General features: G+C 45.9%; 1 protein-coding gene across 2 annotated transcripts; it reads left to right on the top strand.

Moving 5' to 3' along the window:
* The first annotated feature begins 88,333 nt into the window (after window positions 1-88,333).
* On the top strand, window positions 88,334-274,542 carry LOC138525694 (T-cell surface antigen CD2-like). 2 transcript variants are annotated; one of them, XM_069635785.1, is made up of 5 exons: window positions 88,334-88,427; window positions 173,585-173,872; window positions 189,267-189,521; window positions 207,817-207,939; window positions 272,928-274,542. In XM_069635785.1, exons 1-5 carry the CDS (start codon window positions 88,367-88,369, stop codon window positions 273,350-273,352), a joined length of 1,152 nt encoding a protein of 383 aa, XP_069491886.1. In that variant the 5' UTR covers window positions 88,334-88,366; the 3' UTR covers window positions 273,353-274,542. The 2 variants fall into 2 exon arrangements, with proteins under 2 accessions (XP_069491886.1, XP_069491887.1); XM_069635786.1 differs by lacking the exon at window positions 189,267-189,521.
* Window positions 274,543-288,358: the final 13,816 nt, after the last annotated feature.

Here is a 288,358-nt window from a genome sequence, read left to right as displayed (position 1 = left end):
GCCATTTAAACTAACATGGTTGACACTCTGTTTTAATTTTATTGGTCGGCTAGTCTGGGTCCAGAGGACCTTGTTTACACAATCTATTAGGGGTGACAACCTTTTCAGGAGGTCATTCCCTAGTAAACAAGGGGTGCCCTCTGGAGTCACTACTATGACCGGGTGTTTCACCTTGTGTCGCCCAATTTTAATGTCCAAGTCTGCAGTCCCCTCAACGGGAATTTCCTTCCCGTCAAAGTTCTGCAGTTGTCCAGGAAGAGAGGTGAGAGGAATATGGTAATTCTCCCCCCTTCCTGCATTTAGTTCATCAAAGGCCCTTTTGGACAGAAGGGTAGCTTGGGATCCAGTGTCCACCAGTGCCAAAATTGTACCCTGCCCCTGTACTTGTACCGGGGCATAATATCTTCCCTCCTTCTCCTCAAGGGTGCACAGATAATGCACATTTTTGGACAACTGGTGGGCTAACTTTCTGGTTTTGGACATGGGGAGAGAAGAGATTTGGGCAGAATTCTGTGCAGAGCCTTGGGAATCTGAAAGAAAAAGTTGGCAACTGGAGATCAGAGCCATTGTGGGTTCCCCTGGTTCCGGTTCTGGGCCGTCCCCCCCCTTTTTGGAGGCAGTCACCAGGATGGGTTTGAAACAGGGGATTTTGGTATTGTGGGTTCTGGGATGAGATGATGGGCAGCGGTAGCTCAGTCTCCATATCTCCCCAGTCTGGATTGGAATCCCTTGGGACCCATTTTTCTTTGGGAGGAGTTCCCCCATCTCTGAAGGAGAAGGTCCTTTCCCCAGGATCCTCTGAGGATCCCTCTCCCTCAAATTGGAAGATCTGTACCTCCTCCACAAAGTGGGTCTGTTTGGTTCCTTTGTTTCTCCTACCCCCCCCTCTGCTCCTTGGGAGGCAGGCTTTCAGGGGTAGGAGATTTTGTTTCCGGTTCCTGGTTTTCCAGGGGCTGTTTACAAGTTGGGAAGGAAGCTTCCTCCAAGGCTTTACACCCCCCTTCTCCTTGTGCCTTCTCCCTGGGAACCGGTGTGTTATCGGGGTGCTGCCCCCGTCATTGTTCTGGAGCACCAGGTCCAGAGTTTGGGGCATTCTGCGGTGGCATGCTCATCTGAGGGTTCTGTTGAGCCCTCAGTATGTGACCCAGATCCCGTGCCATATTTTGGACCTGGCGCTCTAACTGGGAAACCCGCTCAGGCTGATACGGGGCTCTATTTTCTCCCCTGGGCTGATCCCGGGAAGGGTAGCTATCCCTTCTCTGGTAGTACCCCTGGTTGGGAAGATTTTGGTACCCCTCCTCCCTTGGCCTCTCCTCTCCCGGATTAGGTTGTCTGAGCTCAGGGAATTGGGGAAAGAAGGATGGATGATTTTGGGGCTGGAAATTGGGTGGATACCTGGGGAAAAAGTTCTGGCCAGGATTTGGAGAATTTCTGCCCTCCTGGGGGAAGTTAGGACGGAAGTTCCCCGGGTCAGGTGCTTGGCTGGATCCCCCCCCTTGGGCTGGAGGAGTCCACACATAACCCAGGATTGGTTGGTTTCCCTTGTAGCGGGGACTTACATAGTCAGGGGAGCGGGGGACCCCATTTGTGGGACTACCTCCTCGACTCCCTGTCTGTGACTGGCCCGAGGGATTTCTGGGCTTATGATTATTAGGTGCAGGTAGGTTTTTAGGCCCCCCCATCTCCAAGTCTAAAACGGGGGCAACCTTTACCTCTACCACCTTGGCAGCAGCAGGGGTGCTGTTGGTTTTGGGGTTTTTGGGTGCATTATTTTTATTTTCTATGGGCTTCTGCACCTCATAGATCCAGGTAGCCTGTTCAATGACCCAGTCTAAAGATCTTTTCTCGTGAAAATCTCTCACGAGCTGGGTCATGATGTATTTGGGCAAGGCATGGAAAAATGTATTGACAAATTCTCTGCTGTCTGTGCGCACCCTTCTGGTGGTCTGCGCAAAGGCACGTTTCAGTTCTTGCACAAATTCTTGTGGGGCCTGATCCTCCCCACATTGCAAATTGTAGGCTGCCTTGCGAGCCTCTTGGGGATTTCTGTGAACAGAAAAATGTTTTAATATGGCCACCCTATAGGTGGACCATCTTGAATGTTTTGGTCCTCCAGCCCCGCAAAGAAACTGGAGTACTCTGGGGAGAATGTCCACTTTACATATTGGATACAGCTTTGGCTGTCCTTCAAATGAAAAGTCTCCATCATTTGCTCATAGAGCTCCAAGTGTTCCCAAACAGAGTACTTGGCGTTCTTATGATAAGGCGTGATGACACTCCTGATTGCCTTAATCTGTTTCAATGGGTCCTTAAGCAAGGCCCTTTTTGCCTTATTGGCCTTTTTGGTTCGGGTAACCCTGGTCCATTCATCCTCTGACTCAGAGGCACTGCTCCCAGAGGTTCCTGTCTGATTTTCCAGGTTTTCCCGGATTCTGCGAGCCTGGGAGTGGCTGGCAGAATGTGGGGACCTGGTCTCCTGTGTCCTGTACCGCTCAGAGGAGTCTTCAGATCCCTCCTCGCTGCCAGGATTTGATGGGTACCCCCCCACTGACCTAACTCGGCAGAGGTTTTCAGGATGCCCTTAATGGTCCTACTCTCCTGGGGTTCCCCACTAAATTGCACTGTGCTTGGGTGCCCATACCCAGATGCCCGCCCCTCCATACCTAGGTGGTACTGGCCTATGAGCCCCATGCTTCTGGCTGGATAGTAATCTGCCATCCCTGTGGCCCGGTGCTCATGTGCGCCAGGGGACATGGGGTGGCAGAGTCCAGGGACTGAGAGAGATAAGGGCCTCTGGTACTAGGGCTCCTGAGGTTATGCTCAGGAGTTTCCCTTTCCCAGCGAACCTGGTCTCTATCTGCCCCTGCTCCCTGTTGCAATGCAAGAGCCTGTGCTTTCAGTTCCTCAGTTAAGGCCTTACTAGACTCTATCAGTCGCTCCTGCATCGCTACCTGTTGTTGGAGCCTATCATTGTGCTGACAGAGAGCCTAATTTTCTCTCTGTGCCTCCTGATTGGTCCTGGAGTACTGGGCCAGTCTCTGCTGCAGGAGGGTTACCTCCTGAGCTGTGTCCCTATTGGCCTGCTCCTTTCTTGCCAGAGCATCCTCCACCCTCCTGGTGTGCTCTAACAAGTTCTGGTGTTCTTTTTGGAGGTCACCCAGTCCCTGGAGGGCCAGGTGATTTTCTTTCATTTTCCTTTTTAAGTAGCAGACTTCCTGGCCTAAGGTATCCCTTTCCTGACTAAGAGCCTGCATCTGTGCCGCCAAGTCGTCCCTTTGCCTTTGGAAGGCACCAGCTTTCTGGCGCTCCTGGTCAAACTCTGCCTGGGTATCCAGGTCTTTCAAAATCAGTTTATTGCTCTCTGCCTTCTCCCTGTCTAGGTGGCTTTGCAGGGTGACTACCTGCTCAGCACATGCCCTATTGAAGTCTAACTGTTGCTCCAGCTTTTTCTGGCTCTGCAGTAGGGAGTCCAAACCTTCTTGGTACTCCTTCTGCAAGGCCAGAAATCTGGTATCCTGGTCCGCCTTTTCCTGTTGCAGCACATCCATATCCTCCTTTATTTTAGTGATGTACCGTCTGCTGTCATTTTCTGACTCCTGGCTCCTGAGCAGCCTCTGCTCAGAAGAGTCCAGATCAGATTGGGCCTTCTGTAATGCCAGCAGTTGCCTACTCGCCAGATCTTGGCCTTCAGCACATTTGTCCTGCATGGCTCCCATATGTAAATATAAATATGCCGCTACCCTGGCAATCTTGTGGTGCTCATCCTTGGCCTTAGGGGCCATATATAGTTCACTCAGGGCCACATGTAGGGGACCCTGATCTCCCCATATATCTGACCCTGTTTCCGTGACCTGTTGCGCGATTGCCTGCAACCAGACCGTTTGGTCCTGATGAGTCCACTCACCTCTCACAAATAGCTTATGTAAGAAGTGTTCTCTGGCTATTTTCATATCTACCAAGGTCGTCATTCTAGAGATTGGTCTCTGTCCTGACTTACAGAAGTTTGTGTTTTATTTTTGCAAAACAGACCTTTTCCTTAGAGCGTTCCTTTGAGGAGTGCTTTACAGCGTAACACAGCGTGGTGATCCGACCGGATATGTGTATCTGGTCAGCTGGCACACTGTATTAATCTGCACACGTGATAGATCTAATCCAAACGTCCGGCTCGAGCCCCCACTTTGTAAGAGGATTCAATCCAGCACTACAGCTAAATCATTGCCTAGTCTGGGATACTGAATGGAAACCCTTATTGATATATCTTTATGTCCAGTTCATGAGTTCTGGATGACTACCCCTATATAACACCCCTCTCTTGGAATCCCCCTAACCCCACTGAGCCAAGAAGTAGTTCTGTTTTGCAAGTTAAAAGGTTTATTTGAGAATTTAAACAATATATATATATATCACACTTTATAATAAATTAATAATTGAATATCACACTTAATCTGAGCAGTAATCAATAATGGATAGTCTGGCACTAGCACACTTCTTTATAATCAATGATGAGTGGTTATAGGATGGATAAGATAGCAACAATACTTTTATGGTTTCAAATGGATGCAAGGTGGAATGAAAATGCAGTACAGAAAAAAAACTTGATAGGGTTTCAGCAAAAGACAATGTAATCACTTTCTTGGACAATTCACCCCCCCTTTTATGCAATGTAAGGAGATGAAGATGAAGATGACACAGTTCTTAGGAATGCAATCAAATAGAATTCAGTTCAATTCCCCCCCAGCAGCTTATACAACAGATAGGAGTTTTGAAACACAGGCAAAATGCTTTAAATATGGTGACAATGCAGTGAGAAATATGCTGAAAATGCTTTTAATTCCCTTCAGGAGGTTCAGGGTGAATGGTATCTAGTTAATATGAGTTCAGGCTCACTCTAGCAATGATTCAGGGATGGTTCTTAAAAGGCAAACGAAATTTAGCAGTTCAGGCAAAAGCAGCTACCTTTTTACAAGTAAAGAAATCGGGCCAAATCGCAAATCGCAGCAAAATTCGCGAATTCGTGAATCGTGATGGCGGAGAAAGTATAAGGACTAGGAAGTCGGTTCTAGGCTTTTTGGAAGGGTAAGATTCTAAGCTTTCAGAGGAAAGTTAAACCAAGTTCCTAGCCCAAACGGTTACGGAGTTATGAACGATTATGTGAAGGTTGTTTTTCGGATTGAAATTTTAAAAGTTCAAAGCGACAGGTTACAGCTTGCAGCTTGCAGCTAGAAAATGACAGGTGACAGCTTTGCAAATGACAGGTGACAGTTAGGAGGCAGTTCTGGTTAGATTAAAATAGAATGAATTATATTATTTTAACTAAGAGATTGGTTCTGCACAGTTCTGCTAGGTACTCACAATATATTTTAAAATAGGCCTCCCCACGGATCTGGTCAGGTTTTGGACTGGACTCCGGTTCTGGTCTCGGCACTTCACAGTGATCTGGGTCAGCTCTCTGGTTCTGCTAACAGCGGCCTGGGTCACTCTGGATCTCTGGCCTCTGGTTCTGGATACTGCTCTGCTTTCCCTGGGTAGAGCACTGCTTCTGGATCTTTCTGCACAGCTTTCTCTGGACCCAGCGCTGATCTGCACGGCTCCTGGATGCTGCTACCGCTGTTAGGTTTGCTGGATGCTGAGGCCTACTGAGAAGAGTTCTCAGTTTGTGGGTTTAGGCCCTTGCTTTGAGTTCTGAATCAAGTTCTTTGGAGTTTTAAAGTCTAAGTGATGAATCTGGTATCTTCTGGATGTTGTATGGTCCGGCAAAGCGCGTTGCAGCAACTGGATTTGAATGTCCTCTCTAGCTTCCAGTGGCTCTTTTTATGTCTTTTGAAAGTGGGTGTGTGTCTGGGCCTAGCTAAGCCTGCCCCTTTCTACTTGTCATTGGCCCAATTCTCCCCTCTCCCATGATTGGGGGAAAGAAATGTGAGTCAGAGTGATGCTGTAGGTTTTATGGGTCAGAGGATCCTCCCCTGGTCAGTTTGCCCACAATCTATATTTGACCCAAATACATATTTGCACAGGTACACATTTGTCTAAATTACATGCACCCATCACGTATCACATGAGGTATACTCTGTTCAAACTCTGATGTTTCTAAGAGCTTGCATTCAGAAACGGCAACATTTTGCGTTTTTTAACTGGTTTTGCAATATTGGTTTTTCATTAAAAATTATACACATATACACGGCCTGTCCATACATACTCCAGTAAATTCCCATGTCTCTAGCTTAAACACAGAGTCTGTAGTATACATAAATAGCAGGGTTTTGCCCCAGAACATCACACAAATTGGAGTTTGGGCTTGAATCGAAGGTACATTTTTTAAATGAAGGCTCTCAAAGTTATACATTCCTGTCATTTGATTACAAAGAGTTATCAGTGTTTCTGTAAAATATGTATTTTGCTTTCAATTCAGTTCTCAGAGTGTTGGACTCTGCCTCCAAGACTTGGGTGGGTCAGTGATCACATGTGTCTTCTGGCAGGCAGGCCTTTGTTGACAGGAAACAGTCAAAATCAACATATCCTATTCAAGTGCAAGAGCCTATTGTGTGGTCTCAAGGAGGCTCCCAGCCAGTCTGCCTTCTATCAATCAAGAGGTCATGTGAGATTCTAACTCCTGGTGTGAATCTCTGGAGGTGAGAGGTTTCCCAGCCTTTGGCCTGTTAATTAAATCAGATTGTCTTCTGGGAACAGCATGTGGTTAAGATTTTAATTAACTCCCAGTCTTTGATGTAAAGGCCTCTCCTGCAACTCCTGACATGCAGTTTCCCTGTCAGAGTTTAGACCGCTAGCGCCGCCCTCAGTCAAAAGCGGGTATTGCATGCAATTTTTTTTTTGGATCAGTCTTGAATTCAAGCATTTCAAACACGAGATATTACATGGAAGTATATTGTCCAGGTTCAACAAATGGCATTGGTGTAGTTCTGCAGCAAAATAATTTTGTGCCCATAAATTAGCCATGTTTGACCTGAAGAAAACGAATTCCCACCAGTTATGGGTTGCTTTTGACAATCAGCATTGCCCCTTTTACAATGGTTTTAGGCTCTGTGCCCTTCTGTGCTCACAACATAGGCAAAAATGGGTGGCAGCCTATTCTTCATGCATTTCCCTGTGCATTTTCTGGGAAGTTCTGGCCATCATGATGTTTGCCATGCCAGTACTGCACAGTGTTTGTGGTAGGGCTCGGATGCATGGGTAAAAATATCCCACATCCTCCCACTTTCATACTGTTTCTACTCAACCTCCTCACATCTACTAACCCACCACCACACCACTACTAATCTACCTCCACACTCTACTCCCCTCTACGCTGCCACTCCTCCCACTTCCATACTGTTACTACTCAACCTCCTCATGTCTACTAGCTGACCATCACACCACTTCTAATATTCCTTCACATCTCTACTACCACCTCTACACCGCCACTCCTCCCACTTCCATACTGTTACTATTCAACCTCCTCACATCTACTAACCCACCACCACACCACTACTAATTTACCTCCACACTCTACTCCCCCCTCTACACCGCCACTCCTCACACTTCCATACTGTTACTATTCAAGCTCCTCACATCTACTAACCCACCACCACACCACTACTAATTTACCTCCACACTCTACTCCCCCCTCTACACCGCCACTCCTCCCACTTCCATACTGTTTCTACTCAACCTCCTCACGTCTACTAGCTGACCATCACACCACTTCTAATATACCCTCACATCTCTACTACCACCTCTACACTGCCACTCCTCCCACTTCCATACTGTTACTACTCAACCGCCTCACATCTACTAACCCACCACCACACCACTACTAATCTACTCCACATCTCTACTCCCCCCTCTACACCGCCACTCCTCCCACTTCCATACTGTTACTACTCAACCTCCTCACAGCTACTAACCCACCACCACACCACTACTAATCTACCTCCACACTCTACTCCCCCCTCTACACCGCCACTCCTCCCACTTTAATACTGTTACTACTCAACCTCCTCACATCTACTAACCCACCACCACACCACTACTAATCTACCTCCACACTCTACTCCCCCCTCTACACCGCCACTCCTCCCACTTCCATACTGTTACTACTCAACCTCCTCACATCTATTAACCCACCACCACACCACTACTAATCTACCTCCACACTCTACTCCCCCCTCTACACCGCCACTCCTCCCACTTCCATACTGTTACTACTCAAGCTCCTCACGTCTACTAACCCACCACCACACCACTACTAATTTACCTCCACACTCTACTCCCCCCTCTACACCGCCACTCCTCCCACTTCCATACTGTTACTACTCAACCTCCTCATGTCTACTAACCCACCACCACACCACCACTAATCTACCTCCACACTCTACTCCCCCTCTACACTGCCACTCCTCCCACTTCCATACTGTTACTACTCAACCTCCTCATGTCTACTAACCCACCACCACACCACTACTTATCTACCTCCACACTCTACTCCCCCCTCTACACCGCCACTCCTCCCACTTCCATACTGTTATTACTCAACCCCCTCACATCTACTAACCCACCACCACACCACTACTTATCTACCTCCACACTCTACTCCCCCCTCTACACCGCCACTCCTCCCACTTCCATACTGTTATTACTCAACCTCCTCACGTCTACTAACCCACCACCACACCACTAATAATCTACCTCTACACTCTAACTCCCCCCTCTACAACGCCACTCTGCCCACTTCCATACTGTTACTACTCAACCTCCTCATGTCTACTAACCCACCACCACACCACCACCAATCTACCTCCACACTCTACTCCCCCTCTACACCGCCACTCCTGCCACTTCCATACTGTTATTACTCAACCTCCTCACATCTACTAACCCACCACCACATCACTACTAATCTACCTCCACATCTCTACTCCCCCCTCTACACCGCCACTCCTGCCACTTCCATACTGTTACTACTCAACCTCCTCACGTCTACTAACCCACCACCACACCACTACTTATCTACCTCCACACTCTACTCCCCCCCTACACCACCACTCCTCCCACTTCCATACTGTTACTACTCCACCTACTCACGTCTAATAACCCACCACCACACCACTACTAATCTACCTCCACACTCTACTCTCCCTCTACACCGCCACTCCTCCCACTTCCATACTGTTACTACTCAACCTCCTCACATCTACTAACCCACCACCACACCACTACTAATCTACCTCCACACTCTACTCCCCCCTCTACACCGCCACTCCTCCCACTTCCATACTGTTACTACTCAACCTCCTCAAGTCTACTAACCCACCACCACACCACTACTAATCTACCTCCACACTCTACTCCCCCCTCTACACCGCCACTCCTCCCACTTCCATACTGTTACTACTCAACGGCCTCACATCTACTAACCCACCACCACACCACTACTAATCTACCTCCACACTCTACTCCCCCCTCTACACCGCCACTCCTCCCACTTCCATACTGTTACTACTCAACCTCCTCACATCTATTAACCCACTACCACACCACTACTAATCTACCTCCACATCTCTACTCTCCCCTCTAAACTGCTGCTCCGCCCACTTACATACTGTTACTACTCAACCTCCTCACGTCTACTAGCCGACCATCACACGACTTCTAATATACCTTCACATCTCTACTACCACCTTTACTCTGCCACTAGACCCACCTTCGCACCACTATGACATCATCCACCTTCTTCACTATCGCCATCGTTTCACACTCTCACCCACCCTTTACTCGCTCCCTATTCTACTACTGCCATTGTCAGTAACACACCTTATATGAACACTTACAACATAGTACCACTTTCTCTTACCAGCCACCACTTCACCTTCTCTATAAACCACCTCCATGCTCATTTTCGCTGACCTTCCTCCTTCTGTTTTCTTGGTTTGCCACCTCCTCGTCCTCTGATCTCACCCAAACAACCCACACCTTACTGTTTCCTGTTGTCCCCTATATCCTCCCCTCCTGTCCCCATTGGCTATCCCCTTTTCGTTTCCGGAGCCAATATTGCCCTGCCTTCCCCCACTCAGGAGGTGTTACAAACATTGGAGGTCTAAGTCCCACCCCTTTTTCCTGTGCTGGACCGCCACAGATGGAAATGGCAACCCGCCATCATCAAAGTTCCCATTTGTATCAGCGAATGAGTCTGTTGCAAGAAAGTCTTTGCTAAAGAATTGCCGCGTGGTTCTGGTATCAGTAAGTAGTTGCTCTTCCTTGAGCGGTAGACAGTCTGCGTTGCAACACCCTTCTGCTGCTCTGCTCCGGTGAATGTATTTGGTGTACGGAGCAGATGGCAGCATTGCACCCACACGCCAACACTTGGCCTGGTCTGTTCTGTGTCACACGGCAGTTTCAGGATGTAGTTGTGCCCATTGCAGTGCGCTGGTACTGGGTAACCCTGGAGGGGTTCTTGGGGGCAGTTGTTTCCCGCTTACCCTGCGGGACAGTTAATATTTGCAGTTTCCGGAAGTAACCAGAGAGAAACTGGCTTGCCTTTGGAAATCGCAACTCCCTGAGAGGGTCACGCTACTGACCCTGTTACAGTGGTCTCTAAAATCAATGGGAGGTTACCAGAGAATATTGATTATTCCCAAGTAGTGAACATTTCGGTATCTAGTCAATTCATCTAAACCCATTCCATCTAATACCATTCCATCGAAATGTTTCCATCTAAAAAATGTCCTTCTAATGCATGTTTTTGGGGGTAAAGGGTTAAAACAGGGGTTGGAGGGGGTGGGGTAACCCCCCCAAAAAGAAGAAGAAAAAAAAGATAAATAAATGCATTAGATGGACATTTTTTAGATGGAAACATTTCGATGGAATGGCATTAGATGCAATGGTTTTAGATGAAATGACCATACACCGACATTTCCAATGCTTTTCTATCTTCATCATGGGCTTTCTTAAGCCAATGTCGTCATGTCTCTCAGGAAAAAAATAAATGTGAAGTTTAGGACATATTTCTTTTCCACAACCACAATTCTTATAGATGTGCAGTCAACAGCGTAGGATTCTATTAAGCTCACCGCCACCCTTGTTTCCAGACCTGCAAACCGGTTTGCCTGCCGGAGACGCTGTGCCCGACAGTTCCGACCCTGCCGGCATAGCGGTCACGGTAAGCAAAGCCGTCAGGAAGCCGTCAGGAAGCACCGGCACCATTAATAACGGTGCCGGTGCTTCCATATGCCCATTCCCATAGGGTCCTATGGGACTCTATGGGGATTTACAAATGTACCGGCACCTGACTTCCCGGCCGCTGGACTTGTAATGAGCCGGTGGCACCGGGAAGTCAAGCGCCGGTACATTTTTACGGGTCCGGCGGCAGCCCACAGGTAGCAGCGGCAGGGTTACCGCTGGGCCTGTAATGAGGCCCAATAATTGTTTTTATTTTTTGCAAGTAGAGGGTGGGAACACAAAATGTCAACCATTTTGTGGAACACTCAGCTTTTTCCTTATGTGGGTTACACATTTATTAAATAATACGGTGCAGATGCTTTGAAGTATTCAGGATGCCAAAACCCATTAAATTATTCGGCTTCTTTCCATCTTTGTTTCTGAGGTAGAAGGTTGACCGTATCTCTTTCATAACAGCACACAGGGATGTATTCATGTGCCAGGGTTATCATGACAACCCAGTGTGTCGGGCTCATCGTGGAGAGGGATGCACCTGGTTGGCAGGCGTCTCTCATTGGAGCCATGGCCCTGGATGTTTGGGACACTGGGTTGTAGTGCACGGTTGCAGGCGATGCAGTAGGAACTGATGTCTTCAGTGGCCTCCAGGGTCTGAGCTTTGATGTTGAGGTAAGTTTGGTTTCCTTTCTAAGCTATCTGCCTTGCTTTATGTAAGTGCATTCCCATCAGGAGTGATGGTTGGTCGCTTGCCAAACCTTCTTGGTGAATGCATCCTATCTTCCAGTCATGCTGTCCCCTTGGAGGAAGGAAGACATGTCACAACTCCTCCAGATCTTCCCCTCCATCATTGCTGCTGCTCTTCTGGCTGTTATCTGGTCCTCACCACAGTGATCAATGAAGCCTGGTGCGATAGATGTCTTTTGGTGGGAGGTATTTTCTTCCCGGTGAGGAGTCACAGACAGATAGCCAATACAGAGGGGCACCAACAGGTCAAGGCGCTGCTCAGTCAGCTGCAGAGTTCCAGTAGGTTCTTCCTCTCCCTAGTCTTGTTCTACGGATACATGGGCCACTAGGGAAACTCCTACTCCAACACAACATCAAGACCCACCAACAGGCCGACAACAACCAACTTTGTCTCAGGATCAAATGTGTTGGTAACATGCACCAACTACGATGCTTCTTCTCCCTCATCCGGATTGGATAACGATGACCTGCTTGTAATTGAATGCCATGAAAGACAGAATCAATTCTCCTGGAGAGAAGGTCACCAAGAAAGCTGAAGTCCAGAACTGGATGAAACGAGGCAGCTTCACATCACTACTCAGGTTCCTCATAACAATCACTGTCAGTGACCTCTCATTCGAGACACTCATTACCAAGAACAACCAGACAAGCTGGCCAGATGTCTCTACTGAGTAAAGTCAAACCCTCCTGTCCAAGCCTCAGCTCTTTCCCACCTACATGACAGTGGCATCCTCTTTGCAGGTCTCCCTGACATCACTCTGGCCCCCCTGAAAGCTGCCCGATTGGTCACTCTCTTTGCCTTTCTGAATCCCTTGTAGGGATTAGTTCACTCTGTTTAAATTCTTAGTTGCCTTCATTGCCTTTTAATAAGCCCAGGTTTCCCATTGGCTAATCATCTAATGGATTACTGGTCGGGTTAATTAGGACTGCCTTATGATCTCAGGTATCTGGCTGTTCTGCTGGAGGCATTAGCCAGTGATGTCAGAGTGGATCCGGAATGTTGTGAGGTCAGTGTGGAATGTGGTGTGTGAGAGTGCTTTGGGAGCTGGGCTGGGTGTGGATGGCCAGTGGTCTTTCTATGTATTATCTCCTTACCTTGTGTGTCTACATTAAAGCCTGGCTCCAGTGATTTATGTGGCATAACGAGCCACAACAGGCTGCCCGAGTTTAAATACATCAACATTGTCACAGGAGGAGAATACATTCTACCACATAACACTACCCACCGACCCTCAAAGAGCTTCTCTGGCCCATGTACATCCTTTGGGGATTGCCAGGGGTCACAGCTGTGACCCCTGTGGTCTCCCTTGCTACCCCTGCAGGCTCCTTTGTTAACCCTGTGGTCTCCCTTGCTACCCCTGCAGTCTCCCTTGTTACCCCTGTATTAAATTATTTTTTTTTAAACAGAAGCTTCTGGGCACTGGTGCACGGGGCACACGCAGCCCCTGTGGTGCAGAGACCCCTGCCACACCAGGTCTGGGGGTCCCCAGCCTAGTCCTCACCAATCAGGGTGAAGGCTGGGGCAGGGCTTGCAGCACAAGAAGGAGGAAGCACTCAGTAGGGGTTGGAGCTGTCTGTGACATGTGGCACGTGCCACATGCCATGTTCAGCTCCAACCCTTCTCCCCCAGCTTCCTTGCAGCTCTAATACAGGATCTAGGAAGCTCTCCCAGCTTCCTAGTTCTTGTTTGTGAGCAGCACGGAGGAGCCGAGCGTGGCAGGTAAGAAGGCATTACTTTTTTATGTGATGTGTATTTTGCATGTGTGAAGTGCATGCCAAATGTATGTATGTGCTATGGGTGAGTGAGTGGTAGGTGAATGCGAAAAAATGTGATAGTGTGTGTGTTTCAATGTTCTGGGTGGGTGTGTGCCTGTGTGGAGAATACATTGAGAGTGGATGTAAGAGAAGGTGTATGACTGAGTGACTGGTGGGTGAATGAGTAGGACTGTGATAGTGTGTTTCAATATTCTGAATGGGTTCATATCTGTGTGGGGAATGTAGTGTGAGTGGACACAAGAGAAGGTGTATGGGTCATTTAGTGATGGGTGAAGGAGTAGGAATGTGATAGTGTGTGTTTAAATATTCTGGGTGGGTGCGTTCCTGTGTGGAGAATGCAGTGCAAGTATGGGTGAGTGAATGGTGGGTGAGTGAGTAAGAATGTGAGTGTGTGTGTGTGGGTGTGCATGTTCTGGGTGGGTTGGTGCCAGTGTGAGTATATGTGAGAGAAGGTGCATATATGGGTGAGTGACTGTGGGTAAATGGGTATGAATGTGATTGTGTGTGTAAATGTTCTGGGTGGGTGGGTGCACATGCCTGTTCGGTGAATGCGGTATGAATTAATGTGAGAGGAGATGTGTGGGTGGGTGAAAGGGGATGTGTGTGTGTGTGTGTGTGCATGTGTGTGCGTTTGCGTGTATGTGTGTGTGTGTATGTGTGTGTTTTTGTGTGTGTATAAGGCCCTGGGAGACTGGGGATCACTAGAGCATTTTCAACACATCCTTTATTGACTTTGCATGTTTTACTGGTATTTTCGGGCAAAGCCAAGTTCATGTGTTTCATTACCTGGCTAGAGTGGCATTTTGGTACAGCCAGTCAAGCCATTGCTTACTATGGCATGGCAATTATTACACGGCATCTTTGATGAAGTAAGCTTGATAAGTAATATTAACTCGCTAGACTGACGTTTTGGTGTAGCGGCCTGTATATTTCATACTGTAGCATGACTTTTTATCAACTGAGCATCTTTGATGAAGCAAGCATGATAAGTGTTCTCATGGGTCTAGACTGCCTTACATTGGAACCCATTTGGACATGTTTTCTTATTGTGACATGTCACTTTTAATGGCCAAACCAACATGAGTATTTTCTTACATAGGAGTAGTGGCATATATTGGCAGAGCCAGCTTTGTACCTAGAACAAGTAATGATACTATAAAAAACATCTCAAAGCGAACATGAGTATGTTCTGATATGGGAATACTACCATATGTTGGTGGAGTCCACATGGAAAGATATGGGCACAGCCCACATGACAATGTTTATTATATTTGCATATATTGAAGTGGCCGGCATGACAATGCATTGGGAAATGCACTTATGCACTTTTGGTGACTTGCAACTATTGTTCTTTTTTTCATCAGTTGGCCTACACCGTACAAAACTGATTGTAAACTGTCTGGCCTTTTACCCAACTTTTCACAGAACGTGTGCTCTGTAATGCACCATTTTAATCCATTATTCAAAACATTTTTTCATGGGAGTGGTAAGAATCCCCCCGACCCGCCCACACCCGTTTACATTAGTTCTGGCTCCCTCGCTTTGCTCGGTCACAATCGCATACTTGTGGCAAATATTTACACCCTGCAATAAAACAACTCACCAGCCTCCATTGGTGGCTGGTATATTTGGGGATCAGGCACCGCCCCCTTCTTTCTACGCTAGGGGAAACATTCAAGCTTTGATTAAAAAGCATATTTACTTCTTTCACGTGGAGTAGTGCATCATTATGGACATTGAGCACACGTGGTTCGGGCCGGCTTGTGGTGTGGCGTGCCCTGTGCTTTGTTAAGGAGCTTGGGCGGGGGGGCTCAGCATGACGTTCAGGGGGTGCCCACATTTTGTGCTATGCTACTGACTGGGCTCTGATAAACCTGAACGCATTCAAGTGTGATGTGAATGGCTGAGAGGGGCCGCAAACTCGACCAGGACCCTGCTCTGGTGCAACAATGTTTAAGAAAATAAGCGCTGGACGCAGAGTCTCAGAAATGAGAGAGTCATGGAGTGACTCACCCCTGCCCACTCAAAATCATTCTTCGAAAGGGCTTTGTGGAAGCTACATTCATGGGCCGGGCCTGGGGGTGTCTTGAATAATGCACCTTGCACATAGAGCTCTGGAAACCGTAAATGCATTGGCCCCCACTCTTGAGGGAAGTACAGCCCCCCTCCCCACACCTCATCCCGTTAAAAAGATTGAAGATGAATCATGTATCAAAGCCACATTAAGGTGTTATTTTCAGCTCTGGGTTGTGGGGGACAACATGTGGTTGCTTGTCACATGACTTAAAGATACATGCACACAGAGACAGTTGGCCTCAGTTTACACCAGCACAATAGGTTTCTTCTATCCTAGTGGTAGCTGACTCATAAATACATTTATAACCAGGGAATTTTGTCAATGATTTTAATGTTAAGGCCTTGCTCGTGCAGCATTTTGCTCCTGGGTAAAAAGACAGCGCATACCTCCCCATGTCAGTGCTTTTTTGGCTTGCTTAAGACATCAATGCTACAGATAACGAGTACTTCTATGTCCATTGATCTATAGATGTTTCGTACACTAGCTGTAGCCTGCGTTAGAGATGTTGGTTCCCCTGTTACAAGTACAGCATTAGGTAAGCTTTACATATAGGCTCTGCGTCGAATCTGGGAAATTACATTCACCAAATGTGCGATTGTGGACAAATCACGGCTCCCTTTGTGTCTCAGTTCTTATATCTGGCTGAAATGAGAGTGCCTGGAAACACGGGTGTTAGACCTAACTGAAGGGCATGTGTCATCACTTCCCATGATGTCACTTGGGGTGGAGTCAAATTACATCCCTTCATGTGATGTCATCAGAGGTCAAGGGTCGTGTGAAGTCACTTTCGCTACCCAGGGCATTTTGGTGTAATGAGGTCCCTGCTCTGCCCTCCCTTTGTAAGCAGCATTGCTTCAAAGCGGCCTGCACCCCCACAAAACCACGATCACTAAAGTCACAATCTACTTTATGAAAAAACTCGCCACTGTGAGAAGAGAGCAGCACACATAGCTAGGGAATTGCTAGAAGAGAAAGAAAGAAAGAACTGCAGAAAGGAGGAAGCAAGCGTTCTTCTGGTATGCTGCCGATCAGTCGAGGAAAAGCACCTACTCATCTCAGAATGGCCAGCTTGCGCCTCCATTTCCAGGAAAGAGATTAAACTGCTGCTCATCAAGCAGCCTCAGACAGCCTGACTGCGGATCACCACATCCTGTTAGCCCACTGCCTACCCAGCTCACTTGTCTTGTATGCTTGGGCTTGTATGCATGCGCTTAGGCCTCATAAGGCTTTGTGCAGGCATGCGCTTAGGCCTCACAAGGCTTTGTGAGGCCTAAGCGCATGCCTGCACAGCGTTTACAAAACTCTGGCAGACGATAGGAGCGCAGACTATTGACTGCGCAGCAGGGTCTTGGATTCCATCTCTCGCCTTTAACAAGGCAGCCCTTCGGTTCACGGCCGTAAATTTTGCTACACTTCTTGCCAGTGAGCCGTAACAGCGATTAAACATACGGCTGTCTCAAGCGTTTTAAAGACGCAGTTGCTTTAATGAATTAATTGGCACTATTTTCGAACTGGAAATTAGAAAAAAGAAAATATTTTCCTTTTGAGAATAACAGGCATCCATTACGTGAAGCGCCATTGTTGGAAGCATTCACTACGGGATCGACTCCATCACACCGGTTTGCCAGCCCCTGAAAGTTTCAGAGGAGGTTAACAGATTTAAGGCTCTCCTGCCACACACCGCTCACCTTTGGTTTTTTACCAAGCGGCAACGCCAAGTTGGCGATTGCTCTCCTGTCCTGAAGAAGGTTAAACACTAAGTCAATACACGAGGGGACTGTCTCACCCTCGTGAGAAAACTTAACCGAAACATGTTGACAACAGTTTTAAAAAAAAACCCTGAATACCAACAGAGGGGCACATTGTAAAATAATCGAGTGTTGAACTTATAATTGTCTGATTTACTATTTGTGGTATATACAAAGTATCACCTTGTTTTATTCAATTTTTGCAAATATGATTATTGTATGGATGAGTTATGAATGAATGGTTTTTGGAGGGATGTATTGCATTTGGTTTGTGGAGCCGATTTTTTCATGATATGTGTATTTGGATAATAAACAAAAAACTATTCTGATTTAAACAATAGTTATTTGTCATCTCTGGTCTAGTTGGCCTTATCTCTTTATTATATGAACAGCCAGCCAGCCAATCACACCAGAGTGCATTCAGCATAGAGAGTTTCGGGCACATCCCTCACATCATGTCTGCCACAGACACTCTGGCACCAGAGGAGGCCTTCAGCACAGAAGCCCGCCAAAGGGCACAGCAAAGGGACCAAACTTGGTTTGGTGCGCCGAGATAAACACAAGAAGGACTTTTCCTTAAAGAAATGGCGAAAAAAAGATGACCGGAGTCTGTTTTTACAGATAGGTCTGGGGCGCCATATTGAAAAAACATGGCTACCCCTGATTTTGAGCTACTGTTGTTAGCAGTAACGAAAAATCACAGTAGTTGATCTAAACCACTGCGACCAGCCATTTAAAATAGGAAAAGGTATCATTTTACTGTTACATGAGTGTTTTGACTCAGGGGAAGCTAAGCAACCCCTACAGCACTCTATAGTAAGATAGGGTGTGCTGGGACAGTAAATTTACAGAGACTAGTAAAGTCAATTTAACTTTACGTGCCCTGGGAGACAGTAGTCAGTCCCAGGAAAGGTATTTAAATCTTGGGGCGTCTAAAAGACACCCCTGTATCACTGCACTGAAGGTGCTTTGTGACACACAGAGAAAGATGATGCCATGGAGGTTGTTTTAGAAACTCCATTACCAAAGAACACAAAAGAAAAATACACACAAAATATATGGAAGAGTGGGGGAAAAAAGGCTCACACTCTTCCCAGGTAAAAAATAAAATCCTAGAAATCCAGCAAAGTTGCTGGGGGTCTCAAAAGGTAAGGGAAAATAGCACATTTGGAGAATTCTCCCTAACAGCCTTTTTTTAATTTTTCTGCCACACCTGTGACCTCTCCCCTGCACCCTCCCTCCCCTGCCCCGTGGCCATGATTGGCTGTTTCCCTCCCGCAGGAATTCTCTTAACCACACCCCCTAGGTCAGCCAACTGCCCATGCAGCCCCTTTAAGGGCCCCAAGGCAAAGGGCAGCTACCAAAGAACCAGTTCCAGACCGTGTTTGCCCATGTTCGCCTGAGAAGCCAGTAAACATCCGTCAACCAGTGCCGACTGGCAAGATTAGCGTGGTCTGGGTGGGGAGTACAGCAACTCACTGTATTCTAAAAGCCCTGCCTCTCTTATTACCTACACAACATAGCATACCAAAATCAGCCAGCTAGAAAATAATACCCCTATCATTGCTGTGTACCAACCGTTCAGTGGTGTTATTTACTATTGTGCCTCCAATTTAGGCATTCACACTCTGTTGAAGTTTAGCCTGTGTCACACTCAGATAGAAGAAATATGAAGATTAGTATTGCGTAATATCTAGACAGAATTGTGGAGATTAGCATGACTCACATCTAGATAGAATTTTAGAGTTTAACATGGGTCAGATATAGATAGAACTGCAACAATTAGCATGCATCACAGCTAGATAGAACTGTGGAGATTAGCATGACTCACATCTGGATAGAATTTTGGAGATTAGCATGCACCACATCTGGATAGAACTGTGAAGATTAGCATGCGTCACAGATAGAATTGTGGAGACTAGCATTGCGTCACATCTAGATAGAATTTTGGAAATGATCATGCGTCACATCTAGATAGAACTGTGAAGATTAGCATGAGTCACATCTAGATAGTGATGTCATTAAACAACCCTACCAAACATCTCACCCCTCTGCATACACCTCTCACACTCAAACCAAACACAACCATTCCTCTAAGTACAACAAACCGCACACACTTCTCTATACCGCAACAACAAAACAAACTACACACCGTTTCGCACAACAGCACACGACGGCAACCAACCCAAAAGCACACTTAAACGAACAGTGCTAACCGAACTGATGCTGCCAACAGCACATCACAGCTCTCTTGCCGCCAGATCGCCAGGGGACCACTCTGGTGGTGATAGTGTGCGGTATAAATATCCTTTAATATAACATATATAACATTGCTCTTCCGGGTTGGTGTAAATTTCGCCACTGAAGCAGAACAATCAGATTCCAATCTCAGATTATGCACTTACTACAGAGTTTCAGTTTGTGAATTCCACTCCCGCTGCTGCATTTGCATTTTTTCCCAGCTGGTGTATTTTCCTTGTAGGCAGTGAGGTTAGCTGAAGAGTTTTGGTCAACAGATTTCCATTGGCTGAAGCAGAAGGCATCCTGGCCTCTGAGGGGGCATCTGCCCAATCAGAACCCTGATCAGGAGGCTTAGAACATTCCAGTGTCGCGATGAATGAAACTTGCACCCGTCCATCTGTAATTGGGTGGTATGGCCGCCAATGTGCCCAATCAAAATACCCAGAACAGGATCATACCAAATTCCATACTACTGGGGCGAGATGGCAGTAGGAGGTGTGAGAGTGTCTTTGCATTGCTCATGGGGCAGATGTGCTTACTGTTTAGGCTTGAATTGGATCATGGAAACATTCGGTGAAACTGTGGCAGATGCAGTACCAACCACTCATTGGGCTGCCAACAATGTCCACATATTAATGCCTCTTTCAAGCTGGTAAGATAACTCAGTGGGTTGAGCGCTCACTGCTGCGATCTGAGCGTGATCTGCAGGTCACAGGTTCAAATCCTGGCCAGGCAAACACAGCCTTTCCTTCTTCGGAGGTCGATAAATGAGTACCAATTTCGGTTGGGTGATATTGTATGTAAATATGTGCTCTGTAAGGCGCTTTGGATTAAGGCACTATATAAATTATCACATCATATGCTGCGGTTCCCAAGTAACTGCAACACTAATACTTCACTAAGCAGTAGAGGCCATGCATGGCAGGCAAAGAGTCCACATTGGCAGGTCCCACGTGTGAGAAGCTTGGCGCTTGATTTGATAAGTCATTTATAACGCGCCTGTACACATGTGTTTCTAGGCGCTTGACAAAAAAGCACATTAAGGAATATGTGGCTTGGCAAGTACAACTGGGGCAATACTCTAGGTTGACTTACCTACACATAAGAGACCTGTGCAAAATCTCACAGCCTCTCTTTTCTCCTCATTATAGCCACCTGACATGTATTGGAGATCGAAGTAAGCTGCACCATACGAATCTTTTCAGCCTCCACCACACCTGCCATCACATTGCACCACTCTGCACCAAATGCTACGACCAGACGCACCACAAAGCACAGACCTAATGCGCATGAACTGGTTTGGGTCGCCTTCACTAAGCCGCGCGCGGCCCAGAGACCACTCTGAGTTCCTGTAAGGCTGAAATGTACTATAGCAGACAATGACCTTGTACATAAGGTGCATATCCGCTTCAGTGGTGCGCCCACCCCAACACACTACATGCCAGCAACACCTATACACTAACTCCACACACTGGGCATGCCTGCTTACAATCTGCGCTCATCAACACACAGCAAAGTACTCTTGGCCTCTCCATCCCCAGTAGCGAATTCCAACCTATTTTCCTGCAGGTCCCAAAGCAGCAGGAGACCAAGAAAAGGGCAGCAGTTCGCAGGGGCGTAGGCAGGGGAGGGCCCTGAGCAGCGCTGTGCGGGCATTAACAGATGTTAATGTCACTGCAGTGGGCTTAACTACATTAGCTTCAGGCACCACTTGTTAGACCATCCGGGCTCCGCCTCTGCTGTGCCATGTTAAATGCAATCACACATAACAGCAATGTGCACCTACATACATCTGTGACCGCCGCCATGGCTTCACGTAAGACAATGTAGAGGTGTCTTCTGGGGCACACGACTCTTACACTGCCGACACGTTCAAGGTGCAGGTACAAATGACACTAGTTGACTCTAGTATGAAGGCCACTCACAGTGGCTGGAGTGTGGACAGAGGAGAGGGGGGTATCCAGGGGGCACAAGGCCAAATACCTCAGGGAATGCATGTTCAATTCAAGACAAATGTGTTTTAATGTTTGCATGACGCTGAGGGCACAGATACTGACCCTAATGTCACATCACAGGGATGAGGCGGCCCTGAGGCTCACAGATGGGTTCGCCCGAATTAAGGAGCGGATTGACAATACAACGCTGACAATCCTAATCAGACAGACATCCTGGCTACCAATGCCAAGGCTTGTCCACAGACCGGAAATACTCTCTTGATACACTTCAGACATCCCATAATGCCTCAAAGACATACAAGCATTTGGGAAGCCGGTTGATACTTACTTTTTTGTTCTACTCGGATTTCTATGGTAGTGAAAATGTGCCTTTACTACATATTAGGCCGGTGAGATAGCTCAGCGGGTTGAGCGAGCGTGATCTGCAGGTGGCAGGTTTAAATCCCGCCGGAGGTCAATAAATGAGTACCAACTTCGGTTGGGCTGACGCTGATGTATGTACATATGTGCTGTGTACAGCGCTTGAGTGTATGAGCTCTGTAAATAACAAACCACCGTCAATATTCTTCAAGGAGGATAGCTCAGCAGCAACGTGCTGGCCTTGAAGCAAGACGACACAGAGCAACACAGGTTCGTCCCCGGGTCCGCGCTTAGAAACCTCTGGGTATTAAGCACGTTATAAATAACCTATCATATCATACAAGGAGTCTCTCTGCAACACCGAGGTCAACATATCTCCTGACTCTCTAGACGCTGCTCGCCCCTCTCCTCCTCACCACCGGTACAGCTGCACCCCTCCTCTGTGCCCCTGTTTACCCCCCACCCTCTCCACCTGTATATATGTACTGTTGTACACCTCTGTAAAGCGCCCCGTTGCTTCTCGAAGCTAGGTCCACACTCAATAAATACAATTATTATAAACGCGGAGTAGGGCGCAGAGTACAAGCAGTCTGCAGTCCCCGCTCTCCTCGCAGTCTCTCCTCCATTGCTGTTACTGGAGGCGGATCTACATAATCCCCACGTCTTTCCGTGGAGCGGAACGCGGAGTAGGGCGCAGAGTACAAGCAGTCTGCAGTCCCCGCTCTCCTCGCAGTCTCTCCTCCATTGCTGTTACTGGAGGTGGATCTACATAATCCCCACGTCTTTCCGCGGAGCGGAACGCGGAGTAGGGCGCAGAGTTCAAGCAGTCTGCAGTCCCCGCTCTCCTCGCAGTCTCTCCTCCATTGCTGTTACTGGAGGCGGATCTACATAATCCCCATGTCTTTCCGTGGAGCGGAACGCGGAGTAGGGCGCAGAGTACAAGCAGTCTGCAGTCCACAAGGCTGCAGGGGCTGCGTGGCGTGAGTATCATGGACTCTGCCGTCTCTCTCCCCTCTCCCCTGCCTTCGTCCTCGGACTTGGAACCGAAGCGGATCCTCCGCAGTAGCAATGTGCCACAGACCGCACGGCCAGACAAGCAAAGTCCTTTCCCAGCTTTCTCAGCCTTATCGCCAAAAAAGTCTAAAAACAAAACCACAAAGAACACTGCACTTACTAATGAGTCGGCTCCATCTCGGCGGCACAGTCGAGGCTGAAGTCCCCTTCTAGCACACCAAACATCCCGCTTCCACTGCCCCCAGCTTCTCGGCCGCCGGCTCCACGGGGCGTGCCTTTGGCTGAAGACGTGGAACGCTCAGAGGGGGCGCCCGCCATGGACCAAGCTGAAGCGATTGCATACTCTCCTCTCCTCGCCACTCCAAACCAATGCGGGATGCAGACTGGAGCTCGGGCCGGGCCTCCGCCTCGGCAAGAGGGATTCCCTCCGAGGCCGTTGGAGGACACCTGGCAGGGCCCTTTTCCCGGTCCCTGCTTCTGATCTGCCCCGGCATCGAAGGAGCAGAAGAGGTCATAGCAGGGAGCACAGTTCCGCACGATGGCCTGACAGACTTGAATACACACAAACTAAAAGCTGTGGCCCTGATACACGCTGAATCCCCCTCGAGCGTGGCCTTACCCTGCAGGACAGAGTTTTCTACAACGCACCATAAACCATAAGGAAATGTCCGCCCAGCGCCCACTGTAGCACCGCAGGGCAGGTCTCCCGCCTCAGTTAACACAGAGCTGGCCGACCCCACCAACGGCGGATCAGATGCCCAAGGCCAAAAAGTACACCTTGCCATAACTCTGCCCCTAAAAAAATCACTTACAACAAAAATCAAACCGGCAAAAAAAGAGGGGCAAAGTCAAATGAACCAACACGACTAAGAGCAGAGCCTGGAATGTGAACCAAAAGAACCAATAAATCTCTGACATCGGACACCAGACTTTCAAATCAGATTTCAGCGAAAAAAAACGACTTGATAAATCAAAATGGTTCAAAGAGACCTATCCAAAAAGCTCTTTTCAACCTATTCAAAAATCAACAATGCAAACGCAAATTTAACGCGGAAATGGAACTATCAGATGCAGAAATCCTGGAAGTTTTGGAAAAATCTCCCTTGGGTCCAAAACTGGACAACATGACTGGTAATGATGCACGAGCCCTAACGAAATTGCCAACTCAATTATCTGCATCACCTGTAGAGAACAACTCAACAAGCGACCTACCCGGCACAGCACTATTACTGTTCTCTTTGACACAATCATCTAGAGTTTCGGCTCAGCTTGCATTAGAAGGAAATCTGTCCTGTCCCGCCCAGCCCGTCACACTATGCAACCCAGAATCGGGGGTACTGCAACAAGAATCTCTTTACCCAGACATTCCGTCAGACACTAACTTGGCGGCGAAGGTCAAGACTCCCGAGCAGTGTAAAAAGCACTCAGACCCGATACTTTTCGATCAACACTCAGGCAAAAGAGTCCCAACAGTGTGCAGCGTCACAGAAAATGATTAGAATAACATGAACGTGACAACACTTCTGATGTCGCAGAAAACGATCAAAACAACATGAACATGACAAACCCTTCTGGGGCCACAGATAAAGAGTCGCCTGCCAGTACAGCTCGGAACTCTTTTACAAAAAGACATGATAAAGATAGACCATGCCCCCAAATGAGCTCACAACCGTGGGCCAACGTCCATCTAGACAGCCATCGTTTGGGCAGGCTGTCCTTACCAGTGAACTCTCACTTTGGCTCCTTTAACTCTAGTCGGGATGATCTACCGATGTCTCCGAGAGCCCGAGAATTTCCGTCTTGCTGTCCCTTTCCATGTGAAAATATATCTGACACACAATTCCAACCAAGGGAATTAAGAGACGTAACATCAAGAAAAATACCATCAACAGAGACTTCGGGAGACTTGAGTAAAGGGTCGCCCAAGAAAAGGCCCGACCTAACTACTGTAATGTCGGCTCTTACCATCGCCATAGCTCCCTTTTGCAAACTTTATGAAGCATTAAATGATTCTGCAAAAGACAACACCTCTATACTGGCAACAATCTAGTCCAAACTGACGTTTTACAAGGGTACATAACTGCCGTTGAAGCCAAAGAGGCGGCTAAGCAAGCAATCATTGAGGAAAAGCTATCGTGGATAGAAAAGCAACTAATCAAAGGTCCCCCTGCCATTCAGAGAAAACCACAGAAGTCTGATAAGGCATCGCGATCAAAAGCCGTTAACAATCACGAAAAAGTGGCACCATTATTTCACAAACACCAAAGCAGAGACCCACATGCTACTCCCACTGCTTCGATCGGAACAATTGAAGCAAACACAGGCACCCATCCTTTACGAATACTAAATCCGGCTTTCCAGCTACCAAGCCCAAAATCGACATCTTCCAGGAAAACCAAGGCACTGGGGCCAAACCAACAGGTTGATAAAGAGAGTTAAGCTGTGCTCAAAACCTATCAAAATAAACCTCAACAACTAGACGATTAAACCGAAACCCAAGTATTCATCGACCTAAGCAACTCTCCTCAGACAACAGCTGAATTCCGGGCGTCGAATAGTCTCATGGACCTAATACAAAACACTTAGAAGAAGTTGATTCCTCTCTGATCGAGACGAAACAAAGCAGCCCAAAACTAGCCTCAAGTTCAAACCAGGAAAACCAGCAAGATCTGAATCCCGCACCCAGTAGGATTTAGTCTCAAGGCTATAGTGGCTCCCGCACCGAGAGAATATCAAGCACTGCATCAGGCAAAGCTGAAGTGCAACAGCGCCGAAATCCAGAAGTTTCACAAAAAGAAATGCAGGACAGTTCGTCGATAAATAAACATTACAATCCTCAAGGTGAGGAAAACAAACCCAAAGAACAAGACGATTCTTCCCGAAGTAATTCACATAGTGCTCCGCAAGGCACTAGAATTTTCAAGCTGGAACAAACCTCACATAAATCTGGATACACGGTGCTAAAAATACTGAGTAAAACCAAATCGCTAAGAGCACTAACCACGAATGACTTCCGGCTAGTAGGACCCTACCACAGAGAACAAAGGGCAAAGGCATTTTTGCATATAAAAACAAGGGCGCTGCAAACAGGAATGGAAGAGGCATATAAAGAACTCAGCAAAACGGGCCTCCGACTGAATTGCAATACACTCCCCAGGAACCTGTGAAAAGCAAGATGGAGAACATGCGACCGCAAAAATAACCAGCAAAAGAACCAAACCTAGATCACAGAGATACCATCAGGAGGAGCATGCATTATCCAGAAATCAACCAGCTTCAAGGAAATCCTATGTCGTCTCTACACCCTACAGGTCACGACAAACCGCAAACAATCAGAGAACCAGATTAGATATTACACCGACAAGACAGACCTCCGAAGAAGAATCTCGCCGCAAAGAGACATCTCCGACTCGTGACTTAACACGTTACCCAAAAGGGCCACGGGAATGGCTAAAGTCCGCAGTAAATGGGAAGTCCAGCAGATAGCAACCAGGTTGGGCTAATACCGCACTAGCCCAAAATACATCGGAGACCAGCACAATTGACATGGCCTCATGGAACACAAGGGGACATGCCCATCTAACAAGCAGCAACAACCAGACCTTAGTGGGCTTTGACATCATATGCCTCCAGGAAATTTGGTTGATAGAGAAACCATTCCTGGATGGTTACAGGATTGAACTTTCACCCACCAAACGAGGTCTATTTGGGCGTCCATCATCCGGCCTCCTGCTCGCAGTGAGAATTGGATCAGGTATCAAGATCCTATGCTAAATCTGTATTGGAATCCGCAACAAACTTTGATTACATCTTTCTGCAACGAAGTAACAGAAGCGATAGACAACATCAGAATTGACTCAAACATAGACCATGTAATCATCTGCGGAGACCTAAATGCAATTTGTGCACAAGAAAACATCACTCGGTCCAAAAACAAACCCAAACTGGCGTCAGAAGAGAGAGGAAAAGCTTGGATGCTCTCTATGAACTTAAGAAATTTCCACAATCTGGCCTGGCTAAAATCTTGGGAAAACATACCTACGTGGGAATGGGAAAATTCAAGGGCCACACTAGACTATATATTTGCATCTGAAATTCTACTGCCTCTGATTAATTCATTCAAAGTCATACGGACAAAAGAAAGTGACCACAATTTGCTCGCAATAACATGGTCATCACTACATCACAAGAGCAAGCTCTCTCTTCCTACATTAGAAGCCAATACTCAGCGAACCAGACTTCGCTTAACAGCGACAAATATCAAGACTATTACTGATAACTATGGCAAAACAATGGCAGAAAATCCAAAGGAGTATGAAAGACCAGACTACCTCCCCTTTCTATTACAGTTTAGATCTGATCCCAAAAATAGAAAAGGTCCAAGCCAAAAGCACTTGCATGTGTTCGACCAGGATCTAGTGGACAGAAGAAAGCAGATGAGGAAATACAAAAGACAAGTAGTAACTGAACAATCCGACTCGGCCACGAAGGAATGCTTAGCGGAAGTCAAAAGCTACAAATCCTGGCTATTGAGTCGCAGGAGATCAATGTATCAAACCGACGCAGAAAAGATGCTCAGGATACTAAGCACCAAGAAATCTAGCGACTTCTGGGCCCTTATTAATTCAGCAACGACCGGACAGAAAAGCGAACTGGTAAACTCTGTCACGGAGGAAAAGTGGACAAACTTCTTCAAAAATATGTTTGCGGAGGCCACCAGGGGGCGCGGGCAAGATGGCCGCCTGAATCTCAAGCTCCCCGTATGGCCCCGGGAAACCCACTGATAGACACGCCTTAAATGCTTTTTAGCCCCATCTACCAGCAATCGTTGAGGAGGGGAACCACTGTGGACTACCCAGAAGCTTGTCCGGACTTCGGAGATGCCCCCGTTCCCCAGATAGCAACCTGTGATCGGCGACCCGCCCTCCTCCTGGCCTCTGAGGGAAGCCCCCGGACGGGAGCCGCACATCGCCTGGCAGCGTAGTGGGGGGAGGAGTCTAATCCCCCGCCCGCTCTGACTCGCGCACCGAGGCCTGAGATGCTGTCGACGGCCCGGGCGGGCCCTGCAGAGATCCCCACCAGCGGCTTGTGCCCTCCCCCCCACCGCTGGAGACGGACAGTGCCTGGCGACCGAGGCAGAGGCCACGCAATGTGGGGTGAGGAGCCCCCTATCCTCTCTCGGCCGCCACACGGCTGACGGCCTCTGCCTCTCCCGACATCTCAGAGGAGGCCCCGTGCCGGATGCGGCAGGTCATCCGACCCCACCAGAGAGGAGGAGCGGCCCGCTCGAACAGCACACAGGGCCCAATGCTGGGTGGGCCTTCTGAGAAGTTGCAACAGCTGCCGCCGACCGGCTCATCCATTGCTGAAGGCCAACAGTGACCTGCCCCTACTATAGGGGATACGGGGGAACCACCGCTATATTTACTCCGCCCCGGGGCGCCTGGGGGGCCCGGGCTCCCCCCACCGGTCTCACCACCAGTGATTCGTCTGTGCCCGGGCTGACGCGGGAGCGCGCCTGGGTACCACCTCAATGGCCCACGCTTCTACGCCTGACCACCGCCTCAAAGACACCCGAGGCCTACCCTCCACAGCCCCCGCGGGGCTCTGGACTAGTGGCAGAGGAGCCCACCCGACCACCGGAGAAGGCTCAGGCCGACGCTGGTGCGCGCCTGGGCCACTCCGCTTCCACATACTGGCAGTACAGGTGAGACACGGTGCTTCCCCCCTTGGGGTCCTCCATAGCCAACTGGTCACTGCCCACCTCCCTGCACCCGCGGTACTGGCAACGAGGGTTCGCCACATCACAGGGGAATAGAGCGATACCCTAAGCTATATTAGCCCCCGGAAGTGGAACAGTTGATAAAGAGCCCCCTAAGACCCACCCGGAAGACACCCCAGGAGAACCCTATAGCTTGGTGCGATCGATACCCCATGAACTGGAGGGAGACCCTTGCGGAATACCAATTCACGCCTGGGTCCTACAAAATGGAGACCGGCCCTACAACCTCCCAACCCCCGGACATGAATGCCATGCAGTGCAATATTCAAACGATCCTAGAAGAGATTAGTGGTATGAGGACGGACATGGGGGCCAAATTGGCTGACCTCAGAGCCAAGGTTTCAACGCTGGAGAATCGTGTAGAAGGGGTCGAGTGCAACCAGATATCGACGGACATCCTTGAGGCGCAAATAGAAACTAGATTCCAGGAACTGCAACGCCACAAGGAGGACCTCCGGCTCAAGGTCAACGATATGGAAAACCGGGAGAGGAGGAACAACTTGAGAATTTTCGGCCTTGAGGAGACGGAGGGAGAGACCCCGGTGGGACTTGAAAGCAAAATCCAGGATATGATCAGAATTGTCCTGGGTCGGACTCTGGGGAGACTCTCCTGCTTGACAGGGTCCATCGGGCTGGCGGGGGGGGTAGAGGCCCACGCTCAGTTCTTGCAAGATTTCACTACTATAAGGACAAGGCTAGGATGTTGGAGAGGGCGAGAACTTTACGGGATATTCAACATGGCAACTCCAGGGTGACGATTTACCAGGATCTCTCGTCCCTCACTCTCCAGATGCGAAAGAAATGCGGCACTATCAACAGATGGCTACAAGAAAAGGGGATACGCTATCACTGGGGCCACCCATTTCACCTAGCATTCGAATGGCAGGGCCAGAGGTACCAACTAGTCACAGAGGCGGAAATCCGAAGGGCCACTGAGGACCTCACAGGCGACATCGCGGGACCATCAGAAAATCGAAACGAAACCGACGGAGATCGCCCTCGTGCCCCTCGGGGCCCGGACCTCTCCCAGGGGAAGCTAAAGGTCAAAGGCTCACGCAAATTTCGAAAAACTAAACATCCCTCCACGGACCGAGGGGATCCTATATGATCGCACAAGCGGCAACCAAGGCTCATCTTTCTGTGCAGAAGGCTTGATCTATATCCCACGGGAGCACGCAACGACTCATGGAGCCCGCCGGTCATAGTGTGGTTTTCCCATAACCAGTGGGGAGTTCTTTGTTCAATTGACTTCGGTCAGGGTTGAAGTGTTGCCCATTTAGAGGCTGTTGTATGGTTTCATAGAAAGTTACACGGCGACTCCACACTGACACCTGTCGGTGACTCTCCAGACCTCATGCCGTGACACGCCCCATCAGGGGAAAAGGGGCCCGATCAAGTACTAAGGCCGTGGGGCGCTTGGCTCGGGAGACACTACAGCTAGCTCCCCACCGCGGACCAGAAAGGGCCGGTGCTCAACGAAGAAAGGCATGTTGGAAAGCGTTACACCTAAGAAATTGTTTTCCTGGGGCCAGGCAAGCGACCCTGGTGGTTCGTTGCCAGTCACATCCCCACCTGGGGACCCGGCGGCGAACGCCCCACAAAATGGGTAAGGGAGGGAGGGAGCGGGGAGGAGGGGTGACGGGGGGTGCACCTTGCGGGGCTCGTGGGGAAGGGGAAAACCAGCTCAAACTACTGACACTTGTTTTGCAACGGGCTCCGAGTAGCAGACACTTAGAGGTGATTGAAGTGTGCGGAACGAAAAAGGATAATGATTGAAGGAAAGATAGGCACGTTGAACATGAAGGGCCTTAACTCCCAGAATAAGAGATCTCTCACGAGCAATATGTTCCGTAAGCAACACCTAACGGTTCTCTTCCTACAGGAGACGCATTACAGACAAGGTAGGGAATCGAAGATCAAGGGGAAAGACATTGGGTGAAATTACTGGGCCTCACATAAAAGTCTAAGAAGGAAGGGGTGGGAATCCTCCTGAGCAGGGCGTTCCGTCTCACAGATATAGAAACTAAGAGGGGTTTTGGTGGTCGATTCCTGGGCATTAAGGCAACCTGCGAGGGTGAGCGCATTACCCTGGCCACTTTATACGCGCCCAACTCAAAACAAATACATTTCCTCACCCAGGTCTTTCATGTCATGGATGAATGGGCAGAGGGAGCCATGATACTGTGCGGGAACTTCAACCTTATAATGGACCCAAGGCTTGACTGGTGGTCCGCGAGAGGGGGGACACCCAGGGGTATCTCCAAGGAGAGCATTACTGGGTGGACGTTTGGCGAAAAGCATATCCGAGCCAGGGTGGGTACACCTTTTTTTCACCCCCACATTGCACCTACACCAGAATTGACCTTCTGTCAATCTTGGAAGAGGGGAACGGGGTGGCACAACAGCCGAAGGTGGAAGCCATAACTTGGTCGGACCACGAACTACTCATAGCTAATTGGTCACTGCCCATCTCCCCAAGATCTTCCCGATGGCGTTGCAATGATACACTTCTCAGGGACCCAGTATTTCATGATTTCATGGGACAGGAAATGTTGGCCTACTTTGAGACAAACGACACCGGTGAGACGGATATGTCCATGGTGTGGGATGCCGCAAAGGCCACTTTCAGGGGCCTTCTCATAGCGGAGGGTTCGAGACGTAAACGGGAAAGGGGCCTAATCGAGGGTAAACTCTGTGCAGAGCTGGGCGCTCTGCGAGCCAGACTGGGCCTCCCAGGGGTTGATCGTGGGGCTCTCTTGAAGGAGATGCAGGGTAAAAGACAGGAACTCCATGCGGTCCTCATAGGGGAAGTTATCAAGAAAATGCAATATACTAAGCAGAGATACTACGAACGGGGAGACAAGGTGGGGACCCTACTGGCGCAGAGGGCTCGGGGCTTCAGGGTTGAGAGAGGAGTCACTCGTCTCAGGGATGGAGTGGGCAGGATTCACGGGGGCCGGGAGTAAATAGTGGAGTGTTTCGCTGATTATTACAGCAAACTCTATTCCAAAAAAGCAGGCGAATCACTGGAGGACATCCGCGTTTACCTGGCAGAACACCCTCTGCCTAGGCTGTCCGACATGGAGCTAGAGGTCCTGGAGGGAGAGATATCGGAGGAGGAGGTGGAGGGCGCCATCAAGAGACTGAAGGTGGGAAAGGCACCGGGAGATGACGGCTATACAGCCGATTTTTACAAGCAGACCCAACCCGTCCTGCTGAAGCCCCTGGCCAAATTGTTTAATCAGATCAGGAACCGGAAGTCCATCCCACCGACATTTCTGCAAGCTCTCATCACTGTTATACCCAAACCCGGCAAGGACCAGATGGAATGTGGGTCCTATAGACCCATGTCACTCCTCAATCTGGATGATAAGATTTTTGCTAGAATCCTGGCCTCCTGACCAAGCGGGATTTGTCTTGAACAGGCAGGGTTCCGATAATATGCAGAAGACGCTTCATGTACTTGCCTCGAGAGGGGTCCGTGACGAAGGCGCGCTTCTACTGGCCCTTGATGCAGAGAAGGCCTTCGACAGGGTCAGATGTGCTTTTATGAGGGAGGTATTCACGACTCTGGGTATGGGCCCGAGGTGGCTAGGTTGGATCTCCGCACTCTACTCCTCCCCCTCTGCTAGAGTGGTGGCAAATGGGACCGAGTCGAGAACATTCCCCCTCGAGCGTGGTACACGGCAGGGATGCCCATTGTCCCCACTAATCTACGCACTCGTGATGGAACCATGGGCAATCTCGAGCCGTAACGATGCGGCCATCAGGGGAGTACAGGTCAGAGAGATGCAATGCAAAATCTGCCTTTTTGCAGATGATGCACTGCTCTATATCACAAACCCATCCCAAACAGTCCCCCGAATGCTGCAGGGCCTTTCGTGCTATGGGGACCTATCAGGGTACAAAGTCAATCTTGAGAAATCGGTGGCGTTTATAGGGGGAAACTTACCAGATTCACAGATGGCCTTTGTTAACGGGCTCCCCTTTAGGCTGAGAGATGACGGATTCCGGCACGTCGGGGTCCAGGACACCCGTGATCCCGAGGGCTTATACACGGCCAATTTCCCCCCCCTCTGGTCAGCAATCAGGAAAGACATAGAGCGATGGACAGGGTCGGGGCTCTCCTGGATGGCACGTCTCAACCTCATAAAAATGGTAATCCTTCCCAAGTTTTTATTTCTCTTTCAAATGCTCCCGGTGCTGATCCCCAAAACATTTTTCAAGGAAACAAAGCGAGTCCTCCTCAACTTTCTCTGGTCAGGTAAAAAACATAGAATCTCCTATGAGGTGCTAACCAGACCGAAAGAGGATGGAGGGGTGGGATACCCAGACCTTGAAACATACCACAGGGCCTCCCAACTGAGGGTCCTGGTCGACCACTTTGCCCCGGGTACGAAAAAACAATGGGTAGCCATGGACAACGGGCCACTTGCGCCCATCACCATAGAGGAATGGCTCTGGGTCCCAAGGAGGAAGATCCCTAGAAGTGTCTTATATCACCGAGTCCTAAAAGTGCTGTGGTCCCTATGGAAGGAGGGAGGGGGTTACTACCGCTGGCTCACAACCTGGCCCTCCACATTAAGCTGTATTTGGGCCCCCCCCTTCCTGGCCGAGATAGCAGAGCCAGCGGCGTACCAGACGTGGTTCGAGGCAGGCCTTAGCAGGACTGGTCACCTTTGGGTGGGGGGCTCTTTCTTACCCTTGAAAGATCTGGAAGAGGCCCTGGGGATAGGCACCCTGTCCCCCTTTCGCTATCTCCAGCTTAAAGGGATGGTCTAGTAAAAATTTTTATTTAAAAAATAGATAGGCCACATAAAAAAAAAATACTAGCATCCTCCGTTTTAAAACTTCCTATGTAAAATTTTGAGCTATTCAAGCTCAAAATTCGAAAAAGCAAGCACAGGGGCGCAGCCATTTTGTGAAATGGAGGCCCTCCTGTGCTGGCTTTTGCTTTTCGGCACTAATGAAGGAAAAGCCAGCCAGCTGTAGTAAACAAAGTCTACCGCTGGGTGGCTTTCCCTTCATTAGTGCCGGGACTCGGAGGACGCGGACCGGAGACCAGAGCAGGAAAGCTGCAGCTGAATCTCAGTAAGTGCTATTTATTTTTTTTACAAAAAATAAGCACTAGCTGCGGTTTTTTTTCTAAGTTTTCCGGGCTGGAGGAGCCCGGAAAACTTAGAAATAAAACCGCAGCTTTAAAAACGTTGTATTTATGTTTGCGGTCGCTTTTGAAGCGACCGCAAACATAAATACAACGTTATTGTGTTGGAAAACGCTGCGGTTTTAAAACCGCAGCATTTTCCAACACAACCGCGTTGTGTCTGCCTGAATCTGCTTTACCATTTGGGGCTCTCGGGCTCCCCACGGGGAGCCCGAGAGCCCCAAATGGGAAAGCAGATTTAGGCAGACAACGCAGCATTTAGCATTTCCCATTTGGGGCTCTCGGGCTCCCCACGGGGAGCCCGAGAGCCCCAAATGGGAAATCAGCTGCAGGTAGAAACACTACGCGTCATGTAAACATAACCGCGTGTGTTTCTGCCTGCTGTGGCTATCACTTTGGGTCTCCGGTGCTCCACCGGAGACCCAAAGTGATAGCCACAGCAGGCAGAAAAACACGCGGTTGTGTTGGAAAACGCTGCGGTTTTTCTTTCCAAGTTTCTCAGGCTCCTCCGAGCCGGAGGAGCCTGAGAAACTTGGAACGAAAAACCGCAGCTAGTGCTTATTTTTTGTAAAAAAAATAAATAGCACTTACCGAGATTCAGCTGCAGCTTTCCTGCTCTGGTCTCCGGTCCGCGTCCTCCGAGTCCCGGCACTAATGAAGGGAAAGCCACCCAGCTTTAGACTTTGTTTAGTACAGCTGGCTGGCTTTTCCTTCATTAGTGCCGCAAAAGCAAAAGCCAGCACAGGAGGGCCTCCATTTCACAAAATGGCTGCGCCCCTGTGCTTGCTTTTTCGAATTTTGAGCTTCAATAGCTAAAAATTTTACATAGGAAGTTTTAAAAGGAGAATGCTAGTATATTTTTTTTTATGTGGCCTATCTATTTTTTAAATAAAATTTTTTACTAGACCATCCCTTTAAGGTAGTCCTCACCGAACCATCCTGGGGGGACACCCTTAGGAGAGACCTCACAGACTTTGAAAAACTCCTCCTCTCGACGAGGGGCTCCAAGGGAATAATATCCCGCCTCTACAAGCTCTTCCTCTTTTCCGTCCCAAGAGACCCTCCACCTGCACGCACACAATGGGGAAAGGACCTGGGCGAGGAAATCGACGACGAGAGGTGGGGGGAGATGTGCAGGCGGGCCAATCGCTCCACGACCTCACTCCAGTATCGCCACCAGGCCCTCAAGGTATTGCATCGCTGGCACTACCCCCCGCAGAGGATTGCCAGAATGAGGCCAGGGTACGACCCACATTGCTGGAAGTGTAAGACCGAATGGGGGGATTATATTCACATGTGTTGGAGGTGCCCGGTGGTCCAAAAGTACTGGGAGGAGGTATTGACCTGGATTAAGGGGATAGATGGGGTGGAGCGGCCTTCTTGCCCCTGGCTTCTCCTTTTCGGAATTGACGTTGGAGATGATCATGAAAATACCCATGACCACATGCTGCAGGTTCTGTTGGTGGTGGCCAGGTGTTGCCTGGCGCAAAAATGGAAGAACCCCGGAATGCCCGGGGAAAAAGCATGGGTAGCCAAGGTACGGGCCATTTACGACATGGAATTCCTCACACATCTACTTGACGAATCTAGATCCAACATCGAGGAAATATGGCTCCCCTTCTTTGAAAAATACGGCCGCTCAGTATAATCTTAAGCACCAGACCCGGAGAACTCCCCCCCTGGGGGCCTCAGCCCATCGTTCACTAGTCCAACTACGAGTCCCTCAAAGCTCGGCCCATGACTTCGCTGTGCTAAGTGCACATCATGTAGACATTGCTACGCTCTTTTCGGAGCCCGTCAAATCTGCAATTATTGAGAACTTGAACTGGTGGGGGTGGGGGGTGAGGGGTTATACCTGGTTTCTTGTTTATTCATGTTTAAATATGTTCTGCATTGTTGTAACACATGTACGAAACCTAATAAAACTTGATTTAAAAAAAAATATATGTTTGCTCCTCCAAAGGGCCAGCTCGAAAGCCAACTAGAAAAGTCCAACGATAGATGGACCATCCTCTCAGACGAAGAAGACATTATCAACGTCATTAAACACCTGAAATCCTCGAGAGCCCCGGGTCCTGATGGCCTGAGCAACATCGATCTTAAGCAACACCCGGAAGCCTGGGCCATTTTCATAAGCATCATATTCCAGCACTGTGAACGGCTAAGAACCATTCCAACATCTTGGACCCATTCGATAATTGTCCCGCTATTCAAACGCGGCAACAGGGAAGAACCACAGAATTACAGGCCAATAGCCCTGCTAGACATTATTGGTAAAATATTTGCAAGAAACTTCTGTTAAAAAAGTTCCAAACTTGGGCAAAGGCATCTCCAGCACATGACCCTTTTCAGATGGGTTTTCTCAAAAACGGCGGAACCTCGGCAAACATCTTGATTCTAAACCTAATCAAAGCAAAGGTAAAGCAGGGCTCTCCACCGGTGTTCTTGGCCTTCATAGACCTCTCTCAGGCCTTTGATAGAGTACATAGGAGTCTGCTTTGGTCCAAACTGCATAAATGGAAATGCCCAAACAAAATATTAGATCCAATCAAAGCACTACATACAGTCAACAAACTCCGAGTAAGGCTAAACAACCAAGGAACTCTATCAGAAGAGATTCCAGCAGAGAGGGGGGTGAAACAGGGGTGCCCCTTAGCCCTGGCACTTTTCATCAGCTTTCTCGGGGACTTCAAGGACACTGAAACGGCAGTTCTAGCCTTCCCACCGAAAATAGGCAACACAAACATATCTCGCCTCCTATATGCAGATGATCTGATCTTATTAGATCAAACTGAAATTGGACTACAGCGCCAACTGACCAACTTGGCAAAATACATAAAAGCAAACAACCTGGAAATTAACAAATCTAAAACAAAAATCATGATTCTGGCGAAAAACCATTCCTTTAAGAGTCGCAATAAAGGATGGTTCTTGGAGAATACCAAAATTGAAACTGTCGAATCCTACAAATACCTGGGTATAATTATTGACAGTTCAGCACAAGAAACATGCATGCAATCTACTCTTTGGGGCAAAACCAGGAACTTAGCAGCCCAGATGAGGTCCATCGACAAGAGATATGGCAAATTCTCACTGGAGCCTGTAATTCAATTCTACAGAGGCAAAGTTGTCCTGGCGCTAACTTACGGAATGGGTGCGACCATGTCAATGCCGACTTCAATCTGGCCTAAGCTTGAAGGCTTGCTAAGGCGCTCAGTTCTGGGTTTACCAAGCTCGGCGGCTATTTGCAAACATCAGGCGTGATTTGGGCCTTCAGTCTTTACTGGCATCGGTCGAGCAGAATTCTATGCAAATCTACAGAAAAATCATCCTTCCGGACACTCTTCCAATATACAAATTGATAGCTGCAAAAATTTCGACCGGCTGCGCCAACATCTTAAAAAAATGGTCGCTAAAGTAAAAAACAAAATTGGAAGAAATAGCCTGCACCGAAGATGAACTGGTCAGAAATCCTCAAAGAATAAAAAGAAAAATTCACCTATTGGACTGGATTGGCACAGTCGACAAGGCCCAAGCAAACAAATTGACCACACACCTGCCTCCAACTTTTAACCAGCTGAAAGTTCCCTTGCCATATTGTTCAAAATTCCCGGACAAAAAACTAATGAGGACCTTTTTGAGAGCCCGTTTGAACTTAATGCCCACACGCGAAATCCTATGCATTAAACTCCAGGCAGTGTCCAAAGAATGCAGATTATGTCGATCAGCAGAGGAACCTGAAAACCTGAAGCACCTGTAGGGCGCTCAGTCACGAGAGAAGCGCCTACCTCTCACCGCTTGGGATGCCAGTTTCCGTTTTAGACGAGGAGGTGTGGTGGAACAGATTAATGTCGGGAGAAAAGACAAATTGGACTATCGCGACAACAAAACTTTTGACAATCATTTTTAACAAAATGAAAACACATGAAACATAGAGATGTGAAAGCTGGAAAGAATAGAAATTACTCTGGTCAAGTCCAGAATACGAAGACAGTCTTCAGAAACCTTCAGAAATTTTCAGAAATCTCCAGAAATCCATAGAAATCAAAGCATCCTTGTAAAAATCACAAGTCGATTATATACAATAAAAAAATAAATAAAAAAAAAATAAGGTTCAGAATTAATCATTTGCCCTAGCTTCAATTTAAGCAAAAGGTTTCAGTGATTAATGCTTTTGTTTCACCGAGAATTGGATTCTGGAATAAGTAATTATCTGGGCTTCACCAATAGCCCAATCACTCTCTGCAACAAGTTGAAAATGTGCCTTTTAGGATGGTGCGCCACCTGCTGGCAGCCGATCATAATACTCTCGGACTGAAATCCTTGCGCTCGTTATCAGTCGAAAATCATTCATTCAAATCTTTATTTGAAGAGTTTATGGGATGTACAGACAGATGCTTTAATGCTACAGGGATCAGAAGCATGGACTTCTGCTGACCTCTATCTAGTAGTCGAGGGGACTACCCCTCGACTACCAGATAGACACATTTTTGAAATCATCTTCGGGTGATTAGATTAGAAGGCCACCGACCCGGTGCGAATTAGGTTCAAGGATCATGTCTGGAATCCGCCCGCCTACAGCCTTACATGTGCAACAGTCCTATGTCTCTTGGTTTCTTCTTACACTGTTTCATTCCTTTTATGGCTGTTGCTTCTGTATCTTTCTAGATTAATAAAATTAACTAAAACAAAAATCACCCAGGTCCGTAATAGCGTATAGGGCATCAGACAATGAGTTTCATTTTCCGGGTTTCTTGGATTCCATCTGCGCAAGAAGATCCAAATCATCTTGTCTGTTAATTGTGCCTTAATATAGAAAGAAAGGTCTCTTTCCTTTTTCACTGATGCTGGATTTCAAGGGTATCAGAATCATAGGTCCCCCCTATTGGTTTCCACTGAAGTTGGATTTCAAGGCTATCAGAGGCACAGGTTCCCTCTATCCGGTTTCACTGATGTTGGATTTCCTGTGTAGCAGAGTCATAAGACCCCTCTATCGGTTTTCACGATGCTGGATTTCATAGGTATCAGAGGCATCAGTCCCCTCTATCGGTTTTCACTGATGTTGGAGTTCATAGGTGTCAGACGCATAGGTCCCCTGTATCAGTTGTCACTGATTTTGGATTTCAAGGCTATTAGAGGCATCAGTCCCCACTATCAATTTTCACTGACATTGGATTTCAAAGGTATCAGAGGCATAGCCCCCCTCTATCGGTTTTCACTGATGCTGGATTTCAAGGGTATCAGAGGCATAGGTCCCCTCTATCGGTTTGCATTGATGCTGGATTTTGTGGGTATCAGAGGCATAGGTCCCCTCTATCGGTTTTCACTGACATTGGATTTCAAAGGTATCAGAGGCATAGCCCCCCTCTATCGGTTTTCACTGATGTTGGATTTCAAGGGTATCAGAGACATGGGTCCCCTCTATCAGTTTTCACTGATGTTGGATTTCAAGGGTATCAGAGACATAGGTCCCCTCTATCAGTTTTCACTGATGTTGGATTTCAAGGGTATCAGAGACATAGGTCCCCTCTATCAGTTTTCACTGATGCAGGATTTCATAGGTATCAAATTGGGTAACTTTCTGGTCTCAACAGAGGTGATTTGGGAACTCTCTAGAAAATTAGTGGGACGACTCCTTTCGCAGTACACGCTGTCAGATATCAAAACCCTAGGGATGGAGGAAGCAACCAAGAATCATGAGATGAGGTTTGGCAGAGTTTAGTGACCCTGAAAAGAGGAATATGAGGCAATAATATGGCACTGCTCTTACCATCAGTGTCAACCTTACTATGACGGCTATTTCAAAGGTCAGAAGTGATGTTCCAAGTGTATTGCATGTGCCTGGAGCCCAAAAACACCAGCCAGCATCACAAATGAAATAGTGATGCTGGCTGGTGAGGCTGGTGAGGGTTTGACCGGACGGCGAGATAACCTGCGCTGAGGAGAAGCTTGACGGTGCTATTTGTCTACAAACTTAACACTAAACCCAACTTTAATGCATTTGGGCTAATATTAAATGGGAATTTACTTTTTCATTTCTCTGAGTACCAATTTAATGTTGGGTGCACTGTTAGGTTTACCTCTTGAGGGAAAAACATGCCAAGCGTCTATACGAATGCTTCAAGGGACTAAGTGAAACCTCATTTCATTAAGTGAGGCAAGTCATTTGTGGAAAGAATAGCAAATAATTGTAGTTTAAAAAAAATACTGATTCCCAAAAAAGTTAGATATTATGTAAAACATTCATTGGTTTTATGTAAATACAAAACACAATAAAATGTATTTAATTATTCATCACAAATAATAATTATGAAGTGGTTACATGTTCTAACAAAATAAAAGATTCAAAATAAAGTAATGATCAATTAGTTCATCGAGAGACCCACCCACTTTGATCATATACTGTTTGATCAATTGGAGAATTACATATTTACAATGTTATGAATCTTCTAACACGGAAATGAGGCTGGCATGGAAATTCGCTGGCTAAACCAGGTTCATATTGCTGTGTTGCTATATGACGGGGCCGCTTGTCTATATATTGTGAAATATGCTCATTCAAAGAGCCTATACCACTGATAGTTGGTCTTAGGGGTGGGCAACCACTTTTCTTCTTATGCATTGTAGGCAAAATATATCATAGCGATTTTAGTATGTTTCACAAATAAGAATGATGTCTCATCTTTATCAAGTAGCCCACTTCTATGCCAGGAATATAATCCAGACATTAGTTCTTTCTGGAATTCTTTAGTGGAATATTTTCTTAATACCTCATGAAATGCATTGATATTTAGCTCTTTCATAGAATTGTTAATATAGTCTACTGCATTCTTGGTAACTATGTTGCCCCCTTTGTCTGCTTCCTTTATGATAATGTTTCTATCATACCTTAAAGGAATGGTTCGGTCAAAAATATTATTGGCCAAAAAGATGGCCAATAATAAAACAAATATCTAAAATATATATATATTTTTTAAGTCCCTATGGAACGTTTCGAGGAAATGAAGCTCAAACTTTAAAATTGGAAGCACTAGGGGGCATCCATTTTGTGATTTCAGGCAGCCTCCTTGGCTCTGCCTTTGAGGCACTAAAAAAGGAACAAAAGCCCCCTACTGGGAGCTTTTGCTTACTGCAGCCTGAGCAGAGCTGAGGAGGCTGCCTTCACTTTCATTTTACGTTTTCTGTGCTCCCCACGCCCAGGGAAGCACAGAAAATGTAAAATGAAGGCAGAAGCCGAGGCGTGCCAAGTAAAAATATAACGTTGTTTTATTTGTGATTGCCGTGGTTGGAAAACCACGGCAATCACAAATACAAAAACTTTGTTATTCTGACAGTGGCAGCTTTCACGCGGAGTCTCCTGGGCTCCCCCAACCCAGAGGGAGTCCAGGAGACTCCCAGCAAAAGCTGCCGCATTCAGAATAACAACGTTTTTGGATTTGTAAAAAATGGGGCTCCTGGGGAGCCCGAGAGCTCCAAAGTGAAAGCTGCCGTGGGCAGAAACACTGCGGCATGGAAACACAACCGCGTTGTGTTTCTACCTGCCTTGGCTTTCACTTTGGATCTCCGGTGCTCAGCACCAGAAACCCAAAGTGATAGCCACGGCAGGCAGAAACACAACACGGTTGTGTTTCAAAAACGCTGCGGTTTTTCTTTCTAAGTTTCTCAGGCTACTCCGGCTTGGAGGAGCGCGAGAAACTTAGAAAAATAAAAACCGCAGCGTTTTTGAAACACAACAACGTTGTATTTATGTTTGCGGCACAGGGCTCCACAGAGCTCCAAGCTGAAGCTACCGCAAACATAAATCCAATGTTTTAAAAGCTGCAGTTTTATTTCTAAGTTTTCCGGGCTCCTCCAGCAGCTAGTGCTTATTTAAAAAAAAAAATAGCACTTACCGAGATGCAGCTGCAGCTTTCCTGCCTGTAGTCTCTGGTCCCTGTCCTCCGAGTGCGGCACCAATGAAGCAAAAGCCACCCAGTGGTAGCTTTTGTTTACTACAGCTGGCTGGCTTTTGCTTCATTAGTGCCGCAAACGCAAGTACAGACGGCATCCATTTCACAAAATGGATGCCCCCTAGTGCTTGCAATTTTAAAGTTTGAGCTTCATTTGCTTGAAACTTTCCATAGGGACTTAAACAAAATATATATTTTAGATATTTGTTTTATTATTGGCCATCTTTTTGGCCAATAATATTTCTAAACGAGCCATTCCGTTAATCAGTAACTACTTGTTCCATGGGCTGGAAAAGGTCGTGAGGGACTTTCTCGAGGGTCCCCGGTGTTGTTACCACCCGTTGCAGCCTGTGGAAGGAGTGGTTATTGCTTTTAGCACCCTGGGTTTCCAATCCCGGGAAAGTATTTTGATACAATGAATGGGATTGAATCAAAATACTTTCTTAAAATGGCCACCATGGATCAGGAAGGCTGGGCTCCATATGGAGCCCCTCTTCCATTTCCATGGCAGCCACATAACAGCAGCAGCTGCGCGACGGCGAGCACTGCTGAAGAAATGAGATAAGTGGGGCTTGTGGTTGGAGGGATGGGAAATTTTAAGGGAAAGGAAGGGTGGGGGAAGATGGCTGTGCAGGGTGGGTGAAGCAGCCATCAAGTTCTATGGAACGCCTGCTTGGATTGGTAGATTCAGCCCACAATCCAAGGAACCCGCTTGGTTGCTCCCCTCGCCCCAGGTGCTAATAAGTATTTTGCGTGCATGCACTTCCTACATGGTCTAAATTAGTTGGTATTTTGGCAGTTTCCGTTTCCTGTCCCGTTTTCTCATTTTTACTCTAATGAAAGTATCAATAATAGGTATTGTCATTGGTGGAAAAAATGTAAACTGCATTCAGAGATTGGTTGCAATCGAACGTTAAATCTAATGTCCCGTGGGAGGTGGCTAGGCGCTGTATGGAATGTCTGCCTAGTTTGCTGGCTTCCGCTTCGTTGATGTCAGGAGGAGCCCAGGGACAGCGTTTGTGAGGGCAGAGCCTCAGAGGGGTGTGGAGGTATAGACAAGAGAAGAGGCTCCGGGAGCACCAGAGGAGCATTTCGGCTCCGCTCCCTTCCTCTTTTACACAGAAGAGAGCTCCATGTGGAGAGGCGTTGGGGCCTACAGATCTCTCGCAGGAGAGATTGGTCCCTTCAAGTGATGACGCACCGCGTTTGAAGTGGGATGCGGCCGTTGAGGTTGAAGCTTCCCGCGGCTGAGTTCTATGTGAGATGTGTTACTTGGAACTTGTCTGGAGATCATTTTAAGGTACAGGAACTGAGTTTTTAGTTTTATAATTGAAAAGGCAGACTTTTCAAGTTCCCAATGACCGGATCCTGCATGTTACATTAACCCTTGATTTTATTAACATGAAGACATATCCTTTCTACTAATGAAATGTCATAAGTTAAGTATGATTTCCTATTTATTTCTCGCCATGGAACTAACATATCTGGGATATTTACTTCATTAACCTGTGCCTTTTTACAGTTGAGTAGGCATTTCATCAACATATTTCCAAAACATCTCTTCTGTTTCCTGCCCTATAATTGTGTGCTTTAGTTAGGTCTTGTTGTGTGTCTCTCTTATTCTTTTGAGGCTTGCCTTTGCTACTATGTGTTGCATAAAATATAATATGGCCACACAAAAGGGTAATATGCCGGGCCGAATTTAGGTGGCCCGGGGTGCTACATTAGCCCTCCTGCAATACCAGCTCGGGGCAGTCTTTCAAGGGCTCCCCCGAGCTGGCAAGGTGAAGGCACCCTATTAAAATGAAATGCATCCCATTCTCGTGCTAGCCCCGTGCTAGCTCGTGCTAGCTCCGGGTGCCCCAGCTCGGGAGCGGGCTGCTTCTCATTTGAATCAGGCGCTGCTTAACTAGAATGGGGCAGCATACTGGTTTGGCGGTGGCATTCTATTTAGCAGAGCTACCCCAAATTTGCCCCCACCCCTCCCCGCCTTGACCCATCACATTTTGTTTTGTCGCCCGGTCGCTGTCAGAGCTAAGCCCATCTCTGGTAATATGAGTAAAGACTCCTCCTTATCCTCGATACTTGCACCTCAACGGCCCCTGGGCGCTCTCCAGCTCCAAAGGATTCTGCTTCAGATGCTAGTTTGCAATATGTTTTAATCCTTCATCGAGGCCACCATCTCTCAACTGCAGCAGCTGGGTGACAGAAGGTCCTCTTTTGAATCCAGAATGGAAGAACATGAAAGAAGGTTTAGCAATGCTGAGAAGGATTCCAATAAAGTTATTTATCTCAAAGCATCCCTAAAAGCTCTTCAAAAACACTCAGAGAACTTGAGAAATCACAGTATACGTAATAATCTACACACCATTCGGTTTCTGGAGGGAGTAGGGGGGTAGACCCTATATATCGTTTAAGAACTATGATCCCTAACCATCTTACCCTACCTAAAACATTTATACTAACATCCAAGGAGCTCATACAGTGGTCCCTGGATTATCATTTCTTAGTAGAAAGCAGGGGTCTAGAATGTACATGTTGTCTAACTGGAATGAACTCAATTACAGCTAATAACGAAAAAAGCACAAGCATCCAAACAACTGATGTGGAATGGACATAAAATCTATGCTACGCAGGAAGTAAAACATTGGTCGGCTTTGCGTACAAAAGGAATGTCTTGCCTTTCACCCTGCTTTGAAGCAACTCAATGACTGCTATGGTACTGCCAGGCATGATCATTTAAGGTAACTCTCATGGGACATACCTCCACATGTGAAGACCCTGTGGATCGGAAACAGTGTATCCACTCACATGTACTGGAAGCGATGAATACTTTACTCCGTTCGGTGTTGAGATGGCTTCTTCTTCGAGTGCTTCAACTTGATACAATAAGACGCGTCATTGAAGCTGCTTACCTCTGGATCAGCATTAGCGCGTGTATATTACTTTATTGTGGTTTAAGCATAGTGAGGATGCGGCACTAGTTGCCTGTTGGCTTTGCATCTCCTCTCCCTGTATAATTTCTCCTTAGAGTGGTTCTGCAGGGCCTTATCTAATTTGCCTCCTTAATTACGAAGTGCCAGATGAATTCATGAGATGAGGATTCAAGTTTATTTCGTTTTTGTCGTCCTGGTCGATTGTTTGTGTATTTCCTCTTACACGGTTATGCAGGGATTAAACATTAACATGATATTACTCCTTCCAATGTTGCTTATGCACTTTCATGCTCTAATCCTTTCAATTGTGCTTATGCACTTTCAGTCTCAAATTTTCCACTATTATTGTATACTCCATTCAATGTTCAATACACAAGGAAGGCTATTACATTACTTGCTTTGTGTTGAAATGTTGCTAAAATGTATTTCATAGAATGTGAAAGGTTTAAAAAGTCCAATTAATTTCTTACGCAGTATAATCTAACTTTTGCCTAGGTACAAAATTATATCTATCATCATAGAAGATGCTAAATTAAAAACCTTTTGAATTGGTGAGGCAGTATCCTGTGAGGCAGGTGGTAAAAAAAGGTGTTTCAATCTTTAGTAACAAATTATTTAAATATACTTTATTTCATAGTGAATCTGATGACAAAGATAGGTGGGTTATTATTAAATTATTAGTGGGTTCAGATGTTATTTCTATGATAAAAATATTTTGGTCCTAGCCAGCCTGATCTTTCCTTATGGAAAATCTTCAACACCACTTACTTCTAAATGAGCTCCCTAATTTCATATTTAACTTTAATTTTCTATTTCTATTTTTCTATTTCTATTAACAGGTGGAAGGCCCTACGACGCATAGGAATCTCAGTGATCGGCCTATTAACAGCAGGCAGTTAACAAAGGAGAACTAGAATAATCGAGATTTTCCTTTCTTTCTAGAGGGGAGAAGATTTTCCATGCAGCGTGTGGCGACTGTGAGGAAATTCCAGTATTTAGCTGCTAGAGGCGTGTAATCACAACCCAAGCTTCGGGCTCGTTTGCACCTGGTATCAAAGAGTAACTTTGATCAGCTAGATCTTAGAGTGCGTGCCAAGGAGAATGTTTTTGGATGATTTTGAATGTACAGAGGGGGAAATCTGTAGATAGATTTATGGGCTCTGTGTAAGAAGCTTGAATGTGATATGAGATTTCACTGGGAGCCAGTGAAGTTTCTTAAGCACAGGGACGATAAGCATCTATCTAGGTGTATTTGTCACAATTCAGGCTGCAGTGCTTTGAAGTTTTTGGAGAAGACTGAGGAGATATTTTGATGCACCAACATACAGGTTATTACAGGAACCGCTGAGGGCTCTAGCTATACTGGCACAATGTGTCTCTGAAAATGACACAATGTGTCTCTATTGTCTCGAGGGGGTGGGGGGGATATCTTAGGAGCAACGTGCTCACTTTGAAAGCAAGACGACATGGAGCAACACAGGTTCGAATCCCAGGTTCCGCGCTTAGAAACCTCTGGGTATTAAGCGCGTTATAAATAACCTATTATATCATATCATGAGGGCTCCTGCTATACCTGCAAAATATGTCTCTGAAGAGGAGGGCTCGAGCTATACAGGCACAATGTGCCTCTGGAGAGGAGGGCTCTAGCTATACAGGCACAATGTGTCTCTGGAGAGGAGGGCTCGAGCTATACAGGCACAATGTGCCTCTGGAGAGGAGGGCTCTAGCTATACAGGCACAATGTGTCTCTGGAGAGGAGGGCTCGAGCTATACAGGCACAATGTGCCTCTGAAGGCAGGGACACAGTTGTCTCAGCAGCATCAGGTAAACGTGTACGGTACTTATGACTGAATTACTTTGAGCTGTCATTGAAAGGGTAAAGTCATACATGAGACCCAGAGCCTTTACCTTTTTTTAAGAAGGGAACTGGAAGACCTGAAGGATGAATCTCAGGATGTAATAAAGAACCTGAAGAAAAAGATTTGCAGGACGAGACAAGGAGAAGTACCGTTTTCACAGGATTTAAACCTAAACTATTGTCTATCAGCCATCTGTCTATTATTCCACAAATGTGTTGCATATGCGTGGTGTTGTCATTGGAATTCATGTCGAGCTTAAGGATAAGTTGGGTATCATCAGCAAAGTTTTGGAATACAGCCCCAGGTTTGGCCATTAGGTCATGTAAGGTTTTCATGTGTATATAACAGGAGTGTTGATATGCATGAACCCTGGGGGACCACACAGGAGACTAACTCTGGGTGATATTGACAATTATCAATCTTTGCAATTTAGGATCTATTGGAAAGAAAGGAGGTGATCAAAGAGATTGCATTACCCGAAGAACCAACAATCATCTGTTATTTATTTATTTAAATAAATAATAAAAATTGCTAACTTTAAAAAATGAAATTAATGTCCAAATCATACAATACTTGTTGGTGACTAACGGCTTTTTCTGCATCGAAATTCAAGAATGTGCAAACTAAATGGTTCTGCGTGATTACTGCATGCTCCAATTTTCAGAATCTGAAAAAGCCAAATCCGAAAACAGAGGCGCGCAGTAAGCACATGGATAACGCTGTGCCGCTTTCCCCCTACCCGTGACTCCCGCCCCCACTCCCTACTTACCTTTGTTTCATTGAACTTACCTTCACTCCTGACTGATCCTCCACTCGGTCATCGTCTTCTGACGTAAGTCTCCTACCTCTGAAGTGGGTAGGGACTTCCATAGCAGGGTCCTTTTTTCCTTTATTCTTCTGGCATTGCACTCCTGTCAGAAGCGGGGGACACTCCTGTAGCCCCCACACCATTATACAAACATGGGGAACGGGGGACATCCCTGAAACCCCTGTTCGGTATAATGGCATTCGCAATATTTGTTTGTGCCGAATGCACCGTAAATGTGCATTCAGATTTTTGTATTCGATATTTTGGGGGATTGCCGAACTAAATCTGATTGCTGTGCTGTCATTTCAGTAACCTTCCTGCTTCCTAGTATACCTATATTTACAAAAGAAAGATTATATTTTGGGTTTCAACTTTGTACTGTGTTTAAAAAGATCACTATAACTTGGGTGAGGTCAGGTTCTTGTTTGGAGGGGAAGGAAAAACCTTTATTAAGTACTTGTAATTCTAATGCAGTAGGAGTTCTAGAGGAAATATATTGAATGAACCCCTGAACTTTCTGGGAGCCCGACCTTGGAGCGTCTTGCTCCTGGATGGAGTCCTTATAGTATTTCTTCTGATTGTGTCCTTCTCTTGAAACCTACTGTTAATTTGCTGTCTTTGATTCTTTTGAGGAATCTTGGAGTTTCTCGTCCCAGGCGGTCACTCTTTTTCGTGGCTGATTCTGTTGTTATAGGTTGTCAATTAGTTATTGTTTAATGTCTAAGAAGAAATTGAATAATACAGGATTTGTCCCTGCAGATATACACATTTCTACGTCTGCCTTAATATTTACTGACTCACCTTTAGTGCTAGAATGTGAATTAATGGGGATGACATTTCTCAAAAGCCCCACGTTTTCATATGATCATATTTGGCCTGGAAATGTATACAGTCATTTGTGTGATTAATCCTTTTAATCTCCTATACATTTTCAAGCTTTTCTTAATTTTTAATCAGGATGCTATTCCTTCAGAATTCGTACCAAGGTGGCATACATTTTTGCTATTGTCTCTGGTTTGTTTATCATTGATATTTCCTCCTTCTCCTTTAGTTTTTTTAAAGCTCTTTTATCGGTTCTCTCATGCTCCCTCTCAGCATGCTTAATCAATAATTCCAACATTTGGAAAGAACTGTTATTTACATGTTCTTCCCATTGATTAGGTAAATCTAAATTTTCATCATTATCACAATTAGGGAAAACTACTTTTCTGGGGGAAAAGCCGCATCGTTCCAATATTTAGAAGAAGCAAGAATTACAAGGGGACTCAGAATCTTATTTTTCCCTAATTTGGATCATGCTGAGGTTTTCAGCCTCAGTGCATTCAGAAGCAGGTAAGATTGATCCTGATGATGGAATCCTTGCAGAAGCAAATGAAGCAAGCGTCTCCACGGGTGCCGTAGGAGTCGCTGATGTTTCAGGTAGCGCGTACATCTTCCAGCAGTTGGAGGTATGGACCCATGCCAGATTCCCCTCCACCAAAGAGGTTGCAGCACAGACTTTCTCCAATGTACTCCCAGCAAGACCCAATCGCCGGGTCGAAGCAATCCTTCCTTAACCTGCGAAGAGAGGGTTCTGACAGCCTTGAAAGAGGGCTTATAATAGTTAATTATTGCACCATCTTCCAAATGTTAAATCAAACTGCATACGGACACAGGCGGGGACGTATGCATGCGCACAGGGCACGTAGTTAAGATTTCATGGGGTGCCAGTGCATGCTTTTTGTTCAGAATATTTTGAATATACAGCAAAACCACTGGGAGTCAAGTGATTTTCACTCATCAACTTACAGTCGTGTGGCTCCCCGTCCTAGGGTGTCTGGAGTAAGGAAGTAGGATTCAAAATAGAACAGTGGGTAAAAATTACATTAGAAGTAGAAATCTCAACTTCTTGTATTTTGTTAAGCTTGAGTTGGAAATATGCTGTGTCGTCTCTTTTAGAAGTTATTCTACAGTTGCATGCAGCATTGCTACAGTAATTGGATGCCTCTTAACCAAAACATCTGCTTTTTCTACAACCAATGCAGTAGCTGCTGCTGTACCTAAACAAGATGGTAAACCTGCAGTCGCGGGATCTCGAGAGGCACTGTAATGACCAGTAGGGCCTATGCTTGTCACTATGCATTTGAGTCAATACTCCCAGAGCCAAACCTTCACTTTCAGAACAGTTTAGAGTGAACGATTTCTGATAGTTTGGTACCTCTGAGGCTGGAGCCTTTCACAATTCATGCTTGATTTTAATGCATGCCTCATCAGCGTCAGAGAACAATGGAAGAGGTCCAGGGGTTGAATCAAGAGTGAGGTTCTATAGGGGTTTTATACTTGAAGCATAACCCATTATGCAGTGGTGGACGTGGCCAGTTGTTTATCGGAGCAACTAAATAAATACCATCAGGAGGAAAACAGATTGTGCAACCCATTTTACACAATCTATCCAATCCTAATAAAAGCACTGGTGTGAAAGGGCTCGATAGGAAAGTGTGATGGTCAGATACAAGACCGAAAGTGACAGTCATAGGTTGTGCAACCAGAGCAGGCATCGCTGGACTGCCAATGCCCACTGCCTTTATGACCTTGTCTCAAATTCAAAGGCTCTCAAAGTTGAGCGTGATGCTCCATTATCAACCAGACAAGAAACATTGCTCCCACTAGCAGCACAGCTTCCATGAAGAGAAAAAGCATCGAGCAGGGGCAGTGCTGTGGCAATGGCCGGACGTCCTATGGAGAAATTCTAGTTGTACAAGGACACAAGCGTCCTGACTGACCTAATTCACCCCCGGACATGTAGGTGGGGCCATCAATGAGTCACATGAGGAGACTCCAAGAAAGTACAGAACATGTACAGAAAGAATTCCCATAGCTCCGCGTGACAGAATCTGCACTATGACAAAAGGTAACCAGCTATGACTCATGGGTACGAATCACAATCCTGCTAAATGGAAGAGGGCCGTATTCGGCCAAGGCATGACCACCCGCCAGCACTCATCTGCAGCCATTGGCTGCTTGATCTCATATCGCACATCACCTCTGCCACTAGAATGCAGTTCCACAACCAAATTGTGCTCTAGCTTGACACAAAATCAGTCTCCTTGACATCACATCACCCATCCACTAGCCAGTTCCAATGGGGCGCTAGCTGGGACCTATCCACCCCTACTTAAACTTCATACTGGCTAAAATGCCCACATACATTCTAAACTCAGCTGAACAATTGCTCATACCTGTCAATAAATGCGGGCTTGTCTGATCCAAGCTCTATAGTTGTCCCATGTCAAGTGTGAGTAGGCCAATTATTTGCTTGCGTTTTTGGAAAACTGAAGTCCAGAAGGCATAATAGGGAAAAGCAAAACTGCAACTCCCACAATGCAAATGACAAAAACAGACCTCATAAGCTACTACTACCAGACATAAGGATTTAGTTGGGTTCGGGAGGATAGCTGAGTGGCAGCGCATTAGACTTGGAAGCAAGAAAACCAAAACAACACAGGTTTGAATCCCAGGCTCGCCATGGAAACTTTATTTTAAAGAGCAATTCACCCTCGAAAATTAAATGGCACCCTGCAGTGTATTGTAATGTATATTTCAATGCAAGGCACATACAAATAGATAGTCCATATTCCTCGAACTGCTGTTATACTTAACCTTTTTAGAATATTTTCATCTACTATTGTTGATATTGTGTGTACCTTCACGTGTAGTCCCTGAAGTCTGCAGCTCTAGGTACCTGCCCTTGTCCTAAACCTTCACTTCTAAACCATCTCTGTTACCTTTTACCCCAAACCTCTTTTCCCTAACAACACACCACTAACCTTTTTTGGCTAAACCATTGTTAAGATGGATTTCTAAACTCTGACCTGGTGGGCAGAAGTTGAGGAGGCCACTCTCAGTTTAGTGAAACAGTTTTGTGAAACAGGGGAACATTCTGAACAAGCCAGACCAATATAGGTAGCTTGGCAGGTGGTCAAGACTAAGGGCCTCATTACAACTATTGCGGAATGGGTTAACGGCGCTGCTAATGGTGCTGGCACCGTTAAACCCATTCTGCAATTTTACAAGGTTCCATCGCAGGACCCGCTCTGGACGTCTGGGTTTACCAGATGTCCAGACCGGGTCCCGCGAGGGGGCCAGGGAGCTAACAACGGGCCGATTGTAATCGGCCCGTTGTTAGCTCACGCACCCATTCCCATTGAGCCCTATGGGGGCTCGAATGGGAATGGGGAAGGACCGGGCCCAGGTTCCTTCAAGGAGGAAATACTGGGCCCTCCATACTCGGAATGGCCCGTATTTCCCCATTCAGGGAACCCGGACACGGTTTTGGAGGCAGCCATGCCCTTAATAAGGGCATGGCTGCCTCCAAAGGCGTAATGAGGCCCTAAGTCTCTAGAGGAATGAGAGTGATCAGAAGCCCACAATGAGCGCACACAGTAAAGAACCACAAATTACTCTTAGACAATAGACACAAATAAACTTTAGTTATATCAAACAGGTACCACACAAAACCCTTATACTAAATACTATATATACAATGTTTCCTAATGCGACACAGCAGTAAAACACATCCACAACCTGTGAAGAGAGGGTTGAGTTAACAAACTGGGAGCATTAGACAATGCTTCAGAGTTGTTCACTAACTTTCGAGTTCAGCCCTAAGAAGAGGGGAGCCTTGTGCTCAACAGTACAGTTGTGCGTAAAAAAGCACAATCGCGCAAGCTGTACAAAAAGCGGGTCTTCTTGGGAGGGCTCTAGCAAGTCAGAAAGGGGCTTGAGGCAATCAACAATTGATTCGCACTACTCGAGTAGGATCTGCCCTTTGGACGGCAGAGCAGTTTTCAAAAGGTGAGAATAGGTAGTGAGTGCAGGCTAACCTAGCCAAAATCGAATACCTTTTAAGGGATATTCCTGCATAAAAGTGATCGGTTGTGCCAGGGGGCCACCAGTAAGTGATGCAAGTACTCACCGACCTTCGGCACAGTCTAGACCAAACGTTGCCAGTTTTGTCGAGTAGGCTTGAGTCCTGCAGTTTCGTGGCGCTCCGTCTGTCTGTGACTGCGGTGGAGAACGATTGTCTTTGACGGGACAGTTGCCTTATCTCAGCTTCCGAAGGAGGTATGAAGAAAATTCCGGTGCAGCTGGCTTCAGGGAACAGGAGAGCAGAACAGCAGCAGATCCATAGCGACCATCGCCACCAGGGAATGGGGATGGGGGAATTGTGGATGTGGGCAGTGTTACGCACTCTCCTAATTTGGGACCCAGAGGAGCTAGGTCCGAAAAATGTGGCAGGAGAATGCATGGGACCAGAAGCAAGAGATGTCCCAAGACTCAGGTTAGCACTTAGTCAGCAGCAGCACTTTGCAAGCTTGGACTTGCAAGCCCGTACTGGGGAAAATGGAATTCCGTGTCTCCATAGTGCTTTTGGTGAAAAATCCAGGATATCGAAAGATAATCCGTGTGACAAGGGCAATTTGGCTATACCTCTGTATACAACTTGAAATGTAGCACAAGGATTATAGAACACATTTCTACAACTATGGCTTTGGGTACAGGACTACACACAAGCACACAGGCATTAATTACTGCTTCGCTAATACATTTTGCTGCTAAAGTCACCTTGGCAGGGCTAAAAACCTTCAGTTTTTCAGTGTAGAGTGGGGCACTGGGGCACATACTAGGCATTTATACTTACATCTAGGTCGTGGAGGCTACACGTCAGATATCAGTGTCACATATCAAGGAAAGGGTGACAGGCAGCAGGTGTATATTTAAATCTCCTTATAAACCACCCAGACCAATGTATAGTGTTACGCGAACGGACAGAGTAATTCAACTAGACATTTTATCTGACAACAAAAAATATCAATGCAATAATGCATAATAGTCTTGAGAAATACAATACAGCCAACAGAACCGCAATGGCCTGTGAGAGAATGCAATATATTGGGTGGGCCCGCGGGGCATGGATCACTTTATTGTGTGACTGCAGGCTACCGAAAGTTCACAATTGCAAATGCAATGATGTTGGCTGGATTGGGTTGGCCGGTCGGTGCGCTGAGAGCCGAAAGGAAGACGGGGCGTCTCGGTCATTGGACTGAAGCCACCACATGTCACGTGCATCTTTACAAATGAGCTCTCACTTTCATTTAAAGCACCTACTTAGTGGGGTTATATATATTCCAAACATTACTGTTAACGGAGAATGCTTGCTTGGACCTTGCAAACACTTTTGTAGAAACAACAAGGCATGCAATCGTTTCTCTTTCTCTTTCTCTCTCTCTCTCTCTCTATATATATATATATATATATATTAAGTGCATAGGTAGGCTGGCCGCATATGGCAGCATGCTTCAAGAGTTCGAGTTTGTTCGTTGCTACTCACACTCTCCCGGTCTTCCCCACCCTTGGCCAGGAGACGCGCTAGGCAGGCAGGCTGGTTCTGGCTGGCTGACTGAAGTATGTGCATGTGCGTGGACCAGTTGACGTTGAATACGGCCAAGGCATGCAGTTGTTTCTGGGCTAGGCACGGATGTTTGCTACATTTGTAGCAAATGTGCCTTGGCTGCGTCAGTCGTGGCTCCACATAGTCTGACCTTGATCGGGCCTGCCCGGGGAGGGGGGGAAATCGAAACTGCAGGAGTAGACTAGTGCGTGGCAGTGTGTAATTTTATCGCCTCATAGTGGCATAGTGCGACTTTCATGACATGAGGCGAGCAGGCTTGCCTGGCTGGCTGCAGCTTGCCCTGCAGGCAATGCATTCAGTGCTGTGCATTGTTGCACCTGACGCCCCAGCCACCATAGTGTGATTTTCATTGCATAAGCAATAGCATCAGGCTGGCTGCCTGCCCTTCAGGCAATGTATCAGCTGATTAGCCCCTTCCTTCAGAGTCGTGTCACCATCGGGCAGGGCTGGGGAGCGAGCGCATGAAAATGTCCCAGAACACCTACACCTAGGACAGTTTCAGTCCCCCAGTATCCATGGTTCACCCAGCATATATCAAGAGGCTGACTGATATACACTCCCAAGACCATGCAGACAGAGAGTGATGACTGACTGACATATTCAAAGTTTCTATTTTAGGTTTTGTTTGTTTGTTTGTTTATTTATTTTTATTGTGCACCAGACCCAGCGGTATTCGGGGGCGAAAGCATGAGAGGGTTGTTAGGCTTAGGTTACAAATTTACAAGATTGGGGAGGGACTTGAGTCTTGCACTTTTTGCAGATTATCAGATCTCCCCAGACCCACACGTCGTATGTGCCCGAAGTCAATTGTTGAATAAAGAAATAAGCAAAAGCAATGTAGGCTGCGGCAATGAATGTTGCCAACAAAACCAAATTCTCCTGTTTTCCAAATAAAGTAGTTTCGTCCTGGTTTTTCGCAAAAGCGTTATTGCTGCCGCTGCTGACTGTGTATGATATAACAAACCAAACCACATAACATTCTATCGTAATAGTAACATGAGCAAAATTAAAGAGTATGTTTTTGAAGTTTTCTTTTTTCCCCATACCAGATGGAAGCCTACAAGTCCTTGCATTACAAGATGAGCCTAAAATAATCTTGTTTGAGCTTTACCATTGGGGCCGCCGGCCAGCAGTGGCCCCCGACCTTCCGTCCTAACATCAATCAATGATGTTACATTCTACATCTACTGCTGCTGCCAGATAATGATCCCATCCGTTTTGCCAAATGGACGGAATCAATCATTCCAGGCTGGCAGGGCCAGGCTCCGGGTGACTGACAGAGCAAGGGAAGGGAGGAGGGGGCCGGGCCCAGCAGCTTAGCTCAGAGCTCCTTGCAGCACCAGATAGTGTGTTGTGCAAGAGTGCGTGCACGGCCGGACCTAAATTCAGCTTAATGGCATGGCAGCCCAGGCCCAGCAGGAGCACCCTTTGCCCCCCTGGCTCTGCCACTGGTGGGCCTTCTGAAGAGCCTGTAACACACCCCAAGGTTTTCCACACGTTCCTCCCAGATGGCACTGAAGACTGCTATATCATCCAGACATGCTAAGCAGAATTCATCCATCCCATTTAAAACATGGTTCACAAGCCTCTGAAAAGTGGCAGCTGCATTGTACAACCCAAAGGGCACTACCCTGAACTGGTAAAGTGCTTCTGGAGTTGAGAATGCTGTCTTCTCCTTGGCATGCTCTGCTAGGGCTCTTTGACAATACCCTGTAGTGAGGTCAAATGTGCTGAGGTACTTGGAGGCACCCAAGTTATCCACCAGCTCATCAGTTCTAGGTAGCGGGTGAGCACCTGTCTTGGTGACATCATTCAGGGCCCTGTAATCCATGCAGAACCTATGTTCATAGGTACCAGCCTTTGGCACTAGAACCAGAGGACTAGAGCATGGACTACTGGAGGGCTCAATCACTCCCAGATCCAACATCTTGTTGACCCCAGCCTTGATGTAGGATCTTAACTTATCTGACATTCTGTAGCCCCTACTTTTGGTAGGTACACTATCTCCTGTGTCTATCTCATGTTTGCACCAAGGTGTCATACCTGGAGTTAGTGAGAATAAGGGGGAGAACTGCCTCAGCAAAGTTCTTACTTCGCCTTGTTGGTCAGAAGTCAGGTGAAGGGACACTCAGACACCCTCAATGGAGCCACCTGAAGGACCATTCTGGAATAAGTCAGGGAGAGGTTCTGATTCCTCCTCTTGCATATGTGATGCCAGTAGCAGTGCAGCTGTTTCAACCCCAGGGATAAAAGACTTCAGTCTATTTATGTGAAGCACTTTTGGGGCCAGTCCAGGCATTCTGAGGTCCACCAAATAGTTAACCTCACCCAGCTGCTCCACAACTGTGTAGGGGCCTGATCATTTATACTATAGGGCTCGAAACCTTTTAGGGTTCACAATCAGGACTTCTTGGCCTGGAGTAAAGTGAACAAGTGAAGCTTTCTGGTTATACCAATGTTTGACAAATGCATGACCAGCCTTCAACTTGTCATTGGCCTGAGCCATCAGGAGGACCATTCTCTTCCTTAACCCCAGCACATAGTCTACTACATTGGTACTTACAGAAGGAGTGGGGAGCTCCCACTCTTCTATGACTATGGCCAGTGGCCCCCTTACAGGGTGACCAAAAAGAAGCTCGAACAGGCTGAAGCCAACTCCCTCTTGAGGTACCTCTCTATAAGCAAAGAGTACGCATGGTAACAGGAGATCCCATTTCCTACTTTGGGGTTCTTCCAGAGCCCCAATCATGCTCTTGAGAGTTCTAATCTATTTGTTTGTAGATAATAAGATGATGAAAATGTAAATGTGACCCCACACTCCTTCCACATGGCTTGCATATACTTGGACATAAAGCAGCTTCCTCTGTCAGACACAACTTCTTTAGGCAAGCCAACCGTAGTAAATATGCGAAGGGAAAGCTTTAGCAACTGACTTGGCAGTCAGTGTCTTCAATGGGATGGCTTCATGATATCTGGTGGCACGGTCAACCAGCACCAAGATAATCCTATTGGCAGAGGATGTCTGAGGGTCAAGGGGGCCAATAATGTCAATCCCTACTCTTTCAAATGGTGCTCCCACCACAGGGAGTGGCACCAATGGAGCACGGATTGTCGAGCCACTCTTTCCAAAGATCTGGCAAGTTGCACAAGGCCTGCACTGTCCTTCTACTTGCACCCACATCTTGGGTCAGTAGAAATGCATTGATAACCTTTGCTTGGTTCTCTTGATCCCAAGGTGACCTGCAAGGTAGACTTCATGCGCCAGTTGCAGGAGGAAGGGTCTGACTTGTAGGGGGACCACCAACCTCCTATGGTCTCCTTCAGTAGACTCTGTGGGCTCACTGTACAGGAGTCCACCTTCCCAATAAATCCTAGGCTTCCCAGGAGGTTCTACCTCAAGCCAGGAGCAGACCTGTATCATTAGGCCTTTTACAGTTAGGCCCTCATGTTGGCCCTTACTGAACTCTTCCCTATCAGGACCACCTACAACCAATAAACTTTGAATTTCAGGATGATTATGTGGGTTGAGAATTTCAGGCAGCACCTCTTCCTTGTCAGGTCCAGGTGCTTGCCCAACTACCGCCACCTCAGTGGCAGGTGAGTTTGTGGTAATATTCTCTTTCCTATTATTGTTTTTTTGACTCCCTTAGCCTTGGGTTTCCCCTTTGGCTTTGGCTCAGCCTTGCACTTGGCGAGGGCAGCTCTTGCTTGTGACCTTGTGCAGGGTCTCTCTGCTGTATCCCCCACAATACCTAAGTCTCTGAGGTCATTTCCAAGCAAGACCTTTCCAGGGACTTGCATCTGTATGCTCACAGGAATCCTCACTACTGGACCATTGATAGTCAGATTTACAGGCATTACTGGGAACCTGAGAGGGCACCATCAGCTAATTTGGTGGGCATCGGGGGAGCTCTGGCAAGCTTCTCTTGGTTGGCCAGTGTGGCATCCACCACAGTTCTGCTGGCTCCACTATCCCCAAGGGCAGGAGCGTCGTCTACTCCATTGATCAGCACACTGCCCTTAAAGGGTATTAGGTAATAATGTCCCTATATATATGGTCACCGTACATAATGTTGCCGGGAAATGTTTGTGGTGACATTATATGGGTGACCATCTATATAAGGACAGGGGTTGCTCAGGTATCCCCCGCATGTTCCATGTAAAAAGGTCCCTGCAAAAAACAACAATTTTTTTGGCTAATGTTTTGCATGGCAACATCTTTGTGGGGACATTTTCACATGGAACCCTTTAAAGTAGTGCTTGGTGTTGTCAGGTGTCCTAGCATAAACTTCTACAACTCTCTGCTCCCAGGAACCCAGGGAAACTAAGACTACTTCAGACTCTATTCCTCTGGGGAAGGATTCTGGAGAGACGGCTGCCCCTGTGATATCTTCTACTTTCTCATAGGAGGGGAAGGCCAGACACACAGAGTGGTCCCCCAAGGTTTTGATCTTATATCTAGGGTCCCCCTTCACATGGTCACTTGCTCCACAAGCCACACAAGATCCATTGGGTCTGTGTACATAGGTAGGCTTACTGTAACCTGAGCTATGCTCTGACTATTCTCAGGTGATTTACCATTTCTAACCTTTTTGTGACCCTTCTCAGGGGCAGATTTTTCAGATCCCTCTCCCTCCTTATCTTTGTGCTTTTCCCCTCCTCCTGCTTACCAGAAGCAGGCTTGTCCTTATGGGACACTCTGCGTGACGCCCATAAATCTGCTGCAATGGGTAACTTCTTAGGATCTATCTCCTTAGAGTTTGCCAAGTGCTTCTTAAACTCAGGGAAATAAGAAGCAAAAATATGTTCAAGCACGACTAAATACATCATACCCAAAAAGGTAATGACCTTGTATCCTTCCATTCAACCAGTCAAGTTTTTAAAGGAATCAGCAACATAAGGAATCCAAGTATTACCTTATTTCTTTTTGTTTTCTATGAACCTCTTCAGGTAATGGACAGGAGTGTTCCCAAACTTTAAGACCAGAGTTTTCTTCAATTTTGCATAGTCTTTTCTGTCAGCCTTTGACATTTCCATCATAGCACTGCAGCCAGAATGGGGTAGTCTGCTGAGCAACCTTGCAATCTTATCAGCATTTATAACCTTTTGGACCTCACATGCATACTGAAGGATATGTCTCGGGAGGATAGCTCAGGGGCAATGTGCTCACCTTGGAAACAAGGCGACGCGGAGCAACACAGGTTCAATCCCCAGGTCCGTGCTTAGACACCTCTGGGTATTAAGCGTGTTATAAATAACCTATCATATCAGGAATGCAGTCAACCAGTCCATAATGCCATGATTGCCATCACATACACTAAGCAGATCTTTCAGAAATCTTGGATGAGATAAAAGAAATAAACATTTATAAAAAGTAACTGGTGACACCAGTTCGTCCCAGGCAAACTCGTACAATCACCAAAAAATCCTTGAAGGGTGTCTAGGGCCATAGAACAAACAGGACCCCAGCGCATGGTACTGGAATGTACATTGTGCACTGTTAAAAGGTTACCAAGAAATGGCAACATAGTCAAAGACTAAGGGAAACAGTTTCCCAGTACTACAGTCTGAAGGACAAGTCAGTTTTCCCATAACAAGTGAGCAAAAGCCCAGGTGAGCACAGCCGAAAGCTGGGCTCCACTGGAAAAAGATCAGGATAGGATAGCCAATCAAAAGCAAAATGTGGGGGTAGGGGTGGGGGTTCCACAAATGGAGGGAAAAATACACATAAATGAAATCTTTCCCAATGCCCATCACCACTCACTCATAACCCTTTGCTCCATTCTCCCTAACTGATTACCCTTCACCCCCTGACCTTTGCCCCTTAGCATTCAAACCAACACTTCGCTCATCACCTCTACACTTTCAACTCCAAATGGTTAACACTTTTCATAACCCTTCACCCCACTGATGTAACACTTGTCCTTTACAAGAAACCTTTCCAGTCTATCCCTTCCAATGGAACTCTTCCCATCTAACCCTTCCACTTTCACCTCGTACCAGTTAAAACTTCAGCCTTCCCCCTACACTTTGCCTATTAGCCCAATCCTCCTCCGCTACCCGAACATCCCTCACTCTTGTAACCATTCTCCTCTTACTCCGAACCCCAAACCCTTCAATCCTAGTCGTCTCTAACGATTCGCTTCCCGCCCTTGTCTCTTCACCTGTAAACCCTTCATCAGTAACCATTTTATATATTCACACCCTTACTCCTAATCCACTACTCCCCACCCATGATGTTTTACCCTTTACTCTTTGTTCTTACCCATTCACCTCTCACCACTAAACCATCATCTTAGCCCGTGGCTCTTTTTTCCTAACTCTTTCCCCTATTATTTCCATCTAGGTATTTGTCATGACCCTTCACCCTTAACATCCCTCACTCCTGACTCTGCACCCCTAGGCCTTCCTTTCTACATTAACGTTAAATACTTCAGCATTTAAACGTATCCTGTCACCCTTAAACCTTCACACCTAACCTTTCACATGCAACCCATAAACCCTTACACCTAACCCATCAGACTTCAGCCCGACCCATCTTGTCTTGGCCTACACCCCTACCGCTTTGCCCTCCTTCTAGCCTCTAAATGTTCACCCCCTAAACCCAAACTTTTCACCCCTAAATTCATACCCTTGTAGTTTATGAAGGGAAGTATTTTCATAAAATACTTGGCAAGGAAAATTCATTTTGATGACAAATGCTGCTCAGACGGCTTCCCCATGAAGAGTCTGTGGCAGGGCTACAAAGCTGCAAAGAGAGAGTGAAGGCGGCAATGTAATATTTCTCAGCGAGTGCGCATTCCTTTCTTTCTTTGGTTTTGTGGCACTGCTAATGGAATTAATATTTATGTTTTCGTACAAGGATTTGTTTGCACAAGTGATGAAAGGATAGCGGACCCCTCTCCATCACCTCTGTGAAATCTGCAAATCAGTGGCTTACCTCACTTGCTGCCCACCTATATGCCTTAGCGTCCGATTCATTGCCGTCAGAGTACCAGTTCACCACTATGACCACACCTTCCTCTCCACCCTTGGGGATTAAACCTACAACATGTCTGCCACCTCTGAAGACCAGCCGCATGCACATAACCATTAGACCTAACCAATTCCTACCAGGGTTAAACAAGGGAACCAAGCTCCATAATATGGACTCATTCATCCCCACCGGCTCGGACTGTACACTAACTCCTAGTCAATGGATCAATCTCTATGCTACCAAACCAGTGCCCAACCAACCTTGCTCTATCAGAGTTAGAAATGGCAAGCTCAGTTCCAGACTCGCCAGACTCTACTCCTTGCAGACTAAACCCCAGACAAAATCAGCCTGCCCCAGATGCACAATAACCTTGAATCCAATATTAAACACACAAATAAAACTAGAGGTAATCAAAGTAAGATCTGTCCTTACCCTTCTAACACCTCTAGTCCCTTTATCAAAGGTGCATTAATAAACTCCAGATCAATGGTAGCCCATGCAACAGACATAGGTGACATCATTAATACTGGAGAAATAGACCTCCTAGCAATAACTGAGACTTGGCTTCACACTGCTGCGGGACCCTGTCTCTACTATCCTGAGAACAGATAGAGAAAACTCTAGAGGAGGTGGCATTGCCTTTATTGCAAAGTCGAGCCTTGGTCTCAGAGTACCCACCTCACCTCTTGTCAAGTCCTGCGAAATAATCACGCTTAAACTAAACACTACCAACTCTAGCGCACTAACTACTCACCTAATTTATAGACCGCCGGGTCCCATTGGCTCCTTCGAGGAAGACATCACTACTATACTTTCAGGAAACACCAAACGTACCTCGCAAATATTAATGCTAGATGATTTCAAACTGGGTTTCAATGATCCCAACGACCAACATGCACTGGCACAGTCATATACCCTCACCGAACTAGATCTCACACAAAGAGTCATCCACCCTACCCATGATAAAGGTAGAACCTTAGATTGGTTGGCAGATTTTAACTGCGAGACTACAATCACCTCTGTCGAACATCAGACGTGGACAGACCATTACCTAGTAGCGTTTACTACGATAAGCAGCAGATCTGCTATCATGATCAACTCAATAGCTCCGCCTCTCCTCACTAGGAATAAACAGAGCATCACAGCAGACAAGCTACTGCCACTTCTGCTACCTACTCTGAACTCCCTACCAGATACATCTGACCCAGCTTCGCTAGTAGATCTTTATTACTCTACTATCACCCAAGCCTTAGACACAATCGCTCCACTCAAAATGCGTAAAGGTAAACCTAGAGCCCACCTGGTTCACACCACAGCTTAAAGCCCTGCGGGCAGAAAAAAGGAAACTGGAAGTTCTGTGGAAAAGTCTCCCATCCAAGGAGAATAAAAATAACCTTATGGAAATGTCCACTAAATGTAAAGCTGAAATACTGCTAACCAAACGTGAAACTTCTAACATAAGGATCAACAAAGCCAGTATCCTAAGAGAAATGGAATCACCCTCCCTCCAGAGGACACGTGCACGAAGGATGCTGTATGGTGTACTAATATCCAAAATTGCCCTCCGGCAAAATAAAATTACAGCTAAAAAGCCTAACCTCACTAAATTAAGCACCCATCAAAGATCCCAAGAGTTCTCCCCCAAACTTCCCCATCCCCAATGCTTCAAATTCTCTCAAGTCACTACCGAAGAGGTGGAAAATATCATAGCCTCGTTCAAACCGTCAAGATGCCAGGGCGATATCTGCCCAGCTAAGATAATCAAAGAAGCTGCCAAAGACTTGGCTCAATTTATCACTACACTAATCAATGCCTAATTTCGAACCAGTAGTCTCGCCACCATCCTCAAGGAAGCGTGAGTTTTACCACTTCTAAAGCTTCCTTGGACCCAACCATCCCCACTAACTATAGGCCTATTACTACAGTCCTGTTCTTACTTAAAATAATAGACAAAGCAGTGCACGTATCTGGAGACTAACAATCTCTTAGGACTACGGCAATTAGGCTTTAGACCACTAGACAGCACTGATAAAATAAAATGGACACACTTTAAGACAATAGGCAATGTGCTCTCCTGCTGTTAGTCGACCTATCAGCCGCGTTTGATTTGGTGGATCATAAAGTGCTCTGTAAACACCCGACCACTGCTGCACATTTCTCCAAAGAAGCTAAAGCATGGATTCAATCCTTTCTCAATCACAGGTCAATGAGAGTTTTCTCTCCCTCTGCCTCAGCAGACCCCTCACTAATTACATGTGGAGTTCCGCAAGGTTCTTGTGTATCACCCACGATGCATAATATATTCACCAAGCCACTGTTTGATGATCTTGACCATCTGGGTGTCACCTACACTAATTATGCAGATGACACCCAGATCCTCATGCCCCTCTCGGGTGACTATAATGCAGACCTGGCCCTAGTGAACAAAATGTACCTAATCATTCAGGCGTGGATGGCAGCCCATCGCCTATGCCTGCATTATGACAGGACAGAGCTCCTGATCCTAGGAGCCCGACCAACCTTAACAATCTTGGTGACAAATACACATCTTTCAACATTGATCGTATCGACATCAAAGTTGCTAAGGAGGCAAAAACAGGTTTTTACCTAGATTCAGCTCTTAACATGTTATGTTATGTTATGTTATTTTGCATTTATATAGCGCCGTATGTATCATTGGTATGATCTCAAGGTAGGTTGAACGCCCTCGGGAATGGTAGTTTAAGTCAGTAGAGAGAGAGAGAGAGAGAGAGAGAGAGAGAGAGTCATAAGGTGTGTGGTTGCGCCGGATAGGTGTGCAGCTGGTGTGGCACTTGCATGATAGCTGCTTCTTAGCGGCAGGTGTGGTGGATGGGAGGTCAGGAGTAGGTGTTCATTCGGGTGGATTGATATCCAGACTGATTTCTGGCTGTTTTAGGCCTGAGGAGATGCTTAGGTTTGCGGTGGGTGCTCAGCTAGCTTTGTTTACTTAGGATGATGAGGAGTATACGGAGGGTGTTAGTATGAGGACAACTGCACCGAATGTACCATAGTATCACTGTGTTCTAGTTGAGTGGTGGTGTATAGGAGAGAGTAAGCATGGTGGTGTGATATGTTGGTTTTCAGTAAGATGCTTGAGATCGAGCACACATCTGTACCATCTATTCTATCTGTTTTATTCACTCTGCTTGTTCATTCAGCTTTGTCTGTTTGTACATTTCATCTGGTTCGTCATTCAGTTTACGGGTCTTTCCATTCATTCCATCTATTCAATTCTTCATCTACATAAACAACTCCATCCAAACTGTTGGTCCGTTTCATCCTTCCCATCTGTTTAGTGTGTTGCGTTTGTTCCATCCTTTTTATTCATTCGATTTGTTCCATGTGTTTTACTCACCTCATCAGTTCCACCCGCCACATTTGTTACATAGTCTCCATCCGTTCCATCCACTCCATCCGTTCCAACTGATTCCGTCCACTCCATCCGTTACATCGACTTCATCCGTTCCATGGACTCCATCCGTTCCATTCGCTCCATCCATTCCATGGACTCCATCCATTCCATGCACTTCATCCATTCTATGCACTCGATCCGTTCCATGCAGGCCATCGGTTCCGTGCACTCCAATGGTTCTATGCACTCCATCCATTCCGTCTACTCCATCCGTTCCAATCACTCCAATCCATTCCATGCACTATATCCATTCCTTGCACTGTATCCATTCCGTGCACTCCATCCATACCGTGCACCCCGTCCATTCCGTGCACCCCATGCTTTCCATGCTCCCCATCCATTCCGTGCACCCCATCTATTCTGTGCACCCCATCTATTCCGTGCACTCCATCGATTCCGTGCACTCCATCTATTCCGTGCACTCCATCCATTCCGTGCACTCCATCCATGCTATGCACTCCATCCGTGCTATGCACTCCATCCGTGCTATGTACGCCACCCGTTCCATCTGTTCCATGGACTCTATTTGATTCAAGCGCTTCGTCCGTTCCATCCACTCCAACCGTTCCTTCCATATCTTCTGTTCTATCCATTCCATCCGTTCTATCCATTCCATCCGTTCCATGTACACTATCTGATCCATCCACTCTATCTGTTCCATCCACTCTATTCGTTCCATCCACTCTAGCCTTTCCTTTCACTCTATTCATTACATCTAGTCTATCCGTTCCATTAATTCTATCCGTTCTATTCATTCTATCCGTTCTATTCACTCTTTCCTTTCCATCCACTCTATCCGTTTCATCCACTCCATGTGTTCCATACGTTCCGTCCGATCCATCCACTCCATCTGATCCACCAACTCCATCCATTCTATCCATTCCATATACTGCATCCGTTCCATCTACATCATCGTTTCCATCCTTTCCATCAACTCCATCCTTTCCATCATCCTTTCCATCCACTCCATTTGTTTCCTCCATACCGTGTGTTCCACCCACTCCATCAGTTCTATCCACTCCATCTGTTCCATCCACTCCATCTGTTCCATCCACCACTCATTCAGTTCCATCCCCTCCATCAGTTCCATCCGCTCCATCAATTCCATCCACTCCATCAGTTCCATCCACGCCATCAGTTCCATCCACTCCCTCTGTTCAATCCACTTGGTTTTTTCCATCCACTCTATTCGTTCTATCAGGTCTTTCTGTTCTATCCCCTCCATTTGTTCTATCCACTTCACCAGTTCCATCTATTATATCTACTCCATCTGTTCCATCCACTCCAGTCCACCGTGTTCGTTCCATCTACTCTATCTGTTCTGTCTATTCCAATTTTTCATTCAACTCCATCAGTTCCATCTATTCCATCTGTTTCATCCACTCCTTCTCTTGCATCCAACTCTTTCAGTTCCATCCACTCCATCTGTTACATACACTCCATCTGTTCCATTCATTCCATCTGTTGCATCTACTTCATCAGTTCCATCCATTCTACCGGTTTCATCTACTCTACCTGTTCCATTCACTTAATCAATTCTATCTACTCCATCAGACCGATCCACTCCATCTGTTCTTTGCGCTTCCTTTGTTTCATCAACTGCATCTGTATTGTCTACTGTATCCATTTTCATCCATTGCATCTGTTCAGTCCAATTGATGAGTTCCATTTGATAAAACTAGTCATTTTTCCATTTGTTCAGTCTTCTCGGTAGTCTCACCTGTTCAGTCCACTCATCCGTATTAGCTGTTCAAATCCTACCATCCGTTCAGTCTGTTCCATCCTTTCGTTCGTTCGATTCACCCTTCCGTTCCACACACTCCATCCGTTCCACCCCCTCCATCCTTTCCACTCACTCCATCTGTTCCAACCACTCCATTCGTTCCACTCACTCCACCTTTTCCACCCACTCCATCGGTTCTAATCACTCTATGTGTTTTGTCTGTTCCATTTGCTCTGTTAGCTAGTACGTTTACTCCGTTCCATCTGATTTGTCTGTACCATCTGCTTCATTTGTTTGTTTCGACAGGGAGACTTATTCCCGCTAGTACTTTGTTCCATTTTTCCATTCACTCGAACGGTTTGATTCATTCTGTGTGTTCGATCCGCTCTATCCCTTCTGTCAACTCCATCTGTTCCATCTATTCTCCCGGTTCAATTAAGTCATCTTTCATCCATTTCATTCCTTTGTCCATTTTAACTGTCACTCCATCCTTTCCACGCGTTTGATCAATTTTTCTGTTTCATATACATGGTCAGTACTTTATATCTCATCCATTCGTTATATTTCATCTATTCACGATACTTCTTTTAATCACTTCTTCCATTCAATCCAATTCATTCTTCTGTTCTGTCCACTTCTTACGTTCCAACCACTTCTTACGTTTCAGCTACTTCTTACGTTCCATCTACTTGTTCCGTTCCATCCACTTGTTCTGTTCCATCCACTTGTTCTGTTCCATCCGCTTCATCCATTCCATCCCCTTAATCTGTTCTATCCACTTCATCCAATCCGTCCACCTCATCCGATCCATCTAGTTCATCCGATCCATCCCCTTTGTCTGTTCGGTCTGTTCATCTGTTCCGTCTGCTCCATCCATTCCATCCACTTCATTCGCTCAGTTTATTTCATTGTTCCATTCACTTCATTGGTTCCATCCACTTCATCCGTCCCATCCGTTCCGTCCACTTCATCCGTTCAGTCGACTTCATCCGTTACGTCCACTTCATCTGTTCCGTCCAATTCATCCGTTCCGCCCACTTCATCCGTTCCATCCACTTCATTCGTTTCGTCCATTTCATCCGTTACGTCCACTTCATCCGTTACGTCCACTTCCTCCGTTACGTCCACTTCATCCGTTCTATCAGCTTCATCCTTTACAGCTATTGGATCAGATTCATCTGCTTCATCTGTTTCATCCGCTGCATCCATTCCATCCGGTTTCAACCACTGTATTTTTTTTACCTGCTGCATCTTCTTCGTTCCTTTCATCCAATTCATTCGTTTCATCCACTTCGTTCCTTTTATCCACTTTTTTTTATTTATTACATTTATTATACACCCAAACCCAGAGGTATCACAGCGTAGTTACAGTATAAGTCAAATACAGTATTGGTCATGAAGATTACAATGTGGCATTACACTTTTGGTTACATTTCAAAATTATATACATTTATGTACATTTATATACAGTGAGGAAGGTGGGTTGGAGTGGGAGTACGGGTGTAGAGGATGGACTAAAACTGGTTGAATAATCAGGTTTTGAGCAGTTTTTTATATTTTATTTTTATTTATTACATTTAACTTTATTCATTCTATTCAGTTTATCCGTTTTTAGTTTACATTAGGAGTTTTAGTTTTCATTTTTCCCGATCAGGTCTTGATGCTGGATTTTTATTTTTAATACAGCAACCATGGGCTACTGGCTGTTGGTGCTGTTATGCTGTTTGCGAGTCTATTTTTAGGGGAAGAGCCACGTTTTCAGTAATTTGCAGAAAGACATGAGGCCCTCGGTGTGTCGGATGTGGGGTGGAAGTGAGTTCCACAGAGTGAGGGCCAGGGCTGAGAATGATGATCCACCTAACCTGACTGAGTTTGTTTTTGGTATCACTAGGAGGCGGGCAGAGCTTGATCTTAAAGTGCGTGGTGGATGGTATGGTTTTAATTTGTCTTGAAGATATTGAGGTCCCATTTTATGCGTTGCTCGGTGAGAGATGCATAAGGTTTTGAAGGTCACCCTTCGGGCAACCAAAAGCCAGTGGAGAGTTTTGAGAGCTGGGGAGATGTGATCTCTTGGGCCAAGTGCAAGTAGCAGTTTGGCCGCGGCATTTTGTGCTCTTTGTAGTTTAATCATGTGGTATGCATGGACTCCGAGGTAGAGGGGGTTAGCATAGTCCAGTCTTGACATAACAATTGATTGGACCGCCAAGAGTCTGTTGGGAAAGGAGAGGTATGGAAAAATGTGCCTAAGAATTTTGAGGTGGTAGTGGCAGGATTTAGAGACGTTGTTGACTTGGAGCGAGAGGGTTAGGTCAGAGTCGAGAGTACATCCACGTTTTTTTACTGAGTTTGAGGTTTTCAGGGAATTGCCCATGGCAGATGGCCAGGGAAGGGGGTGCGGGAGAAGTTTGGTGTTGCCACATATAATGATGTCAGTTTTGGAGGGGTTTAACAGGAGGTGGTTTGTGGTCATCCAGTGATCTATGTCGAGGAGGCAGGCAGCGAGGTCGGGTCAGTAGTTGGGTTTTGAATTTAGGAATTTTAGGATTAGTTGGGTGTCATTGGCGTAGTTGTAGCACAGGATATTGTGCTTGCAGATTATTGGTGGGAGGGTGGACATATAGAGGTTGAACAGGAGGGCTGATAGGCAAGCTCCTTGTGGAAATCCGTTATTGACTGGTCTGGCGTCGGAAGCATTGTAGGAGAGTAGGGTTATTTGTTTCCTATTGTTGATGAAGGATGCTATCCATTTACGAGCATTTCCACGGATTCCTATGGAATGGAGGCGGTCGAGGAAGATTGAGTGTTTGATTGTGTCAAAGGCGGCGGATAGGTCAAGAAGGAATCTGCAGTGTTTTTAAGGTCATCCCAGATTGAGGTAAGCGTGGTTTTGGTTCTGTGTTGGGGTCTGAAACCTGATTTAGCGGGGTCTAGGTGATTGTTGGCTTCAACAAAGGCATTTAGTTGGGAGTAGGCGGTTGGGTTAATGAGTTTAGCAAGGAAACTGGTGTTTGAGATGGGGCGGTAGTTTTTGGGGTCGAGAGGGTCGAGGGAAGGTTTTTTTAGAAGAGGTTTGACATGAGCTGTTTTGAACGCATCGGGAAAGATTCCTGAGGTGAGGGAGTTGTTTATGATGGTTCTTGGGTGTTCTCCTGCACAGGTAGATGCGAATATTTCTTTGAGGGTTTTGGCTGGGCAGAGGTCTAGCGGAGAGCCGGATGGTTTGCGGGCGGAGAGAAGTTTGAGAAATTGGTCGGTTGATATTGGAGTGAAGGAATCGAAGGTCGGGTGGGTAGCGGTTGCAGGCGGTGGGATGGCAGGTATGGTGGGTGGATTGTGTGGTGGGTGCATGAGGGCCAGTTTGTTGGTTAGAGAATTTGTTCTTTCGAAAGCAGTGGTGTAGAAGTGGAGGGAGAGTGAGTCGCAGAATGATTGTGAGGGGTTCGATTGGGAGGTGGTACATGATGGTTTGGTGAATTCGTAGATGATTTTGTGGAGTTCTTTGCTGGGGTTTTCACAGTTCAGGATTCGGGAGTTGTAATGGGCTTTTTTTTGGTTTCTGGATTTCGGCTTTGCAGTGGCAATGGTGCCGGGCCACGGTGGATTTGCTCATGGTGGTTTTGTCTTTCCGCCATTTGCGTTCGAGGGATTTATATAGTTGTTTTGCGGTCTTCAGTTCTGGTGTAAACCATCTAGGAAAAGGGCCATGGCGAGCTGATGATTTGCAAGAGGGGGTGAGCGGGATTAAAGAGGAATTGAGCCACGAGTCAAAGGCGTCGGAGGTTAGGTGTTCGTTGGGTGGGTGGGTAGGGGGAGGAGACTGAAGGAGAGCATCAGCTAGGTCGGGAAGGATTTTTAGTTTCTTCCAGGATTTGCGTAGATTTCCCAGTTCTGGTTAGGGTATGGGGAGGCGGGTGGGTGAGTGAATGGTGAAAGAGACAATGAAGTGATCGGACCAGATGATAGAGGTGGGAGGGTTTAGATGTATCTGGTCGTGGGAGCTGAAGATGGCATCCAGGGTGTGTCCTTTGTAGTGAGTTGGCCCGTTTATGTGGGTATGGAGGTTAATCGCGTCTAGGCAGTCAAGACATGGGCAAACAAGTTAAGGCCACAGCCTCTGCTACAGCATTCACCTGCAAGCTGGTACAGGCTTGTAAACCCTTCTTATCCACTAACAGCTGCATCACTCTAGCGAGAGCCTTAATTCTCTCAAAACTCGATTACTCTAATGCCCTCAATTTAGGTGCCAGCAAATACATCACTAATAAACTGAAAATTCTCCAAAATAATGCACTTAGAAAGGCTTTAAGTATTCCTAGTAGACAACACATCTCTGAAGCAAGGAGAAAGAACAAATGGCTTTAAATCAAGGATAGAATCCAGTTTGAAACTGTCTCCCTTTTTCATAAATGTCTCAACAATGCTGCCCTGCAATACTTAAGGGAGAAAATTGTCAAAAAAATCCTCAACACGTCCCACGAGGGCGGCCAATTCATTTTGCATCGTAGTGCCAGATTTATACTGAAATGAGCGAGTAGCAGCAGCCTTCCTGTCTTGGCCGCTCAACACTGGAACGACTTGCCCGCTTCTCTGCGAACAGACCAGACCTTCCGCAGCTTCAGAAAAAACACCAAAAGGTGGTTAGTCACGAACGACATATGACTTCCTCTAGGACACCCGCCACATTCGTTATTGCAGCCCTCCAAACCGTTGTAATCGACTCTATCTTTTATTATAGGTTACGACACCTTCTGTATTATTGTATGTACTCTCCTTATCTTAGCTAAGCAAACTGTTAATGTGCTCATTCTTTATTACACTTCATGACACCCTCTGTATTATTGTATATAATGTTTGTAAATATTGGCCTTGTAACTGCAATCCTCAAATTTCCTGTAATGTGCCCAGATACCTGTGGGTTCGGCGTGCTTTATAAATCAACAAACAAACAAACAAACAAAGGCGGTGGATTCACAGGAGGTCATTTGGCTGAGGGTGTTTGAGACATGCAGTCAGATGCCATTTCATAACATGTGGACATTTGCGCTACTCTAGGCCTTCGCGGTTTTTTTAATCAAATGTTTTTGCGCCTCCTGCGTTCATAAACAGAATGAGCTCAAGAAATGCCCTTGCAGACACCTAGGGCGGTTCGGAGTAGGTGCAGGGGAATGTGCCATGTACAGAAGGGTCTTTTCTGACTCTTCTCTGAATTTTCTGCAGCTCAATATGTTGATGTCCCACATACATTCTCACAACTTTGCAAGGGACACAAGGGACACACATGTATTTTTCTACAAATGTTCAATTTAATACAACAAGTCCTTTAATGTTAGTAACAACATATTATATTCCCAGCGCCCATATGGATGTTGCGGAACAAGGAACATGAATCGGGCTTCCCAGCATTTGCTCCGCTGACCGGACATCCTTTAAAGCGCTACAATGAACTCCTCCACCTTTCTGAATCCATGGGTTTCATCTCTGGGAGACATAAGAGCTCAGAACATACCGTATGCCCAAGATCACAAGGTTGCACTTATTTAACTTATAGATCCACTTTGTAAATTATGTGACATACTCATTTTTCAGCATTGTGCATCTCAGAAAAGCCCAGTGTTTTTGTGAGATGCCCTATTCTTAGTGAATGTACCCCATATGTCACAGATGCAAAGTGAAATCTGAGTGACAAGTCATGTCTAAAAAAACATGTGACTGACAACAAATTCAGGCAGCTCTCAAGATGTTCAACAACACTTCCAACATATATGGGGGTTATTAATTCAATGCAATTGTGATACTTCTTGAGGCTAATGACCACTGAGTTGAGCTTAAATACTGTATAATCTCAATGACACAGAGCCACTCGGGCAAGAAGTCCTCTGCTCTGAACTGCTCATGTTGTGCTTTCTGGGATATTTGAATCTGCTCTGCACTGCACATGTTGTGCTTTCTGGGTCGTTTGAATCTACTCTGCACTGCACATGTTGTGCTTTCTGGGACATTTGAATCTGCTCTGCACTGCATATGTTGTGCTTTCTCAGACATTTGAATATGCTCTGCACTGCACATGTTGTGCTTTCTGGGATATTTGAATCTATTCTATACTGCATATGTTGTGCTTTCTGGGACATTTGAATCTGCTCTGCACTGCACATGTTGTACTTTCTCAGACATTTGAATCTGCTCTGCACTGCACATGTTATGCTTTCTGGGACATTTGAATCTACTCTGCACTGCACATGTTGTGCTTTCTGGGACATTTGAATCTGCTCTGAACTGCACATGTTGTGTTTTCTCTGATATTTCAATCTGCTCTACTCTGCACTGCACATGTTGTGCTTTCTCAGACATTTGAATCTGCTCTGCACTGCACATGTTGTGCTTTCTCAGACATTTGAATCTGCTCTGAACTGTACATGTTGTGCTTTCTGGGATATTTGAATCTATTCTATACTGCATATGTTGTGCTTTCTGGGACATTTGAATCTGCTCTGCACTGCACATGTTGTGCTTTCTCAGACATTTGAATCTGCTCTGCACTGCACATGTTGTGCTTTCTGGGACATTTGAATCTATTCTGTACTGCACATGTTGTGCTTTCTCTGACATTTGAATCTGCTCTGCACTGCACATGTTGTGCTTTCTCAGACATTTGAATCTGCTCTGCGCTGAACATGTGCTTTCTGGGACATTTGAATCTACTCTGTACTGCACATGTTGTGCTTTCTGGGACATTTGAATCTGCTCTGTACTGCATATGTTGTACTTTCTGGGATATTTGAATCTGCTCTGCCCTGCACATGTTGTGCTATCTGGGACATTTGAATCTACTCTGTACTGCACATGTCGTGCTTTCTCGGACATTTGAATCTGCTCTGCACTGCACATGTTGTGCTTTCTCTGACATTTGAATCTGCTCTGCACTGCACATGTTGTGCTTTCTGGGACATTTGAATCTACTCTGTACTGTACATGTTTTGCTTTCTGCGACTTTTGAATCTGCTCTGTACTGCATATGTTGTGCTTTCTGGGACATTTGAATTTGCTTTGCACTGAATATGTTGTGCTTTCTGGTACATTTGATTCTGCTGTGTACTGTACATGTTTTGCTTTCTGCGACATTTGAAGCTGCTCTGCACTGCACATGTGCTTTCTCAGACATTTGAATCTGCTCTGCGCTGAACATGTGCTTTCTGGGACATTTGAATCTACTCTGTACTGCACATGTTGTGCTTTCTGGGACATTTGAATCTGCTCTGTACTGCATATGTTGTGCTTTCTCAGACATTTGAATCTGCTCTTCACTGCACATGTTGGTCTTTCTGGGACATTTGAATCTACTCTGTACTGCACATGTTGTGCTTTCAGGGACATCTGAATCTGCCCTGTACTGCATATGTTGTACTTTCTGGGATATTTGAATCTGCTCTGCCCTGCACATGTTGTGCTATCTGGGACATTTGAATCTACTCTGTACTGCACATGTCGTGCTTTCTCGGACATTTGAATCTGCTCTGCACTGCACATGTTGTGCTTTCTCTGACATTTGAATCTGCTCTGCACTGCACATGTTGTGCTTTCTGGGACATTTGAATCTACTCTGTACTGTACATGTTTTGCTTTCTGCGACATTTGAATCTGCTCTGTACTGCATATGTTGTGCTTTCTGGGACATTTGAATTTGCTTTGCACTGAATATGTTGTGCTTTCTGGGACATTTGATTCTGCTGTGTACTGCACATGTTGTGCTTTCTGTGACATTTGAATCTACTGTGCACTGCACATTGTGCTTTCTGGGACATTTGAATCTATTCTGCACATGTTGTGCTTTCTGGGACATTTGAATCTACTCTGCACTGCATATGTTGTGCTTTCTGTGACATTTGAATCTACTCTGCACTGCATATGTTGTGCTTTCTGGTACATTTGAATCTGCTCTGCACTGCATATGTTGTGCTTTCTTGGATATTTGAATCTGCTTTGCACTGCATATGTTGTAATTTCTGGGACATTTGAATCTACTCTGTGCTGCATATGTTGTGCTTTCTGGGATATTTGAATCTGCTCTGCACTGCACATGTTGGTCTTTCTGGGATATTTTAATCTGCTCTGCACTGCACATGTTGGGCTTTCTGGGACATTTGAATCTGCTCTGCACTGCATATGTTGTGCTTTCTTGGATATTTGAATCTGCTTTGCACTGCATATGTTGTAATTTCTGGGACATTTGAATCTACTCTGTACTGCATATGTAGTGCTTTCTGGGATATTTGAATCTGCTCTGCACTGCACATGTTGTGCTTTCTGGGACATTTGAATCTACTCTGCACTGCACATGTTGTGCTTTCTGGGACATTTGAATCTGCTCTGCACTGCACATGTTGTGCTTTCTGGGACAATTGAATCTGCTCTGCACTGCACATGTTGTGTTTTCTGGGATATTTGAATCTATTCTATCTGCACATCTTGTGTTTTTCTGGACATTTGAATCTGCTCTGAACTGTACATGGTGTGCTTTCTGGGACATTTGAATCTGCTCTGCGCTGCATATGTTGTGCTTTCTCTGACATTTGAATCTGCTCTGTACTGCACATGTTGTGCTTTCTGGGACATTTGAATCTGCTCTGCACTGCACATGTTGTGCTTTCTCAGACATTTGAATCTGCTCTGCACTGCACATGTTGTGCTTTCTGGGACATTTGAATCTATTCTGTACTGCACATGTTGTGCTTTCTCTGACATTTGAATCTGCTCTGCACTGCACATGTGCTTTCTCAGACATTTGAATCTGCTCTGCGCTGAACGTGTGCTTTCTGGGACATTTGAATCTACTCTGTACTGCACATGTTGTGCTTTCTGGGACATTTGAATCTGCTCTTCACTGCACATGTTGGTCTTTCTGGGACATTTGAATCTACTCTGTACTGCACATGTTGTGCTTTCAGGGATATCTGAATCTGCCCTGTACTGCATATGTTGTACTTTCTGGGATATTTGAATCTGCTCTGGCCTGCACATGTTGTGCTATCTGGGACATTTGAATCTACTCTGTACTGCACATGTCGTGCTTTCTCAGACAATTGAATCTGCTCTGCACTGCACATGTTGTGCTTTCTCTGACATTTGAATCTGCTCTGCACTGCACATGTTGTGCTTTCTGGGACATTTGAATCTACTCTGTACTGTACATGTTTTGCTTTCTGGGACATTTGAATCTGCTCTGTACTGCATATGGTGTGCTTTCTGGGACATTTGAATTTGCTTTGCACTGCATATGTTGTGCTTTCTGGGACATTTGATTCTGCTGTGTACTGCACATGTGCTTTCTGGGACATTTGAATCTACTGTGCACTGCACATTGTGCTTTCTGGGACATTTGAATCTATTCTGCACATGTTGTGCTTTCTGGGACATTTGAATCTACTCTGCACTGCATATGTTGTGCTTTCTGTGACATTTGAATCTACTCTGCACTGCATATGTTGTGCTTTCTGGGACATTTGAATCTGCTCTGCACTGCATATCTTGTGCTTTCTTGGATATTTGAATCTGCTTTGCACTGCATATGTTGTAATTTCTGGGACATTTGAATCTACTCTGTACTGCATATGTTGTGCTTTCTGGGATATTTGAATCTGCTCTGCACTGCACATGTTGGTCTTTCTGGGATATTTTAATCTGCTCTGCACTGCACATGTTGGGCTTTCTGGGACATTTGAATCTACTCTGTACTGCACATGTTATGCTTTCTCAGACATTCGACTCTGCGCTGCACATGTTGTGCTTTCTCAGACATTTGAATCTGCTCTTCACTGCATATGTTGGTCTTTCTGGGACATTTGAATCTACTCTGTACTGCACATGTTGTGCTTTCTGGGATATTTGAATCTGCTCTGCACTGCACATGGTGTGCTTTCTGGGATATTTGAATCTGCTCTGCACTGCACATGTTGTGCTTTCTGGGACATTTGAATCTACTCTGTACTGCACATGTTGTGCTTTCTCAGACATTTGAATCTGCTCTTCACTGTACATTTTGGTATTTCTGGGACATTTAAATCTACTCTGCACTGCACATGTTGTGCTTTCTGGGACAATTGAATCTAATCTGTACTGCACATGTGTGCTTTCTGGGACATTTGAATCTGCTCTGTATTGCATATGTTGTGCTTTCTGGGACATTTGAATCTGCTCTGTATTGCATATGTTGTGCTTTCTGGGACATTTGAATCTGCTCTGTACTGCATATGTTGTGCTTTCTGGGATATTTGAATTTGCTTTGCACTGCACATGTTGTGCTTTCTCAGACATTTGAATCTGCTCTGCACTGCACATGTTGTGCTTTCTGGGACATTTGAATCTGCTCTGCACTGCACATGTTGTGCTTTCTGGGACATTTGAATCTGCTGTGCACTGCACATGTTGTGCTTTCTGGGACATTTGAATCTGCGTTGTACTGCATATGTTGTGCTTTCTGGGACATTTGAATTTGCCTTGCACTGCATATGTTGTGCTTTCTGGGACATTTGAGTCTACTCTGTACTGCACATATTGTGCTTTCTGGGACATTTGAATCTACTGTGCACTGCACATGTTGTGCTTTCTGGGACATTTGAATCTACTCTGCACTGCATATGTTGTGCTTTCTGGGACATCTGAATCTACTGTGCACTGCTCATGTTGTGCTTTCTGGGACATTTGAATCTACTCTGCACATGTGCTTTCTGGGACATTTGAATCTACTCGGCACTGCATATGTTGTGCTTTCTGTGACATTTGAATCTACTCTGCACTGCATATGTTGTGCTTTCTGTGACATTTGAATCTGCTCTGCACTACATATGTTGTGCTTTCTGGGACATCGGAATCTACTCTGTACTGCACATGTTGTGGTTTCTGGGACATTTGAATCTACTCTGCACTGCATATGTTGTGCTTTCTGTGACATTTGAATCTATTCTGCACTGTACATGTTGTGCTTTCTGGGACATTTGAATCTACTCTTTACTGCATATGTGGTGCTTTCTGGGAAATTTTAATCTACTCTGTAATGCACATGTTTTGCTTTCTGAGACATTTGAATCTACTCTGTACTGCACATGTTGTGCTTTCTGTGACATTTGAATCTGCTCTGCACTGCATATGTTGTGCTTTCTTGGATATTTGAATCTGCTTTGCACTGTATATGTTGTAATTTCTGGGACATTTGAATCTACTCTGTACTGCATATGTAGTGCTTTGTGGGATATTTGAATCTGCTCCACACTGCACATGTTGTGCTTTCTGGGACATTTGAATCTACTCTGCACTGCACATGTTGTGCTTTCTGGGACATTTGAATCTGCTCTGCACTGCACATGTTGTGCTTTCTGGGACAATTGAATCTGCTCTGCACTGCACATGTTGTGCTTTCTGGGATATTTGAATCTATTCTATACTGCACATCTTGTGTTTTTCTGGACATTTGAATCTGCTCTGAACTGTACATGGTGTGCTTTCTGGGACATTTGAATCTGCTCTGCGCTGCATATGTTGTGCTTTCTCTGACATTTGAATCTGCTCTGTACTGCACATGTTGTGCTTTCTGGGACATTTGAATCTGCTCTGCACTTCACATGTTGTGCTTTCTCAGACATTTGAATCTGCTCTGCACTGCACATGTTGTGCTTTCTGGGACATTTGAATCTATTCTGTACTGCACATGTTGTGCTTTCTCTGACATTTGAATCTGCTCTGCACTGCACATGTGCTTTCTCAGACATTTGAATCTGCTCTGCGCTGAACGTGTGCTTTCTGGGACATTTGAATCTACTCTGTACTGCACATGTTGTGCTTTCTGGGACATTTGAATCTGCTCTTCACTGCACATGTTGGTCTTTCTGGGACATTTGAATCTACTCTGTACTGCACATGTTGTGCTTTCAGGGACATCTGAATCTGCCCTGTACTGCATATGTTGTACTTTCTGGGATATTTTAATCTGCTCTGCCCTGCACATGTTGTGCTATCTGGGACATTTGAATCTACTCTGTACTGCACATGTCGTGCTTTCTCAGACATTTGAATCTGCTCTGCACTGCACATGTTGTGCTTTCTCTGACATTTGAATCTGCTCTGCACTGCACATGTTGTGCTTTCTGGGACATTTGAATCTACTCTGTACTGTACATGTTTTGCTTTCTGGGACATTTGAATCTGCTCTGTACTGCATATGGTGTGCTTTCTGGGACATTTGAATTTTCTTTGCACTGCATATGTTGTGCTTTCTGGGACATTTGATTCTGCTGTGTACTGCACATGTGCTTTCTGGGACATTTGAATCTACTGTGCACTGCACATTGTGCTTTCTGGGACATTTGAATCTATTCTGCACATGTTGTGCTTTCTGGGACATTTGAATCTACTCTGCACTGCATATGTTGTGCTTTCTGTGACATTTGAATCTACTCTGCACTGCATATGTTGTGCTTTCTGGGACATTTGAATCTGCTCTGCACTGCATATCTTGTGCTTTCTTGGATATTTGAATCTGCTTTGCACTGCATATGTTGTAATTTCTGGGACATTTGAATCTACTCTGTACTGCATATGTTGTGCTTTCTGGGATATTTGAATCTGCTCTGCACTGCACATGTTGGTCTTTCTGGGATATTTTAATCTGCTCTGCACTGCACATGTTGGGCTTTCTGGGACATTTGAATCTACTCTGTACTGCACATGTTATGCTTTCTCAGACATTCGACTCCGCGCTGCACATGTTGTGCTTTCTCAGACATTTGAATCTGCTCTTCACTGCACATGTTGGTCTTTCTGGGACATTTGAATCTATTCTGTACTGCACATGTTGTGCTTTCTGGGATATTTGAATCTGCTCTGCACTGCACATGGTGTGCTTTCTGGGATATTTGAATCTGCTCTGCACTGCACATGTTGTGCTTTCTGGGACATTTGAATCTACTCTGTACTGCACATGTTGTGCTTTCTCAGACATTCGAGTCTGCTCTGCACATGTTGTGCTTTCTCAGACATTTGAATCTGCTCTTCACTGTACATTTTGGTATTTCTGGGACATTTGAATCTACTCTGCACTGCACATGTTGTGCTTTCTGGGACACTTGAATCTACTCTGTACTGCACATGTGTGCTTTCTGGGACATTTGAATCTGCTCTGTATTGCATATGTTGTGCTTTCTGGGACATTTGAATCTGCTCTGTATTGCATATGTTGTGCTTTCTGGGACATTTGAATCTGCTCTGTACTGCATATGTTGTGCTTTCTGGGATATTTGAATTTGCTTTGCACTGCACATGTTGTGCTTTCTCAGACATTTGAATCTGCTCTGCACTGCACATGTTGTGCTTTCTGGGACATTTGAATCTGCTCTGCACTGCACATGTTGTGCTTTCTGGGACATTTGAATCTGCTGTGCACTGCACATGTTGTGCTTTCTGGGACATTTGAATCTGCGTTGTACTGCATATGTTGTGCTTTCTGGGACATTTGAATTTGCCTTGCACTGCAAATGTTGTGCTTTCTGGGACATTTGAGTCTACTCTGTACTGCACATATTGTGCTTTCTGGGACATTTGAATCTACTGTGCACTGCACATGTTGTGCTTTCTGGGACATTTGAATCTACTCTGCACTGCATATGTTGTGCTTTCTGTGACATCTGAATCTACTGTGCACTGCTCATGTTGTGCTTTCTGGGACATTTGAATCTACTCTGCACATGTTGTGCTTTCTGGGACATTTGAATCTACTCGGCACTGCATATGTTGTGCTTTCTGTGACATTTGAATCTACTCTGCACTGCATATGTTGTGCTTTCTGTGACATTTGAATCTGCTCTGCACTACATATGTTGTGCTTTCTGGGACATCGGAATCTACTCTGTACTGCACATGTTGTGGTTTCTGGGACATTTGAATCTACTCTGCACTGCATATGTTGTGCTTTCTGTGACATTTGAATCTATTCTGCACTGTACATGTTGTGCTTTCTGGGACATTTGAATCTACTCTTTACTGCATATGTGGTGCTTTCTGGGAAATTTGAATCTACTCTGTAATGCACATGTTTTGCTTTCTGAGACATTTGAATCTACTCTGTACTGCACATGTTGTGCTTTCTGTGACATTTGAATCTCCTCTGCACTGCATTTGTTGTGCTTTCTGGTACATTTGGGTCTACTCTGTACTGCACATGTTGTGCTTTCTGGGACATTTGGGTCTACTCTGCATTGCACATGTTGTGCTTTCTGGGACATTTGAATCTACTCTGCACATGTTGTGCTTTCTGGGACATTTGAATCTACTCTGCACTGCAATTGTTGTGCTTTCTCTGACATTTGAATCTACTCTGCACTGCACTGCATATGTTGTGCTTTCTGTGACATTTGAATCTACTCTGCACTGCATATGATGTGCTTTCTGTGACATTTGAATCTGCTCTGCACTACATATGTTGCGCTTTCTGTGACATTTGAGTCTACTCTGTACTGCACATGCTGTGCTTTCAGGGACATTGGAATCTACTCTGTACTGCACATGTTGTGCTTTCTGGGACATTTGAATCTACTCTGCACTGCATATGTTGTGCTTTCTGTGACATTTGAATCTACTCTCCACTGCACATGTTGTGCTTTCTGGGACATTTGAATCTACTCTTTACTGCATATGTGGTGCTTTCTGGGACATTTGAATCTACTCTGTAATGCACATGTTGTGCTTTCTGGGACATTTTAATCTATTCTGTACTGTACATGTTGTGCTTTCTGGGATATTTGAATCTGCTCTGCACTGCACATGTTGTGCTTTCTGTGACATTTGAATCTGCTCTGCACTGCATTTGTTGTACTTTCTTGGACATTTGAATCTACTTGATACTGCATGTATTGTACTTTCTGGGACATTTGAATCTGCTCTGCACTGCACATGTTGTGCTTTCTGGGACATTTGAATCTGCTCTGCACTGCACATGTTGTGCTTTCTGGGACATTTGAATCTACTCTGCACTGCACATGTTGTGCTTTCTGGGACATTTGAATCTACTCTGTACTGTACATGTTTTGCTTTCTGGGACATTTGAATCTCCTCTTTACTGCATAGTGTGTGCTTTCTGGGATATTTGAATCTAGGTGCCATGCCTTCTCATCTCTTACCCGCTTCCTCTCCTTTTTTTCTGTTGCAGCATATGTACTCTCTGAAAAGCCGTCAGGCCTAGTACGACAGTCCTGTGTTCATGTTTATAAACAGTCTCCTCCTCAATGTGTCCGTACCATTGTTGTTATTGCGTTTACCTCTGCCCCCCCCACCCCTGACTTGAAGTGCTTTGAAACACTGTTCCTGTGAATAGCCGCTTTACAAATGAGCAATAAAATAAAATAAGAAAGAAACCAAGGGAACACATCTACTGACTGAGCCCGAAGAATGGTCCTTATTGCGAACCGGGTGGTAAATACGCAGTAAATCCACCAAATACCTTTACCGTTACTGCCAAGCGGTCCAGTGGGGTTACCATGGGATTACGAGTGGTGGTAGAGTGGTGTAAATTCCAATTGTTGTAGTCCATGGAGATTTGTGTCAGATTTGCAGTGAGCGGTTATTCTGCGTAGTAAATACACCAATGATTGCCCTTAAAGTGAAGGATTTTCCTCCAGCAAGCATGCTGGGGGTATATCCTCTTCTTCAAGGTCAAACTGAGAATTCGGCAGTGCACTAAAACAGAGGTAATTCCTTTACCACCCAAAAAAGTCATGGCAATGAAATTACCACCACTTTTTTACAGCACTACCAAACGTTGCTGGCTTGCACTTTCCACGGGTTTATGTGGATTACCTACATCCAACGGATAATGTTCTGGGCTTTAATTGGACTGGGAGCTGGACTCAACCCCAGCAGGGTCCAAAATACCTCTGGAAGCCAGAGCCTTTCTTGGGCTCAACAAACTGACTTGCTCAACCTGATTCCCCATGTACCAAACTCAATGGAAACAATTATGGGTGACAATTCTTCAGTTACCCATTAGATGTCACTATAGCCCCATGTTTATACCCACATCGTAGGTTTCCAACATTTGAAGTTAGATTGTTTGCTTTTTAATATTTTGAAAGAAACGTACAATATAGAGAAGAGATCTTGTTTTTTTTAGAGCCTATTATATTTAAGTCTTGGCATAAGATTAATTAAATACAATTAACCCATAGGAACCAGGGATTTCCTTCAAAATATGTGAGGGAATGGAAACTACATTAACCTTTTTTATTTTTATTCTCCTTTTTATGTTTAAATATATTTTATTTTAGTCAATTTTTTTATTTGAACACCCTGTCAAATCGATTTCCCTTCTTTCACGTCAAGTACAAGAACTGAACCGTGTCTTTTATTAATAATAATAATAATAATAATAATAATAATAATAATAATAATAACAGACCATTTTTTACTTGCACGGGAGATGTGTCCTTTAAGGTTCCTAAGCTTCTTGTGATTTTTGGGCTGCGCCAGACACTTATTCAGCCCCACCCTCAAATACTATATTTTGAGAGCCCCCACCCTCTCAATTTCTTATTCCACTTAAAGCACTGGCAATGTTCAAGGGATTTATAACTCATTTGGGCACAAACCTTACCAGCCATGAAGTCCATGTGTCCATGGGGGCACCGCATACTTGGGGGCATACTGTGTATGGTGCAAACGGTAGCTGGGGAAAGAAGCCCCAGGGGAATGAGCCTCATAGGGGCATAAAGTCCATGAGGGTCGGGCACAGTGCAGGACCTAAAGATATAGAATTCACAGTCGGAAAAAGGTTCGCTGGGGCTTAATGTTGCCCTGGGGGCATACACTTAAGGAGAGCATTGCAGGTCTTGAGGGGCAGAACACCCATGGAGGGCTTAAGACCAATAGGGGCATGAAGCACATTCAATGCATGGAGGGCAAAGGGGCATAATGCTGCCCTGGGGCATACACTTACGCAGAGAATGTGAGGAATTGTCATCTGCAAGGGTGCAATGCCCTGCCTTTTTGAATTTGTATTAACAAATTGAATGAGGAGGGTAGTTCCATCTCAAACGGGGATAATCTGCCAAACAGATGCCCCTTTTCCATCGACTCCATGCCAAAACCATAGTGCCCTCGTGCCCTGCTGCACCAGTAGCCTGATGCGTTGTGCCTACTCTACTTATGGCACAGAACAGGTTTAAAGGTCATGAGATGCCCAACGCACTTCCTGTCTGCGCACATGCACGACCTTGAATGCACTGGGCCTAGCAAGATCATTTGTCCTGTCCTCCCTTTGTCTCCCCCTAGCTTTGTTGGACCTGAAAAACTGGATCTACGTGAAATTTCCGAGGCGGAATAACCCGCGACGGAAATGTTTGCATGGGAAATGTACGTACTACAAAATGTTCGTACATTTCCCATGCGAACATCCATTTCAAAACTCTACAAACGTACACTCCCACCCACAACACACCCCCAACAAACCCCCATGACACCCCCACCCATGCCCTACTTACCTTTTAAGATGCGCTGTGTCCCTGCAGCGCCGGTACCCTTTCACTTCCGTGATCGGAAACTGGCGCAGCAGGGTCCTTTTTTTTTTTGGGAAGCTGCAGGGTTTTCCCCCACATCCCCCGCTCACTATACTGTATAGTGTAGTGAGCGGGGTGTTGCGGGGGACACCTCTGGAGCACCAGGCTTTTTTTTTTTGCTCTGGTGAGCTGCGGGTGTGTCCCCCGCAACACCCCGCTCACTATACTGTATACTATAGTGAACGGGGTGTTGAGGGGGACTCCCCGCCGCTCCCGGCTTTTTATTTTTTTATTTACCGCCCCACCAAAACACATACCACAAAAACTTCACATTTTTGGTAGTTCAAACTTTTGCTGGTATGTGTTTTAGGTCTTTTTGTAAGGTAAGTACATTTTATTCTGACATTTCGTCCTAACACGAAACACTTGGGCATAGGCGCATTAGAGATGAAGAATCATCAATCAACCCGATTGACGCCAGGCCTAGCATGGTAGTTTATTGATTGTATGCCCTTCCCCCTCCCCCTCTCTCCTTCCCTCCTGTCATGCACCTGCACTAGTAGAAATGCCTCAGGCCTAGTATGCTAGTTATTTTAGTTAGATCACTCGGAAACTTCAAGGCTTAAGAATGACCACTGTATTCCCTTGTTCCCTTCCTGCTTTCAAGCGCTTTGAAGCACCTCATCTGTGTATAAGCGCATTACAAATAAACAAGTACAAATCAGCCAATGAGGGGCAATTGCCATCAATTGCAAACAATTTGGGGGGCAAAGCAGTCAATAGGGGGGCAGTTGCCCCCCCCATTTACTGCCTTGCCTCCCTAATTGTTGACCTGCCCCCTCCAACCCACTCTGGCAAAGAACTCTTTTCGGGGCCTTAAAGATGTGCCTTCGCTCATCCGTCCTTCACGCGTTTGCAGGCTAAATTTGGTCAGCTTGAGTTCTTTCTTCTGGCCTGAATGGGACACCTCGGCAATCAATGGGGCCATGAATTTCACAGGGGTGGGGGCAATCACTGTTAAAAGCAAGCTTCCTACATGATGGGCACACTATTCATTTCCAAATGTGCATCTTACAATTGTCTAGAAATAAACAAAAAGGACGTTTCCAAACTGAAACATGCTCTTAAACTTGCATTCACAGGTTTTCTTTAAATGTTTTTATTTCTTTTGTCAGACTGCCACGCAAATCCTCTGTGATTTTTGTGCCCCTTCCTTTGTGTTTTATCACAGGATATATTTCTAAAGCTGTTATATGCTTGTCAACCGTTATTATGAAAATTGTGGATTCATGGGTGCCAGCTTTTGATTTTCACTAGAGGGGCAGAAATTCCCCCACCCTCACCCTGAATATAAGCAAACTACCACCCCAACCCATCCCCTTGCCAAAGACATTTATAGCACTGTTTTATTTTTACAGGAATTGTAAAATGTCCTAAGATTTACAGCCAGTTTTAAATATATAACTTCTTAGCAACAGTCACTCAAACTGCTGAGCTACCTTGGTAGGCTTCTATTGTAGGACATCTATGTCTGTGGATCCCTTAATGTGTTCAGAATCGCTGCATTAACAACAGTGCAGTTCATGTACATACTACAAAGTTAACAGTATTTTATCTCCAGCTACACTGACCTTGTGCATAGATTCATTGACGGTGTACTAGTGGCAGCTTCGCTATAATGGGTGTGGGGTGCCGACCTACGGTTCCCTCGCCCATTCTGGAGAAGCCAGGGAGCCAGCCCAATGTAAACACTGAGCAAATCCTTAGCTGCTTTTTGCAGCTGAGGGAGCACTCCTCAGCTGGCTTGAACTGTTAAAGGAAAACACTGTTCCTCAGTCTTGCATATCCAACGAGCCATGCAAAGCCAGGGGTGTTCTGCTTCCCCAACATTGCATGGCCCATTGGGGATGCTAGCTAAGGAACTGCATGCTGCGTGTGAAGGTTGTGTAAATGTGTGTGCACGTGTGTTTATTGTGGGATATGGAGCCTATTTTGGCAGGAGGGGGTTGTGCATTAGCCAAAATCAGCTAACTGTGTAAGGTGCTGGGGAGGCCCAGGGGGGGGGGGCAGGCATGATATTTTCTTTTTTTTAACTGGCCATCTATGATAGATGCCTAGTAAGAAATAACATGCCTACTCCTTGGGCCCCCCAGCACCTCACATGCACACATAATCACATTGTGTGTGTTCCGAGGCTGGGGAATCCAGAGGGCAGGCATGGATGGCTTTTTATATAGGGCATCTATGATAAAGCAAGCATGATAAGTGTTATTATGTAGCTAGACTGGCATTTTATTGCAGCCAGTCTAGACATTTCTTACAGTGGCTTGCCTTTTTGTATTGGGCATCTTTGACAAAGCAAGCATGGTGTTATTATGTAGCTAAACTGGCATTTTAATACACACAGTCGAGCCATTTCTTTCTGTATGCATGTTATGTTGTATCGGGTATCTTTGATAAAGTAAGCATGATAATTACGTGGCTAGACTGGGATTTTGATGCAGCCAGTCTAGTCATTTCTTATTGTGGTCTGCCATTTGTATTGCGCATCTTTGATAAAGGAAGCATGATAAGTGCTATTGTGTAGGTAGGCTGGCATTTTATTGCAGCTAGTACAGCTATTTCTTACTGTGGAGTGATATTTTGTATTGTGCATCTTTCATAAAGCAAGCATGATAAGTGTTATTAAGTGGCTAGACTTGCATTTTGGTGCATCCAGTCTAGCCATTTCTTACCGTGGCATGATATTTTGTATTGGGCATCTTTGAAAAAGCAAGCATGATAAGTGTTATTACATTCCTAAACTGGCATTTTGGTGCAGCCAGTCTAACCATTTCTTACTGTTGCATTACATTTTGTATTGGTTATCTTTGATAAGCAAGCATGATAAGTATTATTATAGAGCTAGAATGGCATTTTAATGCAGGCAGTTTGGACATATTTTCATACTGTGGCAGGGCATTTTTAATGGTAAAGCCAACTGGAGAATGTTCTTACGGGGGATACGGCCATATTTTGGCAGAACAAGTGTGGACATGATTTCTTATAGTATCATTACTGCCATTATCCGTAAAGCAAACATGAATATGTGCTTAAATGGGAATACTAGCATATATTGGTGCAGCCAGCATGGAAATGTATGGATGCAGCCAGCGTGAAAATGTTTTCATACTGGCATATATTGTCGGCAAAAGCAAACTGAAAATGTGTTCGGCAAAATGCTCATTTGCACTATTAGTAACTTGCTTTTATTGTATTTTTTCATGCGTTACTATACAAAACCAATTTCAAACTGGAATTTTACCCAATTTGGCCCCATTGGAAGCCATTTTTTTTTTTTTATCTCTGGGTGGGAAGCCCCCCAACTCCTCTTAATTGGTTTGGACTCCCTCGCTACGCTCCGTCACATTGGCATATTTGGGTGAAATGTGTACGCCCCTCCAATCAACAGATTCACTAGCCGTCACTGGGGTGTACAGCCAGAAACTGAAAACTGTTATACATTCTAGGGGGGCAAAGTGAGATTCCTGCAACCATCGCTAAAGAACCAATGGAGCAGCTGCCTCCTTTTCTCCTTACTTGGCGCCTTTGTGTGATATTCCATCTGTTAAACAGACTGTCCTTGACTAGCATTTCACTTGAGGTCTGAAGGATAGCTCTTCTGTTATACTGACTATTTTTTAATTCTGTTAAAGCTATTATTTAGAGCAGAGACAGAAGTGATGTCTCCTCTGCTAAATACCACCTCCAACTACACATTATTCAAAGCTGTGCTGGGAGTGATGTCTACTTGGATTAAAAGCATGCAGTCTCTTGCTGACTGCAAGGGCATTTTTGCAGCAACTGTTGAACTAGAGTTCACTTTTTAGGATGTATATCAACTTGATGGGAAACTTGTATTGCATTAAACCTACCCAGAACTTGCTTAATGGCGCGTGTTTTAACCAGGTTGGTAAAATATGGGTACACTTACAACATTGTGGGCTGTTGAGCCTTATGTGATGTGCCACCACCCCGCCCCAGCATGGTGTATTTTTGCCCCTGGTTTGCACCCCCTAACACTGATTTCTAGTGACGCCACTGCCCTATGCCCCCCTCAAGGGACGCCTCTGGACTTAAGGACCAAGGGAGCATAACGCACATTCAGGGCATGAAGGCCATTATGGTATAATGTTGCCCTGGGGGCAATGCCGTTCTTGGGGGGCATAACCCCCTCCGAGGGCTATAGGGCAATAGGGGCATAAACCACACCCACTGAATGGAGGCCAATGAGGCAGTTGATGGTGGGGTCATGTATGACTTGGGGCATTCAAGTCACACATGTTCTTTAACGTCATGGGGCATAGGAACCTGTAAAGGTCATGGGCAGCAAAGCATTTCACAGGGGGCATCCGTCCCTGGAGGGCGGCTAGAGTTCGTGGGGCGGGGGGCATCTTGGCATGGGATGTGACTCACGCACAGAACTCTAAAGATGCTTCTTGGAGTCGATGAACGTAAAGTGCTCAGAAACGAAACAGCAAAGCTTGCACAAAGCCCTTGCAAACCTCTCCTCCACCCGAGCGCCCCCACCGCCCGCCACATAACCCCTCCCCTCGGCAGAGACGCCTGCGAGTTTCCTGAGAACCTCGCTTCATTTCTCATCAGTGAAGAGTGGCGGGCGGGCTCCAAAAATGCCCTCTGCGGGGGCCCTGCTGGCCACCCTTTGCCTGCTGACCCTTTCGCTCGACGAAGGTAAGTGGCCCTTAGCACTTTCTTTCCAGGGCTCCACAAGTCCTGGGTCCTGGGGGCGGTCACGGCAGCTAGCAGAGCTCTCTTGGGCCAGGTCCTTGCACTCTCCTGGCTCGGTGGGATACGACCCTACCATTTCCCATCTTTCCCTTAATCCCAGTGGTAAGGGTTCGATTTTTATTTTCTCATTTGTGGAGTTTTTTTTTTATAGCGCTAGCCTTCATATGTGCTTGCTAAATGGCTTCAGGGCGCATGTTAAGGATTCATGGAATTAGGATATTATTACTATTATCATGGTATTTATTGAGTGCGGACCTAGCTTCGAGAAGCAGCGGAGAGCTTTACAGTGGTATACTCCAATACAGACACACAATGAAGCACTTTAAAGAGGTGCACAACATTACTGTTGCATAACACAGAGCTTTTCAGTTTTAACAACAGAACACATATACAGCGGGCGGGGGGAGGCTTGAGGGGTAGGATACAGAGGGCCACCCAGGAGGGGTATAGTTGCACTGGGTGGTGGGGTGGATAGGGGGCGGGCGGTGTCTAGCGAGTCAGGAGGTGCGAGGGGCGACGTGATGGCCTAGGTGTTGAGCAGGAGAGACTCCTTGAAGAGGTGGGTCTTGAGTTCTTTTGTGAATTGTGGGAGCATGGGGACAAGACTGATACTGACGGGGAGATGGTGCCATAGTCTTGGGGCATAGGCAGAGAAGGTTTGTTTTCTGGTCCTTTCATTTTTGCATCAGTGGATTTCACGTGTGCACATGTCCTGGCTCCTGGTGGTGCGCTGTCTGCCGGAGATGCAGAGTCTCTCTGCAAGGTAGCTGGGTGACTTCACGGCGACTGCCTTATAGATGATTCAGAAAGACGTGAAGGTGAGTTGTGGGTACAGTGGGAGCCAGTGAAGGTCGATGAGGGCCGGGATGATCTGGTCGTATCTGCATAGACCCTTGATGAGGCGTGCAGCCACGTGGACACTTCTCAGGGGCACAAGGGAGGATGGCAGGAGGCCTTTGAAGAGTGCATTGCACCACCCAAGATAGGTTTGCTGGAGTTCTTGCATCAGCTTCAGTCACCCTTCCCCGGAAAAATGTTCACTCTCCTTCACGGGATGTGATATCAAACTTTCTTGAAGAAACGTCAAGGCAGGGCAAATCACATCCACTACGAGATTTTAACCAAACTCTATGGCAACACGGTTTGGATACAAGCACATGTTCGAGGCTGTCAGATCTGACATGGTTTAGCCAGTCAAAACCATGCGTCACCTTTGAGGTGGCACTCCTTTACCCGCCGGCGGTGGACACTCAAGTGGACCAGTTCCAGGCGGTTGGTCCTTGACTCACCCAGCGCCTGGTGTGTGGATTTGCAGACGTTGATGGAGTGAATTCCAGCTGATTTCACGGCTGGTGCTTTTTCTGTGGATTTTCGATTGAGATTGACAGAAGCCTTCATCCAGGGGTTGGGGGCAGTGTATAAGAGAATACCCCAAAGATGGACGCGCTTTGGAGAGATGAGTGATCCCACTTGGCACCTACTGTTGCATGCTCCCATGTCTCCTGCCCCGTCTTTATCTAGTGGGAGTTAGGGCCCAACGCTAAATGCTGTCTCTTGATAGGAACACAACCCAATGCACCTCAGGATTGTCGATTACCTACCCAAGGACGTCGGCACGACCACGACACTGTATGGTTGCTCCAAAAGCACGTCAAGATCTCCACTGATTGTTCCCGACCCTAACACGCTCATACCATGCGATCCAACACGCAGCACAAATACCAAGGAAGCCATCCACACATGGCAATTGACCACCCCACCCAACAGACATCAAACATCAGAAGGTTCCAAAGAACTTGTTTTTCACAATAACTACCAAGGCACCCTCACACTATGTGGACACGAGGCTCCTTTCTGGACACAGTCCCCTTAAAGACTCTTGGCACACACCATTTAGAAACACCCACACACAGTACCCTGGTACTTTCGAACTGCACACATGAACAGGACAGCAAAGCTGTCTTGTGCTTTCTATCCTTCCGTCACCAACCCAACCCCCTACCCCTTTCCAATTTGCTATGCAATTTGCTATGCAAGCGGCAGCAGAGCTGATATAAAACCCAATAGCAGAAAATAACATAACTGAGCATTGCCCCCTTGCTCTCTTCTTTTGTGTCTCACTTCCCTGCCTCTTTTTCTCTCTCCTTCACTCTCTCTCTCTCTGTTCCTTTTTCTCTCCCTCTCTCTTTCTGTTTCACTCCTTTTGTTGGTCTCACTCTCTCCCTATCTCATCTTCTCTCCCTCTCTCCTCTCTTTTCTCTCCATCTCTCTCTGCACCACTCTTTTTTTCCCTCCCGTGCTTCAGAAAGGATCTAAAGACTCTTCTCTTCAAGCAACAAACACTTGGTTCCTTGCTGTCACCTGATATTCCATGCTTCTTCCTTGCAACCTCCGCCACTGACCCCTGATATTCCATGCTTCTTCCTTGCAACATCCGCCACTGACCCCTGATATCACATGCTCTTCCTCGCAACCTCTGCCACTGACCCCTGATATCACATGCTTCTTCCTTGCAACCTCCGCCACTGGCCCCTAATATCACATGCTCTTCCTCGCAACCTCTGCCACTGACCCCTGATATCACATACTTCTTCCTTGCAACCTCTGCCACTGACCCCTGATAACACATGCTTCTTCCTTGCAACCTCCGCCACTGACCCCTGATATCACATGCTCTTCCTCCCAACCTCTGCCACTGACCCCTGATATCACATGCTTCTTCCTCGCAACCTCTGCCACTGACCCCTGATATCACATGCTTCTTCCTTGCAACCTCTGCCACTGACCCCTGATATCACATGCTCTTCCTCGCAACCTCCGCCACTGACCCCTGATATCACATGCTTCTTCCTCGCAACCTCTGCCACTGACCCCTGATATCACATGCTCTTCCTCGCAACCTCTGCCACTTACCCCTGATATCACATGCTTCTTCCTTGCAACCTCTGCCACTGACCCCTGATATCACATTCTCTTCCTCGCAACCTCTGCCACTGACCCCTGATATCACATGCTTCTTCCTTGCAACCTCCGCCACTGACCCCTGATATCACATGCTCTTCCTTGCAACCTCCGCCACTGACCCCTGATATCACATGCTCTTCCTCGCAACCTCTGCCACTGACCCCTGATATCACATGCTTCTTCCTCGCAACCTCTGCCACTGACCCTGATATCACATGCTTCTTCCTTGCAACCTCTGCCACTGACCCCTGATATCACATGCTCTTCCTCGCAACCTCTGCCACTGACCCCTGATATCACATGCTTCTTCCTCGCAACCTCTGCCACTGACCCCTGATATCACATTCTCTTCCTCGCAACCTCCGCCACTGACCCCTGATATCACATGCTCTTCCTCGCAACCTCCGCCACTGACCCCTGATATCACATGCTCTTCCTGCAACCTCTGCCACTGATCCCTGATATCACATGTTCCCTGCTTCTCCCCCTGCCCCCGCCCTCCCTGTCCTTCTCGCACCACTCTTTGTCGCTTCCACTATAAGAATCCCGTAGAGACAGCGTAGATACGCCATACCATCAGGCCAACACATCTTGCTCTCGAGTCTGGGGCCTTTCAGTCCTGTCCTCAAGAGCTACAGTCACCACAAATATGTCACATTTAACCAACCGCCCGGATAGCACACACAGCCATGATTCTGCGACTGACCAGGCGAATGTATGTACTATACATAGATATACTCTATAGTTCCAAGTGTAACAAGGGCCATGATATAGATGTAAGCCCCACTCTTGGATCGTAGCAGGTGTTACGGGCCCACAAACCTTGTTAAATTCCCTCGCTGTGCTCAGGCCTTTTTTTGCTCAATCTTCAGGGCTCATTGCCACCGTTACCTCGCCCCGACCAGGTCTATAACGCTTAATTATAATATTGGAATCTTGCCACGGCCATTGTGAGCAATGGGGTTGCAGAGGGCCTTAACCACTGCTAGAAAGCGTGCTGTTTCTGTTTCTGTGGATTTGATGTTTATGCATGTTTATAAAGCGCTGAAACCCAAAGGGCAACACATATGCAGAGTTCACAGCACTAGCAAGAGAAATGTCGATGAAACAGGGTGGTTTAGCGCTTTCCTTTAGACTTCTACCTTGATGCAAACGGAAGTTTCTTCTAGAGTCTTGCACCTTGGACGGCAAAGCTTCTCCCCACCTCGGCAGAATTCAGGTTGACTCGAAGACGGAGACGCCTCTTAAAAGAAAGTGCCTGGTGCAGTTGGTTGGGAGAGTAGAGAATGGTTAAATGATAAAGGGCCTTAGCACAGAGGCGCAGTTATGCAAGGGGGGTAGCTATTTGGGAAGTAAATCTGCCGAACACAGGCAGGCAAAAAAAGACCATGCAAAGCCTGTGTGATATGTGAGTGATAAGAATAGTTGTTTCGGGAGGATAGCTCAGCGGCAACGTGCTCGCCTTGGAAGCAAGATGACACGGAGCAACACAGGTTTGATTCCCGGGTTCGTTCTTAGAAACCTCTGGGTATTAAGCGCGTTATAAATAACCGATCATATCATAAGGAATATCACTTGAGGATGTTTAAATGTCGACTAAAAACATTCCTGTTAGAAGGAATCGTGTCTACTCCCTAATTCCACCGGATCCTCTTCCTGTTCCCCTGTTCCGCCTCTTGCTTTTGTTATCTGGTGTTCGTCTGTCCGCGTTGCTATGCCCATGGACCCCTGTCCCAGCGCGTTATAAGTAAAATAAATAAAAAATAAAATATTCAGAACAGTCCTGGTAGTGTTGGTCTGTACAATTAGTAACTTATGAGATAAGAAGTTGGGAAGGCCAGAATAGAGGGAGTTACAATAGTCAAGCTTTGGCTCAAGCAATAACAGTCGGAGGTAAGAAAAGGTCGGATTCGGTTTAAGCAGTCTCAAGACGCATGCCGTACAACTCGCGATACGATCAAACCGCAAATCCAATGCTGAGGCAAGCTAGAAACGTAGGGTCTTGACCTCAGGCAACGTACTAGGAGCATCAAAAAGGAAGGAAGAGGGAAGGAGAAGGTGGGAGTATCTACGAGGGTGAACAATTACACATTCAGTTCCGTCTGTGTTTAGTCTGAGCCAGTTGTTCAGCCTCCAGCCCTTGAGCCGAGCTAGTAGTTCGACTAAAACGCCATGATCAAGAGAAATGTAGCTCGAAGAACATTTGGATATCATCAGCATAAGAGTGAAACCCGATGTCCAGGCCTGTGAGCAGGTCATGGAACGGTTTAACATAAAGGTTAAACAGCAAAGGTGATGAAGCAGATCCTTGGGGTACCCCATATTTGGTATCAACAAAATGTTTTGACAGGTCGTCTCGGGTCAGACAAAAACAGCAGTCAGAAATAAAAGATGAGAACCAACGAAGGGCAGCCTCTTAGACCCTGGAAACTGAAGTTAGTCTCTGCAGGAGGCGAGCTCTCAGTTCACTCCCTCCCAACCCCGCAGGACAATTTGTTACAATTTGTTGTTTAATGAAAGTGCGGCTGCCTCCTGGCGCAACTCCGGGAGATAGCTGGGGACACGCACTGCACAGCACAGCCTCAGCTATTGTGTGCATTCATCAAAGGAAAGTTAACGATTAATAAGTGTTAAGTTTCTTTGATCAATGCCTGCTGCATCCCATCCGCTGTGCGGTGGCGAGCAACTCAGAACAAGAATTAACGTTACGCTGCCTCAAGTAACAGTTACTTAATCACAAAAATAATGTTACATTCCAAACTGGCCACAGGGTGGCTTATAAAACCGGCCCCAGGCCACCCCAAGTCCAAATTGCATTCTGCTGGTGGCAGAATGGCCGATAGAGCAGTCCGCCCCTGGGAGAGGGGAATTTATGACTTGGAGAGGGCACCAGACACCAGGGTGACAGGACCGCCTACTGCAGGGCACAGCATGGAACAAGGGGTCCGGCAAGATTCACACTGGGCTGGACATTTATGGTGCCAGGGCCTGTTTGGTGGTTGCGTGTAGCTAGGACTTTGTTCCTTTCTGTGTCCAAACTTCTGTGTGGATGTATGCCATTAGCGTGGTTGAGCAGGGCACTATGGATGGGGGGATGGCCTGCCCATAGGGCAGGGGATCAAATGTGCCAGGGCTAGCTAGCGCAGAGCCCCAGAAGTCTACAAAAAAGACTCCCAAGCTGGGGCCTTGCTGGGGCTTCCCTTCAGACTAGCCACAGATATGCCGACCCCCTTAGCCAAAGGGCTGCTCATGGTCAAAGGTTGCCTGCAGGTGTCATGCTTCTGATCAGGGCGTTACTACGTCTGCAAAAGATTCGGGGCTATGCTAATGTTGGGACTGTCGGGACTCAGGGCTAGCTAGCCTTTTCGTTGTAGTCCCTGAGCTTCTATCCGGGGCTACAACCAAAGGGGTTATAGCCTCCTGAGTCCCCCTAACAACGCCTCTGCTTCTGAATAGGCAAAAATGAGAGCCTCTTCTTTTTCCCAATCAGAAGCATGGCCACCTAAAGGCAGCCCTTTAACCATGCACAGATCTTTGGCTAAATGGACTGCCTGCTGTGGGTCAGCTCCTCTCTGTAAGGAACAAAAGAAGAGGCTGGATGCCCCAGCTATCCTTCTGTTTCTTAGTGAGAGGAGCTAACTCCCAGCAGACAGCCTTTTCACAAAAGAAGCTGCCTGGTTAAAGGGCTGCCTACTGGGTGTTAGCTCCTCTCTTAAAGAAACAAAAAGAAGAGCTGGGGTGCACTGGTATTATACCTTTGGTGCTCCTGACCCCTCTCTTTGTTTCTTAATCACAGGCTGCAACCCCCTACAAGCAGCCTGCCAGCAGTGCTCAGAGCCTGTGATTTGGAACAAAAAGGAGAGGCCGGTCGCACCAGTGTGCCCCAGCATTCGGGGGAGCCAAGCATTTGCCAGGCCCCCACCCCCCATATGCGAGGCGGGTTCTAGTTAGGGGTCATGCCCTAAATCCAGGTGGGTGGGATCCAACCTGACGCACTTAGGCCACACCCCCTAACTAGAGCGCCCCCCTCAATTCTGGGACCCGCTTAAAGCACTGCAGTAGGGCCGCCTTGACTCCCCCAAAATCCTTCTCCACATGACAAACAGAGCAGAGTGAAGTTGTGATGACACCCTCCGGCATCAGAGAACAGCAGGAGGAGAGGACAAGCCACAGAGAGCCCATTTCTAGAACTCCAAGTATGGGGCAGTGTTGCAGAAACTGCCTGTTGCGACCGCAGTAAAGCCCAGGGTAGAAAAGGACACTGGTGCAAAAAGCATATTCACCCATGCGTCTTTAATCCAGGGTAACCTGTGCCCTACCTCGAGTCCTTTTGCAAGAATACACTGAAAGAATGTTTGTGCTCTAGAGCAATTTTTGCCAGTGTTATTGCTCTTTCACTGCTGTAAAGTTACTATAATACTGCATTAGGTGTGAAGAGGACAAGTGCCACAGAATACACAATAGGCCCAATTTAGAGGTCTGTGCAAAATTTAAAGAGCGTTGTTCCGTGGAGGAACAACACTTTTCCTAAAAGCACCATATTCTGTAAATGAAAGAATAAGGTGTATTGACATCCAAGCCTTGACTCTTTCCCTAGTGACCGTCAGTTCTGCGAGGGCATTTAGAAACAAGCTTTGGCAATGCCAACGGTTTGGGATTGTGTGTAGGCATGGGTAAGGCATCTGCCAGGCACTGCGATTAACTCACTATTGATGGTAGCAGGTGCAAAATAGTGCAAATACCAGGACATCTAATAGCAGTGCCTGGCAAATGCCTAATACTAAAACACAAGCCAAAACTGTTGGCTTTACCAAGGCTTGCTTTTAATAGGAAGTCAGTGAAGGACATGCATAGTGCTTATAAATCAAGTAGCTGAAGGCAGAGCTGGTTAAGACATTTGTATTACTCCATTACACCTTTTCTATTACACCAGTAGCGGGTTTACAGTTCCAATTAAGGAATTAACTCTAAGAAGACTTCTTTGAAAAAACACTGGCAGGCACTTCGAGTGTAACAGTTAATGGTAATGCTTGATTAAAGCGAGCTGAAAGAGCTCCCATGAGGAGGTGTTTTGGGCAGGGAGGGGCAGGAGCTGGGTGGGAATGGCCACAGGGTTTAGCATGGCCATGGTCAGTCAATGGGTGGGCAAATAACTAAACAACACCTACAAAGTCCCTCCTCATATGCCATGTCTTCCTATCTGTTCGCAATACCACTTTTTTTATTTACTGAAGGCTTAACGACACTTTCGTAGCTCAGCAAAGTGGCAGACTTTTTAGAAATGCTTGCAGTGACTTCAGTGTACCTGCTGCCCCACACTGATAGATTTCATCTGGTTTTGCAGCTGGGAAGCATGACCTCTCCTCTTGAGTCCTTCCTCTCACTTCAGAATGGTGGTGCTTGAAAGTGGAGGGGAGAAGTTTGGCTTTCCACACTACTTTTCCCCAGAGCTAGGACTCAGGCCCTGCAATGAGCATGGGGTTAACCAGATTGGAAGAACATTTTAATGGAAACTTCTCCTTTCTCAAATTGAATGCCGTTATTCTCCAAGCAGAACAGACTCTGTAGGAGAATGCCGGCTCTTACCAGCACCCCAACAGCCAGCGCTGCTGCAATCTTTACTTGCCTAACCCCAAGAGAAGAGAGAAATCCATCTCCAGGAAGATTTGGAAAAATACTGAGGGTTAAATACAAAAGTGTGGGATTATCGTGGTCAGCAGCAAAGCACGCGGCTTGTGTTTTTTGGGAAATGAGGGAGGTGGCCTGGATGTCTACCAGATTATGGTGATTAGTTTATTGTCTCCCCCTCTTGTATTCCCCTCTTACCCCATGGCCCCTGCACCCTGCCCCTGGCGCACCTTTTTCTATAATTCAATCTAGTGCTGCCTATGAACCCTATTATACCACGTGGATCCCTCACCCCTGTGCCATAGACAAGCCACAAATCAGACCGGTGAGTAGAAAGGATATATATTTATGAATGAATAGGAACAATCAATATTTGCACAAAGTACAAGACGCGCCACCTCACTGCGTGGCCCAGCTGCTTTTCTCTCCTAATAATTCCCTTTTTACGCACATGGGAAGCACCAGTTGGTTTACAGTCACACAGATCACAGACTCTTTAATCCACAACATGTACAGTTTTTCTTCTTTGGTTATTTCCACCCTGCTTACATAGAAACGCAGATCTATAGAATACTTCAGATACCTGAGACACTCACAAAATACTCTTAATGTACAGAAATGTGCAGCACCCTGGACATGACGAAACAATTTAACTTCACAATGTACTTTGCATGGCGTTTACCTTAAATAACATGCAACACTTTTCTGTTGGTAAAAATACATTTGACATGCGCAGCGCTCTTTATTTTAACCCCCGTGCGCACTTGGCAATACTAGCAGCGTTGGAGTAGAACAGACTTTTAAATACAAAACACTTTTTATATAGATATGGAACCCTTCCTTCTCCACCACTATGCAATGAAGAATTTCTCCTCTACTAGGAGTAACTTTCTCACTTTCTGCAGAGTATGCTTTTAATCAGGGACTTCACTCTATTTATTTTAGCAAGACACTTTTCTGCACCAGAACAAACCCAGATAGTCAGTTTATTATGGAAAACCCTCTCCTTTAAGGCAGGGTCTAGGGAATGGGGAGCAGTTAGGAATTTCGTTTTTAGGCACCCCTCCCTTTTGGGAGTTTTGCGGTTGGCAAAAAGAAATAGGAGCACCCAAGTACTTTAACAGACTATATTTGGTTCCATGTGTTAAAATCGCGGCAAAAATCGCCGTTTATGATATGATATGACATGGTATTTATAACACACCTATACACAAGTGTTTCAAGGCGCGACGAGGCAAGGGAGGGGGAAAAAAGGGATGACAGACAACGATCCTCCTAGGCCAGGTGTCAATCAGATCGCGCAAGTGCGTGCGTAGGGAGAAAGGACAGTGCAGTACATTGGAATAGATAATAACAATAAGTAAAAGTAGCGGCCAGCAAGTGGCAAGTGCAGGGTAAGTGCAGGCATCAAGTGTCAAGTGCTGGTAGGGGGACTCTGGGATACAGAAACAGTCCCCAAGTGCGGGGGTTGCCAGGCAGGCAGTGCAGTTGTGTGAGACTGGCGGGGAGGGACCTGGGCCAGAGATTAGAGCGTATCCAGGTTTCCACAGCAATTCCGGTTACAGCCAGGAGGTCAGCAGGGGAGAGGAGGAGAAAAAGCAGAAGCAAAGAGAAAAGTTTTGAGGTGCATCCGGATCCGGATATGGTTCTCCTCAAGTTTAAGGGAGGCAGGGAGGCTGTTCCAGAGGGAGGCCCCAGCCGAAGAAAGTGATCTACCACCAACGTGTTGCTTGGAGAAGCGGCTGACCCTGAGGGAGTTGGAGGCGGATGAGTGAAGAGCTCGAGAGATATTTAGGAAGAGAGAGTTGAAGGTATTGAGGCCCCATACCCCGGAAGGCCTTGTGGACGATGCATAGGGTTTTGAACTTAATCCTCGCAGCCACTGGGAGCCAGTGCAGTGATTTCAGTCCTGGAGAGATACGATTCCTGTGCTTGAGGCCTAGGACAAGTCTTGCAGTCCTGTTTTCTGGATGAGTTGCAGAGGGCGGAGAGTAGAATCAGGCAGATTTAGACAGAGGCTGTTGCACTAGTCCAGCCTAGAGAGAACCAGAGCTCTGGGGACACTGAGCTTCTGGGCGAAGGAGAGGAAAGGAAGAATACCTCTGAGGAGGTGCAGCTGGTAGTGTGACTTCTTGGAGACATCAGAGATGTGAGGAGAGAAGGAGAGTGTGGAGTTGAAGATGTCCCCGAGGTTTTTAACCTCACAGGTGGGAGCAGGAAGAGGGACAAGAGAGGCTGTCCAGAGAGCTATAGGGAAGGAGGGAGCGGGTGTACCGATGAGGAGAATCTTAGTCTTACTGGCATTAAGGCCGAGGTCATTGGTGGCACACCACTCCTGGATAGCAGACAGACAGTCAGAGATGAGGGAAGGAGAAGAGGTGGCGGAAGGGAGCCTGAAACTGAGTTGAGTGTCATCCACATACCACTTAAAGTTGGGGCACAGAGTGGCAATGTGATGGGCAAGAAGTGCCAGGTATTGGTTGAACAGCCAGGGAGAGAGGTTAGACCCCTGTGGAACACCACAGGTAGAGATAGAGATAGAGGAGAGGAAGGAAGCAGGTCGATCGCGTAATCATCTGGCCGGTGAGGAGGAAGCGTCTTGCCATGGCTGTCTGTGAATATGTCCAAGTAGTCATGATATTTAGTAGATATGATGGCACCTTGAACTGCGAGGTATGTTCGAGAGGTGGTACTTAGTTTGGTCTTGATAAATGAAAGATGCAGTGACAACTGCAATATACAGAACTCAAAAACAACGTCCCTGCAGTTCAATTTATGTAAGGATTATGCAACCTTAGCCAGGGAATGCCCAGTATATGCAGTAAATGAATGGTGGTAATAAGATCAAAAGGTCATTCTTCCTGATGCCCTGTGACCACCATCCAAACGGGACAGGTGCATTCCATAACTGGTCCGGAAGATAGGGGTCGGCTGTCGGCTTCTTCCACTAATACCAAGACCTTATTGCTTGTTCTTGGAATCTGATGGTTCAGTCCCCACTCTGTGTCCATGAATATCCCGGCGGCCCAAGAGTCGCCCAATGCAGTTATCTTCCTGGACTTTGCGGAACTGGGAATTTCAACAGGGAAGACTAGTAGGCGTGAGACATCTCCAGTTTCATTGATGATCGATAAAACAGGTCCTCGTCAAGCTTCCCATTCAGTCGACTTTTTTATGGATGGGAAATGGTGTTTCCCGATCACCGGTGTGTGGCAATGGGGCATTCTCTCACTAAGTGCATGTTAGCAGCCCATTACATGAAAAGGGCCAACCTGCGGCATGGCCTTCCCTCTGGCGCCAGTGGTTTTCTCATAGTGCCAACCTGCATGGGTTCCCCTGAAGCATTATAAGACTCCATGTCCATACCTGTTTCAGCACAAGGAGGGACCATTGGCATGATCCAGTTTCGGTTCCGCCTTCTTTCCATAAGAAGTTCCTGCAGGTGATAGTCCTACTGCATGACCGAGTTGCCCTAGCCTGAACAATGTGAATTGTGCATCTGCGAGGCATGCAGTATCTGTGGCTAGTTGTTTAAACCTGGTGATATATGATAGGACATCCGTGGGGCCTTTAAGGTAGTCCAATTGTGTTTCCTGGGCAGCATAGGGTAATTCAGGTCTCCTGAACATTTGCTTGAGGACACCAAAGAAACTGTCTTATTGGTCCAGCAGTTCGCCACTGGCAGTAAACAGGAGTGTTATCCAGGCCAGTGTGATGCTTGGTAGAATGGAAAGCAGCCTCCCATGCTTAAGACCTGTCAGTGGAAAAGGTAAGAGGTCAAAACGCGATCTGCATGATACTGGCATCACTAAATTGCTGTAATTTCTTAAGTGAACCACCATATGAATACCAATGGGGGAGGGGGTAGGCATCTCAGTGGGCATAATGTCCCATGTGGACAAGCACTGTTTCACGGCGTTGTGCTCTGCTTTTAATGCCTGTACCTTTGTAATCAGGGTTTGGACCACTGTCATCAATTCCTAGAACTGCTCCATTTGTCTCTATTTAGTTAAGCGTCTCAAATCTGTCTCCACTCAGCCTTACCTGCTCATAGTGAAACCGGGCAGGCCTTAGGAGGTAAGGCTGGTCTCTCTGAGTATCGATTATGCCCTATGATGGATGGGAACACCCTGTGGTAAGTGAAAACCAGGAAGGATCAAAAGGTGGGGGGAAAGCCCACAAGAAGGTTGGTTCCAGTAAATGTTCCTTGGTGGGCTGTGTATAGGCCAGGCATCAGGAGCCCAAGCTGTGGAAGTGCTGACTGAGAATCCGGAAAGCCAGTAACCAGAACAAGAGTATCCAGAACATCAAGTAGCCCACGAGTCCCCACCACGAGGAAGGAGCGGGGGGAAACGAGGACGGAATGAGAATAAGGCGGCAAGGTATCAAGAAGTATGAATGAAAAAAGGTACAGGGGACAGAGTTCAAAGAAGTTACCAATCAGTACCCACAAAGTTTGCGGCGTGTCGCTGATCCTCGGTTGCTCAAAGATGACATACTGGAAAGATGCCAGTTGGCCATATTGGTGTGGGATTGGATGTTGTTGAAAGCAGTTCCCATCTTAGTGTGGGATGGGTTGTGCCGTGACAATGTGGTGTGAGTCAATATCTGGTGCGATACAGCCAAGGAATATCCTGGGAAATCATAACACTCCTTGCTCCCCAAGACTACACCTCTCTCCAACCCACCACTACACTTTCGACACTGCTACTTCTCCCCCCACACCCTCTCTCTCAATCACTCCCTCTTTCACTCTCTGTCACCTTCTCATTGACTCCTGACTCTCCCCTACCAATCCGCCCATTCACATTAATTCAGCCTCAGGTATCACTTCCACTTTCTAACCAATACCTCACCTTGCACCCCGAGGGGGACGGGTATGCCCAGACGTGGGTCCCATGCCTGCTGGGCCTAGAAACCCAAGCCACTCCTCACTGATGAGGCCCAACAAGGCTGAAACATGTCTGGGCATGCTTGTGGTCTCGTGCAGAAGGGATGTGACTTAGCAGTTTTGGCTGGACTTCCCCTTTTGGGGTGGGGCCAAGCCTGATTTGCAGATGGTTTTTCCCCTTCTGTAATGGCTTGGCAGGCAAAGAACGATGGTATGGAAGGTTGCCCAGAGCAGCGCCAGTGGTTAAGATTCAGTCTAAACCTTCCAGCCATCACCTCTTTGTTTTTGCTATCTCACCCGAACAACCCACAACTTCCTGCATTCTGGGTCACCTTTTATCTTCCCCCCTTTCCTACTATTGGGTATCTACCCTGCTATTTCCCCATGCCAATCTTTCCCTGCCCCTCCCCCTTTTAGGAGCTGGTTCAATTGGCAAAAGACATAAAATGGGGTCTAAGCCATGCCCCTTTCACATTTGTGAGATGGTAACGGAGGGCTAAGTGGTGAGTTATACAGTTCAATCCCCAGTTCGTGGGAAGGCTTCCCAGCCCGTTAGCCCATTGGTCAGGCTGAGGAGCTGCTCCGTGGCTGCATTAGAGGTGAGTGTAATGTCTGTTAAGAGGTTTGGAGATTTATGCATAAACGCTGGCCTCCACTTGGGTCTGCTGTGCTGCATCACTTAGCAGCTTCCGTTCATTGCATTGCCGGTTTGGGTGCGTGGTTACACTGCACTTTAGAGTTTCGCTTAGGCTGGTCTCTTGCATTTCTGCCACTGGGCAAGCTGGAAAAAGTAGTTTCCTACAAAAGAGAGAAAGAAAATGGCCAGCATTGTGCAAGACAGGCTGGAATGATTTTCAGTGGTATTTTGCAAAAGCATACTGGCCCTATAATGAGGGACGGGGTCTGGGGCCCTCCTAGCTGCCAACGTATCCCTCTTGGGTAGGACTGGCTCTGGCTTCCACCGTGGTAGACCTACCACCCAGAGCTGAGAGCAGTCGCCAGCCTCTCTTGAACGGGTCATCTTCAGCTTGTGGAGATTTTTAAAATGCATTCTACAGGGACAACAACCACATTTAGTGAAACGCTGCACAATTAATTACTTATTATTCCCACAAACAACTTCATATTTCTGGTCAAAACTATAATCCGCTAGCAATTATAGACCACCATGGCTACACAACTACCAGTGGCCATTACATTGAGTATATTCGAACCCACTCTTTATGGTGTTTATGGGTGATACCCTAACTATCAAAGAAAGGTTTCCACGTAACTTGAGTAACGCCGGCATAATAGTACAAAAATGATGCATTACACTTTAGGGGAAAGTCTAATAAAAAACACAATCATGAACCAAAACAAACATTCTCCTTTGAAGGTTAAAAAAGTATTGCAGATTAAAAGAAGAATGTTATGTCTATATGGTACATCTCGAAAAAAGTAAAAAACGAATTTTGAAAACATTGCAAAGAGACAGTACACTTCTGTCCACATTCTAAAAGTACTGTAAAAATGTAAACCAGACAAAAATATATATAAACATGAACACCTCTTTTGATTTAAACACACAAACAATATAATGACTGGAACATTATGCCGATATGGCAGTCCTAGTAAAAATGTAAATATCAAGCTTAAAACTGTGTACACAACTAACAAACTGCTAAGTCGAAACTATTTTGTATAACAAATGCAAACAATGTAATTATGAGAATAGTATATGTGTATGCTACTTATTGTAAAACTACAAACACCAAATGTAAGTGTTTCCAAATGTAATAAAGTTCATTAAGTCAAAAGGAAATCAAGAGATTTGTGTTAATGAATATTTAAAGTATAATTTCAGCGAAATTAAAGTTCCTGTACATTTTAGCATCATCTTCCTAAACATATGTGGTGGCAGATGTTCAGATTCTACAGTTAACACACACACGTGTTCATCTCCATGCTTTTGAGAAGAAAAACGAAAATGAACAACGTGCGGGTACCTTTTAATGCATAAGCTCCGTGCAGTACCCCCTAACTTAGTTTAAGTAGAACTTCTCGTGTGAAATTGAAACATTGCATACTACACTTTGCAAATGCCTGTCTGTAGTCCATATTATGAACACACATTTATAAAACACAGCATGTAAGAAGAAATAATGATGTTTTACAGAAGCAAAGCAAATACAAATTGATTTGAAAAAAACATCAAGGTTGCAACCTAGCAAACGTGAAAGCCTAGAAACATTTGAAATATGAATGTCAAGGTGTAATCTGTCCCTTGAAATGTGCATGTGAAGGTATAAACGTGTACTTGTCAGTATGCCATCAACAACAATAAACCTAAGATAACCTCCTATGAACATTAAAAGCAGTAATAGGAGGTTCAATGTTCTAACCTGCCAGAGGTGATACTCAAATAAGTAATTGCATTTTCAAATAGGCCAGAGTTAAGTCCAAAGTGCCAGCATATCACTTGAAACATTTCCATGCCAGTTTTACACAGAACCACTTAATCACATATTGCCAACGTCGTGCCAATTTCAACCATTCTTTATCAGCTATGCCCTATTAAACGTATTTTGAAGTTGACATACACATTTCCCTGAGAGAATAAGGCACAGGTCTCAACAATGCCATAACATTAGTGCCCCAGTACAATGCAATTGTTATGCTGGTTTCAACATTTTCCCCAGACAATTGCGATGCCAATCTTAGAAATCCCATGCCAATTTATGGCCACATTAAAAAAGAAATATTTTTATGTATTCAAAGAGTGGCATGTAAAATGTGCACCTAAGACTAAATGCAACATGTGCAAGGCTTGTGATTCACAGAGAATTCTAGATGTAGCAAGCACAATGCGTGCCTACTGCATTGAGGTGATTCACAATCATCTTTTGCAAAATCACCATGTCAAGTTCCTGGTAGGAAAAAGGTTACCTTGCACTGATTATTGAATTGATTGGCATCTACACATAAGGTTTGACTTCAGTGTGGTTTTATTTTGTGTCACCAAGTGGTCAGCCGACCACGCGTTTCAACCCTACAGGGTCCTTTTCAAGGCTAGGTTTTTGTGTTTTATGCCACGTCTTTTCGATTGTGGATATGATATGATATGATAGTTTATTTATATAGCGCCTATACACAATGTGTTTCAAAGCGCTTCAAGGCAAGGGAGGGAACAAGGGAAAATACAATGACATTCTAACAGGCCATGAACAGTAAGGATGTGAAATTAACTATCTTACTCGGCCTGATGACATTTCAGATAGTGCAAGAGCTAAGACATAGACCAGGAAGGGAGGGGGAGAGTGGGAAGGAAATAGAAACAAAGAGGTGACTACCGTACTAGGCCTGACGACATTTCTGGTAGAGCCGGAGAAAAACAAAAGCTGAGGGAGAGGGGTGCAGAAAGGGAGACAAGGAACAAAACAAGCCACTATCATACTAGGCCTGATGACATTTCAGATAGTGCAAGAGCTAAGACATAGATAAGGAAGGGAGGGGGAGAGTGGGAAGGAAATGGGAACATACAGGCGACTACCATACTAGGCCTGACGACATTTCTGGTAGAGCTGGAGAAAAATAAAAGGTGAGGTAGAGGGGTGCAGGAAGGGAGGGGAGGAACAAAACAAGCGACTATCATACTAGGCCTGATGACATTTCAGATAGTGCTGGAGGGGGGGCGGAAACAGTAATGGGAGGGTGGAGGAAACAGACGAGGTTGCTATCATATTACGTCCATGGACAATTCTGATAGAGTAAGTACATAGAAGAAAGTAAGGAGGGTAGATAGGAAAAGGGAGAAGGGAAAGGAGGAGAGACCAGAGTAAGCAGTCAAAAAGAGTGGAAAAGCAAGAGTGGGGAGCGAATACAATTGCAGAAGTTAGTAGTAACACATAATGTTGCAAGCCAGGATACAAGATGAAGATGAGAACAGCATGATTCAGGGCCACAAGTACAGGATGCAAAGGAAGTCCAGCATGAGAGTTGAGAAATGGTGACGCACCGTGAATCAATGACGTCCATAAAAGTCAAATCCAAGCATTGGCCACAAGACGGTGATAGTGAAACCAGAATTTATCAGGACAGACTCCTACACAAGTAGGCTTGAGGGGATTGAGGGGGGGAGCAGGGTAGAAGAATCAAGCAAAACAGGCAACACCTGTGTGCGAGAAGGGGGGGCACAAGGGAACATCACAGGGGGACAAGAGAGGTTGGGGATGGCCAGTGGGAACAGAGGGGGTAACACATGTTGGAGCATGCATGTCAGAGTTTTCCTGTGGGCCCAGTGGGGCTATTTGCTGGATGGCAGTGTGCTGCCGTTGTGTACGTGTCCTCCGGATGGTGTCACCATCCGGAGACGATCCAAAAGACATGGCAATAAACACAAAAACCTAGCCTTGAAAAAGGACTCTGAGGGGTCGAAACACGGTCGGCTGACCACTTGGAAACACAAAAAAACCCCACACTGAAGTCACATCTTATGTGTAGATACCAATCAATTGAATAATCACTGCAAGGTGACCGGCTACAAACTAGCCTTGTAACCCTTTACAAGTCATGCAAAGGGATATGCCAAAATACATCTATCATATCATCTATCTACTTATGGATTCCTATTGACTATGCCTGCTCCTTAGCAAGTGCTGATTTATGACGGATTCCATTGGAATCCATTTGTTTTACGTCTGCATAGAAATCCCATGAAAAGGCAGGGCTTATTAATAGACTCCTATTAAATCTACCTGCTCTTTAGCAAGTGCTAATTCATGACGGATTCCATTCGAATCCATTTGTTTTACGTCTGAATGGAAATCCCATGGAAAGGCAGGGCTTATTAATAGACTCCTATTGAATCTACCTGCTCTTTAGCAAGTGCTAATTTATGACGCATTCCATTGGAATCCATTTGTTTTACGTCTGCATGGAAATCCCATGGAAAGGCAGGGCTTATTAATAGACTCCTATTGAATCTACCAGCTCTTTAGCAAGTGCTAATTCATGACGGATTCCATTGGAATCCATGTGTTTGACGTCCGCATGGAAATCTCATGCCAGCATAATACAGAAGTGCTCACACAAGATGGAGACAGACAGCAGGGCGGAGATGCCCTTCTGACCACCTTGCGTCAGCACATAAATGGGCTGGAGTGAAAATATGAGGTATAAAAGCAAGACACCTTCCTTTTACGCCTCCATTTCCCTCTCCACCTGTTACAGGGTGACCCCCAGTGTTGTATTAAAGGTTTGGCAGTATTAGCTGTGTTAATACTGCCACACTGCCACACTCAATCACCATTACCGCCTTCTGGAATAGCGGTATTAATTAAATGTTTGGTGTATTGCACTTTATGACGTCTCAATGGACTTCGTAAGCGACTGATGTTATGAGTGCATTTGGCTATTCTTCCAGAAACTATACCGCAACGTTTTGTGGAGGTATTACCCCCAAGTCTAAGCAGGTGGTTTTCAAAACCCATAATCAGGCAAAGTGTTTACACAAGCAGTATTCCGAAATACCGCCAGTATTACCATTACAGCTGCACTTGTAATGAGGCCCATAGTCTTGCCAGTTCACTCATCTGCCAGGGCTAGGGAGATGGTTGTAGAAAATATAAGAAAGGGACCATCGGGTAGAGGGCACACAAGAGCTTACCCCTGCGTACAAAAGAATCTAACAAATGGTGCATATGATTGGTGCATTTTTTAATAACTCTTTTTTTGTTTGACTAATAAAAGATAAACAAAAAGAAAATAAATGGTAGAACCATAAAACAATGCACATACTATTCAGTATCGGCGTACAGGCAGCAGTGCCCGAACCCTCCCTACCCCAACTCCTGCAGTTCTGGTGCGGCCTCCCGCTTCCCTTTACCCCAAGGCATCCCACCTCTGCCAGATCTTGCAAATTATCCAGGGATGACCTATATTCCGATAAACCACCTACTCCAGGGATCTGCATCAGAACATACCTTCCCTCCATTGACCCGGTGTTGGTATCTCATCTGATCCCCACTTGAGGCAAGGACAAACCTGTGCTGATCAGTTCTTGGGTTCCACCGGCACTTAATGTCCCTTCCAATATGTGTAGTATCACCACTTTGGGGCACCCTGGGATAATGCTCCCCTCCAGCCTGGACAGTATCCACAGAATCTTGTCCCAGTAATCCCTCACTCTGGCGCAGGACCAAATCATATGGAGAAAGGACCCCTCCTCTCCCTTACACTTGAGGCAGGGAGGGGTCCGCCTTCCCCATTTTGGTTAAGCAAGTCCTAGAGTAATACCCTCGATGCGAGATCTTAAACTGAACCAGACGGAGTCGAGTGGCCATGTTAACTTCTCACTGCCTTTGGGCCTCCACCCACTCTTTCTCTTCTAGCCCTCCTACGTCATGCTCCCACCTGGCTTGGACACTCTCTGGTGGCTGAAATGTAAAGTTGTTGATGGCCTGGTATAGGGTTTTTAGGGCCTTCCTGTACACACAGTGGCGAGTAAATTGATTTCCAGGTGGGTATGGTCCAGGATATTTATGTCTGCCCCAAATTGGCTATGTAAATCATGCCCCAAGCGCATTTACGTGTAGCGATCCTTGGCCTCCAGCCCGTGCGCCTCACACAGGTCTGGGAAAGGTGTCACATGGCCCCCTTTAATAATGCCCCCCACCTTCTCTCTTTCCTTGCTTGTCCAACTGGTATGCACTCCCACCGTACGCACCCCCGGTATGTGTTCATTTCTCCAGCTTGGCATGAGGACAGTAATCACCCCTTTGTACCACATGGTATTCCTAACTGATACTCAAACTTCTTTGATCCTTGTTGTTGCGAGTAGCAGGTCTTGACTATTTGACCCTCCATACAGTGCCTGTAGAGTAGTTCTAGAACTGATGGCCTTGATCCCCAGCCTTGTGTGAGCCAGCCCAGCGTCCCCTTTATTTGTCCCTTTCAATGTTTCTACTTACTTCCGTTAGTCAGCTTGAGGGGTTCGGTATTGACTTTTCCCCAATCGACTAGTTCGCCTTCAGTCCACAGGGCGCCTGCGGGGACCAGACAGGAATTTCCTCAAAGGGGCCCCTGCCAACCAACTCAGGTCACACGTGTCAGAGCGCCGCCCTATGCAGGAAACTTCACGATCTTCCGGCTAATGGTGGAAGCCATTGAGAATCCGAGGTTTAGGATCTTTAACCATGTGCACCGCTACCAAATCTGCAGAAGCACTTTTGGGCAAATCTATGTGCAGAATGGGATTGCCATAATAATCAGTCTTGGATCTAGTAACCGTACAGACTCAAAGAATATGGCAAATTACTACTTTATTATCAAGTCAATAAAGTAGGGCAATCTGGCGAATAACAAATTGTAATTCACGCACTCACAGTTACATTACAGGTAAACTAAGGCTTTATGCCCCAATGTGCATCAGCTATGATGTCATCCTACGCAGCAAATAATAAAAACCTATCGGGTTCGGGGATTGGTTAGGAGAACATGTCTACTTATAGAACATATAAGTGTTAGTGACTTTATTGGCTCATCCTTGTCTGGCGAGAAAACTTCCCTTTAACTACGTATAATACAGATTATAGCAGCATAATAGTAGCAGATTGGACTATGCAACATTGTATGCTCATTGTCATGTAGGCCTTCATGATAAGTTGGCACACTCTCCCAACCTTGGGCACTCACCTCCCTAGCCGCACATAAGCAAAATGTATTTATTTATTTTTGCATTTTTAAAGTGCACACAAGCCCTCATGCATCAGGGTGCTGAACCAGTAATGGGGCCATGGGTGAGGGCAAAAGCTTAGTTACATAGTGATGTTACATGCAGAAGTAAATAGGTATGGTTGCGAGGGGTCGTGATACCGGGAGAATCCAGGTTAAGTGAACAGTTGTGTTTTAAGGGCTTCGCGGAAGGCCCAGTAGGATTCTTCAGCTCTTAGAGCAGGCAGGAGGGAGTTCCAATGCTTAGCGGCAAGGACTGGGAAGCTAGATCCTCCTGTTTTGACATGTGTGACTTTAGGTGGGACCAGCCTATGGGTCTATGGGGCTCTGGTGGGCCTGCTAGACTGGGCTTTGGTGATTCTTTTGACCAGGTACGGTGGGTGTAAGAAACCTGAAGGTGTCTCCCTAGCTAGTCCCTGGGGATCCGTCATCCAGGTGGCCAGTACACCGCCATTGCTATTGGATCCAGTTCCTGGGCATGGACAAGTGAGGGAGGATCACCTGGATGGGGGGTCCTCCGGGAGTGGGAGTGGGACACTGATGGGTGAGACACAGAATCCTCCTTCTCCCCATCCTCTCACGTAGGACATTCAAAAATACCACCCCGCATTTCCGACAAGAACACTTTTGTGCAACACGGAAGACAACGGACTAACACCAGAGCCATTTACCTGACATGTCCCAATACCAGGGTCAGGCAAAGTTAGGCAATTGATCAGAATCACACACACCTGACAGCCCTTTCCTTTCCCCACAGGGATAAAAGGTGGAGCAAGGGAGCACAGTAGGAGCAAGGCAGACCGCACAATGAGACAGCTTTCTAGGTCCGGCAGTTCAAGAGCATGAGCATTGCAGCAAATACTGAGAGGCTGACAAAGGGAAGATACAACCTTTTTCTTTTCGACTCAAAACCGCAAAACCTATGCAGAGTGAATCGGAAGACCGAGGACAATAGCCCACGTGTGTTGCAACAGATGTCAATGGTACAAGGTGTGTTTCGACGCTGATAAGCGGGAGCGAGGGAAACTCCTGCTACCATGGTACCAGCCTTGACTCCAGTTAAGTGGAAAGCCAAGCAGTTCATCACAGCTGGTGAGTCGAGGGGTGAGCCGATAAGAACCGGGCTGTCGTGAATGAAAGTCGCAAAGTGGCATGTTGAAAGAAGATCAAAGAACTGTAGAATTGTTAAGGGAAAACCAGCTGCAGAGGGAACCGGAACCACGTCTGTGCTAACTCGAGGGACTCTGGTTGAGCCAATGTAGATTGAAACTACAGATACCAGAAGTCCATAGGGGAGCCGCCAATACAGGTCAAAGTGGTTATACAGGAGGTCTAGCAAAATCCCCATACAGTCAAAAGTCTTTGACCTTCAAGCTGTAAAGAAAGCAAGGGAGGTGAACCCCGCAAAGCTTGAAAGTAAAAGGAATTGTGAAGTGGCAAGAGTGAACCCGGCAGAGGGATGCCAGTAAAGAGGGGTGAAGTCTAAGCTCCCGAGAAACAGCGTGTTGACAAACGTGAACCCGGCAGAGGGATGTCCGCGGAGAACTGTTTAAAAAGACATTAAGATTTTGTGGAAACTAGAAAAGCCATAGAGAACCCGGCGGAGGGAGGCTGAAAGAATCGAGAGTGGTCAGCGCCCAGAAGAGGGGGAGCAACGGGGTGAAGAATCCGCACCCTAAGTAAAACAAGGAACACAAACTTTCATTTTGTTGAAGGAACTTTTGCTTTGTTATTTGAATACATCAGGTCCTCGAAGGCAAGAGACTTTCAAGAGAAACACGACTTGGCCATCGACGGCCCTGACAGCTGAAACGGAACTTTCATTTCGTGCAGGGAGAGCTCGAGAGTGTGCTGTGCTCCAAAATCCCACCTCACCCCGTGCTCAAAACGCGGGGAAGGGATACCCAGGCAACTGCATCCTGACATATTGTTTAGGAACACTTCTTTCTTTCTCTGAATACTATCCCACACTCATTTTGTATTAGTTGTAAGGTTTGGCAATAGGTTTCTTAGTATAGGCCCTTTTGTTCGACACAGCACCACTAGGACTGTCTTATTTTCATTTGATGGTCGACGCTTGCTCCCATCTTAGATTTAGGGTTAGATTAGGCGCTTTTCCAACCTGCATGCAGATTAATAAACACTCATGAATTGTGATCATTTGTGTCTGTCTTTACTGTTGCCACCATGAGTTCCTTACATGGGGCTGAGTTAGAGAGGCATTTGTGCGTGATGGAGAGGGTCTTGAAAAAGATTAGTTTCTTGGCAGGTAGCCAGTAAACGGCTCTCCGGGCGACCAAGATATGTTCAGATCTCGGGATGTTAAGTTAGCGTGTACGGTCTTGTTTTGGAAGACCTGCAGTTTTTGTATGTTTCGAGCCGATGTGCTGGCGAACAAGACATTGCAGTAATTAAGCCTGGCGCCCACCACTGCATGGGCGATTGTTAGACAGTTGTCACTTGTGAGGAAGGATCTAGCAGCGTTGAGTAGTTTCGTTGAGTAGGCTGCGGCAGAGGAGATAGCACTGAGGGAGAGAGTGGCGTCTAGATGGACTCATAATGTTTTTACCAAGGGGAAGACAGGGATCACTGAGCCATCAATATTGAAGGGGGCATATTGTGAGTCGAGATTTATTAGTGCTGATGGTGGACCAGTGATGCGAAGTTCTGTTTTCTCATCATAGACGCAGAGGCCATGGGTTGCCATCCATGCTTGGATAGTGGCGTATTTGGCACTGGGGGTGGCTGCATCTTCGTGGTAAGAGCCCATGAGAGAGAGGAGAATTTGCCTGTCGTCGGTATAGTTAGTGGAGGCTATGCCGAGCAAGTCTAGGTGCTCAAAGAGGCACTTTGTGAATATGTTGTAAAGTGTGGGTGAGACACAGGACCCTTGAGGGACCCCACAGCTGATAGAGGATGGTGAGGCGCAGGCGTTTTCGGCAAAGACTTTCATTACTCTGCCTTCGAGGAAGGAGGCTATCCAGGAGGCAACATCTATGGAGAAGGAGGCAGAGGAGGGGTGATACTGGCATAATATGTCATGATCGACCAAGTCAAAGGCAGCAGACAAGTCTAAGAGGCGAAGCAGGGCACACTTTCCTTCATCTCTGATTTCGTCCAGCTGATTGTTCAGGTCCAGAAGTGCTTACTCAGTGCCATGGCTAGGGCAGAAGCCTAACTGGCGCATACCAAGAATTTGGTGTGTTTATAAGTGATGTATTTGCAGGTAGGCTGCTCTGTCGAGAATTTTGAGAAGGAATGGCATGGTGGTGATGGGCCAGTAATTGTTGGTGTAGTAGGGGTCAAGTGTGGGCTTTTTAGTAAGGGAAGGGCTGAGGCTTCCTTGAGGCAGGTGGGTACCACACCAGTATTAAAGGAGGCATTGATGAAGGCCGTGATGAAGGGTGCTAGTGCGTCGGCACAGTCCTTGTTCAGTGGTGTTGGGCAGGCATCCCCTTTATGTCTAGAAGGCCTGAGGCCTTGTAGGATGCGTACGGTTTCTTGCAAGGAGATTATTTGGAAGCTAAACTGCGGGACACCTCATTGATTGGATATGGCCATTTGGGTGGCCAGATGCTGGTGCGTGATGCTAGCTTTCTTGGCAAGAATGTTCTTTTTTAGCATGTCGATTTTAGATAATAAGGCCAGCTGAATACTGTCACACCAGACGGAGTCTTTGATTATGGTAGCGACTTGGAGAACTGGTAATTCAAGTTCTTTGAGGATGGCGAATAACTCTTTCAAGTCTGAGTTAGCATGAGCTATCCTAGGGTCTCGAGTAAATCCATCGATGGACTTTCCATCGAATTCATTTGCATCGAAAAAATATGCTTAAAATGCATGTTTTTAAAGGGTAAAGAGTTAATAAAAAATTGGTGGGGTTTAAAGGGTAAAAAACGGGGGGATGGAGCAAACCCATTTAAAAAAATAACAAAAAATAAAAATGCCTTTGATGCAAACTTTTTCCGATGCAAAACATTCAATGGAAATGTCCCTCGAGGCAAAAAATGTTATGGAAAGACAATAAACCCTATCCTAGTGTTAAGTGAGGAAGCTTTTGCTTGTATGATGGCTTTTTTGTATTTCTTGTTGAGGAGAGAGAATGAAAGTTTGGAGGCATTGGATGGATTGTTTTTCCAGTAGGACTCAGTCTTTTTTCTGCTCTGATGATTGTGAGCTCCTGGGTATACCAAGAGTTAAGGGGGAATGCTGATTTAGCTTTTCGGGCACTAGTGGGGTTATAGTGTCAATAGCATTGGCCAAGGGGGTGGAGTAATGTTCCACTAGATGTCCAGAGTCAGATGTGTCCAGGTGGTCTGGATTGAGGGCATTAAGGAATGGGGAGAGGTTCTCTTTAGTGAGTTGTTGAGAGCACCAGGCCGAGGAAGGGGGAATCGGGCTACTGGAGGGTTTGGTGAATGGGCCTGGGGGAAGTGATGACATGATATGATATGGCATTTATAACGCGCCTCTATACAAGTGTTTCAAGGCGCGACGAGGCAAGGGAGGGGACAAGGGGAGGATGGACAGCGATCCTACTAGGCCAGGTATCATTCAGATCACGCAAGTGCGTGGGAAGGGGGCAGGGACAGTGCAATACATGGGAAAAGATGCTAACACTAATAAGTAGTGGCCGGCAAGTGGAGCGAGTGCATGGGTAAGTGCAGACATCAGGTGTCAAGGGCTGGGAGGGGGACTGTAGGGATACAGAGACAGTCCCCAAGTGCAGGGGTTGCCAGGTGGGCAGTGCAGGTGTGAGATGCTGGCGGGGGAGGGACCTGGTCCCGAGATCAGAGGATGTCCAAGTATCCAGTGCAATTTCAGTTACAGCTAGGAGGTCAGCAGAGGAGAGGAGGAGAGAAAGCAGAAGCAAAGAGAAAGGTTTTGAGGTGCTTCCAGAACCGGAGATAATTGTCCTCAAGTTTAAGGGAGGCAGGGAGGCTGTTCCAGAGGGAAGCACCAGCTGAGGAAAGAGATCTACCACCAACTCATTGCTTGGAGAAGCGACTGATCCTGAGGGAGTTGGAGGCGGATGAGCAAAGAGCTTGAGAAGGAAGATATTTAGGAAGAGAGAGTTGAAGGTATTGAGGCCCCAGGCCCCAGAAGGCCTTGTGGACGATGCAGAGGGTATTGAACCTAATCCTCGCAGCCACTGGGAGCCAGTGCAGAGATTTCAGTCCTGGAGAGATACGATCCCTGGGTTTGAGGCCAAGGACAAGTCTTGCAGTGCTGTTCTGGATAAGTTGCAGAGGGCGGAAAGTAGAAGCAGCCAGATTTAGAAAGAGGCTGTTGCAATAGTCCAGCCTAGAGAGAACCAGAGCTCTGGAGACAGTGAGCTTCTGGGGGAAGGAGAGGAAAGGAAGAATACCTCTGAGGAGGTGCAGCTGGTAGTGTGCCTTCTTAGAGACGTCAGAGATGTGAGGAGAGAAGGAGAGTGTGGAGTCGAAGATGACCCCAAGGTTTTTAGCCTTGCAGGTGGGAGCAGGAAGAGGGCCAAGAGAGGCCGGCCAGAGAGCTGCAGGAAAGGAGGGAGTGGATGTGCTGATGAGGAGAATCTCAGTCTTACTGGCATTAATGCAGAGGTCATTGGCGGCACACCACTCCTGGATAAAAGACAGAGATGAGGGAAGGAGAGGAGGAGGCCGGGGGTAGCCTGAAAATGAGCTAGGTGTCATCCGCATAGCACTGAAAGTTGGGGCAGAGAGACGGCGATGCGGTGGGCAAGGAGTGCCGGGTATTGGTTGAACAGCATGGGAGAGAGGTTAGACCCCTTGGAGACACCACAGGTAGAGAAAAAGATAGTGGAGAGGAAGGACCCAAGTAGGACCTGGGAGGGTCAGTCAGAGTGGAAAGAAGTCAGCCAAGCCAGAGCCTGACCATTGATACTCAGGTTATCACGGAGACGGTTGAGCAGGATGGCATGGTTGACAGTGTCAAAGGCAGAAGAGAGATCAAGCAAGATGAGGACGCAAGGGGTGTTAGAGTCTAAATGGAGAGCAGGTCTTCACGGATGTTCACGAGAGCAGTTTCCATGCTTCTGGCAGCTCTGAAGCCAGACTGGTGGTCATGAAGACAACCAACAGATTCAGTGTGGAGATTAAGCTGGGAGATGTCCAGTTTCACCAGGAGCTTGCCCAGGAAGGGAGTGATGGGGATTGGGCAATAGTTAGCCAGGCAGGAGGGGTAGACAGAGGGTTTCTTAAGAAGAGGGTGCACAAAGGAGTGCTTCAGGGGGATTGGAAGACTCCAGTGAAGAAGGGGTGGTTGCAGAAGTCAGCCAGGACAGGAGCCAAGGAGTCAATGTGGTTCTTGGTGGTTTTGGAGGAACAGGGTTGAACCTGTTTTGAAGAGACTTTCATAGATCAGACTTGTCTAGAAACCTTGTCTGCGGAGAAAAGGGGAAAGGCAGAGAAGGAAGGAGGGGAAGTGGCTGCAGAAGGGCCAGAGGAAGATCAGGGAGTAGGGGGAGGGAGAGGATAGGAGGAGAATGAGAACAGGATGTCCTTAGTTTTAGAGATGAAGTCAGAAGCCAGTGCCATGCAGAGGGACTGGAAAGGGACAGGAGAAGTAGAGACTGCGGCAGGGTTGGCCAGTTCCTTGCAGATTTTAAAGAGTTCAGCCGATTTGTTAGATGCCGCAGAGACTTGGGCTTGGATATGAGCTCTCTTCTTTGTGAGGACAGAGAGCCGGTATTGCCTTTGCAGCAGGCGGCAGGCCAGTTTGTCATGGGATGTACATGAAGCACGCCATTTCCTCTCGGCCACCCTGCACTTGCATTTTAGGGTGACAAGGACATGGCGGTATGACCGTGGGCAGAGGGAGTTGGCTCTGATGGTGATGTGGCAGTTGGTGTCAGCCAGCCAGTCCAGGACACGTCCTTTATTGTGGGTGGGTTGATGAATACACTGGTTAAGGCCAAGTGAGGTGAGGGCGTTGGGTAATGATGTAGCAGGTAGGTCAAGGGGGTTGTTGAGGCCCAGGTTGAGGTCACCTAGTAAGAGCACTTGCGAGGAGGGTTTGATGTTGTCGCTCAGGATAAGGAGTATGTCCTCAAATGTGAGGATGGGGCCTGGAGGGCGGTAGACACAGTGGATATTGATGGTGTGGAAGGGGGAGGTGGCCCAGTTAAGAGCGAATATGTCACAGTTATTGTTTAGTGATGTAGTGAAATGTCTAATGTGCATGAGGATTTTGGGAATGAGGGCCACTCCACCTCCTCTAGCGTTCCGTCTTTCGCTCCTATATATGTGATAGCCAGAGGGGAGGGCGAGGGAGAGTGTCGGTTCAGAAGCTGTGTGTAGCCATGTCTCTGTGATAGCTAGGGCATCAGGGTTGTTCACAGTTAGGAGATCATGTATGTCTAGGGCATGCATGTTCATGGAGCGGGCATTGATCAAAGCTAGGGGGAGGTTGTGTCTGGGGGAGTTTGTGGAGTCTGTCATGGGGTTTCGGCTAAGAGTAGGTGGGCAATCATTGCTGGGCATTGGTGTGCAGACATGGCTAGGAGTAGCAACGCATACATTGCTAGGCATTGGTTTGTAAACCTTGCTAGGAATTGGTGAGCAGACATTGCTAGGCATTGGTGTGCAGACATTCCTAAGCATTGGTGTGCAAGCATTGCTAGGTGTAGCAAGGCGGAAATTGCTAGGCATTGAAGGGCAAACATTGTCAGGCATTGAAGGGCAAGCATTGCTAGGAATTGGTGTGTCAAACAATACTTGGATTTTAAAAGCAAACATTACTGGGGAGGTGGCATGGTTTCTTACATGGATGGGCAGGTAGAATGTTTGTGGTAGGCAGAGCTTACTTTGTGGCTAGCTTTTGTGCAGACCTTTATTAGCGAGGTGGTTACAAATTGGTTCAATGACCTGCAAGGATCGGGGCATAGGCGATCAGTTAGTCTGGGATGCGGTGACAGTGTGTAATGGCCAGTGGAAGTTCTGGTGCAGGTGCACAGGTTCTTTGAGGCTGTCGGTAGGGGTGTCATTCGGTGGTAGGGGGTTCTCGAGATGCGGCTTGAGAGGTGGATGTTGCGGCAGGGGGCATTGCAATGGGCTGTGAGCAATTGACGAAAGGTCATTAGGGCGCTGTATTGTGAGCCAAGACAGGATTCGGTGTAGGATTTAGCAGCATCCAGGAAGAATGTAAGTGGAATAGAATGGTCAGCTGGAAGGGTATGCAGCACTGTCAGCCGAATCAAGATCAGCAGCTCTACGTACCGTGGATATGGCGCATCTAGCAGTTTACGGCCAGGATATGAACAGGTCCAGACAGGGGAGGTCTGAGGTTTTAAGTGTGGCGGTCCAGAGAACAACATCAGACCACTGCCCTCTTGTCGAATTAGTTCTCCAATCCCTCATCGACCAAGCCTTCAGCCAAGGCTTTCTCTTTGTAATTGACCTTGCTGGATGTTCTCTTCTCTGGGATTTTAAAGGGAATTAAGGTACATTGTTATCTTCGGCCAGGGCTTATGAATAGGCCTTGCTATTCTGGTCCTGCATCACGTGTGATTTCACCTTTTATTTATTGCTATTTAATTTGGTTATTTCAAGTGTCATTACCTTCTCCGGCCTCTGGAGACTTGGTTGCTACGTCTCACATAAGCTTTTCTGCAGTTTTAATTGATCATACTTGCCACTCATAAGTGTTTGCTCATTTACTAATCTAAGAGAAATATGTCCTGAGTGCATTGCTTATCCTCGGTAACTCCCTCTGTACCCTTCAGTAGTTTCGCGCTGTGGCATCCTTGATCTCTGGCCAGCAGCTTTTCTTTGTTCATGAACAAATTTGTATTTCCAGCTTCTGTTGGGTCTGCTGCTCTGGTCACTCTCTTTCGAGCTCTTTTCTTACTATCATCGGGAGCCGGCGTCCATTTTTCTATCATGGGCGCTCTCCTCCATTTTATGTTTTTTATTGCAGCAAGCTTCGATACGTTTCTTCTACCTTGCCTTTCTGCCTTTGTACATTTGTTACTCATCTGGTTACTTATCTTCTTCATGTATATGATTTTTTCTTACTTGTACGTAAGTCACGTTGCTTCTTCAGTTATACCTTCATTCTTGAAGTATTCTTATATTGTTTCGGTGCGTCATTGTATCTTCTTCTTATGACATCACTTTGCACCTGTCAGGTCTTCTTTACAGTTCTCTGATATTCAATGGTACCTGCAATTTTCCTGCTACCACTTCAGTGCCAGGGTACATTCTGTATAGTTGTCTGAGGGCATAACCTCTCTCATACACTCGATACGGTATTGGGATGACACCTGGTGTCATGCACAATGCCTTCCTGTCTTTCATCCAGTATGAAAGAGGTGGGGGGGCGGAGCCTATCAGTGACATACTCGTCTGCTCCTCTACATTCTCATCAGAAGGGGTCTTATAAATGAATGGATGTTAAGGGGTTCAGTTAGGCACCATAAAGGCTGAACAGGCCCACAGGCATAGAAACAACTAACACCACTTTTTTTAAAAAAGACCATCAATATTATGGTGGATTTAAATACTACTGGAAAAAAACCCTTCTAACATGTAAATTGGGATTAGAATAGGTAATTTTATTTAACAAGCCACAGATGTCACAGTGCCACCTGTCAGCCATAGCTGGAAGTTCACCTCCATTTTCGAACCGCAAAGAAATGCATTATGGGTATACCAATGAAATAAAGTGCTTGCATTTTTTTGGTCGTAGATTGGCTCCTTTGTCTTACAAACCCCATTAATTTTATGGTGGGTTTGAACATGCATGTAAAAACCCTTTTGCCTGGCCATTTCAGCTAGCAAGCCACAGCATTTCAAAGAAGCCGTCCTTGAAAGGCCACCTCCTGGTTCACTGCCTCTGAGTATGCAGTGGGGGTATGGAATTTAGCTCAAATGCATGCCTTTTACTCACCAATATTGTCTAAGCCTCACAAGGCTGCAATATGTTATACACACCGCTTCAGTCAAAGGCAGACAGCTCTCAAGAACGCTACGACCCCATGCACGTTTCACCCGCCTCATGGACCATCACTGCGCTGTAGCTCACATCTTTGTAGTTGGAGCACTGGAGCATGTTGAGCAAACACTACTAACAATATTATGCTAAATTTTAAAAATACAAGAGTACGTGAAAAACAACTTTCTACCATGAGAAATTAGTGTAGAATAGGGAATTGTATATAACAACCTACACGTCACAGCGCCACTATGCAGTATTTATCTTCTGTGAAGCAAAAATGCAAGTATTTCGTTTAATTTGCATACCCACAATGCATTGCGTTGTGGAACTTCCAGCTGTAGCTGCCAATATGTGTGGCTTGGTAAGTGAAATGACGTAGTCTCCCAAAACCTTATAAGGCAGAGAGTGTCTTATGAAAGTGAGATTGATTAGCAGACCAGACTTTTATGCACAGTCCTGCTGAGCTCCATGACGTTTTGGAGAAAAAACGACATGTTTACCATGCATAAGGAAAACTATCAAACCCTTATCAATCCTGCATCACGCACATAACAGAGTTAGCCTCCCTTACTAGGCCTCCTTCCCAGAGAAGCACAGGCATGAGACTCGTTACCGGCAATGATATAACGTGACGCGACTTGCCCCAGACCAACCTGTGTGGGAGGGCATAGGGAGACTTGAAAACCTCCTCTCCAAGGGCAAGATGGCAGACCTGGTAAACATCTGTGTTTAGCCTTTAGGGCACAGTTTACAATCCTGGCAGGGATGGCTCCATCCTTAGGGGCCCCATACATGGAACTTTTAGCGCGGTGCAAAGTGACTTTGCGCTGCCAACAAACACCCTGATTCACAGAGCCGTGCAAAGTGCATTTTTGCAGTGCAAAGTGACTTTGCACCAGTGCAAAGTCAGTGCAAAGTCACTTTGCACTGCAGAAATACACTTTGCACCACTCTGTGAATCAGGGTGCTTGTTGGCAGTGCAAAGTCACTTTGCACCAGTACAAAGTCACTTTGACCAGCGCTTCAAATTCCATGAATCAGGCCCTTAATCCAGCTGAGGTTGGCGACTGTTAACAATTGGGACATAATGACACCTGTTTTGGCAGCGCTCAGTGTCAGGTATCTGACATGAAGCGTGACTAGTACGCAAGCATAGTGGAGCCACCTAGAGGCATTTCGAGAACATCTAACCTCAAGTGCATAAGGAAAATGTCAGCGCCACATTAGTCAACTTTTAAAATCACATAAAATGCAGGCTGTGATACTTTTGAATGTAATAACTGAAGGCACAATGCAGAGATGGAATAAAGCATTAGCTTTCCAAGTTCCACAGACTCCATCATCGGATGGCGCAGAGTGAAATGATTAGCAAAGCCAAAGCCACAGCACGGTACATTTTCAATCCCACAGACTCCATCATCGGATGGCGCAGAGTGGAGTGATAAGCAAAGCCAAAGCCACAGCACGGTACACTTTCAATCCCACAGACTCCGTCATCGGATGGGGCAGAGTGAAATGATTAGCAAAGCCAAAGCCACAGCACGGTATATTTTCAATCCCACAGACTTCGTCATCGGATGGTGCAGAGTGAAATGATTAGCAAAGCCAAAGCCAGAGCACGGTACATTTTCAATCCCACAGACTTCATCATCGGATGGTGCAGAGTGAAATGATTAGCAAAGCCAAAGCCGCAGCACGGTACATTGCAATCCCACAGACTCCATCATCGGATGGGGCAGTGTGAAATGATTAGCAAAGCCAAAGCCGCAGCACGGTACATTTTCAATCCCACAGACTCCTTCATCGGATGGGGCAGAGTGAAATGATTAGCAAATCCAAAGCCGCAGCACGGTACATTTTCAATCCCACAGACTCCATCATGGGATGGTGCAGAGTGAAATGATTAGCAAAGCCAAAGCCGCAGCACGGTACATTTTCAATCCCACAGACTCCTTCATCGGATGGGGCAGAGTGAAATGATTAGCAAAGCCAAAGCCACAGCACGGTACATTTTCAATCCCACAGACTCCATCATGGGATGGGGCAGAGTGAAATGATTAGCAAAGCCAAAGCCACAGCACGGTACATTTTCAATCCCACAGACTCCATCAAAAACTGAAAGCGGGTGCTCACATAACCGTTCGGGACATATTTCTAGATGAGAATTTCAATGAAAAAATCCTTTGTAGTTAGGCCGAGGCAGTCTTAAAGCAGCCCCTGTAGTTTCCTAAAATGGCTGGTGTTAGTCTAAAAGGTGTATTGAAGTTAAGGTTTTAAAATCACAAAATTGGAAAACAGGGCCAGGATTGCATTTTCCTCACTCACAGTCTAATAATGTGTGTTGCAGCCTCTCTGCAGTGTCGGGGCATTGTGGTGATTTCAAGCCACCTCTTAGTGTTCCATTGCTGCACACATTTTTTAGGTTTATAGGTGCAAATGTAAACCAATACAATAACACAAAAACATCCTTTTCACATATGACTGTTAAGTTAGGCCCAGACAGTCTTAAAAGGGGCCCATGGGGTTTCCTAAAATGACTGATGTTATTTAAAAGGTGTATTGAAGTGAGAAGTTTAAAAACATAATTGGAAAACAGGGCCAGTGTTTCATTTTCCTCACAGTCTAAAATGTGTTTTGCAGCGTCCATGCTGTGTCAGAACATTGCAGTGATTTCCAAGCATCTGCCAATGGTTTCTTGCCTGTACCCAATATGCTCTCATGGTTAAACTGGTGTGTTTTGTTTTCGTTTTGTTTTTAAATGCACCTATCGGACAAAAATGGGTACCGCAATGAAACCTTAACAGACGCATTGTAATCACTACAATGTCATGACACTACACATAGCCCATTAGACTATTCTTTAGACTGTCTATCAAATAGTATTGCAATTCATTAATTAGTGACAATCCCTTAAATGGTAATGCGGTTTATTGATCAGTTGCATTCCCTTAAATGGTAATGTAATTCATTGACAAGTCCATCAATATAATACAGGTGCAAAGTTACTCCAAAAGCTTCACCCACTCCAAGGTGAACCTCTCTCCACTGTCTTGGATAAGATAAAATACAATAACCAAAAAAAATGAAGTCGGAATCTACAAATTACAAGAATGTCTTCGGTGACCCACTGCTTCTCCCAACTACTCGGTAGTCTTAATCTAAAAATACAAATGTAATTTTATTTCATGGAAAAATACTAATTTAAACTATATTCAAAAACCCATACAGCATGGTTCAAATACATAATCCCGAAAAAACCTCACACATAAACATGAAATTTACAAAATACTATACTATAAACATAACATAAAGATTATACTGTTGGTTATTCTAAAATACAATTAGCAATTAAGTACCTTCAATACAAGGTCAGAGAAAAACACTGTGGGTTCGCAAACAAGGGTCTGTGCGCTAGTGATCACTGATTACACTGAGGTATCGTAATACAAATAGTAGTGCAAGCAGCAGAACCACCTATGCCAGCCAGTCCACCCTGGCTGGTACTGGAAACTGGTAAAGGAAGAGGTGAGGTGGTAATGCGCTCTACACTCAAAACAGTAAGGCACAATGATGAGATTGTTGATGCTTTAATTGAAACAGAAACAGCCGACACGTGCTTCGACACGCAGGTCGTTCTCAAGGCTGAATTAATTTTGTGTACACAAAGCCGAAAGCAAATTATCATGTTACAAAGAAACTTTGAATATGGTCAAAAGACATGAAAAGATTAATGACAAATCAAGGATAAATACAAAATAATTCAACAAACAACATTAAAGGTCATAAATATTACATATTAGCGTACCACATACCCGGGTTGAAGAGTGGAGCAAAGGAAGCGAAGACAGTTGCAAAGAAAAGAAAACAATATGATAAAACAAATAAAAATAATAATGAGTAATGGAGTGTATGGTAATGTAACAATGAAATATATTGACATGTATTAAGAACTCACTGAATATATACATGATTAGAATATATAGTGGGGGTAGCTGAAAAAACCCCATAGAGTGCACAAATCACCGGAGCCACCACTCGTGCACAGCAAGCACCAATCACCTTAGTAGCAGTAGTGTAAATAATAACAGTAACACTAAAATCTAGTAGAGACCCCATCAAAAGTGGATGGAGCCGGAGGCATGAACAGAGCTACTCCAAATCCAGTGCAAGCACGCATGCTAGTAAAATAAGTAAACCACTTACCAACGTAAGTCAATTGTAATAGTGTATTCTTAAACACGCTTTCTGTGCTGGTATCCAAAAAAACGTATAATATAAGGACCCGAGTCATAGATCAAAACAGATCAAGGATTGACATATAATGTCACAATGAAACCACATACTTAATAGAGCGTTCGAGTAATCAAATGGGAAACTGGTAACCCGCGTCAAAGAAGTGTAGACGCCACAATGGCAGTATCAATATATAACCTGTAGAAAAGTTAATATAGTCATAACTTGCCACACTAAACCTAATAGCAGCAGAGTATATAAAACACGGATAATTATGTTTCGCACAAAATTCGAGAAAGGAAAAGCAACAAAAACCACAGCAAACTTACTCGTAAAATCGAGCATCCAATTGTAGAAGGGAATTCCCAGAAAGCAACCATCCTGATAGCGTTGGTCAAATAAATACTAACGCAAACGTCACAATGGTGACGAAAGCGGTGTCGTGCAAAAAATACGTCGCACCGATGACGTAATGGGTAAACAATCCAAAGAGTGGTGCGTAATAGTGCCGTAGCACAACATCGCACCAATGACATCATAGGTAAACAACCATTGTATGGCGCATGCAAATAAAACGTGTGTGGTTAAGTTAACGAGTACATTAATTCATCCATTGATTAGGTATGAATGCCATAAGTAAATACAGAAAGAAAATACCCAAAAAAATACTTGATAAGTGAAATAAAGCGATATCGGACAAAACGATCCAAAAGGCAAGGGAGCATGTTATTACTGGAATAATGCACGATTGACAATTAAGCAAAATAAAATGCCAAAGCATTAGTTAGATATTAATGTTATGAGAAAGCCAATATTGGCACATGCAATAAGAAAAGATAAAAATTAGTATGAAACAAAACGTCTTTTGACCATATTCAATGTTGTTTGTAACATGATAATTTGCTTTCGGCTTTGTGTACACAAAATTAATTCAGCCTTGAGAACAACCTGCGTGACGAAACACGTGTCGGCTGTTTCTGTTTCAATTAAAGCATCAACAATCTCATCATTGTGCCTTACTGTTTTGAGTGTAAAGCGCATTACCACCTCACCTCTTCCTCTACTACCTTCAATACAACACATCATTTGAGAATTCCATGCAACCAAGGTGATTATTTACAACACATTTGGAATCATATGTGCTAAAATCAGATGCTAAACATCGATTCCATTAATGAAAACTGTATCAAAAGTCCAGAGAGCGGCGGGCAATTTACTCCAGCCCTGTAGTTACTCTCCATCATTCGATAGGGTGGGCTTAAGGGCACCCAGATCTCAGATCGAGGTAACTTCTAACTCCAAGTGGACCAGTGCTGTGAATTAGCTGTGACTCCATATATCTAAGCCATAGGTAGATGCGGGCAATGCCTGCTTCTTATACAGGTCCAGCGCCGGTGAAACGGCGCCACTAGCGTGCTTAATGAAAATGGGTATGTGGGCCCACTGTACCTGACTTGTGCACTTGCTCTGTCCATCCGTCCGACTCTTGGAACCTAATGCCCAGATAGTCGAAATGTTTAACGTGCCCCAGTTTCGTGTTATTCGCATGGATTGATATAGGAGTATATTTAGAAAATTGCGGCTTAAAACCATGACCTTGGTTTTCTCAGTGTTTAAGTAGAGATGCAACTCTTTACTTTGCTTTTGGTTATGAAGACTTCCAATGTCTTTTTTAAGCCATCAAGAGTGGTGGCCAAAATGACAGCGTCATCAGAAGGAAATAATGCTGGATGTCGCTCGGCCGCCATCTTGGGACAGTCTAGACAGTCCCTTACCACTGCGTCTATGATCTCCTGAATGTATGTGGAGAAGAGGAGGGGTGCCAGTACCCACCATGTTTCACACCCTTATTAAAAGTAGCGGGCTCCGTCTCCCACCAACTCCCCCCCCCTCCCCATGTCATTGCGCACAGTGGCTTGGATCTGGTTTTTATTTGTTTCCCTCGATGAAGAGAAATGCTTGCTTGACGTTTCTCAAGCACTTATCAAACAGAAATGCTTAAATAGCAGTTCCCAAGCTGTGATAAGCATTCCACATCTACAAAGCAGTTAATTTATTCTCTAAGCATTGAGTAAAAAGCTTCGAAGATGCTAGTGACTGTTCATTTAGCTGTTTTACATTTTCCGTGCTCTAAACACGATGGGGTACGGCTTAACAAAGGCTTAAGGCATTTTGGAAGCAGTTTGCCTGCCTCGTCAGTGCTTAAGAAATACCTTTTATGTTGACTAAGGGGCTCATGCCCAGTAGACATGATTTACGTTGGTCTGGTTTGGCTGTGACGCACATCAAATTTCATATGCACAGTTCTGTCATTTTGAACGCCAGTGGAATGGTCCAGTGTGTTTGGATGTTTCCCTGGGGGTGTTTCGGCTTTGCCATGGGTGTTGCTCGGTCTGGAAAAGATCCAGGGCTACACTAACCCCAGGACTGTCGGGGCTCGGGGCTAGCTAGCATTTTGGTTGTAGCACCTGAGCTTCTATCTGGGGCTCCAAAAGTCCTGGGGCTATAGCCGCCCACCCTCCAGCCCCCTCCCCCCAGCGACGCCTCTGGCTGTGGCATTGTGAACCCTTCTCTAAACGGAAAACGCATTTGTGTGGAGGGAGTCGCGGCTGTGGCGAGCGCTTCGGAAACTTCACTCGGGTGTTTTGCAGCGCTTATGTGCACGATCACACATGCCGGTCTTACCCACATCCTCGAGGGCAAAGTGACGTCACTGATAGGAAGCTGAGGTGTGGTTTAGTGTTTGTCACATTAACTGAGCTATAGAACGATTCTTTTTAAACATACAAATAAACAGGTAGGTAATCATGAAAGCGGATCTACACCCTCCCTGAACCCCAAAATTGGATACTGCTAAACAGTGAAAAAGCAATACTCATGAAAAAGTCAGAAATAAGCACACAAGTCTTGGGGCCTGATTCAAAAAGCGTTTTTCAATGGGACTCCATTATGAAACTTTTTTTGTAAAACAGACCCCCGATGTCTCCTCTGTCTTCAGTCAGATATTGGAACATTGTGAAATCTTAGACAAAGCGGCAGTGTGTTATTGGGTTTCTTTGTGTTAAGCGCCCTGCTGCTAGCATTTGGAACGAGTGCTCGCAACACGTACTCTGAGGTAGTGGTCTGGAAACTGGGGGGTGGGCCCCAGACTCTTTGGAAGGGATTAAGATGACTGTTTTTAATACCAAAATGGATTAAGGGGACTGCTTTTAATAGAAAATACAAGCAGTTGAATGTCTGCTTGTACTTTAAAGAGCCTGGGTGGTTCTAAGTGATTTTACCGTAATATATATGTGGGGGGAGACTGCCCACAACCCCCCCCACTTTACCCCTATACATTTTTTATATACTTTACCCCCCCACATATATATATGCGGGAAATTGGGGGTCGAACATTTGGGAGTCGAACTTTTGGTGTTAGGTAAAATTGTACTATACCCATTTGGGCCCCCTAGGTGGGGGCCACAGAAACCATTTTTTTACCCAAGGGGGGCTGGGTATGAAAGCATTTGAATATCACTGCTCTAAAGATATATATTGAGGAGGTTTCTGATAGCTGGACGTCAAGAACCCACTGCAGCCAAGTTGCCATTCCTAGTACAGTCTATTCATTACAATACATTCCCCCGCAACTCCTCTGTGTTTCCCCCGGCTGTATAGCAAACAGCTGCAAGTCGCCAGCCATTGTAGTGCCTAAGGTTCTCATCAAGGCAGCGTCTAAGCACGCGCACTTCAGGGCACAGAGGGTCTTATTAGGGAGCGAATGGAAGATTTCAGGACCTGGATAGGAAAGCCTAGGACTGTGGCACCCCAGGCATTGTTGAGCCGACTGCCGTAAGAGTTTGCCAGGCCCTTTCCCTCCCAATGAGTATCTGCCTAGGAGAACACAGTATATAAGATTCCATCTGAGTGGGGGGATGCTGAGCCCATCACTCCCATGAGATCAACTGGGATCGCTTCCTGGATCCACAAGGAATCCATGTTGGTCTCCTTAGACTGTATCCATCACCGCACGGCCTATAGGGCGTGCTGGCCCTAAAGAAAGCGTGCCCACACTGCCAGCAGAAGATGTGCCTTCGCATTGGTCAGGAAGTAGGGCGGCGGAGCCTTTACCCAGATCCAGTCCAAGATATACATGTATCCAGTTGCAAATGGCTGGTGTCACTGTGCTTCTCAAAGGACTCCTTCAGGATGATGAGCCAGGGTGCATTATAAAGTATTTAAAGGGCTACAGGGGGGTCGTAACGAGGAGGAAATGGCTGTCCCGGGGTCTCCCGTGGGGGGGGCGTTCAATGGGGCTAGCTAGCCACTGGACGAAGTCAATGGTAGGAAACTATGTCTAGGGTAAAAGGTTTGTTTGGACCGATGGGTCTTAGGGTGACTTGTGATCTGGATGGCTCACAGGCGTGAGTTTCGGAGGTGTTGTGTGGTCACTTTCAAGGCTGGCCAATTAGTTTATGTTAAGAGTATAAACAGTGACGGTGCAGCGTTGGTCCTGCTTCAGTGTGTTAGGATTGCCTGCTAGGTCCTGTGTTGGGTAGTGACTAAGGCTTTAAGCATGAGTCATATAGGACAGTTGGAAGAGTTGCAGTGTTGCTGAGATGTGTTACCAGATGGTCTGTTAACCCATCCGTCCGCTATCTTTTTATGCAGTTGTAGTTTGAGAAGTCACTTGGGAAAAGGGGAGTCAAGACAGGAGAAGGCAAGGGTTTTGTTGGTCATTTTGAAGCAGTTTGGAGAGATAGAAGGCTCTGTAGTGCCATGCTGTTTCCCTGTATTGTAGCAGGGTTGGGTTAGAAGCATCTCTCAATTGTGCTCCGCCCTGGTGCTGTAGAAGGAGCGTGAGGTGTCAAGGTCAAACAGAACTCTGAGGACATTTCCCTGCAAACATTTGAAATTCTGTTTTAGTGTCATTCAGGAAAAATCACCTGATCACCCTACAATTTATGACGGTCAGAACGCCATTGGCTAGCTTAGTAGAGTGTGTGAGCACTTTATTCGAAGGGATACCCGTGTGATGTCTGCGTTCTGGACCAGTGACAATCTGCTGGTTGCGGCCATGGCACCTACGAGGGTTGAAGAGATGAATCTGGGCTCAAGAGGAGTGGCACGAGGGCACAGGCTGAAGGCAAAGGCTTCTTCGACGAGCAAACTAAGACACAATGCATTTACCAAGTCAATCGTCCAGTGGGATCCTCTTATGTGTAGTGTGTGTTGAGACAGTGGTACCTACACATATAGATGTATATCTTTTGTGATGTGTCTAAGGCAGCATCTGCCATTGGAGCTAATAAGTTGAGAAATGGCTGTCCAGTCAAAGGGTCGAATGAAAAAGGGTCGAATACAAGACGTTCCACTCAAAAGGATCGGAAAAAAAAGGATTGAATGCCTTTTTTCAAATGTATTTTTTTTGGGGCCCAGTATAGGTAGAAAATGTGGTTTTTGGGCAAAAAATAGGGGCCTGAGGGGGGGGCACCCCAAACAAAAACAAAAAATGCATTTGATTTTTTGGTTTTCGGTCCTTTTGATTCAAAACAATTGTATTTCAAATCTTTTCATTCGACCCTTTCACCTACAACCGAGAAATGAACATGAAATGTTAGATTAAAATGTCCAGGGTATTGTGCTGCACACACATAATAGAAAGTAGTGTGTTGGTGTGTGGTCGGTTGAATGTTATGGATATGTTTCGCCACTGGCCAACAATGGAGGCTTAAGCTGGAGACCGTGTAAGAAACGTATGTACAAAGTAGTCAAGAAATGCGTAAACTGGTTAGGATTTGGGTCCTTATTTTCTGTCATGGCCTGGGTTTCCATTATTATAAACTTAATACCAAATGTATGTGCAAATTAAGATGCAGTTTACACTGAATTGTAGATTCAAACTATTTAAAAACATTATCAAGGTACTGAACTAATACCCAAGTAGAGAAGGATCTATTGACCTGGATGCAGTTTGTGTAGATCTAATATTAGGGTCATCCCAGGGAATGTTTGCTTTCCACTCAGATTTGTCAGTGAGTCATTGATTTCATTTTAATGAATGACTTGCCTGATTGATGATCAGCGCTATAACACGCCCCAACAATTGGTCACCTGCTCCATCAAATATTCTTTTTAGTACGCCACATATTACAACCCATCCTAAGGGTAGACCAAACTCCTGAACGTTGAGACAACATCGGGAAAAGGATTGGTTTAAACAGACCTTCCAGTGAGATCTGACTGCCTCAACCCCAGCGACGAGGGGATACTTCCTTGGGGAAACAGCACTGCATCCGACAGCAGTGATCCCAACTCTCTACGTTGCGGGGAGCATGGAACAGAAAGAGAGCCTGTCCCTTCTAGCCGCCACACTGTATCCAGGTGAAGGTACATCTAGCAAAAACGAGGTAGAGAAAAACCCTCTGATCAAAGGGTGGAGACCGTTAAATGAGATGAGTTGAAGACTGAGGGTAGACCGTGGCTGTAGTGGTAGATATCATTAACCTTGGGAATTTAGAGAAGAAGTAATGAGGCAGCAAAGGCAGTGGAGGGTTGACTGAAGATCAAAGGATTAGCAAGCGTCAAGGACTTAGGGTGATCAGCAGGAGAGCTGAGGGGCAGGAGGAAGGAGCAGTGGAAATGAAGGACTTAGGGTGATCAGCAGGAGAGCTGAGGAGCAGGAGGGAGGAGCAGAGGAAATGAAGGACTTAGGGTGATCAGCAGGAAAGTTGAGGAGCAGGAGGAAGGAGCAGAGGAAATGAAGGATTTAGGGTGATCAGCAGGAGAGCTGAGGAGCAGGAGGGAGGAGCAGAGGAAATGAAGGACTTAGGTTGATCAGCAGGAGAGCTGAGGAGCAGGAGATAGGAGCAGAGGAAATGAAGGACTTAGGTTGATCAGCAGGAGAGCTGAGGAGCAGCAGGAAGGAGCAGAGGAAATGAAGGACTTAGGGTGATCAGCAGGAGAACTGAGGAGCAGGAGGGAGGAGCAGAGGAAATGAAGGACTTAGGTTGATCAGCAGGAAAGCTGAGGAGCAGGAGGAAGGAGCAGAGGAAATGAAGGACTTAGGGTGATCAGCAGGAGAGCTGAGGAGCAAGAGGAAGGAGCAGGGGAAATGAAGGACTTAGGTTGATCAGCAGGAAAGCTGAGGAGCAGGCGGAAGGAGCAGAGGAAATGAAGGACTTAGGTTGATCAGCAGGAGAGCTGAGGAGCAGGAGGAAGGAGCAGAGGAAATGAAGGACTTAGGGTGATCAGCAGGAGAGCTGAGGAGCAGGAGGAAGGAGCAGAGGAAATAAAGGCCTTAGGTTGATCAGCAGGAGAGCTGAGGAGCAGGAGGAAGGAGCAGAGGAAATGAAGGACTTAGGGTGATCAGCAGGAGAGCTGGGGAGCAGGAGGAAAGAGCAGAGGAAATGAAGGACTTAGGGTGATCAGCAGGAGAGCTGAGGAGCAAGAGGAAGGAACAGGGGAAATGAAGGACTTAGGTTGATCAGCAGGAGAGCTGAGGAGCAGGAGGAAGGAGCAGAGGAAATGAAGGACTTAGGGTGATCAGCAGGAGAGCTGAAGAGCAGGAGGAAGGAGCAGAGGAAATGAAGGACTTAGGGTGATCAGCAGGAGAGCTGAGGAGCAGGAGGAAGGAGCAGAGGAAATGAAGGACTTAGGTTGATCAGCAGGAGAGCTGAGGAGCAGGAGGAAGGAGCAGAGGAAATGAAGGACTTAGGGTGATCAGCAGGAGAACTGAGGAGCAGGAGGAAGGAGCAGAGGAAATGAAGGACTTAGGTTGATCAGCAGGGGAGCTGCGGAGCAAGAGGAAGGAGCAGAGGAAATGGTTCCAGGGTGTGCAGCTGCAGAGAGGAGGAGCGGCAGGAAGTAGCAGAGTAAGGGGGAAGACAACAAATGAGCAATTCAAGGAGGAAAAATGCAATACCTAGCATTCTGACATGGAGGGTGCAGATTCCATTTTGGATCCGTAACGGATAGTATGACCTTGGAAGTGCTCCCCATCATCTAGAGACTGGAGTTCCCCATGGGCAGAGTTGAAAGGAACAAGCTCGAGATACAGTTGGGCTCAAGCAACATTCAAACATTGAGGTGAGGAGAGCAAGCAAATGTTATTAGTACTGACAAAGGCGAAGGGCTGAGGAAAGGATCCCACAACACACCCCAATGTTCACAGCAACAGTGAATAACATGGCAATTAGAAGAAAAGACCATGTAACGTTATGTAGGGTGCCGCCATTTTCATTGTTTTGCTTACTATAATCGATCATTATAAGGTTCCTTCTGGAACTATGAAGGTACCTGGTGAGTCACCCAGACCATGGATAGAGTGGAAAGAGTACTGGGTGAGCTATATTGGGACAATTGATAATGGAAGTCTCACAACAGCAAAGAAGAAAATCCTTTTATTATGCTCCTTAGGTCCAGAAGGACACAGAATATTCACGGAACTGCCCCCTTTACGTTCAGGGGAAGGAGAAGAAAGCTATGAATTGACATTAAGAAGTCTGGATGCATATTATTATCCCAAACCAATGTTGCTGTGAATAGATATTATTGTTATTCAGGGAAGCAGGAAGTGGATGAGTCTGTGGATGATTATGTGAGTGCCCTCAACAAACTAGCATCGACGTGCAATTTTGGCAGGGGGCTACCACAATACAACCCTATTAGGTATCAGATTATAATATATACAAATAGCAGTATTGTACAAGAGAGGTTGTGGATGTGTGGTAATCCTTCGTTGGAAGAAACTATAGCAATTGCTAAGAAGGTGGAACACACCAAAATGTGTGCAAAGGCAATCAAAGGATAAAGACTTGCAGAAACCGACGACAATTGCAGTGGTCAAAGCAAAAGAAGTAAAAGAGACATCCATGGGAACATTTAAGGAGAATCAAGCTGGTGTGAGTGAAAATAAAAAGGACCAGAAAGTACGCAATCTGATGAGGCGGGAACAGAAAATGAAGTTTCTAAGTGAAAGATGCTACCATTAAGGAAAATAAACAGACATTACGCTAATTGAAAACATTGTCCTGCAGTTAATCTAACATGCTCAAGTTGTGGGGTGAGAAGTCATTTTGGGACTGTATACAGGAATAAGAAACAAGGCAACAGAGTGAGATGGGTGCAAGAAGACGAGGCAGAAGAAAAGGAGGACCAAGATGTAGAAGGCGTAACCATAGTGCAAGGCAAATTAAAAAGGGTTCATAATAGCATATTTAACATATATGGGGTATCCTTAGATATAATGGTGTATTCTTGGTCTCTATATGCCATTATCACAGGAGATAAATGCGTGGGAAGGCTTATAACCCTGAATAGAGGAAATCAGACATTAAAGATGCAGGAGCTTTTGAAGGTTCAGTGATTACAATTATTGTTTATAGAATGGCGTTAATTGAATTCATAGGGAGATTGGAGGAAATGAAAGTGTATGTAGCTAAAAAGGGAGTAAATGTGTTGGGCTGAGAAGACCAGGCCACGCTCAAAATTAAACATAACTCCGGAAGTGAAGAACCAGTATCAATTGTGGTGATGAATGAAGTTTAAACAGAAGAATATGTGAAGGGAAACAAAATAAATGTGTTCTGGTGTATGTAAGGAAAGAATGGGAAAGGTGAAGAGAAATAACTCATGGTAGCTGTTTATCCTATGTCACATGGTGTGAGGCACCTACCCATAGATTTAAGAGATGATGTTAAGGAGGAATTTAATGGACTCAAGGGAGAGTCATAGAGGAGGTGGAAGCATCAGAGTGGGGGTTTTCCTATCGTAGTTGCTAAAAACCCCAATGTCAAGGTATGAATTTGTATGGACCTGAGAGAGTTGAATAAGGCTATAGTGGGGGAAAAGGAAGCCTTGCCAGTGGTTTCAGATCTGTTGAACTTGATAGGTGATGCTGATACATTTTCTACCATTGAACTGTGAGCAGCATATCATCAAATTTAATTACTTAAATAGTCCAAAAAGTATTCTACGTGTATAACTCCATTCAGTATGTACCATTGTGTGAAGATGCCATTTGTGTCTAGCATTGGCGGCAGCTGTATTTCAACAGGTAATGGTTCACATGTTTGGTAAGATCACTGGGGGGGTAAGGTTTCCAGGATGATAGTCTGGTGTGTGGCCAAGAGGGAAAACAACACCACAGGAGAATAATATGGTGTTAAAGAAATTAGAAGAAAGAAGACTTACTTTAAAGCATAATAAATGAAAGTTTGGCATGCCTGAGGTAGATTATGTGGTTCATTCTCTGTCTACGGGATACAGAATGAGGATGTAAGTTATGAAAGCCATTGAGGAAGCTCTATGTCCCAGCAACAAAGAAGAATTACACTCTTTTCTTGGGTTAACAGAGTATTACAATAGATTTATACATGGGTTTACAGAGATTACCCAGTCTTTAAGAAAGCTTATGAAGAAGAATCTTACATTTGAGTTGAAAGACAGCCAAGAACAAGCAGTGAAAGAAGTTAAGAGCATAATGGAAGACTCACTTTTGGTAGGTTTTGTACCACGGAAGAAATCTATGATTACAGTTGATGTAAGTTGTAAGGGCTTGGGTGCAGTATAACGATGGGGATCAAGAAAGAATAATAATGTTTGCATTGAGAGTAGTGAATGATATTGAGATACGTTATTCAGTAACTGAAGGGGAATTGTTAGCATACTGTTGTGGAGCAGAACATTTCAGACAATATGTTTTGGGAGAGGAACTTGTGATGAGGACGGATCATAAACTGTTGATATAAGTTATGAGATAGAGACAAATGTCCAAAGCAACTTTGAGAATTGCTAGGTTAGGACTAAGGTTAGTGGAATACAATTGCGAGATGCAGTATGTACCAGGAGGGAAGAATTGTGTGGCAGACATTTTGTCTAGGATGCCATTGCCAATGCTTAAGCCTGAAGAGTGAAGAAGTAGAAGAGTAAGTGCGTGGTGTTGTGGAAGCATTAAGGAGTGATGAGTGGGAAGAATATTGTAAGGAAGATGATTTGCTTAGTAGAAGTGGAGGAATGAATTATTAAATGATGGCAAGAGAAGGGCAAACTATAAGAAAGATTTAAGGGATATCTTATGGTTAAGAAAGAATTTTCCTTGGAGAAACGATGGATTGTGAGGTGGTCTAAGGTGATACCTACTGATAGAATTAGAGTACAGATTATCCAGTTGGAACATGAGGGTCATCCCAGTGTCACTAAAATAAAGAGGAAAGTAAGAGACAAATATTGCTGGGCAGCAATGGATACACAGGTGAAGCGAATTTTGAATATGTGTGCACCTTGTGCGTACTGTGGTAAGAATTTAGTAACTAACAAGTTGCCATTAAATCCTATTCCTTTACCAAATGGACCGTAGGTGGGTTTAGTAATTGATGTTCTGGGTCCTTTTGAAGGATTAGGACAAGCAAACAGATTTTTGTTGGTGATGGTAAATGTTCACGTTGGCCAGAAGTCACTGTTGTGGAAAAAGTTAAATCAAGGAAGATTACTGCAATTTTGGATATAATCTTTAGGAGAAATGTAAATCCAGAATTTATGTTTAGCTAAATTGGCCCTCAATTTAGAATTAAAGAAATCACGGAATTTTGGGACAAATTGGGTTTTGGATGGCAATGTTCATCTATGTGTCACCCAGAAACTAATGGCATGGTAGAAAGGTTGAATACGATAATTAGGGAGTGTCTACAACTAGCTTTGTTTAATGGAATGGACTGGAAATGGTCCTTGAGTGACTTGATATGAAGCATTAGGGTATACACCATACAGCACTGCAGGGGTTTCACCTTTCTGTTTGCTGAGGGGTAGAGAGTCCAACATCAAGTTTTCCCCAGCGTGGATGAAGGAAAGTGTGGGCATTAAGAAGATAAGTGAAGCATTTGTGGCCTGCAAAATGTTGGAAACTCCGAGGAAATACAAGGAGTACCATGACAGGAAATGTATGGGAAGCATAAAAAGGGAAATGAAGGAGATATGGATGGGTGAATTTGTAAAAGTAAAAGAGGTAGGAAAGGCATTTCAAAATGTGCAAGGCCAATGGGGCCTCCGCCTGGAACAGCCTCCCTGCCACTCCGATTCTGGGAGCACCTCAAGACTTCTTGAGACACCTTGCTTCTGTCTTCACTCTTCCTCGCCCCTGCTGATTTGCCTGCTTCTGTACCCTGCACCTGGTTACTCTCTGACTTTGGGCCCAGGTCCCTGCTGACCCATCCACTTACCTACACTACCTCCTGGCAACCCCTGCACTTGGGTCTGTATCTGTAACCCTAGAGTCCCCTACCTGCACTTATCAGACACCCCTTGTCTGCGCGTTAAACCCTGCGCTTGCCACCCTGCTGGCTGCACTACCATTTGTTGTTGTTTTTATCCTGTGCTTTTTTTGTGGAGAGAGAACCCCTTGTGGTTCCCGAGGAAAGAGAGGAGAAGGAGTTTGAGGGCTCGTAAACTGCCAAATACATTACAGGGATGTGTTGTTTACACAAAGATATATTAGGATGTTTAGTCTATACTGTTTTGCTTACTATTGTGTTGTTTGTTATTATGTTAAATGTATTTACTATTGTGTTGTTCATTCACAATTTGTTATTAGAGGAGTGGGCTTTGCAGTGATGAGGTAGTAATGGAATGTGGTGATAGAATGGGAGTGTTGCCAGCATTGGGCTTCCAAAAGGATGGTTCGAGAGTTAGAAAGCAGTTGTACTGCTTAGGGAGGAGGCGTAGTGGTGTCCACAGGGTTTCTTGGAGGATACTTGCATAATCAATAAATAAAAGACAGAAATGCTTCCCTCTGCGTAGTCCCTGCCCTTCACGCATCCCATTTCCACAAACAGGATGTGCTGTATAACGTGCTGTAAACAAAGACTTTCCCCGGGCCGGTTTTTGCAAGAGGGGGTGGGGCGCTCACTGAGCCTTCTATGCTTTTATTAAGTGGTATGAACTATGGCTGTCCCATGTGCATTTCTATCCTTCAAACAGGGAAATAAATGTTTATTTTCCTTTTGATACATTTACCTATTAGAGGACCTTTAGGGGTCCGTTCAGGTGAAAAGCACTCCTAGCGCCCGCATGAAAACTGTCATACATAGGTATTCATCAGTAAGAGCTGCATCGGCCAGTACCAGCACCAGGGGTAAGCTTTAAGGCCATGACTTCGCTCGTGCCTATTAATTGGGCATGGGTCCTTTATTGGCCGATATAGCCTGCTGACGCAGGCGTTATTGCTTCATTGAACGTAGTCACCCTCCTACCTTTTATAAGAGTCTTTCACCCTACCATGTGGACATGTTATGATATGATAAGTCATTTATAATGCGCCCATACACAAGTGTTTCTAGGCAGGACCTGCTCTGGGACCCTGTTGAGCTGCAGGGCCGCAGTTTGAAGACGACTGGTTTAACAAAAAAAGAGTCACCATCCTCAATACCTCATGTAAGAACATTGTGTCCACCCACTGCGCACCACCGGGCCCCAGTAAGGGGCAGGGCCACAGTTTGAAGACTGATGGTATAGTTTTATAGTCCAGTATTTACATAATAGTATAAGGATGATTTAAAAAAAAACACTTGCAGCAATATTGATTTTCAACTTATAGTGGGGCCTGCAACCTGCGGCTCTCCAGATGTTTTGGACTATAACACCCATGATCCCTCATCATTGACCATGCTAACTAGCGATGATGGGAGTTGTAGTCCAAAACACCTGGCGAGCCAAAGGTTGAAGACCTCTGTGTGATGCTCCTTGTGCATCTTCTTCCCTTTGTTGTGCTCTCTCTCCTGGTCATGTGCTATGCTCTTTTTTGTCTCTCTATAATGATATTAAAATGTATATTTTCCCAGTTGCATGTTTTGCTGATTCCCACTATAAACTCTCTCTCCTCCATCCACAACAAAATGAGTCCTCTTAAAATAATAAGGATTTCATCCAATAAACAGCAAGTAAAATGGTTTTCACGCCAGATTAGGCACCCCAAACACGTGCTCCATTCTCTTGCATGCAAATGTTGCTTTCCAGTCCTCCTAATACAGTAGCTTGCCCCCCTCTGAGAAGAAACAACCGCATCACCCCAGCCTTACAATTCTTCCATTTGCTCCCCGGTCATAAAAGAATAGCTCAGCGGCAACGTGCTCGCTTTGGAACCCAGACAATGTGGAGCAACACGGGTTCGAACCTCGGGTCCGTGCTTAGAAACCTCTGGGTATTAATACCTTCAAATCTCTCTACATTACTATTTGTACCTCCAAAATGAGGGGACCCGCTTTACTTACTTCAAACTGTAACCAATATATTCCAACCAGAAAGCTCCTTTTATCATGCAACTCGTTCCTCACGGCTCCCACATACAACAATTTCTGATCTGGAAGAAGAGCTTGTGTCACACTCGCTTCTCGACTATGCAAGAACCAACCACTAAAACCTAAGAATATATCCAATCAAATCTCCTTTCTTCGAGCCGTGATTCCTTCACACTCTGCCATTTTGGATCCTGTCCCTGCTTTTCCAGTCTGCTCAGCTTCCTCTCGCCTTCAAGCAGAATAACATCTAGATAGGCCAGTCCGGGGCACCAGATGCCACCTAATGTACAAGGTTAGGCACTTTGACACCACTATGGTGTTGATATGGTGCAGTACACAGGCATAGTAGCATATCAAAAAATAAGACATGAAAAGCACTCTTGATGAATCAGTAAATGGCCAAGAAAGAGCTCAGGCTTATTTCAATGCCCGGAAGCGAATGAGCTTCATAAGACAGGTGAGAGGGGAGCGAGGCAGCGGAAGAGACAGCCAGGCCATGGCGGTCTTTGGTCGATTCAAACCAATAAGAGAAAAGGACTGCAATAGCCACAAGAACTATTCTGGCTTACATTGTGATGGGATGGAACCTGTGTTGCTCCTCATTGTCGTGTTTCCAAGGTGAGCGTGTTGCCCCTGAGTTATTCTCCCGAGACAAACATAAGGCCCATGGACCGCTAATGTGACAGCTCAAATTGAGATCATGTTGTCAAGACAAAGTACTAAGTGGGCATTTCACAGGTAGTTCTCAATTTTTTGGATACATAGGTGTCTTTGTTGGCTCGTTCTTTAGCAGCATGGGAGGTTGAGAGCATATGTGGGTTGGGAAATCTGGACACCAGAGTAGTTCCCATTGGGACACTTGAGCCTTTCGGGCTTGTGGTCTTGCTACAAGATCAGCTACTCTTCCTTTGATTGACAGGCCACCAGTTCTGAGTAGCATCAGCCCGAGCGGCATTACCCCAGTAGTGCCTTGTGAACAGTGTTCTGTACTTTGCTCAAAAAGGCGGGCATCATCAGCTCGGAACCCAGCACAGTACTCTGGCCTCGGCATAACCCATACCTCATACGCCTCGCTGTCCTACTCATCACCACCGCTTGACGCAGGCTGCACCAGCAGGCCACGTCAAAGCCCCAACCTTTAAGGGTCGCATTAGGCTAAGTGGGACCCTCATATCTCTACACTGAGCTTGATGTTGAGGGATCATCCTCATTTTAGCCTCAAAAGCCATTGGAAGTGGCACCCACCCTCCCTCCGTCCTTCAACCAGCGTAACATAGGGCTGATGTCTTTACTCACCCGCTTCCTCCTTCCGCCACCAGTGCCCCTGCAATCATGTATGCCCCATCAGAATGAACAGTCTGATTGCACTGCCAGGGCACTGTTACAATCCTAGAGCACTCAGCGCCTGTGAAAGAGGCTGACACTGCTGATGGCCTTTAGCACTGACAGAGCTCCACGCAAATGGATGACGCTCCCACTGCTAGTGTCGATTTGCACTGACGGTGCACTTCTGGAGAAAGATAGGTCGTACACTGTTGGGTCTCTGTAGCTCTGATGGGGCAGTGCTGGCAGCCGCTCACACTGCTTAGTCCATAGCAGTGACAGGGCCTGCAGCAGGTAAGCTCACACTGCCAGAGACCTGCAGGTTTTACATGGGACTGATAATGGCAGAGATGTGTTCCCCACACGGAGCTGCATAGCAGTGCTATGCATACTCAACATGCATGATGGACAGCGAGGCCTTTGCAACGTGTAAGGGATAATTAGCCATTACATAGTGTTAACATACAGGTAACCTGTGAGCGTGTGTTGATACCATGACGAGGTAGGTGCATGTGATCTGCGTGTGTAACTGCACAGGGAAGTGTGTACTGTAGAACTGCTACACACACAATTGAAGGCAACTACATGTTTCTACACCACCCTTTTTGCACTCTGCAGTGCAAATGAAACAAACGCTGCCTGCCATGTCCACGTGGTAGACTGCGTTTACAATGGATGCCTATGGAGTCCGCCTGCTTTTTGCTGGTGTAAAAAGCAGGCGGATTCCATAAGAATCCACAGCATTTGCTCTTAGACTGCGTTTACAATGGATGCCTACGGAGTCCGCCTGCTTTTTGCTGGTGTAAAAAGCAGGCGGATTCCATAAGAATCCACAGCATTTGCTCTTAGACTGCGTTTACAATGGTTGCCTATGGAGTCCGCCTGCTTTTTGCTGGTGTAAAAAGCAGGCTCATTCCATAAGAATCCACAGCATTTGCTCTGGCCACGCCAGAGCAAATGCTGTAGTATTGTTATGGTGGAGAGCAAGGTGGTGTCAAAAGTTACAATCTGCCCCTCCCCTCTGCCACACTAATGAATGAAAATGAGCTGTGATGGGAATGAAGTGCATAAAAGCCTTGTGCAAGGCTTTCATGCCTTAGATTCCCGCTATGGGCTCACTGAAAAAGAGATCCTTAATCTTGCTGTGTTGTTGCAGTGCCACTCTGATTAGAACGCAAAGTGAATACACATTCTTTGCTTTAGCCAGAGGTAATATGTCCTTGGCATGTAACTTTTCCACAGGGTGCTTTGGGCATATGCCCACTGGTACCACTTACTACGGTGCGATGCAATGGGATATCAGTTTGGTGCTCGTATTCGTTGGAGGCGTAACGTAAATGAAAGGCGTAAAAGCCGGGTGTACGGCTTGTATGTCTTCCATTCACGTAAAGCCCCATTTCCTTAATTTGAATGGGGGAGAGCAGGGGTGGAGCGAAACGTAAGTTTCCGCTGCTGCCTTCCTCGCTGCCATACCAATATTACAGCATTTTCTCCAGCATGGATTTTCACTAGACAGACGACACCAGATGAAGCGCCGGACACAGACAAGTTGATATATCAAGACCCCGACGACACCATTTGAGCCGCAAGACACAGACAAGTTGATATATCAAGACCCCGACGACACCATTTGAGGCGCAAGACACAGACAAGTTGATATATCAAGACCCCGATTTCGTGAATAATTACCTTCATATATCGAACTAGAAAATTAGCCCTGATGTGTTTCATGTTTCCTATTTAAAGCGTCAAATCAACATCACACTGCTATTGCTTCGTCTAGGAGCTTTTGCTCCAGTGACATAAGGTCTCTCCCGGGAGACATCTAAAAGGGTGACAAACTGAAAGTGCATAAGGAGGGGAGCTACTGAAAAGTTTGGGTAGGGAGGGTGGTGGTGGCATAAGGCAAGGAGAGGGTGGACAGTGGTACCAGGGATGGCATCCAGGCCTTTCAACCTTTTTTGGTTGAAAGGGGCCTTAGCCCCAGAGAGGCCCCCAAGCAGCTCCCCTCATATTGGCAGTTTTATGGCATAGAATAATCTCTTAAACTGGCACGGCCACATCTTTAAATTTGCAGTTTGACGCTCGCATTTGACAGCCTGCTTTTGCAGCTACCCTCAAGCTGTTGCCTCACCCTCGCTGTCTTTTTACTCTGGTTTCGTAAAAATGAGCCCCTTGCTGAGATTGCAAATATTAGCTTTTCAGTGGATATTTACTGTTTCAGCTCCCTGCTGGCTGCCTTTCCCGGGAATTATCAGCTCCCATTAACTGCTTCCTTTATTCCTTTGTGTCTATTATAATTTAAGCATCCCATGGGTGCCTCAGCTTGTTTTTCCCACACTTAGCAAAGCGGGGCCCAAACAAAAATGTTGAAATGGGTCCCCAGCTGAGTGGCACCGAGGAGAATATGCCCTTGAGATTTATATATGCGCCCATGAAGGCTGAAATGTCAGAGGGTTCGGTCGCCTTCAGCAGAAAGTCCGGGAAAGGGCAGGTGGGTTGGCGAGTAAATAGATGCAGGCATGGTGCCGGGAAATTAGAAGGCGCTTCCGGAAACCTCTCCCTGGCCCCTTTCTATGATCTTTTACAAACAATGAACTGTTTCGTTAGATCTCTGTTAGATCCAGTTTGATAAACCATTTTCAACATTAGATCCGCTAGACAACAGGAGATATAATCAATTATTTAGAGAGGAGGACTAACCCGTAGTAAGTTAGTCACCCCCCTCAATCAAAAATAGTACAAAAGTACATGTAATTTGGTAGATATTCGTTTGATCTGGTATGGCATTTTCAACGTCAGATCAGTAACAGAACAGGAGTTATAAACAATTATTTAGGGGGGGGGCTAACCTATAGTGAGCTAGTTAGACCCCCTCAACCAAAATAGTTACAAAAATGTATGTCATTCGTTAGATATTCATTAAATCTGGTGTGATCAGGTATTTTTCCTCTTAGATCACACACGGGTGCTGGCATATTCAGCTGCAAAGGAGGTGGGAACGTCCCCACCCAACAGAATTTTAGGAAATAGTCATTTCAGTACATATCCGTTAGATCCGGTTTCATCGACCATTTTTAAAGTTAGATCTGATACAGAACAGGAGTTATACACAATTATTTAGAGAGGGGGTAAACCCGTAGACGGGAATGGACTAAAAGATCGAATCAAACATGCTGAAAGGCCATTTAGTGTGCATTTGGCATAGATTAGATCGAAGCCCGAACCGGGTAGCGGTAGTTGCAGGGGTGTCCCCTGCTCCCCCAGTTCGGTATTATGGGCTGTGGGGGTAGGAGGGGACAAACGGACATAATCCCAAAGATCGAATTACAAAATGCAGGCAAGTGGGCTCTGTAATTTTGCATTTCGATCTTTTGGGATAGGTTCTTTTAACGTACATCCCCCACAGACAGCTAGTTAGGCCCCCACAACCAAAACATTTACAAAAATGTATGTCATTTGTTAGATCCGGAATGATCAGGCATTTCTTTTGTTAGATCACACACAGGCACTGAAATATTTGTCTGCAAAGGATGGCGGCCAGCCCCCCTCAACAGAATGTTGGAGAAAAAAGTCATTCATGTCAATACATATTAGTTACATCTGATATGATCAACCATTTTCAATGTTACCTCTGCTACAGAACAGGAGGTATAAGCAATTATTTAGAGAGAGGTGCTAACCCGTGACCAGCCCCCCTGAATAAAAAAATTGGCAAACATGTATGTAATTTGCTAGAAATTCATTAGATCCCACCACACATATCATCTCCAACCACCCCACCCTTCTCTATGCCCTCGTATTGCTTTCCCTCACTCCCTTGCACCCCAGAACCCCTCCACCTCTTCCTTCCCATCCCTAACACCCTGGTCACCACCCCCTCCTCGGCTGACCCGCCAATTCGTTCACCCACACCACTGCCACCCAAGCATACCCCCAAAAATAGAACCTGTAATACCCATACCATTGCATCCCTGTATGCTTCTCCCTACCCACACCCTGCATCCATACTCACACCCATTACCCACACAATCCCTTTACCCTCCTTCTCCCCAACCCAGTAAAGTTCAGATTTGAGAGATGCCCTAATACTTACTCCCCCAACAAACCCAACATTCCCAGGGAATTGAGTAACCTAACCTCTCCATAAAGGCCACTCCCCTCATTCCAACCCCACTCGCCAACAACCACCCTCAATGAAACTCTCCACTGCCAGAAAACCCATCTACCTCTGAAACCCCTTCACACACTCTCCCACACCCCTGCCGCACAACTCCCAACTCCAGCAAAAAACCCTTCACATTATGAACACTGTTTCCACAAACACCCTATCCGCCTGTACTTTCCACACCTCAGGAGGACTCCACGGGGATGCCCTCCACCACCATCTCACCCCAACCCCTGAGTCCCTCCACACCAGAATCCCAAAGGACCAACCGCCCTCCTGTATCTCTCCAACGTACCTGTATTCTCATCAAAGCCAGATCTGTCACCAAAAACAGACACAGTATTTTTTACCTCAACACCTCTGAAAACCCAGACCTTCTGTTCATCACAGAAACCTGGTTCTCTGACAACTTCTGACCCATCGCACACAAGGCTTTCTCTCCTGAATACACACTCATCACTAACAACAGAGCTAGCAGAGCAGACAGAATTGTAATCCTATAAAAAAACTCCCTTACTTGTCACACACTCTGAGGCACAGGCATGCAAGGAAGACTGTGAATCACTCCTAGTTAAACTCACCATCAAGGGCGCACTCGCCCACAGTTTCCTGCTCATCTACAGGCCCCCTGGCTACGACACACACTTCTCTAGCACCTTACGTTACTCTCTAGCAGCCATACTGATCTGCCACCCCTCCCTCACCCTATTAGGAGACCACAACATATGGTTCGACACCCCTGACAACTCCATGACATGACCATTCTTAGATAATCTGGAAGCCCTCATCCTGACCCAACAGATAACAGGTGCCACAGACACAGCAGGGCATACTCTTGACGCTATCTTCAGCTCCGCACTGATCTCATTTCCGCACTTCCCCCATGAGCACCCATATGGACAAACCATGCAGCAATCTTCTTGTCTCTCCTGCCACCGTCCCTTCCTCTACGAGAAATAACACTGGATCATCAACCCTCGTCCCGCTTTGGAATAAGGTCATAATAACACCAGAACTTCCATTGACCACTTCGACTCGCGGTTCTCTACTGCTCTCCGATCCCTCATCCCCTCAAGATCTTCCCCCAACCCTTAGACAAGGTCATCTACCCAGGTTTGATCACCCCCTTCCTCAAATCTCTCAAAACATGAAACCACTCCTTGGAACTTAGATGGCAAACCAATCCAACCCTCCAAAATAAAACAGCCCACGCCCATCAACATCACGTCTACAAAGCTGAAATATGTAAAGCCAAAAAATCCTTTTACAGGAACACTATCTCCAATGTCTGTAACAATAGAAAGGAGCTTCACAAGATTATCATGGAATTCACAGCCACCCTGCAGTTCCCCCCCTACACATGTCTCCCAATCTCTATGCGTCACCCTCTCGGACCACTTCCACAACACATCGCTAGAAAGAACACACACCATAAACTCGAAACTTGCAGCACTCCCACCCCATCTACTCAGCCTCCCAAACAAACCCAGCAACCGGCCCACCCCACCTCCCGTCTTTTCCTCTTTCTCTCCCATCTCTAGACCAGATTTCCTTAAACTATTGAATGACAGTCCTCTGACTGGATCCCTGAATGACCTATTCGCCCCTCGCTCCTCAAAGAAATCTTGACCGCAACCTGTGCACGCAGCATCGCTAGATCCATCCCTATCTCCTGCCCATCCCCTCAGGTATTTTCCCAGCAGCTTTCAAAACATCCCACGCCAAACCACTCCTGAAAAAACCCTCTCTTGACTGCCTCCTACCTGCGAACTGCAGACCGATCTCCAACACCCATTTTCCTAACCAAACGTATCGACTGCACAGTTCACCCCCAACTCAGTACCAAGAACCTCCTCGATTTCGCCCAGTCCAGTTTCAGACGACTTCATGGACCTGAATCATCCTTAATCTCCATGTAGAATGACCTTAAAAACACTGCAGACCCAGAGGGCTGTGCCGCACTCATATTACTCGACATATCAGAAGCCTTCGACACCATCAACTACACAATCCTCATTGACAGGCTTCACTCCCTTGGCATTAGGGACACAGCACTCAAATGTATCTCCTCATTCCTTACAAATAAACACCAAATGACCATCCTCCCTCCTTTCGCTTTCTCTGCTTGACCAGTCAGTAACAGAGTCGCCCAAGGTGCAAGCATATCCCCTCTCCTCTTCAACCTCTACATGAGCACTGTTCCTGCACTAATCCGCTCAGAAAACCTCACCAGCTGCAACTATGCCAAAGACACACAAATCATCTTTAGAATCCCTAAGCTCGACTCCACCCCCCACAAGGACCTGTTATACTGCCTCTTTGCCCTCGATCGTTGGATGACCGTCAACCACTTCCTGCTCAGTCCCTGGAAAACTGAGATCGTGATCTGCAGAAATACAGCCCTCTTCCTGCCACCCTCCACCTGACCTCCCTCCCTAGGGGCACCCCCTCACCCCGCTACACAATGGATACTGACTTGACACTATCACATCACATTAACACTGTGTCAAAATCATGCTACTTTTAACTCTCCAAACTCAGACACATTATCCCTTACTTCTCCTACCCCCACATAGTGAAGGCAATCATGTCCATTGTCCTCTACCGACTAGACTATGTTTACACTCTCTGCCTGGGCACTCCTGCTTACCAACTCAAAAAGCTCCAAGGAGTACAGAACTCGGCAGATACACACCTCCTTGCCCTCGGCCACCGAGAGCACATCACTCCCACCCTCCGTACCATGCACTGCCTCCCGATAGGATGATGGGTCACCTGCAAAGTCGTGTGCATCACTCACCGAGCCCTACATAAGACATGCCCAAAATACCTGCAAAAGAAAATCACCCACTACCACCCCAATAGAAACCTGCGATCAGGCAGTGTTCTCCTACTGGTGATCCCCCCTTTCAAATAATTCAGTGTTGGAGGCAGCACTTTCTCTGTCCAAACCCCTGATATCTGGAACTCTATGCCATTTAACATCTGATGCATAGAGGAACACCTGACCTTCTGAAGGGCCCTTAAGACATGGCTATTCCCATTGGCACACTACTAACACTGTCCTTCCATTTGTGTTAGCTACCTAATCCCAAGAAGACCGCGGTAGGAAAGAAGTTCCCACACAAGCACCAGAGAACAGTATGAATCCTTGCCAAACTGAATCTAGATGACTGTGCATGTAGTTTGAATTGTAAGGGTATCCAATGTATTGCTCTTAGATGAATTTGAGGGTATCCATTGTATTGTATTGCATTAGATTAATTATTTGGGGGTAGCCATTTTATTGCATCTGCTGAATTGTGAGGGTAACCAATATATGCTCTTTAGGTGAACTTTGAAAGTAGCCAATGTAGTGCAGTTAGATGAATTCTGAGGGTCGCCATTTCATTGCATTTAGATGAATCCTGAAGGTAGCCAATATATTGCAGCTATTCGCAGTGTGAGGGTGGCCAATGTAAGACATTCGGATGTGTTTGAGGGTATCCAATGCTTGCACTTGAATGAGTTGCGAGGGGAGCCAATGTATTACCCTAAGATCAATGTACAAGGCCCTCACTGGCTTGCATGTCTCGGGAGGATAGCTCAGCGGCAACGTGCTCGCCTTGGAAACAAGACGACACAGAGCAACACAGGTTCGATTCCCGGTTCCGCGCTTAGAAACCTCTGGGTATTAAGCGCGTTATAAATAACCTATCATATCATATCATAAGGGTAAGCAATACTACACGGGGAGCATCTATGTAGCCAATGGCCAGAACTTGAGCGGCGCTCTGAGTTCACCCCCTTGTAAATCCAGCTGCCAGGAACCAGCCAGGACACAAAGGTATGTAGCACCCACTACATGCACCACTCCAAAGACACAATGCACAGATGCTCTGCCATTAGAATGCAGCTATCCCTCACAATAAAAATGCGGCCTAGCAGCACACATAATGCCTCTCCTGCTCTTGCATACTCCCCAGATTACAACCACATCCAAGACACAATGCACAACACTTCTGCCGTTAGACTGCAGCCATCCCCCAAGACATCAATCCGGTCTAGCTGCTCACAGAAGGTATCTCCTGCACTTGCATAATCTCCAGATCATATCCCAGCACCCACCCACTACATGCACCACTCCAAAGACACATTGCACAGATCCTCTGCCATTAAAATGCAGCTATCCCCCACGATAATATATCCGGTCCAGCGGCTCATACAATGTTTCTTCTGCTCTCACAAACTCTCCAGATCACCTCTCGGCACCTATCCACATTCCTCCTCTACATGGGTGGGTAGCAGGGACTTGGCCACCCCTACCTACCTCATATTGGCTAAAATGCACCCACGCATTCAACGACTGACGTATTTTCCATAACTGGACCTCCGTACCGCAAGGGCGTTCAACCTATAGTGCATTGAGACCATACCAATAGTGAAAGGCGCTATGCAAATGACAATTGCATTACATTACTTGTCATCTGAACTGTATTCTGAGAAAGATCTGGTATGTAACAAGTAAACAAAGACTGATTCAATTGAGGCAGGATGGAGCCCGACTGATAGTAGAATTGTTGAGGCGGAAAGGAGGGAAGGAAGATTGATACACACATCCATGTTCAGATGGTGCTTGCATTGGATAGGGAGGCTGTGGATATTTGGAAGCATCAGATGATCACAAAAAATAAAAGACAGTTGGCCTCATTACATTACGTTATCCCTCTACCGCCTCATCACGAGGTCTGCTTGCGGGTCCCGCTAAGGACGTCTGGTCAGACCAGGCGTCCTTAGCGGGACCTGCTAGCAGACCAGGATGCTAACAACGGGGCTGTCATTAACGGGCCTGTTGTTAGCATCCTCCCCATTCCCATTGAGCCCCATAGGGGCTCAAATGGTAATGGGGATGTACCGGGTCCCGGGAAAGGGAATTACCGGGCCCTCCAAGGTCGGAATGACCCAGTAATTCCCTATTCCTGGAACCTGGACCCGGTACCCGGTTGGGGGCAGCCATGCCACTAAAAGCGGCATGACTACCTCCAAACTCGCAATGAGGCCCAGTATGATGTTATTAGCACTAACAATCTTCCAAAGGCAAAACAAGCAAATGATGCTGCTTAATAGGTACTCATGGGTCTATGTGCATTTGTTGCCATAACATCCAAAACCATGCCCTGTATCCAACAGGCTTAAAACCTTCTCCCCTTACACTGAAATACCTCTTGAAAGTGGTCTTTCCCCACAGTTTACAATAGAACTATAGAATAAATGGACACCAACGGACGCACCCCATTATGGAATGAGACCAGGAGAGATTGCAAGTGAGTTAAAGGTATTCTTTATATAAAGATAAAGTGGGGCATGCAGAGGACTCTGCTACACCGAGAGTGCTCTGCCCATCATGCAAAAACTTCACATTTTATGTCATAAACACGTCATCTATACGGGTTACACAAACACATTTCATTGGTTCAATGGAAGAAGACAGTATACAATGTTTACTAGTACTGGTGCTGGATTGGCTGAGGTTGCACTTGTTGCTTCTTGAGGCGTGTGGGGCGTGTCCACGCAGCTATAACTCTGACTAAGCTTCACAATAATCATGGGCATGCAAGATTTAATAAGACATTTAAGATTCACCACAACACATTGTCGTCTATAAATTGTAGCCGTAGGTATGCACTCTTGACCTGGGCCAAAGTGGGGCAGAGGTGCAGTGGTCCAGATGCCTTATCTTGGCGGGTACTGTCGGGGTACATTTATCAAATGCCTCGAGGATCAAACAGGGGTGTCGGGGTTTGTTTGTACATGGAGAATATATGTTTGCTCAAGATTAATTATATGGAGGCAATCAAGGGTGGCCCATGGGCAGGGGTCTTACTCCTGCTACATCAAAGAAGCAAGGGGTTTTGAGGTTCATGCAGACAGTAACTCTTAAGGTGTGGGTTGTTGGGGCAGGGGCAGGTTTGTGGAGACGGACAGTTTCCATGAGCCTGGCTCTGGCCCGGTCAGATTTAGGGCAGTGATCTCAGAGGAAGAAGAGAGATACAGTGTCAGCTTGCAACAATTCGGGCCCCAGCTTCCGTGAGAACAGGACAACCACATCGCAGACAGTGAGGAAGTGGTGGGGGTTGCTGGGCTGGCCGTGCGTGGCACTGGACAGGGGAGAGATGCAGGCTTGCCGCTGAGGGTTTCATGTGCGGCCTAGTTAAAGATAGAGTTGTGGTTAATACAAAATGGAGTCTCTGGAGTCCTGGAGAGGCATTGGATATGTGTCATTCAGTGGCTAACTTGCACCCGTCATCGGGGCTCGGCCAAGGGTACGTTTCCAACAATTGAATGAGCATAACGTACACTTCCCCTGGAATGTAGGGGGGCCCAAACCACCCTTCCTCCCTTACACTCTTCAGAACTGAAGGAGGGAGGTTTAATAATGCACTGCCAGCAAAACACACACCTAATGGATGTTCTGGTGGATTTAAAGTAAAGTTCAAACAGATGAATTTGTAAGATCTCCCCAAGAATAAAAGAAAGAGAAGGAAGGCTATCTTTGCTATAAGTGAATGTTTAACATGGGCCTTACCACACTCAGCACTTCAAGGTGACTTTTATTCAAGACCATTCCTCCTGTGAAGAGCCAAAGCTATTTGCTATCTTTATTTATCAACTAAGGCATTCAGTCTGTAAGGATCTAAACATATTGTCAGGTCTGACACCTCCAGTTTTATAGCAGTGATTTAGGACAGAAATTGGTGACCTCATCACCACACAAAACCCAGTTGTACTCTATCACAAATACAGAGCACACACCTACCTCCAATCACAGTCTGGATGCCCTCATCCTAAAAGGCTATATCATCCAACTAAAGGACTTCAAAGGGAAGACTGGCAGAGTGCTCCCTACTATCCAGAAGACCTCATGGACATACTCCCACCAGGGGAGCATTACATGTGCATTCATGGAACCCCACTTTTGTCACTTCCCACTCCACTCACACAAGCTCAGACACATATCTGGTATATTGACAAGGCCTTCCTTCACTAAATTACAGAATTCTTCACAAAAGCTTTTGTCAACAACACAACTACCATCTTCCTGCCTGTGAGTCAAGCCACCAAGAAAGCCAGATAGACTGTACGCTAACTCTTCAACGCCAGGGACTTCAAGTAACAGTCACATAAGCAACACACAATAAAGGCAATACATGTCCGGTATTCACCAACTCTACAGCCATCGGATGTGTTCCCCTATCTTTGACAGATCACATTGACAATCACATCCTCCTTCACCATACACTTCTCCTGGGGCCAATCAAAACCTACCGATACACCTAATAACCCCTTACAAAAATGTCCCCATGGATGCAATGGAAAGAAATCTCAACACCATGGCCTTCATGTCCGAACAATCAAGGATTATCAATGCCAAGCTCAGTGCATTTAACCACTCCCTAACTGAGCCCACCAACACCCATGTTCCACTGATCTTTGACTCAATAAACATAGACCCTTCACACTTTAGCACACTCAGGAATTCATCAACAACAAGCATTACATCCACACACAATAAAAGTTTGGGAGAAAATCCAACCAACAAGAAGAATTCATCGCCCTAAGAATCATCTGTTCAACATTCAGGAAACTCATCGCCTCATCCAAATCAAACTCTTGCACAACAACATCATGTAAGTATCCAACAAGAACAGAGCAATCCCACAAACCATAAATCTCTGCATCGCCCCTTTCGCATACCCTGCAGTACTGCACCACACTGACAAATGCAGCACCATCAACAGATTCCCCTCAAACAAGATAAGTCAGCATATTGACAGCTCCGAATAGACCACAGGTATCCTGCCCAAAGCAGACCAAAAGATATGAAGATATACAAAATTCATTTATGTTTTAGTAGAAACACATTTTTGATTTAACCCCACAACATGCCACACAGGACACTAATAGCGGGTTAATTGAACTATGACAAACTTCAATTTGATAAATCAATTTTGTCCTGGAATATAGCAGGCGCATGGGTCAAGCTTACTACCAATGCAATTAAATCCCTTCTAGCCAGACATGACACTATATTATTACAGGAGACATGGGCTGGAGAAGATATGGTGTTGGATGCAAACTTTGCATACCAACAAGGGCAAACAAAAGGCCCGAGGGCGATATCATGGAGGAATGACCACTTTTGTAAGCCTGCTGTAGAACGTACAGGAATATATTGCACAAGAAACAACACTGCCTTCATTCAAACGTTAAAATTAATTCCCCCACATGGCCAATCTTTGTCTTTATTAAATATGTATAACAGCCCACTGAAGCACCAAAGGAATAACTCATTATCACTAATTAAACACAAAGCTGATGAACTCTTTACACAACCCTTATCGAGATAACTAACTATTATATGTGGAGGAGATCTCAATATATGATTGGGTAATGGACCCCTACACGGCCTGTATGACCCGACAGAAGACATAGCAATAGGAATACCAGAACCCCAAATGATTGATGCCAGAGTTTGTGGTGAGGGTCTAAAATGTTTAACAAGCTCATAGACCAAGGGAAGCGATCAACCAATGGTTGAACACAGGATGATTGCCCTTATGCCCTTACATTTAGGACTCCAAGTGCTAGTTCAACCAATGATTATTTTCTAGTTGTAACTAATTCATGGTGGAATAGCAATCGGTTTCTGGTACTCCCTCTCAGGATGCTGTGGAACTCAAGTAACCCTAATAATATAACACCCCACGTAAGCAATCTGGCTGCAAGGGCTCGACAACTAAAATACTCAAATGGGAAGCAATAGATAAACCAATCATACATGAGGATATATTAAGACCAAACCGTCCTCTATTTTTAACCCTGTTAAATGATGATGTGGAGACAAATAAGACCCTATGTACCTTCATGACGGCTTTGCCAAACACTACTAAATTATTCATGATCTCGGTGACCAGTAAACCTCAAAAAATCAAGAGATCTGGGTTGGTTCAATGATCAATGTGAAGTGCCAAAAAAGATTAATTACACTGCATAAAACACAGGGTTTCTATGCAGAGTAAATAAAGTCTGCTAGAGCTACATACAAACGAGCCGGTGCCAACAGGAAAATGGAGCTGGAATGAACAAGAAGCAGCAGCAACAGAAAATAAACTGTAAACATTGTTGGGAAGCTGACAACAAAGGCCCATTATATAACCAAAAAACACCAGGCTTGGAAGTTGTGATCCCTGATCAATTATAGGTAGATCACTTCCTGGAACTATATAAATATATAGAACATTTTGAGGAAATGCCACAGTTGTCTAGAGCCCTTTTAACTGATTCTAAGAATGTTGTGCCTGCATCACCCACGCAATTAACTATTCGCTTGAAAGAGGCGACTATAATGCTACAGGCCCATAACAGGTCGCCAGGTCTGAATGGCTTCAAAGAGGTGACTATAATGCTACAGGCCCATAACAGGTCGCCAGGTCTGAATGGCTTCAAAGAGGCGACTATAATGCTACAGGCCCATAACAGGTCGCCAGGTCTTAATGGCTTCAAAGAGGCGAATGAAACAGTAATGCTACAGGCCCATAACAGGTCACCAGGTCCCAATGGCTTCAAAGAAGTGACAAAACCAGTAATGCTACAGGCCCATAACAGGTCGCCAGGTCCGAATGGCTTCAAAGAAGTGATGAAAGCAGTAATGCTACAGGCCCATAGACGGTTGCCGGGTCCGAATGGCTTCAAAGAGGCGACTGAAACAGTAATTCTACAGGCCCATAACAGGTCCAGAGGTCCGAATGGCATCAAAGAGGCGACTGAAACAGTAATGCTACAGGCCAATAACAGGTCGCCAGGTCCGAATGGCTTCAAAGAAGTGACGAAAGCAGTAATGCTACAGGCCCATAACAGGTCGCCAAGTCCGCATGGCTTCAAAGAAGTGATGAAAGCAGTAATGCAACAGGCCCATAGCAGGTCGCCAGGTCCGAATGGCTTCAAAGAGACAACTGAAACAGTAATGCTACAGGTCCATAGCAGGTCGCCAGCTCCGAATGGCTTCAAAGAAGTGACAAAACAGTAATGCTACAGGCCCATAACAGGTCGCCAGGTCTGAATGGCTTCAAAGAGGCGACTAAAGCAGTAATGCTACAGGCCCGTAGCAGGTCGCCAGGTCCAAATGGTTTCAAGTATGCGATGAAACAGTAATGCTACAGGCCCATAACAGGTCGCCAGGTCTGAATGGCTTCAAAGAGGTGACTGAAGCAGTAATGCGACAGGCACATAACAGGTCGTCAGGTCCGAATGGCATCAACGCGGCAACTAAAGCAGTAATGGAACAGGCCCATAACAGATCCCCATGTCCGAATGACTTCAAAGAGGTGACTGAAGCAGTAATGCTACAGGCCCATAAGAGGTCCTGAGGTACGAATGGCATTAAAGAGGCGACTAAAGCAATAATGCTACAGGCCCATAACAGGTCACCAGGTCCAAATGGCTTCAAAGAGGCGACTAAAGCAGTAATGCTACAGGCCCATAACAGGTCCTGAGGTCCGAATGGAAACAAAGAGGCGACTGAAACAGTAATGCTACAGGCCCATAACAGGTCGGCAGGTCCGAATGGCTTCAAAGAAGTGACGAAAGCAGGAATGCTACAGGGCCATAAGAGGTCGCCAGGTCCGAATGGCTTCAAATAGGCGACTGAAACAGTAATGCACCAGGCCCATAGCAGGTTGCCAGGTCCAAATGGCATCAAAGAGGTGACTAAAGCAGTAATGCTAAAGGCCCATAAGAGGTCCCGAGGTACGAATGGCATTAAAGAGGCGACTAAAGCAGTAATGCTACAGGCCCATAAGAGGTCCTGAGGTGCGAATGGCATTAACGAGGCGACTAAAGCAGTAATGCTACAGGCCCAAAACAGGTCCCCAGGACCAAATGGCATCAGAGAGGCGACTAAAGCAGTAATGCTACAGGCCCAGAACAGGTCCCGAGGTCCAAATGGCTTCAAAGAGGCGACTAAAGCAGTAATGCTACAGGCCCATAACAGGTCCTGAGGTCCGAATGGCATCAAAGAGGCGACTGAAACAGTAAGGCTACAAGCCCATAACAGGTCGTCAGGTCCGAATGGCTTCAAAGAAGTGACAAAAGCAGTAATGCTACAGGCCCATAACAGGTCGCCAGGTCTGAATGGCTTCAAAGAGGCGACTGAAACAGTAATGCCACAGGCCCATAACAGGTCCCCAGGTCCAAATGGCATCAAACAGGTGACTAAAGCAGTAATGCTACAGGCCCAGAACAGGTCCCCAGGTCCAAATGGCTTCAAAGAGGCGACTAAAGCAGTAATGCTACAGGCCCATAACAGGTCCTGAGGTCCAAATGGCATCAAAGAGGCGACTGAAACAGTAATGCTACAGGCCCATAACAGGTCACCAGGTCCGAATGGCTTCAAAGAAGCGACAAAAGCAGTAATGCTACAGGCCCATAACAGGTCGCAAGGTCCGAATGGCTTCAAAGAGGTGACTGAAACAGTAATGCTACAGGCCCATAGCAGGTTGCCAGGTCCAAATGGCATCAAAGAGGCGACTAAAGCAGTAATGCTACAGGCCCATAACAGGTCCTGAGGTGCGAATGGCATCAAAGAGGCAACTAAAGCAGTAATGCTACAGGCCCAAAACAGATCACCAGGTCCGAATGGCATCGAAGAGGTGACAAAAGCAGTAATGCTACAGGCCCATAAAAGGTCCCGAAGTACGAATGGCATTAAAGAGATGACTGAAACAGTAATGCTACAGGCTCATAACAGGTCGCCAGGTCCGAATGGCTTCAAAGAGGTGACGAAAGCAGTAATGCTACAGGCCCATAACAGGTCACCAGGTCCGAATGGCTTCAAAGAGGTGACGAAAGCAGTAATGCTACAGGCCCATAACAGGTCGCCAGGTCCGAATGGCTTCAAAGAGGTGACTGAAGCAGTAAAGCTACAGGCCCAAAACAGGTCACCAGGTCCGAATGGCTTCAAAGAGGTGACAAAAGCAGTAATGCTACAGGCCCATAACAGGTCACCAGGTCCGAATGGCTTCAAAGAGGTGACGAAAGCAGTTAGTCTACAGGCCCATAACAGGTCGCCAGGTCTGAATGGCTTCAAAGAGGCGACTAAAGCAGTAATGCTACAGGCCCATAACAGGTCCTGAGGTCCGAATGGCATCAAAGAGGCGACTGAAACAGTAAGGCTACAAGCCCATAACAGGTCGTCAGGTCCGAATGGCTTCAAAGAAGTGACAAAAGCAGTAATGCTACAGGCCCATAACAGGTCGCCAGGTCTGAATGGCTTCAAAGAGGCGACTGAAACAGTAATGCTACAGGCCCATAACAGGTCCCCAGGTCCAAATGGCATCAAAGAGGTGACTAAAGCAGTAATGCTACAGGCCCAGAACAGGTCCCCAGGTCCAAATGGCTTCAAAGAGGCGACTAAAGCAGTAATGCTACAGGCCCATAACAGGTCCTGAGGTCCAAATGGCATCAAAGAGGCGACTGAAACAGTAATGCTCCAGGCCCATAACAGGTCACCAGGTCCGAATGGCTTCAAAGAAGTGACAAAAGCAGTAATGCTACAGGCCCATAACAGGTCGCAAGGTCCGAATGGCTTCAAAGAGGTGACTGAAACAGTAATGCTACAGGCCCATAGCAGGTTGCCAGGTCCAAATGGCATCAAAGAGGCGACTAAAGCAGTAATGCTACAGGCCCATAACAGGTCCTGAGGTGCGAATGGCATCAAAGAGGCAACTAAAGCAGTAATGCTACAGGCCCAAAACAGGTCACCAGGTCCGAATGGCATCGAAGAGGTGACAAAAGCAGTAATGCTACAGGCCCATAAGAGGTCCCGAGGTACGAATGGCATTAAAGAGATGACTGAAACAGTAATGCTACAGGCCCATAACAGGTCGCCAGGTCCAAATGGCTTCAAAGAGGTGACGAAAGCAGTAATGCTACAGGCCCATAACAGGTCACCAGGTCCGAATGGCTTCAAAGAGGTGACGAAAGCAGTAATGCCTCAGGCCCATAACAGGTCGCCAGGTCCGAATGGCTTTAAAGAGGTGACTGAAGCAGTAAAGCTACAGGCCCAAAACAGGTCACCAGGTCCGAATGGCTTCAAAGAGGTGACAAAAGCAGTAATGCTACAGGCCCATAACAGGTCACCAGGTCCGAATGGCTTCAAAGAGGTGACGAAAGCAGTAAGTCTACAGGCCAATAACAGGTCGCTAGGTCCGAATGGCTTCAAAGAGGCGACTAAAGCAGTAATGCTACAGGCCCATAACAGGTCGCCAGGTCCGAATGGCTTTAAAGAGGCGACTGAAACAATAATGCTACAGGCCCATAGCAGGCTGCCAGGTCCAAATGGCATCAAAGAGGCGACTAAAGCAGTAATGGTACAGGCCCATAACAGGTCGCCAGGTCCGAATGGCTTCAAAGAGGCGACTAAAGCAGTAATGCTATAGGCCCATAACAGGCCCTGAGGTCCGAATGGCATCAAAGAGGCGACTGAAACAGTAATGCTACAGGCCCATAACAGGTCGCCAGGTCCGAATGGCTTCAAAGAGGCGACTGAAACAGTAATGCTACAGGCCCATAGCAGGTTGTCAGGTCCAAATGGCATCAAAGAGGTGACTAAAGCAGTAAAGCTACAGGCCCATAACAGGTCCTGAGGTCCGAATGGAATCAAAGAGGCGACTGAAACAGTAATGCTACAGGCCCCTAACAGGTCACCAGGTCCGAATTGCTTCAAAGAAGTGACGAAAGCAGTAATGCTACAGGCCCATAGCAGGTCGCTAGGTCCGAATGGCTTCAAAGAAGTGACGAAAGCAGTAATGCTACAGGTCCATAGCAGGTCGCCAGGTCCGAATGGCTTCAAAGAGGTGACGAAAGCAATAATGTTACAGGCCCATAACAGGTCGCCAGGTCCGAATGGCTTCAAAGAGGCGACTGAAACAGTAATGCTACAAGCCCATAGCAGGTTGCCATGTCCAAATGGCATCAAAGAGGCGACTAAAGCAGTAGTGCTACAGGCCCATACCAGGTCCTGAGGTGCGAATGGCATCAAAGAGGCGACTAAAGCAGTAATGCTGGAGGCCCATAACAGGTCCCGAGGTGCGAATGGCATACCAGCGGATTATTATCAAGACTTAATAAATCTATGGGGGCCATTATTAGCAGAAAATGTGAATGCAATATTAACTACGAATTCCATTCCAGATATATGGAGAAGAGTGATTATTATACCGATATATCGAAAAGGAAACAGGGGTAGTCTGAAACCATACAGACCCATTTCCCTTTTAAATACTAACTGCAAACCTTTTGGAAGTTAAAGATGGCAAGTTCCCAATGTGCGGGAACTCCCATCCCCTGCACACTGTGTGTGGCCATGAAACAGCCAAACTGTTATGTATAGCTTTTAATCATATTCATGTCATTTATGACAACAGTGTCCTTTTTAGATAAACAATTTAAAGTATACAAATCTCATGATTAAACTTTCCTAGTACATTCAACCATTCAGAAGCAATAAACGTTTTTTTCTTTTAATGTGGTACCCAACGCGCTGCGAGCTAAGCCGCTCTTCAACAGGGGTTCTTTATATACAGAATTCCAAACTGTATTGCAAAAAAAGAGAAGGGAAAAATAACGTCAATGTGCGATTGACTTATACCAATAAACAATAATTTCATACATACTAGAAAGGGTCATCCAAAGCCTGTTAAATCACCTTTTTGTCTTTGAAGATTTCGGTGAATTGCTGTGATTGTGTATCCCAGAATAATTCCCTCTAGTATGTGTTCTACCATTGGTCTTAGAGACTAAAATTAAACAACTCCTGATTGGTCAATGTACATACGTGGTAAAAAGAATCTAATCAGACAGTTTAATTTCACAGTCTCTAAGACCAATGGTAGAACACATACTAAAGTGCATTATCTTTTTTTATTTTGTTTCTTTATTTTATTTGGTTTCATCAAACCTTTACAATTTTAGGCAGTAACAAATACAACAGAGAAAATAGATCAATTCATAATAAAACATCAGAGAAAAAAAACAGGGAGAAAAGAAAATCCAATTAACAAATATCAATTCTTAAAATTCAGAAACTTGATTTAGCAGAGGTTTTTTTTTAAAAGAGAAAAGAAACAATTTAGTTATACCAAATAGTGAGAGAAAAAAGATAGAAGTAAGCATAGCAAGAAGAAAATATAACCTTATACAAACCTCAATCAGTTCATCAAAAATAGGACTCTTCTAAATCAGTCATAGGAAGATTCTATAAAAAACGATTCATTTATAATTAAAATGCAGTTCTTAGAATACAGTTTGAAATGTATACCAATAGAACTTTCAAGCATTAAACCACAGGTCCAATAGGATGGCCTATATAATCAAATATCATTGGCATATCCTACACTAGCTTAATACTCTTCAAAAAGCCAGAGAGGGCCAATGCTTCCTGTACATGCTGGATAGATAAGCAGCGTTTCCATATAGTATCAGTGAAGTAATGAGCGTAGTGATGCTGTAGTTTACCACAATAGGCATTCCTTAGATCCTTTAATTTTACACACTTGAAGACTAAATGCTTGGCAGTCTCCTTACTAGCATTACGGAATTTGCAATTAGTATCAGCCGGGAGTATTTGTTTCCTTCTCAGCATAATTTACTTTGTAAGTAAAATGTCCCATCGGAACCTGAGCAAGATCCCCCGATAATGGCGATTAGGAAATTGCGGTAGGATTTTGGAGAGGGTTCCTGCTTTTTTTTGTTCATGGGCCAGATGACTCATTGAGCTAGAGGCATGGAATGAGTCTGTTGTTCCAATCTAATCCTGCTCTAATAGGCGTTTCTTAGTTAAATTTGGATTAACAAGTAATATTTGCAGATTTGAGTGAATATTTTGCAAAATAATTTCACAGTTATTTTTAAATGATTGAAGAAATATGTTACATTCAATATTATTACCTATCAGTTCGTATAACGAATTTGGGAGGGGAGCCATAATCTTTGGGTAGAGAGTTAGCATTCTCCATTGCACTCGTGCCCAAAGTGAGGTATAGCCCAATTCAAATCTAATGGCTGCTAAAGGTACAGCCTTAGGAATGCCAAGGATCCCTCTCCAAATCCGACCCTCTATTTTATTCAAAGTATCTCCTACTATGGTCGGGGGCAGCTCTAGCCCATGTTAATTTCGGTGCTATTTTGCCCTCGTAGAACAACAATGCTGGTTTTAACGAGAATCTCCCGAATTTCTAGTCTATTTTACGAATCTGAGATTCTAAAGCCTTAGATTTATACAACAGGTTTACCAGGGTTGTTTTAGTCCCCTATTGGCACCAATATGAAAGCCCAAATATGTAAGGCTAGTAGAGGTACTCACAGGGATCCCTTCAATATGCCACAGTGGGTGGTGGCTTTTACGTACCCCTTTGTTAAATGAGACGATTTTTGTTTTATTTGGATTGATAACCAGAGCATTTTCTTTCGCATATTTGGCAAAGGTTTCTAGAAGTCTCTGCAAGCCAACTCTTGTACAATCAAATAGTAAGAAATCATCAGCATACGCCAGCCACGTGATTTTATTTTGACCCGCTCTCGGTGTTAGTAGCTCTTCATTCCTCAGACAGATAGCAGCATCGGCCAGATATTAATAAAAAATCCAGGGCGCGAGGACACAACCCTGTCCAACCCCTCAATGGCATTGGAGTCTTTCTGTAAGATTCAGAAGACCCAGCGGCAAGCCCCAACTCACCAATTTACTCCATAGTTTGTTCCGATTGACGTAGTCCGATGCTGCCATATGGTCTACTGAAGCCATAAATGTCTTACCTTTATCCTTCCTCCATGCATCTTTCTGGAGGCATCTAGGGGTAAGTCCATTGATATTTGTCGAGTGGGCTCTGCGGAATCCTGTCTGAAATAAGCTGAGCGGATGATGCTGATTTTTCCATTCTACTAGATGTGTAAGTAGGAAAGCCGAAAAGATTTTACAGTTGGCATCTTTCAGGGCTATAGGCCTATCGTTTTTTGGGTATGACCTACTCCCACACTTATAAATTGGGATTATATGTGTGGTGCTCCATGTTAGAGGGGTATTCCCTGTTTTACAAATGGCTCTAAACTCATGGAGCAGTAGATTAGCCCAAAGATTGGGGTTTGATTTAAGAGTGTTATTTGTAAGTCCATTAGGGCCAGCCGCACGGGATCTTTTTGTTTTTTTTTAATTAGACCCAGTACCGTACCTATATCAAGTGATGGTTCCCAGATAGCTCATTCAAGTAGTTTGGTGCTATAGGCTTCAGCCCAATCCACCCCCATGTTTATTCCATGTCCAAATCTATTTTTGAAAAAATCCAGCCATTCTTTCTCTGAGATTGGATTTAATTGTGAGACAAAATAGATAGGATCCTAGCTATTAACCAGTGTCCAGAACGAGCTAACTCGAGCCCTAATTAAGGACCCCAGCATAGCTTTGGCGTCTTCTTGTACAAGCTGATTATTCATGAATTTACAGAAGTTTCTATATCTTTGTTTGGCCAACCTGGTATTCTTAATCAGCAAGGTCTCATCAAGATTAGCTCTTGTAATACTTCAGACCTCTCTCCTCATGGCGGTTTTTTGCCAGGGCTACCTCATGATTGAAACAATGAGTCGGTCATGTCCCATTACCGATACTCTTTGATGTAGAACCAACTTCAGATATTGCAGACCCCACTAAATTCTGAATTTCATACATATTGAAGTTGATCATTTGCCAATTCGTAGAGGTTTTATTCACGAAAGCCCTGATATTAAAATGTAAAGTTTGAATATTTGTTTCAGTCCATCGTACCGTGTTTCCCGACACAGAAGTCACCAGCTTAGTCTGAGAGCTGTATTCCCTAGACATCACAACAATATCAAAAGACACAGCTATTATAGAATGATCACTCCAATCATTCGGTGTGACCATAAAAGACTTGCATTTATTCCTCAGGTAACCATCAAGAAAGATATAGTCAAGCATCGTTTAGCTCTTTCCTCGCTGCCAAGGATGCCAGACAGACGCCTCAGATATTGATTTAGAGAACCCTACCAGGGTCAGTAGTCCCATATTGCCTAAACCCACATACCAGATTTTACCAATCTTTTTTTTAACTGACAGCCCTCTTTGATTGATATCATCTTCACATGTTTCCCACGGAGCATTATCAAAACCACAATCTGCATTTAGATCGCCTACGGTACAAACCCAACCTTTTTCATGATTCAACATCCATTTGTTTATCATCGTACACACTTTAGCAACAAACCCTGCCGCAGGCGATAGACCACTATTCCAATAAATGTTTACCTTAAGTAGCTTAATTGTACCATCCCTAGAGCTTAAGTCTACTCCCAAGGGCCCAGGTGGGAATCCTTCTATAGTTAAACCAACCAAGCCTACGTTATTTCCTATTGCTATAATAAGGCCACCAGAAGGTCTCCCCCCTGTGTTGATTTTGGCATATTGATCATAGATCCTGTAGCCATCCAATGTATGAGATGCGGTAAGCCACGTCTCCTGCAGACATATGATGTTTGCCTCTCTTAAAATAGCGAAGCAATTAGGATTGCTAAATAAATGCCTATGTCCTATAGTATTCCATGACTTCAGGGAAAGTGTTATTGCAGTTGTCCCCCTAGGGACGGCTCGAGTCTCTTTATGGGACCAGTTTTTGCCACAGGTTTGAAATTATTGCGGCCCAGTCAGTTTCTTTGTCCGGTCCCACCCCATCCCTAGAGCCAACAACACGCTTCCCATTTTTCAGACAGTTTCGCCCGACTACTCTGTTGAGTTCAGGGTTTGGCCACAAATGACTCTGACACTCCAGTGAACTGTTAACTTATTTACTTAAGTTTAGGTACACCAAATACAGTTCTTAGAGTCAGGTAAGTAAAAGGGGACATAGGACACCCACCGGCATCCTCTCTCAGGGCTTACATCCTTGCAACTAACAAACCTGGAACTCACTCATAGATAAACATTCTAAGCCCTGCATTCCATCTCAAGATTCTAGTCACTTGCACCAGATGAATGCAAAGTTAATCACAACACATCTTTCCCCTATAGGGACAACAACAAGAACAGTAAAGTATCGGTGGCAAGATAAATATTTCATCAAAAGATTTGTCCAGTAATGTCCCACCTGAAAAACAAAAGATTATTCAAAGCATTTCATATATAACCACAACCAACTCCAAAAGGTTTAGACCATGTCATCACTTCAAAATCTATTAACATTAACATCAATGTCCATCTGTGGATTAAAATTAAAAGTCCACCTGTGGAGAGAACATATTAATCTGCCTACATAGAACAGCTAATGATGAACACTGTTATCAACTTAATAACTCTAATGAAGATTTAACAAACACTCAAAACCTTAATATCTTATTTCACTCACACATCACCGCATACATGTCTACCAACATATGCCAAAATAATGGCAACAAAGTCTAGGAACAACATTTCCCTTTTTATACAGACAGTGTAATGGACAGTAGTCCGCTCAATGGTTCACCACAACCATTGCACCTTTTTACACATGCAACACATGTAATGGACAGTAGTCCGCTCAACGGTTCACCTCAACCATTGCACCTTTTTACACATGCAACACATGTAATGGACAGTAGTCCGCTCAATGGTTCACCACAACCATTGCACCTTTTCACACATGCAACACATGTAATGGACAGTAGTCCGCTCAACGGTTCACCTCAACCATTGCACCTTTTTACACATGCAACACATGTAATGGACAGTAGTCCGCCTGTGGAGAGAAATATGTTAAACTACATAACTCAATTAAAGAGAGAGACATGTACCTACAACATCACTCTAATAAACTAATATATATCAGCTCTAGTATCTCAACTCTAATCGCCAGCACCTCTGCATTCTTTCCTACTTCACCATTGCATTGAGAGTAACGGAGGAACACAGAGCTCCCATCCCCATCAAACTTCATAACTGAGTCATGCCTCCCGCTGCAGCACTCATGCCGAACTCCAGGACTCCACTCAAGCCAACCGCAGCAACCTTCGGTTCCAGTCAAAGGTAAGCGCTGACATCGGATAACTTTGTCAGTGATCTCAGCTGCCTTCACTATGACCAATAGCTTGTAGCCTTGGCGCAACAGATGTTTGCACAGTCCATGGGCCCCAGGCCCCTCCTAGATCCATTAACAACTTCCATCTCTTCCGAATGTCTGTACAGTCTCAATTCTCTTAAATGCTTTATGAGAGACTGCCACCTTGAACTTCACCATGCCAATGAATGAATGAACCTTGCTGCTCCAATGAACTTCACAGCTCCTTCTAATAACCATAAGTCTCACAGAGCCCACTGCACTTTACAGCAGACCGTTGTACCTTTCAACACTAGAACTTCTTGTCCCCACTGCCCTTTGCAGCACACCCTTGTCACTGAAGTGCCTCTTCACTCCCTATGCAGTGCCTCTTCACTGCCCCGTGCAGCACTTCACTGCCCTCGCAGCGCCTCACCTCTTCACTGCACCATGCAGCACTTCACAGCCTCTGCAGCGACCACTCACTGCCTCTTGACTGCCTCTTGCAGCACCTCTTAACTGCATGTTGTAGTGCCTCACTGCCCTTGCAGAATCTCTTCACTGCCTCATGTAGCACCTCTTCACTGCCTAACGCAGCACCTCACTGCCCCTGCAGTGCGTCTTCACTGCCTGTTGCAGCACCTCACTGCCTTTGCAGCACTTCTTCATGCAGCGCCTCACTGCCTCTGTAGCATCTCACTGCCCCTAGCAGCGCTTCACTGTCTCTGCAGTGCCTCTTCACTGCCTGTTGCAGCGCCTAACTGCCCTCGCAGCACCTCTTCATGCAGCGCCTCACTGCCTCTGGAACATCTCATTGCCCATTGTAGCGCCTCACTGCCCTGGCAGAACCTCTCCACTGCCTCATGCAGCACCTTTACATCCATAGCTGCTCTGTTATTCCAGTGCCTTCGTAGCGCCTCTGTCTGGGCCTTTCTTGCCCCCTCTGCCTCTGTAGCACCTCTGTCTGGACCTCAATTGCCCTCACTGCACTTGCAGTGCCTCACAGCCATCCAGCGCTCTTACCTGAGAGAGGATCACTTCTCAGAGGGGGGCGGTGGGTGTCTCCCTTTGGTGCTGTCCCCCCAGCACAGCCAGCTTCATCCTCGTCGCCAGTGTTGAGTTCAGGGTTTGGCCACAAATGACTCTGACACTCCAGTGAACTGTTAACTTATTTACTTAAGTTTAGGTACACCAAATACAGTTCTTAGAGTCAGGTAAGTAAAAGGGGACATAGGACACCCACCGGCATCCTCTCTCAGGGCTTACATCCTTGCAACTAACAAACCTGGAACTCACTCATAGATAAACATTCTAAGCCCTGCATTCCATCTCAAGATTCTAGTCACTTGCACCAGATGAATGCAAAGTTAATCACAACACACTCCCATCAGTATCTGTTCATTTAGCTGTTCAGGGTAATCCTCCATCATAGAGGTTCTTGATTCAATTTCAAAACCCATATTCCTCAACGTAGCTTGTTGTGTCATGACAAGTTCCTTAACCAACGGGGAGTGAAAGGTCATAAAGCTAACATCAGAACGCTTTCGATCCAGGAAAGCTACTCGAGCAATATATTTAGAGCCCACCAATGCCAGTGCTGGAATTTCAGCAAAGATTGTAAGAATATTAGGCCTATTTAGGCAAATCAATTCATCGGGCCCCAATAGGCTACTAATTCTTATCAAATTAGCAGCTTTAACTCTCCCATTCTTATTCATATTATAGTTAACAATTCCCTTCAGTTTGTTACCTCCCAAGGATCTTTGACTCCTCTGGTGGCCACCACCTAGAGCAGCACCCCCCTCCTCTTCGGAGGGTCTTTATAGCCTGTTTAGAAGGTCCTTTATTCCAGAAGCAATTCCCAGATAGTGGAATGCTGGAGGTGGAGAGTGGAGCCTAGGTTAACCCTGTCCATGGCCGCTTTCAACCCTTTCTTTAGGCACTTCCAAACAGTGCAAATCATTGTTTGAGGTAGCTGCCCCCTCAGTGGGTCCCCAGATGGACTTGGGGACAATTGTATTTGGGGGCCCCCAATTAGATGGAAAAGCGACAATATTGCCCGTAGGCCCCAAGCCTGTGGGCAGAGCTGTCTTACCAATGTCAAAAGTAGCTGCCGAAGCCATATAGCCCAGAGACTTGGGGCAAAGATCTGATTTTAAGGCAACTTCCCTTTCCCTTACTTCAAGGTTCTTAAATTTTCCTGGCCCACATACCCAGCCAGATCCCAAATCAGGATGTCTGATTGTCACCTCAACTTGTGGGGCTAATCAGGGCACCTGAGAAAAGCCACCCAGGCATAACATCTGCAGAAGCTTTTCTACCATAGGCAGCCTGTTGGCATCTGTAGCTTTATCAATGTGATTCATATCAGTTTGCATTGTTGAATCTACAAGCAAGGGTTGCATATTTAAAGTCCCCTGGCCCTTGAGAGGAGGCACAGGATGGATTTGTTTAGTTCTAAACAATGTAGCAAGAGCTGATTTTACAGTTGATGCACAGGATCTTTTTCTCAAAGGCCTGCGCCTCGTCTGTCTCCCGTTTTTATACAAGACAGAATTAGTACATTGGGGCAGGTCATCATCATCTCCATCCATCCTTACAATCGCATCGGATGGAGATCCGAGAATGAAATTGCTTGCCAATTGATCATCACACACATCACTATGTTGAGGGGGGTTTCTCACTATTGACGGAGGGCTAGGTTTTACCACCTCTAAGTGTGGTGTAGCATTTTTATTCGTGGCCAATGGCATTATTCCACTGTCGACAACGTCACAAATCGCAATTATCTCAGGTGGACTCGGTATCAACGTTGGAATACTTAAGTGGCCTGCCCCCGCCTCCTCAGTCATGCTCGGCGGTAGGTTAAGTAGACTGGATCTCATTTCAGCACCTATATATTCCAATTTACAATTAACTTCAGGCAACAAAACTGAGCCAACACAATCCATTTTAGTATTCATCTCAACCATCGCAAGCTGTGTTGATTTCAGTTCAGCCCAAATGTTATCATAGAGTTCTACGAAAGAGCTAAGTACCGCATTTAATGCAGACACAGTGGGATGAGATAAGCAAATCCTCTCATCCACATCTTGCAATGTATGATGCATTTTAGAATGGTCACAGTTAACTCTTGTGGATGCCAAAGAATCATTCTGTAGCTCCCCCCGTCCTTCAATCTTTCGTTTTCCATATCTTACCAGATGTTTGTGAGGGCAGTAGGTGTATCATGAGCCGATGCTTCGCATGTCTGTTGCATCACACCAGCATCAGTCTTATCATTGTCCAGCACTTTATCAGCACGTTCTATGATGCTGATATCCGTGATGTCATTCTGCCCCCCAAAGAAAACCTGCGGGGTCATGACCGAGTGGTCCAGCATTGCATTCCCTCTAATTGCTTGCGGGACTTTAAGCTCTGCACTTATACAGGCTGCCTTTATTGTATAATGGTCCATGAATCTTTGGCCTGATATCGGTCTTAGAGCCTTAGGTCCTCTTGGTGTAGTAGGCAGGTGCTTTGGTAGGGGCAGTATATCAGTAGTTACTGCCAGGTCATGTGAGGCATGGACCATAGCCCTACAAAAGGGTGCCGGGTTAAATTGATCATCCAGTTTCAGTATTAATTGAGGCACCTGTTGACTTTGGTCACTCAGTTCCCTCTGATTCTCATGCAATGTTTTGTCGAGGGTGCTGATAATAGGGAATAGTTTGCATAGTGAGGTTGAAATCACGGCAATTGACTGAAATCTCCAAAGACAAAAGGTGATTTAACAGGCTTCTAGTATGTATGACATTTTTGTTTATTGGTATGAGTCAATATCATATTGAAGTTGTTTTTCCCTTCTCTTTTTTGCAATACAGTTTTGAATTCTGTACACAAAGAACCCCTGATGAAGAGCCACTTCGCTCGAAACTTGTTGGGTACCACATTAAAAGAAAAAAAACGTTTATTGCTTCTGAATGGTTGAATGTACTAGGAAAGTTGAATCATGAGATTTGTATACTTTAAATTGCTTATCTCAAAAGGACACTGTTGTCATAAATGACATGCATTTGATTTAAAGCCTATAAATAACAGTTTGGCTGTTTCACGGCCACAGAAAGTGTGCAGGGGATGGGAGTTCGCACACATTTTGAACTTGCCACCTTTTGCGTTGCATATATTCACGGCCCATGTGTCAGGGTCGTTATTTCTCACCTGCATCTCTAACGCATTATAGACAACTGACATTCATTTGCAATATTTGAAACGTTACTTACAAAGGAGTGCAGTGTTTACGAAAATACCAGACTTTTGGAAGGTGCCTGCTGAACATCTTGGAAAATTGGGTCACAGATATTTTAAAATTATCACCAATACAACTGGGTTTCTGCCTTTCATTAGGGACGATGGAACAAAGTCTAAATCTCTGATTAGTGGCCGGCCATTCTTTATTTGTCAAAAAGGAACCAGTATATCTTGAGTTCATGGACCTAAGCACAGCCTTTGATGTAAGTCACACAAATAACGAGGCTTGCAGAAGAAGTAGCATAGACGGCCATTGCAACCTCTGGTTCCCAATATGCTCGGGAGTTCGACAAAGGTGCGTTTTGGACCCATTACTATTTTCACTATACATTAATAATCTTCAAGAAGAATTACTAGAATGCAAAACCGATGTCCCAAAATAGGTGAAAGACCTGTACCAGTATTAGCGTATGCTGACGACACTGTCATAATCGCCTGCACATCAAAAGCCCTTCTAATCTTAATTAACAAATACACCCGATATAGGAACATCCTAGATCTATATCTGAATTCAGTCAAATCTGCAATAGTGGCTTGCTCGTATGGCAAGAAGAAGATAACAATTTCAGCAATGTGGGGGGCGTGGCTTGGCGAGAAGGATGGCTCTGTAATTGCCTACACCATGGGCAAGGCTATAGGGCCCAAGATTTGTTGCTAGCAGGGAGCCCCAAAGCTCCTACATGTGAGGATGTTAGGAATGAACATCTGCGGGTTCCTTCGAGCGATGTTTGTCTCTGGCTGTCCGGTCATTGTGGAATTCACCGGGGGTCTTACATGTGTGAATGTTAGGAATGAACATCTGCGGGTTCCTTCGAGCGATGTTTGTCTCTGGCTGTCCGGTCATTGTGGAATTCACCGGGGGTCTTACATGTGTGGATGTTAGGAATGAACATCTGCGGGTTCCTCCGAGCGATGTTTGTCTCTGGCTGTCCGGTCATTGTGGAATTCACCGGGGGTCTTACATGTGTGGATGTTAGGAATGAACATCTGCGGGTTCCTCCGAGCGATGTTTGTCTCTGGCTGTCCGGTCATTGTGGAATTCACCGGGGGTCTTACATGTGTGGATGTTAGGAATGAACATCTGCGGGTTCCTCCGAGCGATGTTTGTCTCTGGCTGTCCGGTCATTGTGGAGTTCACCGGGGGTCTTAGATGTGTGGATGTTAGGAATGAACATCTGCGGGTTCCTCCAAGCGATGTTGGTCTCTGGCTGTCCGGTCATTCTGGAATTCACCGGGGGTCTTACATGTGTGGATGTTAGGAATGAACATCTGCGGGTTCCTCCGAGCGATGTTTGTCTCTGGCTGTCCGGTCATTGTGGAGTTCACCGGGGGTCTTACATGTGTGGATGTTAGGAATGAACATCTGCGGGTTCCTCCGAGCGATGTTTGCCTCTGGCTGTCCGGTCGTTGTGGAGTTCACCGGGGGTCTTACATGTGTGGATGTTAGGAATGAACATCTGCGGGTTCCTCCGAGCGATGTTTGCCTCTGGCTGTCCGGTCGTTGTGGAGTTCACTGGGGGTCTTGCTGAGCCCACCATAAGCAAGGCGGAGGCTGCCTCCTGAACGGAGCACTGCAGAGCTCTGTAGAGCGTTGTGAGGTGGGAAGTTGAGCGGGGGTGAGCAGTATAGGCGGCTCACCTCGGGGAAGACTCACAGTGACCTGAAAAGAGGGGCACACAGGTCCTCCACTACAATGGTATGTGCAACTGACCGAGGCGGCAGAACTGCTGAAGTAGAGTCTTGGGACTGGCACTCCCAGGGCTTATGTATTGTATGTCAGAGGAAGGGTATAACCTCCTGCTTGGCCTATGATGCACGCAGAACATTTGCTGATCCTTCTCACTGTCCCCATGCTGGATTCTTGTAGCACCATTGACGCACCCTCAGGGGAGTGGGAGTCTGGTGCCCTTGTTACTCAATGTTTGCTCTGGGGTGGGAATCTACCTGGCCGGACTGCTAAGTCTTACGCCCGTTGGAGGTGTTGCAGGTGACTGGTAGGGGAATGATCTACAGGCTCTACTGAGAAGCAGTGGAGAAGTTCAGGCCGGTGACTAACCGCTCTGTCCGAAGAGCAGAAGGAGCATGAGTAGCTTGTGTAGGATAGGACTATGGCCAAGACACCAAAAAGGGTGAAGCTGACAGATATGATGTCCCTTCTCCAATACAAAGGTGATAAACCCAACAAGACGTATCAAGTGGAGGCAATGGGTCATGCGAGTGAATCCGCTCCTGGTGCCCAAGCCCAAGCAGCTACTTAAGCTAAAAGGGACCGCTGAGCTTTCCCAGAAGATCACAGCCCTAGATAAGTGGAAGGAGAAAGCAGAAAACAAAATGGAGGAAATTGAGACGACTGTCTGTGAAAAGTCTGTGAAAAGTCATGTGAGAGAAGTGAATGGGCACGTAAGACAGAAATCCTTCAAGCAAGATGTGAGGTCACATTTGAGGAGTCCCAATGACAGTCACTGAGGGTGAGCTTGACGGATTCATCAGGGACATTTTTTGACATCTTCTTTAGCTGCTAGATGGAGTGGATATGGAGCTGGATAGGTTTCACCGGACTCACCCCAATGCTCAGTCACAGCTAAGAGGTCTCACAGATGTTTTGGCTAGAGTTCACTTCTTTGCGATTAAACAGCGGATCATGAGGGCTGTGAGGGCTATAGCTGCTGGTCATTTCGGAGACGCTAACATTTTCTGTAACAGGTCCTGGCGGGAGCCCCCTTGGCCAAGAGGAAGGCTTTGCGGCCGATGGCTAAGTGGCTTAGAGAAAGGAAGAACCTTTAATGGTGGGGGTTCCCCACGGCTTTACTTTTGATGACTAAAGGTGTAAACTGGGCCATCAAATCCATGCAGGAAGGGGAGAGACCGCTGATTGCTGAAGGGGGAGGTGGCGGCGAGAGGAGACTAAGTGGTCCCTGCCTCGTCCAACTGGTCCTTTCGACCCATGTGCTCATGCAGGGAAGCCTAGACACCCAGAGTTTAGGGCTGCAGAGATGGAAGGGCCATGACGGAGTGAAGAATTATGGATTCTTATTTTTTTGTTTGTGACTCTTCCCTTGCTGGAGGGTAATTGGTATGGGGGAGGGGAAACCACTGAGGTTGAGGGGCGTTTGCTCATGGATGTTGTACCTTTATGGTGATTGTTAAATGCTCTTTGGAAGTACTAAGGTGGTTGGTCTTTGGTTTTGTCTTTGATGAAGAGCACTTATAGATGGGTCGATTTATGGTTAAGGGAGTTGGGTTGAAAGGGGTGGGAAATAGAAGGGGAATCTGAAAGGGAGGGGAATGTCATGTTTCTTTTTAAATGTTACAACCACTGTAAATCAATGGACATTAAGTAGATTGAGAAGGCTTGGTCTTCAATAGCATTTTCTTGCCTTCCCTTTGTAGATAGAACACAACATAAGGAAGGTTTCCCAATATTTTCCTCAACAGCGACCACCATTTATTACTGGAGAAGGGCTGTGTGGAAATGGGGGATTAGGAAAGCTGTGAGCCCACTCACCCTGGCTTGGAACAACCCAGGCTTTCTATAAGCCAAGGATAGTGCATGATATAGAAGTTGGAGAAAGGGTGGTCTGAAATATCTGGGGGACTATACATACGGGTGAGAGACCCCTAACAATCGAGGAATGTAAGATTAAGTTCCATGTAAATGAGAGTGAACATTTGCAATAGGCGCAATTAAGGCATTGGGCCTCTCACCCAAACATTAGGTTATGCCGGTCATGAGGCTCAATGTATAAGAATAAAACGATGTCATTGTAAATAAAAAAACAAATGAATGACATGAGCTCGGTAGGTTTTTGACTCTGTCTTGAGTTTGAAGCCTAAGTAAAGGCTGACAGCTGTGTAATTCAGAAACTGTGAGCACCTGTGCTCTTTTTATAGTAAGGGAGGGGTAACCAGTCTCCTCTAGACTTATAGGTGGTATATGACCTTGCATAAATTAAATAGCATAGACCCCACATACTCACCGAATTTCTGGCGAGGCTGCTCGGAAGTTGGATCCCTGCTTCCCCTCTTATAGACGTGTGGAAAGGTTAAACACTTTTGGAAGGAGGTTTTAGCACAAATCAAAAGCATTACAGAAATAAACCTTCCGATGGACCCACGGTTGGTTCTCCTTGGAGATATGGGGGAGGGAATCTTGCTCAGGACTAGATATGTAGTGGTGTTTATAACACAAATTCTAAGATTACAATGGCTCGTAATTAGAAAAAGTCAGAAGTGCCCCTGATTCAAATTTGGTGGGTGAACACCTGGGGAACTATTGAGGCGGAGAAAATTACAGCCCTTATGGTAGGCGCATATGAGCAATATAGAAATGTGTGGTTGCCATTTGTAGTATATGCAGAGAAAGTGCCGGGTGTAACTCCTTTTATCCTCCAATTTCCATTACTATGAGGGGTAATGGCTGACTCGTGTCTGGGGGGGGGTCAGTGGTAACGAACTATTGATTGTGGAGCCAGGTGGGGATGAGAGGGGTTATAAATGCGCTGATAAAATTAATACGTTAATTCCTTTGTTTATTTCTCTAGTACTAATGTTGTTGTGATGCTGGAATTGATGTTAAATATTTGATCCGTTGTAATGCAGTTGGATAAACTAAATGAACGGATTTTGATGGGAAGAAAATCCAATTTTGTGGAGCAATGGTGAGCCCAGACCGTTTAAGAAACATGTAGATTATTTAGGCCTTTCCAATCCCCTTACTCCTGATTCGCACGGAGAAAAACAAGTGACGAGAACGAGGCAAACTTTGAAAATGGTTGATCACACAGGATCTAACGAATATCCATTTAAATGAATGACCTTTTTCCAAAATGTTGTTGAAGGGGGTTAACTAGCTGACTACGGGTTAGCCCCCCCCTCTAAATAATTGCTTATAACTCCTGTTTTCCAGTGGCTCTAACGTTAGAAATGGTTGATCAAAACATATGTAATGAATATGGATTGAAATAAATGACTTTTTTCCCACCTTTTTGTTTACGAGACGGATATTTCACCACCTGTGTGTGATCTGACAAACAAAATGCCTGATCAAACTGCATCTAAGAAATATCAAATAAATGACATACATTTTTGTACATTTTTTGGTTGAGGGGGGTCGTTTCAGCTCACTATGGGTTAGCCCCTCTCTAAAATATTGCTTCTAAATCCTGTTCTGTAGCAGATCTAACATTGAAAATGGTTGCTCATACCAGATCTAACGAATATCTAAGAATTGACATCCATTTTTGTCCATTTTTTGATTGTGGATCGGGGGGTGGGTGGCTAGCGATGGGTTAGCTCCCCGTCTAACGAATTTCTTATGACTCCTGTTCTGTAGTGGATCTAATGCCAAAAATGGTTGATCAAACTTGATCTAACAGAGATCTACGAAACAGATAATTTTTTGCAAAAGATCATGAATCCCAGGTGAGGTCTTGCGGGTCTAGAGGAGGAAAGGGTTGCCTGTGAAACAGTGCTGTGCTGCTCATATAAGCACATTGTAATGTTACTGGAATGTTCTCTGCCTTCTCAGGGGCGGGCCTTTCATTTCTCTTGTTCTGTTTTGCGTGCAGGCTTGTCGGCTGCAGGGAACACCCTCTATGTACCCTTAAATGGATCGGTCTATCTGAATATCCCAGCTTTACAGAAAGGTGACGTTGTGGAGTGGAAGATCGGCCAGACACTAATTGCCAAAAGAAACACTGATTATGAAATCAAAAAGACGCCAGGATTTACACTGTTACAGAACGGCACGCTACTGGTGGAGAGGCTGACGGTGCAGGAACAAACATTTAACGCGCAAGTAAACGACAAAGGCGGAAAATCAAAAGCTCCTTCCTCCTTCACTGTGATAGGCATTGGTAAGCTGCAGTGTCAGGGGTCAGGGGCCAGGCTGGGGATGTACATTCTTTTTTCACTAACTGCTTGTGAGTCAAGTTAAGGGTGATACAAATAGTGCAAGAACTCATACCTTGGGGTGCTCCCTATAACCCCCCCTTTGTGAGGAGTGCAGTGACAGCAGACTCTGCTGTTACATTAACTCCTCGTCCCAATTCCTCGTCACAGTCTTTAGTCTATGAGGCGATACCTCAGCAGCGAAACGGGTGCTTCACAAGTCCCCTACCCAAAACATATCTTGCTCTTCCCATTTTTATTTGTTACTCCTTGTATTTGTATTTATTTGTTATTTATATTGCACCTTATGCCAAGGCGCTATGTTACTACGCCTCCTTCAGTTGGGTATAAAAGCACCTCTAGCTGACATGTGCTGGCCATTTGATTACCAAAAGGGGAGGATGCTGAGGTATGTGACGAGGAAGACCGGGACTCGGAGTAATGAAGATTACGGTAACTAATCAGGCCCTCTACAAAAGCTTACTCTGCTCACGAACACTAAACACTATCATGTTTTATGCAGCACTTCACACCGGATTCCTCCTATGTCTAAGCATGGTAATAATATAGGCTTCTATGAATTCTCCACTGTGAGAATTGCAGGCCTCCATATAATTTCACGGTCAGAGGGAGGGCTCATTATTACGGAATAATGTCCCTCTGCTAAGTTATGGCCCATTGGGGAAGCCAAGGGACATATGTAGGATGAGGGTAATCATCTAAAGGGATAATGACCCTCCCAGTGGTCCATAAGGCTAGTAGCACATGCTGGTAATAGCAATGTAGGTTTTAGAGTTATAAATTGTCAGTCTCATTTGATATGAGGCCGAGCAGGAAATGGACACGCATAAGTGAGGCACAAGGCTTTTATGTATCCATTTCCCACTCAGCCCCGTTTATTTGCAGTGACGGGGCGGAGGAGGGGCACACCGCGAAGATAGGTTCGGCGCCATGTTGACCACCTCCATCTTATCCGTTTTACACCTGCATGAGATTTTCATGCAGATGTAAAACAAATGGATTACTACAGAATCTGCCTCGGTTTTGCACCTGCACAAAACACGCAGATTCCATAGGAATCCATTGATAAATGCCACCTGGAGCGAGGAAACTGGGCAGGGCAGAGAGGGAAACTAAAGAGTAATTGCAAATAGGTCATGATTTTACTCTTTATTAGTACTCAATGAGGGTCAATGAGCTTGTAACAAGCAAGCTCATTGGCCCACGCCGGGTCGTTACCAGCCAGACAAAGCCTTTGTCGGGCCGGTCGCGTCCACATCCTGGCCGCCATGGAAAAGGGTCCTCTCTCCCCCATTCTTGGCAGCCATCTTTTTTGTTTACTTTTTTTCAATGGCCGCCATGGAAAGGGAGAAGGCACTATGTGTAGTCCCTTCACCCCGCTCCATGGCCGCCATTTTGTTTGTTTTCTTTTTTCCATATTTTTAATGGCCACCATGGAAAGGGAGAAGGGACTACATGTGATCTCTAGCAGCCATTTAATTTTCTTTTTTTTTCTTAAGTTGAGAAACGGTTTCAATGCCATTTCTCAACTCGAGAACAAATGATATTAGTACTCCCGGTATGATGTGCCGGGGCACTAATAGCAATAGAACCCTCGGAGGGGTGGGCATTACCAGTTGGTTAATGCCCCCAGGGCTACGTTAGAGCCTGAGTGAAAACTATTGCCCCAGGGGCATTACCCTACCGGTAATGCCCCCTCTTCGGGCTCTATTGCTTAAGTATAGGGTTATGTGATAGGGCCTAGGGCTCTGTGGGACATGGCCTAGGGCTCTGTGGTACAGCTCTATGATATGGATCTATGATAGGGTTATGTGACAGGGCTCTATGGTAGGGCTCTGCGGCAGGGCTCTGTGATAGTGCTCTGTGATAGGGCTCTATGATATGGCTACGTGACAGGGTCTAGTGCTCTGTGGTAGGGCTCGTTGATAGGGATCTCTGATAGGGTTTTGTGACAGGGCTCTTTGACTCTTTGACAGGGCTCTGTGGTAGGGCTCTGTGGTAGGGATATGTGAAAGGGCTATGTGGTAGGGCTCTGTGGTAGGGCTCTGTGATAGGGTTATGTGGTAGGGATCTGTGATAGGGCTCTGTGGTAGGGCTCTGTGGTAGGGCTCTGCGATTGGGTTATGTGGTAGGGCTCTGTGGTAGGGCCCTGTGATAGGGTAATGTGACAGGGCTTTGCTATAGGGCTCTGTGGTAGGGCTCTCTGATAGCGATCTGTGGTAGGGATCCGTGGTAGGGCTCTGTGATAGGGCTCTGTGGTAGGGATCTGTGAAGGGGCTCTGTGGTAGGGATCTGTGATAGGGCTCTATGGTAAGGCTCTGTGATAGCGCTCTGTGGTAGGCATCTGTGGAAGGGCTCTGTGGTAGGGCTCTGTGGTAGGGCTCTGTGATAGCGTTCTGTGATAGAGCTCTGTGGTAGGGATCTGTGATAGGACTCTGTGGCAGGGCTCTGTGGTAGGGCTCTGTGGTAGGGATATGTGATAGGGCTATGTGGTAGGGCTCTTTGGTAGTGCTCTGTGATAGGGTTATTTGGTAGGGATCTGTGATAGGGCTCTGTGGTAGGGATCTGTAGTAGGGCTCTGTGATAGGACTCTCTGACAGGACTCTGTGGAGGGCTCTGTGGTAGGGATATGTGATAGGGCTATCTGGTAGGGCTCTGTGGCAGGGCTCTGTGATAGGGTTATGTGGTAGGGATCTGTGATAGGGCTATGTGGTAGGGCTCTGTGATAGGGTTATATGGTAGGGCTCTGTGGTAGGGTAGGGATCTGTGATAGGGTTCTGTGGTAGGGCTCTGTGGTAGGGTTCTGTGGTACGGCTCTGTGATAGGGTTCTGTGATAGGGCTCCGTGGTACGGCTCATTTGTAGGGATCTGTGATAGGGCTCTGTGGTAGGACTCTGTGACAGGACTCTGTGGTAGGGCTCTGTGGTAGGGATATGTGATAGGGCTATGTGGTAGGGATCAGTGATAGGGTTTTGTGGTAGGGCTCTGTGGTAGAGCTCTGTGGTAGGGCTCTGTGGTAGGGCTCTGTGGTACGGCTCTGTGATAGGGTTCTGTGATAGGGCTCCGTGGTAGGGCTCAGTTGTAGGGATCTGTGGTAGGGCTCTGTGGTAGCACTCTGTGATAGCGCTCTGTGATAGTGCTCCGTGATATCGGTCTGTGATAGCGCTCAGTGATAGCCCTCTGTATTGGGGCTGCATGGTTTGGGGGTGGACTATGTGATGCATTCGGATCATCTAAGGGTGGGTAATGTATTACTCTTTAATGCTTTCCAAGGATGGGCATTTCTCTGCACCTGACCTGCCTTGATGGAGGTAACATATTGAATTTGGATGGATTGAGATCTGATTCTGGAAGGCGAGAAATGTGTTGCTCCTGGATGGACTATGGGGTGGACTTTATGCTGCATTCAGACTGTCTAGTGGTGGGCAATGGATTACTCTTTAATACATTGTGAGGGTGTTATCTTTTCTCTGTGTCCAAACTATTTGATGGGACAATATATTGCAATTGGACAGGGTTGAGAGTGGCCAGCGTATTCGCACTTAGATGAACACTGAGGATGGCAATATATTGCACTTAGATTGATACCGAGAGTGGACAGCTTTTCCACTTAGTCCAATTTGCCGGTGATAGCCTTTGTATAGCACTTGGAAGGGTTGTGCAGGTAACCAGGGAGCTGCACTTAGTTAAGTCCATGAGGGTGACAAAGCTTTGGTTTCGCAATTGACCAGGGTACTGCACCAAGCCAAGTCCATGAGGGCGACAAAGATTTGGTTTCGCAATTGACCAGGGTATTGCACCAAGCCAAGTTCATGAGGGCGACCAAGCTTCGGTTTCGCAATTGACCAGGGTACTGCACCAAGCCAAGTCCATGAGGGCGACACCGATTTGGTTTCGTAATTGACCAGGGTATTGCACCAAGCCAAGTCCATGAGGGTGACCAAGTTATGGTTTCTGGGAGATTGTAGAATGTGCTCCACTTCATGTAATACAGGTGTTGGCAGAAGGCCGTCTTTATGGTTAAGTGGGGTCTTGAAGGTAACCACCTAATGCCAGATGGAGGTATGCAGAATACACCCACCATAAGTTATCTGCCCAGTTGTATCAGAATTATGCCGAATTTAGCAATTCTAGGCTTTCACTCGATTATAGCGAATTCTTTCTTTTCCACAGTGTGGGAATTAGCAAAAGGCATGGCCTCGGCATCTGCTTTCACATAGAACTCGAATGACACTCTGCACAACACCGCTGCCATAGGTACGTAGCGACCTTTCACAACAAAAATGTGAACTGTAGCTGCACACATAGTCGACTAACCTCTTACACACACTCCCTACCTATTTCTCTAATGTACCTCTCTCCATCCATACACACATCTATTAGATGTGGGTGTCTAGCAGGGACTCGGCCAAGTCCTCATAACCGTTAATGGCTATTATGCACACACGCATACTAGCACCTCCTAACTTTCCCAGACTTTGGACTTCCGTCCCCCTGAGGGCGTTCCACTTACAGTGCTTTGGGACCATACCCATGGTGAAAGACGCTATACAAATGATGAAATAAAATGTAATGAAATATGTGTAATGTGATCCTTTTGTGGGCAAGTTTTACACTTTTTTGCACTGTGGTTTGGTGCTCCATGACACTTTGGTTTAGGTCTGCTAAATAAATAAAATAAGTAAATAGGCCTATAAATGTAGAAACACAATATTCTTTCACGTGTGAAGAACAAGAGCACACATACACAGCGCACTCTATGTTGCATATACTGACATGCAAGATTATACAGTACATCAAATGCAACAGCAACACTTTCCCTTATGCTCTCTTGATTCCCCTTACCTTAACATGGGGCGATGGAGTTACCTTTTACCTCTCTCCTAACCGCCCTCTTGTGTGCAAGGGAGGCCACTTCTAAAGTTCCATGAGTGGGGGGGGGGGTGGGCAGGCCAGCCTTTGGTTACATCTTAGATGGCAGAGATGCTACTGGGGTTTATAACACAGGATGGGGCATCCCTGGAAGTGGGCCCCGGCTTTGCATGGAAGTGTTCTGAGTAGAGGATTGTGTGGACAGGCAAAGGTAGGAGATACGAGCCTAGGGTTCCCAAAGGGAAGGTGGCAAGAGAGGTGGTGGGCCAGGTTTCCTGGAATGGATGAATGCTTGAATTAAGGAGGTGAATGCGTAAAAGCTGCAGAATGTAAAGGTCATATTATGCAAGCACGTAACTGGGGGTCACGTTCACCCCGGGAAAGTCTGAATAGACAGTGGCTGGGTAATCCATGTCTGTTTGCAGCAAGGAGCCACTGCTCTTCCATCTAAAAGTACCTTCAACCATGTTCTGTGCTATCCCTAGAAATTCCCAACATAGATACTATCTCTAAATGTTTGTGCACATAAGTGGAACTTGGGCCTGCATTAAAGGAACCTAGCACCTGCAGATGTTGCATTGACATGGTGCAATTAGGGCTTGCATTAAAGGAACCTAGCACCTGCAGATGTTGCATTGACATGGTGCAATTAGGGCTTGCATTAAAGGAACCTAGCACCAGCAGATGTTGCATTGACATAGTGCAATTAGGGCCTACGTTAAAGGAACCTAGCACCTGCAGATGTTTCATTGACATGGTGCAATTAGGGCCTGCGTTGAACGAGCCTAGCACCTGCAAATGTTGCATTGACATAGTGCAATTAAGGCCTGCATTTAATGAACATAGCACCTGCAGATGTTGCATTGACATAATGCAATTAGGGCCTGCATTAAAGGAACCCAGCACCTGCAGATGTAGCATCGACATAGTGCAATTAGGGCCCGCATTAAAGGATCCTAGCACCTGTAGATATTGCATTGACATAGTGCAATTCACGTCTGCATTTAAGGAACTTAGTACCTGTTCCTGTAGACAGTACACTTCCATAGTGTGACTGGGACCTTCATTAAAGGAACCAGGTACCTATAGGCAGTGCACTGCCCTAGTGTGACTGAGGCCTGCATTAAAGGAACTTAGTTCCTATAGATAGTATACCTATGTAGTGTGTCTGGAGACTGCATTAATGGAAGTCAGTACCAACCGACAGTACACTTCACTAGTAACAACAAACAGTAGCCTCCCATAGGGTGACTGGGACCTGCATTAAAGGAACTTAGTACCTATAGACATTACACATCTATGGGTCAACTGGTACCTGCATTAAAGGAACGTAGTACCTATATTCATTACACATCTATGGTGCAACTGGTATCTGCATTAAAGGAACGTAGTACCTATAGACATTACACATCTATGGTGCAACCGGTACCTGCATTAAAGAAATGTGTTATTTTCCAATGGGCAGTGCTTAGTAGTACCTATAGGCAGTGCACTGGCATAGTTTGACTCAGACCTGCATTAAAGGCACTTAGTCCCTATAGACCCTGCACTGGCATAGTGCACCTTACCTTAGGCTTGCTTTAAAGGCTGTAGCCACCGTGTTTAAGGATAAAAGGCATCTTATTTTGGGACAGAGCTGCTATTCTGTCACTCTTCTCAGGCCTTCTACCTTTATGGCTCATTAAATCGCAAGACATAGACCAAATATGATTTACTGGTGAATTTAGAATGGACTTTGTGGCTTTACACAAAAAGTCAGATCTAGTTTTGAACATGATACTGAAAGAGGTTGGCCTATTCCTGGGATTAGGTTATGAGGTCTTCCCATGTAAACAGGAGTTGGCAGGGAGACCCACCATAGACAGTTCTCTGAGTCGCCCTCCCATGTTGTTAACACGCGCTAACAATGTGAGATGCATTGTACCTACAGAGGCTCCCATGAATGTTTCCTTTGCTAAAGCCAAACATTCTCTGATGTTAGGGGATCGAGACTGGTCGTGGGTGTCAGCGGTTGTGGCACAGTCGAATGGTTTGGGGGTTTCAAGAAATCTTTGGTGATATTACATTTAGAATTTTTATCATGGAACAGCAGAGGTCACAAACTTTCTTGAACCACTACAAAGACTCCCCAAAGCTGCCCAAGTATGACGTTTTTGCATTACAAGAAACCTGGTTATAGAATTCCCATGTGGTGGATGGATATTGTATTTTTATGAATAAAGCAAAACAGGGCTCCTCGGGGGGCTCTTTGGACTGCTCCTGGTGGGGGTTAGTATTTAATTTGTTCTGCTTGTAGAAGAGTGGGAGTCATACTCGCGGGATACTTTGACAGTGGAATTGTCCTGGTCCTCAAGGAGTCCTGCAAATGCTGCAGCCATGCTTGTGATTCATATATATTGGAACGTTAAGCTAACCAATGAAGAAGAATTTCTCAATCAACTAAACTCTCTGTTAAATGGGTGGCATTTCAAGTACGGTTCAGAAAGGATGTATGTGATTATTGCGATGGCCGAAAAGACCCCCCGCACCGTGCCCCATATTAATATTATATTCTATACCCCCCCACACATATATATATGGTGTAAGGGGGGTAATAAAAAAAGTCGCCATTTTCGGCCGTCGCAATTGTCAGGTCCACATTTTGGTACGATTCCTTCTGAAAATATAATCCTGATGGCGGATTTAAATTGTTCAATCCCTTCTCTGGGCACAAATAGTAAAGGAATACATGGGCATGATCAAAGATGGCCAGACGCGATGCACAACTGGTCTTTTCACTACCTAAATGGTTATACATCTGATGACAGCCTGTGCGGGTCTACTTGGCGTAGGGAATAAGCACCTTGACTATGGACTACAGGTTTCCATTGGAAAGTCTTCTTCCAGAGATTGAATCGTTTGCAGTGCAACATTGCTCTACAAGCGACCATGGATATTGCGTAGTGAATTTACATACATTTTACAGTGGGGGGACCCATCGAGATTATAACTTCTACACACAAACATCGAATCATGTGCCCAACAATTATATCTGAAATATAATTGGCCCATGAATTCAAGTATGAGTCAATTTGAGGGGTTTGCAAATCCAAAAATGGATTCCATTATTTTAACAATTTGATACAAACTATACCAACGGAGTTATTGACAAATTTTTAGTCAATGAACCTAAAACGTTTTGCTAGTCCCCACCAATTCGATCCAGAAATTAAATATATAAATTAGAAATAAAAAATAGAAAGAAGAACTAAGGGTATAAAAGGAGACTCATATATTTCAGAACACAACACAATTACGCAAACAAAACAACTTAAACAACATTATCATCACTGTCTAAAATGTTGTCGCCTTCCTCTGGATATTGAAGGTAGCCAAAGTAGCAATTGCTAACAAATTCGACCCTTGCATATTTTGGAAATGCATAAATAGAACTGTCATTAATAACGGCCCTTAAGTTTGGACTAGAAAATTATATTTCTACAGAGAGAAGTTTGTTCCAACCTAGTACCACTATCACAAATTTCATTGACAAGTACTTTTAAATGACAGGATATAGCCCAGCTGACAAATAAAGCATTGGACGGTCTACCTAATTTTCTATGAAGAAAGATCCACTGCTTTGGCCAAGCATTCTCTTCAAACCGTACAATTTCATCCCACAATCACGGAGGGCGTGTTATGTGGTGCCCATCTTTAAAAAGAGGTATGTTAATGCGCCTGTGCACTACTGCACAATTGCCCTATTAGACCATCCTCTAAGATATTTGCCTCTTTACTATCAGAGGAGAGCGCTAGCTGGGCTGCATCAAGTGATAAACAAACAAAATACTGAATGGGTTTCTGCAAATATTGTGGCAATACATTAAACAGGCTTATTATTCATCCCCAACAACGACCGGCCTGGGAAAAATATCACTTTTTATGTTGTTTGTTGATCTTGCAAGCTCCTTCGACCTATTAGATCGATCTAGACTTTGAAACAAATTCTATAGATACGCCATCTTGGGGGGGAATATTAAGACTGTTGATGGAATTACATACTCACATCTCTGTACAAATTAGACTTGATAGCAATGGGAGGTTGAATGCTCCAGTAGATGTGTTCCTAGGACTTCGGCTGGGAAGCATTTTGGCACCCTGTCAATCCTTTCCCCCTAAAATAGATTCTGCTAGGATACCTACGCTGTTATATGCTAATGATATTGTCCTGTTCAATACGACATATATCAGACTTCAAAGATCACTAAAGGTATTACATCAGTATCTGGAGATAAATAATCTTAAATGCAATTTTGGGAAATCACCTATTTTGGCAAATCACCATGTTAGGGCAGATTGTAACTGGTATGGAATATAGAGGAATCTCGTCAAAAAACAACAAGCAGTTTAATATATGTGGGATTTCAAAGAACAGCGTCAGGCTTTGTTGAAATAGGGGCAGCATCAGAGCAAGTGCCTCCCCTGCCTCACACTAAGAGCAGGTACAGCACAGGAAGCAACATTGAAAGCTTTGATCACACACTGGACAGGTACATCATGTACAGCAGCACTGCAAGCTACTATCACACCTTGTACGGGTACAGCACGGATAGCAGAAGTGTCAGCTGTGGGTGCAGACCCCTAATTACCTCATCCCAAAGGAATGAGTGCACATTTTGTACATAAAGCAAGTTTATTGTACAATCGTCCTCGGAGCAGTTAGATGGTGTTTTGGAACCAAACTAACCCAAGTCTGATCGAACCACATCAGTTGACACACTATATACGATCCCGTTTACCATCTTCATCAAAAGGCCCAAGTGGTGTACTTTTTGAGCTCACTGGTCTTGGTTACTTCTGGATGACGATGAACTGGTAGTTATCGTTCTCATGATTCGTGGTAAAGGTACGCTCATGGTTTAATAGACTCGTGTGTTACTCATTCGTATTCATCATGCAAATCAGCAGATGTTTGCTTCCAAATGTATTAATTGCATTTCCACTTGCTGTTACATCCTGGCTGTAGCACTTCCTTGCACCCTCAACTCAATTAAAAATATGCATCAAAGAGAGCAAAAAAAAATAACGTTTGTGCTTCAAAATCTAAATTTTTAGTAACAAAAGTCCCATTCCATGCTGCAGTATTCTGAATGGGGGCTCTGTCTTTCTCAAAAAGATGCCAAGGCCCTAAGCCCTCCTCTGCGGCCTTCTGTGTGTAGGCACAGTGATCAGGGAGGCACTAGTGTAGTGCACTGAAGCCAAGATGGAGTCTGGGGTCTCATTGCTCAGCCCTTCCAGAGGAGAGGCGGCATCATCCTCGATTGTCCCCTGTCAGGCCAAGAGGACATGTTGGGGGTTGCCTTGCATGGTGGTAAATGAAAATGGTGGTAGTGGGGGTGAATATGTGATTACAGGGGGTGCAAGTGAGCAGGGAGTTTATGGAATTGAAAAGGGTGAGCAGATGGGAAGGGAAGGTCAGTAGATTGGTGTTCCCACACTATTTTCTTGCTCCTCTTTTGTTCTGGGTTAGTACTATTTTTTTATAGCTCAATTATCACATACATGTTGAATAAAAGGTATAGAAATGTTATTCATAGGGCGTGATTAATTGTCGTCCGCCTCTCGGTTTCTGTTGTGAGGTCTGCAGTGAACAGGTTTTGTTTGTCATGATGTGGCAAAGGCTGTTTAGCTCATGGGGCAAGGGGAGAGTGGATTGCCGGTGAGAGGGATGGGGGACTGAAGGGAGATGAATAAACGAGTGAATTGAAGGTGAAAGGTGTCGGGGTCTTATGGAAGGACATGAAGGAGCGGTTGGACCAGGAGAGCAAAAGATTATGGAATGGGTACAGTGGAGCATGTGATTTTGGAAGGGGTGAGCAGATGGAATGGAAGAGCATATTTCAAACTTGAACAAATTGAGTGATCCTGGGCAAATTACTTTGTCAGCAAATCCAGGTTTTATTTATTTATTTGCATTTATAAAGCACACATTGGCCCTGGGGCATCATGGCGCTGTTACAGAGTACTCAACTTGGAAAACAGGCATAGCAATGAACAGGGGAGACAGTATATGGAAACAGGCACAGGAGTACAGAGAATGGCAGTAAGCGTATGTTGTGCTGTTACTGAGGTTACAGTTGAACAGTGTCTCTGTACATGTTGGTTGGCTCTAGCAAAACAGTATGGTTTTCAACATTTTGTGGAAGGCAGTATAGGATCTTTCGTTTCTTAGAGTTGTGGGCAATGCATTCCAATTTTGGGGGCTAGGTGTTGAAAGCTTGAACCTCCAGCTTTGGTTCTTTTGAAGGCAGGCACGTAGATCTGGTTAGTCAGGTGAGATCTAATGGGTCTGTTGGATGGGTTGATGGTGATTTTTTCTGATAGGTTAGGTGGGGCATCGGAAGAGAGGCATCTGTGTGTGATGGCCAGTGTTTTGAAGAGTATGCATTCTTTTACCAGTAGCCCGTGTGCATCTTTCCTGGCCTGTGAGATGTGTTCCCTTTTGGGAATACTCGGAGCTGCCCTAAGGGCATTGGTCTGTGTGACGTGAAGTTTGTTGAGGTTTTTTGCCGAGGTGCCCAGTTTAGTACCTACTGTGGCTCTGGCAATGGATAGTCAATTTTTGGTAGAGAGGAAAGGCTTGATTGCATTGATCACCTTGGTGGTGAGTGCGGCGGAGGAAGCTATGGCATTGACTGGGTGTGTCATGGACAGAGATGCGTCAAGGTACACTCCTAGGGTTTTTACAGCTGCTGAGACTGTGATGGTGGAGTTGTCTATAGTAAAGGTTTTGTATTGTGGTGGGAACTTGTTGAGCGTTTCCATAGTGCCTACTATGAGGATATCTGTTTTGTCCCCATTTAAGCAAAGGCCGTTGGCCGCCATCCAAGTCTGAATAGCTGAGTACATTTTGGTTAGTGCCGCAGCGTCTTGTTCGTATATGACAGTTAGAGGGAGTAATACCAGATTGTCGTCAGCATAACTGGTATAGGCTATGTCACGACAGTCCAGATAATTAAAGAGCGGCAGGGTAAAGATATTGTACAGCGTGGGGGCAGTGCATGAGCCCTGCGGGATGCCTCATTAGATGGTGGTGGGGGAGGCGCATGCTGAGTCTGAGAAGACTTTAATGATTCTTCCATTAAGGAATGAGGCCACCCAGGCGATTGCTTCCGGTGAGAAGTGGGCCTCGTTTTTTAGGTGCATACCTAGGATATCATGGTTGACAAGGTCAAAGGCAGCAGACAGATCTAAGAGGAGAAGTGCCTGTTTGCCTTTGTCCACCATGATGTCACTGAGTTGTATTTTAAGATCGAGTAAGGCGGACTCTGTCCCATGTCCTGGACGGAAGCCTGAATGTCTTTTGCCTAGGATGTGGTTTTCTTCTAGATATTACTGGATTTGCGTGTAGGCAACTTTGTCCAGTACCTTAAGCAAAAAAGAGACAGTGATAATGGGCCTGTATTTATTGGCAATTTCTGGGTCCAGTGTGTTTTTTTTAGAAGGGGGTGCACCCATGCTGCTTCAGGCTATCTGGAATAGTGTTAGAGTTGAAAGAGGCGTTACTGAAAGACTTGAGAAATGGGGCAAGTGTTTCTGCACAATCTTTGACTAGCTTGGCTGGGCAGGCATCTCCTTTACAGTTGGAGGGCCTAATTTACTTGACAACCTCCATTACTTCAAGTTCAGTGATTTCCCTGAATTTGAAAGGGGTTATTGGGTCCTTAGCGACCACTCGTTCTGCGCTTGAGGCGATCACCTGCTCTACGTTAGAGGTTCTTCTAATATGCTGCGTGGGATTCTTGTGGTGCTCCTGAATTTTCTTTTGCAGGAGTTCAATTTTGTTTAGTTGGCCAGTTTGTATAGTATAAGAAAAGAGGGTCAGTGGTGCACACCTAGTAATAGTAGGTAAAGACTTCAAATAGTAAATCACAATCCAGCAATGCTGGTTCAAGAATGTTCAGGTGCGGGGGAGGAACAAAGGTCTTGGCACAAAGCCTAAATCAGTAAAGAGAAGTGAAAGAGGACCCAAAGGTGGGACCCTCCCGTCCCCTGCACACTAATTACAGATGTCACAAAGGGCGTTCAAACATGTAGACATAACAATGATGTGTAAACTGAAAACATAGCAATTTATTTGGCATCGAGAAAAAATGTGCCTAGAGGCACTTCCAATTGCAAAGAATAATTTGTAACATATAACATTTTAAAACTGCGAAGAAGCAACAAATGATGCAAACAGAGATGTCCAATTGTGAAGTGGCCGACGCGTTTCGAGGAGTCCCTCTTCATAAGAAGGGCCTAATTGGACTGTTTTCAACAATTCAAGGAAACAGAAGGAAAAAAATACATTTCAATGTCAGTAGAACACTCTCCCAGCAATATAAATCGCAAGATGCTAGGACGGTGGCAAAGAGCAGAGTACTTAAGCCAGGGTATAGTGAAAAGAAGGACCCGATATGTTAAAGTTGCCCACCATGTGCTCATAAACAAACATATTCAGAAAGAGTGAGTTGGGTTTGGTCCACCTGTAGGGAGGAGTACACAGTATTGCGTGAGGGAAGTTGAACTGGTCGGAGAGATTTAAAAGAGTAGTTGAGTCTAAGTTTGTATAGTATTACACCATTTTTGATCTTTGACGATATCTTGGGATTTGGTGGCTGGGATGGACAGTTCTTTAAAAATTGCAAAGAGTTCTTTAGATTCGGAAGAGGCGTTTGCAATTCTGTCGTTGTAGCATGCAGATATGGCTGCGACTACTGCCTTCTTGTATTGTATGGCAAGTGTTTTGTATGATGATAGTGTAGCTGCATTAGGGGAGCTTAGCCATTTTTTCAGCGCTTTGCGTTTTTGGGTGCGGACTACTTTTAGTTCTGTAGAGAACCAGGAGTTAGAATGTTTCACATTTTTGGCTTTTAGGTGCCGAGGATGTGTCCAGCCAAAGCCCTACCCCTAAACTACTCCAGTAGTAGAAAAAACAACTTAAAAAACACAGAGCAATTTTCCATAATTTTCATTATTACCCATTGACTACCCCCACCCTTAACTTGGCTCCAATGTTCCAACTACCTGTCTTAAATATGCTTTGCTGCTGATAATAGTGACCCATGCAGTCGGCTGTTCCTTATGACGAAACCACAGACCTGCCACATTGGACCCTAATCCTACCCCACCAGTCTGTTATAACCTAAGCCCCTCCTGGGCTCGTACCAAAGTCACATGTACAGTGACACGTGATGCGCGCGTCACTGAGTTAATGAAAGGCGCGCACGTCCGCCGGTGCGCCGGTTAATCACGACCATCGCTCCGTGAGTGTTGTGCATGTGGGCTCTCTGATTGATTCCAGGCCCCGGCATTGCCGGAGCACGTGACATCACAACACAGTCCTCAGCTAATGGGACACCCATATGGCAGACTGATTAGTTACATCCTTGGAGTGGTTTCAGAGTCAGGCCATGAGGGCAGTGGAGAATGTCACCTATTACGAGAGGGCAGGCAGTGCATTTTAGTCATTTGTCTGCTTTTGCCTGCCTTCCTGCCCTAGCAGTCGCACCTCAGTAGCGGACCATGGTACTTTCCAGATGTGTTTTTGGTCAGCAGACGCCTCCAGCAATTCATCCTTTTTGTTGTTATTTAAGCGCGCCACCGGAGGGTGATCACATGTTCTTATTGTTTAAAAGGGGCAAGCGGTTTCTCGCTCGTTAGTTGCAGCCCAACTCCCTGTGTGTCTGAGAGTGTGTTTCCAAAGGTGCACCATGTGCGTTGGCCCAGACAGGCCGTCCTGCCTCCCAGGGCACTCTCATCATGATGGGGCCGGACTGGCCGGCCCCATAGCACTTTTGACCCCTCTGGGTGTGGAGTGTTACACTATGGGCCTCATGATAGGTTTGCCGGTCCGGAAACAAGGGTGCCAGTAAGCTCACCGGCACCCTTGTTCCCGGACCGGCATACTAGGTGTTTGCCTGACGGAGCCGCTGTGCCCGACAGGTGTGACCCTGCTGGGCTGCGGTCGTGGTAGACAAACCCGTTTCAGAAACACCGGCTCTGTTAGCAACGGTGCCAGTGTTTCCGTGTCCACACTCCCATAGAGTCCTCTGCGACTCTATGGGAATGGGGATCTACAAATTTACTGGCACCTGAATTCCCATCCGCCGGACTCATAATGAAGCGGTGGCACCGGGAAGTCAGGTGCTGCTAAATGTTTACGGGTCCGGCGGCAACCTGCCAGTAGCACCGGCAGGGTTACCGCCGGACCCGTAATGAGGCCTGTAGTCATCCTTTGCACTGTATCAAACCTCAGTCTTTACAGGTCAGCTTTTGCTCCCGCTGTATATTGCTTTATTCTTCTACAATATTGGTTGGTTTTGAAGATTCTTTAAATAAAATATGCCATTTTTGTAGCTTTGGTATATTGTGGGCAGGCAATGGTAGCCGTGACATGGCTTCCTGGTGCCTCGTTTTCAGATATCTCCCTTGTCTCCCTTGCAGAAGCACTCCCTCAACAAGCCGTCATCAACCATACTTGTGGAGAGGATTGGATGGCGATTACTTGCCTGGTGGGGCATGGCAGAGTGGAAACATTCCAGGTGACGGTGGATGGGACAACGGTGTCTGGCGACCACAATAATACAACCTTTACCGCTTCCATCTCAATAGAGCTGGGCACGGAAGTCACACTGACGTGTGTCGGGACAAACAAAGTCAGCAAAGCAAGCCAGGAAGTCGTCATCGCTTGCCCTAAAGGTATGGGATCTTGCTTCACCGAGACACCATGACCACCGCATCAAAAATGTTGCCAATGAAAAAGATACTTCATATCCATACAACCTCCAGTCTGTGCCGGGCAGATATCTTTCTCATAGGAAGACTACATTGTGTGCCAATGACAAACCGTCAGGGCACCAATTCTCTGTTCTACTGTATTTATTGCAGGAATAAATTGATGATTGGTTCTCATTTTGACTACAGATGACGTACATGGGCAATTATACAGGGACAGAGGCTGTCCGCGAGTGAGGTGCCTTTATAACAGAATAAGGATATCTGAGTTTGAGTCTGATAATGGGACTTAAAACCTGGCTTGTGGATTAGAGAACAGAAACAAAGCACAGACACTGCTGGCCTAGTGCCATGGTAGATGTTAATATGCATGGACATGTATTTACAAATGGGCTCTAGTGGCACAGGGTGGACAGGTCATCAGTTGGGTTTTGGGTGAAGGGGATCCCCTTGTTTGGTCAGAAGGTGGAGCTTAAGTCTAGTCTTCAACTGTTTGACGGATGAGATGGCTTCGAAAGGGCTATCCAATGCAAGGGGCAAATAGGGAGATTGAGGAGAAGAGGGAGAAGGCAAATTGGTTAACGAGGGAGGAGCAACGGAGGGTACGAGAGGGAGTTTGCATGATAATGCAGTCATGATGGGTTTAAAGACAAGGAGTGGGAATTTAAAGGGACAGGGATTGTTCAATGAGTGTCATCCAGCATGGATGCCATGGGTGGAGGTTGGGGAGGCTCGAGGTAAGTTGTAAGGGGTGAGCGTAGTAAAGTGCAGGACTTTTATAAATGAGGTGAAAGAGTGGAGGGGGGCACCAGGGAGTAGGCTAGGGAAGTAATCAAGTTTGCTGAGCAAGAGGAGAGATTAGCATTATGGCTAAATGGTGGGGACTTAGGCAATTTGTTTGAACATTTTTGATCGAATGAATCATTTGATCATTTTTACATGTGGGAATTGAGCTTCTGGGCACTTTGCCTGCATACTTTTGAAAAAACTGAACATGGAGAGCAGTCCGGCATTTTTGGGATTCAGAGGTGCAGGGGTGTTCCCAGCTAATCTAACATTCGAGGATGGGGACCTAAAAAGCAGGTAAGTAGGGGAGGGGGTTGGAGGTGGTGTACGCTCTGTGTATCAGGTGCATTATGTAAAGTGACTCGCTTCATTGTAGGATCTGGGTTGATTGCTCGTGTTATTCCCTTCTTTAATATGCTTGTTTAAAAGGTTGGCCCAAGCAATTATATTGCGGTCAGTTTACTGCAAACAAATCTAACACGAACAATCAACCCACATCCAAATGTTGCTCGATATGGGACAAATGTTTCTACTTTGAGAAGGATGACTTACGCAACCATAGCAGTGGGCGTATTTAAATTGCGTCCAGGATCGATATCAAAGAGGACCCCAAGGTTGTGAGCTTTGTGTGAAGGGGTGAGTATGACCTGGGGGAACAAGATAGCAGAGGTGAGTGGGATTAGCATTGGAGGCGGGGAGTCATGTGCTTTCCATTTTGGATGAGTTCAGAATCAGACAGTGCAGTGCCATCCAGTGGTGGCTGTCTGTATGGCTGCCTGTCAGGGTTTGATCGATGCGGCTGTCTATAAGGCAGCCTGTGAGGGTATGATAGATATGGTTTGATAGATGCGGCTGCCTGTAAGGCACCCTGTGAGGGTTTGATAGATGCGGCTGCCTGTAAGGCACCCTGTGAGGGTTTGATCGATGCGGCTGTCTGTAAGGCAGCCTGTCAGGGTTTGATCAATGCAGCTGTCTGTAAGGCAGCCTGTGAGGGCTTGATCGATGCGGCTGCCTGTAAGGCACCCTGTGAAGGTATGATAGATGTGGTTGCCTGTATGGCATCCTGTGAGGGTTTGATAGATGCGGCTGCCTGTAAGGCACACTGTGAGGGTTTGATCGATGCGGCTGCCTGTATGGCAGCCTGTGAGGGTTTGATCGATGCGGCTGTCTATAAGGCAGCCTGTGAGGGTTTGATCGATGCGGCTGTCTGTAAGGCAGCCTGTCAGGGTTTGATCGATGCGGCTGTCTGTAAGGCACCCTGTGAGGGTTTGATAGATGCGGCTGCCTGTAAGGCACCCTGTGAGGGTTTGATCGATGCCAGGTGGAAGGAGGGAAAGGAGGAGGACACAGAGATCTGGGTGTGGTGGGCAAAGAGATGATAGTGAAAGCCAGAGGAGAAGAGGTTGCCCAAAGACGTGGTCTAGTGTATGAAAAAGGATGTCATCCTAACTTATTAAAAAAGACATTTGCTAATCTAGCATTTTGGACTCTTACTGCTGTTGAAATAATGTTTAAGGTTTTGATACATACCAGCAGAGCGCGTCAGGCCAGTCATCTATTTTTTATGTTCTAATTTGTTCGGGTGCTTCTGGGTGCGCCCACTTGACTTTGGCCACGCAGCTGGCCACTCACACATAATTTAGCGACAATAGCGCACTCACAAGTGTCCTACGCATTCCCACGTATTTTTTGCGACATAATATAGATGTACAGATTGGGAAAGCCTCCCTTCATGGTGTGGGGGGCCAAATCAAGTGTACAGGTACACATAGGTAAGATGCAACATAATATGGATGCACAGATTGGGGAAGCCTCCCTATATGATGTGGGGGGCTACATCAGATGTACAGGTACAAATAGGTAGGAAACTGCATAGTATGGCTGCAGAGATTAAGAAAGCCTCACATCATGGTGCAGGGCTACATCAAGTGTACAGGTACAAATAGGTAGGATGCAACATAATATAGAGGCACCGATTGGGAGAGCCTCACCTCATGGTGTGGGGGGGCTACATCAGATGTACAGGTACAAATAGGTAAGATGCGACATAATATAGATGCACAGATTGGGAAAGCCTCCCTTCATGGTGTGGGGGGGGCTACATCAAGTGTAAAGGTACAAATACGTAAGATGCAACATAATATAGATGCACATATTGGGAAAGCCTCCCTTCATGGTGTGGGGGGCTACATCAAGTGTAAAGGTACAAATACGTAAGATGCGACATAATATAGATGCACAGATTGGGAAAAACTCACCTCATGGTGTGGGGGCTACATCAGATGTACAGGTACAAATACGTAACATGCAACATAATATAGATGCACAGATTGGGAAAGCCTCACCTCATGGTGTGGGGGGGCTACATCAAATGTACAGGTACAAATACGTAAGATGCAACATAATATAGATGCACATATTGGGAAAGCCTCCCTTCATGGTGTGGGGGGCTACATCAAGTGTAAAGGTACAAATACGTAAGATGCAACATAATATAGATGCGCAGATTGGGAAAGCCTCACTTTATGGTGTGGGGCTACATCAGATGTACAGGTACAAATAGGTAAGATGCAACATAATATAGATGCACATATTGGGAAAGCCTCCCTTCATGGTGTGGGGGGCTACATCAAGTGTAAAGGTACAAATACGTAAGATGCGACATAATATAGATGCACAGATTGGGAAAGCCTCACCTCATGGTGTGGGGGGGCTACATCAAATGTACAGGTACAAATACGTAAGATGCAACATAATATAGATGCACATATTGGGAAAGCCTCACCTCATGGTGTGGGGGGGCTACATCAAATGTACAGGTACAAATACGTAAGATGCAACATAATATAGATGCACATATTGGGAAAGCCTCCCTTCATGGTGTGGGGGGCTACATCAAGTGTAAAGGTACAAATACGTAAGATGCAACATAATATAGATGCGCAGATTGGGAAAGCCTCACTTTATGGTGTGGGGCTACATCAGATGTACAGGTACAAATAGGTAAGATGCAACATAATATAGATGCACATATTGGGAAAGCCTCCCTTCATGGTGTGGGGGGCTACATCAAGTGTAAAGGTACAAATACGTAAGATGCGACATAATATAGATGCACAGATTGGGAAAGCCTCACCTCATGGTGTGGGGGGGCTACATCAAATGTACAGGTACAAATACGTAAGATGCAACATAATATAGATGCACATATTGGGAAAGCCTCACCTCATGGTGTGGGGGGGCTACATCAAATGTACAGGTACAAATACGTAAGATGCAACATAATATAGATGCACATATTGGGAAAGCCTCCCTTCATGGTGTGGGGGGCTACATCAAGTGTAAAGGTACAAATACGTAAGATGCAACATAATATAGATGCGCAGATTGGGAAAGCCTCACTTTATGGTGTGGGGCTACATCAGATGTACAGGTACAAATAGGTAAGATGCAACATAATATAGATGCCCAGATTGGGAAAGCATCACCTCATGGTGTGGGGGGGCTACATCAAGAGTACAGGTGCAAATAGGTAAGATGCAACATAATATAGAGGCACAGATTGGGAGAGCCTCATGGTGTGGGGGCTACATCAGATGTACAGGTTCAAATAGGTAAGATGCAACATAATATAAGACTAGATAAGTGATGGGAAGGCAAGATTAGGGATAATGTTAATAAACGCTGTACCAAGGTCAGTGGATGTATACCCGGGTCCATAGAACAATTATAACATGCGACAACCAGGTATAAGCACACAGACTTGCAAAGCCACGTCTCATGGTGCGAGGGGCTGCATCAGGAATACAGGTGCGCAGGAGACAGTCAGGGAGGCACGCAATCTGGTAAAGGTTGCAGAGGTGGTGGGCGATTACATACACTGCAAAATGGCAACGGTTAGGTCAGGTACAGCGGCGCTACAGTGTGAGGCGCCAGATGGTGATGGCAGAGTGAGTCATGGGAGGGTAAAAGGTCATACAGAAGTCACATGGAGACGCGTGAATGATTACAGCAGTGCAGGCATGCATTGTGTTCCTACTAGCATACTTCAGAGCTCCGACATGTTCACAAGCATGGAGGGATACGGTGTGTGGAAGTTAGGAGATAGGAGCAAAGATGAGAGAGTGAAGCTGGTTGTAGGAATAAGGTTGCAGAGTGTGTTTCACAAGCAGAGATAAGTGAGCAGCCAGGTGAACAGGGGGGCGCGCTGATAACCGGCAGAACCGAGAGATCATACAGGATATGTTCCTTGGTTTTTATGTAATGCACCAGCTGGGAAGGCAACAGTACGGCTCAGTGGGCCTACCTCTCCCAGGTGTACAGGTAAGGAGGTGGTCGGCGGCGTGCAGGGACCTTCTATGTCATAAGGGATTTTCCCATCGACGATGTTTGGTGCCTTGGGGGGACTCAAAGCACCTTCCCGCAGTAGGGTGGGTAAAAAAAGGTGTCAACGGTGGGGGTGGAGGGATGTCCTCAGGGAGTCGGCACAAGGATGTAGTGGGGTTTAGCCCTGGACGATTGTGGTGGCGTAATGCCAGTGCAGATTGTAAGAGGTAAGTGGGAGGTGGTGGCAGCATACATCGCAGCTAGTCGGGCAGGGCGGCAAGAGGTTTATGAAGAGGGGCAGTAGCGCCTCTTACCTGGGTATGAAGTGCGACAGGAGGACTGCTTACACTGCTAGCTTGCAGGGTATAAGGCAGGGCTGGCAGCTGTAACATCACAATCAGGATTTATAACTACTTCTACAGCTTTAAATATCTTTTGAGGAAATGAATTCCCCAAAGCCAGATTATATATTTTGGTAAACCAGATGTCATTAAGATTGTCAATAAAACAAAATAGTGCTAAAAACAGGGAACATAAACCACAGCAGGAATTACATTACTAACTCGTGTATTCATCCCTCCCATAACGACACTGTACCCTCGAAGTACTTAGGATGAAACGTTGAGTCAATGCCAACACTATCATTATTATTGCATTTACTGAGTGTGGATCTAGCTCTGGGAAGCAACAGAGCGCTTTACAATCATAGTGGGAAGAACACAGCGAGGGAGGGAGGGAGAGAAAAAGGGAGTAGGGAGCTCACTGGGGAAGGCCAGGGTGGGCAGTTGGCAGCAAGGGCTCTACAAGCAACCAGGGGAGGAGACAGTGGGCAGCAGATCACTGAGTCTCAGGTACGGTGCGGAGAGCAGGGTGTGTGGAACTAGGTGTTAGGGAGGAGCCATTCCTCGCGGACTTTCCTCGCAGCCTATCGGCCAGCAGCTTCGAATACTGCATTCTTACTTAAATGGTTAAAAGCCTTTTTCTGTGATATTGTACTAATGCTTTTATGTTGGAAACCAAAATAAAGCTTCGATTGATTGATTGATTGATTTAGAATTATTCTGCAATCTCTAATATTCCTTTAACAAAATTCCAGTTATGTCGGACCTTAAACTTTGGTTCAACTAGGAGTCCAGCAAAAATGCACAAGATTTCTCCCATGAAATGACGTCACTCGGGTTCATGCTAAGGGTCGTGCAACCCACCCACAAGAAGGCCACGTGCTGCCTGTGAATCTTCCAATGCCTCATGAGCAGTGCATTGCCTCCCTATTCACCTCAATTCTGATCTGACGATCTACCAGCTTGAATCACAACTTGTCCACAAAGAGAAGACCCACAAACAATCCTTCTCTTGTCATGCACACACCCTCTGGAACTCGATCCCAGTGTCGGCTCAGAATGCCTCCACAATTCCACAATTTCGCAAATCTCTCAAAACATGGCCTTTTTAACAACACCCGACAAAGGACTAATCCCAATGGATGCACAAACCGCAACTCACCGAACTGCGCTACTGTTAAAAGCTGCCAGCCTAAACGCTAACTACCCACACTCTGTACAGTGATCTGCTGCTCTCAGGTAGTTATGCACTTTAAGCAATAAAATAAAAATATAAATACTGAATTCCAGGGAAGTCATTGTGCCATCCCGGCTACTCCACTGCACAAGGAACCAATCCTAGTGAAGCCATTCCTTGCTGGCCACATTCACTGCAGTCTGTCAACAGAGGGTGTGTGCTCTAATAAGACTCACTGTTCCCGGGGATTGACAGCACATATCCATCTTCTTCCACCCACCATAGGAAACCCAAACCAACAATAACACTTTCCAAACAATGGTTCAACGTGACCTATCCCTGTTGAAAATGGGAAGCTGGAATGTATGAAGAAAATGCTGATGTTGTAGCTACAAAGGGGATGCTTTGGCCTGACAAAAACATGCTAATAGCTACCAGATACCCACCCTGTGGAGTCAGGTGAAATATTATACCAATTGCGTTTTGGAAGACACAATGAAGTCAAAGGGACCTTTCAAAATCTCATAATATGTTTCCAACCCTGCCCTAAATATGGCTGACAAGAGCCCCTCCCAAGACATGGCTAACACATTAGCCACCTCATTAAGTAACAAATTAAGAACTATACGCTCAGCAGCCTAGTGCCAAACAAATTCTCGGTTCCTGCCCATTGGTACACGTCTAGTCCTGGAATTCCTTTGAGCGAAATATTACTGATCGTGGCTTCAGTGGTCAAGGTCCTTCAACTTGTTGACTGGCTTGACCTTCCATAGTCATTAAAGATCAAATCCGCTCACTGATACCCCACCCCCATCAATAACTATAAAAAATCTAATGTTGACCTTACACAACACATCAAATTTAGACATTTCTAAAACCTACCTTTCTTGGCTACTGGAAATACTGAATTTCAGCGAATCTCATGGCCTTTCCATCAACAACAATCTTGTTTTATGACAAATAGAAGTACAGAAACCATGTTTCTAAACATCAAAGAAAAAGACTGAGAACCACCATACAGTTGAGATCCTTGTAGACTTATTGGCAATCTTTGACACAATAGATCATGTAATCCCAATTGAATGATTGGGTCACTCAATGGGTATGGGCGGCCTGACTCTTATCTGCATCAAATTGTTTCTTAAGAGCTTAGGAACTCAGGTTGAACTGGGCCAGTTCTTATTAGCCATATCTGTTGCCCTCTTGGAGAGGCCCCCAAGCTTCATCTCGTCTCCCTGGCTTTTTAATGCCTATTTTTAACCCTAAAGGATTTGTCTTAGAGAAATTCACTGAGTTCTTTCAGTTCTACACAGAAGTCAAAACCATGTGTTCTCAATGGAAGCAATGGTCCAAGTTCATCTACACACATTGCTGACTGCCTTGCAACTACGCAAAATAGGATGACCCCCGTCTCTGCTTCAATCCATGCACAACTAAGATAATGAAATGTGTCCCTACTCCACCGGTCCACATTGCAGTTATTTGACCCAAGCGCTTGGGCAACCCAAAGACCCAACTAACAAAGACAATAATTCAGGCATCCTGTCTCATGGAAATATCTACTTTACTTGCAAAATCAATGCATTCACAAGGCGCTTGCATGTATTTAGATGCCACATTTTGAGCGGAATCGGCCCATTCCTGCCCATGGGCCACAACGTGGAATTGATCCACGCCCTTGTTGAGCAAATGAGATTATTACAACAGTCTCTACCTGGCCCTCCTCCAAATTCCCATCAAACAAGTGCAATCACTTCAAAACAGAATGACCAAACTTATGTTTGGTGCAAAAACCAGGGCCTTGTCACTCTGGTTCTGAAGTTCCCTGAATTAAAGTTAAATGGAGAAGCAGATACAACTGAAAACTCAATGCACAAATGCTCTGGAAGACAGGTCCCCAAAGCCCTATCCCTATTACCACATTGGGAGACTAATCGTGTCATCATCTGCCCGGGGACTGGTAAAGGTTTATACCAACAAGTCATGAATCTGGACAAGTCACTTACCTACTCATGGTGCGAAACTCTGGAAATAACTACCAGAGGAACCTAAAGAATAACACAATATTCAAAGATACAAGAAAGCAATGAAAATTCAACTTATGAAACAATCATTCCAGGAAAAGGCTCTAGCCACCATCTACCTCCATCATGGAGATGCTCTTGCTTGTGTAGTTCGACAGAGTTGCTCGTACCTGTGAAATCTGTTCACTAGTACCAGGAAAATGATTCCTACGGAACATCATGTCATGTCTAGACTTGACTATTGCAACGCCTTATACTCAGGTGCCAACAAGTCGGTCACTGACAAACTCCAGAGATTGCAAAATAACGCTCTTAGAGCAGCTCTGAACATCCCACGCAGAGAACATATCTCCAAACATCGGATTGAAGCCCATTGGTTAAAGATAAAGGACAGAATCCTTCTTAAAACTATCTCCCTCACTTCTAAATGCCTCAACAATCAAGCACCCCCCTACCTAGCGGAAAGAATAGACTGGAGACCCTCTAACCGACTGACGAGATCTGCCAATACCTTCCTACTGGAAGTCCCCAGATTCAAACTTACCACAGCGGGCGGTGCAAGTTTCCCAGTTAGAGCTGCACAATCATGGAACACACTCCCACCCGACCTTAGATGCCCTTTACCCTACACAAGATTCAGTTCCTACGCTCTCAAATGGCTGCACAACAACGACATGCAACGTCCCTCACCCTAGTGGTAACGGCACAACCTGTTATAATGCTGCTCTCTTTGCGTCTAAACTTGATATTCTATATGCATTGTATCACCTACTGTAACCAACCACTGTTTTTCTGTAACAGCCTGTGTCAGGCTTTGTAACTAAGTTTCGAGCCCTCTTGTACTGCTGCGCCCAGATGCCCACGGGCTCGGAGCGCATTACCAAATAAATAAACAAACAAACAAACAAACATGTCTCCTGAATTGACTACCCTTTGGCTCCGTTGGGCAATTATTACATCTTTGAAGTTGGGGAGGGTTCACAAATTCATTCCACATTGAAACCCCAAGTCAAGCATGCCCGGCGGTCTGTAGTCTGTCCTTGCATTGACCCAACTGCTATGAACTAGGCACCTGCAACAAAGTCCAGATATTAATTTGCACAGATGGTGCACCATCGATCGACCCAGCATCTGTGGCCCTCATCCATCACTCCAAAGACGAATGCCCCCACCCGCAGAACCGAACTCCGGGAAAGCCACCTAGCCTATGGGAGTCATCGGCCTTCACCTCCAAACAGGCACTTTCTAACTGAACTCTCAACATTCAGCACACCCTGCCTATTCAAGTGTGAGCTCTCATACTCCTTTTCAGCCATCAGACAACTGCCATGCACAGTCTCATCCACCAATCACACTCTTCATTGATACTGCCTGTCACATGCCAACCAGTGTGATTCTAAACTAGCTTCGGCCAACATACTCTTGTCTGTCGACAATTATTGTAAACTTTATGTGACCTTGACCAATGCAGGACCGCTTTGAAACACATACTCCTTCGGCAATAATACATGGTGCACACCTTTCATTGTGGTGACACAGCATTAATAACCAACCATCCAAATTCATGGATGTAACCGATGTGTCACGTAGGGTGTTGGAAGTCAACTATGTTGGTGTGGAATAAATAAAAAAAATCAATCCACAGGCACAGTTCATAGTGGTGAGCAGCAATGTTCGATGAGGCATAAATTACACTATCGGTTCATAGCCACAGATGGTAGTGGAGGTCGGCCATGATGCTTGAGGCGTGACCTACAATATCATTTCCTAATCACAGATTGTGGAAGAGACCAGCCATGTTGGTTTGTTGAGCAAATCATTGCAGACTAGTGTGAAAGCCTGTGTACACGGGCCAACATTTTCAGAGTGTTAACTCATTTTTATTTATATTTCCTACGGCAACAGTTCCCTCTAGCGTTGAACGCAGGCGAAGCGGGCAGTCTCTACTCCTCATAAGTGCATCGGACAAACTGACATCTGGCCTTTTATTCTATTCTATGATGATGGCTGTGATGGCCAAACATGTTTGTTATGGAGCAAATTGCAATTCCAATTCCTAGTTGCAGATGGTGATGTAGATTAGCTATGCTGAGAGAGGAGTAACTCACTTTACCAGTTCCAGGTCGTAGAGGGTGGTGAAGATTAGCTATACAGAGAGAGGAGTAACTCCCTTCACCAGTTCCAAGTTGCAGAGGGTGGTGAAGATTAGCTATGCTGAGAGAGGAGCAACTCACTTTACCAGTTCCAAGTTGCAGAGGGTGGTGAAGATTAGCTATGCTGAGAGAGGAGCAACTCACTTTACCAGTTCCAAGTTGCAGAGGGTGGTGAAGATTAGCTATGCTGAGAGAGGAGCAACTCACTTTACCAGTTCCAAGTTGCAGAGGGTGGTGAAGATTAGCTATGCTGAGAGAGGAGCAACTCACTTTACCAGTTCCAGGTCGTAGAGGGTGGTGAAGATTAGCTATGCTGAGAGAGGAGTAACTCCCTTCACCATTTCCAAGTTGCAGAGGCTGGTGAAGATTAGCTATGCTGAGAGAGGAGTAACTCACTTTACCAGTTCCAGGTCGTAGAGGGTGGTGAAGATTAGCTATGCTGAGAGAGGAGCAACTCACTTTACCAGTTCCAAGTTGCAGAGGGTGGTGAAGATTAGCTATACTGAGAGAGGAGTAACTCACTTTACCAGTTCCAAGTTGCAGAGGGTGGTGAAGATTAGCTATGCTGAGAGAGGAGCAACTCACTTTACCAGTTCCAAGTTGCAGAGGGTGGTGAAGATTAGCTATGCTGAGAGAGGAGCAACTCACTTTACCAGTTCCAGGTCGTAGAGGGTGGTGAAGATTAGCTATGCTGAGAGAGGAGTAACTCCCTTCACCATTTCCAAGTTGCAGAGGCTGGTGAAGATTAGCTATGCTGAGAGAGGAGTAACTCACTTTACCAGTTCCAGGTCGTAGAGGGTGGTGAAGATTAGCTATGCTGAGAGAGGAGTAACTCCCTTCACCATTTCCAAGTTGCAGAGGCTGGTGAAGATTAGCTATGCTGAGAGAGGAGTAACTCACTTTACCAGTTCCATGTCACAGAGGGTGGTGAAGATTAGCTATGCTGAGAGAGGAGTAACTCACTTTACCAGTTCCAGGTCGTAGAGGGTGGTGAAGATTAGCTATGCTGAGAGAGGAGTAACTCCCTTCACCATTTCCAAGTTGCAGAGGCTGGTGAAGATTAGCTATGCTGAGAGAGGAGTAACTCACTTTACCAGTTCCATGTCACAGAGGGTGGTGAAGATTAGCTATGCTGAGAGAGGAGTAACTCACTTTACCAGTTCCAGGTCGTAGAGGGTGGTGAAGATTAGCTATACTGAGAAAGGAGTAACTCATTTCACCAGTTCCAAGTCGCAGAGGCTGGTGAAGATTAGCTATGCTGAGAGAGGAGTAACTCACTTTACCAGTTCCAGGTCGTAGAGGGTGGTGAAGATTAGCGATGCTGAGAGAGGAGTAACTCCCTTCACCATTTCCAAGTTGCAGAGGCTGGTGAAGATTAGCTATGCTGAGAGAGGAGTAACTCACTTTACCAGTTCCATGTCACAGAGGGTGGTGAAGATTAGCTATGCTGAGAGAGGAGTAACTCACTTTACCAGTTCCAGGTCGTAGAGGGTGGTGAAGATTAGCTATACTGAGAAAGGAGTAACTCATTTCACCAGTTCCAAGTCGCAGAGGCTGGTGAAGATTAGCTATGCTGAGAGAGGAGAAACTCACTTTACCAGTTCCAGGTCGTAGAGGGTGGTGAAGATTAGCTATGCTGAGAGAGGAGTAACTCACTTTACCAGTTCCAGGTCGTAGAGGGTGGAGAAGATTAGCTATGCTGAGAGAGGAGTAACTCACTCCAGGTCGTAGAGGGTGGTGAAGATTAGCTATGCTGAGAGAGGAGTAACTCCCTTCACCAGTTCCAAGTCGCAGAGGCTGGTGAAGATTAGCTATGCTGAGAGAGGAGTAACTCACTTTACCAGTTCCAGGTCGTAGAGGGTGGTGAAGTATAGCTATGCTGAGAGAGGAGTAACTCACTTTACCAGTTCCAAGTCGCAGAGGGTGGTGAAGATTAGCTATGCTGAGAGAGGAGTAACTCCCTTCACTAGTTCCAGGTCGCAGAGGGTGGTGAAGATTAGCTATGCTGAGAAAGGAGTAACTCACTTTACCAGTTCCAAGTCGCAGAGGCTGGTGAAGATTAGCTATGCTGAGAGAGGAGTAACTCACTTTACCAGTTCCAGGTCGTGGAGGGTGGTGAAGATTAGCTATGCTGAGAAAGGAGTAACTCATTTCACCAGTTCCAAGTCGCAGAGGCTGGTGAAGATTAGCTATGCTGAGAGAGGAGTAACTCACTTTACCAGTTCCAAGTCGCAGAGGCTGGTGAAGATTAGCTATGCTGGAAGAGGAGTAACTCCCTTCACCATTTCCAAGTCGCAGAGGCTGGTGAAGATTAGCTATGCTGAGAAAGGAGTAACTCATTTCACCAGTTCCAAGTCGCAGAGGCTGGTGAAGATTAGCTATGCTGGGAGAGGAGTAACTCCCTTCACCATTTCCAAGTCGCAGAGGCTGGTGAAGATTAGCTATGCTGAGAAAGGAGTAACTCATTTTACCAGTTCCAAGTCGCAGAGAGTGGTGAAGATTAGCTATGCTGAGAAAGGAGTAACTCACTTTACCAGTTCCAAGTCACAGAGGGTGGTGAAGATTAGCTAGGCTGAGAGAGGAGTAACACACTTTACTAGTCCAGGTTGCAGAGGGTGGTGAAGATTAGCTACGCCGAGGGAGGAGAGACTCACTTTACCAGTTCCAAGTCGCAGAGGGTGGTGAAGGTTAGCTATGCTGAGAGAGTACTAACTCACTTTACCAGTTCCAAGTTGCAGAGGGTGGTGAAGATTAGCTATGCTGAGAGAGGAGTAACTCACTTTACCAGTTCCAGGTCGTAGAGGGTGGTGAAGATTAGCTATGCTGAGAGAGGAGTAACTCCCTTCACCAGTTCCAAGTCGCAGAGGCTGGTGAAGATTAGCTATGCGGAGAGGGGAGTAACTCACTTTACCAGTTCCAAGTCGCAGAGGGTGGTGAAGATTAGCTATGCTGGGAGAGGAGTAACTCCCTTCACTATTTCCAAGTCGCAGAGGGTGGTGAAGATTAGCTATGCTGGGAGAGGAGTAACTCCCTTCACCATTTCCAAGTCGCAGAGGCTGGTGAAGATTAGCTATGCTGAGAGAGGAGTAACTCACTTTACCAGTTCCAAGTCACAGAGGGTGGTGAAGATTAGCTATGCTGAGAAAGGAGTAACTCCCTTCACCATTTCCAAGTCGCAGAGGGTGGTGAAGATTAGCTATGCTAGGAGAGGAGTAACTCCCTTCACCATTTCCAAGTCGCAGAGGGTGGTGAAGATTAGCTATGCTGGGAGAGGAGTAACTCCCTTCACCATTTCCAGGTCGCAGAGGCTGGCGAAGATTAGCTATGCTGAGAGAGGAGTAACTCCCTTTAACAGTTCCAAGTCAGAGAGGGTGGTGAAGATTAGCTATGCTGAGAAAGGAGTAACTCATTTCACCAGTTCCAAGTCGCAGAGGCTGGTGAAGATTAGCTATGCTGGGAGAGGAGTAACTCCCTTCACCATTTCCAAGTCGCAGAGGCTGGTGAAGATTAGCTATGCTGAGAAAGGAGTAACTCATTTTACCAGTTCCAAGTTGCAGAGGGTGGTGAAGATTAGCTATGCTGAGAAAGGAGTAACTCACTTTACCAGTTCCAAGTCACAGAGGGTGGTGAAGGTTAGCTATGCTGAGAGAGTACTAACTCACTTTACCAGTTCCAAGTTGCAGAGGGTGGTGAAGATTAGCTATGCTGAGAGAGGAGTAACTCACTTTACCAGTTCCAGGTCGTAGAGGGTGGTAAAGATTAGCTATGCTGAGAGAGGAGTAACTCCCTTCACCAGTTCCAAGTCGCAGAGGCTGGTGAAGATTAGCTATGCTGAGAGAGGAGTAACACACTTTACTAGTTCCAGGTTGCAGAGGGTGGTGAAGATTAGCTACGCCGAGGGAGGAGAGACTCACTTTACCAGTTCCAAGTCGCAGAGGGTGGTGAAGGTTAGCTATGCTGAGAGAGTACTAACTCACTTTACCAGTTCCAAGTTGCAGAGGGTGGTGAAGATTAGCTATGCTGAGAGAGGAGTAACTCACTTTACCAGTTCCAGGTCGTAGAGGGTGGTAAAGATTAGCTATGCTGAGAGAGGAGTAACTCCCTTCACCAGTTCCAAGTCGCAGAGGCTGGTGAAGATTAGCTATGCGGAGAGAGGAGTAACTCACTTCACCAGTTCCAAGTCGCAGAGGGTGGTGAAGATTAGCTATGCTGGGAGAGGAGTAACTCCCTTCACCATTTCCAAGTCGCAGAGGGTGGTGAAGATTAGCTATGCTGGGAGAGGAGTAACTCCCTTCACCATTTCCAAGTCGCAGAGGCTGGTGAAGATTAGCTATGCTGAGAGAGGAGTAACTCACTTTACCAGTTCCAAGTCACAGAGGGTGGTGAAGATTAGCTATGCTGAGAAAGGAGTAACTCCCTTCACCATTTCCAAGTCGCAGAGGGTGGTGAAGATTAGCTATGCTGGGAGAGGAGTAACTCCCTTCACCATTTCCAAGTCGCAGAGGGTGGTGAAGATTAGCTATGCTGGGAGAGGAGTAACTCCCTTCACCATTTCCAAGTCGCAGAGGCTGGTGAAGATTAGCTATGCTGAGAGAGGAGTAACTCCCTTTAACAGTTCCATGTCAGAGAGGGTGGTGAAGATTAGCTATGCTGAGAAAGGAGTAACTAACTTTACCAGTTCCAAGTCGCAGAGGGTGGTGAATATTAGCTTCGCCGAGGGAGGAGAGACTCACTTTACTAGTTCCAAGTGGCAGAGGGTGGTGGAGATTGCTGACGCTACTAGCGGAGTACATCCCATCACCAGATGATGGTGAAGGTTAGCCATGCTAGTGGTTAAGCAAGTTACATTGCTATTCCTAGTGGCGATGATGGCGATGGAAATCAAATATGATAGTAGTTGAGTAAATTACATTACACATTCCTAGACACAGAGGGTGGTGATGGTCAACCATGCCTAATGCAGAGTAAATGACATTACTAGTTCCTAGACATGGGTGGTGGTGGACAACCATGTTGATTGCAGAGTAAATTACATTACCAGTTCTTAGACACTGATAGTGGTCGTGGCCCGCCATGCTGATTGCAGAGTAAATTACATTACCTGTTCCTAGACATGGGTGGTGGTCAACCGTACTGATTGTAGAGTAAATTACATTACCAGTTCTTAGATACTCGTGGTTGTCTTGGACAGTCATGCAGATTGCAGTGTAAATTACATTACTAGTGCCTAAACACGGGTGATGGTGATGGTCAACTATGCTTATTGCAGTGTAAATTACATTCCCAGTTTTTAGACACTGATGGTTGTCGTGGTCAACCATGCTGATTGCAGTGTAAATTACATTACCAGTTCCTAGACATGGGTGGTGGTCGTGGTCAACCATGCTGATTGCAGTGTAAATTACATTACCAGTTACTAGACACAGGTGGTGCTGGTGGTCAACCATGCTGATTGCAGAGTAAATTACATTACCAGTTCTTAGACACTGACGGTTGTCGTGGACAATCATGCAGATTGCAGTGTAAATTACATTACCAGTTCCTAGACACAGGTGGTGGTTGTGGTCAACCATGCTGATTGCAGAGTGAATTACATTACCAGTCCTTAGACACTGATGGTGGTCGTGGTCAACCATGCTGATTGCAGTGTAAATTACATTACTAGTTCCTAGACACAGGTGGTTCTGGTGGTCAACCATGCTGATTGCAGAGTAAATTACATGACCAGTTTTTAGACACTGATGGTTGTCGTGGACAGTCATGCAGATTGCAGTGTAAATTACATTACCAGTTCCTAGACACGGGTGGTGGTGTTGGCCAACTATGCTGATTGCAGAGTAAATTACATTCCCAGTTTTTAGACACTGATGGTTGTCGTGGTCAACCATGCTGATTGCAGTGTGAATTACATTGCCAGTTCCTAGACATGGGTGGTGGTCGTGGTCAACCATGCTGATTGCAGTGTAAATTACATTACTAGTTCCTAGACACAGGTGGTCCTGGTGGTCAACCATGCTGATTGCAGAGTAAATTACATGACCAGTTTTTAGACACTGATGGTTGTCATGGACAGTCATGCAGATTGCAGTGTAAATTACATTACCAGTTCCTAGACACAGGTGGTGGTTGTGGTCAACCATGCTGATTGCAGTGTAAATTACATTCCCAGTTTTTAGACACTGATGGTTGTCGTGGTCAACCATGCTGATTGCAGTGTAAATTACATTACTAGTTCCTAGACACAGGTGGTTCTGGTGGTCAACCATGCTGATTGCAGAGTAAATTACATGACCAGTTTTTAGACACTGATGGTTGTCGTGGACAGTCATGCAGATTGCAGTGTAAATTACATTACCAGTTCCTAGACACGGTGGTGGTGTTGGCCAACTATGCTGATTGCAGAGTAAATTACATTCCCAGTTTTTAGACACTGATGGTTGTCATGGTCAACCATGCTGATTGCAGTGTAAATTACATTACCAGTTCCTAGACATGGGTGGTGGTCGTGGTCAACCATGCTGATTGCAGTGTAAATTACATTCCCAGTTTTTAGACACTGATGGTTGTCATGGACAGTCATGCAGATTGCAGTGTAAATTACATTACCAGTTCCTATACACAGGTGGTGGTGTTGGTCAACTATGCTGATTGCAGAGTGAATTACATTACCAGCTCTTAGACACTGATGGTTGTCGTGGTCAACCATGTTGATTACAGTGTACTTACATTACCAGTTCCTAGACACGGGTGGTGGTGTTGGTCAACTATGCTGATTGCAGAGTGAATTACATTACCAGTTCTTAGACACTGATGGTTGTTGTGTTCAATCATGCTGAATGCAGTGTAAATTACATTACTAGTTCCTAGACACAGGTGGTGGGGTGGTCAACCCTGCTGATTGTGCAGTAAATTGCATTGCCAGTTCTTAGTCACTGATGGAGGTGCTGTTCAACCATGCTGATTGCAGTGTAAATTACATCACCAGTTCCTAGACGAAGGTGGTGGTGTTGGTCAACCCTGCTGACTGTGCAGTAAATTGCATTACCAGTTCTTAGACACTGATGGTGGTTGTGGTCAACCATGCTAATTGCAGTGTAAATTACATTGCTAGTTCCTAGACACAGGTGGTTGTAGTTGTAAACCATGCTGTTTGTTGAGTACATTGAATTACCAGTTCCCAGTCACAGATGTAAATGAAGACCCCCCATGTTGATAGTTAAATACATTAAATGACAAGTTTTTCCTCAAGGAAGGTGGCGAGGCAAGTCATGCTGATTAAGAAATTAAAACCATTCAAGGTGCTTAGTCGAGTTCAGGATGGGAGTCAGCCATCTTGTGCGGGGAATGAATGAACTACTTCTCTGACAGAGCTACCATTTCTTGCCTGCATCTGCATGGAGCCGAACACTTCAATGCTGGTTATAAAGGCAGTCTTTCTTCTTCCATGTCTAGGGCTGGACCTATTCCTGATCATTGCCATTGCGGGCTCAGGTGTGATCTTCATCATCTTCATCCTGTTGCTGATTTACTGTGCCCTGAGGTGTTGCGAAAGGCGTTCCATCAAACAGGGAGATGGTAAGAATCATCAGCTCATGTTGCAAGTGGGTGTTCAATCTCTTGGGTCTTGGTCTTTCTAGTAAATGTGACGTATGACAAAGTCACACAATATTGGTTGAGGTTCAAGCATGTTTCTTTATAAGAATACATGGTGGACTTGGAATACCCCAATTATACAACCTGTACATGTCATTATACATTCTGTGCATGTTGTCCTTGTCGTATATGCACTCTCTAGCGCAGTGTTAAGACTAGGCCTGGGCAAACCTTCTCAGATGAATGTCCAAGTTAGATTTGGGCAGGTTTTTGACTCCTGCCCTATTTTTCTCGCAGCCTGAATCTGCCTGACTCTCCCTGAGAGCCATCAATCCTGAGGGAGGTTCAGGCAGGTTTGGGTTCATTTGTTAGAAAAAAAAAACATGATCAAAATAACGTCAAAGGACGAGAAGGTTTAGGAGAAAGAGAGTGATGGGGCGAGGTTGGGTAGATGGTTTAGCAACAGGAAATGCTGCCCTGTGCTTTTGTGAATGCTATCCAGACTGGACAGCACATTAAGCTCTGCAGTAAGATATCTCAGCCGGTAAATGCAGCTGCCTCAGAGATGCATGTGTAACTGGCAGTTGCCAGAGTTGAATCTTGGTAAGAACAACTCAGCCTTTCGACCTTCTGTGTCAAGTTGAAGAGGACAATTGCAAGGTTTCGTGTCAGACAAGCAGGCACTTAGATGTCAGGCATGCTTGGGTCAGCCTTTCATTATTCAGGGGTTGATAAAGTGAGTATTATTGGGGTGTATGATATTACAACATATAGAATTCATTACAGCCATGGAACCCCAAAAAGCCCATAGCACTCGGGAAGAGTCAGTTATGCTTTAGGCGTGTATTATTTTTCATCCTGCTGAGTTTGATTCCATGAGGACCACTGAGGCTAATTATTCCATGATAGGGAGAATGCCTGGCTGCAAGCCAATAACCTTGAAAGGGACAGTTGGGCTGAGGAAGAGTCAGTCACATGTCAAGCATTCATGATGCAGACTTTCCTCCCTCTGCTTCAATGAATGTCATTTAGTTGGGTGAAGTCGCAATGCCCTGAGTTCTGTACCGGCGAAATGGTAGAACATAACTATAGCAAGTGTTTTATTCTCAAATATCATTTTTCTCAGCTGACTATAAAGAGTTTATTTTGGTATCTATGTCAAAGAAACAGCCAGACGTTAGTCAGCAAAAAACGTACCTCAGTGGCAGGAAGGGCTTTGACCTTTTCTATAAAAACTATAATTTGCTTTGTTTTAAAGATGTGCTGAAAGGGAAAAAAAAGACCTTTTCGATCCACTGTTAACAGCAGCATTTCATAAGCATGAAAATATCATGAGCTTAACCTGAGCTTCTCATCGGAATCTCTTAAACATTTGGCACAACTTCCAAATACAGTGAAGTTTACTGTTATGTGAAGGTCAGCTGACCATTTGCCCTGGCTTGTTTATGACCAGCAGTAAAAAGTGGGGGCACCTGTGTGACATGCCATGGGGTAATAATAACACCTGTTATTTCAGTGCTTAGAAGCGGGAGGAATCCAGCATGAAGCACTACAGAAGAACACAACATCTTATGACATCCCAGCAGCAAAGAATGACTTCCACTACCGCTGGACATACTTTCAAAGAGCGGACGGATACATGCTCCTGAGCTTTGCTCCCTCAATGCCTTCCAACTTACTTGTTCCTCAGTATTGGCACCCTGCCCCTTCAAAAGAGGAAGCTGTCACTAATTCACCAACAGCTTACCACAGACAACGAAGCAGCTTTTAATGGCGCCAGCAGTGACATAAGGAAGATATAGTAAAACTGTTCATTGTTTGCCATCAACTCTATGATATTTTCGATCAGGGACTCATTTCACCAAAATGCCAGGGGTAGCGGAAGTGATATCACACAACCCTTGACCCCTGATGACATCACAGGAAGTGATGTCATTTGACCCCACCCCAAAGTGATATTGCGGGAAGCGATGGAACACAACCTTTCACCCATTGACAAAACAGGAAGTGGCATCACATAGCAATGTACACTACGAAAAATATGGTTACGATATCACTATAATGTGATGTACATTTCATACCTGAATGGATCGCCATATATGGATCAGTGTGTATAGGCCTATATTACCAAATTACTCTGATTGCAAGCAGACGTCCATGACCAAATGATAATGATGTGTTATTATATAGAACTTAACTTAAGCGCTTTTCATAGAAGAAATATACTCCTAAATCACCCAACCTGTGTTGGTACTCATTTATTGACCTCAGAAGGATGAAAGGCTGAGTGAGGTATTTAAGAACAGACTAAATCAGTGACTCACCCCCTGAAGTGTGCCTGCAATAAACCTTTAATGAGCCTAGCAATTATTGAATAGATTTCCAAAAAGACAAATGATTTGGTATTCCTATTCTTTCTTATTTAGGGTCACTGCTGAAAGTGTTAGACTTGTGGCACTCCTGTTCTTATTTTTCTTCTTTTTTTAAGGGGCCTGAGCAAGAAGGTCAGCCACTCCAGAAGTAAAGAGCCACATGGTGCTGGCCACAGCCCAGGAGCTTGCATTGCAAAAACAAAATATATTTTTATTTTTTTTAGAGGTCGCAAGGGAGGCCTCAGAGGTCGCACTTGCGACCTCTGGCGACCCCCAAATGACATGCCTGTTCTCGATTTAGAGGTTTACCCCGTTGCTGAGCACCTACAATTCTACAATCTGCTTGACCAGGGGCCCAAGTGCACCATCCGCAGGTCTTGTATGCAAAACAAATCTCCCTGGGCCTGCAACCCTCAGGACGCTGCCTGCAAGCCTGGAAGCCATCTGAAGCACTGTTATTAGCTCCTATAGGAACATGTGACACACTTCCTCCCTTAGTTAGTCTTCCCTGGGCGTCCGACCCGGGTGTCTGTTGTTAAGCACCAGAAGCAGCAAAGGGCAGCTGCCTGTTTATGCCTGATAGGGGTGAAAAGGGCCTAGGTCCAGAATTCCTGCTGAAGCCAGGACTTTGCCGAGTGTACCCTTTTCCTGACTCCTGCTTCCATATATAGATATCCTTCCACCCATTGACCATCGTTTCACCACAGAGCTTCTGTTACCTCACATGACCAAGGAACATTGCCATTTTTGCCCCTGCTAATTCTCTTTTGGTTACCTATTGCCCCATTTTATCCCAACTCAGAACTTAACACCTGCATCTTCTCACCACCCATCCACCCCTTTCATCCTCCTACCCTTTCTCTTTCATGAGCGTCACTTTTCTTCATTTTCTTCACTTGCCTATTCTACCCTTTATCTAGCATCTTGATTTCGCTCCATTCCTCCTTCTACTCACTCTTCTCCCATTCTAACAGACCTGTTGGGAAGCACAGTGGAGCGGGGTTACTTATCAATAAGGCCCTGTCCACTGGCCCTCATCCCACTCTGACATCCTCTTTTAAAAATGACTACATTCAACTCCTCCCTTCTACTATAAATAGTATTTATTTCTGCTCTCCCCTTGCTCTGCACTTTCCACTTCTCCCCCCTCCCTTGCACTTTTCCCCAGCACCCTCTCCCAAGCACTTGCGCGCTCTCAATGCCACTGGGCCTAGTAAGATCGTTGTTTTATCTTCTCCCCTGTTCCCCTCCCTTGCCTTGTCGCGCTCTGAAACACATGTGCATGAGCGCGATATAAATAAAATATCAATTCAATTCAATTCAATTCAATACTTTTCTCACTGTTCCGGCTCTCTACCCTCCCCACTCCTCCGTCCCTGATCTTAACCTTCACCTTGAGTCACTACTTAACGACATCCCCACTGTCATGCTGGTGAATGTGTCATGAGGACAGGACGATGGAAGTGTTGGACACGGTGGAAACGCCATTAATTTACCCTTCACGGCACCCTGTGCAGCGTTCTAGCTGTTACGTTATGTGCGCTTCATATTGAGGTTAGCCACACCCCCTCCTTGCGTTGCAACTGTTTCCTGTTCCTTCGCTACACTGGTGCCTTTGGTTCCCGTGCCTTCTGTGTAATACCTCCCGTCTGACATTTCTCTTCCATAGTGTCGTGGTTCCTTAGCTCTATTTTTCCGCCTTTGGCGTTACCACTCTCGGTATCTTTTTTCTCTTTATGTGTATTTCCTCCGTTTCCCGGCCGCCGCTCGGCTTTTCACTTTCAGGCAACTCCGCCTCCTTCTCTCGGCATTTTCGTATTGCCTTTCTTCCGGGGCATCGTTACTTTCACCCTACCATTTTCACAGCTCATTCTAGCTTCTGGCTTTTTCACTGTGCATACTTTCTTTTTCTCCTCATAAACATTTGGGTGATTTCATCGGGATTCTATTTTTTTCTTTTTTTATACTTATGGTCTGCTTCTTGGTTTCTATTTAAGTCTCGTCTTTGCGGTATCACGTATAGCTTCACGGCTACGGGTATGTAGTTTCTTTTGTCTCTCTCCAGTTTTTCCTTACTCCCTACCTGCTGCCGATCCTTTATGAGATGGATGAATGAACCTGGTTTCCTCTGTCGGATGCTACGCTGGACCTGTTACCTGGCACTTACCGGATCCCCTGCTGCAGAACCTCTTGTCCTTATTTCCTCGCAGCGCTTACAATAGCGTACCTCAGTGACGAATTTCTTCCCGGAACTGAAAGATCGTTGGACTTCCATTCAGCCCTGTGCTCATTCGAACAATTCAGGGGTTTTTTCTGCCACTGGCTTTTTCCCCTAACAGGCTGTGCAGGGAATCATCCGCCTTGGTTGCTGTCTGCCTTCTTACACAACCACTGTGGCGAGTTCCCGGAACAGACCGTATCTCTTCTCTAAAAAAAAGACTCCGGACCGGACTACGCCATCTGCTGAGGCTGAAATATCTTCCTGCGAATCAGACACCGAATCACAGGTGAGCCCCATTATTGACAGATTGCAACGCCCAGTTATGGCCACAGCAGAGCAAGTCCAGGAGTTGATAAATGCGGTACAGAGTCTCTCCCTGGAGATGCAGGGAGTGAAGACGGAAAATGCCATGCTCCGACAGCTGGTAACCACCAGAGAACCCCATCTGTCCGACCTACCGCCTTTTTCTCTGGCGGTTGGCAAATTTGACGGAGCACCCAAGAAGGTTAAGGAGTTTTTGGATGCCTGCATGGTCTATTTTACATTCCGGCAAAATACATATGCCTCAGACCGCACTCGAGTGGGATTTCTCATATCGAACATTTTGGTTTTCGAGATTATCACTATAAACCGATTGGGAATGCCCTAGCATGGGCTACTCCATTGGTCACGTCCAACAATCCGGTCCTACAAGATTATAACGCCGTCACTAACCTGTTACGACAGTCTTTTGAACGCCAGGAGATCGGCTTCTCGGCGGGTGAAGCTATGTTTGACATCAAGCAAGGATCTACGGACCTAATGTCCTACATCTCAGCATTTAAGAGACTGGCAGCCGAAGTGGGTTGGCCCGAGACTGTGCAATATACTGCGTTCAGAAGAGGTCTACATGAAGATCTAAAAGATGAGTTGGCAAGGGTTCCTAGACCAGCTACGCTAGCCGAATTATTTTCTCTGGTTCTTCAAATAGACTATCGTATTATGGAACGTAAGACAGAGAAAAGGAAGGGCCGATCCCAGATATCCCCAGTTCCTGGACCCCCATCCTCGGCACCTCAAACATCCCACCGGGGAGGGGAAGAACCAATGCAAATCAGCACTGCCAGGGGCCCCCTTTCCTCCGTGGAAAGAAACAGAAGAAAAGAAAGAGGCCTTTGCATGTATTGTGCATCAGACGCCCACTTTATTAGGGACTGCCCGGAAGTACCCCCACGGCGTCGGGGAAACGACGGACCCCGGTTTTAGAAGGAGCCGCTTACTGGGGTGTAGTGAAAGGCTCACCTTGTGCTCAAACTTCAGGAGAAGATCCACATCTTATGGTTTTACAACTCACTCTGCAGTGGAATGATCAACCTAAGAAGAACGCCCTAGCCCTCCTTGACAGCGGAGCAGCTGGTAATTTCCTCGACGTAAACTGGGCCACACAAGAAGGCATCTGCTTGGTGAATAAGGAGGAGAAACAAAAGGTGGAAGGAGTGGACGGACGCCCCTTGAGTTCTGGACCCATTGTGCAAGCAGCGACCAACATCCAAGTATGTATTTCACATCACCAGGAAACCCTCGAATTCGATGTTATAAGAGCAGCACACTTTCCTGTAATTCTAGGGATTCCTTGGCTACGCCGACACAATCCAACGATAAACTGGTCCCTCAACACCATAAGGTTTGATTCTGAGTTTTGTGTCCAACATTGTTGTCTCCATAAGCAAACAGAAAGAGTTGCTGTCTCGTGCCCTTCAGTGGCTTCTGAATCTCTTCAGGTCCATCATGTCCATTCAGTATTTCAGGAGTATGCTGACGTATTTGAAGACTGATTACCTAAGGATCTACCCCCACACCGTCCTGAAGACTGTGTCATTGACCTGATTCCGGAGACTTCAGTGCCCTTTGGGCGCATGTTCTCCTTGACCATACCCGAAAAGCAAGCTCTAAGAACCTATTTAGATCAAAACCTACAAAACGGATTGATCCGGCCTTCGAAATCCCCAGCTGGGGCTTCTTTGTTTTTTATTGCCAAAAAGGATACTAGTGAACTGCGTCCTTGCATCGATTATAGAGGACTAAACAAGATCACTGTGAGAGATCGCTACCCAATGCCTTTGATCAAGGACATACTGGAAGCAGTCGAAGGGGCACGCCTGTTTAGTAAACTAGACTTAAGAGGCGCCTATCACCTCTTAAGGGTAAAGAAAGGGGACGAGTGGAAGACGGCTTTCCGTACCCCTTTTGGACTGTTTGAATACAGAGTTATGCCGTTTGGTCTAGTCAATGCCCCGGCAGCCTTCCAGAGGTTTATGGACCCTCTATTTGGTGACTTATTGTTTGTTTCAGTTATTGTTTACTTGGACGACATTTTGGTTTTTTCTCGTCACCCTCATCAACATCAGGAACATCTTACCGAGGTTATGAAGCGATTGAGGCGCCATCAACTCTTTGCAAAACCTGAAAAATGTCTTATTGCTGTGTCTTCTGTACCCTATCTAGGATTTATCCTATCCGAACAAGGCATTGAAATGGATCAAATGAAGGTCACGGCTATTCTCGAATGGCCCTCTCCTTCCACTGTAAAAGAAGTACAAGCCTTCTTGGGTCTCTCCAACTTTTATAGAAGGTTCATTCTCAACTTCTCTGAACAAGTACTCCCCATCACTGCTCTTCTGAAAAAAAACATCCCCTTCAGTTGGAATCACACGGCTGAACAAGCGTTTCAAGGATTGAAGAAGGCCTTTTGTTCCGCACCCATTTTAAAACAACCTGATCAAAGAATACCCTTCATTGTTGAAACAGACGCTTCAGCTGGGGCTCTGGGGGCAGTACTCAAACAAAAGTATAACGGGGTGGAACACCCTATTGCCTACCTCTCTCGCATACTAAACCCCAGTGAGTACAATTACTCAGTAATTGAGAAAGAGCTGCTGGCCATTAAAAAGGCATGCTCAGAATGGAGACATCTACTTCAAGGGTCAAGACACCCATTCGAAATATGTACCGACCATAGCAATCTCAAAGTATTACAACAAATGGAGTGCAGGAATTCCAGACAAGCCCGATGGGCTTATTTCTTTGCTCAATATGATTTTTACATTACCTACCTTCTGGGTAGCAAGAACATATTGGCAGACTGCTTATCTAGAAGTCCTTCTTCTTTCACCAGTCCACCTTTTAAAGGAGAAGGAATGTTCTCAGAAGTTCGATTTGTCCATTCGATCTCAAGGTTTCTTCAGAAAGTCAAAGAAACCTCCGTAGAGGCTCTCAAGCCTCTTCCCAGATGGATAAGAAACAAACTAACCAAGAAAGAAGGAATGTGGTTCCATCTAGGAAGACTCTTTGTACCCGATGCCAAACTACAAGAACGAGTCCTTCATTGGGGTCACAACTCTCGGATCGCAGGGCACAAGGGCTTCGCTGCCACATCAGACCTGATCCAACGGATGTTTTGGTGGCCATCCATGCTCTCTAACATCAAACAATTTGTTAATTCTTGTCCTATCTGTGCCAGAAGTAAGGCTATCCTTTCCAAACCGGCGGGGCTACTACTACAACCCAGACTACCAACTACTCTGTGGTCACATGTCTCCACAGATTTTGTAACCGATCTTCCGTTATCACAAGGATACACTGCAATTATGGTTACTGTTGACAGCTTCAGCAAGATGGGTCATTTCACCCCTCTGAAAGGAGTACCTTCGGCTCCGGAGATGGCAGGGTATTTCTCATAGACGTAATTAGACTCCATGGTATTCCGACTACCATTCTATCTGATCGAGGCTCACAATTCACTTCAACGTTCTGGAAGACATTATGTGACCTACTAGGGATTGAAAGAGCTCTCACTTCTGGATACCATCCCCAGTCAAATGGACAAACAGAGCGGCTCAATGCCACCATGGAACAGTACCTCCGCTGCTTTGTCAATGATCAACAAGACGACTGGGTGCCACTCCTCCCCTTGGCAGAATTCTCTTATAATAATACAGTACACTCAGCTATCAAGATGTCACCCTTCTTCTGCATTTATGGGCAACACCCCCGATCCTTTCCGATGGATAAGATCCAACCTTCGAACCTACCAACGGTGGATTCTCTGTTGGAAAATATCCACAAGACCCAAAAGACAGCTGTTATTAATCTACAAGAAAGCCGAGCCCGAAATAAACACCAGGCCGACCTACACCGCACCCAAAATCCTAACTGGCAAGTCGGGGATAAGGTCTGGCTCTCTACTAAGTACCTACCCAGATGGACTCATCCATCAAAACTGGCCCCCAAATATCTAGGTCCATATTCCATCACTGCTCAGATTAATCCAGTGGCTTTTCGACTAAAACTTCCTCAGCAACTCAGCCGAATCCATCCAGTATTTCACTCGTCCTTGTTGAAGTCATTTATCCCGGATCTTCACCACCGGAAGAAAAGGTTCCAGATAAAGAGCAGGGAACCTGACCCAGAAGTCTATGAAGTAGACAAGATCCTGGACTCCAGGTATTACAGAGGCAGACTTCAGTACTTGATCCGGTGGAAAGGATACTCTCAGGCTGAAGACTCCTGGGAACCCGTGACCAGTATTTCAGCTCCCAGATGTGTATGGCAGTTTCATGCCCTTCATCCCGGTAAACCCGGGGTAGGTGCCCCTAGAAGGGGGCATACTGTCATGAGGACAGGACGATGGAAGTGTTGGACACGGTGGAAACGCCATTAATTTACCCTTCACGGCACCCTGTGCAGCGTTCTAGCTGTTACGTTCTGTGCGCTTCATATTGAGGTTAGCCATGCCCCCTCCTTGCGTTGCAACTGTTTCCTGTTCCTTCGCTACACTGGTGCCTTTGGTTCCCGTGCCTTCTGTGTAATACCTCCCGTCTGACATTTCTCTTCCATAGTGTCGTGGTTCCTTAGCTCTATTTTTCCACCTTTGGCGTTACCACTCTCGGTATCTTTTTTCTCTTTATGTGTATTTCCTCCGTTTCCCGGCCGCCGCTCGGCTTTTCACTTTCAGGCAACTCCGCCTCCTTCTCTCGGAATTTTCGTATTGCCTTTCTTCCGGGGCATCGTTACTTTTACCCTACCATTTTCACAGCTCATTCTAGCTTCTAGCTTTTTCACTGTGCATACTTTCTTTTTCTCCTCATAAACATTTGGGTGATTTCATCGGGATTCTATTTTTTTCTTTTTTTATACTTATGGTCTGCTTCTTGGTTTCTATTTAAGTCTCGTCTTTGCGGTATCACGTCTAGCTTCACGGCTACGGGTATGTAGTTTCTTTTGTCTCTCTCCAGTTTTTCCTTACTCCCTACCTGCTGCCGATCCTTTATGAGATGGATGAATGAACCTGGTTTCCTCTGTCGGATGCTACGCTGGACCTGTTACCTGGCACTTACCGGATCCCCTGCTGCAGAACCTCTTGTCCTTATTTCCTCGCAGCGCTTACAATAGCGTACCTCAGTGACGAATTTCTTCCCGGAACTGAAAGATCGTTGGACTTCCATTCAGCCCTGTGCTCATTCGAACAATTCAGGGGTTTTTTCTGCCACTGGCTTTTTCCCCTAACAGGCTGTGCAGGGAATCCTCCGCCTTGGTTGCTGTCTGCCTTCTTACACAACCACTGTGGCGAGTTCCCGGAACAGACCGTATCTCTTCTCTAAAAAAAAGACTCCGGACTGGACTACGCCATCTGCTGAGGCTGAAATATCTTCCTGCGAATCAGACACCGAATCACAGGTGAGCCCCATTATTGACAGAATGTTAACCTTCCGAAGTCCCCGCAGCCACCTACCTTGAACTTAACTCCCATCTATCTGACCACCCCCTCAACTCCCTCAATGATCAGCCTACCCACACTGGTGGGAACTCTCTTGACCTTCTATTTCCCTCTATTCACTCTCCTTCTCTGACCAGTCCATTGTTCACTTTAACATGTTGGTCCCTCCACCTTCTATTTATCCGCTCCCCCCTTCAATAACTAAGAGGACATTCAGGCAGGACTCTCTTGTCTCTTACCTTGTCCAGATCTCTTGCTTGTCTATCTAACCTTTTCAGGCCTCTTCTCTTCACCATGCTTTTTCGGACTTTCACAATGGGCCTATGACTTAATTTGACCAACACTATCCTGCTCGCACTTTCACTCTTTCCCGACCCATCCTCAGCCTTTGATCACCTCCAAAATTCAGACCCTCAAAAGAAACCTGAATCGTGAACTACGTTGCAGGGACAAATTGCGGACTCCTACCCTACAAAAGTGTCCTTGCTGCCCTCACCTCTGCACTGGACTGTTTCACAAACCTGATCTCCTTTCGCAATCACACCCAAAAATGTGTATCTACCTCCAAGTTTGTTTACACCTCCCAAGCCAATATACATTGTCTCCCCATTTCTGCTAATTACTGTGCTCACTTCTTTTCCTCTAAAACCTGGAAAATATGTGACACTCTCACAGCCCTCCTCTCTCTCCATCCCTACCTATTACCCCTTCTACCCCTTCTACTCTTGACTATTTCTCCCCTAACTATCCTATTGAATTAGCTCCCATCCTTCACAGCGCCAACCTAGGTAAGATTTGTGCTTTGGAGGGAGTTGTTTCCCAGTCACCTGCAATTGAAAAAAGTGTGAGAATACAAGTACCAGAATCCTTAGAGACATCAATGTGAATTAACCTGAAACACCTGAAAAGGAACTGTAACTAGACACGCCTGAAAAGGAAAAGAAACGCAGCCTCCCTGATGATTTATGGAGTCAAGAAAAAGTTTGGAGGAGAAGACAATGGGCCTCATTACACGGTAGGCGGTGGACCAAGGTGCTATTAGCACCTTGGTCCATGCCGGTAAATTACCGGCACCCCCTTGGCGGAAAGGGGAATTACCACCCTTCTCCAAGGTTGGTGGGGCAGTAATTCCCCCTTCCACCATTGCTCTTCCCCATTCCCATTTTTGCCCCATATGGCATAATGGGAATGGGGAAGGTGCTAATTACGGTACCGCAAATTTGCGGTGCTGTTATTAGCACCAATGTCCCTTTAACGGTGACCGTTAACCCTTACCGCCGTCCGTGTAATGAGGCCCAATTTGTTGCTACAGCAGGAAAACTTGACTGGGAACCAGAGTGTGCGCCTTGTCATCATTCTTAACGGCGACAACCTATATTGCACTCTTATTGGTCCTTTTGGTCCCCAAATGGTCAATGACTTAGTCTCAATTACTTGCCCTTATCCTTTTGGGCTCATTAATCTCTCTCTCCCCGCTGGACTCTTCCCTGCCTCCTTCTAATCTGCAACTGTCTTACCCCTCTTGAAGAAACCCTCTACTGACCAAAATGGGCCAGAAAACTATTGCCCAGTTTCCATCTTTCCCCATTATTCAAAGGTCCTTCAGCGGGAGGTCATCGACCAGATCACTAAGTAACTTGAGGATAATGGCCTTGGAGATTCACTTCAATCTGGCTTCTGTAGTAAACACTCCACTGAGATTGCACTCGTTTATGTCTCCATCTTTCTCTCTGATACTCACCACTCGGAACTCTCTTCTATAATCATCCTTTTGGGCTTTTCTTCCACTTTCAAAACTGTTGATCACTCCACCCTCCTCCTCCCTCTCCAGGACCTCCTTGGGTTTTGCAAATCTGCTCTTGCCTGGATCACCTCCTACTGGAAAGGTTGTTCCTTTAAAATCTCCTGGAACTCGCAAACCTCTGACCCCACACCTCTTCCTGTTGGCATCCCCCAAGGATCAGTCCTTGGACCTCTGTGCTTCACCCTCTATACCTCCTACGTTGGAAGGCTTATCTCGTCCTTTGCATTTTGCAGACACTCAAATGTTTTTCTCCTTTCCCTTCTTCACCAGAGCCACCTTGGAACGGATTGTGAACGGCCTCACTACAATACGTCACTGGATGGCTCTCCGCTGCCTTATGCAGAACTCCTCAAAAACAGAAGCCATCTTTCTCCCAATTCCATCCCTCTCCTCCCCTCTCCTGTCTCCTTCCTAGCTGACCTTCTTTCTCCCTCATCCACGGCTCACAATCTTGGGACCTCTTTGATAGAGACCTCCAACTGCAACAATTCATCACTGCCTCTGCTGCTCATATTAACCTGCTCAACATTCAGAAAATTCACCCTTTTTTACTAATCACTTCATGAAATCTCTAATGTCCACCCTTGTGCTCAGAAAAATGGACTATTGCTTAAGAATAATCCATGGCCTTCCTCTCTACTCCCTCCACCCTCTCGACAAAGTCTTCAGCTTTACTAGACACACTCTCTACAACTCATGCAGATCCTCCCCCACTTCTATCTACCGACAGCATGCTGGTTGGCTCTCCATGTACAACCACTATCTTTTCAAGCTCCTTCACCTAGTCTACAAAGCTATCAATGGCCTAGCTCCTCAGTACTTGCCTGATTGTATTTCAGTCTGCACACCTTCCTGTTCCCTCCAATCCTCCTTTGCACTTAACCTTGCTGCCCCATGCCCTCCCTGTGGCTCCTTTAGTTTCTGATCGTTCTCCCTACTCGCCCAGATCCACTGAAATCCATTGCCTATAACAATCAAAGCCAGCCCAAGTGCGGCTGAAAACTTCACTTACTTGCTAAAGAAGGTGACCTGACTATGCTCTCTTCTAGCCTCCCTACCTGACTCCATCACTTCCTCCAGTGATGCTTAATAATGTAATTGTGTATGTTTAATTAGTACCCTTCTTCAGTTTGGAGCTCTTGCCCTCTTAGGTTAATGTTACCTTTCTTACTATTTTCTTATGTATATTTTTTTTCTGTTTGTTTTGTTTTGTCCCTGGTATTTGCCCTACTTTTTTACATACTCATGAACTGGCTCACCACTAGTTCTTATCGTTGTGCTATTGCACAGGCACCCTTCATTGGAATGCCGGCACCATCTATAAATATGTTATTGCAAATAATTTCTGATCGAAATTGACATTGGTGCTCTTCAAAAAAATAGAAATACAAATACATATCGCAGTGTGCCTGTCAGATCACTAGTTACCTGTGACATGAAGATATCATCACTCCCAATCCCAAGAAATTGTTCTTGATGTTTTTATGCCCTGTGAAATGGAAGAGGCACAAACAGTGGTGGACTAGCAAATTAGTTTGATTTAAGCTGAGCTGTAAAGGCAAATATGACTCTCTTTTTTCAACTAAATCTTTGGCAGTAATGTTGGGAGGAGACTGTTATATTAGACTCCTATTGGTGAATGTTTATAATTCTTATAGTGGCCTGTTTCATATCTTATTAATAGATGAATTAAGCAGAGAAATTAACCCAGGGGGCGAGCAAGATGTTCAAAGGCCCCTGCTTCTCATGGAGGATATTTTAATCTCAAACCGGGCAAATCCTCATCGGCCAGTTTTTCAGTGTTTGAGTAGGGCACGGCAGACCGCCCCCGCGATCGGGATATAACCATGAATATGACCGGGGAGTTGAGGAATTTGGTCACCACCCAGTGAATTGAAGGTTTACATCTGATATTCTGGTGGATAATACCTTCACTAGTAGTCAGTATACTAGGACCATCAACTCTTTTTTTTCAGTTCCGATTGCACAAGATATTAGATTTGTCTGTAATAAGGAGAGTGGAGCGTGATCAAAATCCTTTAGTACTTTCCATCCTGCTTGCTGACTTCCAATCTAGGCATGCAGACTGCAACCAAGTCCTCTGCCTGGTGTTCATGGCACGGGACAGTACCAAGCCACCTGGGCTTGACACTGGCCTTTTAAGGACTAGCCCAGAGACAGGGTATGTCCTTATCGACCCTGGGGATAATTCCAACCTTCCCTTGTGCTCCAGAAAAATCAACTGAACAAGGGGGTCCTCTTTAAGGAATTTGAGGAGCAGTGGTCCCATGGAGCTGGCAACAATGGCAACCCTTGCACGGGTTTCAGAAACCACCATTAAATATTCAAAAAGAAGAATATCAGCGAGGAATCCGAGAACCAGTCAATCAGTGCTAAGCCCAGAGAGGGAACTGGAAAACACCATCCGGGAAGCAACCTACAAGCCATCCTCAACAATATCAACCTAGAGAGGGAGTTGGGAATTCCGCGATGATGCACATATTTTCTAAGGCTTGTAGTCCAGCAGTCACTAAAGGCCCACACCGGCCCAGTGAACTTCAACTCTTCAACTCTCAAGCCTCCTATACTAAGTCAGCACACCTGATTCCTCTTACTCCAAAGAGAGGCTGGATTATTTGAGTAGAAGATGGAAGAATCCAAGAAGAAGGTTGGATATTTGAACAAGGGGTTGTCCGAGTCAAGGGAAGGGCCAGGTGGTTGTTGGAGGAGGCTGGAATGTTTAAGGAGGGGGCATGGGAGAGATAGGAGGAGGACAATGGAAACTTGGTGGGGGCAGGAGGTTTGTTAGAGAAGGTGGTTGGATGAGAGATGCAGGAGAGTACAGAGAATAGGGGTGGAGAAGGGTCACTAGGATTTTATAGGAGAGACAAAGGAGGTGAAGGAGGCGAGTACTACGGATAGGGTTGGAGAAGACACTGAAATTGTGGAGGAGAGTTGTCAAGTAAAGACAGAGATCATTAAAGAGATCCAGTATAGCCAGGCGGAGGTGGGGCTCAGAGGAGCAAAGGAGAGACACAGAATGAGGAGGAAGAGGAAGTAGGCCGAGAAGAACAGTGGTTGAGAAAACAGAGACAGCGTTCAGCAGGAACGGAGAGAGAGAGAGAGAGAGAGAGGGGCTCATTTAAAGATATCAGATGGAGACAGTGGGAGAATGGGGAGACTGGGGGAGTTTGAAAGTGCAAGGTGGCTTTAGAGAAATCCAGGTTTACAGACAGCTTCAGGAGGTATGAGAGAGTTTGGGTGACCCCACACCGGCATTAATGGCCCAGGGATGAATGGGTCAGTGGCAGAGCAGGAGGCCAGCAATTTAGCCTGAGCCAGCACACTCTCCACAAGAAACGTTGATGCGCTCTTCCAGCGGCACAAAAATAACTGTTATGCACTTTACCATCACTAGGGTTTGGCAATCTGGGAAGACCCCTGGAGATACCACTGCAGCCTTAACCCGAAGGCCAATAAAGGGAAGGATAGAAGCTGAATTGGGAAGTGGCCACTACAGGGAGACGCTGATGAGATGTAAGAGCGTTTTTAATTACCTTCATGGACCCTCTTTGTTATGTTGGCCGCAGCCTGTACCCCAACCCTGCAAGAACCCCAGCTGTACTTTGTGTTTAATATGGTTTTCTGTTGATACCCAGCGGCCTCCCTGACAGGACGGAGAGCTTATAGTTGCCACTGTCTGACACAGAGAAGAGGGTGAGATGTTGGCATGTGCCTGGGGCACTGAATACCTTATGAACTACATTAAGGGCAGACAATTCTGCCTCCATACTGATCACAAACCTGTGGTCATAGCCTTAGCCCAGGAAAAATGAGGAAAACCACCTACTGCCTGGCCAGGCTCACAGCCAAGTTGCAGGAATTTGTGTTCGCAATTGACGCGTATGCGCCAGGTTGTCCAAACAAACAAGCAGACTGCCTCTCATGTTTACCCACATAACAGATTTGCAGCAAGGAGTGGAACACAAAAGACAGTGTAGAGAGCCACCATTCAAGATGTGTCCGATGCCACATACGCCTGCATCTCAGAACATGAATGATGCAAACGTTCAACTGATCAACTGCGTAAGGAAAGAAAGGATGGCCCTCAGAAGGAAATCTCCCACAGGTTCTTCAGCCCTATTAGGAAGTGGAATTACACCCAGAGAATATTACCTAGTTTGGCAAAATTACAAACTTATTTCCCCAGCATCGTTGATAAAGACCTTGCTCACCATAGCTCAAGAAGGCCATTGGGGCCTTACACTGTCCAAGCGCTGCTTGATTGAGAAATACTGCTGTCCAAGCTTGGACAGAAATATGGAATGCCAAATTCCAGCATACTCCGGAAGAGGCTAGAGCACTTAGTGTCAATTGCCTCGATGCTGGTCAGCGAGTATTGGCTACTGACAGAGGGACCACTAACTCCACCATAGGTGTCCTCCCCAATGCCTTGATGAGAGGATGCACAGTCCACACCAAACTTACTCCTGCATGGAACAACTCAAGTACCCCTAACCTGTCCGGTTACCACGTCCATTGATGGTTTTCTGTTATGAAAGCTGGCGGCTTTGGCTAATTTCCAGTTCACACTTCATTGCATCTCTCGAACACAGATAAGTGTGTTAGGAGTCATTTATTGAAGCAGACCGTCCTCAATCAGTAACCCTGTACACTCCTCCCTCCTTAGCTCAGGTGATGTGTCAGAAATTGGCATTAGAAATATTGTGTGGCCCGGTCACTCTTGCTGTGTAGGTCTTCTACGCGCAGTACAAACAGTGCATACTAGCTGGTTATCAATCTGGGAAGACCGCCTGTGCCGAGGACTTCCCCTTTTACTAAAGGCGAGCGTGCATCTGACGTAAGACGCAGAGTGCATGTACGCGGGTCAGTGAGTGATGACAATCTGGGCCTTGGTGCAACATAATCATTTTTGCAACACACTCACATTTTGCCGCTCATCAATGTTAATCACATTATTTGTGGTGCAGTCCAGCACCAATCCCTCTGGCGGGGTGTTGCGTTGTAGTTGATATCGAGTTGGCAGTCCAGCCGGTGTCGTAAAGAGGATGCTTCCTGGACCGACCTCACTGGTATGGAACGTGGTGTGTTCATAGTTGGGTCATGAGGCTCAGGAAGCAGGAGAATCTTCTGCGTCCTGGTCCTTCAGCCAATCATTGTGATTCGCTCATGGCTTAAGGTTTGGTTAGCAGTTCCTTGCATTAGGAGATGTTCAGGCTCGCCGTATTTGTTGTTTCAGATCCTGTCCCCAACGTGTCATTCCGATACATCACCAGCCAAGGTTCTGCTTCTAAAGGAGTCTTGAACTTGCAGTGGGGATGAAGATCCTTGACTATCACTTGTGAAGCGGCCACTTAGACCCCCTCCTTTGTCCACTCATCTGCCAATTGTTGGTTTGTATTTCTGCTCAATATCCAGTGGACTTGAGTCTACTGGGTTCCTGAGCAGGTCTGGCGAAAGCCACTACCCTTCTCAGAAACATGGCTGCTGGGGAACACCCATTGGAGACATGAGGGGTGTTTCAATATTCCCTTCAGGGTCTGACTTGTTGTGTTACGATCTATAGTATTGTTTTTAGATGATGCACATTAAATACTCTACTTCCCCATTAGCGCGTGCCCAGTGACGTGTCATTTTCCAATGGTGTATGCCTAATTCCTGTAGGTATGTCCTCCACGGATGGCTTTGGAATTGGAGGCTTGATGTCCGTCGTCTCTCTTGGGGTCGCCTGGGTCTTAACATTTCCCTGGTGTGTGATGTGGGATAGCCAAATCACTGTCTTCATGCGACTTTGGTGAAACATGATCCTGTTGTCACAAGTGAGGATGATAGCTCACTCTTGACAGTGAGAAGGGCGTGAAGGGTCTTACGCGTCTCTTCATTGGGACGGCTGCTCTCCGGTAGGATGTTATTCCACTTGCCTGTTGGCAGCGCCAGCATGGCTTGTAACTACTCATCTTCCTGAGCACTGTGCGGATTTCCTCTAATGATAGTGTGATGGGGCTAGCTCTTTCCAACATCAGCCTCACATGCTCTTTAGGGTGATATGCATCCTAATATTCTTTTTTCGTGGCAGCCTGCAGTGTTTAAACAGATAATCGGCTGAGTCTTAGGCTCCACAGCAATATTCGGTTTTGTATTGACACTCTCGTAGCTGGAGCGCTCATTTTCCAATCCTTGGAGGAGGTCAATGCACTGATCGTGTGAAGAGGGATATTAATGGTCGGTGATTGGTGAAGACTTTGAAAGTATGTCCATATGGTCCCACATGGAAGTGGTGATGCCACCCTCCCACAATATGGCACTGGGTTCCTTCTCAATTTGAGAGTATTGTTGCTCTACTGGCGTGTGCGATGGTACCATTGGAGCTGGTCAGTTCCGTCTGTACAAGGATGGCCTCTTACCTACATGGACTGGCCCCTACTATCAGTTGAGCTTGTTGATGTGGATCAACGTAGACCACAGTCATCTCAGTAGACAGTGTCTCTTTGATGAGCTGAAAGACTTCTTATTTTTGGGAGTAAGGGGCAATTCCAATCCGTGTTGTTTTTAAGCAGTGCCCTTAGAGGAAGCTGCACAGTTCAATGACATTTTGGGAGGTCTTGGCCTTTCTAATGTCCTCTCCCTTTTTGGGAACAGCAGAGACTATCTGAACATACATGTTCAGTGACCTCCAGCTTGTTCTTGTGAAATTCACATTTTTTTGTGCAGGGTCAAGATCTGTCCCACAGTCTATGGGGTACAAATTTCAATCGATTGTGAGATTGTGTTTTACTCTCGGTAAAAATCAGGATAGCATTGTTAACACTGATGAACCCTGGGAGATAGACCTAATGACGTTCTGAAAAACATTGACAGCAGACGACACCACAAAACTCAGCCTCCTATTGCTCCGTAGGTCCATGTGTGTTGAGAAGGTGCTGATGTCTCGAGAGTCGGAGCTTGGGGAACCATTTGGCTCCACTCAGATCTACCGCAGTGTCATCTATGGTGGGCCTTACATGTCAGCCACGCGTGAGGGCTTTAATGGGGAGCTGCATCGCCACTCAAATGCAGACTTCACTGAGATGTTTTGTATTCTTGGTTACCAAAATTGGCGAAGCCCATGGTGTCGACCCCTGTACTTTTTGTTTTGTTTAACCAAGTTTTTATTTGCAGCAAATCTCAAGCATCATATCAACAACAATATGAAGATGATCAACTTTAACAGATATAACATCCCATTATCCTACAACAGTCAGCACCCTTTAATACTAGAACTTTCTGATTTGGTTTCGCTCTCTTAACTTGACTTCCCGGAACTTCCTCCTCTGGCAACATGCCAAGTGGCCGCAATTTCTTGGGGATATATAAATGATTAGCACCTGGGGAAGGGGGCGCTTCGCTCGTTAACTCCGGCTGCCGGGCCATTACCCCCCTCAGTGTAGCCCGTGGAACGGGTTACCACATTAATATCTTGCAGGGCATACATTATGAAGGGCAGCCCTATCCTATTAAATTACCTAGCTATGGCCTTGACTATTGCTGTCATCTTCTCCATACCGAGAGCGTCCCACACTTTATAATACCATTATAAGTCTGATGGGATCTCCGACTCGTCCAGTACTGCGCAAGGCATCTCTTTGCGCATATCATAAGGCTAGTCTACATCATGTATGCTTTCTCTTGTCATCTTGGTTCCTCCTCACGTGGTACATCCAATAGTTCCAATGCAATGTCTATAGGGAATCCTACTATCTCAATGAGTCTTGATTTAATCTCCTGCCAAAAATGTGTGAGTTGTGGGCATCCCCACCACATATGACTCGCAGTCCCCGCCATTCCACATCCTCTCCAGCACAGGGGGAGTTCTTTGCATATTTGTTATGCAGCTTCTCAGGTCTATAGTGCCACCTGTGTATTATTTTAGATTGTTGCTCTTGGTTCTAAAAGCCCTTATAATTCTTGAAAGCTGCTCCCACCTCCCTATTCCACTCCCCATCTGTTACCGCCCTGCGTGTTTCCCTTTCCCGCTTTACTCTCATGCCTAATGCTTTTGGCTCCCCAGTGTCCATCCAAAATTCTATGCATGGCCAAGATAAAGCCTTCATTCGTTTCGCTATTGCTGAACGCCATTTCAGGCGCTCTTTGTGCCCTCGCAGCATCCTCCGCTATCACCTGTCATGTAGCCCAATGTTTGAGTTGCTGATATGCATATACACCGTCTTCTTGTAGATCAAATTCCCTGCGATATTCCTTAAATGATTTAAACCTTTGACCATGGCAAAAAAAAGTCTCTGAGCTCCCTCAGCCCCCCTGCTATCCATCTATGGAACCTTTTGTAATCTTTCCCAGGGGGGAAGCCAGATTCCCAAATATCAGGAGGTCTTCAGGGAAGGCCAGGGTGGTGACATACCCCCCTTTGTTTACCCTATACGGGTATATGGCACGGGTAGTATAGCTTGGAAGCAAGACGACGCAGAGCAACACAGGTCCGAATCCCGGGTCTGAGCTTAGAAGCCTCTTTGGTATTAAGCGTGTTATAAATAACCAAATACAATTATAATATCATAATACCAGACTTCTAGTGTGCCTCTTGCAATGGGGTTTGCCCTTAGAGCTCTTGGTCAATCCACTTTTCTCACCCAGGGTATCTTCCAAATATGCTCCCCCGCCACCGCCTGCTCCATCTGAATCCAGCTCTTCTCTTCTGCTCCCATAACCCATTCTGCTATCGCTCTCAGCTGTGTGGCTTAGTAATATTTCAGTATGTTCGGGTATCCCACTCCCCCCATCGTTTGGTACCGTACAGTACACTCTTATTTATTCTCTGTGTCTTTCCTTTCCAGATAAAGTTCAGAATATCCCTCTGAATACCTTCCAGAACCGACGTTGGTTCTGGGATCGGTAGCGCTTGGAATATATACAATATCCTGAGGAGCACATTCATCTTTAGGATGGCTAGTCTCCCCTGCCAAGACACATAGGGCCTCATTTTAAGGCTGGCGGCCGCAGTACGACCGGTACCGGTAAGGCACCGGCACCATTCATACCGGCCCGCCACATTACGAGTTCTGCTCACGGGTTCCTGACAGCCCGCCAGATCTTACCTGCCGGGCTGTGCGGCACCCGTAAGCAGATCTCATGATTGCACCGGCACCGTTAGAAACGGTGCCGGTGCAACCATGCTTCCCACCCCCATTCTGCCCTATGGGGTAGAATGGGGATCGGAAGCCCGGCATTACCGCCTCCTGCGAATGGGCAATTACCGGCCCACTCATCTCGTAATGGGCCGGTTATTGCCCAATTGCGGGAGGCGGTGCCGGTAGCGAGCATGGCGGTAGCCGTGCCTGCCATACAGGCACGGCTACCGCCATGCCCGTAATGAGGCCCATAGAGTCTTCCATCGGGCAAGGTCCCCTTTTATCTGACTTATCAAAGTTGGCCAATTAGCTTTGAACTACTGTTGTAACTTTAGTGTTATGTGCACTCCCGGATATTTAATAGATATTGTAGCCCATCGAAAGGATGCCTCTTGTTTAAATTGACTACTTTCCTCCTCCCCCACTGATATATTTAAAATGTTTGATTTTGTGGTATTCACTTTAAAGGCCGAAGCCCAGGAGAAAGATGTTATCTGTCTTGGGAGTATAGCTCAGGGGCAACGTGCTCGCCTTGGAAGCAAGATGACACGGAGAAACACAGATTCAATCACCGGATCCACACTTAGAAACCTCTGAGTATTAAGTGTGTTATAAATAACCTATCATTTCATACCTCTTGTATTATTCCCCTAAGCGATCTGCTGGGGTTCGCTACATCAGTAGGACGTCATCCTCAAATAGACATATCTTATGGTTTCTACCGGCACACTTGATTTCCCGTATATCCTGTCTCTCCCTTATTCTGTGGGCAAACGTTTCCATTACCATTGCGAATAGCAATGGAGAAAGCGGCCATCCCGGCTTGGTTCCCCTTTTTATCGCAAACGTTGCCGTCAGCCTTCTGTTTACCTTTATTCTTGCATCATGTGACCTGTAGTTTTCCCGCACCATTTTGGAGAAGAGTGGCCCCATCCTCTGTAATGCTTTGAACAGGAAGGCCCAGTTTACATGCTTTCTTGGCATCTAGTGCCGATAGCAGCGCCGACTCCTTCTCACGAGTCCATTCTGCCTGGTCTATTATTTGCAAGGTATGCCTGATATCATTAAATGCACTTCTTCCCTGAATCAAACTTGATTGGTCCTGCGGTATTAGAGCAGGCAACACCCCTTCCAGTCTTGTGGCCAACACTTTCGTATACAATTTCTATTGTGAGCTATTGGCCTAGAGGAGGAGCTCAGCTGGGGATCCTTACTCCAGTTTGTGTATGAGAGTGACATGGGCCATATCCATCGAAGGTGCTATTCTGCCTTTCAATCTAAATTCATTGAACAACTCTGCCAGTATATGGGCTCAGCTGCAGGCTGAACATTTGATAGAATGTTGCTAGTTAGGCGTCAGCCCCCGGGGCCTTGTGTCATTTTAGCCTATCAATGTCTCGTCTCACTTCCTCACCCGTTATCGGTTCTTCCGAGCCCTTCGCCAGCTTTGGACCCTTATAGCTCGCTAGATACTAATTTTGCACCTCTTCATCGGATTGGATCCTCTTTGTACAATGCTTCTGAGAAGTCCCTCATTACTTTCCTTTTGCCTCCCTCTGATGTAGCCAGGCGTTCCCTTGGGTCCTTCAGGCATTCTACAGAGGACTTTGGTCCCTGTGCTTTTTTGATGACTCTGCCTCCTCCCTCTTGTCCAACACACCCTCCACTTTTTTAAGTGTCACATTGCCCTGGGCTGCACAGTCAGATCAGTGTATAGTTTATGTTCTTGCATTTCAGGTGCCCAACACCTTCACAGATGATGACAAATTCTTCTAACAGACAGTTCTTCCAGTTCTGAGGCTCTTCTGCTGCTGGCAAAGTGTAGGAGTCTTAGCACTTCAAACATGTCAGACATGTCGTTGCCCAAAAGCGTGCATGTGCCATTATCAGCGATGAAGACGTTGGCGGTGGCGCACTTAGGACCAGGAGCTATCTTGATGCAGAGCCTGCTTTGCTGCGGGATGGAGACCAAACTGCTGTAATCATACTTCTTGGTTGAGGTTTTGCTTTATTTTGGTCGAGGCCTGAGGTGACTGACTGCTTCTTTCACTTAACCTTGATTAAGCCTCCTGTGTCAATTAGCAGTGTGATTTCTAGGCCTTGCACGTGCAATTTACACTAAAAGTGCAAGTGCCATTTCCACGGGTTGGTATGAGACATTTAGGGTGGATGGAAATGTGTGGTAATGTGAGATTGTGCTCACTGAACTTGGGGGAAAGATCTAGACGGATCAAGATATTGAATAGGGTTTACTGGAGCCCGGGGAGGATGGTGAGGCGTGGAATGACAGATTCGGATGATTGTTGGAAGTGTCTAAGTCAGGTAGGTACATTGTAGCACATGTTATGGCACTGCTCTAGAGTGCGTGGGTTTTGGTCTGATATATGTGAAATGTGTTTGTGTGTGTTAGCGATTGATATCGCACTGGATTTTAAAACTATGATTTTGGGTAGTGACGGTTTGTTGAGTGATTTTACACAGACACAAAAAAAAATCTTCAGGGGAGCATTGGTTGAGAAAAAATTACTATTGCGGGTGTGGAAATCACAAACAATACCATTGTCATCTGACTGGATTTTAGAGATGCATACACTATCGAATATTGAATTGGTGATCTTCAGGAGACAAAATAATATAAACATTTTGGAGAAAATTTGGAGGGAATTTCTAAATAAATACTAGATCTTGTGTTTTACATTGTTATACATTGTGGGATGAGTGATTTGTGTTTTACATTGTTATCCATTGTGGGATGAGTTATTTGATTTAACTATATATTGACTGTTTCTTTTTTTTGTAAAAAGTAATGAATAATGTATGTATATTATTTATTTATTTATTTATTTATTTATTTTTAAATGATTTAGTTTAATCATAAACTTTTCATTTGGTTTCATTAATATATGTCACATCTTATTATTATCATAACATAATATTTTATAAAGGAACACGTTTCTTCAATGTTTAAGTTAGCAATTTGCTTCTTTTCAGGGGTCAAGAATGTCCGCAAGAAATTGGACGACTGTAAAGATCAGTTTCTTATCTTGGCCTACTAAGATCTTCAGCCATCTAGAGTCTCCTTCTTCTTGCTGTTCAGAAATCTTGAATAGATTGCCAAATAAAATTCTCTTATCGGCAAGGGCTGGGCAATTCATAATAGGATGTTTCAAGGTTTTGGGTGTGTTTGTATCCAAACAGAAACGGCAGAATTGATCCTTCGTGGTTATTTGTCGAATATTGGCTAGTCTTTGTCTAGTTGGATAAGTGTTCAAACGAATTTTCATGAAGGCAGTACGGATAATTGGATCTGGGAAAAGTGCCAAGTATTTTGGAAGTTCATGAATCGCGCGGATGTCAATCGAGCATTGTAGGTTCATGGAGTATCTGTGTTTTTCTACAGATGTTTTAGCCCAGTCATTCTGCTGCATTCTTATCTTCGCATGCTGGGGGCGGTTGGTAAGCATTTCTATTGTATTGTCCTCTTTCGCCATTTGTTGGACTAAGGTGGCTTTCCACATTTTCAGTAGTGTGTGATGCGTTGCATGGGGAGTCTCCAGTAGAATAAGAAGTGCAGGGATTGGATTTTTGTTTTCAGTTATCAACTTGCGCAGAAGGTCCATCTGCTTCCACCATACAATCGAGGAGAGGGATTGTAGGGCCAGTTCGAACCATATTCTGACCATGGGGAAACTTTTTCGAAGGTTCAGAATCTTTCGCCAGAAAGCTGCTTCAAGGGTTTGCCAGTTTACCTTTGTTGCTATGATCATGGCATCGCTTCCGTATGTAATAATTGGAATGACCTTTTGCCGGTAGAACGCCAGGATGGGTTTTAAGGAGAATTTGCAATAGTGTCTTTGTAACATCAGTCCTTGTCTGGCTAATCTTTGGATCTTACTTTCCATTGAGGTCACCCAAGCTGTTTCGGCCTTCTGCTGATTAATTAATACACCAAGGTATTTGAAAGTTGTAACTACTTCGAGTGGTTTGTTCTCCATGATGAAGTTTGTGAATCTCAGTCGGGTGTTTGTGGGTTGGTGTTTAGTTAATGTAATGATTTTGGTTTTTTTTAACGTTTATCTGCAACTCGTTGGTGTTCATGTATGTTTCTGTCATCAGCAGGTTTTCTTGTTGGCCTGATGGAGTTTTGTCCAGCAGTACAATGTCATCAGCATACATGAGGTATGCAATTGGGAGATAATTGATTTTTGGTGGGTTTAGTGAGTCTGTTTTAATGCAGGAGAAATAATCAGCGGTATATAGATTAAACAAGGTTGCAGCAAGGGGGCATCCCTGCTTTAGGCCGTTGTGTGTTCTTATTTTGCCTGTAGTGAGTCCTTGTTTTGTTAATCTGACGGTAACAGAAGTATTGGAATAGAGTAGCTTGATGGGTTTGCTGATCTCAAGTGGACATTTCCAATTTGCAAGTTTTTGCCAAAGTTTATTCCTATTTATGGCATGAAATGCCATATGAAGGTCTATGAAGGCGGCATAGACTTGGGAGTTATTTTGTAATGCTTCATGCTCTATTAAATTTAGAATCAGAAGATTCACATTTGTGCCCAGATTTGGCGTAAAGCCTGTTTGTCGTGGATCGAAGCGGTTAGTTTCTTTTGTTGTTTGTTGTTGAATAAAGAGATGTTTTAAAAAGAAAATGCATACCTCGATTTGGTCATCATCCACTCTCGAGTATGGTGTCACATTGAGCCTCATTCTGACCTTGCCAGTCCGGAAACAACGGTGCTGGTAAGCTTGGTGGGTGCCCTCCCACCTGGAAGGTCTAACTTGCCGGGCAGACTGGCACCCGCCCACAGACTCTCATGAAAGCACCGGCACCATTATTACGGGTGCCAGTGTTTCCGTGGTCCCCATTCCCATAGAGTCCGGTCCGGGGAACAACATATTACCGGCACCTGACTTTACGGCTGCCGGGGTTGTAATACCCCAGTGTTCCCGGCAAGCAAGGCGCTGTTAACTGTTTACGGGCCCAGCGGTTATGTGCTGGTTTTACCGGCACAGTTACCACCGGACCCGTAATGAGGCCCATTGTCTGTTTTGCAGATAGAAGTCTGCGCACTTGTTTGCGATTCTTGTTCTCTCGTTCAACCCCTTTCTTTGGGACCAATCTGCACATTTTTGCGTGATAGTTAATTATTTTACTGCAGGAAGAGAAGATTTGACCTTTTTCTGGACAGGTACCATCATGAAGGAATTCCCCACCCTGGTGGCCACACAGTATTTTGTGTCCCTCTGTCTTCAGTCTTCCATGTCATTGGGACCGTCTGATTACACCACGCTCTATGGTCACTTCTTGCTTGGTGAGTTTGGTGGTCAGTACCGTTTGCAAGCGAACTGATTGCTCGTGTGATGGCTCAAGAGGCCTTCCTGTCATTATTATGTTGGCTAGTGACAGGCCAGACTCCCTTAAGACAAGACGCCCATATTTTGTGCAGGCCCGCTTGAATTACGTGCCACACGTCCGGATCTTTCGTGGTACTGGTGCTGACCAGTTCTCTCGGTCTGGTGTGACAGGCATCCGTCGACTCCTCCGCATTATGTTGTGCCTGATGCATGACGCGCTTCCTGTGGTTAGAGTTCACGTGCTGCAGGTAGTACATGGTTAGTCCCATTACCGCTGTGTCGTAGTCATCTTCATTTCCTGTTTGGCTAAATGCAAAGAATGGCTTGTGTGCATCGTTTCCTGCTCGATGAACGAGCATGGTGCGCTCTGCTGCTGAGTCTATTTCTTCATTGCTTTCGAGTATTGGTGAGTGTTGCTGTCCATATCTTCCAGCTGGGTCCATTGGATGTTAGCCCGGCATGCGGTAGCAATGGAGGAAAGGGAGACATGGACAGCACCTGGATTAGTCTTTCTGGAGCCCCTGCATCCCCCAGATTTGCTATTTTCTTTATTCATTAATGTCTTCCCCTTTTTATTTGGTAGGATCCCACCCATTCGTCGACAGTGCTGTGTTGTGTCTGAGGGAAGAAGGCCTGGGCAGCGATATGATACGCGGGTGTTGAGCACGCAGTAAAAACCGTGACACGCACGCGCGCACGCACACAGGCACCTGCTATTGATCCAGGAAGACTCCATGCAGGCAGCTTCCGCTTATATTGCGCGCGCGGCGCCCCTGCGTCTGACGTCAGAAGCAGGGTGCGTGCGTGTGGGTGAGCGGGCGGGAGAAGTCACTCCTGACCGCGGAGTTCGACATAGCAGGGCTCTGTCAGAAAAGGGGCCTGGGCCTGAACCTTCTGCTGGTACCATTGGCTTTCGGGGTGGGAGTAACCTCACCTGCATGAGTCCTCAAGACGCAATCTCATGCAGGAAAAGCACATTACTGACCTACAATGCAAGCATCTATTCAAATGTACTCATTTCACGGAGCATGCATTTTAAATTGGAATGCTCCAGACTTCCATTCTAGTATAGTATATTTTTTGTACCTGACAGTATGAACTTCCTTGAAATGTTTCTTTATTCAATGACAAATTATACTAAAACGTCCCTGGCACTTGGCGCTTCGGCCTGTATCCGCTCCCTCAACCCCCCTTTTCTTTGGGAACTCTCCCCCCTCTTTTTGCACTTCTCCCTCTACCCATACCCCCTTTGCACGTATCTCTTTAAGCACTTTGCATGGTAGGATTGTCACAAGGCCAATTTAACCGTCTCTTTTGTTTTCCTATTGCTGTTTTTTTTTCTCATAATATCCCATGCCCCTCCCCCCACCCCCTTTCTTGCCTTGTGGCGCCTGGAAACACTTGTGTATAGGCACCATACGAATGTCCAATAAATAAAATAGTCACCATCTTACAATTAAAGCACGCTACTGTACAAACAATTAACATTTCAGGTTCTGTTTTTAGTGTAAATGGACCCAACAGCAACATGACTGTTTCCAGCACTTCTCAGTGTATTAGTAGTCTAACACCAGGGGAGTTGCTAGGTCTGGAAAAGACCCGGGGCTAAGCTGATGTCGGGACTGGTGGGACTGGGGGCTAGCTAGTCTTTTGGCTGTAGCTCCTGAGATTCTATCCGGGGCTACAACCAAAAGATCAGGGGCTATAGCCCCCTAAGTCCCCCCCCTAGCAACGCCCCTGTCTAACACTTACAGTAACCTAACGCTGTGACGCTCATCTAGGTGACACCTTTGAAGCTCGTTGCTGAAGGCCAAGAGTGTGAACGTCTTTCCGCATATTGCCACATATTGTAACAATGACAGCAGATTGGCGTTTGCAGTCACTTACAGGCAATGGTCTACCAAACTAAATTGCATTTTAGTTTGTTTTATGGGCACTGTATGGATTTCAAACTCTTTCTACCTATTTGCCCGGAGGAAGAATGAAGTACTGAAAAGGTGGAGGGGGCGTGTACAATAAGTATTAACACCTCTGACCTTCGAAGGTACAGACACTGCCACTGATACGCGGCCACACCGGATGCAGTGGGCACCCTGCTCAGACCCTCAAGTCTGTGATGGCACGGCCAGGGGTCTCTTCTGGGATCACCCAGACCACAGTTACTGACTCCGTGGGCACACGTGCCAGGAATACCGACAGGCCACGGCAGATACAAAAGAAATGACACAGACACCAGTTGCCACGCAGGGAGTGTGCCGCCGTATAGCCGCGCGTGCCGGCTGAGGCTCCTTTTATTGGGAGCCAATTCGTGACACACATCTTTAAAGGGGACAACACCACAGCCTTGATCATCTGTACAGCCACAGAACTCTTTAGGGGCTTGCAAAAGCCCTGGGCTCCCAGATAAATGTATCCATTGGGGGAAGGGAGAGAGCAAGGGGGCAGAGTGGGCCTCTCTCCAGTCACTGTTGGATGAGTACGAGGAGAACTACATGTCCCATGATCTATGGTCCAAACTTCTTCTGAGTGAGCTCCCTGAGCTCTGAAACACTTTGGGATCCTGTCTCTTCCCTGATTTCGCTCCCGACCTTTGACCCTCACTTACCTCTCCTTTCTTCTCTTCTTCTTCACCCATCTCTATTCTCTTCTCCTTACATTTCACTGCTTCCACCACAAGGCTGAACATTCCACAAAGCAGCTGTCAAAGACACAACAGGCTTTTAGAACTGGAATTTAAGAAGGCCTAACTTAAACCCCCACCTGCTGGTTGACTTTAATGTAAAGGAAGTCTTTCTTCGGTTTTTAATGCAGACTATCAAAAGCTTCAATAAACCTTTGCAGACTGAAAAAAACATATCTGTAATGCCAGGCAGTATATAAACAGATGACGGCTTTTGGGGAATTGCAAGGCCATGTACCATTGTGTGGTGCTGGTGACTTTAATAATCCACCGACCTTCGGTCTCACGTATCATTATTGGTCCAGAACCCATTGATAGCATTATGGGCTTGTAATTAACAGCAACCCACGCGCCCACACCCTTTACCCTACATGTGGAAGCCTACTGACTCTATTAGTCACAGCTGCTTTGCCCAGAAGAAGCAGTCCCGGACGATGAGAAATGCCTGCTTCCTATTTCTGAAGCATTTCCTAAGCAGTTTGAATGTTTAAGTAACAGTTGCCAAGCAAAGGTGTCTACAAGAAGTTAATGTACCCTCTGACCATTGAGTAAACTGCTTAGAAAGTGTTCAATGATTATTTGGCTAATTGATATTTTTCGTGCCATTTGCATGTCTGGGTATGGCTTAGTAAATGCTTTCTCATGGAGTGTTGGAAGCAGTTTGCTTGGTGTCTAGTCAAAGGATCGAATCAAAAGGGTCGACAGGACAAAGGATCGACACCAAAGGGTTGACAGGACAAAGGATCGAATTTTCTTTTTTAATTATATTTTTTTTTTTAGGTTTTCGTTTAGGGAAAAAAAGTGGTTTTTAGCAAAGAAAATGGGGTTCTGGGGGATCCCCCCGCCCCCCAAAAAAAAAAAAAAAAAAATGTGAAAAAAAACAAAAAAGTCGATCCTTTGTCCTGTCGACCCTTTGGTGTTGACCCTTTGACCTGTCGACCCTTTCATTGTCGATCCTTTGACTGGAAACCGTTTGCTTGCTTAGTCAGTGCTTAAGAAATACCTTTCATTTTGAATGGGGAGGTTGGCCTGCCTACGAATTTGGAAAATCCCAGCATTGTGGTTTGAGGGGATTTATGCTTTGTTTTGTTTGTGTCAGAGCGCGCTATCAACCGCAGACCCCAGCTCTGAAGCAGCAGAATTCCAACACATGTTGGACAGGGGAAAACACGATTGCTAAGTGTTCACAGCAGAGCCAAGCCAGTGAAAAAACGGTATGGCTTACTAGTTATGTTAGGTTATCTTATGTTAAAGGATATTTATACCGTGCACTGTCATCACCAGAGTGGTCCCCTGGCTCTGTGGCGGATCTAAAAAGCAAGAGGGTTAGATGTCTGAGGGGGTAGTTAGGAGGACTGGGCGGGGAACAAAGCACACGAGAGCTGTGATGGGCTGATTGTAGCTTCAGTTCGCTGATCATATGAGTGAATTTTCGGTCGGTAGTTGTCATGTTCTATTATGCGAGGCTATGTGTGGTTTGTTTCGTTGTTGTAGTGTAGTGAAGTGTGTTCAGTTTCTTGTGCTGTAGAGATATGGTGGTGGTTAGTTTAGAGTTTCAGAGGTGTATGCAGAGGGATGAGTAACAGTTTCTTAGTGGGGTCGGTTAGTGGTGATACTTTCATCGTACCCCCTCAGTTTTGGCCACATGTGGCACATATCCCTGCCAGTGAAAAAAGAGAAGGTTCCCTGATAGGGAACTCATGTCCCCTGCACACTATCTTGTAACCTAGAAATAGGCAAGAGATTGAAAGTAAGGGGCAAATGGTTCCTTTAGAGAAGACACAACTTGCTACTCATTAGTTTGTTGAAGTAAAGTCAATTGATATGACAAATTTAGCACGATTTTTAGAATACCAGGTATAAACATTCTTTCAAAAAACCATTCAGTAGTCCATTAGCACATAAAATTTAATGTATGAATTGCCCAACGTGTTTCGAGTTCTACTCTTCATCAGGGGCTTCTTATCACAAGATCACTACCAAGAAATTTGAACAGAGATAGTATAAGCTTTTTATGAAAAAAAACAAATGAAACCGCAATACAATAGTTTAATATCACCAGTTCCAGAGTCAAAAATAATCAGTCATGAAAGTATAAAATTAAGGTTAAGAATTGTTGTGAGAGTACTAATTCTCTACACCGATGCCGATAACTCATGGGTGTGGTTCCAGAAAGTAGTGTTATTCGCCTATCAATTGGGTAGGTGGGCCTTAGACTCTCAAAATGTTGTTCCCCTTTTCAAAGTTGGAACCAATCAAAAATGATCTACAGCAACGTTGTTAACACTGGAATTCATGTATGTAAATGCCTATAATAAGGTTCCCAAATTCAAAAGAAAGTCAACTCTTATTTACAGACTGTATCATAGAATGACCGCCATGTGGCCAGCTAAGGCCACTACTCTAATGTGTGCTCAATATGGATGTGGCTAAATGTGCTCAAATTGCATTGAAATATAGGAGCTGAGAAGAATAGAAAATGTGGGTTTCCTAATGGACATTGAAAGGGTCTTACCGGAATTGGATCTTGCTAACAGAAGGATTATGGAGAACATATACTCCGTGTTGCAAAAGCACTGGTGTCCCGCCCCATTTATCTCTTGGAAATCAGGTAGTTTACCAAAAAAAGTTTACTAAAAAAGGAAACAAAGTCTCCTAATTACCCGAATGTAGGAATTCAATAAAATCTGTACAGCGTTAACTGGGCTTACAACAGGGGCTTACCAGGAGAACGTCCAGAATGAAGAATACTGCTCCGTGGAAGAGAAAAGGCACACCGCCTATCAAGCTGCTTAATGCCTTGAATATACGGTATAGAAAGAGGAGGAAACAAATTACCCGATTGTATGAAGCTAGAACCGTACCAAACTAAAAGTAGCGGATAATTACTTACAAATAGAGCTAAAGCGGGAGCTTCTTGAAGGAACAGCAGTGTATTGGTCGGATACCCACGCAAGAATGAGAGGATAGTCCGTGCGATGTGCGGATTTTGCAAATCTAAAAAAGATTCAAAAAGATTTTAAACAGACTATAAATCCGCGGATCGCACAGACTATCCTCTCAATTCTGAGTGGGTATACGAGCAATACCTCCTTCACCCCTCCTTGTTCAGACTAATGGATGTCTACATCGCTTTTCACCTGGCACATCCTGGTGTACAGCCACCATCGCCGGAAAGCAGCCGGTCACAGAAAATTCCCATTGCAACTGCACCGTTCTTTTCAAATTGATTCAAATGACATAGGATTACTTCTGGAAGTATCTATAACTTTCCCACAGCGGGAGCTGTGCATGAAACAGACAGGGTCCTTATCCAATTGGGCAGAGTGGTAAAAGAAGGAGTAAAGCAAGATGTAATGCCTTTACACCTTCATGTACCGCTCTAGCCCATTCTACCTATCTCGTGTTAGAACTTGGTTTTGCGGCTGCATGACATTTTCATGCAGTTATAATACATAGCTAATAGATTTATATGGGATCCGCCTCCATTCAACAACTGCTAAAAGCAGGTGGATTGCATAGCAGTGCCGAAGGTAGCATGCGGACTGAGGGGACCGGGTCCAGCCACAACATTCCGCAGGCTTCCGCTGCATTCCCTGGCCTGGGCTACCGGGTCTGGGCTTTGCTCTGGGGGATCAATCAAAGAACAGATGGCTTACTAGCACATGCATGTTAGGCAGCACACTGATGATCAACACCTCGGCCATCATGTCGACCCCCTGCACCTGCGCCTCCTGACTCGCTAGATGCCACCGCCCCTCCCCTCCACCCTGTACAGCTGCAACCCTCCTCTGTGTCCCTCTGTATCCTAGCCCCTGCTGTAGATCTGTTCTGTTGTTACCACTGTAAAGCACTCTGTTATGCATCTGTACTGTTGTATACCTCTGTAAAGTGCTCTGTCATGCATCTGTGGTGTTGTAAACCTTTGTAAAGTGCTCTGTTATGCATCTGTACTGTTGTGTACCTCTGTAAAGTCCTTTGTTATGCATCTCTACTGTTGTATACCTCTGTAAAGTGCTCCTCTGTATATCTGTACTGTTGTAGACCTCTGTAAAGTGCTCTGTCATGCATCTGTACTGCTGTATATCTCTGTAAAGTGCTCCATTATGCATCTGTGCTGTTGTATACCTCTGTAAAGTGCTCTGTTATGCATCTGTACTGTTGTACACCTCTGTGAAGCGCTCCTTTGTATATCTATACTTTTGGATACCTCTGTAAAGTCCTCTGATATCCATCTCTACTGTTTTATACCTCTGTAAAGTGCTCTGTTATGCATCTATACTGTTGTAAACCTCTGTAAAGCTCTGTGTTATGTATCTGTATTCTTGTATACCTCTGTAAACCGCTCCGATGTATATCTGTACTGTTGTATACCTCTGTAAAGTGCTCCGCTATATATCTGTTCTGTTGTTACCTCTGAAAAGCGCTCCTTTGCTTCTTGAAGCTAGGTCTGTGCTCAATACTAATAATAATAATAATAATAATAATCAAGGAGGCTGTTAAGAAATACCTCTTTAGAACTCTGTGTTTTGTCTTTTTTTTTCTAAACAGCCAACTGCAATTTTCGTCTTGCATACACCTCCAAACTAGGCTCCGTTTCAAACAAAAACTGTTTTCTCAAACTGAAAAGCTCCAGTTCATTTCTGTAACTTAATGGACCTCATTACGAGTTTGGAGTTAGCCATGCCGCTATTAGCGCCATGGCTGCCTCCAAACTCGGGTCCGGGTCCGGGTTCCCTGAATGGGGACTTACCCGGTCATTCCAACCTTGGAGGACCCAGTATTTCCCCATTCAGGGGACCCATTCCCATTTGAGCCCCCATAGGGCTCCATGGGAATGGGGACGGAGTTAATAACGGGCCCGTTATTAGCTCCCTGGTCCTTTAGCGGGACCCGCTAAAGGACTGCGGAATGCGGCGGTAAGGGGTTAACGGCACCGCCATCCTTACTGGTGCCGTTAACCCCTTACCGCTGCACTCAGAATGAGGCCGATTGTATAGGCTCTGCCATAATGGTACCAATTGGCCATTAATGGTAGCAGCTGCAAAATTAATGTGGGTATCTGGACATATAACAGCAGTGCCTGGAAAATGCCTTTATAATACCTACACACAAGCCAAACCCGATGACTTTGCCATTGCTTGTTTTTAACACAAATTCAATACAAGGACATGCATAGTACTTATAAATCAAGCCGCTGAAGTCACTCTTGGCTAAGACATTTTTATTACACCAGTAGCGCAAAGCTCCAATTAAGCCATTAACTCTCAGCAGACTGCTTTGAAATAACAGTGACAGCCTCTTTCAGCACACAGTTTGATGTTACTGTTTCATAAAGCTTAGCTAGCTCAAAGAGATCCCAGGAGGATGTGTTTGGTCGGGGAGGAGCAGAATGTGGGTGGGACTTGCCATAGGGATTATAACAGGGCCATGGGTTGTGTGTTCTTCCTCATATCCCAACTCCCACGTAGCTGCACTCCAATGTAATTGTTTCAGCTTATAGGTGGTGCTTTGGTACCACCTAACTGCCAACACTAACAAGGGTCTAAATTGAAACCGAGTCATTCATCACCCGGCCCCCTTTACACCTAACCATACATGTTTAGGGCAGTTCGTTTGTTTCCTATACCTCTTCTGACTCAGGCAAACAATGTGGTTTAGGATTGGACCCACTCCACCCAACGTGGACAATCTAGAGGGTGACAGTGACACCCATGAGCAGAGTACTAGTATTACTCTTGCCAAACGTCTATGAAGACAAAGTTGTATGTTGGCTCAGACCTAATGATCCTATGAGAAACATGTGGAGTCTGAAGGTGCAGAATTGCAAATTCTGGTCAAGTGGCGAAGCTCGGCTGTGAGCCCATGTTGCAATCTGTGTGATCCTGGGCAAATCATTCTACCTAAATGGGTCTTGTTTTCTTTGACTGCCAAAATTCAGATCAACAGACTACAGTGTTGTATCCACTGTGGACAAAAACAATATTGGTACATTAATATGTAGCGCACGCCATAGTTTGGGCATTGCTCCGTCACTTGGCCATGGGTCCCTCTGAACAGGACAGTGAGATAACTAACATTATGGAGTATTAGACAACACTCTGCTGCCGATTGCATGGTCCCAAGGAGTCCCGAGCCCTAAGAAAAGAGGTGGCTGGGTTTGATTAGTAGATATACAGGAATGCAAGATGGCTTTTCCGTTGTGTTGGTGTGCACAGTGTGTGTGTCTCTAGGTAGTTTGTGTTTAGCGCACCGGAAGTATCTCTGGGAACCTCGTGTGCCCAAAGAGCCAGGGTGCTTTGGTTCGAATTATTTTAAACAAGTTGGTGGCAGAGATGTAATGGTGACGTTTTTAGTGTATTGCCTGGGTGGCTTAGTCCTTTCCGCCTGCACAAGAACACAAGCTCTCCTATGTTTAGGCCTTCTGGGGATTTTATGTCATTTCATCGATGGTTTTTTTCAGAGTATTTTATACTGAGAAAACTCATCGAAATTGTTTATTTTTTATTTGTGGGCAGGTCCACCCCCCCAAATCCCCCATCCCCTATTGTTTTTTTACCTATTCCTGACCAACACCGCCCCTTATATGTACTTTTCCAACACCCCACCCCCTATATATTTCAATGAGTTATTTCGGTAAAATGTACTGGGGGGGGCATCGAAATTTCACCCATCGATGAAAGAGCGCTATACCCTTGTGGGCTAGCAGTTCGGGCAGGACTGCTCCCATCGGGGCCAGGACTAAGAATGATTTGCATGCAATGTATTGCAATGTAAGTGCCCAGAGCAATGCCACCGATTGCGATGGATTCAATGCCGTCCACCCAGCACTTTTGATTGGTTTTAGTTTGCCCCCCTAAGGGGCAGAGTTGCTATGCCCAGGGAATCAAGCTGCCCCACACTGAGATTAAGTCCAACAAGGCTGGGCCTGAAAATGTGGCCGCATTGTCTCCCCACCTGAGGGTTTCACAATGAACTTGAATGTTTCCTAGTCTGAATGGGTGACTGGCCTACCAAATGTTACTTTTGGCACTGGTAAGGACTGGCCTCTATAAACTCATGCTATTTAAGTAACTGTCAGCAACGTCTGTTTGCAAACTAACCCCACCGTATGTATTTTGGTGCAAATTTGGAAGCCTGCATGATGTAGCTCCTGTGGGTTGGGGCTACTCCCATGACCAATGGAAGTTGAGCCCATCCTGCTGCACGCCTGGCCCACCCAGCGAATAAGTCTTGGAATCAAGCCTGTTCTATAGGAATCCATTGGTAAATGCCATCTGCAAAGCATCATTTTTAAGCAGCATTTATTGTTTTACAAGTTAAAGAGTAAAACTGAAGCGTGAAGGTAATTTCACCTGGTAAGATTCACTTTTTCCAATCGTTTTGCACAAGTGCAAAGTTGCATGCAGGGGATCCAACAACACGTAAGTGCAAACGGTGCCGGTCTCCTGTTGGCATTTTGCATTTCTATAAAATGTCCCTAACAGTTTTGTTGTTCAGATGCGTAGTCGGTGTGTTGTTATTGCTGGCACAACAGCGGCTACTCTCACTCTGCCAGTTCTGACTGTCCCATGTCTGTTATGTGGGAAGGAGGCATGGAAGATGGCCTGGCAAACACCCACCTTTGCAGTACCACCAGCTCTGCTCCCCAACCCTGTGCACCCACACACTCCCTTTCACCATGTCCTGCCCTACTACCTGCCCAGCTTTCTGTGACTGTGCCCTGCTCTGCACCAGCCGATCATGCTCCCCGTCATGTCTCACTTCCTACCCCTGATTACAATGATAAGGTAGGCATGTCTGGCCCGGCCCTGCACTTTGGCGTTATCCAACCCACTATTATTTTACTTTATTTGGATTTTGTGATGAAAGGGAAAGGGGCTAGGAAGATTGTGTGCAACCCTCTGGCGAGGGCTGTGTTAGTGTGTATTGTAAGGGCGCACAGAGCTCCCACCAAAAGCTAAACCAAGCTCTCTAAATTGGTAGCTATGGCCGAGCAGGCAGGCTGAACCTAAGGGAGGCAAGAAGGCTCGTGGATAGTTAGTTACGTTCCCAAGAGAGTACACTACACAGATCGACTGAAAAATAAATACTCTTTAGTAAAGGTTTACACCGGGCCTGTGGCTCAGTGGATTAATGCATCCACTACAGAGGCCTGTGTTTGATCCCATGGTTCGAAACCCGACAGGTCCACTCAACCCTTCCAAGGTTGATAGGATGAGTACCATTCATTTGGGTAACAGTAAACATCGGTTATCTGTCAATAGGGCCAAGATACCCTTCTGGGGGTGAATGGGCACCCTAAAAATACACCTGTTATGTTACTTTGAGTTAAAACCCATCCATAACTCAACTAAGTACTTGAGTTGTGTAGCTGTGGAGCATTACATATATAAACCAGCACAATGGCCCTACACTCCTAAGCTAAATGTATGCCCTATATCAGGTGGTAAACTTGGAACATTTATAATGCCACAGGATGGAGAAAAAAGGGAGATCACTAGACCCAAGCAACACACATTACTAAGTCATAGTCATGATCCACAAATGCCACACATGATAGTCGCAGTAATTTCCCCCAGCATCTAGTACACTGTAAAGTTACCTTCACCCATGCAAAAAATATGCTCAATATAGGGTCGAGTGGGTGAGAAGCGGTGACAATTCACAACAGGGCCCAGAGGGGCAACCAAGATGATGACTGAGCGTAGGTTTACAGTAGCATACCCGCTCACCTCTCTGCACTCCCAGAAACATTTTAGGCACACTGCCAAAGTTACACACAGTATCCTTGTACATTTCATTAGGCAGGAGTATGATGCATGGATTTAAAAGGCATTAGAAAATCATGAAAACAAGCTAAAATTCTAGGTTTTAGTAATCAACTCCAGGGCTCCACTCCAAAGGGGGACGAGGGGGGGGGTGAAGGAAGAAGTTCACACGAGTACCTTCAAGAGTCACTTTATAGGAGTTTAGTAGCAGCAGAAAGTTTAGACATAGGAAGTAACAAAACAAGCTGATTAGTCAGAACCACAGTTCTGGAAAAAAAAGTCACTTCTTAAAGTTGTGTTCTACCAGACAGGTGTGAGGAAAGTTGTAACCAACGCCAGAGGAATTCAGAGGGGACCCCAGCGAAGAATTCCGGTTGCAGGTTCAAGGCCCAGTAGTCAAAGGGAAGAAGGACGCAAAGCAGAATTCAGGACATTGTTAATGAAAGGCAGAGTACAAGGTGACCTGCTCAACTCGTGGGGTACTCGTGGTCCATCACCATGGACCATGAGTACCCCTGAGGCTAGGAACTTAAATAATCCGCCATACCAGGGTAGAGATACAAGTTCTCACTCTGGCAATTCCCCAAAACATGTCTCACGAATGGTGCATCAACCGGTGAGTTGGACAAGCCAATACAATAAGATATCTGTAATTACTGCACCTCTTTATCATGTCCATGAAATCATATGGAGCTCCTTGAATAGACCCGAGGGCCTGGGCAAAAACTTACTATCTGACCGCATGGTATTTTCAGGATTGAACTCCTTGCCCACTACACAATTCCCTACAAACCTACTTACCTGTTATTGTAAGTTAGGGATAAACCAGTCCTCCTGGAGCTCTGCTGCGATTTGTCGATGAGAAGTATGTGACAGGTAATGTAGTTGCTCTAGAGCCAAAAGAAGCAGCTCTACAGGAATTACTACCTTCCCCGTCACCTCCTGTCTCCAAAGCAAATCTGTGGTTGAGAGAACACATCCTCTTTTTTCCAGAGCTCCTGTTCTTCTCTAGGGGCTTTCCCTTGTATTTCTATTGTTTGGAGCACCTGGACAGCGGTGTACGGGACTGGTAACTGTACATGTTGGTACATGGTTGCCTTTTTCTGGGAATTTGTGAAAGGGAAATACACTGCTTCCTTTGCCACCTTGTCTGCAGCCTTATTTAGGAAAGTTATTGAATTAGCGTGGTTCTGTGGGCAAGGCACTTCACTAGACCTCTCTCTGCTGGCAAGGTTAACGCTTCAATTAGCCGGGATAGCAGCACTGCATGCTGGACAGGTGACCGGTCAGACCTTCTCAATCCTTTTCTCTGCCATCTTGATAACGCTAAATGGGCAGTGGAGGTGATGTATGCTGAGTCAGAATAAACAGTGACTGCCTTCCCCTTACACAGTTCTTGCACCTCTCCAAGTGGTACCAGCTGCCACTTGCAGAGTAATGAGAAGGCAACCGTTTCTTCAATCTGGCCCGGTACGCCCCCTTCACAAATCCCACGACATCTGTGCCTGTATGCCTCTCTCCCATCTCTTGGTTGATGGTCAAAGACCAATCAACAAAAATCACCTCACCCCCCTCCAGGGCATCCCCTTTCACATGTACCCTCTCTTCCTCTTCTCCCTCATACATGGTGCAATTGTGCACAATATACTTAGGCTGCACCAGCTCTGCTACAAATGTTGCAGGATTTACTAGGTGGCATCGCATGGGATGAATTTGTGAAATTGATAAGATGACCTCATACCTTGACACACTCTGAGTCGTCAATGTGGATTTAGATTTTCTAGAATTGCGAAGACTGCATGCTCTACTTCCAATGTCCAACTTTTTAAATTGCAAAAGCCGTTGCCTCTAGAACTTGTTTGCAAGGGAACTGTCCCTGCATCACTGGAACTGGCCTAGCGATGTCTGCTGGATCAGGACCGCTGTCATCACTTGCCTGTTTGAATGGGGGTATAGAAAGAATGGCTTCTTGAAATTTGGGCTCGCCAGGCCCGCAGCATTGTTGATCACAGCCTTGAGTTCACAAAAGCAAGTCAACATTCTCTTGGACCACTCTATCGGACCTTTTGCTTTCTTTGTTTCCTTTAGACCCTGCAATAAGGGACTCACATAACTAGAAAAATAAAAAATCCATGCTCTAGAATAGTTACAAGGCCCCAAAAACTGCTGGATTTGTTTCACTGTGACTGGCTGAGGTGTATTGTGAACTGTGGTGGCTCTCTCTGATATTGCTTAATATCTCTGCAGGTGATATTACTTGCCCCAAATAAATTACCTCTGTTTGACAGTATTGCAATTTCTCTTCATCCACTTTATACCCCTTCTCCACGAGCAGGGTGAGGAGCGTTATTGAGTCTCCTCGACACTGCTTTTCTGAAGTGCTACAGACTAATAAATCATCCACGTATTGAATTACGGTACTGGATACATGTACATTTCCCAAATCCATCTGAACCACCCTGTTAAAAATACTTGGAGATTTGCAGTACGCCAGCGACAACTTCGTGTATTCGAATCTCTGACCATGATACGTAAATGCTGTTAGGTACTGACAATCGGGGTGTAAGGGAACAGAGAAAAATGCATTCTTTAAATCAACTACCGTGAAATGGGTCATCCCAGCAGGGATGTTATGGAGACTAGTGTGTCAGGCTGAGAGGTCCTGTGTCCGCGGAAGCTGCTGAACCCCCGACAATCCCCCTGAAATGTAATTCCCAGAACTAGATTTCAATTCAGCTCTGCAAACTACACCCCAAAGGGAAAGGGGGAAGTGGATAACAAAACAACACCAGGCTGACTGCGTCAAGGCTAACCAAAGCTGAACCTGCAGAGGATATAAAAAAAGCAGATACAAATCCTTTTATTACTTACTTAACCTTGAGAGTGGGAAAGACTTTAAATCCTTAACTAATAATTAAGAATCATACCTGGTTCTTCTCTTGAAATTTCTTAGAGAGCTCTTGAAATTCACAGCAACTTCTTAATTTGGGCAAACCTGGAAAAGTTTTGTTCTTTGCCTTTTTTTCCAAAATTCACTAGTTGTTCAGTTAAATAGTCTTTATATTTCCTTTTTTTTTCAAACTTTTCTTTTGTTTTCAAACTTTTTACAATTCAATAAAGTTTGTGAATTCTTGAAGAAACACGTGCTGAACACACATGCGGATAATCTCAATACAGAAGATTTGCACGTTGAAAACTTCCTGCATTGAAGAACAGGCGCACTGTAAGAAAAGTCCACGCGCAGAAAACACACGCGCTTGTAAAAAAACACGCAAAGCAGAATTCACGCGCAAACGGAATCACGCGCAGATAACACACGCGCTAGTAAACTCCCGCGCTGATAAATTTCCGCGCCTATTCACACGCGCCTTATAACCCACGCGCAAAGAGTTCACACGCGGTCGAGTACACACATAAAAAAAGCACACGCGCAAGTAACCACACGCGCAATTGAGTTCTCACGCAAGTAACCACACGCGCTTGAAAACACACGTGCAATAGAGTTCTCACGCGGCAAACAGATTATCGCGCCACGAAGCACACGCGCTGGAAACACACACGCTATAGAGTTCTCACGCGACGAACGATTCTTGCGCTAAGAAGCACCTGCGCTGGAAAACACACGCGCTATAGAGTTCTCACGCGGCGAGCCGATTCTCGCGCTAGGAATCACACGCGCTGGAAAACACACGCGCTATAGAGTTCTCACGCGATGAACAGATTCACGCGCTAGGAAGCACACGCGCTGGAAAACACACGTGCAGTTGAATACTCTCGCACGCGCAAAGGTTCTACGGTTAGTATCAGATTACACGTAGTAAGCGTTTTACAAAATAGCGTTCAATCACACTCAGAAAGTTCAAAAATATAAATTCAAAGGTAACATTTTGACGAGTTCTCACTTAAATGTCATTAAGATAAACAGAGCTGCAGTTAAAACAAAGTCACTTATCTCCAGAACGATTTCTTAAAGATCTTCAGAGTTTCCTGTCTTCAAAACGAATTCCTGACAGCTGATAGCTTCTCCTGAAACCCCCAAGAAAGTAGCCGCTCAACTGCAAACGCCTGAAGGACAAAATCCACCAGGCCCAAGTCTAAAGCAGGAGCAGCCACTAAACACGTCCTCTCAGCTGGGGTTTAGATGATGAAAGGCAAAGAGTGACAGTTTAGAATGTTCATTGTTGTTCAGCAGTGTTTTCTAACCAATCAGAGCTGTCACTGTGAAACTCCATTTTGCCTTGGGTCAGAACCAGGATTCTGAATCAGCAAGTTAAGGCCAAACCAACTACAATAGAAAACTTCCCACCCACACAAGGCTAATCTAAAAAGGATAATAAAAGAGAAATAATGGGAAAGAAACTTGAATAAGGGAAAATAGCCTGAATAGGGGAAGGAAACCTGACATAGTGGCAGGGTTTGGTACCACCGGAAATTCTGCCTCAACAATATTATTGAGGGGGCACAAATCCTGGACCATCCTCCAACTGGACCCCTTTGCCTCCTTCAAAGGATAGATAGCCGTATTTCATGGGGAGACAGAGGTTTGTATTAGGCCTTGCTTTAACAACACCATAATGGTCTCATAAATCCCTTTGTCTGACTCCTTGGATATGGGGTACTGCTTAACCCATGGTAATATTGCATCAGGTTTCAATTTCATCCTCACTGTTCCGACACTTTTTATCAGCCCCAAGTCATTAGGATTGCTGGTCCACAAATGGTTCAGCACTTTTTCCAAATCCTTTCCAAAAAGACAATGGGCCTCATTACGACCCTGGCGGAGTGGGTTTACGCCAGCGGTATTCGCGGCGGACCCGTCCGCCCCACTACGAGTTCCCGTAGCGCCATGGAGCATTTTCCGCCTGGTTTTTCCGGGCGGAGAAATCCATGGCGCTACGGGACCTTGTTGTTAATTACGCCACCGTATTTTACGGTGGCGTAATTAACGCCTTCCCCACTCCCATTATACCCTATGGGGCAAAAATGGGAATGGGGAAGGGTAAAATGGGGAATGGGGATTTACCGCCCCGCCAACCTCGGAATGGGGCGGTAAATCCGCCAACCCCCATGGCGCTATCGGCAGCTTTCCGCCGTGCTCCATGGTGCATTTGGCGCCACGATTTCCGCCAGGGTCGTAATGAGGGCCAATGTATCTGTAACGAAAAGGAAGAAATGACTGCAAAAAACGGTCCGACCTATACAAAAAGGTTGTAAATGCATGCTACCAAAAGTTCGAACACCAAAAGTTTGAACCTTTGGTAGCCTGCATTTTAAAAATAAAACACTGTGGGGGCTGTGGAGGTGTCCCTGCAACACCCCACTCACCAATGGTGAGGGGAGGGTCGGAGGGACACCCCTGCAGCACAGCCCAAAAAAAATAAACAGGGGCTGCGGGGGTGTCGCCCGCAACACCACGCTCACTATACTACACATTATAGTGAGCGGGGGATTGCGGGGGAAACCCCTGTTGCTGCCCAAAAAAAAGAAAAAAAAAGAAAAGGACCCTGCGGCGCCGGTTCCCGATCACGGAAGTGAAAGGGAACTGGCGCTGCAGGGACACAGAGCATTTTACAAGGTAAGTAGGGTGTGCGTGAGGGTGTGTTGTGGGTGTGGGTGGGGTGTGTTGGTGGTGTGGGTGTGTTGTGGGTGGGGGTGTGGGTTTTTTAGGTTTTTTAAAATGATGTTCGCATGGGAAATGTAAGCACCTTTTGTGGTACGTATTTCTCATGCAAACATTTCTGTTGCTGTTTTTTCCTTGATGGATCCACGAAAAGCATGGTCTGTGATACTTCGCTTTGCTCTATCGCTGTCTGGCAAGGCACGCCAATTTCAAAGACCATCTCTCCTGTGTCTTCAATGTCTTCGAACAATTGCTCATCAGACACGTCCCTTAGCGATAGGTTGGAGCGATGCACAGAACTGTGCGCCACTCTCTGCCTTCCTCATGTGTGCCTGAGAGAACCATCCTGTTCTTCTTAATCACTACAGCCTCTAAGAGCATTGTAACACTGGCGCCTGGTGTTGTTTCCTGTGGCAAATCAGGCCAAAATAAAAACTCAAATGGTACTCGTTAGGCCTGATTTCTGATCGCTGGGACCCAACTCAACAAAACAATCACCCCATAGAGAAACAATCCTGTTTGCACGGGAAGCACCCTACTTGCACCGTTGCTACAATAGGTCTGAAAACGCACTACTTCCCTTACCGGATAAAACTCTGGGGTTGAACATACAATACTTTCCTCCATGAAGGCAGTTGACATTTGCAATTTGCTCAGGATGTCCCTTCCCAAAGGATTTGCTGTGTACCTGTACAAAACAACAAAGGGGCTGATAAATTTGGATTACCCATCCTGATATGAAACTTTTCAGTATAAGAAACCGGCAGGACAGCCCCAGTGAATCTCTGCGCGTCCATTGTTTTGCTTGACAAGGAGAACGCACCTTCCTTAATACAAGACTTGGTAGCTCCTGCGTCAACCATAAATGAAAATGTGTGGTCACCTAACTGCACAGCTATCCGGGGTTCCTCTTCTTAATATAGAAGAGACACTGGAGAAGATGGACCAATGTATGGAAGAAATCAAACAATGGATGGCAGGAAATCAGTTGCAATTGAACACAACGAAAACTGAGCTGATTTTATTTGGTCCAGTGGGAAAGTTGACAGGAGAAAGATAAAGGCTGGCACCTCGGATCCTTGATGAGGAAATTGCAATACTCAAGGAAAGTGAAAAACCTTGGGTGCTTTTGGCAGGAAAACCTGGGCGGTGAAGCCCAGGTGGGGGCCAAAGTGAAGGCAGTACATTACTCGCTACGAATGTTAAGAGATGTGATGCCATATATCCCCAAGGAAGACCAGGCAGTAGTGATAGGGGCAATGACCAACTCCCACTTGGACTACTGCAATAGTCTGCTGTCAGGTATTAAAAGATTACAGAAGGCCCAGAATGCAGCAGTACGGCTGGTTGGTACCCTGAGGAAAAGGGACCATGTGTCTGCTCTACACAGATCTTTACACTGGTTAAAATCGGAAGACTGTATTAAGTTCAAGGTTGCCTGCCTGATGTATAGATGTGTGAATGGATTGGCACCTGAGTATCTCACCACTAGAGTATGCTGCTATCACCCCAAAAAGAAATTTACGGTCAGGAGGTGAAATGCAGATGTGCGTACCCCGAACCAAATGAGCCTCCAAGGGTGACAGGAGGTTTGGGGTATTTGGCCCTGTACTGAGGAGCGGGGTTTTCACTGACGGGCCATAGATCAGTGCGCACCCTCTAGTACATGTAAGAAACGATAGCTGCACCATGTGAGGACTGGGGGTGCAGGATTCACTTACTCCAACACGACTCAATAAGGAGGACTCAGTAATTTGGCAAAGGGAAGTCCGTTTAATGACATGTACATCAAACAGGGAAACAAATGGGAATCAGCATCGTTGCGATCGCCTGTCTCGCGCCAACTTGCAACTTCTTCATGCAAACAGTAACCTTTATAGCAGATTCTTGTCATCATTGACGTCTAACTCTACGAAACTTGTCATCCAATATTATTTGTTAGGAAAGGTAACTTAAGTATAGATGCTATATCTGTATATGGTAGTAGAGCATGCGGATTGGATAACTCTTATCGGGTGGGCATCTACGCCCCTCCCTCTACATCACACGTGATGACGTCACTATAAGTACGACGTCCTAATGGTTCTATTATCTATAGGACCCAGATAACTTGGTCCCTTGTGATTGGGCGGGTTACACCCCTAGACATAAATCCCCATCTTAATTAGCAGCATGCAGAATGGACACCCAGGTGCCTGGTGTCCCAAATTTCACCCTGCCTCCCTTTCATCAATCAGTCTCTTAGGCCTATGTGTCAATTAGTTGGCTGGTTATGGCCTCGGAACTGTAGTCTCTAATCGGGAAAAGTTATGGCATCCTCAGGTTCTGGATGACATCAGGCGATGGTACCTCTTCGCACCTGGCTGATCATGTGTCGGTTCACCATGAATCTGCTTCAGTTTCCAGCTTTTATTGTATTTAATTCTGCTTTGGCCCTGCCACCTGCCTGGGCCTCTCTTATCTTGACCTTCACGGGCAGCTGGTATGCTCTAACATTTGATTCTTGGGAGTTGACGCTCTCCTCCCTTTCTCTGGATGACCTCGATTTCCCAGGTATGAGCCGCTGTCTGTTGAGTTTCTATTTTGCTCTTCCTCTCTGTTCTGGCTGGGTTGTGAAACTTGGCTTGTTAGGCCTCTGGCAGCCTGGGCACATTTCTGCTTTACAAAATGGAGTCTCACTTTTATAATGTGCTTCTTGAGGTACATATATATAGTTGGCGCTTGCCGCTTCTAATATTTTATTAAGCATAGCGAGCAGTAGCGTTTTCTCAGCTTCTTGCATTCCGAGCCTATTTACACGCGTTAACTGGTTGGTTACTTCCATCTTGTCTTGTAACATGTTTCCTTACGTTTTAACATCGTCCTTTTCCTGTGTCCATTACATCTATTTCCATAACTGCTTGCTCTAGCGTGTCGTCTTCGATAGCCGTCGTTGTTCACTCACGTGCCTGTTCAGGCCCTTGTGTCATTTCCACTGGCCCTCCATTAAGGCTCTTGGGGTTTCTTCGTGTACTGTATGTAGGTACTCCTAATTTCATAAGGAATACAATGAAGAGAGCCCAAATTCCACGATTGTGGAGTCCTATCTTGTTTTTGGGACTTAAGGTTACACAAGACTCGAAAAGATAGGACTTAGTCCTTTATCAACAGTTATCCATTCATCTGAATGCCATTGGTTAATTCAAAAAGTACAAATTTTAATGGAGATAGCAAAATAGTCTAAAATACATGATTAAACCCTCTAAAAAGATACAAGTGTATCGTGTTGACAAAGACAAACATTAAGAACATACAATTCTAAAAGATCTTAGAGATAATTACTTTCTAATCTCTAATTCTTCTATTCTAATTCTATTCAATAATTAGGATTAGATTGTCCCTTCATTGGAATTTTCAATTCACTCAGACAGTTTAACTAATTAGACTGACAAAAAATTCTCGACATGTTTCAGTCCTCTGTGTAGGTCTTGGGACATTCTTCAGGAGTGGTCAATAAGGGGGGTTTAGAATGGGCTTCAGCTAAGTATGAACTCTTCTGGCCTCTTCTTTAAGATGATAATAACTGTTGATAAAGAAACATTAAAAAAGAATCAATTTATGTTTCTTTAGACACGTTTAGAGGTGTCAAGAAAGACTACAGGGTCCATTTGGTTACCTGGTCTTCTTAGTGTGGGGGCTTTCTTGATTAGCAGGCGAAAAAATGTCCACATGTGTTGGGCATCATTTTCTTGGGAGGAAGGATATTCCTACCGAATCTGCAAACAACAAATTATTTTATTTACAAGAAAGTCTACTCCAGCCTTCAGCTTAGAAAACACAAAGCATTCTGGTAATTGCAGTTCCTCTGCGAGGTCGTTTAATTTGGAGAGGAGTGGTGTCCTTTCTTTAGTAATTGGTTATGGTTTCTATATATTTTAAACGTATTTTAAACATAATGGCGAGATCATAATAGCTTATCCCTTATGCATGGGTTCTTAAAAAGGTCGCATTTTAGTCAGCTTACCAGTAGTTTAGTCAGAAAACTCTCTCTGTTCTTTTCCTTGCCGTGATGTTTTGCGGATGTGTTAATGCAGTTTTAGCTTCTTTGTAGAGGCTTCTACAATTGGTTTCTGAAATAAACCACACGGGTTGTATCCGTTAGTTCTAAATGGATTCCTGTTTCCCATTGCTGAAAACAGTTCGAAAAAAGACTTCAGTAGAACTGTTCTCCAGCTATTCTTAAAGCTAGAAAAGTGCTAAAAAAAATGCTAAAAGGATGTTAAAAAATGCAAGTCAAATGCTGAGTTTAAATCTAAGTGCTATCTTACTTCTCTGTATTTCAATACTTTGCACAGGCTACCGTGTGTATCATGATTTACCTGTTTCTTGGTCTCTAGTCATTCCCAATGGTGCCACTACAGGGTGGAGTGGTATCCCTGTGGGCTGGTGTCTTCTATGAGCTGAGTTTAGCTCCTTCTGTAAGATCCTGTGCTTCTTGAGGTAGATATATATAGTTGGCGCTTGCCGCTTCTAATATTTTATTAAGCATAGCGAGCAGTAGCGTTTTCTCAGCTTCTTGCATTCCGAGCCTATTTACACGCGTTAACTGGTTGGTTACTTCCATCTTGTCTTGTAACATGTTTCCTTACGTTTTAACATCGTCCTTTTCCTGTGTCCATTACATCTATTTCCATAACTGCTTGCTCTAGCGTGTCGTCTTCGATAGCCGTCTTTGTTCACTCACGTGCCTGTTCAGGCCCTTGTGTCATTTCCACTGGCCCTCCATTAAGGCTCTTGGGGTTTCTTCTCTTGGGGTACTCCTCATTTCGTATCAGCGGCTGGTATGGCTGTTTGATAGGGTACTGTGCTGCCCAGGGTTGTCTGGTTATGGGCGCTTCAACAGGTACAGTCCTTTTAATGTACACTGGGCAAAGTCCTAGTGCGGCTCTCTCTCTATGTTGGTTCATTTGCTCCTCATACGTCACGTACGTTGGCGAGTACCTTCCTGTTACCTCGAAAGGAGGGGCAGGGGTGCAGGTCATGTCTGGGACCTCCTCTACAGCCCCAAACTGTGGAATCAGCTACCGATGGAGATTCGGATATGTCAGACTATGGAGTCATTTAGAGCAAAGTTAAAAACGTTCTTATTCAGATAATCTAGGTGAGCCACAGATCGTCTGCAACCTCTTCACATTCCTATTTGATGATGTATAGTTAACATCTGTGCCCAAATACAGTTAAGTCTGTATGGTGCGCTTAAGAAATGTTCAAAATCTAAATCAAATGGATCGGTGGTAATAGACAGGACTGGACACATCAGAGATCCCTGTGGGCTGTCCAACTCCTGCTACATATTAGCACCTGGGAGAGGAAAACGATTTCCCCCAAAAACACTGTGTAGTGCGCGACTGTTCCTTGTGGTAAAAGATTATTGTCCCATGTCTCCACTGATGCTTGTGCAGGTATGGTCGGTGGGATCCCAAAGGTCTGTGCAGCCCCAGTTGCTGAGTTCTGTTCTACCCATGCCTGCTGCAATTGCATATGACATGGGACATAGGGCAGGGTTGGGGCCTGCATATGTTGGGCTCCCATGTTAAAGTACTGTGGCCGTTCACGACAGTCCTGTAATATGCGCCCCAACCTTCCACATGACCAAAACGAAATACCATAAAATCCTCCATAATTATTTCGTGTTGGCGCATTTAAACCGGGAACCCATTCCTCCAAACCCGCCAAATGACCCACTTCCCTCTTTGACCCACTGTGTAAATCCTCATATGCCCCTCAGAAACTTTCTGATTGGCCTCGGACCGGGAATAAACCCATCCACCCAACCTTGTGTCATACCCGGTGCACTATGTCCTTGTTGTCCCAGTTGCCCCTGCTGTCCCTCCATATCATTTGTAATTACTGCCCCTTATAAACAAATCTTTGCCAATTTATTTTGAACAAGCTTAGCCTCTGCTTTTTATGCCCGCTCTACATTCTCCCTCTCTTTTTCCTGTCTTCTCTTGCAGAAATGCACAATGTGTGCCTGAATTTCTGGCCAACTCTTGTCCTCCATCCCTACTACTTTATCTAAATCGTGCTGGAATTGTTTCAGCATGTGGTAAAAGCCTGCCACATTTTTGTCCCACGCTTCTCCCGTTTCTGCCCTCCACATCTCTTGAATGATCTGGATGTGTGCAGCAGGATTATCATCCAATTTCATCGTTTTAGCTAAAATCGAATTGATATAAGGTGTACTGGGGTACATAATCCACCCATATCTGTGCCCTAAGATTATTAAAAGTTGCTGCATCACGGGTATTTGTATCCAACTGAACTCCCAGATACCCCAACCTCTTCCAAAGTTCGTTTCACCACTCTCCCATTAGGGCTCTGAATAAGCTCTTCCTGTCCACTATGGCAAACATGACACCAGCAGTGTGTTTCTCTAATGCATAAATCCCCTTCCCTGCCCCTGCAGTGAGCGAAATAAGTGTCTTCATCAAATTATTCTGTTCCCCGTGTGACCCCGAGACACAATATGCCCTTCCCAGTTCCTTCTGGAGCAACATAATCTGAGTTATACTTGTTTTTACTGGAACTTCCCCCATCTCTCCCCTACCACTTACTAGAGCCATGCGAATACCCTGGTATGTTATTTGGTTCCATGGTGTGTTTTCTATCGCTGCTACTGGAGTGGGAGGTAGGGTGCCTACATCCTGCTCTCCTTGCTCAACATCCCATTACTCTCCTTCTTCGTCGCCTACTCCGGCTGCTTCATCCCCTAACCCTTCTACAGGCACAGAAGCATAATCAGCACTACCATAGGGTATCTCCCGTCCCTCCTGCTCAGCCTCTGTACCCATGGCAGCAACCCTGTTCTCCATGTCCACCTCAACCATTCTGATAACCGAGTTGTCCAATCTAACAAGAACCTGGTGCTTTGTAGTTAAAAAGGTATGCAGGTTCTCCAATAACCCTAAGTCATAGGATCCCTCAATAGGCCAAGAGTTTATCATTTAAGATTACTTTCCCACAGCCATTCCCTATATTTTAAAATGTTCGCCTTATAGCTGGGCAACACATGGCACAAACGATTCAACGTAGTCTCCACACTCCAATCCAAGTTATCAAAAAATAGTTTCATAAAAAATCTGATACTTAGTCAAAACTGCGGCATGAATAAACGCTCCCTTTTTACCCTTTCCCAATTCCTTAGTCGCCCATCATACTCATTCACTGTACTTGCCTATATCACAATTACCTCACTTTTACTCCAACTGTACTTCTCACTCATACACAGAAAACGGCACCTTATAAAAAACACTTGCTGGCCAATATTTCCGAGATATCCCCACCACTCGAGCATAGGAGGGGTGCAATGGTTTCCACTACAGCACCGCTGCTCTGTCTATTTACCACTAGTGCAGTCTTCTCTACTACCAAACTGTCTTTTCCTGACTACAGGAAGTTCCCTTCACTACTTCGACTAACCAAGAAAATCGAGGTGAGGGTCTCCGCCCACAAGGCAAATATAAAAGAATGTCAAGGCCGTCTTCAGAAAGGTATCTACGTTTGGACTTAGCCTAAAATGCCACCCCACCTTCAGATGAGGGCTTCAGCCAACCAGACAAGCAAACTAAAGGGTATCAGGACAAGCTTCACACTGGGTGTGCAGGGTAAGATACCCCCTCACACCTCTAAAGTAACAAACTAGGTAAAAATATATAGAAAGGACTTACAATATCGAAAAGTTCAACCACTCTATCAAAAAACATCCACTTTTCCAAACCCTGTAACCTTAACTAATTTCGCATCCACACTCCAAATCTACCCATACGCCTCAAAAAAAGAAACAAAACCAAACCCCTCAAATCAAAGAAACAACCCCTTTTTTACCCCTATTTTCCCCTTGCTTTACACCCCCAAATGTGTACTCACGTGAACCCGAGGTACTCCGATGTAGTGCTTCGTGAAATCATTCTGCAGATTTAAGCCGTGGTACCACGTCTCCGGAGAGCACATGGGCCTTTAACCAATATGGCGTCTGCAGACCTCTTTTACACCATGCACGGAAGAATGGTCCCCGTAGTGAGGTGCCATAGCTGAGAGGTGAGAACAGAAGACCCCCAACATCTCAGAATGCCTGGGCTCCTACCTGGCTCGCCAAATTGTAGGGGTGGACCTTTAATCACATTAAGCCAACACAGGCCCACCACTTAAGAAGCGAGTGCACGGTTGTACATAAAGCAAGTTTATTGTACAAAAGCTGCCGGGAGCGGTTAGATGGTGTTGCAGGACCAAACTAACCCAAGTCTCAACAATACAACATCAGTTTGCAGTTTATATATGTTTTTGCAACAATTTAAAACACTCCCAGATACTTTTATTACATTCAACCCTCAGAATATGATTGGTCAAAACCACTTGAATGAAATTCCAGCTTTTCCCCAATTCTTCCATTTTCATTGGTCGGGCTCATCTTCATTATTATCTTCAGATCGTATTCAAAACACACATCTTCTTGGGATTCGTTATTGTAGATCCTGATGTTGGTGCATGGTTTAAACATTAGTAGTGAAAACATAATTCATTGCTAGCAATAACTGTATTATCATATGGATTCAATCCTTCCTGGCTAACAGAACCACGAGGGTCTTCTCACCAGTAGCGGCAGCTGACCCTATCCCTATCACATGTCGTGTCCCACAAGGCTCATGTGTTTTGCCCACTTTGTACAATATATTTACAAAGCCACTCTTTGACAAACTGGATCATCTGGGTGTCACCTACACCAATTATGCAGATGACAGCCAGATACTCCTGACCCTCTCAGGAAACTACAATGCTGACGTCATCCGGATTAACTACATTTTTACCATCATTCAGGCATGCATGGCCGCCCACGGCCTCTGCATGAATGATGAGAAAACGGAACTTCTCCTGGTCGGCTCACCCAATAACCTATTGAAACTTAGCCCCAATTACAGTAGCATCATCATCAACGGCAACACTATTCCCATTGTTAAAAGTGTCAAAACCCTTGGCTTTTATCTTGATGCCAACACTAACCTTTCCAAACAAATCAACATGACTGCCTCAGCCACTGCCTACACTGGTAAGCTGATCAGGGCCTGCAGACCGTTCCTGTCCTTCAACAGCTGCCTCACGTTGGCCAGGGCGCTTATACAGTCCAAACTGGACTATTGTAACAGTCTATACCTAGGCGCAAACCAATCCATAATTAATAAACTACAGGTACTCCAAAATAATGCGCTACGAGCAGCACTAAATATCCCCAGGCGAGAGCACATCTCCTCCACCAGAAAATCGTGTAAATGGCTCTCCATACAACAAAAATCGACCTAAAAACCATCTGTATCACATACAAAGCCTTAAACCATCTAGCCCCTCCTTATCTCACCAACAAATGTACCTTGAAATCTGTTGCCAGAATCACTAGATCTTCCAACACACTATGCCTAACGGTGCCCAGATTTACCTTAAAAAGGGTTGGAGGATCTAGTTTCACGGTCCTTGCCTCCCAACTTTGGAACACCCTACCTCTCGACATCAAATCTATCGAGTTCTTTCAGTCATTTAGGAAACAGGTCATTAGCTGGTTACTGAACAAAATCTAGCATTTACCATCTTCTCTCTACCATGGCTGATGTTACTAACTATACCGTAATTATGTTTCTACATACAAACTCTACAAATGTATAATTGTAAACTGTATATAATGTACCATGTAACCGTGTACCAAGCGCCCTTTTACCTCGGGGTCCGGAAGCGCTATATAAATAAATAAACAAACATAGAAACAAACAAACTGGCCTAACACCTTTAACTTTACGCATGATTGCACATGGTCTCACTGACGTATTTTAGCAAATAGAGGAAGGTCTGCTTAACCACTATTTCCCTTGAACTATAGGCAGCCATCTCCATGCCACAGACTTCTGGTGCCTTAATCTAATTTATGCGCCCACATACATCATCTGATGACCTGGAAAAATACTTAACCATCAGACCGAGGCCTCGGGCCTTGTTTATTACCACCAAACAAATGATTAACCCCCTCCAAAGATTTTAATGCAAAGGGCCAGGTAACATCTGTTCCCTTGCAAGCACTGTGAACCTTGCCCTGTTCGTACAACCTAATTACTATGTAAACCAATTCTTTTTCCCGTCAAGAATGTTTCTGCTACTTTTAGAATGCCTGTGTAAGAACTAATCGTGGAAAAAAAGCACCCCATTGTATGGATGTGTGTTTGTGTATTCACAGCTTTGCAAACTGTTTCATGCATAAATGGGACAGAGAATATGTTTTTGATTGCGCGGTGTGGCGGAACTACTTAAGCCGTTGGCTACACTACATTGATAACATCTTTGGGTTTTGCAAAGGAACAAAAGAGAGTCTGACAGATTTCTTTATATATCTGAACACGATCTACCAACGCATACAATTCACAAGTCAAGAGAATAGTTAGTGATCCAAATGAAAGTATGGATCAGATGACAAAAATGGGGGAAACTTTTTTAGCCGGAGGAGGTCAATGCCGCAAAGGAAAGAATGGTTAATACCAAACAACAAGCATTACTTAATGAAAGTCGTAAAGAAAAGTAATCTCCTGCACGTGTGCCTGTATCAAAATACTCCACACAAAGTGGACAGATTAAATCTGGCATTAGGAGAAATTTGAGGACTCTAACTTGTGATTTCAAACAAGAGCATCTTTTTCGAGAGTTAGCCGTCTTTGCCTACAAAAGGTAAACTAAATTCAGAGAACACCTGGTTAACACCAGACCGGGTCGGAAAAGTCCACCTACTTAAAAAACTGGTACCCTCCTGTGCTTACATTGTACCAACTGCGGGTTTGTAACTAAAGGTAATACGGTGAACCACCCACAATCAGGAGAACTAATTAAGATTAAAAGTTATGCTACGTGTGATACAAACATTTTTATTTATACCATCAAGTGCCCATGTGGGTTATACAATGTGGGACAATCACAACGACCATGTAAATTAAGATGGAATGAGCATCGCTCGTGTATAACAGGCCAATATATCAACTCTGCTGTGTCCAGGCACTAGATGGAAAAACGACATGATTTGCCACAAATCAGATGTCAAGTGGTGAATGTCATCATCAGAAGGGAAGCCTATGAAAACCTGGCAAAACGACTTGACCAAATGGAAACATTTTGGATTGAGAAATTGGACTCACTGGCTCCTAATGTGAATAACGAAGAAATGTATTATTTGTGGTTAGTTTAGCAAAATGGGTTGCACTCTACGTGCTAAGCATTTTTTTTAATGAATATGCCTAATGAGAACAATACCTTCTTGACAGGGATTTTCCATGATCACTGTCTTGGCAGTAGTGCTATACAATAATAATCGCCATTATATGCACCAATTGTTTATATATTTATCATTGAACATTCTGACATGAGTACTGCACACCTTTGTGTGTGCATCACATATCAATATATGTTTTTTTCTTATCTGCACTTCACCTATTCATTTACCATAAGTGAAAAATAATCGCCAGTATCTGCACCTATTGTTTATATATTTGTCCTCGGACATCAGACATGAACACTGCATGGCATTCATTACATATCATCATAGGTTTTTTCTTATCTGCACCCGACCTATCCGATGACCATGACTAAAAAAAAATCATTATTGAAGCCCCTTTCAATATGCAACATTTTTAGCAGTTTATCATTAATTATTGTACCTTTTAGTGGTATTCAAATTGAGTCCTACGATGTTCGTCTGCGCAACCGCGCACCGCAGGCGTGTCGCGGGTTGTGACGTCACGGCATGACGCCAATACCGTGATGTCACGCCGTGAATGCTGCGCTTTGATTAATAAGTATACAATGGCCATTGCTGCGGCATGGCCGACAGAGCCCTAAGTGAGGTCGGAGGGTTGCAAAGCCACAGGTAAACAACAAAGCCAATACATGGCAACTGCTCATACGACCATACCTGGGTCAGAAAAATATTTTCACTCATGATTACGTATTTCTTTTCTTCTTTGTTTTGTGTTTGTTTACATATCCAGTGTTATTTCACAACCACCAGTGGGTGGCAAGAGAACACTCAGGTAAACGTTGCAGGTTTGCCACTTCTCTAAGTAATAAGTGCACATTGATATTTTGGGTTAATACATGTCCCATGTATTGTTTGATTGTAGTCTGATGGGAGAGTATGAATTGAATGCAGGTAATATAGCATCATATTACTCATTCATATGATTCTACATGTTATATCTGAGGGGTACCTATGATATCTTTTAGTCCTTTTGTCTGTTGACTTGTGTGTTTGTTCGTTTTGTCCACATTTGTGTGCTATTGGTCATTATAAATTATTATAATATATAACATCGGTTGGATATATGGTTTGCTTACTGGCCTTTCAGTTTCTAGCCCTGAAGACGGACATTGCTCCGAAATGCATTGGCTTCTGTACTGCATCCTGCGTTTATGATGAAATAAATAAGGACTGAGTTTTATATACTGTACCATGAAGAGAAGAAGTGTTGAGATATAAGAGGAACGCATTTATAGAGGTTGAATATCATGAGTGTCTGAGTACACATTTACTGTGAGCACAAGGTTGGACCAGGGGAATCTCTGATCCTTTTGCTGCTAGATTTTCGGTCCTTGTGCTAATGATTTTTTGACCTCTTTGCTCCGGATACCTTGATTAACTTCTCGTATTGAATAGATCGACCTATTGACACACCAACTTACTCGCCTTGCACGCTAAACAACGTGGAGCAACACAGGTTCGATACCCAGGCCCGCGCTTAGAAACCTCTGGGTATTAAGCGCGTTATAAAGATATCATATCATGTCAGCCACCTGACAGACACTATTCTGCATGCCAGTCATGTGCCCCTGAACCATTGGCCGTCTTGTGGATTGCTCCATGCTCCATGTGAGAAGGAAGACGTGCTCACGCGCCGCCCATGGACCCAGAGTGGTTTGAACACTGGTTCTTTACTCATTGCCTCAAGTGTCCTGTTTGCCCCGCTACAGTCGGGTAGGCAGAAGGAGGTTAGTTTGTGCTCCAACCAGAAGAGGGTTGTAGATATGAGGTCATTTCTTATGTTACCCGAGAGAAGTCGGTGTAGAGTGTGCCCGTAGGTCACACCATGGTTTTGTACTGTGAATTCCTCTTCTGTGGTGAGGGTGAGGAAGGTTTGGGCTGGTTTTCTAGTTATGCCACTTATCAACAGATTGAAATCGCTTAAGATTAGACATTCATGGGTCTGAGTGCTTAGCGATGATTCTTGAGCCAGGGAGACAATTCTTAAAACCATATCTGGTCCTTCATGGTGGGTGAGATGTAGTTGTAATATTTAGCCAGGCTTAGCACTGGTCCTTCCTGGTGGATGAGATGTGGTTGTGATAGTTAAACCAGGCTTAGCACTGGTCCTTCCTGGTGGATGTGATGTGGTTGTGATAGTTAAACCAGGCTTAGCACTGGTCCTTCCTGGTGGACGAGATGCGGTTGTAATAGTTAAGCCATGCTTAGCATAGGTCCTTCCTGGTGGACGAGATGTGGTTGTAATAGTTAAGCCAGGCTTAGCATAGGTCCTTCCTGGTGGACGAGATGTGGTTGTAATATTTAGCCAAGCTTAGCACTGGTCCTTCCTGGTGGATGAGATGTGGTGGTAATAGTCAAGGCATGCTTAGAACTGGTCCTTTCTGGTGGATGGCATGTGGTTGTAATAGTTAAGCCAGGCTTAGCACATGTCCTTCCTGGTGGACAAATGTGGTTGTGATAGTTAAACCAGGCTTAGCACTGGTCCTTCCTGGTGGACGAGATGTGGTTGTAATAGTTAAGCCATGCTTAGCACTGGTCCTTTCTGGTGGATGAGATGTGGTTGTAATAGTTAAGCCAGGCTTAGCACAGGTCCTTCCTGGTGGACGAGATGTGGTTGTAATAGTTAAGCCAGGATTAGCATAGGTCCTTCCTGGTGGATCAGATGGGGTTGTAATAGTTAAGACATGCTTAGCACTGGTCCTTTCTGGTGGATGAGATGTGGTTGTAATAGTTAAGCCAAGCTTAGCACAGGTCCTTCCTGGTGGACGAGATGTGGTTGTAATAGTTAAGCCAGGCTTCGCATACATCCTTCCTGGTGGGTTAGATGTAGTTGTAATATTTAGCCAAGCTTAGCACTGGTCCTTCCTGGTGGATGAGATGTGGTGGTAATAGTCAAGGCATGCTTAGAACTGGTCCTTTCTGGTGGATGGCATGTGGTTGTAATAGTTAAGCCAGGCTTAGCACAGGTCCTTCCTGGTGGACAAATGTGGTGTGATAGTTAAACCATGCTTAGCACTGGTCCTTCCTGGTGGACGAGATGCTGTTGTAATAGTAAGCCATGCTTAGCACTGGTCCTTCCTGGTGGATGAGATGTGGTTGTGATAGTTAAACCAGGCTTTGCACTGGTCCTTCCTGGTGGACCAGATGCGGTTGTAATAGTTAAGCCATGCTTAGCACTGGTCCTTTCTGGTGGATGAGATGTGGTTGTAATAGTTAAGCCAGGCTTAGCACAGGTCCTTCCTGGTGGACGAGATGTGGTTGTAATAGTTAAGCCAGGATTAGCATAGGTCCTTCCTGGTGGATCAGATGGGGTTGTAATAGTTAAGACATGCTTAGCACTGGTCCTTTCTGGTGGATGAGATGTGGTTGTAATAGTTATGTCAAGCTTAGCACAGGTCCTTCCTGGTGGACGAGATGTAGTTGTAATAGTTAAGCCAGGCTTCGCATACATCCTTCCTGGTGGGTGAGATGTAGTTGTAATATTTAGCCAAGCTTAGCATTGGTCCTTCCTGGTAGATGAGATGTGGTGGTAATAGTCAAGGCATGCTTAGAACTGATCCTTTCTGGTGGATGGCATGTGGTTGTAATAGTTAAGCCAGGCTTAGCACAAGTCCTTCCTGGTGGACGAGATGTGGTTGTGATAGCTAAACCAGGCTTAGCACTGGTCCTTCCTGGTGGACGAGATGCTGTTGTAATAGTTAAGCCATGCTTAGCACTGGTCCTTTCTGGTGGATGAGATGTGGTTGTAATAGTTAAGCCAGGCTTTGCACAGGTCCTTCCTGGTGCACGAGATGTGGTTGTAATAGTTAAGCCAGGATTAGCATAGGTCCTTCCTGGTGGATCAGATGGGGTTGTAATAGTTAAGAATTGCTTAGCACTGGTCCTTTCTGGTGGATGAGATGTGGTTGTAATAGTTAAGCCAAGCTTAGCACAGGTCCTTCCTGGTGGACGAGATGTGGTTGTAATAGTTAAGCCAGGCTTTGCATACATCCTTCCTGGTGGATGAGATGTGGTTGTAATAGTTAAGCCAAGCTTAGCACAGGTCCTTCCTGGTGGACGAGATGTGGTTGTAATAGTTAAGCAATGCGTAGTAGGATGGGAGAGTTTTATAGCCACATATTTGAAGGATTATGTGGGGATCGTTGAAGTCTGGAGTGAGTGACGTGTGTGGGTAGATGTCTGGTGATGCTCCAACTTTTCATCGACCTGTTTTTGTTGACTAAGGTGAAGCCTTGGGAATTAGGTCCAGTAAGGTGCCAGTTGTGGTGATTCTAAGCCAGGTTACTGGGTAAACAGTCCATTTTGTATTGTAGTACTAGATTATGAATTGGCTTTCCTTACTGATCGAGGATTGATTTTCCCAAATTTTAGCAGAGGTGATGGGATTTGGCTTAATTTGATTTTTGACATTGACTTAGAGTAGAAAGACCTGGCTTGCGGGATAGGAATTTGAGGCTACTGATGTGAAGAGTTGCAGTTATTTACATGTTTTTGCATGTTTTTGTAGAAAAGCTTTGCATTTTGCTCTTAGCTCAATTATCTTCTATATGGAATCTGTTGAGGTCAGTGTGACCACGCACAATGTCATCTCGTTGCATCAATGCCAAACACACGTCTACAGCCAAACCGGTGACACACAATTGCTGCGTACCTGCTGGCCACCCTTTTTTGGCTCACCTTCCTGTATCAAAGCAGGCAGTTGAAGGCCTTGATTTCGCACCTTCCATTAATAATAATAACATCTGGGTATCTGAAATTGCAGACCCCTGCCCTTTCCTAAAACAAAGGACAATCCTTCAATAGTCTGCATTGGAGCCGTCAAAAATTTCAAAAGGAGGTTACTAGTTGTCATGCTGGTATCATGTCGATTAGTACCCGGCGAGGGTCAATGAGCTTGTAACAAGCAAACTCATTTGCCCTTCTCGGGCCGTTAACAGCCCGACAAAGCCTTTGTCGAGCCTGTCGTGTCCTGGCTGCCATGTAAAGGGAGAAGGGACTACTTACAGTCCCTTCTCCCCGTTCCCTGGCAGCTATCTCTTTTGTTTACTCTTTCCAAATGGCCACCATAAACCGGGAGAAGGGACTACACATAGTCCCTTCTCCCCTTCCATGTTGCCCATTTTGTTTGTTTACTTTTTTTCTATCTTTTTAGTGGCCGCCATGGAACGAAAGAAGGGACTACATGTCCCGGATCCCTTGTGGCCATTTTTTTGCTTTTTTTCTCGATGCCATTTCTGAAATCGAGAATAATGTTATTAGTAGCACGGTGTGATGTGCCAGGTACAAATAGCAATAGAACCCTCCAAGGGGTTAATTCGATTGACCCTGGGTCTGTTTCCAAGGGGGCACTGTCCAGTCCCCCCTTGTCGAGTTTCTGGCTGGTGGCAGTGGTTACCACGCAAAATATTCCACCAGAATATTTCCTATGGGAGTTTCCCATTGATTTTAAACGCACCATTTTTTGGTGCAATGTTAAAGATACCGCTGGTTTATTTATTTAATATCAAATCACCGGTTGGGTCTTTTCTCCAGAACTCTTTTCCAAAATGGCGTTTGTGTCTGTCTCTGTAACTCCAACCAAGGTCAAGCCCTTTGTTCCACTTTTTGGCGGGCTTCTCCACAGAAGCCCTCTAATTCGTGCCACTCTGTCTGGGTTCCACAGGATGTGTGGGTGGGGGAATTGGCACCCTGGACTGCGTTGCCTTAGCAACTCAAGTCACACTCTGTTCTGATTGGCCCAGTGGTGAGCCTCCCGGCGCACCACTTAGCATGTATGAGTGACAGCAAGGCTGTTGAATGGGTTTTTTTCTGCATAAAAGCAGGGCTTTTGGGACTGGAACTTTAGAAGTCGCCACAGGACCTAAGAAATCCAAAGAGGGGAGAAGCTGAGCCATCTGCAACAGCGACACCACCGGTGGAGCCCTGCTGAAACGACCTCACCACTTTCCCGACGACAAGAGAAGATCTTCTGCTGAAAGAGCCTTCTTCTTCTGAGCTGGTGGGATCAACCAGTTCGCCATTTTGCCTTCCAGGACGTCTCTTGGTCGAATTGCCCGTGCCAAGCACCCCGGCTGCCGGATAGCCAAGCTTCACCACTGTGACCGCGAATAACAGGAACGCACCTTTGAACCGACGAACTCCGCGGCTGGTCTCTTCCCTGGGCAGTGCAACAACTCCAAGTTTCCTCCTCGAGAAGATCCTCTCTTCCGCTGGTTGAAACCATGAACTGCACCTGCTGCCAGGAACAACTGCCACCGCTGGAGCTTCCTCAACTTTAAAGGTATTGTGTTCCACCTGGCCTCCTTTTCTATGGTTTGCTAAAGGTGACCCTTAAATCGTTGGCTTTCCAACTGGGTTGGCCCCCAGACCTTCTAACTTTACCTTCAGAATCAACCCAACCTCTTTTGAACATTTTCACAAAGACTTGAATGCATTTCTAACTGTGTGATCGTGGGCACATTTCACCTTGCTCCATTTAAAGTGGGCCTGGTCTATGAACTTTGGCTCTACAGTAGACTCTGCCTTCACTAACTTGTTTTGGTCTTAGAAAAGTGTCAGGAACTGTTTTATTTTCATGACCTGCCTTTTTCTCTCCCTTTTATTTAATTATTGGAGTGCCATCTAAGTTAAGCGCTCGCATCTGTTTTGACAAATAGTGGTGTTTTGACTTAGACTTATCTAATAATTCTTAAGGGAGATGTGTATACTTTTCTGACTGTGTTTGAACTTGCTTTGATTTATAGTGCTAGTGTATTTCCTTAAGTGTGTGTTAAATAAATAATTATATACTTATATACTTTTGATACCAAGCTCTGGTTAGTGTTTGCTTGCTCTACTGTGTTTTTAGCCCTATTGTGTATCCTCTGTATACTGCCCTACTCATCTTGAGAGAGGTCGGACTGCTCAGCCACAGCTACCAGGTAAATCTGGGTGGTGCTGGGTTGGGTTTACTGCTTACTCGTATAGTCTTAATCTTCTCGCAGTGGTCCCCAAGGGAACTGCACAGGATTCTGCCTAACACGGGTTATATACTACAAGTGAGGGAAGGTATAGCATAGCAACCCCTTGACATCTAGTGAAATACTTTGCTTGATACACAGTTAAGGTCAACTAATGAATCACAACAAAACCCGTGACATTTGGCAGATGTGGGAAGTGACCACAACCTTAACACAGAGGCCCCCCATTTCTCAGCTCAGATGGCTTCAGAAATAATACCATACATTACATTATGTACATCAGCAGGGCTGCCGTCACTTCCAACATACACCAAATTTCATGAGTTTTATTGCAATAAATTGATTCAATTTAACTTTGTCTCAACTTATTTTTTTCACTGTGTGTGTGTATATACATATATATATATATGGATATATATATTGATATATGTACACACATATACACATCTGCCTGGAGGTTGCAGGGAAATGAGCAGCGTGTACGCGCCGTGCTGCTGGTACCATTGGAATGTAGTGTTCTATACAGCCAGTGTGCTATACTAACCCTTCTAACGGCAAGACCAGTTCTTATAGCCCGCAGATTGTCCAATGAGAACACTAAGAGAACATTACAAGAAAGGGCCGTTAACTAGGTAAGCAGGCTCATAACTCCTGGTACAGGCGAGGTCTATAAAACTAATGTAACCCACGTCGCTCTTCAAAACATACAATGTAATGAAGTTGTCTGTACACAAACCTACCTGGGTGGACGCAAAGAGTTGACTGCGAGTCCGCTCCACACTGCTGGTAATCTCAACACTGCTGATTATCTCCACACTGCTGGTAATCTCCACACTGCTGGTACTCTCCACGCTGCTGGTAATCTCCACGCTGCTGGTAAACTCCATGCTGCTGGTAATCTCCATGCTGCTGGTAAACTCCATGCTGCTGGTTGAGTTGGAATGTAGTGCTCAAAGCAATCTGCAGGCTATACCGGTTTTTGTAGCCTGCAGATTGTCCAATGCGAATGTGCTCTCAGCATTACAATGAATCTTTATAAACCTAGCCGGAAGGTCGACTGGGATTTATGGGCCCCAAAGAAAGAGTAAAACGGGCCATTAACTCCTGGTGCAGCCCATGCTCTCAGATCAGGCGTTATGGGCCCACGCCACTCTTAAAAATGTATGGTGTATATAGACGTATATGGGAATTATTAGTGCAATATTCCACCTGGGGGCGTTGCAAGGATATGGCTGCTGCTACACTGTGCTACAAGTAGTCTTGGATTGTAGCATTCAAAACAATATGCAGGCTATACCGTCTCTTTTAGTCTGAAGATTGCCCAATGAGAGTGCTCTCTCAAGTTGCCACTGCTGGCCTTAGAACCCATAGCTTCAGTTTGCAGGCCATCACTTGTATCTGTCTATATGCTGTACACTAGAACACCTAAGCAATAGAACTGGGGTGTGGGGGGGCATTACCAGTCTGGTAATGCCCTGCAGCGTTAGTTATCAGCCCGGTAATGCCCCCGTCTGAGGTTTGTATTGCTATTAGTACCCCGGCACGTTGTACCGGGGTACTAATATTGTGTTTAGCACAAGTTGAGCGACCGCGTTTTGGTCGTTTCTCAGCTCACGCTAAAAACTACAAAAAAAGATGCCTGACATGGATCGGGGAGAAGGGAACTACACATAGTCCCTTCTAACTTTCCATGGTTGCCATTCGGGAGTCGGGGACGCGCCGGGTACACTACTGTTCCCGGCGCCGGCGAGGGACAAAGAAGGAGAAGGTAAGTGGCGAGGGAGTGGCTGGGCCTAAATGTGTGGAAATGTGGCTAGGGGGACGGCCGACGGGCGCAAGAAGCACAGGGGAAGCACACTAACCTTCAACCCAGCAAGGCAAGGCGGCAGCCTCCCTCTCTGATGAAGCTTGGAGCGGGGTCTTTCCCAGTGTTTTAAAGACCCCTTTTTGAGTCTCCTCATTGGCTGTGAGGTCACCACCCCCCCTCGCCGGGTACTAATCGCCATTAATAGGAACAGAACTGATAAACACCTGTCAATCAAGAGGGTTGCGTTGACTGTAGCAGATGTAGTCAAGCATATCTGCACCAGATGCAAACAGAACATCAGCAGCACACACTGAAAAGTGGGGCCTGGAAGGGGTCAAATCCAGGACATCCTGGAGCATGGAGGGTCACATGCAACAAATAGACTTCAGGAACACTCTCCGACGCTGGATAGACCACTGCTGAGGCTTCACCTGCAAGACTAGGCCCAACTCAGGAGCCATGCCTCCAAAAGGACAAAGGCAAGTTCCACAGTGCAGAGGGGTACTTCTAAAATGGCGCCTGGGCTGTACCAAGGTCTTGAATTGGCGCAGCTTGAGGGAGAGATGGGGAAGAGGGCATATACAGTAGAGGCATGTTATTACTCTGTGGAGTCCAAATTCTAGAAGGTGTGAGCGCACTCACAGGGCGGTGAGCCCTTAAAACCAGAAGCGTTGCTAGGAGGGGCCTGGGAGGGGTATAGCCCCGGGTCTTCTTTTGTAGCCCCAGATAGAAGCTCATGGGCTACAAGCAAAAGGCTAGTTAGCCCCGAGTCCCGACATTAGCCTAGGCCCGATCATTTATAGACCTAGGAACACTCCTGCTCAAAAGAAAGGGTCTTGAAATGTGACTTGTTCTAAAACACTCAGAAATAGCATAGGACTGTTATTCTAAAATGAAAGGGTAGTGCAGGCATGAGTAGAGGAGCCGGGGCGTGTCCATGCTACCGCAGTTTGTAGGATGGAAACATTTCATGGCACATGCACCCTCCTGAAATGACGCACAGGTGTGTGTTCAGGTCATGTAACAAACTGACGAATCGTACCAGCTGCAATGCATTAATTCGTTCCACTGTTTACCAGTCTGCCTCTGTCGTATCATGTTTTGTACATTAAAATATAGTTTCTGCAGATGCATTGATGTAGAATATTTTTTTTTTACAGATGTAGCGATTGAGCTCTCTCCAAAGAGGGCCCCAGTCCATGGGCCAAGGCAACAAAGCCTCCTTAACCCAAGAGCCTACTACGTAAACCAACACGAGCAGCAGCCGCAGCAGCAAAAGAAGAAAAGAACCAAGTCACCGACGTCCCAGCAGAAACTGCAGCAGGGGCAGCCTGACGCGCAGCAAAGAACGGCGCGTGGACAACCAATGACTAAGCAGAGGGTCGCACCGGAACAGACAGCTTCGCAACAGTACTTGGCAACGTCAGCTCCGCAGGCAGCAAGGACCCATCCAGCGGCCAACCGAAAGCAGCAACCCCAGCTGCCACCCCACCACCCTTCCTCCTGCTCACATGGGGCAACTCCAAGACCCCAACCACGCTCGCAACACAAATCTAGAGCGCTCCACTCTGTCGAGCAGCAGTAGTACTCTTAGTAGCTGTAGAATGCATGTGGGTTCCTCCATCCTCAATGCATGTGCAGCTTCCGTTGATCAGTGGTTGCCAACCACTTCCGGGTCAGGCTCCAGCAGAGGCAGGAAGCTCTGATGTGCAAATCCAGTGCATTCAAGACAGACTTCTGAAGAACCACGCAGGCTGCAAAATTCAGTCACATGAGTACAATATGCAAGTGTCTTTCTAGACTCTGGGCCACTGACTGTGGAGGCCTCCAAGGACCCCCATGTTTCTGTTTTGTTCTCCCCGTATATTCTGCTTCTATTCCCATTTCTTTTCTGGATTATGCTCTTTGGATGCCATTTTACCCAGCCTTCCCTAGGGTCTGCCAATTACCAGGGCCCATGGAACGAACCAACCACAAACCAAGCTGAACGATAGTGATGCAGAGGCCAGTTCTACGCGCTCACAACTCAGATCAACACCTGCCAACTCCAACACGGCTCATTGACTCTACGCCGTCCGCCTTCCCCCTTTCTCTTTATACATTCCATAGAACCTGCAGCTAAATGAAAAGTCACTGATTTCCTTCTAGGCAATGACGAGTGACTGGATCACCTGGTCACTAGTGCAGTAAAGACCTCTTCCTTCCGCTGAGGTTATCTCGCCAGGATTATAGTCACTCTGCTTTTCCTAGGATTTCCTAGGAACCTCTGATGAAAAAGAGAGGGGGGCATCATATCCCCAAACTGGCAGCTCATCTGATTGGGGGAGTCCTGCGAATAGTGAGGTGATAATTACCCGTTGCCCAGGGAGTGTATTTGCCCAATATATGGCATTCACATTATACTCTCATATACCTTGAATGAAGTGAGTGTTGCCCACCTTAAGAGGCAGAGAGAAAGTGGGCAATTCATAAACCTTTATACAACAATACAGTGTAATAATCCGTCAATAACAAGTAGAGCATATACACATCTCTGTAGCAGAAATGGCTTTGATTTCCTGCAATGTCCCCTGAACCACAAACACCAGGCCCTTGTGCAATGCTTTCGCTGTTTGTCTGAGTGTGGGTATCAGGGGTGCTTGTGCCAGGAATGAGTTGTTGGTGGATTGATACTTGATGGGCTTTTTGGTACCCAATGATATGATTGCCTTTAGAATCCTTAGTAGTTGAATTGATTGTATGATTTGAATTAAAACATATGTTCATTTGGTTCTATTTGTGCATTTCTCGGTTATATTTTATAGTTCCTAACATTTGAAGAGCCAAGCCTCATTTAGTTGTATAGCAAATTTGCTGATGTTCGGACAGGGTGGCTGGGCGACAAGTCCCTCTCCTGATCCTGCAAAGCTGGTGTTGTGGCAAGGCCCTGGATATTGGCCTGGTGCCGCCGAGTGGCATTGATTTTGATTCGATTTTTGTATTCATACCGCGCATATCCCAGAAGGGAGCCTGGCAGCAAGCTGCCTCTGGGCGCAGATGGAATTATAATCGAATAGAACAGCAGTTTAACTAAGCCTGTTGATTCAGACAATTACTTTAAGTTATATGTCTTTAATTGCTTCCTGAATATAATTAAAGGATTGATTTGCAGTAGATGTATAGGAAGGGAGTTCCATGCAGGAGGGCCCACGGAGGAGAATCGTTTGTCACCGCACCTGGTGGTTCTGGAAGTGGGGATTACTATCAGGCCCTTTCCCATGGATCACAATGTGCATTTTGGGTGATGACTTGCAATTTATGATGTCAGATAAATTGGGGCAAGACCATGAATACATTTAAAGACAAGGCACATAATCTTAAACTATATTCGCTGCTGCACAGGTAACCAGTGAAGACCTTTCCGGTACTCTGAAATCAGTGTTTTGCGTGATAGAGAGAAAATCAATCGTACCGCTGAGTTTTGTGTGCCCTGAAGCCGCTGAAGCTGGTATTTGGGTATGCCCGCCAGCAGAGCATTACAGTAATCCAGTTTAGTGTTCCCAAGAGCTCCTACCACCATTGGACGGTCTTTCTCAGGGATAAGCGGGAGTAGGAGTTTTAGGACTTTCATCTGATAATAACAGGCCTCAATAATTTGGTTGATCTGTAGGTTCCAACTCATACTGGACTGCCAAATACAGCCCAGATTTTGTTACTTTCTGTCTATATTTAGCAGTCATTCCAAACAAAGTTGGACAGGGTACCAAGTGCAGCATATTGATCAATTTCTTTTTTGGACCAAAGACAACAATCTCTGTCTTAGAAGGGTTAGTTGGAGTCTATTGGCCAGCATCCAAGATTGAATTCTTTCGGCGCATTTTAGTCTCCGCTCCACTGCCTCCAGCGGATGCCTTAGGTGAGCATATATCTGCGTATCGTCAGCATATGAATGGTAACACAAATCAAAGTGGGCAAATATATTTAGCAGCGGGCGGATATATAGAGTAAACAATATCGGAGACAGGGATGATCCCTACGGAATCTCCACAATTCACAAGCAGCGCTTCAGACACATATGGGCCGGCCTTAACCTGTTGCAAGCGGTTAACAGAAATTATGTAAACCACTCAATGGCCTTGTCAGGCATATATGCCAATGATGATAGCCTGGATTTAAGTATGCCAAAATCCACTGTATCGAAGGCTGCCGACAGGTCAAGCATGCTGATGTCACCATTGTCGGCAGTCTCGAGAAGATCATACCCAGACTATACGTAGAGCAGACTTGGTCCTGTGACCTGCTCTGAATCCAGATTGTTAGGCGTCTAGGGTGTTGTTTCCCTCCAAAAAAGCCTGTAACTGGATGGTGACAACCTCCAGGATTTTTGCAGACCACAAGAGGGCCGCAATGGGGCGATACTTAGTGTTTTCTGATACCAAGAATGCTTTTTTAGCAAAGGTGTTAGGAAATATGTATTTAATTCAGCGGGTGCATAGCATTGGGCGAGTGAGGCATTCACCAGGGTCTGAATAGGATTGCTAAGAGCATGAGCATGGTGTTTGGCCAAATAGGCCAGGATAGGGTCATAATTATGAGAGGATGGTTTTAACTGAGCAATCAGTAATCAATACTTTCTGCTGCGACCAAGGAGAAGGTAAACTCGGGCACTGTCACTTGATTGTCAGAGTCAATATTCTCCACAAGCGTGTCAATATAGAGGATGGTTATTTGGGCATCAATACTACTTCTGATCAGTACATAAGTTATGCTTGATCTTAAGCTCCTTTGCTTCAATATCTCTTTTGGCATGGTGGTGGCATAGAGCACATCACCAAAGTGTCATGTTTGGAAGCGTGCCAAGGAAGCTCACTATTTCTAGTGAAGATAATAATCATTTGCTTCTGGCTGTTAGCAGAAACCCTCAAAGTGTGCCAGAACACTGTGGCATGAGGGCCCTACTCTTCTACGTTTCCTCTGCACCGTTTGATTGGGCCTTCACTCTCTCCACTAGGCAGGCTTCTCATCACACACTTTCCCCTCAGCTTCTGGGTCGCCACTTCAGGGGTTATGCACTGCGAGAAGAAACACACACTGAGTGGGTCCCCTCTCTGTAAGCTGCAACCAAATCCAGAATTAAATGGCTTAACGTGGTAACATTGACAATAGTCCTGCATTACTCAATGTTCCAGAACACTCTGTCTTTCAGAGGAGTAGGCCTTTTATGGTATTCCTGCTGCAGTGATGTATTTTAATGGGAATGGGCCCTTTAGAATCAAAGTTTAATCCTTGCTCTAGGTTGGGACTTGCACCTTCAGTCGACATCCCTTTTTTAACTTCGAAAACTTTGTGTGCTATACTCTGCAACGACCACTAGATGCCAGCCTATGCAAAGCATGTGAATCTAAGCAGGTACAAGCATCAGAAATACAATTACGATAAGTAATGTATGCTGTATAATAAAATACAGCGCAGCTTCAAAATAAATGAAAAAGTCAATACCTTATTTAGGTTAACAAAGTCATTTATTTGCTCGCTTGCATGCCCTTTGACCACCTCATCCGACAGAGATTAAATGAAGCCTTTGGGAAACACTACACAATTAAAGCTGAAATAGCCCCTTCTGGTATCCTTTTTTCCTTATCTGTGTCTGTCTGCGTTCCTGATTTGTGGTTTGCCAGAAAGGCATGCATTACAGATGTGGAACTGCCCCACACATTGCAGCCTTCATGGTCAGAATGGTGCATTGTGTTAAGTGGGACAGGGGTCGATAGAATTAAAGAGAAAAAAGGACATAAAATCCCTGTTAGAGTCAGGAAGTCAGGAGGGGATGGGTTAATGTCAGTCATGGTAGGTGTACTCCTGTAGAAGCACGTTATATGTCAGCCCGGTCCCATTGCAAGATCAGCAGTGGCACCCACATTCACATATCCGGCTTCTGCATCTGAAAGGCTGTCACCGATGAGGAACAACCAGTCATGTGTTAGGCCTTTGACTTGTGGAGCTAGGTGTGGCAAATGTGTGTTTGTGGGATTGTGTTATATCGTAATTAACGGTGGGGTCGGACATGTGACTGAGGCCCACCCCGGCCTCTAGGAAGCTAGTGGAGCTGGGGCTTTTTGAGAGCTGACAGGGTTGGGCCGAGTGTGTCTGGCAGCATGCCATTACCTGGCAGACACTGGTGGCGCTGGGGCAACGGCAGTCAGATGCCAGTGAACGGCTTTGGAAATAATTGATAGGAAGTGTCAGGGTTGAATGTTGTTATCCCTGCATCTCTAGAGGTTCAAGGTTTCAGAGCCTGTTAGTTGGGATAGTGGATCATAAATCAGCATTTTCTGTTCAAGCCCCTTGTCAGTGTATTGAGAATGTGGGTTCATTTAAATGTATAGGTCTTCCTGTCCCGGTCAGTCCTGAAATCACCTCGGAGAACAGCAGTTTTAAGATCACCAAGGACAACTGGGCTCTCCCTTGTGCATTGCTGGACACTCTGGCGGTAGCGGTCCATGTGTTTATGTAGTTGTTGTTCAGATTGCCCTGCATAGTACACCCGCCTGGTGCATTTCATGCACATGATTAAGTGTGCAATGATGTGGGATCTACATGTAAAACGACCCTTAATGTTGTAGTCCAATTCCATGTGGGATATCGTGATTGTATTTGAAATGTCTATATGTGGACAGGTGTTTGCATGGTCCTTTGTGTTTGCATGGCATGGTTCAATTGTCAGAGCTATTTGCATGTAGCTTCTTACCATCATTTCTTTCGGATTGGCTCATTGTCTGAAAGCAAGGAGGGGGGATCTCAGGGTAAACGTCTCGCAGACGTTCATTTTGTTGCGGAATGCATTGAAGTTCCCTAGCAATTTTGCAGTGGGCTTCCAGCTCTGGATTGGAAGAGGCTACCAGTGACACCCGTGTTTGTACTTCTTGTAGTCTGAATTCTCAGAGGTTGGCCCGGGGGGATCCATGTTATCCTGTCAATCTGGCTGTCCGCAGTTCTGTGGATTATAAAAACTGATCTCAAAGCTTGTATAGTTTTATCTCAGCCCCTTGTGTCTGAAAATATTCGGTTGTATCTTAATGCTTAGCTCAATATTATAGCATGCTTTGCATGCACTGGGTGGAAGCTGTCACTCTTCAAACAGCCGAACCACTTGGTTGATTTGAGATATGCTGTGGTCTGCAGCTGGTCATTTTCTATAGTTACGGTGGTGTCGAGGAAACATACCTTTTCAAATGAGTTTGTGGTTGATGGTTACATTGAATTAATGAAATCTTCAGTGCAATCTCAGGAGGTCCCCTTCTCCAGCAGTGCACATCGTGAGGATATCATGTATGTAACACAGATATCTCAATGGTCTTCAATCAGAGGTGGCCAGGAAATAAGTCTCTAATCATGCCATGGATACATTCGCATACTGAGGTGCCATACGTGTATCCATGTCATCCTCCATCGCTTGGAGAAAAGCATTAGTATCGAACATATGTGTATATAACACTATAATGACTCGAACAGATAACAGATCATTTCACTGTTGCTTAACAGTCTCACTTTCAGACTCTGCTCTTTGTTTTGAAAACTGGTTGATGGGTGTGTGGCCAGATGGGACTGCTGGCCATTGGGTGCATTCATTAATTTACCAGCACCCTCATTTATTTATTGGACATTTGTATGGCGCCTATACACAGGTGTTTCCAGGCGCCACAAGGCAAGAAGGGAGGTTGGGGGAACATGGGAATCAAAAAGGAGAACTACAAAAACGGTTATATTGTCCTTGTGACAATCCTACCGTGCAAGTGCATGACAAGGTGGTAAGTGTCGGGGGGCAGGGGAGAAGTGCAGGAATGGGGAAACCCTGAGGATGGGGTGGGCAAGTGCTGGGCTGGTCGAGGTGGTAAGTGCCAGGGGAGAGGGGGGGGGGAGAGTGCAGTTGACAGGGAGGACCAAGTTGGGCTAGTCCGGGAAAGGGTACCTGAGGGCAAGTGCTGAGAAAGGATGATGGGGAGACTATTAGGGGCTGGTCCGGCCCTTGGATGACTCTACAGGGACCAGGCCCCAGTTGCAGCGGCAGATGGAGAGTTAGCAAGGGAGGGGAGGAAGAGGAGAACAGGAATGCCTTGAGAAGATTCCAGAACCTAAGAGGATCCGGCTCGTCTGAGGGATATGGGGAGTGTTCCAGAGGGCGGAGCTGGCCGTGGAAAGGGATCTACCTACCACTCTCTGCTTGCAGAAACGTTTGATCTGCAGAAAGTTGACTGAAGGAGTCTGGCCGGGAGGTATTTAGGTAGGGGAAGCTGGATGTAAATAGGTCTCAGGCCCCAGGCAGCCTTTTGGATGATGCAAAGGGTCTTAGAATATAATAAACCCCTGTCTGCCTACTGTTGGGTATGCATGTGTAGCTGCAATGGGGCTCACATTTAGAAAGTGCCCAGCCAGTTAGTTCACTGAAAGCTGTAAATCAGATTTTGGTTTCACAATCTGCTACAAAAGTGGTAGAGGTCTACAATATGGATGAACATTCAGAATATAACAGTAAAATGTCTTGCAAAGGCTTTCCATCTGGCATTAATAGAACTCAAGTTATTCTAATTGTTGCATGGCTGTTTCCAATAAAGGCCAGAATACCTTTGAAAGTAAAGAAACAGTCCTAAATGTATAAAATGGTAGGAGTCCAAAGGTCTGGTGGCAGATTAATATCTAAAAATAAGACATGTCTGGTTGGACATGGTGACTGCTGAGATTACATAATTATACAGCCACAAGCAATTTATGTCATATTATTGTGAGCTTGCTGGACAGGGACTACAGAATAGGGCCTGGTATTTATTAGGCTGTCTGGGCTGGGTGTACCCACATCAAGCATGTTGGATCCAGGCGTGGAAGTCTTCTATTTGATCCCCTGAAAAGGGTTGCCACCTTCCACCAGGGAACAAAAACAGACCCAGGTACATTTCTGCAACCCTATAGGTATCTTGAGGTGTTGTAGGAAGCCAATGGCTTCAAGAGAATTCAAAAGGGAGATAGCATAAATATCCAGAATATTACCTGTCCACCAAATAAAGTCCCCAAGCAAAAGTGCTGGAGAGGAGACTTCAGCGAAACACCTTGGAACCAATGTGGTCCGTTCTTAATAAATGACATCCCTTGGGAGTAGCAATAAGCGAATCATGGATAGAAGAATCGTGGAGCCAGGTTTCTGCAATAGCAAACAGAGCCACTTGGGTTCCCAAAAAATAATCAGCTACTTCCAGCGCATGTCGAACCAGTGACCGAGTATAATGTACTCAATCATCACACTAAACCTTCCCAAATAATACCCATTCATATTTTTCTCTTTATTTTCCATTTGCAATACTTTGGAACTTCCTTAATTAATTTCAGAAACTACATGTCCCATAATGCACCTTGCGAAGTTCCATTGCCTGGCTATTCCTATGCAGCAGTCTTAGAACTACAATCCCCAGAAGCCTTAGAGATCAGTGCTGCTTGCACTTAGTTTCCATGTCCGCGCAATCATGACCCGCGGCCCCGGTAATAGCACCACCCTAAACCGCCACCGCGGAAATAGGGTTCCCGTTAAGTCCGTCTGCACGGAAACCCCTCCGTTACCGTAAACACGAAACACCGTGAGCATCACAACTAGCACGGACACGGAAATACCAGCAAAAAAATGGCGTAAATACCGTGATCACGGTGGCGGAACCGCCGCCACCGCGAACATGGCGTTATACACTGCCTGCTGAACTGAATCAGGGCACAGGTGCACCAAATCAGCCCAGCTGGACCTAGCAGGCCACTGGGAGCCTACAAAAGGTCCACACCCAGCCCAACACAACACAGAACCATTCAGGCAGCAGGTCTAGTAGCACTGGGACTGGGCCTACTCAACCAACAGGCAGCACTGCACATGGTGGCAGTAATGGCGCAGAGGAGGAGGCATAGGCGGAGGAGGCGCAGGCGGCAACCAGCCAACCCTGCAGCTTTGGCAAACCCCATTGCCCAGCCAGCCCGACCCCACCGCCAGCCACCAATACCACGCATCAGGGCCTCACCCTGGAACCTCACCCCAGGACAGATCCACACCCTATACCGGCTGGACCGTGCAACATCACCGCCATGATTGTGGACAACATCAGCAGCCTAATTGACACCCCCACCGCCATCCCCCCCCCTTTTGAAGGTTGTCTCAGTTCTGCATTTCCTTGGCACTGGCACCTATCAACACACGGTTGGTGAGCTGCACGGCATATCACAACCGTTTTTCTCAAAAATCCTGGTACAGGTACTGGATGCCCTGTTGCGCCATGTGTCGGAACACATAGCCCTACCCCGCACCCTCCCCGAGGTCATTGCCACCAAGTTGGCCTTCCATGCCATAGCAGGCATGCCAAATTGCATAGGCGCAGTTGACTGCACCCACGTCGAGCTGACAGTACCACATGCAATTGAGGCGGTGTTCCGCAGTAGGAAACAGTATCACTCTTTGAATGTCCAGATGGTTTGTGATGCCATGCAACTGATTACACACTGCTGCGCACGTTTCCCAGGCTCATCACATGACTCAATGGTACTGCGGAATTCCACGTTGCCACGGTACATGGAACGCTATGCCGGACAAAGCACATGGCTATTGGGTGAGTACAGCTGACGATGCTACAACCCTGTCGGAGTGGTGTGTGTGTGTCCAGGCCAATGAGCATTGTGAGTGTGCCGCTGTGACCGCACATGCATCACCCCCCTTCCATCTACCAAATACACAGCGGATGCCAAACATCATGAAGGAAGACATGACAGGGCACCACAATGTGCCCGTGCACACGCTGCCACAGCCAATCCCCTCACTGTCCCATGAACCCTGTGCCACTGCAGACACCCATCCTCAATTGAAACACTGCCCCAAAAAGCATGAGAGGCGTGTAAATGAGACGACGTGTATTTACTACTTCCGTACAGTGGAGTCACTCTGCCATGTGTGGACAGCACTGCACCATGACATGCACACAATCAAATGTCACCCGCAGGGCACAGTAAACATGCAAGTTAATGTGTAGGCCCATATGCAGTCAGCGACATACCTCGTGATGCCCAAGACATACCTCCATACACTGCATGGTACATATGCATGAATGAATGATGATACACGAATGCACAGCAGCAGATGAGGACATGATGCCACAAACACTGACATGTTCCCCCATCTACATCCCATGTAGGTGATGCGGGATATGCACTCACGCCATGGATGATGACACCTGTACGGAGACCAAGGAACAGGCATGAAGAGGCATACAATAGGGCACATATCCGCACACGTGGAATGATTGAGAGGACATTTGGACTGCTGAAGGCCCGTTTCCGCTGTCTGAGCAGATCTGGCGGATCACTGCTGTACAGCCCAGTGAAGACGGGCAAAATAACGCTCGTATGTGCCATGCTGCACAATATATGCCTGCGCAGGAACATCCCAATGCCACCAGACGCAGATGAGGAAGATGGGGATGGGGATGGGGATGGGGATGGAGATGGGGATGGGATGGCACCGCCTCCCCCTGGGGGTCCACATGATGGCCAGAGAGCACGGGATGCCCTGATTCGCATTTACTTTTGAGTCACAGCACATTCACAGAAATGCACAAACATGGTGACGACAATGAATTAATAGTTGCACTGCAAAATAAATGATCAATGTCCACACATGTATGTCTTGATTTGAAATGGTGATGTATTGATGTGATAACAACAGGGAAGAAGGTGCATTGGTTAGGGAAGCTGTACACCCGGGGCCACCCACCACCCAAACGTGCCCACCCCCACCCAGAGCCCATTGTCCAAACCCCCAAAACTACCTACCCCACCACCCAAACGTGCCCACCCCTCTCACACCCTTGTAGTCCACATGTGTCCTGCACTGCCCCACACACATGCCATCACTTCCGCGTGCGCTTCTGTGCCTGTGCAACCTTGCCCGAAGGACCCGTTAGCCTACTCGAGCGCCTCCTTGGACTGGCAGTAGTGGAGCTGGATGGGGTGGTAGTGTTTGATGGGCCAGAATCTGGGATTGAGGGCATTCGTGCCAGATTTGCCTGTTGGCCAACCAACATGGCCTCTACAAGCCTGGAGGTGTGGTCGTTGCCCTCCCGCACATGGCGTGCAAGGGTCACTATGGTGCTCGCAAAGCGTCCAATGGACCTCGACAGGCGACGCACTGAGGCGCTGTAGCTCTCCCTCTGCAGCCTGGATTCCTCTAGCTGCCTCTCCACCAGCTGGGTGAGGGTAGCCTGCTGGTCCTCCATCCGCTGCATGCGGGCATTGAGTTCGGCCATGGATGGGGTGGGCGACCTCATGGGACTCCCCAGTGAAGTGGGGCTGAACCCCAGCTCATGGAAGGAGCCCAGGTCTTCCAATGTGGGCATCTCCCCCTGTGGCCCCGTTTCCGAGCGCTCTTGCGGGGCACTGTTATCACTGCAGGCCGCCCCCTCTGCAGTGCTGCTGCCTTCGGTGTTGTGTTGGGTGGCCATGATAGGTTCCCGTGGCACCTGTCTAGACTCAGCCAGTGTGGAGACGGTGGGGATGTCGGTGGTGGTGGTGTGCCGCACATCTGTAGTGGCTGGTAATGTGGCCAGAGGTGCAGAACTGCCGGCAGCATCCTCCTGTGTGGTGGCGGTGGCTAGTGTACTTGCCGATGCAGATTGGCTGGCCTGTTGTGCAGTATCACTGTCACTTGAAACGGCTGTGGGGACACAAAGGGCATGCAATTAGTGTTGTTTTGGTGGCAGATGGGTGCATCACATGCGTCATTAAGATTTTACATTGAATAGTGTTAGTCACATGCATCTGATTGCTGGTGTCTGCATTCAGTGATATTGGTTGCCATACGGATCATGATGGGTCCTTTGGCCCACACATGCACTGCCTGGGGGGGAGGGTTGTTAATGGGTCCTTTGGCCCACACATGCACTGCCTGGGGGGGGTTGTTAATGGGTCCTTTGGCCCACACATGCACTGCCTGGGGGGGGGGTTGTTAATGGGTCCTTTGGCCCACACACGCACTGCCTGGGGGGGGGTTGTTAATGGGTCCTTTGGCCCAGTACTCACAACTGCATATTTACATGTGGCATTCATGTTTGGGCACTTACCGGCATCTGCAGGTGGGCTCACTCCTGCCTCAGCCTGCCCGATCCCATGGATTCCCTCTAGGTGGAGGACGCTGCTGCAACGCTCCTCCCATGCTTGCAGCCTCAGTGGGGAAGGGGGTCCTCCGCCTGTCCCACTGCTGCGTTGGAGGTGCGTGGAAATGAGGTTGCGTACCCTCAGCCTCAGGTCGTCCCAAGGCTTGTGGCAGTCCTTCACGCTCCTCACTGCCACGCCCACGGCGGTGCACTTGCGTGCAGCTTCGGCCCACACCTCCTTCCTCCGCTGCTGTGTGGCACGCCGTTGGTCGGCGCTGAACAGCATCTCAGCATTGTCCACAATGTGCTCCACCAAGACGGTTAGCTCCGCCTCGCTGAAGCGCTGTTTGCGCTGCCTCTGAGCAGGAATCCTGGCAGACATGCTGGTGGTCCCTTTTGGCTTCTCAGAGTTAGGATTGTGCTTGTGCTGGCTCTGGATGGCAATGGATTGTGCTTTTATATGATGGCCGCCTCTCTGTTTCCTGTTTTGGCGATCATGGTATTTCCGGTTCCGTGTCCGTGGTGGCGGAGGCGGAAACGGGTTTTGCGCCACTTGTGGCTTCGTTATTATCATTTCCGTGGGGTTTTCCGTGACGGCGGTAACAACGTTTCCGAGTCCGTGTGGTGCGCGCGACCGACAGCGTGCAATCGGACGGTTTTTCCGCATCCTTGCGGACACGGAAACGTTTTTACCGCCATCACGGATTTTGCACGGTCCCGGACTGGCAGGTTGTAATGAGGCCCATTATCTTGTTCCCTGCTTGCAGTTTCTTGTTCTGCACCCATTGCCCTTGTTAACTGGCTTGTTACCAGTCTGCAGTTTCCAGTCTCCTTAACCCTGCACTTAGATTCGATTTTTCTTGCTTTTCTTCTTTCTTCCGGTTCTCTGTCCTGAACCTGGCTCACTTTGACTTCCTTTTTTACCAGGATATTTCTGTTACAGTTCTTGTCTTCACTTGTGCCTTGTGTAATTCCTGTCTTCAGAGTTTGGCTGCTGGGTTTCCAGCAGGTAATCTCTGCCCCTTTCCTTTGTTGCATTTCAGTATTGTAACTTGTGTCATTGTCAGCGAAAGGGCTGGTTCCTGTTTCAGGAGGCAGTCATTGTTCAGTTCCTGCTGGACCTATACAGGCTTCAGTCTTGTGAGTACTATTTCCTTGTTCGTGCCTTAGGTTCCTCACACAAACACCCACTGCTGCTGCTCCTTTCCATGAGCATTCAGAGTGGGGCCTTGTAATAGTAACTTGCTCAGAAGGCTGGAGTTTCCCTGGTTCTGTGGGAAACTCTTCCCCCATTCTGTGTACACCACAACAGGGAACCTAACGTGTTTGTTTAACTTGTACTCCCTGCCCTTTTCTGTTCTCTGCCTTTGTTGCCTATCCTTTCTTGACTGTAGGACTCCTTGTACTCCTGCTTTTTGTGTACTTTTCTCCCTTTGGCTGTGTGGGCACATCTCTACCCGCAAGCCCCTTTGACAATTACCCTGGCTATAGGCGATATGAAGGGCCTATTTGCAGCCTTATTGGGCAAGCAGGGGGACAAAATATGTGAATAAGCAGGATTCGACAGAGTTAAATTGAGTAGTAACATTTACAACGGTGCGCCCCTCAAGGACTGCTGCGCACAAGTGTGGAAAGTATTGAGGACTATGCACCCAGACACATCAGACATCCAGGCCATCTTGGCAGGCAAAATGAAAGCAGACTAAGACCCTGCAGAATATATACAACAGATACAGGAGATGTGGATATTAGAGACACGACAATGGGTCGTGAAAATAGCAATATATTCTCACATGCTACTTAGGGGTCTCCCCATGGACGTGCAAACATCTTTAGGGAAGGTAGTTTGTATTGAGGGGAAGGGGTGGCCAGAGATACAGACCCACATCGTATACTTTTGTAAGAGGAAACAGGAAAGAGAAAAAGACGGCTCTATGTGATTTTAGCGAAGATTTTTATTCAAGGCATTTTTTACAGAAACATTTTTATCTAACAAATATCAAATTTGTTATTTTATTTTAATTTGGGAGGGCTGATCCACCATGCCCCCCTTTCCCCATGTTTTAACCCACAAACTCCCTCCCTACCTGTTTTAACCTCTCACCCCCCCATATATATATTGTTTTTAAAAATCGGTATTCTTTCAGTAAAAATGTTTCATTAAAAAATGCCTTGAATAAAAAATCCTCTGTAAAATCACTGGATAATAAAAGACAAGGCAGATAATACAGTATAAGCAGAGGCGAAATTGGTGCAAAAGAAATTAGCCAAAATATTCATGGAAAGGGCTGTACTCAAAAACATTGTTCCAAGGCAGCTTGAAGCAGCTCCCGCCCACCAAGGGGTGTTACACGCAGGTGGTGTGCCACAGGGAGGGGTATACCCACAACAAGGAGGAAGGTTCCAATAGTAGGGAGGGTATCACCAAGGGGCGTACCCACCACAAGGGTTTTATCAACAAGGGGGGTATTACCCGCAGATGGGAGATTATCAACAAGGCAGAAGATATTTACAGCGAGGGAGAGGCTAAGGTCCTACACAGTAACATACTGCACCCCAACAGCAGTGACGGTGGCTGAGAGATGTCCATGGATTCATTTTACAGATGTGTGCCGGGACAAGGCCGGCGCTCCCCTTGCAAGTGAAGAGGAAGTGCCAAGCATGATTCGCACTCCTGCCGCCCCTTTTGAAGTACCAGGAGCATTCACACCGAAATATGTGACGTATGATGAGCAAATAAACCAGCAGAGAGCCGCAGTTGTGCTCTGTCCAGTACTCACCAGAAAAACAGCACCTACTGAAGTACTGACACCTAAGAAAACCTGGACAGTAAGGTACCCATTGAGAAAACCATATCGCCAAGTGAGACAGAATGACAATTGTCAGAATGTATCACCTGAAGAAACTAAGAAGATACTGAAGGAAGACGAATGGTGACGTCATAAGAACCCAGACTGACTCACATAGAAGATATAATGACCTGAGAATGATAACGAAAAGAGACGAAATACCATGGATAATCGATATCCTGAGCCTAAAGTGAAACCATTGATGTCAAGATGTCAGAAACGTATGTTATATGCACGGTGAAGATATTCAGTTAGTTTAAACCTGTACATATGCAAGAAACCGCAAGAAGCCAAGAAATTGTGAGGCTTGCTTATGCTTAGTAGCAAAATAGACTGCAGCAAGCGCCACCTATACATTTAGCTACCTCAAAAAGAGCACTTTATATAAGTATACTTCCACTACACACATAAGCAGAATGGAACAAAGGTTACTAAAGGTATCAAGAGGAGGGTGTTGCAGCAAACAAATCGAGTATTAAGACGGAGAGAAACCCAGCCGAAGGTAACCATGCCAAGAAGCCAACGTCGTATCAGCTAGAATAGGTCAACAGTGGGTACAATTAAAGAGAAAGAAGAACAGAGTATCCTGTTCGGAAA

This window comes from Ambystoma mexicanum, chromosome 7p, assembly GCF_040938575.1.
Source record: "Ambystoma mexicanum isolate Mex_15411 chromosome 7p, UKY_AmexF1_1, whole genome shotgun sequence".
NCBI classification, from domain to species: Eukaryota; Metazoa; Chordata; class Amphibia; order Caudata; family Ambystomatidae; genus Ambystoma; species Ambystoma mexicanum.
Note: the sequence above shows the minus strand (reverse complement) of the source record. Positions and strands in the feature narration are given on the sequence as shown.

Bases quoted from the DNA above. Each gene is read 5' to 3' on its own strand.
- LOC138525694 (XM_069635785.1), top strand. From the start codon at position 88,367: ATGCCCTCTGCGGGGGCCCTGCTGGCCACCCTTTGCCTGCTGACCCTT. The intron at 173,873-189,266 runs GTAAGCTGCAGT...TCTCCCTTGCAG, and splicing joins CTTCACTGTGATAGGCATTG to AAGCACTCCCTCAACAAGCC. The intron at 189,522-207,816 runs GTATGGGATCTT...TTCCATGTCTAG, and splicing joins CGTCATCGCTTGCCCTAAAG to GGCTGGACCTATTCCTGATC.